Source organism: Dipodomys spectabilis, unplaced genomic scaffold (genome assembly GCF_019054845.1).
Source record: "Dipodomys spectabilis isolate Male_0828 unplaced genomic scaffold, ASM1905484v1 ptg000157l, whole genome shotgun sequence".
Taxonomy (NCBI): Eukaryota; Metazoa; Chordata; class Mammalia; order Rodentia; family Heteromyidae; genus Dipodomys; species Dipodomys spectabilis.
This window is the reverse complement of record NW_024870834.1, coordinates 6,155,306-6,420,000: the sequence shown is the minus strand read 5'-3', so window position 1 is coordinate 6,420,000 and position 264,695 is coordinate 6,155,306. Positions and strand designations below refer to the sequence as shown.

General features: G+C 42.6%; 5 protein-coding genes across 11 annotated transcripts in view; 1 reads left to right on the top strand and 4 right to left on the bottom strand.

The window, feature by feature from the left end:
* Positions 1-6,066, bottom strand: part of Fbln5 (fibulin 5) — a 69,772-nt gene extending 63,706 nt beyond the window's left edge. The window contains exons 1-2 of the mRNA XM_042692575.1: positions 5,969-6,066; positions 1,639-1,693 (exon numbers count right to left, since the gene is read on the bottom strand). Of these exons, the coding sequence (XP_042548509.1) occupies positions 1,639-1,693; positions 5,969-5,985 (72 nt within the window). The 5' untranslated portion in view covers positions 5,986-6,066. The remainder of the gene's footprint in view (positions 1-1,638; positions 1,694-5,968) is intronic.
* A 16,420-nt stretch (positions 6,067-22,486) lies between these two features.
* On the bottom strand, positions 22,487-100,033 carry Trip11 (thyroid hormone receptor interactor 11). Its single transcript, XM_042692450.1, has 21 exons — positions 99,534-100,033; positions 92,480-92,538; positions 85,917-86,027; positions 82,063-82,341; positions 77,523-77,582; positions 74,668-74,833; positions 74,052-74,411; positions 70,564-70,604; positions 69,926-70,012; positions 67,047-67,259; positions 62,258-65,281; positions 58,204-58,344; positions 57,535-57,728; positions 51,286-51,449; positions 49,149-49,252; positions 43,896-43,995; positions 32,740-32,821; positions 30,944-31,058; positions 30,253-30,369; positions 27,241-27,385; positions 22,487-26,015 (listed from the first exon to the last, which is right to left on the bottom strand). The coding sequence occupies exons 1-21, from the start codon at positions 99,670-99,672 to the stop codon at positions 25,795-25,797; spliced, it is 5,922 nt and encodes a 1,973-aa protein (XP_042548384.1). The 5' UTR covers positions 99,673-100,033; the 3' UTR covers positions 22,487-25,794.
* Positions 100,034-107,015: 6,982 nt separating this feature from the next.
* Atxn3 (ataxin 3) lies at positions 107,016-141,162 on the bottom strand. Of its 5 annotated transcripts, none has more exons than XM_042692687.1 (12): positions 141,062-141,162; positions 133,860-134,024; positions 133,625-133,669; positions 131,907-131,992; positions 131,160-131,226; positions 127,601-127,688; positions 121,431-121,563; positions 119,977-120,143; positions 116,487-116,583; positions 114,297-114,302; positions 113,390-113,493; positions 107,016-109,623 (listed from the first exon to the last, which is right to left on the bottom strand). In XM_042692687.1, exons 1-12 carry the CDS (start codon positions 141,083-141,085, stop codon positions 109,526-109,528), a joined length of 1,080 nt encoding a protein of 359 aa, XP_042548621.1. In that variant the 5' UTR covers positions 141,086-141,162; the 3' UTR covers positions 107,016-109,525. The 5 variants fall into 5 exon arrangements, with proteins under 5 accessions (XP_042548621.1, XP_042548622.1, XP_042548623.1 ...); XM_042692688.1 differs by having other exon boundaries at positions 107,016-109,620; positions 141,062-141,148; XM_042692689.1 differs by having other exon boundaries at positions 133,625-133,666; positions 141,062-141,148.
* A 2,673-nt stretch (positions 141,163-143,835) lies between these two features.
* Positions 143,836-150,005, bottom strand: Ndufb1 (NADH:ubiquinone oxidoreductase subunit B1). Of its 2 annotated transcripts, none has more exons than XM_042692625.1 (3): positions 149,898-150,005; positions 145,514-145,658; positions 143,836-143,946 (listed from the first exon to the last, which is right to left on the bottom strand). In XM_042692625.1, the coding sequence occupies exons 2-3, from the start codon at positions 145,651-145,653 to the stop codon at positions 143,910-143,912; spliced, it is 177 nt and encodes a 58-aa protein (XP_042548559.1). In that variant the 5' UTR covers positions 145,654-145,658; positions 149,898-150,005; the 3' UTR covers positions 143,836-143,909. The 2 variants fall into 2 exon arrangements, with proteins under 2 accessions (XP_042548559.1, XP_042548560.1); XM_042692626.1 differs by having other exon boundaries at positions 145,514-145,655; positions 149,898-149,987.
* Positions 150,006-150,225: 220 nt separating this feature from the next.
* On the top strand, positions 150,226-182,018 carry Cpsf2 (cleavage and polyadenylation specific factor 2). Of its 2 annotated transcripts, none has more exons than XM_042692624.1 (16): positions 150,226-150,354; positions 154,120-154,183; positions 158,479-158,660; positions 160,007-160,166; positions 160,245-160,350; positions 162,582-162,711; positions 165,395-165,510; positions 167,488-167,675; positions 168,803-169,093; positions 170,967-171,067; positions 171,501-171,701; positions 174,380-174,532; positions 175,657-175,882; positions 177,627-177,926; positions 180,665-180,799; positions 181,189-182,018. In XM_042692624.1, the coding sequence occupies exons 3-16, from the start codon at positions 158,512-158,514 to the stop codon at positions 181,279-181,281; spliced, it is 2,349 nt and encodes a 782-aa protein (XP_042548558.1). In that variant the 5' UTR covers positions 150,226-150,354; positions 154,120-154,183; positions 158,479-158,511; the 3' UTR covers positions 181,282-182,018. The 2 variants fall into 2 exon arrangements, with proteins under 2 accessions (XP_042548558.1, XP_042548557.1); XM_042692623.1 differs by having other exon boundaries at positions 150,227-150,354; positions 154,120-154,179.
* Positions 182,019-264,695: the final 82,677 nt, after the last annotated feature.

Here is a 264,695-nt window from a genome sequence, read left to right as displayed (position 1 = left end):
GTGTGGGAAAAGATTGAGGAGATTCCTCCATTTCAGTTTCAGCAAGACAATGTGCACAAAGATGCTTCTGGAAAGAGCTATCTCTAGGTGATCCCAGAGGACTGTGGGCTTTACATACAACTTCAATGACAGTTTTATGCACTGCAAAAAAAAAAAAAGGTATGTCGGGGCAGACAATCAGAGGATCTCTGAGAAGCTTCTAGAGCGTGGCCTTTCATGGAAAGTACCAGGTCCCTGTGGACGCGCACTCTTACCCCTGGCCATAGCTCCGGCTCCAGAGTTGGGCTTCCCTGAGCTGTGGGTTGGTTTGTATGGATGCTGGACTTGCCTGCACTCTTAGCAAGAGCTCAGGGGTCCCACAGCCTTGGGGTAAAGGACACAGAACAAAAGAGCCAGGAGGCTGTAAAGTGTAGGAGACCCAGGCTGCAGCAATGCAGTGCAGGATTGGGGTCAAGTCCACTGGTCTGCCCAGCTTCCAGTTCTCACTGTAGCCCCTACTGGCTGTGGAACTTGTCTGTGCCTCAGTCTCCCCACTTCCAAGCAATTGCAAAGGCTAAATGTCTTTTTTTGTGTGTCTGAGACTGGGTCTCGAACTCAGTACCTGATGTTTTTACTCACTGGCTGGTGCTCTGCCAACTGAGCCACGCCTCCAAGCCCAAATGTCTAAGTATTTGGGAAAATGCCTCAATGGAGCACGCAGGGCTCAGGACCACCGTCAGGATGAGAAGATTCCAAAGCCCTCCGAGATTTAAGATTCTGTATTCTTCTTCCCAAGATTTCCTCTCCTCAATGACATGCATAGATTCAAAATGTGTGTGTGTGTGTGTGTGTGTGTGTGTGTGTGTGTGTTGTGTAGCACAAAACTTAGTTGTCACACAACCCTGTGGCTCTGCAAAGCCTGGAATGCTACAGTTCTCTCTCAGGTCCTCCCAAGTCTAACCTCATCTGTCCCTTCCATACTCCATCCAGGGGTCTTTGCTCAGGGTGTTTCCCCCTCCACCGCGCCATGTGCCATGTCTGGTGCTCTCCTTTTCCTCTTCTACACATGAGACTGGGGCATGTGACAAACAGGAGCCTCAGATGCTGTTATCTCAAGGTGCCAGGGTCCCCCAACACTACCACACATTTGCTTAGCATTTCTCCAGCCATCACCTGATTAGTCTTGAGTTAGCTGGGCTCCAATGGCTCACACCTGTAATTCTAGCTATTCAGGAGGCTGAGATCTGAGGATTGCAGTTCAAAGCCAGCCTGGGCAGGAAAGTCTGTGAGACTCTTATCTCCAATTAACCACCAGAAAACCGGAAGTGGTGCTGTGGCTCAAGTGGTAGAGCTCTGGCCTTGTGCTGGAGAGCTCAGGGACAGTGCCCAGGCCCAGAATTCAAGCTTCCCATGACTGACAAAAAAAAAATCTTGAGTTGGATGTCAGGCTAATGCCCTTTGTAACCTGCAGCAGACTCAGCCTCCCCGGGCCTCAGCTACAATCTCCAGAAGGAAGACCTCCAACGAAGCAAACATGAAGTTCTCCAACCCCCACCCCGATCTCCGCAGTCCTGCAATTCTAAAGTGCATGGTGCACAGCCCCACTGTCTCACTCTACTTTCTTACCATCCTTCCTGGGAACTTTTTAAACAGTCTTACCTGTGCATTCCCGGGACTTGGAAGACAGAGAGCCAGGAGAGTAGCAGTGAGTATTCTGTGGAAAATGAGAAATGGCGTGTGAAACCCAAGATCCATGCAGGGGGGTGGGGGGAGGGGGGCGTGGAGCTCACCCCGCCTGGGCCTCTCTGTGGCGACCTTCCCATGTACTTGGATACAGGGATAGGTATGCTCCTGACCCCCGCCCCCACCAGCCCAAACCAGGCTGGCATCTTCTTCTACTTGCTTTATATAGGGGACGCCGACTTAGATCATACTATTTTTTTTTCAGTACTAGAGCTTAAACTCAGGATTTTGTGCTTATAAAGCAGATGTTCCTCTGCTGAGACACTTCTCAGCTCTTTATGCTATTTTTAAAATTTTTTATTATTTTTTAACTGTTATAAAGGTGATGTGCAGAGGGGTTAGTTTCATAAGTCAGGTGATGATACATTCTTTTTGGACATTGTCACCCCTTCCCTCATTCTCTTCCCAGTTTTCTCTGGTTATTTTTAAGAAAGGGTCTTTTTCCTCAGCTGAACTGGACCATAGTCCTCCTATTTACATTGAGAGCACAGACGGGCCTCACTGAATCCAACTGTTGGTTGAAATAGAGTCTTGAGGCCTTTATGGCTGGGACTAGCCTAAAATCCTCCTGATCTCTGCTTCTTAAATAGAAAGGAGGACAGACAAGAGTCACTGCACTTGACTTAAATCACATTTTCAAATGCATAGATCCTGTTGCTTCAAAAACAAAAATGAGTCAAAGCCCACACCGCTGTGGGATTTTCTTCACAGTAACACACTTGGTCTTTCTTGTGTATGCAGGAAGACTTGCCTGAACTCAGAACATCTTTATTCTGAAAACAGAGCCAGGGAGCTGCCATCCTCCAGCCAAGTAAGGGGAGGAACTTCGATGAAGCCATTTAGCCAGAGCCCAGAAGCCCATGCAAGTGAGATTCCCCCGGAAAGAAACTGGCTCAAGCGGCCCAGGCCCCCAACTCTGGCCCTAGAGTGTGACCTACAGAAACCGCCCCACCAGAGGTGGCAGACTGGGGAACCTGAACAGCCCCAAGAAGAAGAAATGCAATAGGAAACAGCAGGAGGGACTGAGACACCAGCCACTCATCAGCCATGAAACCTCTCTGCTCCTGCCTGTGATCCACCCTTTATCATTGCCCGGCTGTCATCAGATAAAGCCAGGGTCACCAGTACGATTTAGACATACAAAGTCTTTCCCACTGGAGCCACATCAGAAGTGCTCTCTTGCTTTAGTCATTTTCAGATGGGCAGTCTCGGTTTTGCCCAGGATTGTCGTTCATCATGATTCACCTACGTATACACTTCCCCTATAACTGGGATCCAGGAACATGCCACCACACCTGGCTCTTTTGTCGAGATGAGGCTCACACTAACTCTTTGCCCAGGCTGGCCTCCACCCACAATCCTCCTGATCTCCATCTCTTGAGAAGCTGCGATGAAAGGTTTAAAGTGGAAATGTTGATGTAATACAACATGGAAATGTGGGCATGGTAGGGCATGCTTGAGTCCCAGCTGCGTGGGCCTAGAGTTCAAAGACATCTTGAGCAACATAGAAAGAAGCTCATCTCAACAGAAAAGGAAAGGAAAGCTCTGTGTGTGTGTGTGTGTGTGTGTGTGTGTGTGTGTGTGTGTGTGTGTGTGTGTTTGAGGGGGGGATTAACAACATGTATGAACCTTGACATGATGTTAAGTGACTCTCTCTCTCTCTCTCTCTCTCTCTCTCTCACACACACACACACAGACACACACACACAAACACACACACACACACAGTGTAGAAGCTCAGCATCAATGACTCACTCCTGCAATCCTAGCTACCCAGAAGGCTGAGATCTGAGGATCACCGTTTGAAGCCAGCTGAAGCAGGAAAGTCTGTGGGACTCTTATCTCCAATTCACCACTAAAAAGCCAGATGTAGAACTGTGGCTCTAGTGGTAGAACACAACCTTAAGCAAAAAAAGCTAAGTGAAAACCCCTAGGCCATGAGTTCAAGCCACAGTACCAGTACAAAAACAACATAAAACAATAACAATGAATGTAGAATTCCACCCATAGGAGGTCCTAGAGCTGTGAAACTTAAAGAGGCAGAGGGTAGACAGGTGGTAGCCAGGTGTAGCCAGGTCTGGGGGGATGAGCAGGGGAGTGGTGGCTTAATGACTCCAGAGCTTCAGTTTTGCAAGGTGCAAAGAGTTTTGGACCACAGCTGCACAGCAATGTGAATGCACCATAACAACCATAATGGACACTTAGCAACAGTGACAATGAAAGAGGTCTGAAGTCGAAGCAAATGCATTAAGTGCTCATAGGATCCAGCACAAACTTACTTCCCTGAGCAGCTTCTGCACACAGTGAGGACCCTAGACCAAAGAGCTACAAAACGGAGACCCTGTCAATAGAGCTAATCGGTCTGCCATGTGAATCAATAATGCTGTAGGCTTTGCTAAGGATATCGATACAGTCAAGCCAGGGAAGGCGGCCTTGCACAGGTGATCTGTTTCAGCTGTTCCAGCCAGGCCATGGACCATAGCACCCATTACTGCCACCTGCACTAGGGCTTTCCAATCCTTCCTTCTTTACAGGGAGTCTGTAGATTACAATGCTCGTGCATACCCATGACACAGGACCCAGGTAAAACAGCCATCTGGGGACACAAGGGACCCCAACTTAAGGTGACATCCCAGGAGAACAGGCCTGCAAGCCCACATTCTTCATCCTCCTTAAGGAGAGGGAAGACCCTAAGTGGCTACAAGTCTGCACTTCAGCTAAGCTGTCTGCCTGAGCCAGGTTCTCGAACACTGCAGACAGCTCTGACCTTATAAAGCGCAGAGCCAAATCCGAGGGCTTTTTGATATTTCCAACAGCCAGATTTATATCTGGAAGGAATGAAAGAACAATAACCCAATTTATTTTCCAGTCTGTATATTATGAATTTCAATGTTTTCCTGTTTCTTCCCGTGAAGTTCTCTTTCGGGTGGTTATAAAATCCTGTCTCGTTTATGTTGGAGACAGAACAGGCTGACTGCGGGCCGGGGACTTCAAGAACTGGTGGAAAAGGCCTGTTCCCCGCCCCCCCTCCCTCACTTGACTCTTGCTCCCCATTTCCTTTGGCTAGAAGCAGCCCCCAGACAGTCAAGCCCCAAGCCCAACCTCCTGGAAGAGCTGCGGCTGGATCTTGGGGCCCAAATAAGCTCCAGGCAAACGGAGAGAGTTTCCAAAAGGAAATAATATGCAAGAAGTCTGCCCACAGCATCCTGAATGGCTGACCTTGTCATTTCAAAAAACAAAACACAAACAAACCTAGAAAACTCCAAAAAAAAACAACAACAAAACACAAAAAACCTGAACCAACTATATAAATGCCGGAGTGGGAAGAGATGCAATATTTCTAAGTGCTCCTGAGACTCTGCAATCCAGGTGTCTCCGTCCAGGCCGTGTGCACCATTCTGCAACGTAAGGAAAGCCCGGAGAGCCACCAAGGGTCAAGGCTGCCCGCGGTGTGGGGGTGCTGAGCCCCAATCCAGGGTGACAATCGGTGCAGTTTAGCCTTTAGCATGGAGACAGCCCCTCACCAATGCCCCCCCCACACACACCCCGAGTTAATTTTGAATAAAGAACTGAATTGCGTTGTCAAGCGTTGGCTGGATAGAGACCCGAGTGGATATCGTCGTCGCTTGCAGGGTTTAAGGATTCTTTCGCTGGCCATTTCTGCAAAGAGCGAGACGTTCGCTTCCACGCATCTCTGTCTGCAATGCCCACTTTTCATTGGCTCGAAACTTCTGGGTCCCATGCCCTTGGCGAAGGCCACACAGACACAAGGCAGGAGCAGCCCAGATGTTCAGCTTGTCCTGTGCGCCCGGGCGGCAGCCAGGCGAGCGCTGGGGACCCAGGCTCGGCTCCCACCCCGCGGGGTCAACACGGAAAATCCGGTCCCTCGCCCAAGGGCGCACAAAGCGGCGGCGCTTTTCCGAAAAGAAAAGAGGAAGACGCAAAGCACGGGGTGGGGAGGGGGGTTCGTTCTTTCTTTCTTTTTCCCCCTTTCCCCTGCCGTTCGCTCTCAGCGGCTGGGTTAGCACATCCCCACTCCCAGCCCCGGGGCAGCTTCTTCTAAGGAACGGTGTCCTCGCATCCCGGGCTCCTGCCCGTCCCCGTCCCCGGCGCGGCCCTGAAGCCCAGCCATCCCCGTTTTCCACCCACCAGCGCTTGGGGGTTTGCTTTCGCTGTGTTTTTCCAGTAAGCTCTGCAGAACTGCAGAGCCCGGTGCGGGAAGGGCCAGGCCGGCCCCGGAACCCACCTTCTCAACGCCGGCATGTCCCAGCTGCAGGCGCGCGCGCGCGCGGCGGCGAGGCGAGAGGTGGTTGGCTCGCGGCGGGCCCGCCGGGGGGAATCCGCGCTCGGCTCCGGCGCTCCGGCGCTCGGCTCTCCGGCGGGGCTAGCGGCGGAGCTCGCGGGCGATCTGATCCCACCGGGGCCTCGCGAGCGGGCGGCGGCCAGGCCGGGCCAGGGAGTGGATGGGGGGGGGGGGGAGCGCGCCGGGGTGCTGGGAGCCACCGAGTCCCCGGGAGCGAGCACCTGGTTTCGCTTAGCCCTCGTCAGTAATTCAGCATTAGACCAATTGAAGCAGGAATGTTAAAAATGAACACTTCATTTTCTAAGTATGTTAAACAATGCAAATGGGGGCCTCCGTCTGGACGCAGCTGGTTCAGATTACCGCGCGCACCAACTGGCTAGACTCCTCTCGCCACAATCTTGGGGCGTCTGCCAGGGCCGAGGGCTCGCGCTGGGAGGGCGGGGAGCACCTCGGCTGCCGGCGGGGGACGGGGCGGGGGAGGCTGGGGGCGGGGGACCCCGGCTTCGCCCCGGGGCGGGGCGGGGCCGTGCGCTCGCCCGTCCCCGCGCGGGACTCGAACTCAGCCCCGGCGCCGCTCGCCGCGGCCAGGCGGGGGCCGAGTGACGAGGAGACACTGTAGGTGAGCACGCGAAGGGGCGAGCCGGGGCTGGAGGACGGGCGGGGGGTGGCAGGGGTCCCCCCGGGACCCAGGCCCGGGTGAGGTCGCCCCTCCTCCCTGGCCCGCACCCCGGCATCTCCCCGGCGTCGGCCTGCTTCCGTGCAGAAGGGTCTTTTTGCCAAGAAGAAGGTGATCCGGAGACCAGAGAAACGCGCAGAGTGGCCGGCAACGCGGAGGAGCCGTGCTGAATGCTTCACACTCTCTTATGCTGGTGGCTTACAGTTTTTCCCTCCCTTCTTTCCTTCCTTCCTTCCTTCCTTCCTTCCTTCCTTCCTTCCTTCCTTCCTTCCTTCCTTCCTTCCTTCCTTCCTTCCTTCCTTCCTTCCTTCTTCCCTTCCTTCCTCTTTCCTTCCTGCCTCCTTCCTTCTTCCCTCCTTTCCTTCCTTCCTTTCTCCTTCCTTCTTCCCTTCCTTCCTCCTCCCTTCTTTCCTCCCTCCTCTCTCCTTTCCTCCCTCCCTCCCTCCCTTCCTGTTTTTTCTTTTTAAAGTATGGAACCCCCTTGTCAAGTGCAGTCATACCATCGGCACTGTTCTATAGAAGAAGCCAGCAGTTTGGTTGGGGTCCAGCCTTTCCCCTTTCCCCAGGGCATCTTACCCTGGGCCGCTGGGAAACGCCCTGTGCCCCTGCATCTCCCCGCAGTAGGAGTTGCCTCCTTTTGGAGGAGGTGAGGGTGAGAGAGGTTGGGCAAGTCCCCCTGCTCGCGCAGCTGCCCGTCCCACCGGGCCTCCAAAACGCGCAGCTTCAATCTAGTCTTCGAATTCGTTTTTAAGTAGCTGCACGAAGGAGTTGCCATTCAACAGAAGCAGGTAACTGTACAGAGCCTCTGGATCAATGTCACCCCTTCAACCTCCGCGCCCACCACTCCCACCCGCCCTTCCCTCACTTTTCTTAATTTTTAGAGTTAAGTATTGAAATATTTTTGCCGTTTAGTAAAGCAATTTATGTATACAATGCCCCTGCGACCTCCCTTCAATATCTTCACCCCCCCAACCTTCCCAGTCCCTTGCTTTCTCACTTGTGTGGCATACACAATACATTCTCACCCTTCATTCTTCCACTCCTCTTCCCTTGCCCCCGCCCGTTTCAAGTACCCATTTCCTGGCACTAATTTTGTTGAGCTTTGACTTAGTCTTTCTAGAGAATTATATTATGTGTGCTGTCCTCCCAAAGGACATGTTTTGTAAGTTTTCCTCCCCTTCGGTGCTAGTACAGGCGTTAGAACTCAGGGTCTGGGTGCTGTCCCATAGTTTTTCTATTCAAGGCTGGTGCTTTACCACTTGAGTCACAGCTCCATTTCTGGCTTTTTGCTAGTTAATTGGCGAGAAGTATCTCACAGACTTTCCAGCCCAGGCTGGCTTCAAAACATGACCTTCAGATCTCAGCCTCATGAGGAACCAAGATTGCAAGAATGAGCCCCAAGTGGCTAGCTTGTTTTGTTAAGTTTCATAATCTATTTTCATACCCTAAAAATAAGCTACAGTGACCAAGAACAGCAGAATGGTGATAGTTACTGACATGGAGGGTCCATTATGCTATTTAAATATGCGTTCAATTGTTCAATGATGGTTTGCCATGCTTGAATTTCTCCCACTGCTTGTAATAGCAAAATATTTTAGCCAACCTTAAGGTCCATTGTTAAGGACCTACAACTCATAAAGGACTTCCAAAAGTGGGCAAATAATAAAGTGAAACCAATAACCAAAAAAGAAGAAAATCTGGGCACAGGGCTGTACTTACTGGATTTATTTACTGTATTTACTGTATTTATTTACCACTCTGTTTATAAAAAAATTCAAAGTCCAGTAGTTAACTGAGAGGAAACACAAGGGGCTTTTGGGGTGCTAGTAGTATTACCCACCTAGGTTCTGAGTGTACAGACCTGGGTTTCAAAAAGCAGGTGTATGTTATAAGGGGGAAAAAAAGGAAGTGGTGCTGTGGCTCAAGTGGTAGAGTGCTCGCTGTGAGCTGAAGAACTCAGGGACAGTGCCCAGGTCTAGAGTTCAAGCCCCACAACCGACCAAAAAAAAAAAAAAGTATGATGTAGGGCTAGGAATGTGGCTTAGTGGTAGAGTGCTTGCCTAGCTTGCATGAAGCCCTGGGTTCAATTCCTCAGTACTGCATACACAGAAAAAGCTGGAAGTGGCTCAAGTGGTAGAGTGCTAGCTTTGAGCAAAAAAAGCTCAGGGACACCGCCCAGGCCCTGAGTTCAAGCCCCAGGGTTGACAAAAAAAAAAAAAAAAGTAATGTAATGTAGATGGGGGGAAAAAAGTCAACAAAGGCATTAAATAACTGTATAAAAAAAAAAGTTTAGAGCTGTGTGAAAAGCATTCACCATCTGTGAAATAAATATTATTGTGTGTGGGCAGAAAAGATGTCTCCAGCCAGGCACTAGTGACTTACGCCTGTAATCCTAACTACTCAGGAGACTGGGATCTGAGGATCATGGTTCAAAGCCAGCCCAGACAGGAAAGTCTGTAATTAACCACCAGAAAATGGAAGTGGAGCTGTGGCTCAAGTGGTAGAGCACTCGTATTGAGCTGAAGAGCTCAGGGACAGCACCCAGGCCCTGAGTTCAAGCCCACAATTGACCCCTGAAAAAGCACTACCCAAGAAGTATGAGGTTGTTTGGGCTAGTCAGTGGAGGTTGCCACAACTTATTACAAGACCCTATGGCTGAAGAGGCAAGAGGCAGGGATTCCAAGATCAGGCTGTCACTAGCATACTCAGGAACTGGCGGGGGCCCTCTTCCAGCTTGGCCATAGCTTTCTTCTTAAGGCTCTTTTCTTTTCTTTTTTTCTTTTTCTTTTTCTTTTATTTTTTTTTGGGGTCCCATCGTGGGGCCTGAACTCTGGGCCTGGGCGCTGTCCCTCAGCTCTTCAGCTCAAGGCTAGCGCTCTACCACTTGAGCCACAGCACCACTTCCGGCTTTTTTCTATTTGCTTATGTGGTTCTGAGGAATCGAACCCAGGGCCTCAGGCATGCAAGGCAAGCGCTCTGCCACTGAGCCAACTTCCCAGCCCTCTTTTTTTTTTATAAACGTATTTTTTTTTATTGTGAAAATACTGTACAGAGGGGTTACAATTACATGGTACATTTCTTATCAAGCGTTGTAGCCTCCTCCTTTGTTTCTCCTTCCCATCCCTTCGCATCCTCTGCCCCTCCCCCCTCCACCTCCCCACCAAAGTTGTAAAGTTTGTTTTTCGACATAACTACTTGTACGTCTCATTGTTGCAATGGGTCCACCTGTATCCCTGTTTTAACAATTTGTTTTTTCCCTTCCCTCCACATATACCAACATCAAATACAGTGAAAGCAGGGGTTATACCGTGCGGGAGGGACATACAAAGCAACAAAGACATAATCTTATAAATAAGTTAGAAACAATTGCATGAAAGATCTCTCTTTTTTTCTTTTTTTCTTTTTGTCAGTCATGGGACTTGAGCTCTAGGCCTGGGAGCTGTCCCTGAGCAATTCAGCTCAAAGCTCATGCTCTACCATTTGAGCCATAGCACCACTTCTAGTTTTCTGGTGTTTTTTTTTTTTTTAATTGTGATTAAGTGATTCCATAATTTCCCAAATTTCACAGTATTGTGGGATAGTGATGCTCATTTAAAGTCACAAACTCATTCTAACTTTCCTGGAGCAAATTGTCTATCACGGTCTATAACGACATACACATATACACCATACATGTGATCAGCAGCATGGGGTTATTTAGTAGTTCGACCAGATGAGTGGAAGTTATTTGCTTCTTAAGTCCTGTTAGTTTTGTCGTATCACCTAACATTTTGGATTTAGCATCCACTTATCAGGGAGACCATGTACCGTTTGTCTCTTTGCTCTTGGCTTACCTCACTCAACATGATTTCTTCTAGCTCCATCCATTTTCCTGCAAATACCATTATTTTGTCATTTCTAATGGCTGCATAATATTCCATTGTGTATAGATACCACAATTTTTGGATCCATTCATCTGTGGTGGGGCATCTAGGTTGTTTCCATATCCTAGCTATTGTGAACAGTGCTGCAATAAACATGGAGGTGCACATGTCCTTGTATATTGGTTCCTGTTGTTCAGGGTAGATGCCTAGAAGTGGTATGACTGGGTCATAAGGGAGGTCAATATTTAGCTTTCTGAGGACCCTCCAGACTGCTTTCCAAAGTGGTTGTATAAGTGTACATTCCCACCAGCAGTGTAATAGGGTTCCTCTTTCTCTGCATCCCCTCCAGCATTTGTCGTTGGCTGACTTTGGGATGTGGGCCATTCTGACTGGGGTAAGGTGGTATCTCAGGGTTGTCTTTATTTGCATTTCCTTCACAACCAGGGATGTTGAACATTTCCTCATTATTTCTTTGCCATTTTTATTTCTTCATCTGAGAAGTCTCTCGTTAGTTCCCTTGCCCATTTAGTAATTGGTTTGTTAGGTTTGGGAGGGATTAGTTTCTTGAGTTCCCTGTATATACAGGATATTAACCCTTTGTCTGATATATTGCTGGTAATACTTTTTCCCAATTAGTTGGTTGTCTTTCTTGCTTGGTTGTGATAGCTTTAGCTGTGCAGAAGCTTTTTATTTTAAGGTAGTCCCATTTGTCGAGTCTCTCTCCAATTTGTTGTGACCCTGGGACTCTGTTCAGGAAGTTCCTTCCTGTGCCTATTAGTTCAAGTGTCTCTCCTACTCTGTCCTGCAGTAGTTTCAGAGATTCAGGTTTGATGTTAAGGTCTTTAATCCATTTTGAGTTGATGTTGGTGCATGGCGATAGGCTGGGGTCCACTTTTAGTCTTCTGCACGTGGTTAAGGCCTCTTTTCTGAGGGCGCTAATCCTGTTGGCCACGGCTCCATCCTCATGACCACTCACCTTCCAGATGCCTCATTTGGTAGCATCATCCATCCATAGGAAGAAAGTTGGCTCAAGAGTTGGGGAACAGGACTGGAAAGGTGGCTAAGTGGTAGAGTGCTTGCCTTGCACACATGAGGCCCTAGGTTTGATTCCTTAGCACCACATAAGCAGAAAAAGCTGGAAGTGGCACTGTGGCTCAAGTGGTAGAGCGCTAGCCTTGAGTTGAAGAGCTGAGGGACAGCGCCCAGGCCCAGAGTTCAAGGCCCATGACCGACAAAAAAAAAAGAGTTGGGGACCAGATATGGGAGAAGCATTTGCTCTTTGCTTTTTTTTGTTTTGTAGAATTTTGTAACATTCAATGTCCATTCAACGTATCAATTAATTTAATTTACAAATATGTTTATATAATGCTATCTGTTGGGGTGGGGACACTTTAAATCACTTCATTCATTTGCCTCATAGGGAGAAACCAACATGCTGCTCTCTACAAGAGCTAACTGAAGACCTTGAAAAGAAACATGTACAGGGGCCCATCCTGGACCAGAAAGATTGTTTCCATTTTCAAACTGTAGTAAAGGAGAGATGGGTGCTGGTGACTCACCTCTAGCTACTCAGGAGGCTGAGATCTGAGAACTGCAGTTCAAAGCTAGCCCAGTCAGGAAAGTCTGTGAGACACTTCTTTCCAAAAAGCCGGAAGTGGAGTTGTGGCTCGAGTGGTAGAGAGCAAGCCTTGAGCAAATAAAGCTCGGGGACAGAGCCTAGGCTTTGAGTTCAAGCCCGGGACTGACACAAAAACAAAACCAAACACCTGTTATAAAAGGAGAAAATGAAGGTTTCAATAAAAGATTTGGAGTCTTTCTTTTGCCATTGGCAGTTGAGTGAATAGGAGAAAGAACTTAACCTCAAAATTTCTCATAGGCAAAATGAGAATAACAGGTAGCTCTTAGGGTGGCTAATGGGAATGAAATAAAAATTATCTAGCCCTCACTGGGTGTCAGTGGCTCATACCTATCATCAGGCTGAGAAGGCTGAGATCTGAGCATCCAGGTTCAAAGTTAGTGTAGGCAGAAGGAAGCTGGAAATGGAGGTGTGGCTCAAGTGGTAGCAACCCATCCCGGAGAGAAAAAGCCAAGTAAGAGTTTGAGGCCCAGAGAACAAGCCCCATTTCCTGTAAATAATAATAATAATGATGATGATGATGATGATGATGAACCAAAAACCCCACAAAGTTAGCTAGCTATCTTCATGACGTCACAATATTCCAATTCCCATTTCCTCCGTCATCCCCTCCACATCATTTTTACGAGGTAGTAAATCTCCCACGTACACAGACAAAAGCACAACCTCACAAAACAGTCTCACTGTCACCAAGTGCTGTCACCAGCTGAGCTCAGTTCTGCTTTTCCTGTGTGTAACAGCTTCCCCCATCCTCATTCTCCCCTCTGCAGCCTCCCCCCCTCCCCCCCACCCCTCCCCCGGCCTACCATGCGTCCTTCTCACGCAAACAGTTCACCTGATGACAGGAACTCTCTTACTCTTCCTCAGTTTCCATCCTTAGCTGTCCACTTCTGGTTCAAAAACATAAGAGGAGAATTCCAGAAACAGACAATTTCTAAGTTTTAAATGCATGGCATTCTGAATCCTGTGATGAAATTTCACTGTGCTCGGCTTCGTCCCCACAGGGGGTGAACCTTCCCTTTGTCCAGCAAGTCCGTGCCATAGCCCCTACTAGCCCCTCTAGCCGCCACTCCATTGGTTTCAACTTAGATCGGAGAGGGGGAGTGGCCAGCTATAGGGTGGGAACTCCAGGGTAGGGAGGAGCTCAGATCTGGATGGAGCTGAGGACCAAAGGTGGGGATAATACTAACACTTGTCACAGTAGCACTTTGTTCATTACAAAGTAACCCTTGTTTTAGTTCATGATGGCCCTAGCAACAAGAATAGTGTAGCTGGGGCAATTTTATTATAGTATAGTGTTATGATATTTCTAGTTCATCTCTTATCGTGTGATTAATTTATAATTTTTGTTTCATCCTGGGTACAGATGGGGAAGAAAAACCATACGGTTCTGCCCATGGCTTTAGGCAAGCACGGAGGCTTGGCACATCCTCCACATGGATAAGCGACGACTACTTTCTTCCCTTCTCTAGGATGAACAGCCCAGTTGTTGTTTTGCGCTAGAACTGGGGCTTAAATTCAGGACCTCGGTGCTGTCCCTGTGGGTTTTCTTGGTGGTGGTGGTTGTTGTTTAATCCAAGGCTGGCACTCTCCCAGTTGAGCCACAGCTCCTCCACTTCTGGATTTTTGTTGGCTAGAGATAAGAGTCTCACAGATTTTCCTGCCCAGGCTGGCTTCAAACTGTGCTTCTCAGATCTCAGTCTCCTGAGTAGTTAGGATTACAGGTATGAGCTAATGGCATCTGCAAACAACCCAGTTCTTCCAATGGGTGCTCAAGTATCTCATGACTCAAGGCAGCCTTGTGCATCTCCAGCAGCCGCAGGAGCCTCACAGCTCCTACTGAACTCAAGATGAAAACCATCTGGGTTACCCAAGCTGCCTCACACGCCCTCCTCCATCCTGTTCTTGGATTGCTCATTCCTTTTAACCAAGAGCCGTGTTTTACATGTGTCCTTATTATATGGTTATCTGTTGTGCTTGTGCCCAGCCCTGGTGGCACATGCCTATAATCCTAGCTACTCAGGAGGCTGAGATCTGCAGGTCACAGGTCAAAGCCAGCCTAAGCAGGAAAGTCCCCGTGATCTCCAGTTAATCACCAGAAAACTGGAAGTGGAGCTACGGCTCAAAGTGATCGAGGGCTAGCCTTGAGCAGAAAAGCTCAGGGACAACTCCCCGGCATTGAGTTCAAGCCCTGTGAATGACCAAAAAAAATGTTTATCTGATGTTCAAGCTCTTTTTTTCATCACAAATTCTATCTCCAGTATAAAATGTCACTCTCAGCGTTGAATATACAGATCTGGCTTCTTTGACATCAGATTTATCCATCAGAATGACTAACACAGGTGTGCAGTGATGCCAGGAGGGCACTGCGGTGGTCACCGTTCTCACAGCTTGGGGACCTGCTGACTGTCTAACTTCAGATGCCACCAATCCTCTCACAAGATCATCTGTCTCCCTGCACTTGTTAAAAAGTGCCGTCATGAGCAGAATCCAAATCAGCTTTTCCACATGCGACAACCTCCCAAAGGCCATTCTTCTCCTCCTCTACCTACAAAGATTCCAGCTCCTGGAAACCCTTCCCCTGGTCCACCAGGACGTTGTGAGACTGCATCAAACATTCTGACCATTGATGGGCACTCATGGCTCATGCCTGTAAACCTAACGACTCAGGAGACGGAGATGGGAGGACTGTGGTTTGAAGTCAGACTGGGCAAGAAAGTCTGTAAGGCTTGTTTGTTTTTCTTGTCAGTCATAGTGCTTGAACTCGGGGTCTGGGTGCTTGAGCCATGATCTTCAGATCTCAGCTTCCTGAGTAGCTAGGATTACAGGCATGAGCCTCCAGCCCCCAGTTTGTAAGACTCTTTAATTAAACACCCAAAACAAAACAAAAACAAAAAATAAAAGAGAAGTGGAGCTGTGGCTCAAGTGGTAGAATGCTAGCCTTGAGAAGAACAAGTTAAGGCAGTACTGACATAATTAATTAAAATAAAATTTGAAGGAAAAAAACAACATTCTCATCAGTCAACTCACGTTGCCTCCGGTAGCTCCTGGTCTAGCAAGTCTGGTTTTCACAAGAATAGAGTCTCTTCATTTCCACAGATCATTACCTCTTCTTTAGGTGTTTTGCTTTTCCAGTTGCAAAACTGAGATCCAACACCTGTCTCACCTCCCACCATCTGGCAGACACAATCACAAACAGAATACAAAACTGTGGCCCAGATGTGAGGGCTCCTCATCTGTGGCAGGGTCCTTGCTGGTTTCACAGAAGGCCAACTTCTTCACTGCCATGGCTGCTAGACAAATGTGTCCCCCCCCCAAAAAAAGGTGACATGATACATTGAGGAGAAACTCACAAAATTGCACATTGATATTGATATGCTTTGACTGTTAATACTAAATCGTGAATATTTTTCATTGCCTTAAAAGAATTACATCACAAGCATTAGAGGAGTATATGCAAGTCAGGGAATAGGATGTCTGTCATGGATATCTACCATGGCTCTAGACTGCACACCTTCTTCTTTGACCTACATACAAAGCTGTGAAGGAAAAGCTTTTGGCAGATAAGGCAATAGGTCTTGGGGCTGGGGTGTAGTTTGGTGGTATAGTATTTTCTTAGCCTGGGAAAGATCCTGGATTTTATCCTCAAGACAAGGGAGGGAAGGAAGGAAGGAAGGAAGGAAGAAAGGAAAGAAGGAAGAATGGAAGGAAGAAAAGGAGGGAGGGAGGGAGGAAGAGAAATGGAAAAAATAGAAGGAAAGAGAAAGGAAGAAGAGAGGAGATAAAAGGTCCCCTGGAGACTAGAGCTACACAGATGGTAAATAAACAGTGCAAACTCCGGCCCAGCAGGCCTATTGATTTTGGACCCCTCAATCTTTCTAGTTTACCAAGCATTTTCTCTGACTTGCTGTTACATGGTTGTTTTTCTCCCCTAGTCTTAGCTTCCCCCCAGGAACACTCCAGAACTTCTTGGACCCTTCCATCTTTTACCCGCCCCCCCCCCCTACTTTCTTACATTCTTTCAATTACTGTATTATCCAGTTTGGTCCAAAACATCAGGAAAATAAAATGACAGCCAATACCTGAATTCAGGGGTAGGCGATGGCTCCCTGCGCATTCTTCTCCTGGGGTGGGCTGCGTGGGGGAGGGGGAGGGAGTGTTCCATTGTCTGCTGCTCAAGAAGCTTTCTCTCTCCTTCTGTCTCAATGAGTTCCAGCCTCAGTGACCTCCACAATCTACTAGAATCCTCATAGCCACCCAACATGGTGGTGTTCCCTAAGGCTGAATGATTGCATGACCCAGGAGAGCAGCTTTTTCCTCCCTGCGCCTGTTCATCCAGCATCTTCGAGTACTGGATCATCTGTGACTTCACCTTGCCTTCTTTTCCTAATTCTCTGTATTTTCTCCAGCCTCTCTTCTTTCTCTTTCTCCCTAACCCCTCATGTTCCATCCAGCCCGCCCCGCCCCCCACTCCACTGGGCCCATTGCTCTGCCAATCACGATGATCAAGATGACTTATTATAATAAGTCCAGCACACCATCCCCAACTTCTCTCTTGCGCTGTACACCCAGATGTTCCAACTCTCTATGAAAAATGAACCCAAGCTTGTTTCTTCTCCTTATTTAGACACCAACGGAAGGTAATTAGTTCTCTTCTTGTGACTTAATAAAAATATCAAAACGAAGCCAAGCACGTGGCTCTTGCCTGTAATCCTAGCTCTCTGGGATGCTGAGAACGAGAGGACTGTGATTTGAGGCCAGCTGGGGCAATCTGCTCATGAAACCCACCTCAACCAATTAAAAAGCGAGGTGCAGTGGCACACATCTGTCATTCTAGTCATAAGGAAAGTATCAATATAGGATGATGGTCTGGGCTGGCTCAAGCACAAATGAGAAAACCAATTTCAAAAACAACAAAACCAAAAAAGGGTTGAGGATGCAGCTGCCATGGAAAAGCACCTGCCTAGCAAGTTTGAAGTCCAGAGTTAAACACTCCCCACCCCACCCCCAAAAAGTCAAAATAATTCCACCTTAAAAAAGTATTTTTCTGTTCTGAAGACTAAACTCAGCCTCTTCTACTGAGCAGATCCCCAACTCCTCCATGGTAGTTTTTGTTTGAAGTTTTTAGTAGCAATGGCTTGGGTGTTTTTGTTTTTTAGAAATAAAAATAGTCCATGTTGTGTCTGATGATAAAATGATACAGTGTCTCATGGTGCAGTTTGCATTTTTTGGTCCAGGGGTTGTAGTGGTGTTTCTGTCTTTCGGTGGTCTCCATGGAGTTGACCTTCTTTACATGGTCCGAAATGGTTTACCCACTGCCACACTTAGGGTGGAGGGGTCTGAGCGCCACAACCCAGCACCAAAGGAGGCTGGGAAGTGCAGTTGGAAAGCATTCACAGCATGCATAACTATTTTATTTATTTATTTATTTTATTTTTTTGGGTCCAGTCGTGGGGACTGAACTCTGGGCCTGGGCGCTGTCCCTCAGCTCTTCAGCTCAAGGCCAGCACTCTACCACTTGAGCCACAGCGCCACTTCCGGCTTTTTTCTTATGTGGTGCTGAGGAATCGAACCCAGGGCCTCAGGCATGCATAACTATTTTAATAAAATATTTCTAATTCTTTAGAAAATGTGATATCAGGTTAAGAGTTCATAAAGCTGAATGAGCATGCAATGTAATGCCGAATGAGTATGTGTACAATCTTATTCTGTATTCTTTAAAAAACAAACATGTTGGGGCTGGGAAGGTGGCTCAGTGGTAGAGTGCTTGCCTTGCATGCTCAAGGCCCTGGGTTCAATTCCTCAGCACTACATAAGCAAAAAGAAAAAAGCCGGAAGTGGCGCTGTGGCTCAAGTGGTAGAGCGCTAGCCTTGAGCTGAAGAGCTGAGGGACAGCGCCCAGGCCCAGAGTTCAGCCCCACAACCAGACCCCCCCCAAAAAACAAAAAAAACAACATGTTTTCTTGCAAACAGGATAGGACACATTATACAGAATTCCAGACCTTCACATACAGTCAGACCAAGAGGTTAGTCTTAGGAAAAAATCACCAAGTTGTAATGCCTATAGCCTCTTCATAAGTATATATAATAATATACATACTGAAATGAACTCCAAGATAAGGAAAACAAAGGACCTTTTCTTAATGTCTTTTTGTTTCCTGATCACTCTGTTCTTCACTTCATATTCGGTGTGAATATCTCATATACACATTCACCTCGAGTAAAGGGCACAGAATCAGTGGAAAATGTGAAATGTGCAGCAGCAGAGCACTGGCTGCACTGGACAGCTCCTGGGTGGAGATGGAAGAGCGGGAACAAGGAGAATAAGGGGACAGATGATACTATGTAAAAGGAAGGAGATGGACTTCTTACCTGACACATGCAAAGGTAACCCAACTGTACATCACCTCGAAAACAACAATATTTTTAAAAACATGTTTTATTTGAGTCAGGCGCTGGTGGCTCATGCCTATAACCCTAGCTACTCAGGAGGCTCAGATCTGAGGATCGCAATTCAAAGCCAGCCTGGGCAGGAAAGTCTGTGAGACTCTTATCTCCAATAAACTACTAGAAAACCAGAAGTGGCGCTGTAGCTCAAGTGGCAGAGAGCTCGCCTTGAGCTGAAGAGCTGAGGGACAGTGCTCAGGTTGAGTTTAAGCCCCACGACTGACAAAAAACCAAACAAACAAAAAAAACCAACACAAAACACAAAAACCATGTTTTATTTGTATTTTCAATCACACTGTTTGTGAGCCAAACCCAACATGTAGGCCCAGTTTCTGCTGTGTTGATTATGCCATACTTTCCTCCTTTCTTTGTCATCTGTTTGAAAACTGAAAATTCTAGGTTACTTTGTAGCATTTATGGATTTTGATGCCATTTTCTTTTCACTTGATTAAATTAACTTAAACTGTGAAATTTATCTCCCCCTAGAAGACTGTAGCTGCTGCTGTTTCTGCATAAGTTTTATAATCTTGTTCCTAATGTGTATAGCTTCCCAGGGCAGTCCTGGGAAGAAAGCCATGAGCTCCACAAGTCTTACCTGAAGCTCAAGACTTTCCAAAAATAATGTTCAATTTTGTGTCAACTTCCAGAGCCCTCTAAATGGTTGTTTTGGTGTGTGTGTGTGTGTGTGTGTGTGTGTGTGTGTGTGTGTGTGTGTTTGTGTGTGTAACCATTTTAGCTTTGTATTTACTTTTTACAATGATTGACCTCTTCATTCTGCCATAGCCATATTCCTTCCTGGTATCTATCTACTCTTAAATATTTCCAGTAATTCACATTTTACACACACACACACACACACAAAATGTATATAGGAAACAAAGTCAATTCTTCAAGTAGCAATTCTGAGAACTTTTTTTCAACATTATCAGTATTTTGAACATAGGAGCTTCCAGCTGCCAAGACAATTCCACAGAGAACAGCAGAAGTTGATGGCATGTATTTAAGGCTCTCCCAGTAATAAGTTTGCAAGTGGCATGAAAATACTTCAAGGAGAAAACTCTAAAATGACTTTTAAAACTTTCAGACTAAATATCTCATTATGTTTTTAAAAACAAAAACAGAATGACCTCACGAATCTAGAATTTGCAACTTTATCACCACCATCCTTTTATTCAAGAGTCTGGAAGTCCTTTGGACAAAGAGATTAAGGTGCTAACTCACAACCGTGGGGGTTCTGTAGAGGACCCTCAAAGCAAGCATACCGCTTTGTCTCAAAGCCTTTCTGTGTCTTCTTTCGGCATCTGGGAGGATCCTTGGTAAGTACAGGCACCTCAGGACCCACGGGGATCCGGGCTCAGTTTTGTGAGAGGAAAACACCTTCCATGTCCATAAGCCTTATATGCAAAGAATAATGTGTCTTAGATTTTTAAATCTCTCTCTCTCTCAGGGGCTGGGAAGGTGGCTCAGTGGTAGAGTGCTTGCCTTGCATGCATGAGGCCCTGGGTTCGATTCCTTAGTACCACATAAGAAAAAAGCCAGAAGTGGCGTTGTGGCTCAAGAGGTAGAGCACTAGCCTTGAGCTGAAGAGCTAAGGGACAGCGCCCAGGCCCAGAGTTCAGGCCCCACGACCAGACCCCCCAAAAAAAACAACTCTCTCTCTCTCTCACTCGGTGACACCGGGGTTTGAACTCAGGGCCTCCCACTTGCCTGGCTTGCTTGCTAGGATAACACTAACTCTCTTCCACTCAAACCACATCTCCAGCCTGTTTACTGGAGAATCAGTCTAGCACCTTTCTCCCTGGGCTGGCCTCAAACTATAGTCCTTCAAATCTCAGCCTCCTGAGTAACCAGGATTACAAGTGCGAGCCTGTACAAGTACCTAGCTTGTGTCTTAGATTTTTTAAAGAGTATCTTGGCATGTCTAGGAAACAACTTTTAACAAAATATATAGCTCACAAATACTTTCAAAGCACTAAGATTTAGTTACTGGTGAACAAAAATTATTCACCAAAGTCAAAGAATACTGGAGCTAAAGAGCACTTATATAAAAGAGTCACAGCTGAATATTGTCACAGTTAAAACATCATGACTGTGCAAAGTATTAATATCTTTATTCCACAACAGCTCTAAGGAAGATTCCATTTTAGGAGTGAAGGCAGAAAACCAACTAATCGTTCAAATGTTTGCCTTCACATTTTTGAATTTTTCTTTATCTCCAAGACAAATATTGTTGCAGTTATAATGGTTTATTAATTTACAGGATATACTAAAATGTTGACAGTAAATGCTATAAAACCCTCAGCTACATCACTGTCCACTTGACCTAAGTCCCCAGAATAGGAGAACAAGGTTCAAGTTAATAACATGTTGTATCCCACTAAAATTGGTTGAGGCCAGAGCCATTTGGCTTTTATCTGACATTTAATTTGCCAGCTTGCTCCTTCAAGATGTGTTCTTCCCATCTCCCTGCTAGGCCCACTAGGGCTCCCCAGTTCTTTGTATAGACCTCTAAGAGTACTTCTCATGTCTTCAGTAATCTGGCCCTGTCTGTCTCCTTGACTGAATTCCTCCCACCTCAAGCCTACTCTCTCCTTTTCCTCCAGTGTCAGAGGAAAGCTCCCTCAATGGCCCTGTGGCCAAATCCATCTGCCACTCGCATATGCTGCCCCTTCCACGGCTCCTGCCCCACTGGAGTTCCTCCTACCTCCCACCAGCCTCTCCCCAGCTGCCTGTCTTATAAATATTACACACACTCCTTGTCTCATCAGAAACTCTCCCTCCTCCGGGGCTCTCCTAATGCCCTTTCCGTCCTGTGATCTGCCTTTTCAGCAGATGTCTGCCAACCCTGAGCACACTTGCCTCACCCACTCAACAACTGGCTTTGCTCCCACCACTCCACCCACACTACTCTAGCCTAAACCAGAGACCAGACCAGTCTTCTTCATACCGACCTCTCACCTTTTGGAAATGTTCCCGAACTTCAGGAGCACCCCTACCCGACATTCTCCTCCACTTCTGGGTAGTAATGCTCACAGCTTCTCCATTCAGAGATAAATATTGTGAAAGGTTCCCTGTACAGGGTCAAAATCATGACCTCAAACTGGCTGTTAACTTTAAAACCACCTTCCAGTCCTGCCAGCACCCAGTGTTTAAGTGTCCAAGCTGCACATCTGGGTAAAGAATGTAGGTCTCCTGAGTGCCGTGGAGGAAGACCAGGAGGACAGCCACACATGCAAGACCTATGGAGAAGAAAGGAGAAAAGGCCAACCAAAACCTTTCAGGGCCACTTTTCATGCATCATCTTGAGAATCACAGTTGTCCATACTTAAAGTTTCCCAGGCGCCAAGAGAATCCTCACAGCACACACCCGGCGAGCTCGGAGGCCCTCGGCTTCCGTAGTGCAGCGGCTCGGCCATAAACAACATGTGCAAGCCATTTCTCCCTCCTCAAGAAAAAGGCAACAGCTGTTTGCTAAAGTTTTTTTTTTTTATTGTGGATAAAGACATTGCCAGCTTACATATATCATTTTTATTTGGAGTATTGGTTTTTTTTTTTCCTCCTTGCAGTGCTCCTGAGAAATTAAAAAAATGCATTGACTTTAGTTCTCTATAAAACAACCTAATCATAAGGTTGGGTTGAAAATTTGTTATTTTCCTATATAAATCAAAAGACAATTTGTCAGTTTTAAATAGCAAAACCTTAATAAGTTAACAAATAAAGACCAACAAATAATCACAAATGTCAGAACATTAAAATTATTTTCTCCCCAGAGGAATATGTAAAATAAATATCACCCAGCTTATTTGATATTTACAAAAATTAAAAGATAAATTTTTGTCGAGGGAAGATGTCTTAAATATTTTGATGCATGAAAAACACCATTGGTTTAAAAACCAAATCCAAACACCTTGAAGCTTGGTAACATTCTAAATTGTCATCACAGCAGCCTGTCCCTGAAGAGGTGGCCTGGCTGCTCTGCCCCGACTTCCTGATTGGATAAGGATTTTCAGCTCTTTCTTTCCCTCAAAACTAACCATTGAAAGGGTGAAAGAAAATAAGAACTTTATATGGGGTTTAATACTTGAACTAGTTTTAAGAAGGCCCTTTCTCCTTGTGGACTTGTTGCTTAATTTTGGTACCCCCAAACTCCTAAAAAAAAAAAGGTTTAGGAAGTGGGTGGGGTGGTTCACACCTTTAATTTCAGCTACACGAGAAGTAGAGATAAGACAATCATGATTTAAACTGTTAGGGAAAAAAAAAATTATCTCACAGACCCTATCTCAAAAGAACAAGCCTTCAGGTCGGTAATACCTGTAACCTCAGGAGGAGGCTTAGACAGACAGGAGGCTCTGAAAAATAAGTAAAAGCAAAAGGTCTAGAGGTGTGGTTCAGGAGGCCAAGTGCTTGCCAGGCAAACATGAGGCTGAATTCATTCCCTAGGACTGCTCTCCTCCAAAAAAGAATGCTGAACAACGAAAACTCATCAAACCATCTGATACTGTACTACATTAAAGTCAATGTAAATGGCTGAGTGACATTTTCTTCTGTAGTATATTTAAGTACACTGGAAAAACCACTAGAAATGTTGTGGAAGGTTCAACCACACACAGAATTATTGTCGTTAAAATACTGCAGTAAGGTGCTGTTAGCAGTGTCCTATTGCTAACATTCAAATCATGCACCTCCTCCCTGTCTGGTTTCTGAGAAGCCTCCCTGAGCAGATGGTTCATCTATGACACAACTTAAGTCTCAGAAAAGTCAATGAGTTATGCATGGTTTAGATCAACAAACACTTAGTCTGCATAGCAGTGAGCTATAGTTTCAGTAGTACAACGAAACATTAGGTGCTACAGGTCCAGGCCTGGACACACACTGAATAGCAGTAAGATGCTCTGTGGGGTCTGGAGGGACAATCTGTCCTGCGCAGCTTCCACACTCAGGTAAGCTACAGGAGGGAGCGACAGGTTGTTTTGGTCAGGGAAGTGGATACTTAAAATGTCAACAAGGCATTTCAAATATGATAACACACTACTTAAATACCCACCATGCATCTCGTCTTCAAAATAAAACACTTGTTACATGTTCCATTTTTTCAAAATGAAGGACCACACATCTTTTGTTTAGCTTAGAAGCTAGCACTGCAGTTGCTCCACCATGAAAGGAAGCTTCAATAGCAAGCCAACACATAATTCAGGATAATCAATGAAAATATCTTTTAGAAACATGTTAACAAATCTATGTTAATACAGATTTCCCAAGTTACAATGGTAAGCTGACTTATGATTTTGCAATTTATTCATGGTGCAAAACTGATGGCCATTCATTAGAGGTGGGATTCAAGCTTTGGAACGTTCGTCTCCTCTTGAGGCTGGGCAGCTCAGTGGGCTTGGCCTGCAGGCAGCCATGTGGTGGAGGGCAAAGGGCAAGCAGTGTGGCTAGGCCAGGGTGCTCAACAGGTGAATGCACTTCTCGGTGAATGTAGATGTTCTCGGTTCACAGTGGGTCACTAGGGTGCAGCCCTGTACAGGAAGTTAAGGCGCATATGTACTGCCGTAGGAATTTCTCTGACAATGGGAATTTCTTTGTACTAGAGAATGGCAATGTAAACAAGTTAGCCAAAAGAGACAGTGACATGGTGGAGCAGCATTTTCTGTTACTTAATTTTCCAGAAAAAAAAGTTTTAACCATCAACTGAGAATCAAAACTTTCAAGCTTCTAAATATATTAGAAATATACAATCCATCATAGCAAAATTTACAACCAGATTTAGCTTGGCTAGATTCAGACCTATTTACACTTTCCTCATTTTCACCTTTCCTTGCTATAAAATGTTTCTATCATAAAGGTATATCTAAATTTATAAAATCTGCAAGAAATGTCTTTTAAATGTACAACTTTAACAACTGATAGAAAATGGACATCCTGATAAAACTAAGCCTCAAGTCACAATTTTTTTTAATGATGGGCTTATAAAAAAATTAAACAAAAACTCCTGTTATTCTTAAGTTCCAACAGCTGGTGCTGGTGCTTAGCGGGGATTTCCCACCCTCCCCCGACCATGGTGACATGGTGATGGACCCATAGCTCGGATCTCTGCACCTGGATGTGTAGACTAAGTGCTATTGCTCATTGCATGTGGAGGCAGCAGCACAGGGTGACACGTGGGAGACAATGTCCACATGACACCTTGAAGAAGAGCCGTCAGCTCTTCTAAGGAAATAGTATACCTACACCATGTACTTGACAATGAAAAAGAACTTGGACTGGGGTGTGGCTCAGTGGTAGAGTGCCTGTCTTGCAGGTGTGAAGCCCCATGTTCAAGCCCCAGAATAGAGCAAAATAAAAAAGGAATAAACTTCTGATCCACGTGGTAACTTAAGACGGATGTCAAAGGAATTGTGCTGCATAAAACACATCTACCTCAAGAGGGAACATAATGTATGATTCCACTTATACAGTGTTCTTGATATCAAGAAGTTACAGAGCTGCTAAGGGGCGGGGGGTGTCGGGAATGAGGGCAGGAGGCAGCGAGGCATGGTTCTAAACAGAAGGAGGCAGCTCAAGAGATGGAAGAACTGTATTGTATCTTGACTGTGTGGAAGTCATGTGAATCTACACACATGACAAGATTGCATAGAGCCAAGTACACATTCCACCTAACGGCACCTATGACCTCATGAGAACAGCCATGCTCTTGGCTTCTCTGTCCTTTGAAGATGATCAATTCATGCTTCAGTAGAGTTCCTTCCCTAGGCAGAGAAGTGATGACTGCTTCTGGTTTTGTGCAAATTCCTTGATGATCTTTAGAAATGCTTGAGAATCTGATGAGGAAATAAAGTTGGTACAGATAGCTACTAGTATTTTTGTCTTCTTTTTTTTTTTTTGTAAATTAACTTTTTTAATGCAAAGGTTTCTACATTAAATTAGGCCAAATCAGAGAAGAAGAAAAGCAGATCATATAGCAAGCACTTGCTCCTCTGATATCTGCAATTTCTAAAAGCATTAAGAATATCTTTATTAAATTTAGAGAAATTACAATTGCAAACAAATGCATGACTTCTTCCGAAAGGCCACTTTGTGATAAAATACATATACATAGTGTTCATGTTTTCTTAAAGTGCTCTGTAGTCTGGGGCTTGGCAATTACCTATTGCTTTAACAGGTCTTTCAGCACAACACCAGCGCTGTTGTCAGGCGACACTGGCAAAGGTGTAAAGGTGGGCAGAACGTCCGAGATGGGTTTCAGAAGAGGATGCCCGGGCCCACCAGGTCCAAGCCCAGCGGGGTCAATGAGAGGGACAGCTGCAGAGCGGGGAGCCAGGAAAGGGCTCACATCTGCTCTTCTTCCAGCCCTGGATGCTGCGCCATCTAAATGAGGAGACATGCATTATTCATTCTGTCTTTCTCCTTCACAAAAAGCCTCTGAATGAGAATAATGGGGCAAGAAGCCTGCCTCTACACAGTGGTTTATTATCACCATTATCAACTTTCAAATCCCACTTTGCTGGAATTTGGCATACTTTTTGGACTAGTCTTCAATTACTTAAAAAGAAAACATAAACAGATCTCAATTACTAAACATTAAATACTAATTTGTTACCAGGTACCAGTGGCTCATGCTCATAACACTAGCTACTCGGGAGGCTGAGATCTGAAGGTCATGGTTCCTAGCCAGGGCAGGAAAGTCCGTAAGACTCTTATCTCCAATTAGCAATCAGAAAACTGGAACTGGTGTCGAGGCTCAAAGCAGTAGAGTGCTAGTCTTGAGTAAAAAAGCTCAGCAATATCACCCAGGCCCTGAGTGCAAGCCCCACAACTGACAAAAAGGGAAGAAAAAAAAAAAAGGCCTCCTAAGATAGAGAATATAGAGTCAAGTTCCTTATACTTACTTGTTACCCCTCACCCTTGGGACCCCAAATTAGCCTTTCCTGTGAATGACAACTAGCTATACTAGGAAAGCAGAATTCTAGGATTAGCTACTAAGCTCTGACACATCCAAACACAGAAATAAAGAGCAACTCTTAAAGTTATGATTTTTCACTGACTTGGTAGCCGTACTTTTTATCTAAATGACAGGTATGTTTCACTACTTTATCTTTCTAGCTAAGCTCAGAAAAGCAAACGTAGTTGTCTAAATAACAAATATATATTTTACCTAAATGAAACTATGTGATGTATGATAGAATCCAAAGAATATAACATATAACTTTAGTTTATATTGTTGGTCTATATTAAAAATACAGATACTTCAGAAAAAGAAGTGTCCCAATAAAGAAGCAATTTTAGTTCATCTATCATCATCCTGAATAAAATAAGAACCTTAGAACAGAGAAGACTATGTTACAAGAAGATGTAACTACTATAACTAGTCTGCCACCATTTCAGGAAGAATAATTCAAAGTGGCTCATGCAGAGATAACTATTTCAATATACAAAGGGAAAATGTTTCATAGTATTTAATTAAAACAGATAAAATACAAAATTGGTACAAGATAGGAAGCCAGTATTTAATGTCTTACAGGAATTTTGGAAGCATCATTGCACAGTTTCAAAAACACCGAAAATTCAATGTTACAAAAAAAACTGGTTTTACCTTTAAAACTTAGGGGTACATTTGCATCTAGTTTCCTCCTTCCTGGAGAATCCAGAGGTTTCATGTCATGAACAGAAAGCTTTGGTGGTGGGATAGATGGATGAGACTCTGTTTCTAGAAATTTAACGAAAAGTTCTGAAAAAGACTAAGAAAAAAAGGTATATTAGACTAAATAATAAAATGTTATCCATGCCAGGCATGGGGTACATGCCTACAGGTAACGGCATCACTCAGAAGGCTGAAGTAAGAGGATGAGTTCTAGGCCAGCCTGGACTACACAGTGAGACATGCTCAAAAGATAAATAAACCTACACTCACCACATGAAGAAAGTGCACCAGGTATTCTAATTAAATATTAAAAACTTACGTCATTTAATTTTTCCCCTTTTTTTCAAATTAACTATTTAAAAAGAAAACATAAACAAGGTTAACTGAAAATGCTAGTGGTAGTATTTTGCTTATATGGTAATCATTACAGAACTTTAACAATTTAATGAATAATCTTTGATGATGACACTCATTTCAAGTTCTTATTAAACGGAGTTAGTCAATTAAGAGCATGTCTCTTTTTGTTTTTTTTTTTTTTTGAGGCAGTCTCACTTCTGGAAGCTCAAGCTGGCCTTGAACTCACGATCCTCTTGCTTCCACCTGTCAAGTACTAGGATTACAGCCACGTATCACCACACATTGTTTTCTAGCCTTTTGTTTTGTCTTACTTAGTGTGTAATGTGCTGGATATGGAACCTAAGGCCTTGCACAAGCCATGCAAGCACTGTACCACTGAGCTACAGCCCCAAGAACATTCGTTTCTTGCCGTCAGTAGCACTTAAGACACCACGTTCAAATCATAGTATTTTAACAACACAGGTATAGAAACCATATAAAAGCTGGGTGCCAGTGGCTGACGCCTGAAATCCTAGCTACTCAGGAGGCTGAGATCTGAGGATGGCAGTTCAAAGCCAGCCCAGGCAGAAAAGTCCCTGTCTTATCTCCAATTAACCACTCCAAAACCGGAAGTGGTACTGTGGCTCAAAGTGGTAAAGCACTAGCCTTGAGCAATAGAGCTCAAGGACAGCACCTAGGCCTTAAGCTCAAGCCCCACAACTGACAAAAAAGAAGAAAAGAAAGAAACCATATAAAAGAAAAGCAAATATTAACATTTTTTTTGGGGGGGGCGGTTTGGTCGTGGGGCCTGAACTCTGGGCCTGGACGCTGTCCCTCAGCTCTTCAGCTCAAGGCTAGCGCTCTACCACTTGAGCCACAGCGCCACTTCCGGCTTTTTTCTTTTTGCTTATGTGGTGCTGAGGAATCGAACCCAGGGCCTCAGGCATGCAAGGTAAGCGCTCTACCACTGAGCCACCTTCCCAGCCCTTAACCTAATTTTCTAAAGGAAGACCCCCATCAATTGATATAGCAAAAGATCACCAGTAATGAATATGAGACTAAAATAACATGGTGTGTACTATTTCTTTAAATTAAAAATTTTGCCATCCATGTAAAAACAAGATCTTATCCTATTTCTTAGGATCCTCTTTATTAAAATAAATAAATGAATAACTGGATGTAGCCGGGCACAATGGCTAAGGACTATAATCCTATTTTCTTGGGAGGCTAAAATTAAGAAGACGGCATTTTAAGGGCATCCCAGACAAAAAGTTCAGGAGAGTCATCACAACAGAAAAAGCTGGGAATGGTGGTTCATGCCTATCATCCCAGCTATGGCTGAAAGTGTGAATAGGAGGATGACAGTTCAGGTTGGTCTGGGAAAACCTAAGAGCCTATCTAAAAAATAATCCCAGCAAAAAGGGCTGAAGGTGTGGCTCAAGTAGTGGAGTACCTGCCCAGCAAGAATGGGTCTTGGTTCAAGCTCCAGTACCACAAATAAATAGAAAAGAAAGAAAGAAGGAAACTGTATTCCAACTCACAGTGCTACCCAATGCAATTCCTATATATCAGGCACTGTGAGTTTATGTTTATCTGTTGTCTTCCCAATGGTATACAGCACATCCTCGGTAAGTATTATTGCTTCAATGAATTGAAACATATATACGTAAATAAGATAAAGGCTCTATTTTCAAGAATGGCATAATTTCATACTACTACTCCTCAACACAGCATTTATTTAAGAGTCTCACTATGTAGCCCAGGGTGACCTTAAACTCATGATCTGTCTGCTTCTACTTCCTACCTGCTGGGATTACAGGTATGCACCACCACGGCCAGCATCATTAACAATGCAAAATAATTATCACACAAATATATTAGATAAGCTAAGCTGGCACCAGTAGCTCATGCCTGTAATTCTAGCTACTCTGGTGGCTAAGATCTGAGAATCATGGTTTGAAGCTGTCAGAACAGGAAAGTCCAGGGGCTGGGAAGGTGGCTCTGTGGTAGAGCGCTTGCCTCGCATGCATGAGGCCTTGGGTTCGATTCCTCAGCACCACATAAGTGGAAAAAACTGGAAGTGGCGCTGTGGTTCAGGTGATAGGGTGCTAGCATTGAGCTGAAGAGCTGAGGGACAGCACTCAGGCCCAGAATTCAGCCTCCATGACTGACAAAAAAACAGAACAGGAAAGTCCATAAGATTCTTACCGCTAATAAACTACCAAAAAGCCAGAAATAGAGTTGAGACTCAAGTGGTTGAGCACTAGCCTTGAGCGGAAAAACCTCAGGGATAGTGCCCAGCCCCTAATTCAAGCCCCAGGACTGGTGGGCATATGCACATACACACGCTTGCGCACACGCTTGCGCACGTGCTCATGTGCACACACGTGCGCACAAACACACACACAAACACACACATACACACAATTAGATAAAATCTATATGCAATAAAATGATTAAAGCTGGCTTGTTATCTTTAAGCTGATCACTTCTCTGGATCTATTGCCATAACTCCAAAATAAAAGGGTGGCACAAAATAACCTAAAAAGAAATCTGATACTTTGCAATTGAGTTTGGTATACAAACATTTCATCCTTCATGTTCAGCAGAAATAAAATTGGCTCTTACACTATTAAGCACAGATTGCTGATTTGGTCTCAAAGGTGTGTTGGGAACACTTTTTGATCCTCCTCCAAGCCATCCTGTCATCCACCTAGTAACACCTCCTTGATCTTCATTAAACAACTGCAACGGTATTTTAAAAACAGAAAAATATTACTATTACAAGAAAAGAAAAATGAAGAATTACTTGTAACATGATTTCGGATAACAGCAAACCATGCTTATGAGTCCAAATCCTAGAAATAGAGGATACTAATACAATAACAATGCCACCCCACCTCAAGCACAATCTGAATGAAAGGGTTTTTTAAAATTTGTAATGGTTTTATTTTTTTAATTTCTTTTTATAAATTTTATTTTGTTATAAAGATGCTTTACAGAGGGGTTACAGTTATGAATGAAAGTTTTACACATTGTTATATCTCACACATTGTTACATCTCTGTTGACATGTAAACTGGGTTATAAGTTGCAAAATATTTAAACTAGTATCATACAAATCAAACACATCTACTCTTAAGATAGGACAAGTGTCCATAATACCTCAACATTGTAAGTCTGTTCAGAATGAGGTTAGGAATGGAGCCCAGTTGAAGAGTATTTGCTTAGTGTAAGTATATACAAGGTCCTAAGTTCAGTCCCCAGCGCTATCGGTCAGTCAATCAATTCAGAATGGATTCCAGTGTCAGGTTGGTTACCTGTTCCATCTCTTCTTTTTTAACACCTAGTATGCTTCCCATCAATCGTAACACTTCATGGCGCTTAGTTTTTGGTGTGTGGAAATGACCAATGAAGAGGTTTCTCATGAGGGTTCTATGAAAACAAAGGCAGAAACAACTCAAGCCAATGCACATTAAACATATGAACAGTGCTAACTTGAGACAATTAAATATTTATAGCACTGAACAAAAAAATAAAGTAGCTTTTGTTTTTTTGTCAGTCATGGGCCTTGAACTCAGCCTGGGCTCTGTCCCTGAGCTCAAGGCTAGTGCTCTACCATTTGAGCCACAACACCACTTCTGGTTTTCTGATGGATAACTGGAGATAAGAGTCTCATGGATGTTCCTGCCTGGGCTGGCTTTGAACTGCAATCCTCAGATTTTAGCCTCCTGAGTAGCTAAGATTACAGGTGTGAGCCACCTGCGCATGGCCTAAAGTAGCTTTTTAAAAAGTCTAATTAACAATGTTTCAAACAATTCAAAACATATACTTTTTAAAACACCAATTATTAGCCACCCACTTTCTTCAACCCAGTAGCCAACTGAGGAAGTGTTTCACTGGTTGATGCTCACCAAAGACCATCTTCACATAGCCACCAGGCTTTCTTGGGCTTAGATTTCTCATTCACAAAGATCAAAATTTACTAATAAGCTGGGCACTGGTGGCTCATGCCTATAATCCTAGCTATTCAGAAAAGAGATCTGAGGATCTGGGTTCAAAGCCAGCCCAAGAAGACAAGTCAGAAAGACTCTTCAATACACCAGAAAAAAAATTGCTATTAACACCAAAGTTTAAAAATATTTGATGAGGTAATGTATACACTCACATACACATATACACACACATCTAGCTTTCAGAATTTTGAGTAAGCTATGTTCAAGGACATTAAAGGTAAAGTAAAGTAAAACAGGTCCTTTATTTTGTAAGTACTTCACGTTGAGATGTTTTAACTGTTTTAAGAAAAAGAATAAATTGGGGCAAAAATACTTTTAAAAATAGAAAAATGTTCTATTGAGCCTTCATTAAAACTACTCACATATTTTATTAGATATAAAAAGGCTCCCTAAACATTTAATCACATATAAGGAGGGAATTAAAGAATCACGCTACCTAGAGGAGGCTGAGATCTGAGGAGTACAGTTCAAAGGCAGCCCAGGCAGGAAAGTCCATGAGACTCATCTCTGATTAACTACCAAAAAGGCAAAATGGCACTGTGGCTCAACGTGGCAGAGTACTAGCCTTGAGCACAAAAGCTCAGGGACAGTACCCAGGCTCTGAGTTTAAGCTCCATGACCAGCACCAAAACAAAACAAACCCAAAATTAATCACATACAAGCCAGGCACTGGTAGCTCACGCCTATAATCCTATCTACTCAGGAGGCTCAAATTTGAGGATTTCAGTTTGAAGCCAGCCTTGGCAGAAAAGTTGTGAGATTCTTATCCACAATTAACTACAAAAAAGCCAGAAATGGAGCTGTGGCTCAAGTAGTAGAATACTAGTCTTGAGCAAAATAAGTTCTAGGACCAGCAAGAAAAAAATTTTAATCACATATAAACTACTGCATGTGGAAGTTGTTCTATAATGAAAGCAATCCCTACAAAATATTTTATTTTATTTTATTTTTTTTTTGGGGGGGGGGTCTGGTCATGGGGCCTGAACTCTGGGCCTGGGCTCTGTCCCTCAGCTCTTCAGCTCAAGGCTAGCGCTCTACCACTGAGCTACCTTCCCAGCCCCCCTACAAAATATTTTAAAAGTTAAAAAGCAAAAGCATACTTGTCCACTTTTCCTTCAGTACTGTTTACTAAATTCATCAATTTCTTTTGTGCATCATCCAACATTTCTTGTCGGAGCTCATCTGTTTTAAAATATGTGAATAAAGATAGTCATTAACCAATCAATCTGAACAAATATACAATAACACTTATAAGATCTTTACGATGAAATTTAAATTTGTACTCTACACTGAATTACTTCCACCTATTCTCTGTTTCAGAGAAAGACTCTCTCTTGATACAGAAACTGCTTAAAACCCAGAGTATGCATTATTCCATATGGGTTATCCCATAAATAATCAATTCTTCAGTAGGAAAATCTTTAAAATCAATAAAGGCTTCCATCTTCTTTAGAAACTTAATAGCAAAAGACCAGATTTTCACTCCTGCTTCCTAGCATGAAACATTTCCAGTATAACTTCTGTTTAATGGGAGGAAATGGAAAAGACAACTTTAGATTTTCCTTTTTTTATTTTCCTGGCTGTACTCTGGTTTTGGTGAGCTGACTAAGAAAAGTATTTAACACCACTAAGACCACAATTCAACACAAGTCTGACAGGGCAAAGCATTCCAGAGTAAGGAAATTGCAAAATACAATTCAGATCACTGGCGCTAATCATATTACAATAGTTTATGACAGATTTTAAATTCCTATCTAAAAAGTAAATAGAATCTTAGTAAAATCTTAGTAATTACAATGTGAGTACTTTACAGTACAGTACTTTACTCTTTTCATTAGCTAATAAGCCTCAGGACTGAGGATTCAAGGACAAAGGAACTTAGTCTAACATAATTTACACCTGTTATGTTAGAAGTAGATTATTTGAGCTAAGAGGTATTTACTACTTTTAACATAGAGTACAGGTTTTTGTTCTGAAAGAAATGAAAAAACCATGTGGTAGCTACGAGCCAGTGGCTCACACCTGTAATCCTAGCTACTCAAGAGGCTGAGATCTAGGGACTGTCTTTGGAAGCCAGCCCAGGCAGAAAAGTCCCCATGAGACTCTTCAATTAACCACTAAAAAAAAAAAAAGGCCCAGAAGTAGAGCTGTGGCTCAAAGTGGTACTAGCCTTCCACAAAAGAGCTGAGGGACAGTGTCTAGACCCCGAGTTCAAGCCTCACAACCAACAAAAAAAACTCACAAAACACATATTCTTTTTTTTGATTAGTAGGAGCTGGAGAAGTTACCAAAGAGAGGACTTGTACATATTTCCTCCATTTTGTGGGCTTTCACTTCTCTCTTGATGGTATTCATTGAAACACAGAAGTTTTTTAATTTTGGTGAAGTTCAATTTCTTTTTTTCTTTATGTTGTTTTTACTTTGGGTGTCATACCTAAATACTACTGCCATGTATCATGAAGTTTTATGCTCATATCTTCTTTGAAGAATTTTATGGTTTTGACTTGAAATCCAGGCCCATGATCCAACTGAGTTCATTCCTGTGCATGGTATGAGGTAGATGCCAACTTCACTCTTTTACATGTGGGGACAGCCAGCTTCCAGCACCATATTATGGAAAAAGTATACTTCGGGCCCCTTTTTTGAATGTTAATTGCCCATGAATATATAGTATATTTCTGGGTTCTCACGTCTCCTGCAGGAATTTTGTACAAGTTTTCCCTTCTGCACGGAAAGCTTTGCTCTACTGGTACTGCCTCTTGAGTCTATTTATCCTCCACTGTGCAGCTCCCAACATACTTCCTCCGCAGTTTTTCTAAGACTCACAGATTGTGTCTATGTTTTTCATTCTATTCTGTATGGTTCTGTTTTGTAGCACAAACGCAAATATAAATGCCCACTTTGACCTTCTTACAATAGCTTGTGGTTTGTCTAAATTGCAAAATGTCATTCATATAATAAGACTAATGTTACCAAATGGTCGCCATAACCATATTATACAGGATAAGTCTGTGTTTGGAAAATCTACCACAGACTTTTCCTTCTCTGTCTTTTCAGTAAAAAATTTAAACTTGGCCATAAAAAGAGTATAGTATGAGGGAGAATATAGGAGAATAGAACTCTTAACTACTCAGAGGAAGAATAGCAAAATAAGCAAGTTAATCTCTCATCACTGCTCTGACTTAACCATCCCACCAGAGTAAAGATGGGCCAATCTTCTCTTTCATGCTCATCTGCTCTTCTCTCTATGGCTAGGAAGGAAAGGCAGGGGAGAAACAGGTCAAACTTCCCCACTCTTGAGTCAGGCACCGGTGGCTCATGCCTATAATCCTAGCTACTCAGGTGGCTGAGATCTAAGGATCACGGTTCAAAGCTAGCCTGGGCAGGAACGTCTGTGAGACTCTTATCTCTAGTTAACCACCAGAAAACCAGAAAGTGGTGCATAGCTCAAATGGTAGAGCGCTAGCTTTGAGCTGAAGAGCTCAGGGACAGTTCCTAGCCCCACGACTGGAAGGAAAAAAACAACAACAAAAACTTCCCTAGTCTTTCCATCTTTCCGTCTTCCATTCCTGAGATTTTCTTCTCCTACTTTCCTCCATAAGTAATCATTTTAATACTGATTACATGCTAAAGGGCTACATAAAAAGTATTATCAAAGGGGCTGAGAAGGTGGCTCTGTGGTAGAGTGCTTGCCATGCATGCAAGAAGCCCTGGGTTCAATTCCTCAGCACTACCTATGTAGATAAAGCCGGAAGTGGTGCTGTGGCTCAAGTGGTAGAGCACTAGCCTTGAGGTGAATTGCTGAGGGACAGTGCCCAGGCCCAGAGTTCAGGGCTCACAACTGACCAAAAAAAAAAAAAGTAGTATGAAAGTAAACTTAAACTCTATCTTATTATATTAATGTGGCCATAAAAAATTGAAAATTATGTTGGATGTAATTGGACATGCCTAATCTGATTACTAAATTGGCCAAGACAGGAAGATTGTGAGCTCAAGTCCAAGCCTGGCCTACACAACAAGACCCAATCTTAAAAGAGAAAAAGAAAAAAAAATTGATGTTTAGGTTCAGGAAGAAGAAAAAAAAAAAACACAAAACCCCAACCTCAGAATTTAGGGGAAGGACTAGAGGAAATGGTACAAATTGTAAGACTTTAGAAGAGAAATTCACACACCCATTTCAAAGGTCCCTTGATGTTCCTTTTTCTCCAGGAACACTTACTATTCTCCTCCCATTAGAAATTCAAATATTTCTCTACAAAAATTGAAAATGAACTCAAACCACAATTTGAAATCAGAACTGTATTTGTCTGGGCAAGCAAAATATGACTATAAAGAAATGGGTTTTAAGTCAAACGCAATTACTTTTGTGAATAATTTCACATGCCAAATAACTCTTTAGAAGTTTTAAGGGTGGGAACACTTTAAAGCTTAGCAATAGAGTAGCTGAGATTGAGTCTGGTTTTGAAAACCCGTGACTAGGGCTTCTTTAAAACACCCAGAAATGGAGCCATGGCCTTCATTATTTGATTTAAAATCAAAATTGGATATAAAAAGCAACTGCCTGCAACAAGTCAGCACATCATAATTTTACATTTTATTTGTGATTAATGGCAGTGTTCTATAATATTGTCTTCAGAGAGTATCTTAAAATTAATCATCTTCCTCACAAAGTCATTTAGCTATTTCATGACTAAGCTCCTATGGACAAGACCCAAGTCAGGCTTACTGAACCATCAGTTGAATGAGAAAAAAGTAGATGAAGCCTACTCAGAGCTTGAGTCAGAAGACCTGGATATAAAACATGACCTATCACCAGTGCCAGATTTTGTTGCCCATTTTGTATAATGCATACCCACCTTAAAATTTTGAACCAAATGGTCAAATCTAAACAGTAAAGGCATGAGTTCTCATTCATCTGATTTCTTTTTTTTTTTGTCGGTCGTGGGGCTTGAACTCTGGGCCTGGGCGCTTTCCCTCAGCTCTTTAGCTCAAGGCAAGTGCTCTACCACTTGAGCTACAGCGCCACTTCCGGTTTTCTGGTGGTTTATTGGAGATAGGAGTCTCACGGTCTTTCCTGCCCGGGCTGGCTTTGAACCGCGATCCTCAGATCTCAGCCTCCTGAGTAGCTAGGATTACAGGCGTGAGCCACCAGCGCCCGGCTTCATCTGATTTCTTAAAATAACCCACAAGGAGTACCTCATTCAATTTTCCCTAATTACTTAGCAACCATACATATTGCTATGATTAATATTAATAATCTGTGAGATTTTTTTTTCCTGTCCATTTTGCAAATTTCTCATCTTTAAGAGTCAAAGTTAGCCAGACACTGGTGGCATTAGCCTTGAGCTGAAGAGCTCAGGGACAGCGCTCAGGCCCAGAGTTGAAGCCCCACAACCAACCAAAAAACAAAGAAAAAGAAGAAAGACAAAGAAAAAGAAGAAAGACAAAGAAGAAGAAGAAGAAGAAGAAGAAGAAGAAGAAGAAGAAGAAGAAGAAGAAGAAGAAGAGGAGGAGGAGGAGGAGGAGGAGGAGGAGGAGGAGGAGGAGGAGGAGGAGGAGGAGGAGGAGGAGGAGGAGGAGGAGGAGGAGGAGGAGGAGGAGGAGGGAGGGGAGGAGGAAGGAGGAGGAGGGAGGAGGGAAGAGGAGGAGGAGGGAAGAGGAGGAGGAGGAAGAGGAAGAAGAAGAAGAAGAGGAGGAGGAGGAGGGAAGAGGGAAGAGGAGGAGGAGGAAGAGGAAGAGGAAGAAGAAGAGGAGGAGGAGGAAGAGAAGGAGGAGGAGGAGTTGAGGCAGCAGCAGAAACAGCAGTAGCAGCAGCAGCAGGGGAGGAGGAGGAGGAGGGAGGAGGAGGAGGAAGAAAATTTGCTGATAGAAGTTTTCTTAAGGGTCATGTAGCCTGAACTACACTTATATCTGAGAGCTCCTTATTACAAATTAGGATGAATGACATCAGTAGTGTTGGTTTAAGTTTTTTACTAAAACTCAAATTAGGTGTCACATAAAAAAAATTAGAAAACTTCCAAATGCAGATTCCTATTGTCTCTTGAAGGAGCTGAGACTTTGTAACACAGGACCCACATGTCCACGTAGGAGAACCTGCATGGAGTGCCCTAGTACAAATATGCTTCCAGGTATCCTAGGCTTTACCTATCTCCTTTGCTAGTCTGTACTGTCACTCCAGCTCAGTTTACAATTCACAATTGTGATCCATCTTGAGAATTCTAGTTCTCCATACAGCAACTCTCTCTTACCTCCACCTTCACAGCCCTCTACACATACATATTCACATACAAACTGCTCTTTGCTTATTATTAGTCAATGCTACTTTCAGATTACCAGTTTTTAAATTATGCTACCTCATTGCATATGAATTCTTTCTTCTGCCTAGAATGCTTTTCCCAACTATCTATTAGTTGTACCTATTATTCATTCAAGAAGGTCAGCTATACCCTTCCCTAGCCTTTCCTGCCATTTCACACTACCATGGCCCAGTAGAATAGACAGATAGCTCTTGGGTGGATGGTGTAGCTCAGTGGTACAGTGCTTGTCTAGTATGTGCAAAGCCCTGGGTTCAATCCCCAACACCAAAGGAAACAAAATAGCTCTTTCCTTTCCACTCAACCTGTTGCACATATATGATTTCATGTCTCTTTCCCTTTCCTGCTTGTCTACAAAACTTCTGAAAACAGGACCTTCATCCCTCATCTTTCTATCTCTTCTACTGCCTATTTATAGTGTTTGATATATAGTGGATTAACAATGAGTATTTGATAAATCAGTAAAAGAATAACTGATTTCTGGGAGGAAAGAGTATCTGGGAAATAAGAAAAGAATCAGCATTCTGAATTATTCATATACATAAAAAAGTAAGAACGGTTAACACTAAATGTTAACTCAAAACATTCTCATCTGTATATAATACATCATTACCTTATACTTAGAGAAATAATTTTTGAAGAACTGCTATTCTAAAACATTGTTATATTCAAACATCAACATTAGGCTAACACATTTAAAAACATAATCATTAAGTTAAAATAGCTTAATTATATATACCTAATACACACATTTTTCTTAATTAAAATGCTGCCATTGTCTAGCATACCCAGATGTTTATGGCATTACAAGTAACATTTTAACCACTATAGACAATTGAGAAAACTGCATCTGGTACCTCTTACATGTTTCCTCTAAAATCACTACTTCTGCCAAAAACATCCATAAGGAAATCTCTCCAAAGATTTGGGTAACAAAGCGTCTGGGAATGTATTTGGCCTATATTCGACAGGACGTTATATGTTTTCTTGCATAATCACATCCTGGAGAACAGAATATGTTTATTTAAAATAAAAACTCTATCATACAGCACCATGAAGGTAGTTCCATGAAAAGAATGCTTTAAACTGTTTTTATAGTTTGTAAATGTAAAGCATGTTTTTATGCTTCTTATAACAGTTTTATTTGGACTCATTTTATACATTTTTCTAGATTTTCTTTTAAAAATATTCTAAGGAAATTTTCCACTTTTTGATTCAGAGAAGACTTTTAAAAAGCAGTCACTAAATTTCTTCTTCTTTTTTTAATCAGCTATTGCTAGATGTTGGTGGTTTATACCTATACTCCTACTCAGTTAGTTGAGATCTGATGATCTTGGTTGAAAGTCAGCCTGAGAAAGGAAACCCCGTGAGACTCTTATCACCAATAAGAGCCACCAAAAAGCCCAAAGTGGATCTGTGGTTCAAGTAGTGGAACTCTAGCTTTGAGCAATAAAGCTCAGGGACAATGTCCAGGCCTTGAGTTCAGTACCAGTACCAGTGCAGATACACATCTTTACGTACAATCAGCTATGGATCTCTTCAAGACTCATCTATAGAGCTGGGGTGGAGGTCAGTATAGAGCAGTTGCTCAGTGTGTAAGGCCCTGGGTTTGATTCCCAGCACTGGGGGTAAGGGAAAGTGAAGACAGAGGTACTGACAGACAGAGCTAAAGACTTTCTGATGCTAGAACTGAATTTTATTGATTATAAAAACTTAATTTTCTTTGCACAGCATAAATTCACTCTTCAATAATAGTAACTGATTCCGCAGTACCACATACACAGAAAAAGCCAGAAGTAGCATTGTGGCTCAAGTGGTAGAGTGCTAGCTTTGAGCCCTGCGTCCAATCCCAGGACTGGCAGAAGAAAAAGAAGAAAGAAGGAAGAAGGAAGGAGGAGGGAGAAGGAGGAGGAAGAAGTAGAGGAAGAAGAGGAAGAGGAAGAAGAAGACGAAAGAGGAAGAAGAAGGAGGAAGAGGAGGAGGAGGAGGAGGAGGAGGAGGACAAAGATGACAGAAAGAGGAGGAGGAGGAAAGAAGGAGGAGGAGGAAGGAGAGGAGGAGGAGGAAGAGGAGGAAGAGGAGGAGGAGGGAGGAGGAAGGAGGAAGGAGGAGGAAGGAAGAAGGAGGAAGAGTAGAAGTAGTAGTAGTAAAATGTCCACATATTTGCAAGCCATCTTTGAATGGCTCAGCTATAGTCCAGGTGTATGGCCTGAAATATACAGGTGTATATTTTCTCATCACTAACAATCCTATGACAATTCTGAACCCTTGACCAACTCAGAATGTAGACAGATGATGTCCTATCTGCTTCATAAAATAGTGTGTTAAGTTTGAGAAAACAAATATAAGATGACATATGAAATAAGTCTTTGGAACTATACTGAAAAAGAATACTCAGCTGGGCACTAGTGGCTTGTGCCTGTGATCCTAACTACTCAGGAGGCTGAGATCTGAGGACTGTGGTTCAAAGCCATCCTGAGCAAGAATCTCCAATTAACCACCAGAAAACTAGAAGTGATTCTGTGGCTCAAAGTGATAAGAGTGCTAGCCTTGAGCAAAGATCTCTGGCACAGCGCCCAGGTCCCAAGTTCAAGCCCCATAACCAAAAGAAAAAAGAAAAAAAAATACTCTTAGATATTAAAATAATTTCTAGAAAGGAGGGTAACTGTAATCCTTCTATCCAATATCATCTATTAAAATACTATACCTACAGGATCTTGGGGTTTCTTTCATCACTGAGGGTATAAATTAGTCCTTATAGTTTTAAACAGTCCTTATAGTTTTAAAGAGTTCTTTTACTTTTTAGATAAAATCCCGATAGTGGTTTAAGGTTCTCTTTGAGTTCTTTCCTCCGTGAAATGTTGGCTGACCCTTAATGGAGTTCTAGAGACTATGTAGTCTGAGTACTGCTATCTTTTTTTTTTTTTTTTTTTTTGGGGGGGGGGGGGTCCGGTCGTGGGGCCTGAACTCTGGGCCTGGGCGCTGTCCTTCAGCTCTTTAGCTCAAGGCTAGCACTTGAGCCACAGTGCCACTTCCTTTTTTTCTGCTTATGTGGTGCTGAGGAATAGAACCCAGCGCTTCAAACATGCAAGACAAGCACTCTACCACTGAGCCACCTTCCCAGGCCAGTACTACTATCTTAAATGACTAACTTACAGTGTATCTACGCTACTTGCCATTAAGCTTCTTGAACTAAGCAGCTAATTCTCATTAAATACTTACTTAGTGACTAATAAGCATCTATCTTCATGTTTTTTATACAAGATCTGTAAGTACCCCCTTAGTTGCATGTACATGGCTTAGCAATTACATACCTTGAGAAGTAAATTGAAATCATCTATATTCACCTGTTTTAATATTAGTGTCATTCATATGACAGGTCTAATCATACACACACACACACACACACATACATCCATACTTGTATATGTGAAAGGGTAACAGGTAACTCAGGGTCTTGAACTAGCTAGTTAGACACTTTACTATTTGAATAATGTCTCCAGCCCTCTCTTCATGTCTGACCAGACTGAGTCATCTTATCTTTGGTAGCAATGATATAACCAACTATTTTGACTATCACTTTTAAAATGAGTTTCCTGATACTGTTCAAATGTTGAAATTGAAAGTCAACTAATCATTAGTCTACAAATTCATAGAAATAAAACAATACTTTGCCTCTACAATTCAAGTCCCTGTGTACTTTCTCGAAACAAAAATCAATTTGTCTTTTTCAAAATTGTTTCTCCTGGCAAAAATTTTTGCTGTCTGGCCAACTTCTGTGTTAAAAATAAAATGCAGTATTACAACATCAATCAGCATTTTAAGTACTTAATGATTTATAAAGGAAAATATACAGTGATGCTTTTTGAAATAACTAAGCCAATCAAGAATTTATTTACATTAGTAAATCAAGAGTAAAGCTTTGAGAAAATAAAGTCACATTTGTGTTTAGAGATAAAAAAGCAGTATTAAGCACTTGGGTAACATGAGAAAACATTGTTAGAAGAGCTGAAAAGGGCAAGAATAATTTAATTTAAAGACCTAACAGAACCAGCCATTTTTGTAGTTCCCTTCCTGTCTGTGCCACATTGGCTCCCTGCCTGCCTTTCAAATCAAACAGCACTTGTACAAACCTAATTAAGTAGAGTTCTCTCCATAAGTAATACTGATTCTAGAAAATGAGCACCACCATCCTGTACATTGATGATGAATAGTCATTTTAATTTTATTTGAAGAGGAACCCAGGCTACTTGTCTTAACAGAAAATATTTGACCACTGGGAGTTTCAATGGGCACCTGAGCAAGTACTAACCACTACAAAGGCCTGTGACATTTTTCCTGACTACATGGATTTTTATCTTACCATCATGAGCTAGGAATGACTCTGGTACCAGACAGGAAAAGTGGCCTTAGAGATTACAGAGGCATGATGCATATTATTAAGTTACTGCAGACCAAGGATACTTTCATTACTCTAGCTAAGCCCCAAGACATGAAATCTTTAGCTAACACTTTCAGTTGTACTGGCCTGAGATCTAACTACATTATTTTGCCAATAATTGCTGCATCTTGTTAGAGCAGCCTTTTGGACAGTGAAGGCACAGTATAGAGAATACTACCATATTTTCAAAGATGTAGCTTTCTAGAACAAAAGACAATTCTTTTCTTGACATGGCAAGACCATGTACTCTAGAGATGAGTGTTAAATCTCAATTTCGTTAACCTATAAAAAGAATACTGTTGGGGCTGGGAAGGCGGCTCAGTGGTAGAGCGCTTGCCTTGTATGCTCGAGGCCCTGGGTTCGATTCCTCAGCACCACATAAGCAAAAAGGAAAAAGCCGGAAGTGGCGCTGTGGATCAAGTGGTAGAGCACTAGCCTTGAGCTGAAGAGCTGAGGGACAGCGCCCAGGCCCAGAGTTCAGAGTTCAGGCCCCACGACCGGACCCCAAAAAAAAAAAAAAAAAAAAAAAAAAAGAATACTCTTTACTTTGGAATTGAGGCAAATATAAAAGGAAAAGACTAATTAATACAGCCTATGTTATGTCAACTGTCTATAATATATACTTAGTACATATTATTTCCTCACTGCTCATTTCCAGGTCCTCCTCTAGATTTAGATTTCCTAGATAGGCAATTCTTACAAAGCAGATGCCTTTTAGAATTATTTTGAGGCTAATTACACCACATTTGTCTTAGTTTTGTTTCTTTGTTATATTCCTAATACACTTCCATTTTCTGTCTCTTGGAATTAGGCCAAGCTGTAGGTTTGTGCTTTACTCTCCATGCTCCAATGGTTTGCTTCAATGGCTGGCCACCGTAGTGACCAAGTCACTAATCCTGTTTTAACAGTATTTCTTCTGTTCTATACCCTTCTAATTTCTATTTTATGATAGATGGCATGCATTTTTTAATTTCTTAATTATATTTCCTGTTACTGCTATGGCAACATAGACCCCTAAACCTTATGCATTTCTAAGCTCCATTATCACCCTTACAATTGTCTTAAACCGTTGCCTACTAAATACAGCCCCAGAACAGCTTCAACTTCCTGATTATCACTAAGTCAGAGACTAAATGACTGCATGTCTTCACTGTCAGCTATTAGGCACAACAAAGCACTATGAATTATCTGGTAATTTGGGGCCCATCAGATAATCTAAATGCAAAGCTCACTTTAGGGAAAAACTGAGTGCCAAAACCAAACCAAAACATGACAAGTGCCTAGGTGTAAAGCCTCATCTGCAATCAACAATCTAGTTACTTATACCCAGATGTCTGTTTCACAAAGTTACTCTTTTATTTGAGAATATGTATGATAGATACAGTATCTATGGTAGAAATGGAAGTCACCCACCAACAATGTTGGTCTCACTCAGCTGTACCAACACATAATAGAAGACTACAGTTCAACTAGAAACAAAGGAAAAGGGGGGGAAACCTACTTTGTTTTTTAAGTTCTTCAAGCTGCTCTTCCTTTAGATCTAACTGCTCTGTAAGTCTTGATGCTGAATCCAGTGCAGCATTTGCTTCATCCAAACGTTCCTAAGGGAGAGAAGTTCATTAAAAATTCAGCATGCAAAAACTGTTCTACACCCCATGGGCTAAGAAGACATGTTGCAGTTTACCTAATGAAGCCATATCTCTGTGACCTGGGGCAAATCTATGCAATTAAAAGTTATCAAAGACAGAACCCTCAGCCTTTCTCAACAAACATTGCCTTTTTAATAAAGAAAATGCTACTAAAAGACAATATGACAAATTAAAAAAAAAGAATAAGATGTAAAACAAAAAAGATAGTCAAGAAATATAGCAACAAATGTTCTTGCTCTTTTAAGTATTACAAGTCTAACATACATAAAGTGATGTTTCATTATGACTTTACTGCTTGAATTTTATTTCCTGACTACTATTGCATTTGAGTATTTTTGTCTGTTGTTACACGACAGCTGGATCTGCTCTTACATGAAAACCTCTTTGTATACTCTGGCAGTTTGTTTCTACTGAGCTGTCTCTCTTGTCAGTTTGTAAGAATGCCTTGTTTCCAGATAAGAACCCTTTGTCTACAATAAACAAACACTGTTTATCAGATATGCATTTTTCTACTGACTATACTATTTTTTGCCATTTACACCATTGAATGATATATAGTCAAAAATGTCCTACTCTGATTTTATAGCATCGTGAGTTTAATCTGTTAGGATCCTCCTTGCCCCTAAGAATGTACATGTAGTCTTTTAGATCTTACTGCAAGACATTTGTATTTCTATTTTTTTGGTCGGTCGTGGGGCTTGAACTCTGGGCCTGAGTATTGTCCCTCAGCTCTTCAGCTTGAGGCTAGCGCTCTACCACTTGAGCAACAGCACCACTTCCAGTTTTCTGGTGGTTTATTGGAAATAAGAGTTTCACAGACATTCCTGCCCGGGCTGGCTTTGAACCAAGATCCTCAGATCTCAGCTTCCTGAATAGCTAGGATTACAGGCATGAGCTACCGGCGCCCGGTTAAGACATTTGTATTTTTGCATGAAAATCTTTAAATTTAGTCTTTCTCAGTGGGGATGCTTTTGACAGTTTCTAGCCCACTAAATGTCAAGAGTCTCTCAGTTACAGTAGCAGTCAAAAATATTTCCAGATAGTCAACATGTACTCCCAGCTGAGAATCCTTGCTTTAACACAACTGGAATCCATTTCTGAATATGGTGTACTATCAAGTCCAGTTGTGTTTCCTTCTTTATGAATAGTTGGCCAATATCATTTATTAAACTATCTTCTTTTCTAATTAAGTTAAATTATTTTAGTTTAAGGTTTAGTTTTAAATTCTCAGGTATCACGGGCCTTATTTATGGCTCCTTCTACTCACTAATAGACCCAATGTTTCATTTGTTGATAGTTCTATTTAGACATACTATAGACAAGTCCCTCCTCAACATTATTCCTTCTTATAATTTTCTTGGTTATTCTAGATAACTTACCCATTAAAATTTCAGGCCAAAATTTCAGAGTGATAGCTTATAGATGTGTTATCTTGGATAGGCAATAATGTAGACATTGCTAAGAAGATAAGTGTAAGGAAGGCACAATGATCTGGGATAATCTGTGGCCTGACTAGACCAGCTGGAAGTTCTTAAAAGAAGAGATTTGCCCTCCCTTACAAAAAGACAAAAAATTCCTTTTAAGGACAGTAGCTTCTGCTTAGAATCTAGGCTGCTGTGACTTTCCTTCCTGCCTGTGAACAACAGCCTGAGTTCTATCCTGCTTTTGATGTGCCCTTCCCAATTTTACTGTAGATTTGCCTAGCCAGTCTCTGCATCCTATGGTCGATTCCTTGGCTGATGGTTCATGTCTATAATCCTAGCCACTCAGGAAGCTGAGATCTGAAGATTGCAGAAGCCATCCCAGAAAGAAAAGTCCATGAGACTCTTATCTACAATAAAATACTCAGAAAAAGCCAGAAGTGGTGCTGTGGCTAAAGCAGTAGGAACCAGCCTTGAGCAAAAGAAGCTCAGGGACAGAGCCCAGACCCTGAATTCAAGCCCAAGAACTGGCAAAAAAAAATTCTTAAACCTCTCACAAGTGTGTGTCTGTATGTATTGGACATATAAATTTATGTATATATGCACACACAGGTTGAGTTCTAACATATACAGAGGGAATGAAATAAAAACATTTCAATAAAAAATATACTATTTAAAATCCACAAAACTAAATTTGAGGTAAAAGAAATTTACTTTCATTTACTTTTTTTTTTGTTGGTTGTGGGGCTTGAACTCTGGCCAGAGTCCTGTCCCTCTGCTCTTCAGCTCAAGGCTAATGTTCTACCACTTTGAGTCACAGTGCCACTTCCAGTTTTCTGGTGGTTAATTGGACTTTCCTGGCCCAGGTTGGCTTTGACTGTGATCCTCAGATCTCAGCCTCCTGAGTAGCTATGATTATAGGCATGAGCTAACGGTACCTGGCTTCAAATTATTTTTTAAATCTTATAGTTTATAAGATTATTAAAAGGGGCTAGGAAAGTGGCTCAGTGGTAGAGTGCTTGCCTTGCATGCATGAGGCCCTGGGTTCGATTCCTCAGCACCACATAAGCAAAAAGAAAAAAGCCGGAAGTGGCGCTGTGGCTCAAGTGGTAGAGCACTAGTCTTGAGCTGAAGAGCTGAGGGACATCACCCAGGCCCAGAGTTCAGGCCCCACGACCAGACCCCCCACCAAAAAAAAAGATTATTAAAAGTTAAAACTATACTAATGGCTGGGCACTGGCGGCTCACGCCTCTAATCCTAGCTTCCCAGGAGACTGAGATTTGTTTGTTTGTTTGTTTTGGGGTCCGGTCATGGGGCCTGAACTCTAGGCCTGGGCGCTGTCCCTCAGCTCTTCAGCTCAAGGCGAGCACTCTACCACTTGAGCCACAGCGCCACTTCTGGCCTTTTCTGCTTATGTGGTGCTGAGGAATTGAACCCAGGGCCTCATGCATGCAAGGTAAGCGCTCTACCACTGAGCCACCTTCCCAGCCCGAGACTGAGATTTGAGGATTGTGGTTCAAAGCTAACCTGAGCCAGGAAAGTCCATGAGCCTCTTATCTCCAATTAACCACCAGAAAACTGGAAGTGACACTGTGGCTCCAAGTGGTAGAACCTTAGCCTTGAGCTGAAGAGCTGAGGGACAGCACCCAGGCCCAGAGTTCAAGCCCCACAATCGATAAGAAAACAAAACAAAAAAGAAAAACTACACTAATGCTTTTTGAATATCATTTATATTTTTCTTTTTTTTCTATCATTTGTTTGGTTTTCATTTCATTAGCTTCAGTTTTTACCTTTATTAATTTCAACCTTTTCCTTCTGATTTTTAAACAGTATATTATATTTTAAATTAAAAAAAAAAAACTACTTTAAAAAGATTTGAGCGAGGCACAGTGGCTCATGCCTGTATTCTTGTATACTTGGAAGGATTGTGGTTTGAAGCTAGTCTAGGCAAAAGACTCCATGTCTAACAATAAAACTCTAGGCACGGTGGCACACACCTGTCATCTCAAATATGTGGGAAGCATAAACAGGAAGATTATGGTACAGGTAGAAATGTGAGATCCTATCTGAAAAATAACTAAAGCAAAAAGGTCTAAGGGAAAGGCTCAAGTGGTAGAGCACCCACAGAGCAAGCACAAGGTTCTGAATTTATACCCCAATACTGCCCCTGTCCCCTTAAATAAAAAGATCTGAACTTCAGGCAGTTTCAGAGAAGATATTTTAGAACCAGGGGACACAAGTGAAAGCATGGGAAAATGTATTAATGAACTCTGATGAGTAAGCATAAGTGGTCAATAAGCATATTAAAAGATGCTTGATTACATTAATAATCAGGGAATACTACAAGAAGATATAGTTCTGCTATGATTGGAATGTGTCCTCTAAAATTCATGAGTTCCATTAAGGGAGGGTCTAATGTTTAAGCAGTGGTGGGAACATGTCCCTGGGGAACAGATAGGAGAGAGGAGAGAGAAAGGAGAGAGAAGAAGGAGAGAGGGAAAGAGAGAGGAAAAGCTAGAGAGAGAGAGAGAGAGAGAGAGAGAGAGAGAGAGAGAGTGTGTGTGTGCCAGGCCAGTCCTAAGGCTTGAACTCTAGGCCTGGTCATTATCCCTCAGCTTTCTTGCTCAATGCTAGTGCTCTACCACTTGAGCTGTAGTTCCACTTCTGGCTTTTTTTTCTTTTTTTGTCAGTCATGGGGCTTGAACTCTAGGCTTGGTCATTGTCCCTCAGCTCTTCAGCTCAAGGCTAGTACTCTACCACTTGAGCCACAGTGCCACTTCTGATTTTCTGGTGGTTTATTGGAGCTAAGAGTTTCACGGCTTTTCCTGCCCAGGCTGGCTTTGAACTGCGATCCTCCTCAGCCTCCTGAGTATCTAGGATTACAGGCACAAATTACTACACAAGTCACTGGCACCCAACAGGAGTTAGTTTCTTGCTGTCTGTCTCTCTCTTCTTGGCCTCTTTTTGCCATTCAGCCAAGTAATGATGCAGCAATAAGGCTTTCTTGCTATCATGGACTTCGAAGTCCCCAAAACTATTAAAACATTTTATTTAATTATTTATATTATCCAGTCTGTTATAGTCTATAAAAAGCAGCATAAAACAGACTAATAAGCCTTCTTATGGTAAAAGTTTGGCAAAAACTTTAAAAATTTGAGCTGAGAGTAGTGATGCACACTTGTAATCCTACCTACCTAGAGGGCAGAGGTAGGAAGATCTCAAGTTCAAGACTAGCCCAGGCAAAGTTAGTAAAACTATCTCAAAACCAAAGTACAAACAAAATATTTGAGGGCAAGGCTCAAGTGTTAAGAGTGTTGGCCTACTATGTGCAAAGCACAGATAATGATGATGATGTTAACTATCAAAGCATAAAGTGTTGACAGGATGCACTGCTGGTAGGAGTAAATTAGTACAACTGTATTAGAAAAAACTTTGCCATCTTCCAATAAATATCCTTTCAAATGCCCTTTCATACCATATTTATTATGCCTACTCTAAATTTCCACTCAGCTAAGGAGAATCTGAGTGTTTTATTCATGGTTACATTTAGCAGGCTGGACAGAGTCACCACTCTCACAATATTCACTAAATGAATGCTCCCTAAGATTATTGCCAAGACAAAATCCTAACAGCAGTCGTATCATGAATAACACAATTTTTAACAGAAAACTGTTTTGGCCTACCTGCAATGATAACACTTTTCCTTCCAGATTTTCTGCCTTTTTTTTCCATTCTGTTATAAGCTGTTTTTGCTTTTCTAATTCAGCAGAATACATAGCTTTTTCCTCTAAAGAGAAAGGAAAGTTTTGTTAGTATTTTACAATTGTATGATAAAACTGTAATTACAAACTACTGAAGAAAGGAGGTGCCAATGGCTCAAGCCTGTAATCCTAGCTACTCTGGAGGCTGAGAACTGAGGATTGAGGTTCTAAGCCAGCCCAGGCAGGAAAGCCTGTGAGACTATCTCCAATTAACTACCAAAAAAGCCAGAAGTGAAGCCATGGCTCAAGTGGTAGAGTATTAGCCTCAAAAAAGCTCAGGGATGGTGCCCAGAACAGCATAAAAAACAAACAAAACAAAACAGCCGGGAGCCGGTGGCTCATGCCTGTAATCCTAGCTACCCAGGAGGCTGAGATCTGAGGATAGCAGTTCAAAGCCAGCCCAGGCAATGAGACTCATCTCCAATAAACCACTAGAAAACCAGAAGTGGCACTGTGGCTCACTCGGTAGAGCGCCTGCCTTGAGCTGAAGAGCACAGGGACAGCGCCCAAGCCCAGAGTTCAAGCCCCACGACCGACAAAAAAAAAAAAAAAAAAACAAAAAAACCCAAAAAACAAAAAACACTGAACAGCGTAAGGCCCCAATACTGGCACATAATAAAACAAAATATGTCACCAGGTGCCAGTGGCTCATGCCTGTAATCCTTGCTACTCAGGAGGCTGAGATCTAAGGATCACAGTTCAAAGCCAGCCCAGGCAGGAAAGTCCATAAGACTCATCTCCAATAAACTACTAGTTTACTGGAGTGGTAGAGGGCTCGCCTTGAGCTGAAGAGTGCAGGAACAGCACCCAAGCCCAGAGTTCAAGCCCTATGACCAAAAAAAAAACCCAGCAACAACAAAAACAAACAAACAAACAAACAAAAAACCCAAAATATGCCTAAAACAGTTCAAATGGTTCAACAAGAAAAACAAAGCATATATTGCGTTAGTGATCATGTTAAGTGGAACAAAAGTAATGAGGTCAGTATTTCCTCTGCCTAGGCCCTTCTCCATCTTATCTACCTTGGAGATTCTTTTCTCCCTTTATAATTCTATTCAAATAGTTCCTCTTTAGCAATGCTCTCTATAGCCTCAATCCAACTTTGTATACATACCTGTTCTAGTAATTGCATTATAAAGCAGACCTAAAGAATTCTTGTGTTTAAAATCCAGGTTAGGCCAATGGCTTATGCCTGTAATCCTAGCTACTCAGGGCGCTGAGAGCTGAAGATCACAAAGCCAGTTCAGGCAGAATAGTCCCTTATCTCCAATTAACCACCAAAAGGCTGAAGTCGTAGCAAGCCAAACTTGAATGACAAAGATGAGACAGGTAGGCCCTGAGTTCAATCCCAAGTAACAGCACTAAATAATAATAAATTCAAGGAACTAGAGGTGGGGTTTAAGCAGTAGAACACCAGACTGTGAGCAAAAGCATCAGATTCTGAGTTCAATTTCTAGTCCTGGAGAAAAAAAAAATTCAATTCAGATGTGGTGGTTCATGCTGTCCAGCTACTCAGGAGGTGACGGTCAGAAGTTTGAAGATCACAGTTTGAGGCCAGTATATGTGTGGGGAAATATACAAAAACCCCATTATGGTCAGTAAGTCAGGTATGACAGTATATGAGGGAAGCCTAGGTAAGAGGACTACAGTCTGAGACTGGCCCCAGACAAAAATGTGCAATCCTATTGAAAAAATAACCCATCAAAAAGCATTGGGGTATGGCATACATGCTCAAGTGCCTGCTAGCAAGTGCAAGGCCCTGTTTTCTATGTATACATCGCTCTCTTCTTTATATTCTCGTATCATACAATCATCCTTCTTCATGTTACCTTTATAATTCCTCAACTTTCACCACAACTAGTTATAAGATACTAAAACCTTTAGGTACTAAATGTACTTTATATTTGAGTTTCACTTGTAAAAGGAGCCTAGATTAACTGATAGCTATTAACCTCTCTCCCTTCAATAAGAAACCTATATCTAGTCTAAATTAACATATAAGGAAAAATCACCACTAACTACAATTTTCCTTCACTGAAAAATCAGCCATACAACTTACCTTGTTGGAAGTGTTCTAGGACCATCTGCAGATTGGCTAATGATGTAGCATACTGCTTTACTTGTTCCCGAGAGACAGAAAGCTGCAACGCAGTTTCATCTCTTTGCTTAGAGACCATGTTCAACTGTTCTTGCAAGGATTCTACCTGCACATTGGCCTGATGACTTCAAATAAAGAGAGTAAGATCAAATTGCTGCTATCTATTTAGCTATTTTAACAAGAAGAAACATGTTCCCTACATCTTACTGCCCTAAATTCAAAAATCAAAGTATTTATGTATTTTAACAAGATAAAGCATCTTTTCATATTTAAATAACTTTAAATGTTTACTTTGATCAAATATAACTCTACTAATTTTACCATTTAACCATTTTTAAGTATAGTATTGAGAGGCACTAAGTATACTCATACTGCTATGTAATCATTCCCCCTATCTATCTACCTAGACAGTTTTCCTCTTCCCAAACTGAAACACTATAGCTATTATATAGTAACTTCCCTTTCTTTCTCATATCCATCGATTTGTCTCTATGAATCTCACCTTCACTACAGTTTATTGCATTAAATTCAAGTTAGATTTCAGACAAGCTCAAAGAGTTTCTCTGATTTTGTTCTCTTTTCTTCTGTATCACCATTCTGTCCAAGTGACTTTGAAAAAATGACAGTCCTTTTAAGTCTAAGAAGTATCCTATACAACAAATATCAACAAGAGAGTAATTTTTTCCCACAAATAGCTTATACCTTTTGTGTTTCTGGTATAAATACAATTATTATAAGATAATTATCATAAGATCTTTTGAACTCATTTTGTTAGCTTTTAATCTAATCAAGAATGGATTCTGAATCTCTACTGCTTTTGACACTTGCAGTTATGGTGAATTCCCAAACTTCCAAAGGCTATCCTACTAACTACCCTAATCAATCACCTTTCACTAACATCTTTCTGCCTACCTTAGACAGACTAAATCCTACTCTTGCCCCACCTAAGGACCCAGAGGTCTCTAAGAGACTTATTTATACAGCACTTATCCAGGTGCCATTAGAATAATGTGTCCCAATTTGCAATTACATTCAAATTATTGCAATGATCTTCATGGGATCTGATATCCAGCTAAATTCTTTCAGAGCAGCCATTGAAACTTATTAAGAGCAACTCATTATGAAGACATTTTACCTAATAGCACCCTCTAGTGGAAAGAGCTGTGTTGATGAGACTTGAATTCTGTCTCCAAATGTCCCTGGATTTTGTTCTACTGTTAAGTTAGCAAATCAAAACATGAATTTAAGAACAATATGAGTTTTTTTTAAGAGTTAATAATAAGCCGGGCAATGGTAGCTCACGCCTGTAGCTACTCAGGAGGCTGAGATATGAGGATCACAGTTCACAGTAAAGTCCATGAGACTCTTTATCTCCAATAAAAAAGCAGAAAACCAGAAATGGCACTGTGGCTCAAGTGGTAGAGTGCTAGCCTTGGGCTGAAGAGCTCAGGGACAGTGCCTAGACCCAGAGTTCAAGCCCCACAACTGACCAAAATAAAAAAAAAAAAAGTTAATACTAATATACTTTATTTGTAACTTACAAACAACGCTGCCTTCTACACTAGCCTTTTTTTTTTTTCCCCCACCAGTCCCGGGGCTTGAATTCAGGGCCTGGGCATTATCCCTGAGCTTTCTTTTGCCTAAGGCTAGCTCTCTACCACCTGAAACACAGTGTCACTTCTGGCTTTTCTATTTATGTGGTACTGAGGAACTGAATCCAGGGCTTCATGTATGCAAAACAACCACTCTACCACTAAGCCACATTCCCAGCCCCAACTCTGCCTTCTAATAGTTAACCCATCATTGATGATTGTTTTCCTTAATGAGATAGGTTCAGTATCTATGAACACTTGATAGGTCCAAAAAGGGGAAAAAATAAGCCCTGATTTAAAATGACACTTGAGGCTGGGAAGGTGGCTCAGTGGTAGAGTGCTTGCCTTGCATGCATAAGGCCCTGGGTAGATTCCTCAGAGCTAGAGCTAAATAGCTGAGGGACAGTGCTCAGGCCCAGAGTTCAGGCCTCATGAAAAAAAAAAGAAAAAAAGACACTAGAACCACACACAGATAAAGGAGACAAAGAAGCCCTTACTACAAATAATCTTCCTCTGTTACATTATTATTCTGTTCCAAGCTGGTTGTTCTTCTAGATGCTTTCTTTCCAAGGCTGCAGTAACATATCCAAAACAATGCTTCTTTTAACTCATAGATTCTCTGAAGCTCCTACAGTACCACCACTTTCTGTCATGGCATTCTGTAGGCATTTCATTGAATCTGAGGTTGCTTTTCCATGGGGTTGATTGGTAGACCATGAAATTGATGTCTGCCTTCAAGCAGTCAGCACTTGTCCTACATTCTTGCAAGCCACCATGTGTTTGGAGTAAATGTGCTTTTTAATAGCCCATTCCCGGAGGATGCCGAAATCACAACCTGGCCATTTCGATGCTCAACAACCCCTTCTACATGATGCTGAGTCCTTAAAAATATCCTGTGCCAGAACTCTGAGGAGGGCCACACAGTCCTCCAACCTCATTCTTTCTGGCTACTGCCAAGAGCTCCATATTTGGAAGGTTCCTGTTGGTGAACTCTGGGGTGACAGCTTCATTTTCCAAAGGCTGCTCTGTGGGGTTCACCACCAGCATGGAGCTGGAGAGGGTGGTGAACCTCAACTCTAGAGCATTGGAGAGCATCACCTCCCTTTCTTCAGAGCTGTCATGCAGCTAGGTGTCCATGATAATACTGGCTCTGGAAAAAAGCCCAAAATATGAGTTCTGCACTCAAAAAGTTAATATAAGCCAGGCACTGGTGGCTCAAACCTGTAATCCAAGCTTCTCAGAAGGCTGAGATCTGAGGACTGCAGTTTGAAGCCAGCCCAGGCAGCAAAAAGTCCAGAAGACTCATATCATCAATTAACCACCAGAAAATTGGATATGGCATAGTAGCTCAAGTGGTAGAATGTTAGCCTTGAGCAAAAAAAGAGGTCAGGGACAGCGCCTAGGCCCAGAGTTTAAGGCCCCCAACCAACCAAAAAAAAAAAAAAAAAAAAGATTAATACTAGATGCTCCTTTCTTAAGCAAGGGCTCAAAAAAGCAAAATCTAGGGCTGGGAAGGTGGCTCAGTGGTAGAGCGCTTGCCTTGCATGCTCGAGGCCCTGGGTTTGATTCCTCAGCACCACATAAGCCAAAAGAAAAAAAAAAAGCCGGAAGTGGCGCTGTGGCTCAAGTGGTAGAGTGCTAGCCTTGAGCTGAAGATCTGTGGGACAGCGCCCAGGCCCAGAATTCAGGCCCCATGACCGGACCCAAAAAAAAGAAAAGCAAAATCTAGTTTATTGATTTGGTGTAAACTATTCACTGAATGTTAATTAAACTTTATGTAATCTATATGTAATCTATATATATACACATATATATTTATATATTGAAAGGGTACACAATGACATCATTCGTACTCCCATGAAAACTTAAAATTTATTGGGAACACAGTATGCAACAAGTCAGTAATTATTTGTTATTTAGACTAAAACATAAGATGCCCTATCCAAGACCCCAAGTGTTATCCAAGTTCAAAAGAAAGACATCCCAACAGGGTTTAGTTTTGGATATAAGGGATATAAGAAGTAGAGTTCTAAGTGAAGAAAACTGAGTCGGGCACTGGTGGCTCAAGCCTGTAATCCTAGCTACTCAGGAAGCTGAGATCTGGGGGTCATGGTTCAAAGCCAGCCCAGGCAATAAAACCACCAGAAAATGGAAGTGGCACTGTGGCTCAAGGGTAGACCGCTAACCTTTAGCTGAAGAGCTGAGGGACAGCGCCCAGACACAGAGTTCAAGCCCCATGACCAAAAACAACAAAACAAAGAGAAAATCTGAAGAATGAGTAGGAGTTACAGAAAAACAGGTGCACTTTTCAGGCAGAACAACATGAAAAGAAAAATTAGAAAAATAAAGAAATAAAGTAGCTCTGAGGAGCTGAGTAATAAGGTTGGGCTAGATGTAGATGATAGTTATGAAGTAAAGATAAGGTAGGTAGCTTAGTGGAAGACATTTATTTTTATTTATTTATTTTTTGTTGGTCGTGGGACTTGAACTCTGGGCTTGGCACTGTCCCTCAGCTCTTCAGCTCAAGGCTAGCACTCTACCGCTTGAGTCACAGCGCCACTTCCGGATTTCTAGTGCTTTATTGGAGATAAGAGTCTCATGGACTTTCCTGCCTGGGCTGGCTTTGAACTGCAATCCTCAGATCTCAGCCTCTTGAGTAGTTAGGATTACAGGTGTGAGCCACCGGAACCCAGTTAATGGAAGACATTTTTTTCTGAAGAAAGGAATTACTAGATTATAACCCTACTTAATAAAATGTTATTCTGAGCCAAAGCAGTTTAGGCAAAAAAGCAATGTTGGTGGTAGCACAATCCAAACCTCAAACTCTACTACAGAGCTATAATAACAAAAACATCTTGGTACTGGCAGAAAAACAGGCTGGAATATCAATGGAACAGACTAGAAGACCCAGAAATAGTTATATACTTACAGTATCTGATATTTGACAAGGGAATAAAAAATATACAGTGGAAAAAAGACAGCCACTTCAATAATTGGTATTGGAAAAATTGGGCAAAACTAAAATTGGATCCCTATTTTACACCATATACAAGTCAAAGTGGATCAAATATTTCAATGTAAGGCCTGAAACTTTGAAACTACTGCAAGATGGAGTAGGAGAAACATCAGAACTTACAGGCATAGGTAGAAACTTTTTAAAGAGTCCCAGGAATACAGCAAATAGGAGAGATACTTTCCAAATGGGATTACATCAAAATAAAGTTTCAGGGGCTGGGAATGTGGCTTAGTGGTACAGTGATTCCCTAACATAAAGTCCTGGGTTCAATTCCTCAGTACCACATAAACAGAAAGAGCCGGAAGTAGGATTGTGTCTCAAGTGGTAGAGTGCTAGCCTTGAGCAAAAGAAGCTCAGCGACAGTGCCTGGGGCCTTGAGTTCAAACCCCAGGACTGGGAACAAAAAATAAAAGTAAATAAAAATAAAAAGTTTCTGTACAACAAAGGACATAGTTACTAAACTAGAAAGACAGCCAACAGAATGGAAGAGCATCTTTATCAGCAAAATATCTGACAAAGAAAGTACCCCTCCAAAAATAAACCAACAACTAATAAATCAATTAATAAAAGAGAAAAGATGCTAAAGAGAGACATCTCAGAAAAGGAGGAAAAAATGGCAAATAAACATATGAGGAAACAGTTAACATCCCTGGCCATAAAGGAAACTTGTGATTTTCCTGAAATAAAAAGTATAATATTTTTCTAATAAGGATAAGGTGGTAGGTAACCAAAACCAAATCATGAGTCAAGACTATTAAAAAAAGCAGAATTAAAAAAAAACAAAATGCAAGGATAAATGAAATCATTTCACGTACTGTATAACTAAAATAAGCTTAAAAGGATCAACATTTGATGTTGAGTGAAATAATAATTAAAAGACTATATAGGGGCTGGGAAGGTGGCTCAGTGGTAGAGTGCTTGTCTTGCATGCATGAAGCCCTGGGTTTGATTCTTCAGCACCACATAAGCAAAAAAACAGGAAGTGACATTGTGGCTCAAGTGGTAGAGTGCTAGCCTTGAGCTGAAGAACTGAGGGACAGGGCCCAGGCCCAGAGTTCAGGCCCCATGACCAACAACAAAATTTTAAAATAAATTTAAAATAATAATAATAAAAAGAATATATACAGAGACCTGGTTGCTAAAAAGTTCTAGAAGTCAATAGTTCATTCTCCATGCTGACCCAGGTCTTCACCCTATATTGGTGCACTGTACTCTGCTATTCTAATACCCATTCCCAACTCAACCTTCAATCACTTGATGGAAAATAAAAACACATAAATTAGTTCTCTGGTGACTGGATAGAATTAACTAATCAGCCACTTGTCATTTTCCCACAAAACGCCAATTGCAATTATCTAGGTGGTTGAGAGAAAGAGAATCTGAATGCCAGATCTGCTTACGATTAGAAATATGTGTGACTCCCTCTACACACACTGTGTACCTGACCTGGGGCAACTTTTATGTCTCTTTGCCTTCAGTTTCCTCAACTATAAAACTAAGATTAATTTCATGAAAATGAATTAATACATGAAAATACTTACTGAGGCTTATACTCAAATGCTCAAGTGAAGTTAATGCAGAAAAGAAGAATCAAAAAGTTACCTTGCGTTTTCCATTGCATTAGAAGATGAGACTAGCTTTTCCTCCAAGGCTGTGACCTTCTTTCTCAGTTTAACCTCTCTATCTTCTGCAGCCAAAGCTTCCCGGGTATAAGAATCTTCTGATTCTAAAAGATGATTACGTAACCTCTGTAGCTCCTGGTTTAATCGTAATTCTTTGTCTCGCAAGTGTTGAACCTAGGTAGAGGCCACAGTTTTATTTTTCTTCCTAATAATGCTCCACCTTCTATCCCCAACAAACTACTTTGTTATCAAATGTTTTCACACTATTGAAGTTTACAAATGGCATGCTAATGCCTCATATTGCCAGAATGTACCTATGCTGGGAAAAATTCCCCTGAGATCATCTGCAATATCCACCTGGAAGCTCTACTTTGTAAAACCTCATTTGTTGGAGACATGAAAAACAGAACTATACAAAAGTACTGGCCTCTCTGTATGTCACACTTTTTGTCATACTCTCTGGGTGACAATTTTTTCTTATATCCAAGATATGTTGTTTTTCACTTTTTAAAACTAAATAAAATACACCAGAGAAATCAAAATTCTACCACAGCACACTGAAAGAAGGAATCAAGAGATACATTCAATTTTAAACTGACAATGATTAATACATTGGTTCACACATTGCTCCTTTAAAGTGAAAGCATACCTCATTCTGGAGGGTGCTGTTTTCCATCTGCTTCTGCTTCAGGGCCAATGTGACTTGGTCTCTCTCCTGCTGAAATGTAACTGTCTTCTCCTGCATTGATTTAACTGTATTTAAAAGCTGATTTAACTCTCCAGTCTTGCCCTTTGGAAAGAAATTACTTTAGCTTTTAAGAAAAATATATTTTAAAGAGGCATTTTCTTCAATAAATAAATTTAGATGATAGTTTAACTATCTCAAAGTCAACAAAAACAAGAGAAATCTGAAAAACTGTCTAGAGGAAAGGACATAAGACATTCAATATAATGTGGTATCTTACATGGCATCTTGGAATAGGAAAAGGATATTTTTGATAAAAAACTAAAAAAAAGTATGAACTTTAGGTTCATACGTCAAGACTGGTTCATTAGCTGTAACAAATGTACCATATAATGTAAGATATTAACAGTAAGGAAACTATTGCTAACAATGTAAGTAAGAACTCTCCATTATCTCAATTTTTCTACACAGCTACAATTGTTCTAGAAGAAAAAGTTTACTGGAAATGTTTTTCTTTTCTTTTTTTGTTTTGTGCCAGTCTCAGGGTTTGAACTCAAGAGTGTGGACGCTGTCCTTTGAGCTCTTTTTAGTGACTTTTCTGCTTGGGCTGGCTTTGAACTGTAATCTTCATATCTCAGCCTCTTGAGTAGCTAGGATTACAGGCATGAGCCACTAGAGCCCAGTTGAAAATGTTTTTACAAGGAGTTTAATAATAATAAAAAGGAACTCAAGAGGCAAAAATGTCTCCAAATTTACTCTGTAGAACAAAGGATCCACAAACCCAAAATACCAATGAAATTTGTTTGTTACAGTTTGTATGTAATGTGTGTCTCCTTAACAGGCACATACAACTGTCAGAGAAAGGAAGTGTCAACTGACTGGCAAAAGACAGAAAACATTTCACATGCATTTTGGTAACAATAAATGAAAGCAATTCTGGGATGTTATTTTGCTAAATAATAATAAAAATGTATTTCCTGAATGAGTTCTATATAAGTACAATAAATATATTAATAACAGCAAAAAAAAAGTTAGCCCTTCACTGCAAAGTAAGGCTATGAATTTTGGACAAGAGTGGAATTCTGAAAAGCTTAAGAAACTGGTAGACTACTCACAATTAATTCTTGATACAATTTTAAATATGCACAGCAAACAAATCTATAGTGCTACCTTAAGTTTTCATGTGAACTTTTGTTTCTTTAAAAAAAAAAAACAACTGGGGCTGGGAAGGTGGCTCAGTGGTAGAGCGCTTGCCTTGCAAGCCTGAGGCCCTGGGTTCGATTCCTCAGCACCATATAAGCAAAAAAGAAAAAAGCCGGAAGTGGTGGTGTGGCTCAAGTGGTAGAGCGCTAGCCTTGAGCTGAAGAGCTGAGGGACAGCGCCCAGGCCCAGAGTTCAGGCCCCATGACCGGACCCAAACAAACAAACAAACAAAAAAAAAAAACAACTGTGCCTGGTGAAAAGGTTTGTACTTGTAATCCCAATTATGCAGGGAACTGAAGCAGGAGGAGCACATGGGCATTCAGGGTCAGCCTAGCTAACACAGCCATCCTTAAAAAACAGGAAAAGCCACACTCTGGTGACTCATGCCTAATGATCCCAGCAATTCAGGAGGCTGAGTCCTGAGGATCATTGTTGGAAGCCAACCAGAGCAGAAAAATCCATAAGCCTCCATCTGCAATGAATCAGTAAAATGCTGGACTAGAGGTACAGAACAGTACCAATAAAGCTAAGAAGTTATCTCTGACGGATTGAACTCTTCAACATTGACAATATCTATTTAATCAGCGGGTGGGGGGGAGCGGGGAGGAGTGGGTGGGGGAGGGGGATGATGGGATGGGGAAACAAAGGAGGAGGCTACAATGCTTGATAAGAAATGTACTCATTATCTTGCCCAAGTAATTGTAACCCCTCAGTACAGTATTTTCACAATAAAAAAAAAAAGAAAAAGAAAAAAAGAAAAAAAATCTATTTAATCAAATAAAGACAGAATTTAACTGATAAATGAGTCAAAATCATATTGCATCTTGTATTATCTTTAAGAAACAGTCACTGAACTTCTATTGTTTTATAATCTCTTTTCTAAATTTCTATTACTAAAAGTAGTATCAAGTATTGTTAGAATCTACTATGTTTAAAGTATTGCTCATACTTTTCAAACTTTAGGTTGTGACTACCTGATTCATTTAAGCCAGCTTAATGGATTTTCTTTATTATTATTATTATTTGTCATTGTGGGGCCTGAACTCTGGACCCAGGCACTGTCCCTGAGTTCTTCAGCTCAAGGTGAGTGCTCTATCACTTGAGCCACAGCGCCACTTCCGGTTTTCTGGTGGTTTATTGGAGATAAGTCTCATGGACTTTCCTTCCCAGGCCAGCTTTAACTGGGATCCTCAGATCTCAGCCTCCTGAGCAGATAGGATTACAGGTGTGAGCCACCAGCACCCGGCTACTCTACCAATTTGAGCCACACTCCTCCACCCTTTTTCAATTTTATTTTTCAGATAGAGTCACATGCCTTTACCCCCACCCCACCTCCCTCCATCCCCAGGGCCAGCTTCAGACCTCATTCTTCCTACCTCTGCCTCCCATGGAGCTGGGATTACAGGCATACCCCATCATTCCTCCCAGAGTTTCTACAGCACAAAACCTTTTTCATGTCCCACTCAGCTACATAGGACAAGATATTCTGTGTACAAATACAGTTAGAACAAAGCACTCAGGCCTTTTAAATGCAAGTTGGAAATAATAGGTAACATTTCAATTTAAAAGAAAAAAAAAAGATGGTATGGCCACATGCTGGCAAACTCAAAATCCTAAGAAGCTTTTGAGTCTTTGGCTGTTGGGATGTTCACAGATATATTCTTTTCATTTAGAAATTTAATCTGCAGCTCTCTTTCTTCTAGTCCTTTTACTAGTTTTTCAGTTTTTGCTTTAGATAAATCATGCTTTTCACTTGTTTTCTTTTGGGGGGGGGTCTGGTCGTGGGGCCTGAACTCTGGGCCTGGGCACTGTCCTTCAGCACTTCAGCTCAAGGCTAGCGCTCTACCACTTGAGCCACAGTGCCACTTCTGGCTTTTTTCTTTTTGCTTATGTGGTGCTGAGGAATCGAACCCAAGGCCTCATGCATGCAAGGCAAGCGCTCTACCACTGAGTCACCTTCCCAGCCCTCACTTCCGTTTTCTATATTAAGGCTTTGAATTTTCATTTTTTGAAAAATATCAGAATTCTCTGTTTGAACGTCTTTCTTCAAGCAACTGAGCTTTTATTTGTTCAATTGTTTTGTGTAAATTCTTAATTTTCTCATCTTTCTCTAAACAGAGTGTAATGTTCATTTGTTCATGCTGGTATTTAAACTCATCCATTTCCTTCTTCTGTTTCTGTAAAGACTGAGGAATCGAACCCAGGGCCTCATGCATGCAAGGCAAGCACTCTTACCACTGAGCCACCTTCCCAGCCCCTGGATTTTCTTTTTTATAAAGAGCATCATCACATATATTAAGAGTAATTCCTGGTTACTGAAACTTACGTTTCCCTCTCTCTCTTTCTGTCACAAACACACACACACACACACACACACACACAAAGTATTTACTATGTCATAATGTGAAAGTATTTCTTACTACAGATCATGCTTTGATACAATGTGTATTTCAGAATGCTTTCCCTTTCACATAAGCATCCCTAAAATGCCCACCACTGCTGGCAGCTACTGAAATCTAACTAAAATTTAGTTAGAACAAAGGACTTCCAATTCTCTCTGAAAACTCACTTGCATTTCACAAAAAAATATTCCTTCCTACTATGTCCTTGCTTACTTCTTAGCATGCTATCAAATAATCTACTTCTAAAATATACGGAAATATCTAATAATTTGAAGGAGAAACTGCTGGTTGCACAATATCTTGAGATATTTCTATCAACAAATTTAATCTTCTTCAAAGAAAGTGTCAATATGTTAAAAAGTCTCCTTCATTCTCAATACCTTCCTGCATATTATAGTCCATCTAAAACATACCTGCTCCTTTTCTTTCAGTAACTGCTCAAAAGCCAGAGCCTTCTCCTTCATTGAATTACACTCCAACTCTTTTTCTCGAAGCATCATAGAAAACTTCATGTTAGTCTCTTGTAATGCTTGATACTCTGTTTCCTTTCCCCTGGATGTTTCTACTATTTTTTCATTTTCCCTCTTTAGTTTAGAAATATCCATTTCTAAAATTAATGTTCTTTCTTTCAGGTTTGTTACTGCCTGTTTCAAAAGTTCATTTTCATTGACTTTGTTAGTAAAATTTTCATTTGAAGAAAGTAACTGATCACTTTTGACTTTGATTAAGAGGTCTTTTTCCTTTAGTAAGTTTTGTAATACATCTTGTTTCTCCTTCAATTGCTTAAGTTCTGACTCAGTTTGTTTGTGTTCTTTTCTCTCCAGCTCTGAGGAGGTAGCCATGGAATCAGACAACCTGTGATTATTTTCTTGGAGAGTTCTAATCATCGAATCTTTTTCCTGCAGTGACTTTCTCAACTCTTCAATCTCTTGTTGAAGCAACTGAGAAGACTCACTTGATCCTGCAGACTTACCTGCTCTAAGAGACTCTGCTGACTGAGAGGTAAGTGAGGAGCCAGAAGAGAGCTGGGGTGACATAATATCAAGCTTCCCTAAAAGAAGATCCTTGGTATTATAAAGCTGCCCTATGCTATGCTGCACATGAGCTAATTCCTGGCCAAAATTTTTGAGTTTCGTTTCATTCTGCTCATAACTTTGGATCAGGCCAGTGTAATCTACTTGTAGCTTAGAATTATTATCACTGTCAACCAAAACTTGGGCCTGAAGTTGGTGAAGTTCTTCCTGAAGCTGGGCTGACTCATGTTGCATGTTTTGGACAGTGGTCATAACCTGTTGTTTCCACTCTTCCATTTTCTTTACTTGCTGTTTTAACTTATCACGTTCTTGTAGGAGCTCCTCAAATTGATTGCTATTAACACTTCCAACCTCATTACCAGGGGTGGAAGTTTGTAAAACTGCCAACAAAGTCTGACATTTCTGACTTAGTGCATCTATTTCAATGTCTTTTTCTCGAATGATTCGTGATAAATTCTGAACAGTTTCTCTAAACATATCTTGGCCACTATTTTCAAATCGAGCAGACAACTTTTTATTCTCATCTTGTAGTTTAGTGAGGGCTGCTTCTTTGGCAGCAACTATATCCATGATTTTGTGATATTCTGTTTTTAAATTGCTATTCTCTCTCGTCTTCTCATTCAAAACTGCAAAGACCTGTTCTCTTTCCATAGTGTAGGCCTGCACCTGCTGCTGAAGGTGAACAAAATCCTGGGTGTAAGAAGCAGAAGAAATTCTTGCGTGAAGCGCTTGTATTTCTGAGTCCTTCTGCTGGATAATCTGAGTAAGCTTACCAACCTCATCTTTGGACAGCTGGTCAATCTGTTTAGTTAAAGATATATTCTTTTCGTTTAGAAGTTTAATCTGCAGCTCTCTTTCTTCTAGTCCTTTTACTAATTTTTCAGTTTCTGCTTTAGATAAATCATGCTTTTCACTTCCGTTTTCTATATTAAGGCTTTGAACTTTTGTTTTTTGAAAAATATCAGAATTCTCTGTTTGAATGTCCTGTCTTTCTTCATGCAACCGAGCTTTTATTTGTTCGATTGTTTTATGTAAACTCTTAATTTCCTCATCTTTCTCTAAACAGAGCTGACTATGTGTGATGTTCATTTGTTCATGCTGGTATTTAAACTCGTCTATTTCCTTCTTCTGCTCCTGCAAAGACTGAAGTAGTTGCATCTTACTCTGGTTTTGGTCTTCAATTATCTTCTGATGATGCTTAATTTCCTCTTCAAGATGATCCTTAATTATATTTAGTTGTGATATTTCAGATTCTAGCTCGGTAGTACTATCAAGGGCTCTTTGCTCAGCCACAGGCATGGCTCGACTTTGCTGTTCCCTGAGCCGTTCCAGCTCTTCTTGTAAATGATTATTTTCTTCTTTCATGGATCCAAGATTTCTGTCCTTCTCCTCTAGGGCCTGCCTTAAAGTTTCATTCTTCCTTAAGGCTTGAGAACATTTATCTAATTCTTCTTGCAGTTCTGAATTTTTTTCTTTAATTTTTTTAATAAAAATTTCTTTCTCATTTAGAAGTTGTGCTAATTGTTTCTGGTCTTCTAAACTAGAAGACAAAATTTCCTTTGTTTCTTTATGATCAGTCTCCAATTGTTCAATATTCTTTTTGAGTATTGCTATTTCAAAGTTTTTCTCTTGAGTGAGCTTAATTAAACGCTCATGTTCCAACTGTAAGGCAGAGGTGTCCAAATTCCGTGCATTTGACAGTTCCTCAATGGTTTGCTTATACTTGCTTGACTCTTCCAGCAGCCTCTTTTCGGCCTGACACAATTCTGCTTCTATCTGTCCTTTTTCCCTTTGCAGAGTCTCTGCAATAGTGCTTTTTTCCAAAGAAATTTGCTTGTTATAAGCAATAGATTCTTCCAACTGATGTCTGATGTTCTCACATGCTAAAACCAACTTTTCATTTTCCATTTTGAGTTCAAAAGAAACTTCCTTTAAATTTTCATTGAGCTGTTCTACTTCTGTAAGATTTTGCTTTAAGCTTCTAATTTTGGCTTCCCTTTCTTCAAGTAAGTCATCCTTAAATTTACTGTTAGAATCTTGATTAAGAGTTAACTCATTCCTGACTCGGGACAGTTCCTCTTCATTTTGTCTAATGTGTTCCTTAAGCTCAAGGTTCTCCTTCTGAACGCTTATATTATTTTCCTGTGATTTACTTAGTTGATCTATTAAATCTTCTACTTGATTTTCAAGCTTTTGCTTGGTTAAATGCAAATCATTTAGGACCAGTTCACTGTGGGTTAACTTTTCTTTCTGCTCATCTAGCTCTTTCGTAATGTTCATTTTATCATCCTCAAGTAGATGAATTCTCTTCTTTTCATCATCTAGATCTTGTTTCAGTTTCCTGATAATACTGTCTCCTTCACTTTGCTGTTTTGATAGCTGATCTTTTATCAAAATCACGTGCTGAAAGAAAAATTTTCACAGTATTTTACAATATTTCCTCATTTAGTGCCTGAAGAACATTTTGTAAAATTCTACAAATAATAGAATAACCCTAAACATTTTTGTGTGTGTGTGTGTGTGTGTGTGTGTGTGTGTGTGCCAGTCCTGGAGGTTAAGTTCAAGGCCTGGGCACTGTCTGTAAGCTATTTTTTTTTTTTTTTTTGGGTCCGGTCGTGGGGCCTAAACTCTGGGCCTAGGCGCTGTCCTTCAGCTCTTCAGCTCAAGGCTAGCGCTCTACCACTTGAGCCACAGCGCCACTTCCGGCTTTTTTTCTTTTTGTTTATGTGGTGCTGGGGAATAGAACCCAGGGCCTCATGCATTCAAGGCAAGCAAGCGCTCTACCACTGAGCCACCTTCCCAGCCCAAGTTTTTTTTTTTTTGCTCATGGCTAGCATTCTTACCACTTGAGCTACAGTTCCACTTCTGGAAATTTATTTTGGGAGATATGAGTTTCCTGACTGGGTTGGCTTCAGGAGTACAGGCAGGAGCCACTAGCACCGGACAACTCTAATATTTTTTCTTTTGTCCACATTGGGGCTTGAACTCTAGTCCTGGCGCTGTCTTTCAGCTCTTCAGCTCAAGGCTAGTGCTCTACCACTTTAGCCACAGTGCCACTTCTAGTTTTCTGGTGGTTTATTGGAGATAAGAGTCTCAGGATCAGCCGGGCGCTGGTGGCTCATGCCTGTAATCCTAGCTACTCAGGAGGCTGAGATCTGAGGATCGCGGTTCAAAGCCAGCCAGGGCAGGAGAGACCGTGAGACTCCTATCTCCAATAAACCACCAGAAAACTGGAAGTGGCGCTGTAGCTCAAGTGGTAGAGCGCTCCCCTTGAGCTGAAGAGCTGAGGGACAGAGCCCAGGCCCAGAGTTCAAGCCCCACGACCGACAAAAAAAAAAAAAGTCTCAGGACTTTCCTGCCCAGGCTGGACCTCGCTCCTCAGATCTCAGCCTCCCGAGTAGTTAGGATAACAGGAGTGAGCCACTGGTGCCCAGCTAACCCTAATCTTTTTTAAAAACAATTTTCTTTCTGTTCTAACATCCCCTAAAAAAATTACTTATGAATATCTTATACAAGATATTTTTGTTGGGGCTGGGAAGGTGGCTTAGTGGTAGAGCGCTTGCCTTGCATGCCTGAGGCCCTGGGTTCGACTCCCCAGCACCACATAAGCAAAAAGAAAAAAGCCAGAAGTGGCGCTGTGGCTCAAGTGGTAGAGCGCTAGCCTTGAGCTGAAGAGCTAAGGGACAGTGCCCAGGCCCAGAGTTCAGGCCCCACGACCGGAGCCAAAAAAAAAAAAAAAGAAAGATATTTTTGTCATTTTAGGGATAAAAAAGTAGAGAAAGTAAATGATATTGTTGCATATTTTCACTTTTCATCACTAGAGCATGAGTCAACAAACCACATCCCAAAGACCAGATAGGCCTGTTTCCTGTTTCTATAAATAAAACTTTATTGAAACACAGCCATGCTCAATGTTCCTTTGTTTATATATCAATTGCAGAGTTGAATAGGTGCAATTAAAATAATAAGGTCTGTAAAGCCAAAAAATACTGTACTAACTAGCACTTTACAGAAAAAGCTTGTTAGTCCCTGTGACTAGAATATCAATAAATTAAAATATTAATTAAACCACAAAAGTTATAACCAACATTTCTGCATTTAATCCAGTGTTCAGCCAATTGAATAGAAGATGTTATATTTCATGCCTGGCTATCTTTAACACAGTTACCTCTGTAGCTTCTTGGTTCTGTTTGTCCAATTCTTCTAATTCAGCCATCAGTATTTCCTTTTCATTAATACTCTGATTCAGCTCTTGTTGCTTTGCCTCCAAGTTAAGTCTTAACTCATACAATTCTGAATCCAAATTCATATCTCTTGAAGCTGTACTTTTAATCACTTCATATTCACTGTTCAATTTTGAAAGTGTTTTCTGAAGCTCTTCCTTAAATGGTAAGGGGGAAAATAGCACATACTATCAGTTAAAGAAAAGACACACAAAATTAAGCACTTAAACATATGTATGTAAATAAATAAAAATTTGATGTATATTTTAAATGCTCTCTGTATTGAAAATATTATTAAACAATACCTCAAACCTCAATAAAATTTATAAAATTCAACAAGCCACAGCCTCATTCATGTGCAATTTCACTTGCAGCTCCAGGTAAAACATTTCTATGACAGCTTATTCATGTAAGACATTTTCCAGTGGGAAGTCTTTCCTCCCCCATTCCTACTGCTGCTTCCTCAGCCCACCTCCACCATATACAGACTTTCTAAGAGTGCCATCTCCCAGCTCTCTTTACTTCTACTCCCTAACATCTAGTAACCAACAGCCACAGATGAAATAAAAATACACATTCGCTCTAAAGTTTATCATCACTAACTAGAAAATAAAAGGCTTTTACTTTATTCTTGGTTCTATTAGAATATGGAACTTTGTCTTCCTTTTTTTCTCTTCCTTTCTCTCCCCTTTTCCCTTCTCTTTTCTCCTTTCTTCCTCCCTTCCTCCTTTTTTTTGTCACTTCATCTTATCATCAAGTACAGATTATGCTCATCATTCAAATCATACATGATGTATATGCCATTTTATAGTCAATCAGTTGGTATTTAAGATTTTTCTTTAAAAACCCAGAAGTGGGACAGTTCTCTATTTTTCTACTTTATTTTAATATCTGATTATGATGTTTCTGGCTGAATCACTGTAAAGCCTTCTTTTGCTGGTAAGAGATTTTAAAAATAGAAATCCTATAGAATCTATATAAGAAACACACACACACACACACACACACACACACACACACACACACACACACGGAAGTGGTACTGTGGCTCAAAGTGGATAAAGTAGCCTTGAGCCAAAGAGCACAGGGACAGTGCCCAAGCCCTGAGTTTAAGCTCCATGACTGACATAAGAAAAAAAAGTTCATTTAATTAAATTTAACCAGGTGCCAGTGACTCATGCCTGTAATACTAGTATTCAGCAGGCCTGGATTTGATCTGAGGACTGTGGTTCAAAGCCAGCTTGGGCAGGAAAGACTGTGAGACTCTTATCTCCAATTAACCACCAGAAAACTAGAAGTGGTACTATAGCTTAAAGTGGTAGAGTGCTAGCATTGGGTGAGAAAGCTTGGGGACAGTGCTCAGACTCTGAGTTCATGCCTCACAACCAGGAAACATAAGTAAATAAAAAGGATCTCAATTTTCTTTAAATAAACAGACTATTAATATCTTTTTTTTTCCCTAGACCTGGGGCCTACACTCAGAGCTTGGGCACTGTCCCTGAGTTTCTTTTGCTCTACCACTTGATCCACAGTACCACTTCTGGCTTTTTCTGTTTATTAGTACTGAAGAATCAAACCCAGGGCTTCATGCATGCTAGGCAAGCACTCTACCACTCTACCAGCCCACTTTTAGCATTATTAACCAATAAGCAGGCTCATAGCAAGCACAATTCAGGGAAGAGTTGCAACGGACTACTACTACACACCAATTAAAGGAAAACTACTACCAAAAACAACTATGGAGTTGGGAATATGGCTTAATGGTAAAGTGATTGCCTAGCATGGATGAAGCCCTAGGTTCAATTCCTCAGTACCACATAAACAGAAAAGACCTGAAGTAGCGCTGTGGCTCAAGTGGCAGAGTGCTATCCTTGAGCAGAAGAAGCTCAAGGACAGTGCCCAGGCCCTGAGTTCAAGCCCCAAGACCAGCAAAAAAAAACAAAACCAATATTCTGACATTTGTGTTTTTTAAAGATCATATATATTCAGACATACACTAATAAAAGGCAGGAAATGGAGAAAGAGGTCAAGCAATAATAGAGTCAAAGATATTCTATGTGCACTAACATATTCAGTATATATCATTGAATATATATTTCAGTAGGCATGTATTACTTGAAAAACTTAATTTAGGGGATAACACTGTGAGGAAAGAAATGTATTCATTACTTATGTAACTGTAACCCTTCTGTACATCACCTATACAATAAAATAATAAAAAACAAAAAAGAACTTTTCTGAATTTGAAAGAACAGAGACAAATAAATATCTAAAGTATCAAAAATAAAAATAAAAATAATTTAAATTGAATTAAAATACTGGCCTTTAACTTAGTTCCAACTTCCAACTGTCCTATATTTAAGCACCTATCGTTGAAAAGGAATTATTTCCAGGGGTAAAAATACCCACCTCTGCATTATAGAGTCCTAATCTATCCTTGCTACCAACATACACAAAAAAATGCCATTTCTTCCAGTGAAAACAGTCCTTTATTTACTTCCACCAGTAAGAAATTTCTATGATGTTGCACATATTCTGGGGCATACAAATATTGTACATACCTGTGTATGCTCCTGCTGTTCTCAGGATGTCATCAGAAATCAAAACAGCCTTTGCTCTCTTTTCTGCTCTGATCTGTGTGCCTACCAATTTATCTCTGCATGTAAACCCTGGACAGCCTCTCATGCTCCAAACCTTGCACAGGTACTTCAGCCTTGCCTGAAGCATTCTATAACTAAAGACTTCACTTTGATATAAACTGGCCCTTCACTAAAACTATAATATATACACCATTTTAATTCTGCTCCATTTTAACAGCACCTACCTTTTCTTGACTCAATAATGACTTCTCTTTTTCTAAAACTTGGACATGCATTTTAAGTTTCAGATAGTCTTCAGCAAGGTTCTTATCCTATAAAAACGTTAAAGCAGTAATTTCAGATAACAAAACTTCCAGTTTACAAACAGCAGGCTAGCTATACAACTGTGCATTTCTACTCAGTATTTCTTAAGCAATATATAAAAAGTAGAAAAACTGACCATTAGAAATCCAGAGTCACTCATTTTAGACATTCTTATAGAGGATTTTTTTATTGTATTTGAAAAAATTTAAATTTACAAATGACTTGAAATAATTCCCTGAACTCCTTAAAGAAAATCAAAATGCATTCCTCATTTTTGTATACAATCTGCTTTCACTGTCTTTACGTAGATAACATTTGCCAGTTAACCTGCAAAAAGATTTATCTGTAATTTTTAACTAGGTAACTTTTTAACTTTTGTCAATTTATGGCACATAAAGTTAGCTTCTGCTATTAATTAGTAAACACAAAATTTCTGAAATGAAATTTCCTAGAGTAAGTTCAAATGCATTTATAAGAAAACACATAGTAAGAAAATGTAGTAAATTAAAACTTTCTTAATAAACCAAAGCCAAAGCTTTCTTCCATAACATAAATTTACCTGGGTTAAACTATTTAGTCTCATTATTTCATTTTCAGCATCTGTAAAAACAATAAATGAACCTGACATTAAAATTATTTAGAATATCTTAATAATAGCCTTCCATATTACACTCAGAAATCCCATTAAAATAAAGTGTATTTATAAACATAAATTAGCAAGTACTGACAGGAATGAAACATATTTTATATTTTCAGTTTGACTATTCAAAACATTCTAGTCAAAAACCATGTTAAAGCCAGGTGCTGGAGGCTTACACCTATAATCCTAGCTACTCAGAAAGCTGAAATCTGAGAATCACCATTCAAAGCTAGCTCAGGCATGAGCATGAGACTCTTATCTCCAAATAACCACCTCAAAACTGGAAGTGGAGCTGTGGCTCAAAGTTTTAGAGTACTAGCCTTGAGCAAAACAAGCCCAGGGACAGCACCCAAGCTGGGTTCAAGTCCCAAGACAACCCAAAAAAACAAAAAGCAAGACATGTTAAAATCCAACTCTTTGAAAAAGTGTAAGAATTATCACTGTATTCTGGTCATATTGCCTTAATAAAAATAGTACTCACAACTTGTTTCAAAATGAGTTAATTTGGGTGTTAGAAATAGTGTAAGGTCTATAGACTGGAAGGGGAAAACAAAGAAACATGGAAAGCAATAAACGTAAGTATATCACAGCAATACAATGATCTCTCAATTATCTAATGTGAGTTACATGAAGGTATTACATATCGATCCATAAACAGAAATGATTCTGGCAGAGGAACACAGAACTAGACTACTGTGAGCTTGGTTGAAGTAAATACTTTTAACATTCACTTGGCAAAAATTGAGCATGTACAGTAAGGCCAGAAAAATTTAGCCATTACTTTAAAACAGCTTGTTACAATACAGAGGGGAAGACAAGTAAACACACTGGGTGCTGGTAGCTCATACCTGTAATCCTAGCTACAAAGAAGGCTGAGATTTGAGGTTAGAAGCCAGCCCAGGCAATAAAGTTTGTGATACTGTTATCTCTAGCTCTAGGATCAAGTGGTAGAGAACTATCCTTCAGCAAAAAAGCTCAGGGACAGAACCTAGGCTCTGAGTTTAAGTCAAGGACTGGCACAAAAAGCTGGAAGTGGAGCTGTAGATTAAGTAGGAGAACACCAGCCTTGAGTGAAAAAGCTAAGGGACAGAACCCAGGCCCCGAGTTCATGCCTCAGTATTGGCAAAACAAAGAACAAAAAGAACGCCCCCAAAGTAAACACAATTATGATATATTATAATACAATGTGATAGAGCATGTGATGGGGCTATGTGGACAGAAGTGGCAGTTCAGGTAGCTAGTAGTGAAGTTAACCCTATATGACATCAATACACTGAGTTAGCTAGAAGATAGGGTCACTCCACTCAGAAAGCAGTAAATATAAATGTGACAAAGCTGATAAAACACTGCTGGTAAGAAGAGCATCTGAGAGTTGATAGGGCTAAACTTAGAATGGGGGATGGAGGGTTAAGAATGGCTTAGCGGTAGAGTGCTTGCCTAGCACGCATGAAGCCCTGGGTTCAATTCCTCAGTACCACATAAACAGAAAAGGCCAGAAGTGGCACTGTGGGTCAAGTGGTAGAGTACTAGCTTTGAGCAAAAGAAGCTCAGGGACAGTGCCCAGGCCCTAAGTTCAAGCCCCAGGACTGGCAAAAAGAAGAAGAATGAGGAGGAGGAGGAAGAAGAGGAAGATGAGGAGGAGGAGGAGGAGGAGGAGGAGGAGGAGGAGGAGGAGGAGGAGGAGGAGGAGGAAGAGGAGGGGGAAGGAAGGGGGAGGAGGAGGAGGAGAAGAAAGTAGAAGAATGGAGGGTGGGTGGGATTTAAACTGAAGAAGTGGACAGGGACACAATGCCCAAACTAAAAAAGTTCAGACTTCATCTTGAAGTTCTCACTGAACCACAAAGTACTAAGAGCAGGAGAAAAAAAATTTGCATTTCTGGAAATTTATTCTGATTGCAGAATAAAAACCAAATGGTTTAAAACAGAATAATGGAAACCAGAGAATACAAACAGCTAACATTTTTTCAAACGCTCTATGGACCAAATGTCTCTATAGGGAACCTTGCACCTACTAGTTTATTACTCTCATTATTTTAATTCTTACAAGGAAGATACTATTATTTCAATCCTACAAATTAAAAAATTGAGGCAGAGAGAGATGATAACTAAGTCAGAGACAGAGCTGTATTCCAGCCCAGTCTTGTTATGCTCTAAGAAATCGATCATAAGCCAAGCTTCCAGTTACCCAGGAGGCTGAGATCCAAGAAAGGGGAGAAAGACTAGAGCAACAGGTCTATTTTTTAAACCAATAAACTCACTGGATCACTTCATATAATGAATTACTTTACAAAGGGCAAACTACTCCAATTGAAAGCAAATGAGAAAGAAGTCTAGAACCCATTCCTATGGCAGCTCCTAAGGTGCTGCACATTTGAGAAACCCTGGTGCTGCTCTGGGATACAATCCTGAAATATCATGCAACCAGAGAGAACCTTAGAACTATAGCATAGGATGTGCTTGGTGAAGACGTGATTCCTGGCTTTGAAAGACTAGTAAATGTTGCCTATCAACAAGGTTAGGAAAGGAAGAGGGAAGGGAAGCTGATGGCTTTTGAGTTTAACTTTAGTTTAATTGATCATTCATATCAGGAACTTATTCTAAACAACTGGGCCACAGAGTGGGGTTAAGGAACATAAAGTGGCAATTCACAAGCACACAAGGTTGCAAACTTTCACAGCAGAGAATGAATGTACTTACAGCAAGAGTTTATACTGTGAAAAGAGCACAACGTGTAAAATAAAATGCAACTTTTCAGCTAACAAGCCCAGATTGTTTGCCTGGCATAAATGAGTATTGATTTTTTGTCTGTTTTACTTAATACTTGTTTGGGTTATATGTTTGGTTTATTTTTAACTTTATTTTTTTAAACACTACAGAATACTTGAATAGTAACTGTCATCTTGAACATGGAAAATGATAGAAATGTTATGGCTCCTGCCACTCAGACCTTTGCTTCAAGACAGAAAATCATTTCAAAAGCTAACAATGGTTGTCAGCAGATAGAAGGTTGCATTCCCTAACTGAAGGGTCACAGCCCTCATGAATTACATAAAGAATCTGATTCTATGTACAATGAAAGGAATACACCCATACTTCCTACGAATTACATGAACATTTCACAGGAATGTAGATTGCTTCCTAAATCACTGACTTCCATGTGAGTACTTAAACAATAAGGAAAGGAGGCTGAGAGATGAATTAAGCCATTTAAGCCATTTCACTAAAAAAATCATTTATGGTCTATTAATTATGGTGCTAAATCTAAGCCAAACAATTCTACTCAAATTACAATCATTTCCATAAATACTTAATTGTCACAAAGTATTCAATTATTTAAGAGTTTATCTCTGAGAACAATTAGTATGCAATGAAACACCAATTGGAAATAAGTTCCAAACATTTTATACCAGACAGTGCTTGTTGTAGTCTGCGCACTTCTTCCACTGAGGAACTCAGTGGAAGGATGCTCGCCTCCATCACAGCGTCACTCTGCCTCATAGCAGAAGTCTGCAGTCTACTACATTCCAGCTTCAAGCTTTCACACTGTTCAATTATTTGTCTCTTTTCCACATTTAGCTGTTCTTGTTCTTGCTTCAAGATATCTCTGTCATTTTCTGCAGAAGTTAATTTTTTAGTTATGTCTTTTATTTTATCCTCAAGCTCTTCAATTTTTTTTGTAGATTCTACTTTTTCAGTTTGTAGAACTTGAATAGATTTTTGCATTTTGTAGACTTTGGAGTGATCAGCTGAAGTAACTCCAGAGCCACCTGGAGCACAAACGAAAATCCAGGATGTCAGATGTCAAGTTCCAAATAAATAGCTTAAGAAGAGATTTAATACAATGCTAATCTCTTTAATAAGAGCCTAAGTATGACAAATTTCTGACAAAGAGCAGAACCAGTCATCTGGTCATAAGAACTCAGTCCAAGTTTATAGCAGTGTCCTGGTGTGAAGACTGCTAAGCTTATTGTCTAATTTCATGTTTATGCCATCTAACATGTGAAATTAATAAAAAATAATCACCTTGGTATAATAGATTTTCAAGTTCTTCAATTCGTTCTTCATAATCACTTAACTCTCCTCGATGCCGACGACTTATCTCTGTCAGTTTCTGTTGATGAGCATTCTGCAGTACTGACATTTCATGTTGATGGTCATCAATTTCCTGACTTAGACTCTGTTTAAGTTCCTTAAAATGTAAGAACAAAGTTAACCACATTCATTGTGTATAAGCTAGCCTACTATTTCCCAGAACTCTACATAGAATAGACCCTTGATATCCATGGGTATATGGTTCTAAGGAGACCACTGTTGAGAAAAAGCTGTGAATACTCAGAGTGAATGGAGAGTTTAAACACAACTGATATAGACATAGGACTGATTGAAAGTTTTCCATCAGCATCAATCACAGTTTCCAAATTAGGACAGTTCTGAGAGACTCCATGCCTGGTTTTCTTAGGCATTAAAAACAAATTTTCTGGGGCTGGGAAGGTGGCTCAGTGGTAGAGCGCTTGCTTTGCACGCCTGAGGCCCTGGGTTCGATTCCTCAGCACCACATAAGCAAAAAGAAAAAAGCCGGAAGTGGCGCTGTGGCTCCAGTGGTAGAGCGCTAGCCTTGAGCTGAAGAGCTGAGGGACAGCGCCCAGGCCCAGAGTTCAGGCCCCACGGCCAGACCCAAAAAAAACAAAAAACAAAAAACAAATTTTCTGCCAGGCCCTGGTGGCTCGTGCCTATGATCCTAGCTACTCAGGAGTCTGGAATCTGAGGATCATACTTCAAAAATCTAAGGATCACAGTTCAAAGCCAGCCCAATCAGGAAGTCCGTGAGACTCTTATTTGCAATTAACCACCAGAAAACTGAAAGTGGTGGAGTGGCTCAAGGTGGTAGAGCCCAAACCTTGAGCAGAAAAGCTCAGGAACATCACCTAGGCCCAGAGTTCAAGCCCCATGACCAACATACATACATCCATACATACATACATCCATACATACATAAAACATCAATTTCTACTTTTAATAAGGGAACATCACAAGAAAACAATGAAACAAAAGATGAAGAAAAATACATTTTCCTAGCTGGGCATTGGTGGCTCACGCTTGTAATTTGAGCTACTCGGGAGGCTGAGATCTAAGGATTGTGGTTTGAAACCAGCCCAGACAGGGAAGCCTATGAGACTCATATCTCCAATTAACCGCCAAAAACAAAACAAAAAAACAGATGTGGAGCTGTGGCTCAAGCCGTAGAGAATTAATCTTGAGCAAGGATCCTCAGGGACAATGCTCAAGCCCTGAGTTCAAGCTCCAGGACCTGCACACTGCGCCCCCTCCCCCCGCCCCCAAAAAAATCTCTTCCTTATTACCTGTGACCATAATCTCCTTCCTTAGCAACATACTCTACCAATGCTGGAATCCATCTCTTGCTAGTCTATACCTGATGTTCTATCACTGATATGCCACTCTCTTGCTCAGCCTTTCCTTCTGCCAGTTTTCATGGGACTTCGAAACTGTTAAGTGGGATCCCTTGCTACCCAAGTTGAGATGAGTAATGTTTCTCCAAGAATCTAGATCTTGATAGGAAGAATTCTCAAGAGTCTGTCCACCATGTCCTACTAGATTCCTGAGGTGCTCCCAATCCTATTCTTCCTTACACAAGACACTCAACCCTTCCATCAGTCCTCTACACAGTCTACCCTTAGTAATTCTAGTAAATCTTGTTTTGCTTTACTTAGCCAGAAACAGTTATTAATTATAACACCAAGAATCCAAATTACAAATTAGCTTTCATTTCCTGAGAAGATTAATGAAAACTATTCTTTAACCTTATATGCTTTATGTGTGCCAGCCTTCTGCTAAAAACTTTACTTAAATCTTAGCACAAATCTATAAAGTAGTTTTCATGATGGTATCTAATGTACTGATTATATAATAAAAGCTGGAAAATGTAAAGTAACTTGTCCAAAGTACTTGCCTAAAGTACATCTGGTAAAGAGTCCAATCAGGATTCACACTAGCATTATATCAGTAAACTCCAAACTAAAATAATTTCAAATAATTCACTGCCATGATGAGTATATGTATCTAAGACATTCATTCATTCATTCATTCACTTTGTGCCAGTATCAGGGCTTAACCCAGCATTTCATGTTCTTGCTTGTCCTTCTTGTTCATGGCTAATACTCTACTACTTGAGCCACACCTCCAGCCTGGGTTTTTGCTTATTAATTGAAGATGGAGTCTAATGGACTTTTCTGCCCAAGCATAAAATAATTATTTACAATGAATAATACTGGCACCTTATTTTGTTAATATTCTTTTTAATATTCTTTGTTAATATTCTAAAACCCTGAAATGGGGCTGGGAAGGTGGCTCAGTGGTAGAGCGCTTGCCTTGCATGCCTGAGGCCCTGGGTTCGATTCCTCAGCATCACATAAGCAAAAAGAAAAAATGCTAGAAGTCGTGCTACGGCTCAAGTGGTAGAGCGTTAGCCTTGAGCTGAAGAGCTGAGGGACAGCGCCCAGGCCCAGAGTTCAAGCTCCACAACTGGACCCCCCCAAAAAATAAATAAATAAATAAAAATAAAACCCTGAAACTTCAGTAACAGAATTCTGTTTTAATAAAGACATTTTATGAGATATAGTACAATACAGACTTGTAAAATATAAATTACTAAAAATAAATGTTCACAACCAAATCATTTTAGAAAAAGCTATTTTATATAACTTAATTATCTATAGAATAGAGGTGATATAAATACTTAAATTGAATATTTTAATCTAAACAGTCACTATTGTAACTAGCTCTTTGGAGTAATTTAGCTTTATCTTTACTACACAGATTTTAGAGCAGAATAGCCAGTGGCAATCAACAATGTGACTTACCTTAATAATATTTTGCAGTCTGCAGATTTCGCTTTGATCGGAACTATGTGTTCCTTGAGCCTTAGAAGGTTAGAAAAGAAAATTAGAAAATAATTAATTTTCCTGTAAAACAAAAAGTTTCAAACTTCATTAAAAGATACTTTCCAGCCAGGTGCTGGTAGCTCACGCCTATAATCCTAGCTACTCAGGAGGCTGAGATCTGAGGATCCCGGTTCAAAGCCTCCCCGGGCAGGAAAGTCCATGAGACACTTTTCTCCAATAAACCACTAGAAAACCGAAGTGGCGCTGTGGCTCAAGCAGTGGAGTGATTATCTTGAACTGAAGAGCTGAGTGATACCGCCCAAGCCCAGAGGTCAAGCCCCAGGACCAACAACAAAAAAAAGATACTTTCCAATAAGCACTCTTCAAAGTAGTAAAATGATATTATATTTAAAACTTTTTTTAACCAACTGGGGATGATAGCTTTCAAAACAAAAAAAGAAAAAAATGAATATTTTATTCTGCTTAAGAAAATGTAAATGTGAGGAGAATGGAATGGTTGTTTTTTGTTTTTTTGTTTTTTTTTTTTGTCGGTCGTGGGGCTTGAACTCTGGGCCTGGGCGCTGTCCCTCAGTTCTTCAGCTCAAGGCGAGCGCTCTACCACTTGAGCTACAGCGTCACTTCCAGTTTCTGGTGGTTTATTAAAGATAGGAGTCTCACAGGGCTGGCTTTGAACCGCGATCCTTAGATCTCAGCCTCCTGAGTAGCTAGGATTACAGGCGTGAGCCCAGCTGAATGGAATGGTTTTTAAAAGGAAATTTTTACAATCCAAAGTTTCTTAATACTAATGCTAACAAAGAGAAAGTAAAATTCTTTTCAAAATGATTTTACCCAGATTTCGACTTCAATATAAAATAATCTTTTGTGTTCTTTCTCTTCTCAAAGTTGCATAATACTTATTTATCTTTAAAGTTTTTTTTTTTTTTTTTTTTTTATCAGTTGTGGGGCTTGAACTCTGGGCTTGGGCGCTAACCCTGCACTCTTCAGCTCAAGGACAGCGCTCTACCACTTGAGCCACAGCACCACTTCCTAAAGTATTTTAAAACTGATACATTATAAGTATCTATGGAATATAATGTGGTGTTTCAATGCACGGACACATGATATAATAAAGGCAATTAGCATTATCCATTATCGAAACATGTATCATTAATCTATGGTAAAAGCATTCAAAAGCCTCTCTCCTGCCTACTTTTAAATATACATGGAGCTGAGGCTATACCTTAGTGGTTGAACAAGTACACAGTACACAAAAAGTCGTGGGTTTGATTCCCAGCAGTGAAGTCCCTCTCTAGGGAGAAAGGGAGAAAGGGAGAAAGGGAGAAGGGAGAAAGGGAGAAGGGAAGGGAGGGAGGGAGGGAGGGAGCGAGAGAAAGAGAGAGAGAGAGAGAAAGAGAGAGAGATGGGGAGCGGGGGAGGAGACAGAGACAAAAACAGAGGAAACAGTTAGGTGGCCTGTAATCTTAGCACTTGAGCTGCTCCATGACTGAAAAAAACAAACATGGCATAATAGAAAGATCATGGGATTTGGAGTCAGAAGATGTGTATCTAAGCCAGACACAATAACACAAACCTGTGTAGGAGAGCCTACTCTGGCGGCTGAAGCAGGATTGCAAGTTCAAATCCCCGCCTCATAAACAAAATGAGACTACCATCTCAAAAAGGAGGGGGAGGAGGCTAGGGAGGATACTCAATAGTTGAACACTTGCACAGTATGTGTGAGGCCCTGAGTTCAATCCTTAGCACTACAAAAAAAAGTGTATCTGAATCGCAACAATCACTGTGACAATGAATATATTATTTTTAATAACTTCAGTTTCTTACCTGAAAACTAGAAGCAATAACTATTTCACATAAATAATATACTGAGATAATGTATATGGAAACATTTTAGCATTTTATATAGTATTACAAATGTTAATTTTTGTTACGTCTTGCTAGAAGGTTAAGCCCACTGACAAGTCCAATTACGCTCTTCAATTTTTTTTTTTTTTTTTTGGGTCCGGCCGTGGGGCCTGAACTCTGGGCCTGGGCACTGTCCCTCAGCTCTTCAGCTCAAGGCTAGCGCTCTACCACTTAAGCCACAGCATCACTTCCGGCTTTTTTCTTTTTGCTTATGTGGTGCTGAGGAATCGAACCCAGGGCCTCGAGCATGCAAGGCAAGTGCTCTACCACTGAGCCACCTTCCCAGCCCCAGCTCTTCAATTTTTTGTTGTTGTTGTTTAGTTTTGTTTTTGAGCAGGTCCTGGGGCTTGAACTCAGGCCTGGGTACTGTCCCTGAGCTTTTTGGCTCAAGGGTAGTGCTCTACCACTTGAGGCACAACTCCACTACCAGTTTTTTTGGTGATTTAACTGGAGAAAAGAATCTCACTGATATTTCTGCCTTGGCTGGCTTTGAACTATGATCCTCAGATCTCAGCTTCCTGAGTAGTTAGGATTACAGGCCTACCAAGGCCCAGAGATGCCTCTCCATCTTTATATTTCATTACAGGTCTGACATGTACTAAGAGTTCAAGATAGGTTTAAGTGAACATACCAAAAATCTATTTCTTTCTTGTGACACTTTACCCTATCAATGTTTTTTTGGGGTTTGTTTTTGAGACACAGTTTCACTATGCAGCTCAGACTATCCTGGAATACTATGCAGCCTGGGCTGGTCTCCAGCTCCCCTTCCTCCTGCCTCAACTTCCTAGAGGCTAGAGAACAAATGGGTGCCACCTTACCTGCCGCTTCATTGTTTCTGAAAATGTGTTCCTTAGATTACCAGAATTTGCTTAAATGTCATTTCTAAAAAAAGCAAATTTCTAAAAAAGCAAATCAAAATATCTAAAGGTAGGAAATCTACCAAGTTCTCTAGATTGGTTTTTACAAAGTTTAAGAATTACTGCTTTTTTGGAGATAAAATGAACAAACTGTCTTATATATAGGTGTATTTTGAGTACTAGAAACGTCTAGCAACATGGGAAACAAGTAGATATTTTAAGAAAGATTTCTCTTTTTGGAGTGGTAGAGCAGTAGAGTAATTGATAAGAATATATTATAAATATGTGAAACTATATGTAACAATGAAATCCCTCCTTGTATAAGTAATATAAGCTAATAAAAAATTTCTTTTTCAGGGGCTGGGAAGGTGGCTCAGTGGCAGAGTGCTTGCCTCGCATGCCTGAGGCCCTGGGATCGATTCCTCAGCTCCACATAAAGAAAAAAGCCGGAAGTGGCGCTGTGGCTCAAGTGGTAGAGCGCTAGCCTTGAGCTGAAGAGCTGAGGGACAGCCCAGAGTTCAGGCCCCACGACCGGACCCCCCCAAAAAAATTTCTTTTTCATAACTATATTATATTCACAAAAAAGATGGAAAATAATCTCAAGCCAGGCACTGGTTGTTCATGCCTATAATCCTACTCAGGAGGCTGAGATCTGAAGATTGAGGTTCAAAGCCAGCCTGGGCAGGAAAGTCCCTGTGAGACTCTTTTTTTTTTTTTTTTTTTTGTCGGTCGTGGGGCTTGAACTCTGGGCCTGGGCACTGTCCCTCAGCTCTTCAGCTCAAGGCGAGCGCTCTACCACTTGAGCTACAGCACCACTTCCAGTTTTCTGGTGGTTTATTGGAGATAGGAGTCTCACGGTCTCTCCTGCCCGGGCTGGCTTTGAACCGCGATCCTCAGATCTCAGCCTCCTGAGTAGCTAGGATTACAGGCGTGAGCCACCAGAGCCCGGCTCCTGTGAGACTCTTATCTCTAATTAGCCACTCAAAAATGGGAAGTGGAAGTGTGGCTCAAAGTTGGTAGAGCATGAGCCTTGAGCAAAAGAACTCAGAGACAGAGCCCAAGCCCCAAGTTCAAGTTCCACAATAGAAAGAAAGAAGGAAAGAAAGAAAGTAAGTAATTAAGTCATGGGGGGCCTGAACTTTCTACCACTTGAGCCACAGTGCCACTTCCGGCTTTTTCTGTTTATGTGGTGCTGAGGAATCAAACCCGGGGCCTCATGCCCGGGTTTAATTTAATAATTTAATTTCTAATACATGAGAAATAACATAAAATAGATGAACAAATACCAATGGTCAGATTTTCATTTTAATGTCACTAAAGCTTACTCATGCCTCTAATTCTAGCTACTCAAGAGGCTGAGATCAGAAAATTGGATTTTGAAGCCAGCTTGGAACCATGAGTCTCTCTTCAATTAATCACCATAAAGTTGGAAGTAGAGCTGTGGCTCAAATGTTAGAGCATCAGCCTTGAGTAAAAAAGCTAAGGAACAGTGACCAGGCCCTGAGTTCAAACTCCACCACCACCGCACACGAACACACACAAGCTCAACCCTCCCATCCACAAACACGAGATTAAAATATCCCAGGCAGCAGTGTCAGCTTGCAAGTCCTGGTGTTCCCAACAGACACCTCAAAGACTCCAAGGCAAAAAAAAAATCTAACTTCAGTTTTTATCTTTTGAATCCTAGGTTCACTTAATACTCACTTAATACTTCCCAAAACGGCATTCAAATTTACTACCTTAGCAATATGCTTCCAATGGCCAACTTCAGATTCAAGTCTTGAAACTTCATTTGACAATCTGTTTATTTCTTGTTGTGATGAAATTATGTCATTGAAGTCCATGTCATCATCATGGAATGCAGAAGTATGATGACTGATCCCATAGCCAAATGAAGATGATGTGGTGGTTGCTGTTACACTGCCAGCTCCTGAATGCACTGACTGAGCAGCCGTCTGCAGTTTCTGCAACTGATCCTGTAGTGCAATCTGTCTTGCTTTAAGGTGGCTGATTTCAACCTAAATATTTATAATCCAAATTATAAAGTACTTTATTGACCTTTTACCAAATTCATAACACTGAAAAGCAGAATGATTTGTATAAGGTTATCCAATAATGGTACTCTATGAAGTGACTCTTCTATAATACTCTAATCACAAGATTTTTATTAAAAATGAACACAATTACTATAGTTAAAGCAGATATAATGTTTTGAATAGTATACAGATTAGAATTTCACTTGAAGTTTTCTTTTGTTGGTGGTGGTGGTTGTGATAGTGTGGTCCTAGGGCTTGACTCAGAGGCTGGGCATTGTCCTGGAGCCTACCACTTTGAGCCACAGTTTTGGGATCAATTGGAGATAAGTGGCTCACAGACTTTCCTCCTGGACTGGCCTTAACCACAATCCTGAAATCTCAGTTTCCTGAGTAGCTATGAGTATAGGTGTGAGCTCAAGCACTCATCCTTACTTGAAGTTTAAAAGCAATTAATTTCTATGTAAACATAGGTTTACTATCTTCTGTGTAAGAGGTATGGGCAAGTTCTTAGGGCTGTTTGTTGACTTGCAAACCTTAAATAATGAGAAAATGAAAAGTGTGTCAGTTTATAAGTTCAAAAGTTTCCGGAGGGGCTGGGAAGGTGACTTAGTGGTAGAGCATTTGCCTTGCATGCCTGAGGCCCTGGGTTCGATTCCTTAGCACCACATAAGCAAAAAGAAAAAAGCCGGAAGTGGCGCTGTGGCTCAGGTGGTAGAGCGCTAGCCTTGAGCTGAAGAGCTGAGGGACAGCACCCAGGCCCAGAGTTTAGGCTCCACGACCAGACCCCCCCCCCCTCCCAAAAAAAAAAAAAAAAAAAAAAAAGTTTCCTGAGAATTCTCCTGTTAGGAGTGTTTGTGTAAGTGGCTATGATTAGATTTAGGCTTAAAATGCACAGGTAACTTTGTTTTGACTGAGGGCTAGCAATACTATACATCATAGCCCACAAGATGTTACAAATACAGGGGCTGGGAAGGTGACTCAATGTTAGAGCACTTGCCTGGCATGCCTGAGGCCCTGGGTTCGATTCCTCAGCACCACATAAGCAAAAAGAAAAAAGCCGGAAGTGGCGCTGTGGCTCAAGGGGTAGAGTGCTAGCCTTGAGCTGAAGAGCTGAGGGACAGCGCCTAGGCCCAGAGTTCAGGCCCCATGACTGGACCCTCCCTCCCCCCCCAAAAAAAAGATGTTACAAATACAGAACCTACCATAATACTACATCCAATCTGAATGGAAGATTATCCAAGGCACATAGGTAATCTAGAGAAAAATTAAGCTTTGTATAAAGTACTCTAGTACAAGAAATACTATTCTCAAGTAAAGAAAATGTGATGTTATTAAAGTAACTAGTAATATTTCTTCATGTACACAGTTATGGAATTACATAAACCAACATCAAATATATTTATGGTATATGTCACAATAAAAAAATTTTCACATTCAGGGCTGGGAAGGTGGCTCAGTGGTAGAGCGCTTGCCTTGCATGCATGAGTCCCTGGGTTCAATTCCTCAGCAACACATAAGCAAAAAGAAAAAAGCCGGAAGTGGTGCTGTGGCTCAAGTAGTAGAGCGCTAGCCTTGAGCTGAAGAGCTGAAGGACAGTGCCCAGGCCCAGAGTTCAGGCCCCACAACCGAACCCCCCCCAAAAAGAAAGAAATTTAAAAAAAAATTTTCACATTCACTTTCTACAAACAAATTTCATCTCTGGGGAATGTGAACATCACAATGAGGACAGCAAATAGGTTCAGAAAATAACATCTGTATAGTTACATATTAGCTTTCACACTAGTAAAAAGTACTGAAATCCATATTTTAGGTGTAGTTATAATACAAATATGTCATCAGAGATCTGAGGATGGAAATTCAAAATCAGCCTGGGCAGGAAAGTCTGTGAGACTCTTATCTTCGATTTTTTGTGAAAATGCCATCATGAAGCTGTGGCTCAAGCAATAATTAGGACCTCAGATAAAACTCCAGTAGTGGCAAAAAAAAAAAAAAGAAGTTGTCATTATAGAGTAGATATTTATATTGAGTTATAGAGCTATACAAATGCAAGCTCTAATAACAAACTAAAGTTCCAAACTGGGGCAGGGAATGTGGCTTAGTGGTAGATGCTTGCCTAGCATGCATGAAGCCCTGGGTTTGATTCCTCAGTACCACATAAACAGAAAAAGCCAGAAATGGCACTGTAGCTCAAGTGGTAGAGTGCTAGCCTTTAGCAAAAGCAGCTTAGGGACAGTGCCCAGGCCCTGCCTGAGTTCAAGCCCTAGCACTGGCAAAAAAAAAAAAAAGCCAAAATTTAAATAGCTTGTTTGCAACAATGGGGTAAGTAATGAAGCTTTGGAAAATGAAAAACATCATAGCCTTCTTTACAGCATATTCTGTCAAAATCTTCTGGAGGGGGCTGGGAAGGTGGTTCAGTGGTAGAGTGCTTGCCTTGCAGGCATGAGGCCCTCAACACCACATAAGCAGACAAAACTGGAAGTAGCATTGTGGCTCAAGTGGTAGAGCGCTAGACTTGAGCTGAAGAGTTGAGGGACAGTGCCCAGGCCCAGAGTTCAGGCCCCACAACCAACCAAAAAAATAAAAATAAAAAAATAAAATCTTCTGGAGGATATAAGTACATATTTGTGCGTGTGTGTGTGTGTGTGCGTGTGCGTGTGTGCGTGTGCGTGTTGTGTGTGTGTGTGTGTGTATGTGTATACACGAACTCATGATCCCCCTTCCTCTGTCTCACAAGTAGATGGGATCATAGGTATGTGCCACCATACAAGGCTGCTCAAAGTGTGACTAGTAACTCTGGATTGCTATTTACCATGATCTCTATGAATCAATGCTACTGAGAGTGTGACCCATGGACTGATGCCATGTGCACTCATCATTAGTGGTAGTAAGTATAGGAACTGAAAGAATAAGGCCTAATAGATTTCAAGCAACTCAGCAGTAATTACACCTGTGCTGAGTCAGTCACAATGAAAACAAGGGACTCTAAGCTTAATTTGAACTTGTAATTTTCTTTGTATTAATTTTATTCTAGTAATTCATTTTATCACCTGGAATTATCAATACCCATCAGGTTGCAAAAACCTTTCATGTAGAAGATTTTTTTTTTTCTTTGTCGGTCGTGGGGCTTGAACTCTGGGCCTGGGCGCTGTCCCTCAGCTCTTCAGCTCAAGGCGAGCACTCTACCACTTGAGCTACAGCGCCACTTCCGGTTTTCTGGTGGTTTATTGGAGATAGGAGTCTCACGGTCTCTCCTGCCCAGGCTGGCTTTGAACCGCGATCCTCAGATCTCAGCCTCCTGAGTAGCTAGGATTACAGGCGTGAGCCACCAGCGCCCGGCTGTAGAAGATATTTTTATTTATCATGACACTGAAAGAACTAGAAACTAGCTGATCTAAATTTTGAAAACAGATACAAAAACTTTTAATTATCTCCACAAACATTGGTTTATATAATATAAAATTAACAGAAAATCTTCCCGAGTTTTATTAAATTCAATACTCTTTCAATATTAGTATGGATCTAAAGCTCATAGTGAAATAAGAATGAAGGAACTTTACCTCTTTCTGTTGTAGCTGATTTCGGTAACTTGTAGATTGTTGCTTTATTTGAAGCTCTGATGCTTCATGCTTTTCTTCTAGATCAGTACAAAGTTTTTTAAGTCTTTCATTCTAGAAGAAAAACATACTGTCAACAAGAAGACTACAAGCCAAACACATTAGTAATGTGATATGCACAGCATCATGAATGTACTGCTTCACATAAGAAAGTGATGTAGCCGGGCACCAGGGACTCACGCCTGTAATCCTAGCTACTCAGGAGGCTGAAATATGAGGATCGAGGTTCAAAGCCAGCCCAGGCAGGAATGTCCATGAGACTCTTATCTCCAATAAACCATCAGAAAATCGGAAGTGGCGCTGTGGCCCAAGTGGTAGAGTGCTTGCCTTAAGCTGAAAATCTTAGGGATAGCACCCAGGCCCAGAGTTCAAGCCTCATGACCAGAAAAAAAAAAGTGATGTAAAGTATAAGATCTCAGACAGAATTCTGGCCTTTAACAGCAATGAATGAGAAAGGAGGCTGCTGGTGGAGAAAGGCCCTGGTGCAGGGAAGGCAAGGGGATTTCACTTTGGAAATGTCACTTTTGTCTTAGATCCTAGGAGCTTCTGACATTCACAGAGATGAAAATTAAGATCCAGTGGGATTATATAAAATCCCCAGAGAAAAGCAAATAATAAAGCACATTAAAAACTTTCCTTTAGTACTCTATCTCTAGAAATCTGTCAAAGACTTGAAGAAAGAGTAATAAGAACCGTCATACAACCAATTATCATCCATTCTACTAGCAAACTGTGAATGAATTCCTGTGAGCTGATAATTAAAAAAAAACAAAACCCAAAAACCTGCACCTAACTGACTTCAGTATACTGAAGTCAAAATCAGATTCTTGCTAGGCATAGTGGCTCACACCTGTAATCCTAAATTACTGAGTAGGCTAAGATCTAAGGATCTCACTTCAAAGCCAGCCTGGGCAGGAAAGCCCATGAGATTCTTATCTCCAATTAACCACCCAAAAAAAATCCCCCACAAACAAACAAACAAAAAAACTGAAAGTGGTAAAGCATTACCTTTGAGCCATAAAGCTCAGAGAAAGTGCCCAGTCCCTAAGTTCAAATCCCAGGACCCTCCAACACACATACAAAAAAACCAGTTTATGGGGCTGGGAAGGCGGCTCAGTGGTAGAGCACTTGCCTTGCATGCATGAGGCCTTGGGTTCAATTCCTCAGCACCACATAAGCAGAAAAAGCTAGAAGTGGCACTGTGGCTCAAGTGGTAGAGCACTAGCCTTGAGCTGAAGAGCTGAGGGACAGCGCCCAGGCCTAGAGTTCAGGCCTCACAACCAGCAAAAAAAAAACCCAAAAAACCAAAAAACAGTTTCTAAAGGGAAGGAGAGAGAAGGGTGGGAAGAAGGGAAGAAGGAAGGGAGGGAGGGAGGAAAGAAGGAAGGAAGGAAGGAAAGATGGAAGGAAGGAAGGAAAGATGGAAGGAAAGATGGAAGGAAAGAGGGAAGGAAGGAAGGAAGGAAGGAAGGAAGGAAGGAAGGAAGGAAGGAAGGAAGGAAAGATGGAAGGAAGGAAGGAAGGAAAGAGGGAAGGAAGGAAGGAAGGAAAGAGGGAAGGAAGGAAGGAAGGAAGGAAGGAAGGAAGGAAGGAAGGAAGGAAGGAAGGAAGGAAGGAATAGGATCTTCAGACAGTGAGAGCAGAACATGAGAGCAAGCACAGAGTTCTTGCAAGCTTGGGTTTCAGTGTAAATGCACGAGGCAGCCACTCACCCTGCAACTCATTGAAGTGCAAGATCTTGGAAATCAACTATTGTGAGTCTCATACATATTTCTATCACTGATGCAAGTGTCTATTAATGAGAAAAAAGTACTACTATGTTGAAGCTTTCATTCACAACTATGCTTAGTGTTCTGTAGAATAACCAAGCATGCTGTCTACTGTCTTCATTTTTGTTAGGTGAAATGTACTGTTGAAACTCAACACCCAACTTAAGGTTTTCCTTCAAAGCCTGGTTGCGAGGGCCTTGAGGACTGATTTAACTTCCCCCTCCCATTACCCTAATAAATATTTTGTTGCTTGGTTAAAAAAAAAAAAAAAAAAAAAAACAGTTTCTAAAAGTCTAAAAAGGCTTAGTAAAACACAAAACTTTAAATGTGCTTGATATCTGCATGGATGTCTGCTCTCATCCCTGGCTATATAAAACTGAGAAAATATACAAATAATACATTCTTTTTAGGTGGTAAAACTCATAACATACTGAGACTTGTCAGGGGCCATATTTTCTTCCTTTTTTTTCTTCCTTTTCTTCCTTTTGTTTTATTGAGACGGGGCCTTGAACTTGCTTTGTATCCCAGGCTGGCCACCAACTAGTCATCCTCCTGCCTCAGTCTTCTGACTGCTGGATTACAGGTAAGACTCTATTTTCTTTTTTTTGGGTCCGGTCGTGGAGTCTGAACTCTGGGCCTGGGCGCTGTCCCTCAGCTCTTCAGCTCAAGGCTAGCGCTCTACCACTTGAGCCACAGCGCCACTTCCGGCTTTTTTCTTTTTGCTTATGTGGTGCTGAGGAATCGAACCCAGGGCCTCATGCATGCAAGGCAAGCACTCTACCACTGAGCCATCTTCCCAGCCCAAGACTCTATTTTCTAATGTATGAAATATAGAACAGAGGACACTGATTTGAAAGGAGGCAAAAATAAATTAACATAAAGAAGAGCAGAAACGAATATGAGAAAGACACTCCTGCTGGGGATATTGGTATATTCCTATAATCCTAGCTACTTGGGAAGTACAGGCAGGAAGACAGAAGTCAGGATCAGTGTGGGAAAAGTTAGCAAGACCCTATCTTGAAAAAACAAAATACAAAGAAAAGGGCTAGGGGCATGATAGAATGTTAACCTAGCTTGCACCAGGCCCTTGGTTCAATCCAGGAAGATAGAAGAAGGAAGGAAGAAAAGCAAGGGAGAAGAAGAAGGGAGAGAGAGGGGGAAGTAGAAAGAGAAGGGAGAGGGAGAAGGAGATGAGAAGAGGGAGTAGGGGAAGAAGAGTGGGAGAAAGACTCCTGGTGCCTACATTTCTGGTTGCAACCCCTTTCTAAAGTCTGGTTACACTCCTGATCTCAGGAGTCCATGACACAATCACAACCCAAAGTAACCAATTCTGTTTAAGAAGCCAACTTCAGTTTTTGGTGTGTTTTTTTTTTTGTTGTTGTTTTTTAATAATCAGTCCTAATTAGTTGCAAAAATGGAAATTTACCACTTTTATATTTTTTTTTCTTTGTTAATTCTGGGGCTTGAACTCAGCACTGTGAACTCTCAGCTTCTCTCACTCAGCTTTTGGGCCCACAGCTGCTGCTCTACTATTTGAATCACATCTCTACCTTGGCATTTTTCTGACTAATTGGAGATTGAGTCTTGTAGATTTTTCTGCCTGGGCTGGTCTTGAATCATGTTCTTCCAATCACAACCTTCTGAGTAGCTAGGATGACTACTTATCTTTTCCTAGAGGTCTTCCAACAGCAAAGTTTGCCTATCTTTTTGAATAGCATAAAACTCATTCTCTCTTGGCAATTACCATAGGATATATTACATTTCTAAATCTAATAATCATGGGATTATTTATTTTACTGACTGTCTCTTGAAACATTTTCCTGTTTTATAATTTGATAATTATTTCATCATTATTCATCAAGTATTTCCAACTATGTTAAACAAAAGAAACCGAAAACCAAAAACAGAGGCTCAGTGGAAGAGCACCTGCCTGGCAAGCGCAAGGCCCTGAGTTTGGTCCTCAGCTCTAGAAACAAAAAACAAACAAACAAAAAAACAGTAAGAAAATATAGCTAGGCACCATTGACTCATCTGTGTAATCCTAGCTTAGATTTCATAGTTCAAAGGCAAGCCTTGGCAGAAAAGCTTAGAACTAACTCATATGGCAGGAAATGAACCTATTTCAAAGAAAATTACCAGCAGGAAATAGGACTGAAGGCATGGCTCAGTGGTTAGAGTGCATACCTAACAAGTACAAGGACCATAGTTCAAATACTAATATTGCCCAAAATAAAAGAAAGAAAACAGAAGATCCAAGGAATCACTGAGAAGAATACTGCAATAGTGAAACAACCAGTTTTCTGCTGCTCTGCCTAACATATTGCATCATCTTTTAAAAAGGATAGCAATTGGGCTGGGAAGGTGGCTCAGTGGTAGAGCACTTGCCTTGCATGCCTGAGGCCCTGGGTTCGATTCCTCTACCTATTAATATCTGGAAGCAAATTTAATTTCCTTTCGGAACACATAGCCTTCCTCCTATACCAACACCTTCTAAATAGAATGTTCAACCATATCACCTTATTCTTTTGTAGCAGTGATATTGAACAGGAATAGACTCATTCATTCACATAAGGCTAAGGAATAGTTTATGAAGCAAGAATCGCATAAGGTTAAAATTAACTAGGAAAAAAAGCCCTTAGTCGAGCTTGTTGATATATGCCTATAATCCCACTACTGAATGAGGAGGTAGAGGCAGGAGAAATCTTGAGTTTGAGGCTAGTCTGGACAAAGCTAGAAGAACCTGTCTCAAAAACAAAAACAAAAGGGGCTAGTAGTGCAACTCAAGTAGTAAAGCTACTTGCCTAGTGTGCCTGAAGCCCTAAGTTTAATTTTTTTGTGTGTGCACACATACACAAAAAGGCCCTGTTACTCTCTAGTATTTGAGCTCATGCTACTTTGTATAAGCAACAAATGAGGAAGCTGGCTTGCACAGGGATCTGTTTTACCAAAAGTAAGTATTCCCCAACATTAGGATCAACTTGTCCTAATCCAGTAACACTGGACTATAAAGGAGCCATAAGCAACAGGAGAGAAGAGTCTGAAAACAGAGCAGTTATTCACTGAGCAGGCTAACCTACCCACCTTTCCCTCCACCAATGGCAAATTTACCTGAGTTAATGCTGCTGTTTAACTTTCCTAAGTGGGTCAGGAACAGTGCTTTCTCAAGCATTTCCAAAAAACTATTGAGTTCATCCATCACTAGAACACCTACTCATACTAGTAATTACTGTTAAGATCTCCAACTGCCACCAAACTGCTATCTTCTACAGTCAGAGACTAATATAATAGAGGTCCCTCTACTTTCAAATTCCACAATCTCACCTTAATTCTTGAGAACAGAGTTCAACAATGCTGGTCAGTAGCTATTTTCTCCAAAATTATTCCAGTGTTGTCTTTTATACTTAGTAAAAGAAACATGCTGACCACAGTCCCTGAGATTACCTTTTCCTGCAGTACTATTACTAAGTGTACTCTCATTGCTCCTATTCCAAGGCAGAATAGTGCAGTTCTTTTTTTTTTTTTTTTGGGGGGGGGGGGGTGGGTCTGGTTGTGCGGCCTGAACTCTAGGTGCTGTTCCTCAGCTCTTCAGCTTAAGGCTAGTGTTCTACCACTTGAGCCACAGCGCCACTTCCGGCTTTTTTCTTTTTGCTTATGTGGTGCTGAGGAATTGAACCCAGGGCCTCATGCATGCAAGGCAAGCGCTCTACCACTGAGCCACCTTCACAGCCCAATAGTGCAGTTCTTTACCAGAGTTCCCATTCTGAAAGACTTTCCTTTATGGCTTTCCTGTGAACCCTGCCCAAGATGTCTTCATTCTTATTAAGCAGAATTAGTCCTATTAGTCCAGAATTAGTCATGACTAGATATCAACTAATCACAACCAAAACATAAAATTAATTTGACATTCTTAACTTCTTTGTATCCATTTTTCAAGCACCAAAATATGTATAACAACTTAAAATAAAATGTTTCATATCTCCTTTCATGAAACAGCAGCAGCAAGAGATGGTAAGTGTTGGAAAGTCTCTTCAGAACATGATATTCTGATGACTAATAAGAACACCTGAACCTCTGCACAGGTGGACTTCCTTTACTCCTAGGTTCCCTTGACTGCTTCTCCTCTTTAACTCTCTTCAGTCACTATGCTTGTGAACCTATTCAGGCACTTAAAGTTACAAAGTCTTGAAGGCAGAAGAAGGTGTCTTAACATTTGCAGGCATAAAGAACTAAAGTATATCATCATATCAAATGAAGAACTGACAATGCTATCATATAACAATGTGGACAGAACATTGACCAAAAGTAAACTGCATCTTCAAAACACTGTCTTTGTTGGGCCAGGTCTTTTCTTTTTAGACCAGTACTTCAATAATGTTATACATGAATATATTTTTCAATTTTCTTTAAATATAAGATCTTCTTATGAGCCCAGGGCTGATGGCTCATGCCTGTAATCTTACTCAGGAGGCTAAGATCCCAGGACTGCTGTTCAAGGACAGCCCAGGCAGGAAACTCTGGGAAATTGTTATCTCCAATTAACTATCAAAAAGCTGGAAACACAGCTGTGGCTCAAGTGGTAGAGTGCTAACCTTGAGCCAAAAAGCTCAAGGACAGCCCTCAGGCCCTGAATTGAAACCCCAGGAATGGTACAAAACAAACAAACAAAAAAGAACAGAAAGTATAAATACCTCTCATGGTTTCAAAAAACAAATCAAATTTTGATAATCTTTTTCTTACCTCTGATCTTAAGATTGCATGAATGGCTTCAATTTCCCTTCTCCCAGAATTAGGTAAGTCTGTTACAAAAAAACAAAACAAAACAAAACAGTATAAATTAAATACTTGATAAGCACTATCACTATATGGAGAGAGAGTCAGAGAAGGATAGGAGAGAAAGAGAGAGACAGAGAAAGAGATAAAGAGAGAGAGAGAGAGAGAGAGAGAGAGAGAGAGAGAGAGAGAGAGAGAGAGAGAGAGAGAATGTTTATGTATTGAACCCAGGGCCTTGCACATGCTAGGCTACATTTCTGCCTCATAGCTTTATCCTCAGCCTTACACTGGCATTTTAAGGAAAATACACTTCACTGAGTTTAGACTGAATAGTAGGCTAATATGAGAGCAAATTCAGAACACACCAGTCATTTCACTTTCATCACAACTATCCTGGCCACTAATGTTCTTCATTGTCACATAGATCATTCTCTTTGCTGATCTCTTATAGATATCTACCCCTTGGAATTTGTTAAAAATGTAGGGACAGAGTTGGGAAGGTGGCTCCGTGGTAGAGTGCTTGCCTTGCATGCATGAGGCCCTGGGTTCAATTCCTCAGCACCACATAAGCATAAAAAGCTGGAAGTGGCACTGTGGCTCAAGTGGTAGGGTGCTCACCTTGAGCTGAAGAGCTGAGGGACAGAGCCCAGGTCCAGAGTTCAAGCCCCATGACCAACAACAATAACAGCAAAAATGTAGGGGCAGAGCACTAGTAGCACATCTATAATCCTAGCTACTCAGGATCCTTATTTTCAATTTTCAATCCCAATACTAATTATGACCTCTGCACAAATATCCAAAATACACTGAGAACACTTATTTAAAATAACAGGGACAATTCATTAAAAGTGGAATAGGCTCACTCTGCTGGCACATTTTCATTTAAAAGCAGTTAGAGCTCAGCAGTGCAAAAATGGCACTATCGATCGTGTCAGGAAATCATTCACAGAGTTACAATCTCAATTTCTTCTTTTTTATATGTTTTTTATTGTAAAAATACTGTTTAGAGAGGTTACAGTTACATGAGTACCTTGATTTCTTTTGTTACTAGTGTTTTTACCCCTTTACTCATAGCACTTTACAAAAAAGCCTTCTCTGGGTCAAGAGTGATGGTAGATGTCTGCAATTTCTGCACTTGATAGGCAGAGACCAGGATTACATAATAAAGCCTCGTCTGAGAAATAATCAACTAATCAAAATAACTCCTCTGAACTACAGTTAAAATAAGAAAAGAATACAAGTGGTATACTTATTTCTGGGCATACCTGTAATCCTAGCTACTCAGAAGGCTAAGATCTGAGAACTGTGATTTGAAACTAGCCAGGAGAGAAAAGTCTGAGATTCTTATCTCCAGTTAACCAGCAAAAAGCTGGAAGTGTAGCTGTCCTAAACTGGTAGCGCACTATCCTTGAACAATAAAACTAAGGGAAAGTGCCCTGGTCCTGAGTTCAAGCCTCAGTACCAGAACTTTTAATTTTTTTAAGTGACATTATCTATGGTAACAAACACACTCTTTTTGTCTTGAAAATAATCAGGTAGGGTTACTTTTGTGGTTGAAGGTACATTTTGTTTGAAACTCAGCAAGGACTAATTACTACTCTGAAGAGGACAAAGTATAATCTAGTCTTCACAGGAAAGTAATCGCTAATATCAGCAATTGTTTCAAGGTTTAGATTAGACCACCCCTCTTTCTCTTTAGCTATTCTCCTTCCTCCAGCTAAAAAGTATCCTACCTTTGTTTATGGTGCTAGGAATGAACCCCAGAGCCTCATACATGCCAGGTAGGTGCTCTAGCACTAAGCGTTATCACCAGCCCCCAATTTCTGGACTTTTAAAGTAAAGGGAAGATATCTTGAAAACAAATTCTGATTTCTCTGTGGGGGAAAACATAATATCCATTTTAGTACTTGTTAACTGCTAAGTACAATTCATTTTATACTCATGAGTTTATTTAATTCTCAAACACTACAACTGGTAAGATTGTTCCTTTTTAATAGATAAGAAAACTGATTTTTAGAGGTTAGGTATCTAATAATTTGCCCCAATTCCCACAACTTGTAATGTGCTTAGAATTTCAACCCATATCGATCTAATTTAAAAGCCCAAGCTGTCAACCTTGACTACTTCAATATAGTGTTGGTAGAATAGTGACCTACTATTGTAAAGATGGATGGTTTTCACAAAGTACCAATAGCGCTACTTTGAAATTATTTCCTTTTTCATTTCTGCCACAATTAGGAACTCTAAATGCTTGCTGGATAAATGAACTGTAGTCTACCTTTCCAATGTTAAAATAAAGTAATAAAATAAGCCATTAAACAATACAAAAGGAAAATAGCTTTGTAGATCAAGATAATTACAATTTGCATTGTGAAGGTTAAAATGTGTTGGTGAGCCTGGTGCTGGTGGCTCACACCTGTAATCCTAGTTACTCAGGTGGCTGAGATCTGAAGATGGCAGTTCAAAGGCAGCCCAGGCAGGAAAGTCTGTGAGACTCTTAACTCCAATAACTCACCAGAAAACAGGAAGTGGCGCTAGTGGCTCAAGTGGTAGAGTGCTAGCCTTGAACAGAAGAGCTGAGGGACAGCACTCAAGCCCAGAGTTCAAACTCCACAACCGGGAAAAAAAAAATGTGTTGGTGACTTTAGCTAAGAATCAGTATACCATAATACTGTGAAATTTATAATTACTTAATCTCAACAAAGAAATTAAAAAAAATTAACATTTAGTCTGAAAGAGTTAAATTTAGCCATGATTATCTTAGAATTGAAATTGAATGTTCTTTTCTGGTCATAATCAACCTTAAGGTCTAACACTGTTAAGGACCAAGGACAAAGCAATTTTAATAAAGTGCCATAGATTTTTCTCAAAAGCAAAATGAAAACAGCAAGCAGCTTAGCAGATTTCAGATCACTCACTCCCATAATTTCTATTGAACATGTATGCATCAAAGCACATGTAAGAGTAAAAAAAAAATTCACAGTCCCCACTCTGGGTATAGAGGGATGATAAATCATAACTCAATATGGTAAGTACTACAGAGAAGGGTCATAAAGTTCTGCCAATCAACTCAACTTATATCGAAGTCAGAATGATCTCACCAAGTATTTGATAAGTAAGCAGTCATATGTTCCAGGCAAATGAGGTTGAAGCAGTCTTTTCAGGCAGAGGCTTGGAATTACGTAAATACATAACAAAGTTCAATAGAGCAGAAGCTGTGAGTACAAACTTGTATATGTGAGTGTACATAGTTGTGGCAACCAAAAGAGACTGAACCCAAGTTTAGTCCTTGATCTCTCAAAACTTAAGAGATCTAGATTTTATTCTGTAAATAAGAGTTCAAGAAATGTTTATCCTAAGCATTTTCTTTTTCTTTTTTCCTTTTTGGTTGGTCATTGGGGCTTGAACTCTGGGCTTGGGCGCTGTCCCTGCACTCTTCAGCTCAAGGAGAGTGCTCTACTACTTGAGCCACAGTGCCACTTATGGTTTTCTACTAGTTTATTGGAGATAAGAGTCTCACAGACTCTCCTGCCTGGGCTGGCTTTGAACCGCGATCCTCAGATCTCAGTCTCCTGAGTAGCTAGGATTACAGGCATGAGCTACCAGCGCCAGGTTCTAAGCATTTTCTATCAAACTACTTTTCTCAATTTCAACTAAATACTAGCCATAATTTTTTAAAATAGGTGTTGAGGTACAGCTATGTGGCAGAGATGGTTATTTAGCATGTTTTGAAGTGCTGAGTTCAATCCCCAGTACCCTTCTCTAAGAAAAATTAAACAGAATGCTAATTTATTAACTTATAAGAAATAAAACTGGATGTGGCACTGTGGCTCATAGGAGTGCTAGCCTTGAGCAAGCTCCCATTTCCCCACAACCAAAAAAATAAATAAATAAACGTTCTCTTGGGCACCAGTGGCTCATGCTTGTAATCCTAGCTATGCAGGAGGCTGAGATATGAGGATCCTAGTTCAAAGCCAGCCCAGGCAGGAAAGTCTGTAAGATTCTTATTTCCAATAAACCACCAGAAAACTGGAAGTGGCGCTGTGGCTCAAGTGGTAGAGTGCTTGCCTTGAGCCGAAGAGCTGAGGACAGTGCCCAGACCCAGAGTTCAAGCCTCACAACTGACAATAAATAAATAAATTCTAATAATAATAATAAAAGGAAGGCTGGGAATGTGGCTTAGTGGTAGAGTGCTTTCATTCATCAGTATCACAGACACAGAAAAAGCCAGAAGTGGCGCTGTGGCTCAAAGTGCTAGCTCTTTAGCAAAAGAGCTCAGGGACAGTGTCCAGGCCCCGAGTTCAAACCCCAGGACTGGCAAAAAAAAGGAAATAAAATTGTTAAGGTGGGAGATGTACCTCAAGTGGTAAACCTGTGGTTCAATCCCCAGTATGTTAAAAAAAATTTTTTTAAATAAAATTATCTTGAAGAAGAGAGGCAGGAAGAGTGACAGAGGGGTTGAGATTGATTAGAATACACTGTAAATGTGTGAAATGCAACAAGCGAATACCCTCCTGTATAACTAATGTAAACTAATTTTAAAAAGAAAGAAAAAGAGAGAGGAAAGAGAGAAAGAAAAGGAAAGGCATTTTCTAAAAGACCAGTCCAATATTTCCCTGGAGACAGACCTTGACTGAAATTTTCAAAACTCCCCACTACAGATGAATGGATCCCAAAACCGTTGTACCTATATACAATGGATTATTATGCAGCCATTAGAAAGGGACAGGGAAATGGATGGAACTAGAACAAATCATCTTGAGCGAGGTAATCCAAGAGCAGAGACAAATAATGGCACATGGTCTCTCTGATATGTGGATGTTAAATTCAAAATGCAAGGAGATATGACAAAGTAAACAGGACTCAAGAAACAAAGGACCTCTACTTAATTTTGTCGTATTATTTCTAAATGACTCCATGTTCTTGACCACATATATACACACACACACACATACACATATCTGAGGGAAACTAGGAGGGCACAGAACCAGAGGGAAACAAGTGAAAACGTACAACAGAGGGGCCCATCAGCTGCACTGGACATTGACGAAAACAAACTACACAACTCAAGGGCAGAGATAGGAGGGACAGAATGAGAGGGAAAGAGAACAGCTTACACTAAGCAAAAGGAAAGAAAAGCTCATATCTCCCGATGTGGAAGAAATAGTTGTAAAAGCTCATAGAATTCACAAACTTTATAGACCATGATAATGACAATTTGCCTTGTGAAGGTTAAAATGTGTTTGTGAGAGGGAGGGAGGGGATGGTAGGGGGAAAACAATGGAGGGGGGTAACAATGTTCAAGAGGAAGTGTACTCATTACCTCACTCATGTAACTGTAACCCTCTGTATAGTATCTTTACAATAAAAAAAATAATAAAAAATAAATAAAAAATAAAAATAATAAAATAAAATGTGTTTGTGAAATTTGTGAAATATATGTAATCACTTCATCTCAAAAAATATTATTAAAAAAATTTTTTTTCAAGCCGGGCGCTGGTGGCTCACGCCTGTAATCCTAGCTACTCAGGAGGCTGAGATCTGAGGATCACAGTTCAAAGCCAGCCCGGGCAGGAGAGACCGTGAGAATCCTATCTCCAATAAACCACCAGAAAATCGGAAGTGGCGCTGTAGCTCAAGTGGTAGAGCGCTCGCTTTGAGCTGAAGAGCTGAGGGACAGCGCCCAGGCCCAGAGTTCAAGCCCCACGACCGACAAAAAAAAAATAAATAAATTTTCAGCCAGGCACCAGCGGCTCACGCCTGTAATCCTGAGGATCATGGTTCAAAGCCAGCGCGGCAGGAGACTCTCATCTCCAATAAAACACTCAGAAAACCGGAAGTAGCATTGTAGCTCAAGTGGGAGGGAGCGAGCTTGCCTTGAGATGAAGAGCTGAGGGACAGGGCCCAGGCCCAGAGTTCAAGCCCCCAACCGACAAAAAAAAAAAAAAGTTTTTTTCAAAACTGTTACTTTGGTGGTGCTGGATTTTTAAACTCAGGGCTCTCCGATTTGCGGGCTAGTGCCTACCTCTTCGGTACCCTCGGGGGTACGCCCCCCATCTCTAGGCAACAGTTAAAAGAGTCCTATAGGTTATGCCCAGTGCTTCCTGCATAGCTGAACGGCAGCCTCCAAGACCCCAAACCCAGCTTCGCTTCCGACCTGGTCTCAGTAACTTTTCACTTGGAGTGGCCTTGAACCTACATCCCAACTTTTGGCCTCCCTATGAGTAACTAGGATTACAGGCCTGAGCCACTGCACTCAAGACAATTTGAAAAATTCTATTGAGCCATACACTACGTGCTGAAATGTCAAGGAACCAAAATAGTAATTAATCACTGATGATCATGTAATTCTAGGTTATTATTCAATCGTAAAACAAGATATGCGGACTTAAAATGAATGGATGGTAGAGATACCCAAACGGTAAGAATATCTTCCCTATTCTGTTTAAATAAGGAGAAATGGGCAATCACATACAAAAATCCTTTCCAGCATCGTGATCCCGATAAGCAAAAGCATAAATCATCTGAATAGAAAAACAGCCATGTTTCCCGGACCAATAATATGCGCAAGACAGGGCAACAGTCATCAAATGTTTTAATTGCGAGTTACTTTAACTGTTACAAAATATAAGAAAAAAAATGCAAGTGATTGTCTTCAAAAACAAACGAGTCAAAATAAAGGAAGTCAATCAGAGCAGATCCGCCCCCAAACGGAGGGCAAAGTCAGAGATCAGCACGCCCGGATCTAAACAAAACTAAAAGCGTCGGGCGTCGGGGTCGTTCCGCGGCACTCAGACTCATCCAGAGTCCCTCTTATTCAAAGGAGGGGAGCCAGCCCTCTTCCCGGGAAGCCAGGCCCTTCCTCACGGAAACCCGGCTCGGAGGAGCGCCAAGAGAAAAGGGCGGCGTGTCACCGCTGGACGGCCCGTCCACGTCTCCTGACAGCTGGAAGTGGGGACCAAACGGACGTGGCCCGGGTCTCCCCCACCCCCCGGGCCGCCCCCGCCCGCCCCCGCGGTACCTTCCGCCTCCTCCGTCCCCTCCAGCAGCATGTCCTTGGTGAAGTTGGAGATCTGGCCCGTGAGCGAGGCCAGGCTGCCCCCGACCTGACCCAAGGACTGGCCCAGGCCCGAGCCCAGGCCCCCGAGCCAGGACGCCATCGCCGCTGCGGCAGTGGGGGGCGGCCCGGCCCGCTCCGCGTCGTCGGACGTCACGCCCCGGGCCCTCCGGCCGCGGCAGGCGAGCCCGGGCACAGCTCCGGGTTCCAGGGCCGAATTCGAGCTCCTAGCAACGGCCGGGTTCTGCCTGGAAAAACAGGAGTAAGCCGGCCGGGGGCTTCAGCGGAGGGCCGCCGCCAGTGACGGAGACACCCTCGCGGGGCTCCGTCTCATTCCCTCGGCTCCTCGCCGTGCGAGCTGCGGGGCGGGAGGGGGGGTTCCTGGGTTTCAGCGACTCTCCCCAGTCCTGAGGGCTCGTCCTGCCAACTCGACGCCCGCCGCCATGACACCACTCGGCCAGCGGCCAGGGACCGTCGAGACGCGCGGCCAGGGTGCAGAGGGGCCTGGCGCCGGCGCCGGAAGTGTCCTTGGCGCAAGGAACTGTGGGATTGTGGAGAATCGAGTGAGGGCAGCCCGGGCCTGGAGGACTCCTAGAGCAAAACCGGGCTGAAGGTGTAGCCGGAGGGCCGGCGCAGCGGCGACCTCCTTGGGCGTCCGGGGAAATTCCTGAGGACCGTCGTGTTGTTGAAACCTAACTGATTTTATCCACTGTAAGAGGGCGGAGGGGGAGACATGGCCGGGTCATTCCACCCGTTACCTATCCCACGTCAGTCTGTCGTTCCTCCTGCCCAGGGGCCGCTCTGTTCCGGCCGCGGAGGGAGAAATCAAAGTGTTTCAGAGAGTTGGCTGCAAACCCTAGGGTCCAAGGTTGGGAAGGTGGCTCTGGGGTAGAGTACTTGCCCAGCATGCGGGAAGCCTTGGGTTCGATTCCTCAGTACCACATAAACAGAAGGAGCTGGAAGTGGCGCGGTGGCTTAAGTGGTATAGAGTGCTAGCCCCGAGCAAAAGGAGCTCAGGGACAGTGTCCAGGCCCTGAGTTTGAGCCCCAGGACTGGCCAAACAAAACCCAAAGGTCCAGGCAGGGCACACCTGGAGGGGGCGGGGTCGGTCCCTGAGCTCCCCCAAGCCCCCCCCACCCCCACACACACACCAAACACACACTTGAGCCACAGGTCCTCTTTTTAATTGGAAAGTCTCATAGACTTCCCTGCGCAGGCTGGCTTCCAACCATGATCCTCACATTTCAGCTTCCCGATTAGCTAAGATTACAGCGAGAGGCATAGGTGCCGATCAACAGGAACACCATTTTTATTGATTAGCTATATAGTAGAAATCTGCTCTGGTATCTTTCCAGATCACAATTAAAACTTTTTGTCTTCTTTCATGCCACTGATGGGAGATTTTTGGGGTTCCACCTCAGCTTCCCAGTTTTCCACTCAAAATCACAGGTCCTTGGGATCCACTTTTTGTGAGGAAAAAGTCTCACAAGGTGTAAAGTTTAGCAAGGAGTTTAGTATACTATAAAGAAGGAAGAAACAGAAAAGACAAACACTCTGGTTCCCTGCTCCCACACTAAGACTGGAGGTGGGAATTCAACTTGAGTCTTCTGTAGTCTTTATACTTTCTGAGCTGGCTGAATACATGTGATCCTCTCTCCTATCAATTCCTAATCCTTAGATGGTGGCTGTGGGTGGGTAAGATGGATAGTTTATTATTTATTTTTATTTTTGCCAGTTGTGGGGCTTGAACTCTGGGCCTGGGTGCTCAACTCTTCAGTTCAAGGCTAGTGCGCTCTTCTACTTCAGCCACAGGGCCACTTCTGGCTTTTTCTGCTTATATGGTGCTGAGGAATCGAACCCAAGGCCTCATGCATGCAAGCACTCTACCACTGAGCCAACTTCCCAGCCCCGGATACTGTTTGTTCTACAGTAAGGAAATGTATCTGGGCCTATATAACACACAAGGGCAGTAGATGAATTTCAAGCTTCCTTTCTTCAAACAGGCTTATATTTCTGTCTCTCCCTATACATGCAGAGTTTGCAGCTTTTTACTATTTTAATGGTGAAGGGAGATGCCCAAAGCTTTTCTTTTATCTCCTGTCATTGTAACAAGATCTAGAACTAGCTACAGTGAGAGGGGAGCTTAACACTTTCCTCAGTTAATTCTGCCTATCCTGCCTCACATTCATGGGCTTTTTCACAAAGTAAACCTCCATGAAGTTTATGAAACATAACCTTTTTTCAGCAGGGCAACTTAATAGACAAGACCTTTTAATATTACTTTTTATTCCGGTTGTGGGGCTTGAACTCTGGGCCTGGGTGCTGTCCCTGAGCTCTTCAGCTTAAGGCTACTGTTACACCACTGGAGCCACAGCACAACTTCTGGTTTTCTGGTGGTTTCTTCTAGATAAGAGTCTCCTGCCTGGGCTGGCTTTGAACTGTAATCCTTATATCTCTTTTTTTTTTTTTGTCGGTCGTGGGGCTTGAACTCTGGGCCTGGGCGCTGTCCCTCAGCTTTTCAGCTCAAGGCGAGCGCTCTACCACTTGAGCTACAGCGCCACTTCCGGTTTTCTGGTGGTTTATTGGAGATAGGAGTCTCACGGTCTCTCCTGCCCGGGCTGGCTTTGAACCGCGATCCTCAGATCTCAGCCTCCTGAGTAGCTAGGATTACAGGCGTGAGCCACCAGCGCCCGGCTGATCCTTATATCTCATCTAGGATTACAGGCATGAGCCACTGGCATCCAGCTTAGACAAGACCTTTTAATGTCACCACTCCTATGATACTACAGGCACTAGCTGTGAAAACGCCACTACTCCCACAATCCACACACACTGGCTGTGGAAACGTCAGCACCCAGCTTGTTTGCTTTCCTCACTGATGGAAGAAAAGTTGTCATGGGTTTCCAGTAGTTGGACATGTGGCAGCTGCCAGGAAAACTACCACAGTTTTGTGGTAGTGCATTTCTGTAGGCATAGCTCAAAATATAATGGCATCTGTCTGATTTTATTCACAGGAGGGGGCTGTGTCGATTACATCATATGACACAACATTGGTAGTGCCTTCAGTATTTGGAATGTGATTGTACTGTTATGCCAAGGTCGCAGGACCCCCACAAGAAGACCACCGAGAGTCAGACTCTACAGCTGTTTTTTTTAAACGGGCTGCAGCTCGGGCCTCGTCCTACACTCCGACATAGCGGAGCCTAGGAGGAGAGCCCCGAGCTAAGGATTTGCAGGTCTTATAAAGGCACACAATCAACCAGGTGTTTTTTTTTTTAATTTAATTTTATTTGTGAACATACTGTACAGAGGGGTTACAATTACATGGGCAGGATAATGTGTACATTTCTTACCAAGCATTGCAGCCTCCTCCTTTGGTTTACCCTTCACATCCCTTCCCAGCCTCTCCCCCCCAATCCTTCTCCTCCCCCCCCCCCCCCCACACCGACGTTGTAAAGCTCGTTTTGGACATGACAACTTGTACTTCTCATTGTTGCAACAGGTCCACCTGTATCCTTAAACAACTGGTTTTTCCCCATCTCCTCCACAAGTTATACAACCAGGTGTTTTGATTACCACCACGTGTTGCTTTGCTAGACAGAAACAAGCAACACATAGTGGTCACTGCCTCAAACTTCAACCTTTCAGTACCAGGCAATAGAGGCTCTCCTGGAAATCTGAACTCTTGTATGAAAATTTGCATCTTTTTCTGGCAGTGCTTATTGTTTTCAGTGAATTTATAGGAAAGTTTCAATAGGGTTAATTGACTGCCCAATTCTGTTAATTCTGTCTAGGAGCTCTTCAGGTTTGTTGTCTCAATCTGACAAGAAAATAAAGAAAAGGACACAAGAAGATGGGGTAAGAAGTCGAGAGCTTTACTATAGGAGCCAAATTCAATATTGTGGCACCTCTCCTTTTCAAGGTCCCAGGCACAAAAGAATGGAACAAATGCTAGTAGCTCAGTGTGCAGGAGTCCTCATGGCAAGGGTTGGCCAATGAAATTTAGGGGCAAGGGTAGCAAAAGGGCAAAGGAAATGAGTCAATGAGTGTCATAGAATGCCTGAGGTGGGAAGACTTGAATTAAGATGTATGAGGAAGCATATAAAGGAAAAATGTCTAAAGTCTAAAGAAGTCAGCTGGAGTGAAATTAGCCATGGTGTAATGTAAACCTTTTGAGTATTTGCTGACACACACACACACACACACACACACACACACACACACACACACACACACACACACACACACACGCACGCACAAAATGGTTTAAAAGTCCTAAAGCATGCAAATCTCTAGAATAAAGGTAACTATTATTTTAATTAATGGGCCTTCAAATCAACTTGTATTTCATGAGGCTCACAGATGAGTATTGAGATCTGAGCCATTTGGTGGCAAACCAGATTCAATGAATTGGTTTTGCTTAGTGCAGAGCTGTATAGTATGTTGAGATAAGGCCTATGAAAAACATTTAAATATTTGTCCCCAATCCTAAGGACTAAATGACACACACCATTATAAATTCTGAGAATATACTCCTTAGTCTCTATGGATTCCAGCTAGTAAATGCCATTTAATTACGAAGGCAGTGCTGAGGGTGCTTTATTAGGTGATTGCGCCATCATGCAGCTATCAACATGTACTTAACAGACCCAGTTGGACCTGTTCAATACAGACCTGGACTATACTTTAATCTTATGAGACTGGTGTTTATGTCATTCATTGTTGACTAAAATGTTTTGTGGCTTAGACTGTTTTACATTTGGATTCTGGTGTCCAGAATTAGATAAAATGAGGCAACACACACTTAAAAAATTGTTCCTATTCCGGGCACTGGTGGCTCACGCCTGTAATCCTACCTACTGAGGAGGATGAGATCTGAGGATTGCAGTTCAAAGCTAACCTAGACAGGAAAGTCTGTGGGACTCTTATCTCCAATTAACCATCAGAAAACCAGAACTAGAACTGTGGCTCAAAGTGGTAGAGGGCTAGCCTTGAGCGAAAGAGCTCAGGGACAGCACCCAGGCCCGTTTAAACCCCACAACTGACTTAAAAAAAAAAATTTCCCCCTAATGTTCTTGTACCTCTCTGAGCTGAAGAACAACTGAGCTAATATTTAAAATCAGATTTCCAATTAAAACGTGAAATTGAGGAAAACTGGTGGAGGAGGAGGGACTAAGGATGTAGCTCAGTGGTAAAGCCCTTGCCTAGCACACAAAAAGCCCTGGGTTTGAACCCCATCATGGTAAAATAAAAAAAGAGAGGACCAGGTGATAATAGACCTTCTGGCAAGCTACTAGAAGCTGCCCTGGCCTGCTTGGTTTATCTCTGCAGCTGGGTTAAGAATGCAATGCTCCCTGGATAGAGAAGCTCCATAGACAATGCTTCTCTCAACTGCCCACCTGCCTTCTGATCCCTTGAACAGCAGAGCTATGGACTCACCAATGATCAACACACAGCAGAAATTAAAAAAGCAAACATTCTCTTTATTTAATAATCTTTGATATTTAAAATACAACTCATTGATCATCCACATCCACAATAGAGCCTTCAACAGTGCTTTGGAAGCCCGGCTTTCAAGGAGTAGAAGTGAGGAAGGCCTGTGTGTGGAGTGACTCCAGGAGAAGGAAGGAAGGAAGGGCAGCAGAGCTGGGTCCTGAGCAAATGGCACTGCCTTGGTGCACTTGTATCAGGGTGAAAGATGATGTGGCTTATCTCGTGTTTTTGCACTTGAATTTCAAATATTTATACAGAAGAGTAAGTCTTAAAAAGTTATTCCTAATAATCCAGTGTTGTAGAAATTAGACAATCACATTTCAAATGTGTTTTCCTCTTTCAAAAAAAAGCATTAAAAATATTCCAGCAAACATTCCACCTCAACTATGCAAGAGACAAATGGTTGCTTCTTAAATCAATTTCCATTCTAATGCTTTTTCTATGAAATCAATCCAGTCCTAAATATGTATCAATTCACCTGTAAACATGCCAATTGCCATAAAATTAGTTATATTGTTAGGATTCTTAAAATGCCAGCTATTTAGGATAAACAATAGCAAAAGTGTTTCTCAAATTATAAAAAAAATCAACATTCAGAAATTATGTCAAATATCTTTTCATTCATGAAAGATTCAAGCAAAACTCTTATTATGTATAAGACTTTGAAAAAACAATAAAAAGCCAGTCTCTTTCTTCAGGAAAAGATGTTATAAAGGGTAAAATTAGAATGAAGGCATTATTTTGAACATGAAACCATGGAAAATTATTCACATTACTGAAACAACCACATGATCCAGTCTGTTTTACCTTTATTAAAAAGTTCACATATATCTTCATACTTGGAACACCCATGAACAATTCACTTGGAAAAGTTTTATTTTCTCTAAGTGCTGAACCAGGAGTTTTGATAAGCTAGGTAAGACTACTACTGAGCTGCCTCCTCAGCTATAAAATTCACATTGAAAACACTAGCTTAAAGCCTCTAATTGCAGATAAAGGTTTTAAGTGTTGTTTATTTGGTGCTGGAGACTGAACCCAAGGCTTTAAGTATGCTAGGCAGGCAAGTGTTCTACTACTGAGTATATCCTCACATCTGCAGATAAAGTTTTTAATAGGAAATTTAAATATTATTGAATCCTCCTAAAAATCTTAAAAGATCAAAATTTTCCAAAGTAAGATTTTTTTTTAATTCAGGGCATAATTAAATTATGCCCCGAATCTTTGGATTTGTACAAGTTCAGTGGGCCAGTTTTAAGTATTTATCTTGGCACTGGCATTAGAGAATTATTCCTATATTTTGAATATAGGCATTCAAAATATGGCCAGAATACATTTTATTATATTCAACTTTGTGCTAAATAAAACAATATAGACACAGTAATTTTGTCAATAATACTCAACTAGTATTCAGCTATCTTTATCATTAACTTTGGCATCATGAATAAAGCCTTCATTAATGAAAACCAAATTTTTAAAGAAAAAAGCACCTCCTTAAAATATTGTGTGAATTGTAAACTATTTGGCCAAGATCATAGAATTTAATGTAGAGTTTGAAGCAGCCCTTTCAACAAATCATTTAATTACTGAACTATTTCTATGTTAATTACTGTAAAAATGTATATTGTTTTCAGAGGTCAACTACTCTGACTTATTTTTTTTTGGGGGGGGGGGTAGGGAGTAAGGTATGTAGTTTTTGTTTTTTTTGCCAGTGAGGGGGATTGAACTCTGAGCCTAGGCTCTGTCCTTGAGCTTCCTTTGTCCAAGGATAATGCTCTACCACTTGAGCCACACAACAACACTCCTGGCTTTTTCTGAGTAGTATATTATTGGAGATAAGCGTCTCATGGACTTTCCTGCCTGGGCTGGCTTTGAACTGTGATCCTCAGATTTCAGCCTCCTACACTAGGATTAAAGGTGTGAGCCACTGGAACCTGGCTTACTCTGAATTTTTAAAATGTAAATTATTCATCACATCCATGACATACAAAAACATGGAAGTGTATTTTCCAAGTTGCTCAATCTTGTAACCCTAACATCATCATTGTACAAATTTAATCCTGGTAAGACAAATTATACATTAGAAAAATGATACCAATAGTTTAAATATTAAACATAAAAGTGTTCCCAATTAGTAAAACAGAATGGAAATTTTTACATGCTTCTTAGCAGGACAGTTTTTCTTGATAGTAGATTTATAAGCAATGGCATTTGTTTCTATTGACTAATCAATTAAAAGAATTGAATCTAAACAGATAAATTAGGCCAAACAAGATGAAGATCAATGGTGATTCCAAATCTGCCTGTCAAATGTAACAGTTTAAAAACAAACTAAACACATTCAAATGTATCCAGTGTATGTTCAGCTCTGCTTCAAAAGCCTCTAATAAAAGTCAACAAGCCATATTTTCTCAATATGACATAATTTTCTTTCCTTTTTAACTGAGATGTATAATATAAAGTTTATAAAACTCTAAAATTAAAACTCTGCATTGCATATTGGCTTTTCCACTTTTATACTAGGTAGCTCATCAAGTATATGAAAGTTTAATGTAATTTTTCAAAGGGAATAAGTAAAAGGCCAAATGTCCATAGAAAATATGATTCACCGTGATAATGACACAAATGTTGAATGATAGCACATTTATTTGCAAGTCTTAGGGAGAGGCACTGAACTCACCCCTAGCAGTTTTAAAGTTTCATGGTTCTTCTGAAACATTTTCAATTGTTGAAAGAAAATCTTAGATTTTAAAAAATAATGTCTGATTTTGTGAGAATAACTTCAGAAAAAATTAATTGGCACAAAACCATGACTAAAAATATCTGTTCTATCCAAGAAAAAGTTATTTTCCTAATCATAAATAAAAATATTTTTTCATCTCTTTTAGTTAGCAATAAATCCTACATCAAAAAACTTTCCCTGATAAAATGTGTGCAGCCACACACCATTAGGGGTAACACACCATACTTATACTTCTTTATGTAGTTGGCGTTAACACATTGTATTTGTACTTCTCTATGTAGTTGGCTGCAATTTCTTCTTGAATTCTAGTTTATGTACAATTCAGCATTTATAAGGGCCTCGAGAAGGGTTGAGCATAAGGGATAGAGAGCAAGTAACAATCTAAAACACCCATTTCAGACAGACATGGTTAATTTTCACCCAAATCATGCCACTGCAATAACCCAGCAAGAAACTTGTATCCCCGTAAAAGAAAGTTTATCAAAATTAAGGACTTTCCTATTTACAAGCTCATTAAGTACTGTGACTTCTACAATTCTTAAGCTATTCAGACATGATGCAAGTGTCAAATTATATTATAAATTTCATTAGTAAATTATTTTCATGTTCCAGATCACCATCTTTGTTTAACTACACTCTAAAAACTGTGAAGCAGATATCTACGTTCCAGGAACCAGTTGTAAACAGAGCACAAAGCTCCAGTCATAGAATAGATCAAATGAACCTACTGCTAACCTAAGCTTAAGGGCGGAATTTCACATATCATATATTCATGGTGGGTGCATGCGCTAAGTCTTAGAAGTTGATCTGCTGTGTACTATTCTTTGCCTACCTTTCTCAATTGGAGAAGAAATAAGGTGCAAGAAGAAGGGTTACAATGAAGCTCAGAGATTGTGATATAATGAAAAGAGATCTAGAAGGCATAGGAGAAAGCACTTGCTCACACATTTCAAAGCAAAACAAAATAAAAAGCTTGTTTATTCTCAAATACGTGTGCAAAGCTGATTTCAGAGTTTAGGAATGCACCGAACTCATGAAATAATGATCCCACTGTAGAAGACTTAAAAGCAGATGCTCAGAAAAGATTTCAAAAGAATTGTAAAAAAAAAAAAAAAGACGAAAAAATTAATGTGAAAACCAGATAGCAGAGACGTCGTGATCAGAGACAGTAACAAAAGAAAACATCCAAATGCACACTACATGTAATTAGAGGAAGAAAGGCTGATCTTTCTGGAGCCCTATTTAATAGTATCAAGATGGATGACAGAGACACTTTCCTAAACGGTCAATTTGGTTAATGCAAAATAAAGCAATTATTAGATGATTAACATGAGCCAAATTACAGCAGAATGAAAAAGAAAATAACAGTATAGAACAAGTTCTGTGGCAAGAGCTAATTGGTGTGCTTGCAAACGGAACCCTAATAATTCAGGTGTTAGATATTGCACACTGAAAAAAAAACCCAAAAAGGTACATTTAGAAAAACTATTTTACATTTCTTTAATTGCTGAATGCCTCTTTGGCTAGTGTCTGGAGGATCATAATCAAGTCTGCACCTGGCCCATATTTTCACTCTCTCATCATTTTGTCTGCATACTACCTAAGTGTCTCCCTTCCTCTGGTGAACACTGGTACCTCTGACACATGACCAAAATGGACCCTATGCTGTAATCACGCAGGACAATGTTAGGAAGTATGAATATGGAAATGATTTGTAAAGGGATCACTGTTTTCTTTCTGTTTTTAAATTGTTTTGCACAGTCTCTAAAGACATGGTCACAGCTGCCTGAAGCATGTCTTCTTCACTCATGACATCACCTGCTGGGAGAGAAAACACAGCCTTTCTTAAAACTTTCTCTACAACTTGTCATGAAAAAGGTAAATTCTTAGGAAATGGATTTATTACTTTCCTTTTTTAAAAAATGATTTTAATAAAAAAATAAAATTCACCCTTTTAAAGTTTAAGAATCTTTGACAGATACAGGGAGTTGCATACCCAATACCACCATCAAGATACACACCATTCCACTGTCCTTCCAAGTTCCTCTGTACGACCAATCCCTGGCAACCAATCCCCCATCACAGGCCACCACCACTATGTTCTCTCAGTTAAACAGCTTTCCCTTTCATATAAATGGAATCATACAGGAAGTATATAGGTAATAAAGCGAAAAGAGCCTTGAACATGTCTCTCCACTGAGCTCAATGCATTTGAGATTTACTGTGTATATTAATATTTTGGAAAACTTTATTTGGAAGTAATTGGCAATTCACAGGAAGCTGCAAAGATGGGAGAGATTCCATGTTTTGATTCAGCTCAATTTCAACCAAAAGTTCTTTCTTTCTTTTTTGGTCTGTCATGGGGCTTGAACTCTGGGTTTGGGCACTGTCCCTCAGCTCTTCAGCTCAAGGCAAGTGCTCTACCACTTGAACTACAGCGCCACTTCCAGTTTTCTGGTGGTTTACCGGAGATAAAGAGTCTTATGGACTTTCTTGCCTGGGCTGGCTTTGAACGGTGATCCTCAGATCTCAGCCTCTTCAGTAGCTAGGATTAGAGGCCTGAACCACTTATATAACTAAAACTGAAACCCAAATCCGCATACTGACCTTTGCAAGTTAAGTGTAGTTCTAGATGGCATTTTTTTCCCACATATGTGGATTCATGGAACCACACTGCCACCACCCACCGCATTCACAGAATGGTCCTTGCCTTTGTCTGCCAGGCTCTTCACATTATATCCTACCTATATGCGGCCTGGTACCCACAATCTCCAGCAAAGGTAGAAAGAGCTATCCATACCCTAAAAAGACACCCTGCCCAAATTACTGAAGGTCACCTTGCTCCCAATAGTACTTCACACCCAGATCACTCTGAAGACAAAAATCCATGTTAGTCCCTTTGAGTAAGTCCTTCCTTTATGGAAGGCCACTCTTTCAGACAGACCTATTGCTAGACCCCTACTTGACCTGGTATGTCATTCCTCTAGGAGCAATCATCATAATGACCCAGGAGTTTTAACATGCTAACAAGCACAAACAAGACTTGGCAGACGGCTGGGAATGTGGCTTAGTGGAAGAGTGCTTGCCTTGCATGTATGAAGCCCTGGGTTCAATTCCTCAGTACCACACACACAGAAAGAGTGTCTTAAAACTCTTCTCCAAGATAAGGAGCCCTTAAAGTCCAACAAGTACAGTTAAACTTTCAGTTATTTGCCGTTGGATTCAGAACTAAGATAGCATCCCTGTTTAAAAACTTGCTGACTTCCACCTACCACAGTGAGCCCACAGCAGATCTGTTGTTCTGACACACTCCAGGCCATAAAGTTACAAATGATGCTACAACATCTTTCACCACTTACCATGGAATACTCTAGTGCCTCTAAGCCCCTAGACCTGGCTTCATTCAATTTCATTCAGATATCCAATGACATCATGCTGTGTCCCCAAGGACTACTTCATAATCTTCTGCAAAACAAATATATAGGCGGGGACATCTCTATGACCCTAAGTAGCTCAAAGTAGTTAAAAGAGAATGAGATTTTTGCTTTATTAAAACAAGGATTGAAGCTAGGTACCCGTGGCTCACGCCTGTAATCCTAGCTACTCAGGAGGCTGGGATCTGAGGATCACAGTTCAAAGCCAGCCCGGGCAAGAAAGTCCGTGAAACTCTTATCTCCAATAAACCACCAGAAAACCGTAAGTGGCGTTATAGTTCAAGTGGTAGAACACTTGCCTTGAGCTGAAGAGCTGAGGGGCAGTGCTCAGGCCCAGAGTTCAAGCCCCATGACCAATAAAATAAATAAATAAATAAAACAAGGATTGAGCCAGGCACTGGTGGCTCATGTGTATAATCCTAGCAGCTCAGGAGGCTCAGATCTGAAGATGATGGTTCAAAGCCTGCTCAGGCAAGAAAATGGTGAGACCCTTCAGTAAATTACTTAGAAAAAGCTGGAGGTGGTGCCATGGCTCAAATGGTAGAGAACTAGCTCTGAGTACAAAGAGGTCAGGGACAGTGCCCAGGCTCTGAGTTCAAGTCCCAGGACTGGCAAAACAAAGACAACAGCAGCAAACAACAAACAAAACAGTGAGGCTGCAAGTTTTTGTAACTGTCTGTGATAAAATGACTTTTAAAATTCACCCATTTATTATGTTGTTTTCTTTCCTTTCTTTCTTTCTTTCTTTCTTTTTTTTTTTTTTTTTTAAAGTAAGGCTTAAGCTCCAGGCGTAGGCATTGTTTCTGAGCATTTTTGCTCAAGGCCAGCACTCTACCACTTCAAGGCACAGCTCCACTTCCAGTTTTTAGGTGGTGAATTAGAGATGAACCTCATGAATTTTCCTGCCTAGTCTGGCTTTAAACCTTGATGCTCAGATCGCAGCCTCTCGAGTAGCTAGGATTATAGGTATGAGATACCAGCAACAGGAACTTCTAACTTTTTTGGTGATTAATTGGAGATAAAGAGTCTCATGGACTTTCCTCCCCAAGCTGGCTCAGATATCAGCCTCTAGGGTAGCTAGGATTACAGCTGCGAGCCACTGGTGTCCAGTGAGTTTTCTTTTTTTTTTGTATATTTTTTATTGTAAAAATACTGTTAAGAGCAAGGTAATGAGTATATTTCCTATCAACAGTGAGTTGTTTTCTTACTGTATAGTTTTTGAGAGTTCTTTACAGATTCTCCTTCTGAGTCCTTTGTCAGTTTTGTTTTTCACTCAAGTTCTTCCACCAATAATTGGTCAAGGTTAAAGACCTATAAATCAAAGCCTAGTAGTGAATAACTACATTTTCTGTTGTTTGCTGAGTTACACTCAAGTGTCTTAATTGTGGCAAAATGTTTATTTTCCACCTACTAATGTTCATTATCTCTGGAGAATTTTTGGAGAATGTACTATTATGATGTTCTATGTACTATAATTTTAAAATCAATTATTACTCATTGAGTTTTCTAGTTTACTCCTCTTTAGGGAAATTTAATAGATTACAAATTCATTTAAGAGTTTTAATATGATTAATAGCTGGGTACCACTGGCTCACACCTGCAATTTTAGGTACTTAGGAAGCTGAGTTCCAGAGTATATTGGTTTCACAGTATCTTTTCTTGACAGCAAAGTCCAAGAGATTACATCTTCAATTAGCAAAAAGTTGGGCTGGAGACATGGCTCTAGTTAAAGGACCAGCCAAGCAAGGAAGCTGAGCAAGCATGTCAAGCAGGCATTTGATCCTAAGATCGAACCCTGGTATTGACAAAAAATAATTAAGTTTTAATATGATTAAAGAGTAAAGAAGGGCTGGGAATGTGGCTTAGTGGTAGAGTGCTTGCCTCACATACATGAAGACCCAGGTTTGATTCCTCAGTACTACATAAATAGAAAAAGCCAGAAGTAGCACTGTGGCTCAAGTGATAAGAGTCCTAGCCTTGAGTAAGAAAGGCTCAGGGACAGTGCCCAGGCCCAGAGTTCAAGCCCCCCCCCAGGACTGGAAAGAAAAAAAAGAAAAAGAATAAAGAAAAGGAACATAAACCATAAATCACATGGAAGCTGTGGGTCAAATAGAGCATGCATATAAGTCAGGGTCAATTCCAGAGACTTGTACCTAGATCACTCCCAAGTCTTTCGGAACTTGTTGTTGGTCTTTCACATGGATATGAAACATGTCCTGGTGGGTCTACCTGCTGCTGCTGCTGCTGCTGTTGCTGCCTGAAACATTCAAAGGTAAATACATGTTATAAAACAAATACCAAAAACCCTAAGAATAAGTGCATCATGAGAAGATCTACTTGATAAAAAGTGAGCTATTCTACATATCAAGTCACTAGCATAAATATCACAGAAAGAAAGAATAATTAGTCTAATAAAAGTATAAAAAAAATGTCCCAGTATGAAAATAGTACAAAAGTGTTCCTCCTTTAGGTATAAAATCTGAGTACGAAACAAATTCAGAGGTATTTAAACCAGTGACTTCTGAGTGTCTAGCACTTATTCTATATGCAACTGTTAGCTTACAGATCCTTAATTCTGTTAAAAGCAACTGAAAAGTACCTTTGAGAAGACAGACAAAGCATCTCAAATTACTATTCAAGTTAGTGTTACCTTTCAATGGCTAGTTCCTTCTCATCATTCAGATCTGAGCTTTAAATACCTCCCAGAGATGCTCTCAACACTCCACTTCAAGCAGCTTCCTGGATACGAAGAAATTCATGACTTCCTTTTCCTTACCACCACCACACACTGTTCTGTTTGGCTTCCCCTTTATGGTACAAGCTATCTTGTACCTCATCTTAATCTATTTCTTATTTATCATTGGTTTTTGTGCCAGTCCTGAGACTTGAACTCAAGGCCCAGGTGCTATCCCTGAGCTTTTTTGCTCAAGGGCAGCACTCTATCATTTGAGCCACAGTTCCACTTCTGGAGATAAGACTGTCATGGACTTTCCTGCCAAAGCTGGCTTTGAACCACAATCCTCAGCCTCTTGAGTAGCTAGAATTATAGGTATGAGCCACTGGTGCCTGGCTTCTACTGAGTTTTATAAAGTTTTAATGCCAGCCAGTATTAAAAACAAACACAAAATGGGGCACTTGTGGCTCACAGCTGTAATCCTAGTTACTCAGGAAGCTGAGATCTGAGGATCATCGTCTGAAGCCAAACTGGGCAGAAAAACCAGAGATTTCATTTCCAAAGAATCAGCAAAAATACTCAACTGCAGATGGGACTCAAGTGGTAGGGAGTCAGCTATGAGTAAAAAACCAAGCAAGAGCACTAGGTTCTAAGTTTAATCTGCAGAACTAGCACAAAAAACAAACCAACAAACACCAAGAAAATAGCTTATAACTCCTCTCAGCAACATGTAGCTATCTAAAACATTTTGCAACTATGATTATTATTACAAGAATATGTAACATTATTGAGAATATGTATAATTTTCTATGGCTCTCAAGTTTGTACCAGTTTAGGTCAAACCAGGAGACTGAGGATGAAGGCCTATGCTGGTCAGCATCTACAACCGAAGCAACAACCCTCCAGCCAGTAAGGAAACACACCAATACCCCAATATTTGAAAAGACTACTTAGTTGAACAAAATATTTACTAAAAAGCACTAGTAACTCCTTTCCTTTTTGCTGTTTTGGTGATACTGTGGTTTGAATTCAGGACTTTGTTTTTGGTCAGCTTGATATTCCCTTTTGTTTCTGACTTGGAAGCAGAGGATCTGAGTATTTACAAATATTGTTTTATTTTGCTTTACAAAAAAGAAAAGAGGACTGGGAATGTGGCTTAGTGGTAGAGTGCTTGCTTAGCATGCATGAAGCCCTGGGTTTGATTCCTCAGTACCACATAAACAGAAAAAGACAGAAATGGCACTGTAGCTCAAGTGGTGGAGTGCTCTCCTTGAGCAAAAGGCCAGATCAAGCTCAAGGACTGGCAAAAAGAAAAAAAAAAGAAATGAACTCATTGGGGCTGGGAAGGTGACTCAGTGGTAGAGTGTTTGTCTTGCATGCACGAGGCCCTGGGTTCGATTCCTCAGCACCACATAAGCAGAAAAAGCGAGAAGTAGTACTGTGGCTCAACTGGTAGAGCGCTTGAAGAGCTCAAGAGCTCAGGGACAGAGCCCAAGCCCAGAGTTCAGGCCCACAACTGACAGAAAAAAAAAAGGAAAGATAACTACTGATAATTACAAATAATAGATAACTACACAAATAAAAGATAACTACTGAAGATAACTACAAAGGATGATGCTCTGATAGGGTCACAGAAATCTCTCTGAGACTATTTCTGGATCCGACCTGAGGGTTTAGGAACTAGATGATGCGGATGTACCATCTGTCTATGCCCCCGATGTCTCCCCTGATGTCTGTGGTTCCCTGCTAAAGTAGCACTGAGCAGGACCATGAACCATCTGCCATCTCTATTTGGGAACATGAATCCTTACCACAAATGTTTCTTCTACTAACTTGCAAAAAACTCTGAAGGGTTAGTAGGTACCCAAGAAGCAAATTCAAAGAATCAATGGGCACTTCTCTTCCTTTCCCCTAACTCCATTTTTCTTTTTCTTTTCATTTTGTGGGTTGTGGGTGCTGTCCATGAGCTCTTTTGTCCAAGACCCACTTCCGGCTTTTTTTTCTGCTTATGGGGTGCTGAGGAATCGAACCAAGGGCCTCATGCATGCAAGGCAAGCGCTCTACCACTGAGCTACCTTCCCAGCCCCTGACAGTTTTCTTTTGATGAACAAAATCTTGTAGCTTTTCTTTACCTAAATAATCTCATGTCATGTTGTCTGACACTAGAACAAAGTTTCTCCTTTACAACTACTGTTTTTCTCTGTGCAGGTACTAGGGGTTAACTCAGGGTCCAGGCTTTCTCTTAGCTTTTTAAATCAAGCCTGGCACTCTACTACTTGAGCCTCACCTCTTCTGGCTTTTCAGTGATTAAATGAAGATAAGAGTCTCACAGACTTTCCTATCCCAGCTGGCTTCAAACATCGATCCTTAGATCTCAGCCTGCTGAATAGCTAGGTTTAAGGCCTGAACACACTAGTACCCAGCCCTCTAAAACTAAATTTATTTCATACTTTATCTGCTATAATATTTTTTAAAAAAATCATTGGTTACTACCTGACCTCTAATTATTTGCCTAGCGACTAAATAGCCAAAGCAAATATTAAATATGCAACTTTAATTTGTACCAACTACTTTACTTTTCAAAGTAGGCCTCTCTCTTCTTCCGCAGCTCTTCTGAAGTAAGATTTGTACTTGATGATTGTGGAGTATCTTGACAAACATTTCTGGAACTACCTGAAAACAAAATAATGCAGAACAAATAACTGTTTTCCTTTTCTTTTTTTGCCAGTCCTGGGGCTTGTATTCAGGGCCTGGATGCTGTCTTTGAGTTTCTTTTGCTCAAAGGTAGCACTCTACCACTTAAGCCACAGCGCCACTTCTGGCTTTTTCTGCTTATGTGGTACTGTGGAATTGAATCCAGGGCTTCATGCATGGTAAGCAAGCACTCTACCACTAAGCTATATTCTCAGTCCCAGCAACTGTTTTCTTTCCAATTCTTTGAGTAAACTTTGAACAGTGTTCCTCAAGCCAGGTTCTAGTGGTTTGGGCCTGTATACTAGCTACTCTGGAGGGTAAGATCCGAGGATTCTGGTTTGAAGCCAGCCAGGGTAGAAAAAACATTCCTAAGAGACTCATCTCCAATTAACACCAATAATTCAGAAGTGGAATTGTGGCTTAAGTAGTAGAGTGCTAGCCTTGAGCAAAAAAACTTAGGGAGAGTGGCTAGGCCTTGAGTTCAAGCCTCAGGACGGGCAGTGCATATGAGCACACACAAACACATACACAGACACAGACACGCACAAAAATCCCAAAAGGCTGTGAAAGTCTTAGGGAAATGTTGATTAAGATCTAACGTAGCCAGCACCAGTGGCTCAAGCCTGTAATCCTAGCTATTCAAGAGGCTGAGATCTGAGGATGGCAGTTTGAAAATGAAGCCAGCCCAGGGAGGAAACTCCCTGAGACACTTAATTCCAATAAACTAAGTGGTGCTGTGGCTCAAGTGGTAGAGCATCCACAATGAACAAAAGAAGCTGAGGGACAGCGCCCAGGCCCAGAGTTCAAGCCCCAGAACCAGGAAAAAAAAAAAAATCTAATGTAGATCCTAAATCAAACATAGGTCTATGGCAACAAAACACGATACTCATACATTTATATGAGATACAGCAGCTGTGAGAATGTAAGCCCGACAGCCAACTTGGGTCTGAGAAGTTATCATTACTACATTTGTGATGAATGGATTAAAAATACAAACAGGGCTGGAAAGGTGGCCCAGTGGTAGAGCGCTTGCCTTGCATTCATGAGGCCCTGGGTACAATTCCTCAGTACCACATAAGCAGAAAAAAGCCAGAAGTGGCACTGTGACTCTAGCCTTCAGCTGAAGAGCTCAGGGATAGTGCCCATGCCCAGAGTTCAGGCCCCACAACTGGCAGAAAATAAATAAATAAATAAATAAAACTAATAAAAATATATTAAAAATGAATCTACAGGGCTGGGAATGTGACTTAGTGATAGAATGCTTGCCTAGCATGCATGAAGCCCAGGCTCTGAGTTCAAGCCCCAAGACTGGCCAAAAAAAAAAAATGAATCTACACCTGCAAGGCATGATATTCCTCACAACAACTTAAAGATAGATGTTCATAAAACAAGTCCATACTCATCTATGCTCAACATCTGATATTACCTAACAACTAAATGTTTGCATGTTCTCACAAGTCTGTCAACCACAGATTCTACACAAATTGGGGGATTGCGTGGCAAGAATAGATTATCTAGAAAGAACAAATGATAAAGGCTGGTTTCTATTCATCACTGGGCTGGTCATCAAGCTGGCTCTATGAATCAAGTATACCATGTGGTGTACTCAGGAGGTATGCCTAGAAGCATGAGAGGTTCAGGATTAAAAAGTAATCTTCAGGGGGCTGGGAATGTGGCTTAGTGTTAGAGTTCCTCAGTACCATATAAACAGAAAAGGCCAGAAGTGGCACTGTGGTTCAAGTGACAGGGTGTAGCCTGGAGCAAAGCAGCAGCTCAGGGACAGTGCCCAGACCCTAAGTCCAAGCCCCAGGACTGGCCAAAAAAAAAAAGTAATCTTCATATCAGTGTAAGCTCAATTATACTTAGATATTTAAGGAAATCAAATGAGTACTGACATCAGAGAGTCCAAGCAAGCTTATATGAATTAAGAGTACACCAAAGGTACAAAAATAAACTACACATCGAACTTTTTGATGGTAGTGGCGTTTGAACTTAGGGCTCTGTGTTGCTAGGCAGACATTCTACCACTTGAGCCATATCCCTAGGTCTTTTTTTTGCTTTCATTATTTTCCAGATAGGGTCTCATATTTTTGTTCAGAATCTTGGACAAGGATCTACCTTGCCTCATGAACAGCTCAGATAGTTGTGTGTCACCATGCCCAGTTTATTTGTTGAGATGGGAGTCTTAGGCTTCAGACTGATCTTTCTGATCTCCACTTCCTATGCAGTTGGGATTAGATATATGCACCACCATTCCTAGCCATACTTTTAAGTAAGCCACATTGAGCTATGTTAGCTATATCTCAGCATTTCACTCTGCCTGCATTCCCTAGGGAATGCATCTGAGCTTTCCTCTGTTGATGGCTTTTATCACTACAAAAGTGTGCTTAAGCCTTAACATAGTCAAGAAATGTTCTGTTCTGCTTTTCTGCTGGTAGCAGAGTTTGAACTCAAGAGCCTTGACTTGGGATTTGCTTTGCTTACTCAACTGGCAATCTATCACTTGAGCCACATATTTAGCTTTTTGCAGTTGATTTTGGAGATGGACTTTTGTGGACTTTCCCTGCCCTGGCAGGCTTCAAACCAAGATCCTCTAGATTTCAACCTCCTGAGTAGGTAGGATTTTAGGCATGAGTCACAAAAAATTCAACAGTGTGGAGTTTTTTGGCCAGTCCTGGGGCTTGAACTCAGGGCCTGGATGCTGTCCTTGAGCTTCTTTTGCTCAAGGCTAGCACTCTACCACTTAAGCCACATTCCCAGCTCCCTGGCCTTTCTACTCTGTTCACTGGCATGCACTTCCAAAATGAATGGTTTAGTAAGAGCCATCTGGCTCCTCAAAGGTTAATTTCAATTATATTAGTTCAGGGTAACAACCAAATAGTGCAAATGAAAGTAAAACTGTTTTAGCTAAATTCAACTAATATAGGCCTAATACCTAGATTGTAAAAGTGACTTGTAGTGTAAAAAATCTAAAAAGAAAAACTGATATATAGTTATTGCTATATAATATAGCTAATGCTTCTGCAGTACTTGTGAAGGAACTTCTAACAGCATATTAACTTCAGGGAAACTAAGAACAATTGTGAACAAGTCTTCAAAGACAAAAAAAAAATACATATAATATTATTTATAGGGGCTGAGAAGGTGGCTCAGTGGTAGAGTGCTTGCCTTGCAAGCATGAGGCCTTGGGTTCAATTCCTCAGCACCACATAAGCAGAAAAAAAAAGCCGGAAGTGGTGCTATGGCTCAAGTGGTAGCGTGCTAGCCTTGAGCTGAAGAGCTGAGGGATAGCGCCCAGGCCCAGAATTCAGACCCCACGACCGGACCCCCCCCCCAAAAAAAAAAAAATGAGGAAAAAAATAGTATTTATACCTTGCATACTAAGCTGAATAGCCCTTCGCAGATCTGCTTCTTCATCCTCCAGGTCTATTTCCTGGCGACTTAGTGTCAGTGCTCTCTGCAGGCCCTCCTCATCTTCATCCAACATTCCTGACCCATCGCTTCCTTCTAAGACTCGTTCAAGATCTGTTTGAAGGACTCTAAAGAACAAAAGCACCATAATAACTGCAGCTCCATCTTCAATTTTAGAAATAACATAAAGGCATTTGTAAAATAAAGATGTTAAGTCAGTCGAAAAACATTTTTCTAGCAGGGCGCCAGTAGCTCATGTCTGTAATCCTAGCTACTCAGGAGGTTTAGATCTGAAGACTGTGTTTGAAGCCAGCCCAGGCAGGAAAGTCCATGACTCTTATCTCTTAATTAATCACAGGAAAAGCCAGAAGAGGTGCTGTGGCTCAAGTGGTAGAGTGCTAGTCTTGAGCAAAAAGGAATGCAGGAACAGCTCCTAGGCCCAGAGTTCAAGACCTAGGACTGGTAATAAAACAAAAAAACATTTTTTTCTGGAATAAAAGGTCTAGCAATATAAAGATTTTATGTTGCAATGTAATTCTTTTTTTTTCCCTTTTGGTCAGTCGTGGGGCTTGAACTCTTGGCCTGGGCTCTGTCTCTGAGCTCTTCAGCTCAAGGCAAGTGCTCACCACAGCATTTTCTGGTGGTTAATTGGAGATAAGAGTCATTAAGATTACAGGAGTGAGCCACAGGCACCCAGCTGCATTGTAAGTTAATGTGTCATGTAATTCAAAATTCATTTAGGTTGATTCAATAAATATACTTAAAACAGAAAGTCATTTTAGTCAGGCACAGGAGTGTATGTCTATAGCCACGAACTATAACCATTCAGGAAGCTGAGACAGGAGGATGTCAAGTTTGTGGCCAATCTGGACAACACAGCAAGGCCCTGTCTCTTACAAGAAAAATAAGGAGGTGATGACATAGCTCAGTGCTAGCAGGCACCCCTAAAGACCAAGTTTCCATCCCTAGCACTGAGAAAAAAGTATTAAAAAAGATTGCTTGCCAGGAATGCAAAAGGCTCCATGTTTGATGTCCAGCCCCACCAGAGTGAAATGGAGGACTGCGTGAACGGATGGATGACTTAAATGCAAGGTATAAAAGAAGAGTCACTGGGGCTGGGAAGGTGGCTCAGTGGTAGAGCGCTTGCCTTGCATGCCTGAGGCCCTCAGCACCACATAAGCAAAAAGAAAAAAGCCGGAAGTAGCGCTGTGGCTCAAGTGGTAGAGTGCTAGCTTTGAGCTGAAGAACTGAGGGACAGCGCCCAGGCCCAGAGTTCAGGCCCCATGACTGGACCCCCCCCAAAAAAAAGAGAGAGTCATTAATAGTCAAGGGATTATACATTAAATATAATCATAGAAATTTAATTCTTGCAATGAAATATTATAATATATGCTATACTTCAGCTTAATGTTTACCTCTGTTCTTTCAGTTGGGCTAATTCTTCACCAATAAGTTTTGGTCTATGCATCTGCTGGACTCTGATCATCTGCAAAAGTTGGTCAGCTTCACAATCTGGGAGATCACCCTTAACAACAAATATAGAATAACCTAAAAAAAAGGCAAAAATAAACTAAAACAACTAGTAAGAACTTAAAAACTGACGGGAGAAAACATCAACATGTTCCTACCAGTCTATGATGGTATAATTGGAGCAGTAATAATTATAAGATGAAACATTCAAATGATGTTTTAACTGATCAACTTATAGTTAATACTTTGGTTTAAAAAGAAGAAAATAACTGATCATCTTTGGAGGACATATATAACCAACTCATTCTAAAACATAAAAGGTAAAGATTGTAACTAGTTGGTATAAGTTCTATTCATCATATGCAAGGCCATGGGTCCAATCCCACTACTGATGAACACAGGATAGATAGACACATAGACACAGACAAAAGATAAAGGGGGGAAAACCCTTTTCCTATATAAACTGTACTTCAAGATTACCAAATAACATATGAGAGAGTTTATTTGTATACAAATACTCCTGTTAATAGACGAAGGAATGAAAGAACCCTAAATGACCTATTTATTTATTCCTCAATACATAAGTAAATCCAGGAAAAGAAAGTCTACCATTAGATGTAAGAAAAAAAAGATCAATCCAGTGGATAGTCATTGCAACCCAGACACAAAAACATCACACATGGGGCTGGGAAGGGAGCTCAGTGGTAGAGTGCTTGCCTTATATGCATGAGGCCTTGGGTTTGATTTCTTGGCACCACATAAGCAGAAAAAGCTGGAAGCAGTGCTGTGGCTCAAGTGGTAGAGCCTTAGCCTTGAGTTGAAGAGTTGAGGGAGAGTGCCCAGGCGCAGAGTTCAGGCCCATGACCAACAAAACAAAAAACAATAAAAAACAAAAAACCAAAAAAAACCATCAGACACAACTGGAGAGAAGAGACTTGAACACTGACTGGATATGTAGAGAAGAGGTGGAACACTTTCCAAGTCTTAGATCACAAGGCCCCAGGTTCCCATCTCAGCACCACAAAAGAAATCACTAGGGTTAAATTTCTTAATGTGTGATGAAGTCTTGTGGCCATATATTTTTAGAAGTTTTCACTTTCAAGAAATCTGGCTGAGGCTGGGTGCCGGTGGCTCATGCCTGTAATCCTAGTTACTCAGGAGGCTGAGATCTGAGGATCATGGTTCAAAGCTAGCCTGGGCAGAAAAGTCTGTGAGACTCTTATCTCCAATTAACCACCAGAAAACGGAAGTGGCGATGTGGCTTACATGGCAGAGTGCTTGCCTTGAGCTAAAGAGCTCAGGGACAGTGCCCAGGCCCAGAGTTCAAACCTTCTACAACCAACAACAACAACAAAAAGAAAGCTGGCTGGATGCTGGTGGCTCACACCCATAATCCTCGTTATTCAAAAAGCTGAGATCTGAGGATTGCAGTTTGAAGTCTGAAGCCAGCCTGGGCAGACAAATCCAAGATACTGTTATCTCCAATTAGTCAGCAGCAAACTAGACGTGGAGGTACAGCTCAAATACTAAAGTGCTAGTTTTCAGCACAACAGGTGGCTAAGAGTATGAGGCCTGAGTTCAAAGCCCAGTATCTACACCAAAAAACAAAACACAAAAAGTTGAGCACCTGAGTTCAAGCCAGAATATCAGCATACACAGGAAGAAGAGATTAATCACAGAGGAATATCAAATAAACACAAAAGGAAATGTTCTACATCCCTGGCCATAAAGGAGATGCAAATCAAAACAACTTTGAGATTCCATCTCACCCCAGATAGACTGACCAACGTGGAAAATAGGAACAACAAATGCTGGCAGGGATGTGAGGGAAAAGAAACCCTGTTGCACTGTTAGTGGGAATGTAAACTAGGTAAACCACTCTGGAAGGTGGTATGGAGTGCTGGGCACTGATGGCTCACACCTGTAGTCCTAGCTCCTCAAGAGGCTGAGATCTGGGAATCCCAGTTCAAAGTCAGCTTGGGCAAAAAAGTCCCCATGAGACTCTTATCTCTAATTAACCACTAAAAAACTGAAAGTGAAACTGTGACTGACAGGGATAGAGTTTTAGCCTTGAGCAAAAAAGCTCAGGGACAGGCCCTGAGTTCAAGACCCACAACTGACCAAATAAAAAACCCCCAAAACAAAAAAAAAACAAAACAAAGCCAACAAAACATAAACAGAACCTCCAATGACCCAGCCATACCACTCTTGGGCATGTGCCTAAAACATTCCAAGTCAGGATATGGTAAAGACACTTGCACTGAAACACTACTCACAACAGCCAAGTTATGGAAACAGCCCAGATGCCCTTTAATAGATGAGTGGATCAATAAAACGTACATATACACAATGGAAATTTACTCATCCATTAGAAAAAGTAATAGGTTATTTGCAGGGAATAGATGGACCTAGAATAAATCACGTGAAGTGAAAGCTCACAAACAGTGCATGTTTTCTCTCACATGTGGAAGCTAGATCTAAATTATATCTAGACATGATAATCTATATAGTACTTCAGGCAATCACACAGAGGCTAAAGGAAGATTCTCTTAGGGGTGGAACCCGAAGGTGTAATCACTTAAAATATTATTTACAGGGGCTGGGAAGGTGGCTCAGTGGTAGAATGCTTGCCTTGCATGCATGAGGCCCTGGGTTCAATTCCTCAGCACTACATAAGCAGAAAAGGCTGTGGACCTGTGGCTCAAGTGGTAGAACACTAGCCTTGAGGTGAAGAGCTGAGGGACAGTGCCGAGGCCTGGAGTTCAGGACCCACGACTGGCAAAAAAAAAAACAACTATTTATAGAAACAAATTCCAGGAAATGGAACAAGTGTTGTTATTCCCAGTGTTTGTTTTTGCTTTTTATTTTCTTTCTAGGGGATTAGATAGAGAACAAAAGAAAGGAGAAAAAGATGAACAAATTGAATCATGCTATTCATTATATACCTTATATACTATGTGGAATATGAACTATGTAATTTGTAGGCAGGGATGGGAGGGGGAAACTAAGAGAAAGCAAAGGAAGGGGTGACATTGTCCAAAAAAAAAAAAATGTACTCATTACCTGACTTATGAAATTTTAACTGCTTTGTATAATACCTTAGTAATAATTAAAAATTATATTAAAAAGAGATGAACAAAATATTTACAAAGAAAATGACAAAACATCTCAAAATGTTAAAGCTGGGTAAAGGGCACATGAGAGATCACTGGCTTTCTCCCTTTTTATATTTGTTTGGGAAAAAAACCAAATTTTTGGGGGGGATGCCAGGCCTAAGAACCTGCATGCTATCCCTGAGCTTTTTTGTCAAGGCTAGCAGTCTACCACTTGAGCCACAGATCCACTGCTGGCTTTTTAGTAGTTAATTGGAGGTAAGAGTCTCACAGACCTTCCTGCCCTGGTTTGGCTTTGAATTGTGATGCTTAGATCTCAGTCTCTTAAGCAAGTAGGATCATAAGCAGCCAGTTTGTGGTGAAAAAAAAATTTTTTTTTTAAGTGAAGAGTGCTTTGTTCTTTTTAGAAAAAGGTATAATCAACTCTACCTTCAAAGAAAGGGAAGACTAGGAATTGAAAACTGGCACTAGCAATGCAGAGGCCACTGGTCACACAGACCTTTTAAATGACTCCTCACTGCTTACAATGGAGAGACTAGAATGGGGTTAAGGATGAGAAAAGGGACAATTCTAAAGAGAAAATTTAAAATGGAAAGGCAATTAACAACCCATATATATAGCTGAGAGGCTTTATTCTTAATTAGGGGAGATTTAAAAAAGAAAACAAAACAACTTCAGCACTGAGAAGGAAGAGAGAAACAAAACCACTCAGGAGAGTGTAGAGTCAAAACAAGAACATCCAGACGAGGGGGAGGAGCTGGGATCCACCCACATCTTGGTTAAACATATTGCACAATTCATCTGTTTTACCTGGCTCAAAGCATAGTAAAGACAGAAGATGGTAGAAAGTTAAGGAAGTTCTGTGTTAACAGCTTCTATATTCTCAATAGAGTACAAGGTGGCTGTTTCACAACTTATCTCCTTTAAAACTGTAGCTATATAACCAAGATGTGTGTTATGTGTAAGAGGCAAGTAGCTACAGTTTTAAAGGAGGTAAGTTGTGAAACAACCACCTTGCGGAGTGGTACAAAAATGCAAGCTGGGGCTGGGAAGGTGGCTCAGTGGTAGACCGCTTGCCTTGCATGCATGAGGCCCTGAGTTCGATTCCTTAGCACCACATAACCAGAAAAAAAAAAGCCGGAAGTGGTGCTATGGCTCAAGTGGTAGAGTGCTAGCCTTGAGCTGAAGAGCTGAGGGACAGCACTCAGGCCCAGAGTTCAGGCCCATGACCGGACCCAAAAAAAAAAAAAAGCAAGCTCAAAGCCAGGCGCCAGTGGCTCATGCTTGTACTCCTAGCTACTCAGGAGGCTGAACTCTGAGGATTACGGTTCAAAGCCAGCCCGGGCAGTAAAGTCTGTGAGACTCTTATCTCCAATAAACCACTAGAAAACTGGAAGTGGCACTGTAGCTCAAGCAGTAGAGCACTCAAGCCTAGAGTTCAAGCCCCGAAACCAACAAAAGAAAAAGAAAAGAAAAAGAAAAAAAAAATGCAGGCTCATGTAACAGCTTGAAAGCTGGGCCTGGGTGCTGTCCCTGAGCTCTTCAGGGAGTGAGCGCTCTACCTCTTGAGCCATACCACCACTTATGGTTTTCTAAGTGGTTTATTGGAGATAGGAGACTCACGGAGTTTTCTACCTGGGCTGGCTTTAACCGAGATCCTCAGATCTCAGCCTCCTGAGTAGCTAGGATTACAGGCATGAGCCACTGACACCTGGCTAAGTTTTTTTTTTGGGGTCCTGTTGTGGGGCCTGAACTCTGGGCCTGGGCGCTGTCCCTCAGCTCTTCAGCTCAAGGCTAGCGCTCTACCACTTGGGCCACAGCGCCACTTCTGGCTTTTTTCTTTTTGCTTATGTGGTGCTGAGGAATTGAACCCAGGGCCTCAGGCATGCAAGGCAAGCACTCTACCACTGAGCCACCTTCCCAGCCCTAAGTTATTATTTTTAAAGCCATCTTCATCTTTTCTATAGGAATGGCCAAAAACAAGACTGTATTTTAACAAAGGTGGAGATTTTTGTCACTTATGAATGATAAAGGGAGAGAAGTGGAAAAAAGCTGGGGAATACAGGGGATGGCAATAATGATGGACTGAGAAAATAAGCAGATCAAAAAAATTAAGAAGATCTGGGCTCTCAATTAGCTACCAAAAAAGCCAGACAAGGAGCTGTGTTGACTTAAGTGGTAGAATGCTAGCCTTGAGCACAAAAGTTCAGGGACAATGCTCAGGACCTGAGTTCATGCCCCAGGAAAGGTACACACACAGACACACAGACACAGCCACACACTCACACACACACACAAAAAAAAAAAAGGAAGAAAAGAATGAGGGGAATGTTTGGACCCCACATTGGGTTTAAGGAACCCAAACAGAATGGCAAACAAGGAAAGAAGGCATAAAGTCAGAAGGTAGTGGTTGAACAACAGGATGCTCTGGCTGGGATTCAAAGGTGATTAAGGTTATGGATAATGAAAAGGCAAGAATGAATACTATGACCTTTGAAAGTAAGAAGATCCTGGATTATCGATGTGGAAATCACAAAGCATGATGTAAATAAAGGAGTGTCTGTGACAGAGAAGCAGTGAGCCAGAACTAAAATCTCCAATGCAAAAGGAGGTGATTGCAAAAGAGCAGCTGCAGTTTTATCTGGAGGCATATATTTCAAAGGAGCTGGAATTCGTAGTGGTCTAAAAGTAGCATAAAGGAACAAAATTACATATCCTTCCTCTAGACCCTATGCTATGCCGAAGAATATGGAAGAAAAAAATACTGCTTAGGGCAGAGGAAAAGCTATAAAGGCAAAGGAAGATCCCATCTCAGGGGAGGTCTGGGTGTGAGAGCACTTTTTTCTGCTCAGTGACACCCAAATCTCAGCCCCAGGCTCACCATCTGAAATGTAAGGATGACATCACTGCCACTGCCAGAGAGCCAGTACATAATAGTCACGTGCAATGACCCACATTTTGTTTAGCTTCTTTCAAATTGTCATTATATTTTCAGTATTTACCTTCCTGTTGTAATTGAGCCAAGAAAAGTGCAAGGTATGTATCTGATATTAGTTCTGGACCCGTCAAGAGAGAATTCAAGTTAAACCACTGTAAAACAAAAACAAAAACAAGTCAGAAATTTAAGCAAATATATTTGAGTATATATAATAAAGAGCTTTCACATGTTAAGAATAGAGCTACTCAGGAGGTGAAAATAGTAGGATGATGGTGGCACACACCTGCAATTTCAGCTACTCAGAAGGTGAAGCTAGGGAGATCATGGTCAGAGGCCAGCTCAAGCAAAAGCGTGAGACCCTATCTGAAAAACAAATTAAAAGCAAAAGGACTTGGGCATGGCTCAAGTGGTAGAGCACTTGCCTAGCAAGCATGAAGCCCTGAGTTTAATCCCCTGTCCCACCAAAAAAAAAAAAAAAAAAAAAGGAAAAAAAAAAAAAGAAAGAAAAAAAGAAAAGAAAAAAGGATAATCCTCCTAACTACTCAGGAGGCTGAGATCTGAGGACCACAGTTTAAAGCCAGCCCAAGCAGGAAAGTCTGTGAGACTCTTATCTCCAATTAATCACTAAAAAGCTAGAAGTGAAGCCATGGCTCAAGGGGTATAGAATAAAAAAAAAAAAGCAAGCAAGGGACAGTTTTTAGGCCCTGAGTTGAAGACTTAGGACACACACACACACACACACACACACACACACACACACACACACACACACACACACACGAAAGCACACACGCACGCACACACACACCACACGTAAAAGCCCATTGAAATGCAGGAAGAGTGTCTAAACAATGGCAATGGCAAAATGAAAGTTTCCAAAGTACTTGCATAACATCATTTTTAAAAACTGAAGTTCAATGCTAGAGGTTTATCACGAGTTTTTTTTTTGTTGTTGTTGTTTTTTAAGGTTTCCTTTTAGCCAGGGGTGGGGTATACCGGGCACAAAGTCATCTGTCCATGACAAGACAGACATATTTGTTCCTTGTTGGCAGCCTGTGCCTGTTTGCTTATAATGATAATTTTGTATGGCCACTAGCAGGAAAAAAATTTCACCTTAAAATTTAAGTCATAAATTGCCAGGTGCTGGTGGCTCACGCCTGTAATTCTAGCTACTCAGGAGGCTGAGATCTGAGGATTATGGTTCAAAGTCTGCTCTGGCAGGAGAGACCATGAGACTCCTATCTCCAATAAACCACTAGAAAACTGGAAGTGGCACTGTAGCTCAAGTGGTAGAGTGCTCACCTTGAGCTGAAGAGCTGAGGGACAACGCCCAGGCCCAGAGTTCAAGCCCCACAACCAACAAAAAAAAAGGCATAAATTTTAAATCCTCCCCACGTACAATAACTCCTAGTACCTCTAAATGTCTTTATTGAAAGTATCATTAACTCTTTCTCCAAACTGTCTGTCCAATTGGTATGGGAAAAAGGACCACTACATTCTTTTCTGGCTACTGGTGATGTTAGTTAAAACACTGCAATTGTGAGAATGTCAGGTACCCAGAAGAGACCAGGATAATCACCAGTTCACTTCCGTAAGACCACTGAAGAGCACCACATGGCGATAAACAGCACTGAGCCACCATCTGACAGCTATCCTCATAACCACAGACACAGTTTCCAAAGTTATTGTCAACATGGGGAGCAATTATTTTCCCTAGATTTTCATACCACCTGTAATACTTTTTTCACAGAAACAAGCTAAAGTGCAAAATACCCTTTTAACAAATATAAATCCAGAACAAAGGTAAACAAAGCAAAATTTGACATCCGTCCTTATCAAAGATCATTTCACTCAAAATGTGGAAATCAATTTTGAAGAGCTAAACATTTAAAAGTTTCAAAGTACAACATGTAAGTTTCTCAACAAGTCAATACAAAGGAATGTATGAAATCAAAATCTTCAGACCTTAAAAATCCAGTGGTCAGGGGCTGGGAATGTAGCTTAGTGGTAGAGTGCTTGCCTAGTATGCATGAAGTCCTGAGTTTGATCCCTAAGGACCACATAAACAGAAAAAGCCAGAAGTGGTGCTGTGGCTCCTGTGGTAGAGTGCTAGCCTTCAGCAAAAGAAGCTCAGGGACAGTACTCAGGCCCTGAGTTCAAGCCGTAGGACTGGCAAAAATAAATGAAAAAATTCATATGAAAAAAATTCAATAAATAAATGAAAAAATTCATTGATTTTTTTTTTTTTTTTAAAGAAACTGGATCACAGTTTCTTAAAGCCAGAGTGGTTAAATAATCTGGGTTATCTTCCGCCTCGTCATTTGTCACTTCGGCTGACTCTAATCTGGTTTCTATAAGCCATTTCCTTACAGTCTTAGCTCCTCTGAAGACTTCAAGAAAAAACTGTGGATTTTGGTGCAGGGATAAAGGGCAGGACTTTGCTAACCAATAGTCCCAAGCAATAATCACATAAGATAATACTACTTCCAGGTGGCTGCCAGTGACTTAAAAGATAACAGCATGGTTTTTAATTTTTGAATTCTCTTTTACTGATTTCACTCAATGCATTCTTGATTTTATTTTCTTTTTGCTTTTTATTTGATTTACTAGAGCAGTTTTGTTGGGACATAACTGACATGCAATATACCACACATATTTCAAGTATACAGTCTGAAATATTTTAACATTTGAATATACCCATGAATTTGTGAATACATTCACGACAGCCTGGAAACCTTGGTGCCCCTCTGTAGGCCTGTGCTTCATTTCTCCTCATTGTCCTTATCCCTTCACAGCCAGTCAGTCAGCTTCCTTGTTATGTAAGTTAGTTTCATTTGTTGGACTTTTAAGTAAATGGAACCATATGGCAGGCAGGACTTTGTGTCTGGCTCCATTCAATATAATTACCCTGAGACTGACCCAGGTTATTCTGTGTCAACAATTCATTCCTTTTTATTGTACAAGCTGGTTTCCAATAACCTTCTACTGAAGATGTACAATTCTAGTAAAAAGACTTCATTCAATTACAAAAAAAAAAGCTTGCTCAAGACATATTCCGTGGTTTATACTACATGTATTCCATGTAGATGTACAGCATTTTTGGAATGATGTGAGTAATCTTTTTATATAAACACAAACATAGTTGATTGTTTCCACGTATGCCTGATGAAGCTTCTGTGATGGCACTATACTAAATACACACTTGTAATTGTGATCACTGACAAAGCACACTTATCACAAAAAAAAAAAAATTCACTTCAATGTGGCCATAGCTGAACTGTCTTATCAAATTTTTATTATGGCACAAGTTATAGATGGCTTCCACAAAGGTATCTGTCAGAAAACTGACATTATATCTCTCTTCTGGTAGTTATCTTTTAAAATAGCAAAATTTTATCTGCCCATATTGACGCTGGCCTATAGACATAGCTCAGTGGTAGAGTGTGTGTTTAGCATATGAGACCCTGGGTTCTATCCTCAGCACCAGAGATAAAACACATGAATGAATCCATGCCAACACACCACTGATCAGTTTCATTTTAAAGGTACTAATCCTTACATTTTAGTTTCAAGTAGAATATACAGAATGGGAAAAAAAGATGAGAAAGGTGGAAAAATATTACCTGTTTTCCTAATTTTCTAACTGTAAACCAGTGTTCTTTATAATTGCATATAAATGATCTTTCATTTCTAGAAAAAAAATACACAATATTAAGTTGGAATATTATGAGTTCATATTCATTTATTGTGTCTACTAGCAAGTATTACACAAATTTTTTGATAATGGTTAAGTACCATTGATTTTTTATTTTAAGAGAAAATCACACACAGCCAAGGCTCTGGAAGCTCATCTCTATAATCCTAGCTACTCAGAAAGCTGAGATCTGAGAACAGAAGTTTGAAGCCATTTCAGGTAGACAAATCCAGGAGACTCTTATCTCCAATTAACCAGCAAAAAGCTAGAAGTGGAGGCATGGCTCAAATAGTACAGCACCAGCTGTGAGTGAAAAATCCCAGAAAGAGTGTCAGGCCCTGAGTATAAGCCCTGGTACAACACTGTAACTGTATAAAGCTCTCTGCACAGTTTAGTGATACTGTGTCAAATGACAGCCACCCATACCACTGAGAAATCAGTTCTGTGCTGCCACAAATAGTGGGAGTTAGGAAGTGTTGCCCATAGATGCTCAGAAAACACACCGAAGAGATGAAATAGGAAAGTCAGAAAGAATGAACAGCCAACATCAAAACAAAAGCATTGAAACTTTACTTGTTCTTCATTCAGAAAGTATAGCTTTAAAAAAATCAAACTTCAAAAAGAAATATAGAAAAAGCAAAAAAAAAAAAAAAAAAAAACTTAAAAAAAATCTTACATAGGATCAATCCTGAGCCTCTGATACTCTGGACTGTTGAACAGGATTAGTTCTAAACCCCAGACTTTCAAGGCATTGCTTATAACCTGTTAAAGAAAAAAACAAAACAAAAAAGCAACTTTTCATGAGCTAAAAACAATTTTTCAATACAAACTGAAGTATAGCCATATTAATTATATATACAATTATACGTCATGTGTGAATTGACCTAAAAAGCTATGGTTCTAAAAGTATATCTACAAAGTTAAATCACTAAATCCATAATTGACCCAAGTGTGCTTGAAAGAATGCTATTTATACCAGGTTTCCAAGACTTCCCAGAAAACACAATTCCTAGATAAAACTGATTTAAAAAATCTACATGTCAACTGCAGATTTACTATTTACAATGCCAGTAATGACATGGCAAGTAAAAAACAAGTTCTCCCTGAGGATTTAAATGGAAGATTCCATCCACTTCAGAATTCTATAATTATAAGCTGTTAATCTGTAGAAGAAAAGGCAAACCCAATTATTTTAAACTGTGTAAATGACAGGGAAACTTGTAAAAATTCACTACCCTCCAGACAAGCCAATAAAGAAAGCAAAGCAAACCAGCTACAAGCACAGACAAAATGTAAAGGAGAGGTTATGGCAAACAGAAACTTCTACCAAGAGCAACACCATACATATAGGACATGACAAGAGCTGGGTCAACTCTGGTCTCTGATCTCAAGCCAGTTGCAGTGGCCCTCACCACTGACCAACACCGTGAAGCACTGAGAGGTACTGCTGGGAATGACAAGTCTAGGAGGGGAGACAGTGTAATGTCAGCGAAGACACACAGGTACAGAAGTGAGGTCTACAAGGGAGGTACTAAAAAAAGTGTGGGTACACCCCAGACTGTTAGAATCAAAGATCCACACATAAAGAATATCCCAATATATAAATAACTGCCTAACATGTAACTGCCTAACATGTACAAGTTCTGTAAAAGTAAATAAATTAATAAACAACCAGCCTGGGAGCCAGTGGCTATCATCCCATGCCTATCATCCGAGCTACTTAGAAGCTGAGACCTAGACGATCACTTTGAAGGCAGTCCAGGCCAAACAGTTCATGAGACTCCATCTCTCCAATCAACTAGCAAAATGCTGAACTAGAGGTGTGGCTCAAGTGGTAGAGTATCAGCTATTAGCAAGAAAGCCAAGCAAGAGCTCAAGGCTTGTCTAAGTTCAAATCTCAGTAGCAGTAGCAAAACAACATCAAAACAACAACAACAGAATCAAAAAGGAACTACAGGGGCTGGAGGTATGGATTAGTGGTAGAGTACATGGGATGTCTAGCATGTGTGAGGTCCTGGAGTTGATACCTAGCACAGACACATAAAAAGCTGTATCTTATAATAAACCCTTCTAGGCTGATATAAATGAAAAGTAATGATTTACCTGACAGATAGTAAGCTTGAAACACTGTAACATTACTAGAATATTACTAGCAGCTTCCAGATACAAATTAAATATTCATTCTCACAAGTAATTTTTACAAGTCCTACACTAAAATGAAAATCCAACAGTCCTAATGCCCCTGCTTATCTGTATCTAAATTGTGCACTCTGTACACAGCTTCTGGGAGGAACTCCTCAAGATCACATGCATAATAATTACAGCGACTATAAACTAAGTTTAACCAGTGCTTGGCACACAAAGAAGACTTAGTACATGCTGGTGAATACTTACTTGAATGGAGAAAAAGCCACTGTCATCCATGTTTCCAGAAGGCTGCTGTTCATTTTGATGGGTAATGGGAGATGAGGAAGGATAAAAGCTGTTATTAGTGTCTATTATTTAAAATACCATGGTATGCATTCTCATTTACAAAGCCAAAAGTAGAGTTCTAATTAACGTTCCTCTAGGAAGAATAGCCCCCTTCTTCTAAATAGCATGCACGGTTTTTAAACAACACAATCAGTACCTGTAGAAAGGAGCGATAGTCTTCACTGGTTACTCCACCTTCTGCCATTCTTATCCTCTCTTCCTCATCCAGCTGATGGGCGATTGAAGATAACTCCACAGGGCTAAAATATTCTCCTTGCAATAGATTATTCAGGCAATGCTGAGCACAAAGGGAGCCTTCTTGCTAGGATTGCCAAAAGAAAAACATTCAAGTGTGATTTATTAAGCAGTTGTGGATGGTATCTTCTAAAATAGTCGACCACTCATTTTTAAATATAGTCAAGCCAAACTGCCTGCAGAGGCAAACCTGATTACCATTTGGTACATGCATCTGTACTTGCCAACGTTAAACAGTTATACTATTAGTGAATCTACAATTACTGAACTACTGTCTCTGATCAAAAATATAATAATTCATAGTAAACGGACTTCATTTACCAAATCTCATTTATTACTAGAAAGAAACAGTGCTATAAAAACCATTTAGCGGGCTGGGAAGTTGGCTCAGTGGTAGAGCACTTGCCTTGCATGCCTGAGACCCTGGGTTTGATTTCTCAGCACCACATAAGCAAAAAAGAAAAAACCCGGAAGTGGCGCTGTGACTCAAGTGGTAGAGCGCTAGCCTTGAGCTGAAGAACTGAGGAAGAACAGCGCCCAGGCCCAGAGTTCAGACCCCATGACCGGAACCCCCCCAAAAAAACAAAAAACAAAAAACAAAAAAAAACCATTTAGCCTTTCTAATTTTAAGTACCTAAAATAAATTCATCTTTGCAGATTCCAGGGGAAATTATTAATGCTGAGGGGGAGTTTCAGTCCCTAGAACATTGCTTCTTTTAACAAGCTCATCTCAATTATCTGGTCTCAATGCTTGTTCCTGGGAATTTCGCATTTCAAAGAGCTAATACAGATGAGAAAAATTGCATCCCATGTTACATTTGTGGCTCTAAAGCTGAGGTTCTTTCTCTTTGGTGAACTCGGCAGATTCTGGAGAGTACAGCACACAGAACAGTCCCAAACTGACCCCAAGCTCACTCCTGTACAGCCAGCAAGAGGGACTTGCATCCAAACTCAGTTCCCCAGGGGATAGCTGGCTTCCTCCCCATGCAGGCCAGGCACCAACTTTCCACAGGCCCAGGGGCTTCTGGTGATGGGCAGCTGGCTTTCACATACAACTGGCACCTCAAATCCAAATCCAGACTGCCAGACACTGAGCAGCTTGCCACCTTCCTCCTCCCAACTATTGCTTTCCCACACTGTAGGGAAAGAAGGGAGCGTCATGGGTGGACAGGACCCCTTCCTGGAACCACAGATCCTTGGACAATGGAGGATGGGAGAACATTTCCTTCTGTTAACTCTGGCTTTTACATTCTCTCCCCAGTCAAGTCTACTTCTTCATGCAACCTGTCCACATCATGCAATTTGTTCTGCGCAATGGGAGATAAAAGACCGTGGGCCCAAAGAGCACACCTTGCTAAATAAGTATTATTCTTCATCAATTTCCTAGAAACAAAATGCTGTTGTTGAAACAGATGTGGGGTATAGGTATGTCAATGGGATAAAAAGGTAACATTGAGCCAGGCACTGGTGACTCACGCCTCTAATCCTAACTACTCAGGAGGCTGAGATCTGAGGATGGCAGTTCAAAGCCAGCCTGGGCAGGAAAGTCCATGAGACTCTTCTCCAATTAACCACTGGAAAACTGGAAGTGGTGCTGTGGCTCAAGTGGTAGAACGCTAGCCTTGATCTGAAGAGCTGAGGGACAGTGCCCAGGCCCAGAGTTCAAGCCCCATGACCTACCAAAAAAACAAACAAACAAAAAAACTCAAGAAAGTATACATCATTGCCAGGCACTGGTGGCTCATGCCTGTAATCCTAGCTACTCAGGAGGCTGAGATCTGAGGATCATGGTTCAAAGCCAGACAGGGCAGGAAATTCCATGAGACTGTTCGCTCCAATAAACCACCAGAAACCTGGAAGTGGTGCTGTGGCTAAGTGGTAAAGCACTTGCTCTAAGCTGAAGCGCTCAGGGACAGTGCCCAGGCCCAGAGTTCAAGCCCCACGACTGACCCCCCCCCCCCCCAAAAAAAAAAAAAGTCCTTACAAAAATTCAAAAACAGGGGCTGGGAAGGTGGCTCAGTGGTAGAGTGCTTGCATTGCATGCATGAGGCCTGGGTTCGATTCCTCAGCACCGCATAAGCAGAAAAAGCTGGAAGTGGTGCTGTGGCTCAAGTGGTAGAGCACTAGCCTTGAGCTGAAGAGTTGAGGGGCAGTGCCTAGAGCCACAGTTCAGGCACCATGACTGGCAAAAAAAAAAAAAGATTCAAGAACATGTAACCAGAATCAACACCATTAGATTTTCTCTGGAGGAAGAGTTAGCACCTGAAGAAGGGTGCAACAAGGCTTTCAGATGTAGCTCTTATAATAAATGTGCTATATTTAATTTTGTAATATTTTTAAAAAATCAGACAATATGGTAAGCACACTGGTAGCTGATGCTTGTAATAGTAGCTACTCAGGAGGCTATCTTGGAGGACTGAGGTTCAAAAAGCCAGCCCAGGCAGAAAAGACCACGAGACTCAGTTTTCAATCAACCAGCAAATTCTCGTCTAGAGGCCTGGCTCAAGTGGTATAGCACCAGCTGTTAGAAAACCCTTAGCAAATGGCTCAAGTGGTAGAGCGCTAGCCTTGAGTTGAAGAGCTGAGGGACAGCGCCCAGGCCCAGAGTTCAGACCGCATGACCGGACCCCCCCCCCCAAAAAAAAAAAGAAAACGCTTAGCAAGAGTGTGAGGCCTTAGTTCAAGCCCTGGGAGCAGCACCAGAAAAAATATCAATCAGGGCTGGGAAGGTGGCTCAGTGGTAGAGCGCTTGCCTTGCATGCTCAAGGCCCTGGGTTCCATTCCTCAGCACCACATAAGCAAAAAGAAAAAAGCCAGAAGTGGCGCTGTGGCTCAAGAGGTAGAGCGCTAGCCTTGAGCTGAAGAGCTGAGGGACAGCGCCCAGGCCCAGAGTTCTGGCCCCACAACTGGACCCAAAAAAAAAACAAAAAAAAAGAAAAAAATATCAATCAATAAATCAATCAGCCAGAATTTAAGAAAAGGTTTGTGTTAAAATATAGGTATTCACACATCAAGTGCTACCTACTATGATTATCAGACTGGGTTTTCTGGCAACATTGGCAATAAATTTTACTGTCCCGCTGTTAAATACCTCAGTTCGAAGCTAATGAACTATGGTCACTGTATCTAGTATCATGTCAAAATAGGAATATCCAAATATTTGAGAAAACATTCTTACTAAAGACTTAGCTTTAAATTATAGGATATAAGCCCTTGAAATCCCACCCTGTTCAATACAAATAAGACTATATTACTAGAAGAAATATAAAATTTTGCACTCTTAACATAATTTAATAAACGGCAAGAGCCAAGTGTTCAGTCCAATTTAAAAATCATTTTGTCACAAGATAAAATTCTACATGAATGAAAACTGTACAATGCTCTACCTACGATTATCCATTTTTCTACTTTATTCTCCCCTCTCCTGTTCTCTCTGCCCTCTTCAAGATTTCACCCAGTGAGCCATGTGCCAGGTAGCTCACAGTTGTAATCCTAGTTACTGGGGAAGCTGAGATCTGAGGATCATGGTTCAAAGCCAGCCCAGGCAGGAGAATCTGTGAGACTCTTATTTCCAATTATAGCCCTCCCCCCCCCCACAACAAAGGCTAGAAGTAGAGCTGTGGCTCAAATGGAAGAGCGCCAACCTTGAGCAGAAAAAGCTCAGGGACGGCTAGCTCCCAGGCCCTGAATTCAAGCCCCAGGCCCAGCACCAAAGGGGTGGAAAAAAAAAAAAAAGATTTCACCCAGTTGAAGAGCAACCAGCTCTCTTCAAGTTAATGTTCAGTGGTATCGAAATTCCATTATTTCTGGCCTAGACAATTTCCACTTCTAACAAAACATTTTATAAAACCACAAAAGGAAACTGAAACCAAATCACCACCCTGCAACTGGTTCCAATACCCCAGAGGTACACTACATATAGCAGAAACCAGGCAGACCCTAAAGGTGTTCTCAGAAATGAGCTAGTTTGTAATAAGTCGAGTGGAACTAGAGAGGTCACCGGTCCTCAAGTCATTTCATAATGATGGAGAAGATGCCTTGGTCTCCACCTCATACTTAAGTGCTTTCCTATGCCTCAGATTTTTTTTCTGTTTGGTTTTGGTGCCAGGGATTGAACCCAAGTTCATGTGCATGTGTTGTACTACTGAACTATATCCCCAGCCTTCTCCCACTCTTTAATATGGGGCTAGCAAGCAGAAAATGTAAGGCATCAGCCATTATTTCTGGATCCCTGCCTGCCAGGTGTCTCCTACACACACCAGCTTTCAGGTAGACCTGTTGTCTCCTTACACTGTAGAGGGAGAGTACCAGCACAGAGGTAAACTTGTCTGTCTTGGATCACATTGGCAGAAACTGGGATTCAAAGGCAGGTAGATGTTTCAAAGTCTAGCTATTACCACCTCCTCAAGTCAATTACTTGGAATTTGGCTTTTCCTAAACCCCAAGCATACTGAAGATGTCTAGAAGCTAGCAGTCACCAACAGGCATAGGATGTCCCAAAATCAATATCCAGCATTTTAAAAATTTTTTCATGGTACTCCTTCACAGTTCACATTACATTAAAAGCACCAAGTCCAAAGACACAGTGCACCAAGAGTAGTTAGTCATGGAAGTGGTCACAGAAACCACAGAAAACAGGCACCAGACTAAGAATGTCAGTGCTCACAAAACCAAACAGATACTAGGCAGTTAGTATTAGGGTTTAAGTCAGGAATTAGTAAAGCCCAATCTCTGTACCAAATTCAACTTTCCCAATGGCTAAAAATGTTTCTTTTTTAAAATATATTTAGACAATTGGAGGAACACCCCCACATACACCCAAATGAGAATTAGATAGATGTATAAGAACTGCAAAGCCTTCAAGCACTTCTAGAAAAGTTGTTTACTATAAGCAAAGAATACCACATACAGCTTAGATACTCAAGAAACTTATTTTTCAGGGTGCAGAGCCTCCTAAGCAGGAATCTACCACTTGAACCACACCCCCAGGATCTTCCTGTGACTATAATCCTCCTACCTGAACTACATTCTTGGTTCCTTACGTATTCTGAAAATTGACAGTGACTTTTTTGTGTGCTGGACCTGGGCCTGAACTCAGAGCCTGGGCACTGTCACTGAGCTTTTTTGCTAAAAGTGCTCTACCAGTTGAGCCATAGCTGCATTTCCAGATTTTTCTTTTTGGTGCTTAGTTGGAGATAAAGAGTTTCACAGACTTTTCTTGTCCAGGCTGGCTTTGAACTGTGATCTTCCTATCTCAGCCTCCTGAGTTGCAGGCTTAGAGTTATGAAGCACCACGTGAAAGTTACTTCCTTTGGTAAGCAGACTTTCATTAAGCTAGCACCTTGCTTTTTATACTTTGGTTCAGTAAGTTATCTTCTGCTGTCCAGAAGAATTACTATGAATACTGTTGAAAATACAGTGTATAAATCTCATGAAGTTGTATAGAATGTGTTCAGTTTTCCACAATGGAATGTGAGTCTATATCAAAGCCTTTGAGAATTAGAAATACACACACACATACACACACACACACACACACACACACACACACAGAGTTGGGAACAAGTGGCTCATGTTTACAATTCTAGCTATTCAGGAGGCTGAAATCTAAGTATCAAAGTTGGCCCTGGTAGACAAATCCATGAGATCCATTTCCAAATAACCAACAAAAAGTCAAAAGTGGAAGCCTGGCTCAAATGGTAGGGTGCCAGCAGTGAGCACGAAAGGCCCAGCAAGCGTGCTTCAAGTCCTAATACTGGCACATACTCAGAAAGAAATGTGATTCACTTACAGACACACATCAGCTGTGGCACAAACCTGTAATCCCAACACTTAGGAGTCAGGCTGATTGCCAATTCCAGGCCACCATGGACTAGATACCTTGTCAATTAATAAATCAAACGTTCTGAAACACCTTCTTAAAAGCACTTCATTTCTCCAGGTACTGTGCTCCGTCCTGTAATCCCAGCTGAGACAAGAGGATCAAGAGTTTGTTGCCAGCCTGGGCTACATAGTACAACCCCATCTGACCTCCCCAACACCAAAGGAAGAAAAAAATCACAGAACTTATTCAGCAATTTATCTGGATTTACATTACACATATATACTGCGCTCCTTTTGTCTTTGTGTTTTTAAATATCTTGGATAAATGCTCTTTCATAAGTACTTAACTAAACAAAAACTCTTTGCTTTAAGTAATAGCCTCGTCTAAACTTTATGAAAACTATTAGGAAATCAGATACCATATGCAAAAGCCATCTTGAGGAAGATTTCACTCACACCCAAATGGCAGGATGATTGTACTTGATTCCAGACCAGTTTCTCAAGATGCCATCAACGGTGGTATCTCTGAGTGTGTGGTCAGGGAAGTCCGTAACAGGTGAGGCCGATCACAACTACACATTATTCCAGTCCATTCCTAACTACAGAAAAAGCAAAGCTGGCTTCCCGATCGCGAAAAGATGGCAATCCCCAAACCAAACACACATCTCCTCCCCCCCCCCCCCGCACCCCCGATAAAAACAACGCTCAAGACGACGCCCCTGCTTTGGGGGCGCCCGGGAAGTTTCCCACTGCACTTCCTAGATGCCAGGCCCTAGGAGGGGCGAGCCGAGGTCTCCGCCCTCGGGAGGGACAGGAACCGGGGTGGAAGATCAGGCACCACATCCCCAAAGATCTGAGTGCGTGGGAGATTCCATTATAGAACTGAGGGGCCCAGAAAGAAAAGTTGATTCTACCCCGGGTCGGACGGGCCCCGGGGCGGAGGAGCCGGGAAGGCTCCGGGGAGGGCGACTCCAACCAAGACCCGAGGAAAGCGGGGAGGACTGGGCACTCCCCCCGCCCCCACGCCCGCGCGAGCCCCCCGGGCGCCGCCTCCGACACGCCCCCGGGCCGACCCCCTCTACCTCCGGACACCAGCAGCACGGCCAAGGCTGCGAGCCGAGGCGTCGGGGAAGGTCCCCGCCCGAGGAGGGTGGCCCCCCCCGCCCGGCAAGGACCAGATCCGGGAGCCTCGGGCCCCACCCCACGCTCCGTGGACAGCGATCGGCACCCCACGCCCGTCACCGCGCCGCGGAAGGGCCCCCGCCGAACGCGGACACTTACTTTCTCGTGGAAGATGGACTCCATATTTATTTGTCTGGAGCCAACGGCCCCCCGTGCCGAAGCAGCCCCTCAGCTCCGCCCCCGGCCGGCCCGCTCCGCCCACGTGCTTCGCACAGGCCAATCGTGCCTGAGGAAGTGAGTCACGTGGTGCGAAGAGCGCGTGAATGCCTGGAAAGGGTTGAGGGGGGCGGGGGTGGGAAATCAATGCGGAGGCACGTGACCGTAGTGTGCGCCTCCCTTGCCTGTTACCGGGCTACGAGCGTGGGGCTGCAGTGCCACCTGCCGTCCGGAGGAGCTTTCTTCCGCCTTCCACCCAGTGCCATACATTCTTTGGTTTCTAGGGGAGTGCATGAGGATCAACCAGCTAGGTTCTATGTTCTTTTTTCCTTTCAGCATTTACTAAGTACATTCTGCTTATCTATACGTAATTTAGTGTGTGTGTGTGTGTGTCCGTCTTGAGGCTTGAACTTGGGGCCTGGGCACTATCCCTGAGCTTTTTTGCTCAAGACCAGCCCTCCCCCACAGAAGCCATAGCTCTACTTTCAGCTTGGTGGTGGTTAATCCCAGGTAAATCTTAGGGACTTTACTGCCAGGGCCAGCTTTGAGCTGTGATCCTCAGATCTAAGCTTCCTGAGAAGCTAGGATTACAGGCATGATCCACGGTGCCCAATTACATGCATTTAACATCTTTGTCCTCCCCCACGGAAAACCCCATTAGAGGAAAAGCCATTACTGCATCCTCCCAATACCTCAAACTTGTGTTAAAATATTTAGGACTTTTTCTGCAGTAAAAAAAATTTTTTTACCTAAGGCTTTAGTATAAACTAGGCAGTCTTGTAAATGCTACATACTAACCAATTTAATGTACCAATCATTAATGGGTTCATTTTCCTATTATACATACTAGGAAATTCAGCTTCCAGTGTCAAGGCCTGATATTAAGTTGCATTGTAGGCCCAGCACAGTGGCTCACACCTGTTATCCTAATTACTCAGTAGGCTGAAATTTAAAGATAATTTGAAGTCAGCCCAGGCAGCAAAGACTGAGACTCTTATCTCCAACAAACTACCACAAAAAGCCACAACTGGAGCTCTGACTGAAGTGGTAAAGTGCTAGTTGTGAACAAAAGAAGTTCAGGGACAACACTCAGGCCCTGAGTTAAAGCCTCAGGACTAGCACCAAAAAAAAAAAGAAAAAGAAAAGTTGCATTATGAGCTGGGCACTGGTGGCTCAGGCCTGTAAGCCTCACTACTCAGGGCACTGAGCTCTGGAGGACTGCAGCTTGAATCTAACCTGGGCAGAAAAGTCGAAAAAACTCCCATCTCCAATTAACTAGCACAAAACTGTGCTGGAGGAATGGCTTAAATGATAAAGTGCCAGAAAAATAATTGTGAGCCTGTTGAGTTGAAACCCCAGTACTGGCAGAAAGAAAAGTTGCATTGTGAAGATAAAAATCCAACACTGTTGCCAGGATGTTCTAGCCCTGAAGATGAAGCATCAGGTGGAACTAAAATGTCTGTCTTAGAAGAGGATTTGAAGCTCAAGGGTAGGAAACTTGTACATCTTGCACCTTGAAACCATGCTAGGATATTCTTTTTTTTTGGGGTCCGGTCGTGGGGCCTGAACTCTGGGCCTGGGCACTGTCCCTCAGCTCTTCAGCTCAAGGCTAGCGCTCTACCACTTGAGCCACAGCACCACTTCTGGCTTTTTTCTTTTTGCTTATGTGGTGCTGAGGAATCAAACCCAGGGTCTCATGCATGCAAGACAAGCACTCTACCGCTGAGCCAACTTCCCAGCCCTAGGATATACTTTTTGTATGTTTATACTGGTACTAGTAGGGCTTGAACTCAGGGGCCTGGAGCTTTGGTTTGGCTTTGTCATTCAAGGCTAGTGCTCTACCCTTTGGCCTACACCTCCACTTTGCCTTTTTGCTGGTTAATTGGGACTGTGATCCTCATCTCAGTGTCCTGAGTAGTTGGGATTATAAGCACGAGCCACTGGCATTGGACCTACATTGAACTGGGGAAAAAAATGAACGAGGCATGTCTCTGCCCTTATGTGGTTCAGCCTATTGAGGACGTGTGTATGGGAGGCTACACAATCTCATCAAGTGTGACCCATACACACATACACACTTATTGTCTGTTTTGGAGATTGTAACCTCATAGACTTTTCTGCCTGAGCTGGCTTTGAACCTTCATCCTCCAAGACCTCAGCCTCCTGAGTAGTTGGGATTGCAGGTGTGAGCTAAATTTTTCTTGTATACAGAGGGCTTCCTTGTTATATCTGCACTGGGGGATACACTAAAGCCACATCTAAACCACAGCAGATATTGTAACTTTTTTTCCCCTGAACAATATCTGAATAAAATAGATAAATGATTTATTAGTATGTGATCCAAAATGAAAAACAGAAAATTAAATATTATAAATTTAACTTCTATATATTCAAATAAATACTCAATAATTAAGTTTACTTGGCACTTGCCTCAATAAAATATAAAAGTGGGGCTGGGAAGGTGGCTCAGTGGTAGAGCGCTTGCCTTGCATGCATGAGGCCCTGGGTTCGATTCCTCAGCACCATATAAGCAAAAAGAAAAAAGCTGGAAGTGACGCTGTGGCTCAAGTGGTAGAGCGCTAGCCTTGAGCTGAAGAGCTGAGGGACAGTGCGCAGGCCCAGAGTTCAGGCCCCACGACCGGACCCCCAAAAAATAAAATATAAAAGTATGTAAAAGATTACTTTGATAAAAAGTACACAAACAACCACACTTCAAATTCTAATTAAGTAATAAATGGTTTTATTTCTCCCATAATTTTAGAAATGTGAACATTATGTGATTAGCCAGTCTTTACTTCCAAGTGACTTCTTCCTCAGGCCTCAATTCCCTGTGTGACAAGAAAAGAAAGGAACAAAGACTATTTAATGACCTATTAATCTAAATTTGTTGTTGTTGTTGTGGTCAGGGGCCTGGGGCTTGAACTATGAGCCTGAGCTCTTTTGCTCAAGGCTAGTGCTCTATCACTTAGAGTCTCAGCATCACTTCCTTTTTTCTGTAGGTTAATTGGAGATAAGAGTCTCATGGACTTCCTGTTCAGGCTGATTTCAAACTATGATCCTGAAATCTCAGCTTCCTGAGTAGCTAGGATTCCAGGCATGAGCTACAGGCACCTGGCTAATCTAAATTTTTTCCAGGAGTTTTTAAATCCCATTTTCTGCATGGAGAGCAGGAAGTGTTTTCCTCCTTCCCTCCCTCCTTTAACCTTGTTATACAAAAATAAATACTTGCTAAGACTTGCATCTTTTGAGACCCTTTTTTGCGAGCCACCCTGAAATATTCATGTGTAGATCTCAACAACTTATGATTATGTGTGGAAAGCGGGACACCTTCATCCATTCTGCAGTAACAGAAATGGTGATGCTGAGACAGGATCTAGAGCTCAGAAGGGTAACTTGCTATCTTCTGATCCTGATCATCTTCTCCGCCTAATTGTGAGGGCCTATCAACTAAATTTCCCATGTCACCTCCTAAATTAGATGGGAAAACAACTTTTTGCTTCCATTTTTCCAAGAAGGGCCAACAATCCACTTTAGCAGAAAGCAGCTACAGAAGTTGGCCACTGCTTCTGATACACCTTTGATTTATAAAAGGGACTAAAGTAATTTTGGGAGGTAGGTAATCCTTCCTTTCTCCCTGCTTTCTTTCCTTTCTCTTTCTTGTGTCAATACTACTGAGCTCATGAACTTAGGGCCTGGGTGCTGCTGTTCCTTATCTTTTTTGCTCAAGTCCAGCACTCTCCCACTAGAGGCACAGCTGTGCTTCTGCCTTTTGAGGGAGGTTAACTAGAGATAAGAGTCTCAACTACTTTTCTTCTATCTTGGTTGGTTTTAAACTGTGACCCTCAGATCTCAGCTTCCAGAGTAGTTAAGATCTCACAGGTGTGAGGCTGAGAAGGTGGCTCAGTGGTAGAGTGCTTACTTAGCATGCATGAAGCCCTGGGTTCAATTCCTCAGTACCACATACACAGAAAAAGCCAGAAGTGGTGCTGTGGTTCAAGTGGTAGAGTGCTAGTCTTGAGCAAGTAAAGCTCAGGGACAGCACTCAGACTCTTGAGTTCCAGCCCTAGGACTAGCAAAAAAAAAAAATCTCACAGGTGTGAGCCACAGCTATTATTTTTTTGGAGTCCGGTCATGGGCCTGAACTCTGGGCCTGGTCACTGTCCCTCAGCTCTTCAGCTCAAGGCGGCTAGCGCTCTACCACTTGAGCCACAGCACCACTTCCGGCTTTTTTCTTTTTGCTTATGTGGTGCTGAGGAATCGAACCCAGGGCCTCATGAATGCAAGGCAAGTGCTCTACCACTGAGCCACCTTCCCAGCTCCCCATTATTTTTGCACATATGACATTAAGAATACTAATCAAAGCTGGCCAATTGCTTGAAAAATGCCTGAACTAACCTTCTAAATAACATACTCTTGTTCCGGAAGGCAGTTAGCTTTTCGTCACTCTTTTTGTCTAGATAATATCCAAATAAAAATCCTGAAGGGACAAGTATATGAACCCAATGGTCGCGGACAAGCTGAAGGAAATTCACCATGACTGCTGGAAGGAAAAAAAAAAAAGAAAGATTATAAACTAAAATATATAATTGCCTTCAAAATTAAAAAGGAATACTCAGCCTGACAGTACAATAATGACTATTTCACAATAGGGACACAGAGACTGGGAAGAGAAAGGGTTAAGGGCGTCTTGAAGGTACAAGAGTACAGGAAGTGGCACTGTGGCTCAAGTGGTAAACTGCTAGCCTCCAGCTGAAGAGCTGAGGGGCAGCGCCCAGGCCTAGAGTGTAAGCCTCAGGACCAACAAAAAACAAACAAAACAAACAAACAAAAAACCCTGAGGGTGCAAGAGGATAAATGGGTATGATCAATGCGCACTGTATCCGTGAGAATGTCCTTACCATGTACAATTACTGCACTAGCAGTAAAAAATAACAAGGTATCTTCTGAATTGCACATAAAACAGAAAGATGGCAGAAGATATAAGAGAAAAAAAGCAGAATAAGCTTCTTTATTTTTTTGGGGTCTGGTCGTGGGGCCTGAACTCTGGACCTGGGTGCTGTCCCTCAGCTCTTCAGCTCAAGGCTAGCGCTCTACCACTTGAGCCACAGCGCCACTTCCGGCTTTTTTCTTTTTGCTTATGTTGTGCTGAGGAATGGAACCCAGGGCTTCATGCATGCAAGGCAAGCGCTCTACCACTGAGCCACCTTCCCAGCCCCTCTTTATTTTTTTTATTTTTTGGGGGTCCGGTCATGGGGCCTGAACTCTGGGCCTGGGCGCTGTCCCTCAGCTCTTCAGCTCAAGGCTAGCACTCTACCACTTGAGCCTCAGCACCACTTCTGGCTTTTTTTTTCTGCTTATGTGGTGCTGAGGAATCGAACCTAGGGCCTCATGCATGCAAGGCAAGCGCTCTACCACTGAGCCACCTTCCCAGCCCTAAGCTTCTTTAAATTTGCTTGGCAACAGAATGCAGCATAAGTCTTAAAATCTACTTGATAGATTAGATAGGTGTCAATGATTTATATAAAAATTACACTGAAAGCAGAGCGGTGACTCAAAGTGGTACAGTGCTAGCCTTGCCAAACCAAAACCAAAGAGCACTGTACTATCCTCTCTTTATTAAATTTTATTTGATCAGTTGTGGGGCTTGACCTCAGGGACTGGATACTATCCCTGAGCCTCTTGGTGCTCAAGGCTAGCACTAGCCACACAGTGCCACTTGCAGCTTTTTCTGTTTATGTGGTACCGAGGAGTCAAACCCAGGGTTTCATGAATGCCAAGCAAGTACTCTATCACTAAGCCACATTCCCAGCCCCAATATTTAGATCTTTAAAGTACTTTTTACTCTACTGTCCAAGTATCCAGCAAGTAAACTGGTTTCTTGCTGTCTAAACTTAAGCCAGTCAAAACACTTAATTGAGATAACTTTAAAGCATTAAACTCTCATTTGGTAGACAATTTGTTTCTGTGTTCGTGTAACCTGAGTTCAGGTTCAGCTAAATTACAATCTTCCATTCTGCTATTTGTTCTTATTAGAGTTGGCAGAGTTCTGAAGTGATGTCATAATACAACTGTTAAGACATCATTTTATACTCAGCCAAAAAGTACTTGCTGATTTGCAGCTCAAGTAGTTTTAAACAAGCCCATGGCCACCTGTGGGTTATATGCCATTCTGGTAAGCATCCTTGTAAGAGGGCCAGAGGCTATTGATTAGTTTGGTCTGGTCTAGTCTGAGCAGAAAAGATGAGACAAGCCCTTGCTACACACATTACATAAGCAAGGACAGTAGGACTGGTAAGACAATTCTGTTCCTTTGGTTGTACTCAACCACTATGAAGGAACATCCCTAAGTGGTAAATGACAAATCCTAGTGCTATGTCATATTACAGTTGTATAGTCTATAGTCAGTGGCTTCTGAGAGTGGTGCCCTGAACATCAATTGTTCTGTATGATTTCCCGTGAGAAAAGAACCATCTGCTTTATAGAGTTACTGCCTGGTGGGGTCCCATAAGATTGCTGTATATATTATTATCAGTGATCTTCTTTCTTTCTTTTTTGTCGGTCGTGGGGCTTGAACTCTGGGCCTGGGCGCTGTCCCTCAGCCCTTCAGCTCAAGGCTAGCGCTCTACCACTTGAGCCACAGCACCACTTCTTGCTTTATTCTGCTTATGTGGTGCTGAGGAATCAAACCCAGGGCCTCCTACATGCGAGGCAAGCACTCTACCACTGAGCCACCTTCCCAACCCCAGTGATCTTCTTTATATAAGGACCCATAAGAAAGTTTTGCTTCAGAACCAGGAGCAGCTATATTTCTGAAAAAGTGAATTGAGTTTAATCTTAAGGTTTAAGGAACTGTGTACCCTTTCTTTTTCATGTGAGTGGGGTGGGGGAGGAGAGGGTACTGAGGACTCTTAGCACTCAATTGCATACCCAACCCCCTTGTCATGGCTCCTTCCTTGGTCCCTTCCTTCCCCTCCCCATTACTTTTTTTTTTTTTTGGTGCTAGTCCTGGGACTTGAACTCAGGGCCTGGGTGCTGTCCCTGACCTTTATTGCTCAAGGCTAGTACTTTACCACTTGAGCCACAGCTCCACTTCTGGCTTTTGGTGCTTAATTGAAGGTAAGTCTCACAGACTTTCTTGCCTGGGCTGGCCTTGAACCGCAATCTTCAGATCTCATAGCCTACTGAGTAGCTAGGATTACAAGTGTGAGCTAGCCATGCACATCTCTTCATCTGTTTTAAGGAAAAGTTTCCCTATGTAGACAAGTTAGTCTTGAATTCTGGATCCCTTGTTTTGGCTTGTGAGTGCTAGGATTACAGGGATTTATCATTGTGTGTAGCACTTATCTTCTAATATTAAAAGAATTATTTATTTCTTGCATAGATATACTTAGTGCTGAATCTTTTGAAACAGGCTCTTGCTATTTGTCCAGGCTGTCTTTGAATTTGCCATTCTGTCTCATTCCCCTAGGCAGCAGGTATTATAGGGATTGGCCATCTTGAAGGGCTAAACCATATCTACTCTCAGGTATGGTTTTTGCATAAGCAACTCATGAAATCCTCACAATACCACTATACTTATATTTAATAACATAATGTCCCCAATGCAGGGAGCTCATTTTTTTCCCCCAAACCCAAGGGTAAAGTGACTCACATAGGATAACAGATGTGGTAAGTGGCAGAGTTGAGGTTAGTATATTGTATTCCCCAAGTAGTCTGGCTACTTGGCTCAAGCTCTTGTACTTCACTGTTTAATAAGTATGAAGGTAAACATATTAACCTCCCTCTCATCTTTCAGAGTTTTTTTGGGGGGGGAGGGGAGTTGGTCATGGAGGCTGAACTCTGGGCCTGGGTGCTGTCCCTTCCTCAGCTCTTCAGCTCAAGGCTAGGGCCCTACCACTTGAGCCACGGTGCCACTTCTGGCTTTTTTCTGCCTATATAGCGATGAGGAATCGAACCCAGGGCCTCATGCATGTGAGGCAAGCACTCTATCACTGAGCCAACATCCCAGCCCTAGAGTTTTAAAAAAAAATTATTTCCCCTAATATTTTCCTCAATTTTCTTGCCCTTAGCTTCTAAAAAGAAAACAATCTAGTATTAATCTCATTTTGATAAATCGTTAAGAATTTGTGTTGGAAATGTACATAGCTACTTAAAAAGATATATATTCCATTGCTTCATTGCGCCGGTAGTACTTTTATGTATTTCTCAAAGTTTGGAAAAAATAGGACTGGATGCATGAAGAAATCTAACGCTTTGAGGTCTTAATCACATGTAGGGTTATGGAAAGCACAGGTTATGTTTTCAAAACAACAAAGCTGAATGCTTATTTTTTTGTGGCAGGGTCAGCTCCAGAAGATTTGATGTTCAGAAGAGATTGAGGATCACCAGCAGACAGATGGCCGAGCCTGGGACGAAGATTTCACATTTGTGCAGAAGCAGCCCTACTCTGCTTCTGGCTAGGGTTAAGATCCCTGCTATTATCTCCTGTCCTGTCAAGTATGACCAGGGGGCGGCCATCGGGTCACTTCGAAAGGTGCCTTCAGTCAAGCCAGGTTCAGAGCTCTCCTCAAAGCTGCCAGGAGGGACCCGCGAACCCAGTCAACCCTGGACAACCCTATTTACTTCCCTTCCTCCACGCCCACGTCCCCCCGCCCCTTCCCCCTTTCGCTGGGGAGACGTCCGTCTGGTACAAGCCACTGCCAAGGGCTTTCCCTGAACCCTCCCCGCTTGCACAATCTGGACCAGCGGCCCCACCGCCATTCAGAGTCCCAAGACCTACCTGCGGCCCGGCCAGGCCCGAGTGCAGATGACGACCAGACGACCAAGGACAGCCGCTTCGGACGCCTCGATCTGCGCAGGCGGAAGTTGCGACCTCGGGAGGTGCCACTTGTCGTGTCGCCCAGGGGGGTACAGGGAAGGGGCGCCAAAAGATACCACTTATTTCTCCGAAGAGTTGCCTCTTCTCATCACATGGCGTTAGAAACTTCAATAATTTCTTGAGAAAACTAGAGTCCCGGATGGCGAGACTTCCAAGCCTTCGACTTCACTTGGCTTCGTCCCCTTGTTCCCCCCTCCCCGTGAAGATGGTAGGATCCGAGTCGTCACCGCCTCAGCGGCTCCCCTGTAGGCGCAAAATGGCGGCGTCCAGTGAGCGTCGTCGGCCGGCCGTTCTTCACTGCTGCTGCTGCTGAGCGAGCACCAGCTTTTCTTCCTCTTGAACTTGGATCCGACTAGGGGTTGGGAAGGGAAAGTGGACGGCTCTGGGGGAGGCCGGGCGAGGCAAGTGAGGGCGGGAGAGAAGAGCGCGCCTCCAGATTGGGGGTGGTGGTGGCGGTGCGGCCTCGGTCCTGGGGGAGAGCCGGGCGGACGCGCGCCCCGCGGCCTCGGGCCCTGCTGGTCGGGTCCCTCCGGGCAGAAGTGCCCTGCGACCGGAAGAGCAGGGACTTCTCCGAGGGTCGGAGCCCCTTGGGTTTGTGGCGGTGCCTAGGGCGCCCTGGCCCGCTCGCTCTCCTTCCCTCCTTTGCTGCTGGCTCTGCGCCTCTTGGCGCGGGAGGAGACCGTCCCAGGCCAGCTTCGCTCGTGTCTGGCGGCGGTCCTGACCTCCAGCCACCCCACCCTCTTCTTGGGTTCCAAGGGCTACTGAGCACTGGGCACAAAATACTTTAGACCTCTTAGATGTCGTGCCACGCCTGCAGAGGCTTGTCCTCTGTGCCCAGCTCCCTGGACCCTCATTAACACTGCGATCTGCCAGCGTCTCACCCATTCCTTCTTGCTCTTGTTTTCCGTGCTCTTCAGAAAACAGGAGGTCAATCTGGCTGCCTGACACCAGGTGAACCTGAGTGATCGTTTATGCCCCTCTCCTAACTTCAGTTCCGCTACCTTCTAAACCCCCTTTACCAAGGACTGTCGTTCCTGAATGCAAGGAGAGACACTTCTCTAATTCATTGAGCTCTGACTGTGTGTATGTTGAAGGAAAAAGAACTAGTACTGGGGCTTGAACGCTGAGCCTCAAATTCTTTTTTTGGGGGGGAGGGGCTTGAACTCTGGGCTTGGGCACTGTCACTGCGCTCTTCAGCTCAAGGCCAGCGCTCTACCACTTGAGCCACAACACCACTTCCGGTTTTCTAGTGGTTTATTGGAGATGAGTCTCATGGACTTTCCTGCCCGGGCTGGCTTTGAACCGTGATCCTCAGATGGCAGCCTCCTGAGTAGCTAGAATTACAGGCATGAGCCATCGGCGCTTGGCTTGGGCCTCAAATTCTTATGGGCTTTTTTCACTTAAGGTTGGCGTCCTGCCACTTAAGCCACAGCTCCACTTCTGGCTTTTTGCTGGTTATTTGTAGAAAAGAGTCTCAGGGTTTTTCTGCCCCAGCTGCCTTTGAACCATGACCCTCAGATCCCAGTTTAGGATTACAGACAAGGGCCGTCAGAGTTTGCCCAGACTCTGCTTGCCCTTAGATTGTGCATTACTTTATTTTTAATTGTCCCCAAAGTGTTTGTTCATTAATTGAGAGAGCAATTAACTGTGGCATGTATTTGAGGTGAAGTAGTGTTACTCAAAATCAATCCTGCCCTGGAAGAATTTATCATATAGTGAGGGTTCACTACTTTGCACACACATTAATGTTGCAGTGAGCTTACAGTGAAAGGGTTGTTGGTAAAGAAGCAACAGGTAGGTTTTTTGTGATCAGTTGTGTATGATCTTGATTTCCAACTTAAAAGTTTAGAAGTTTAGATTTCCACAAGAAGTCAGCAGTTGATTGATTACCCAGAGTGGGTGTGGAGATATTTGTTAGGATGGTCTCACTGATGGGTATATGATGAAAAACTAGATAAGAGGAAATTTTCGTCATTCAGGTAAGCTGAGTTTCCCCATGGAGTAAGACGACAAAGGATCTCAGACTTAAGTAAATGCTGGGTAGGATTCATTTGGTGGCCAGCCATTTACTGGTAAGAAGGTGACTAGTTTTCAGTCTGGGAGACCTCATGGCTGGTGATGACATTAAAATCCAGTCTGAGACATGTACATTAAAAACAGAATGGTGCCAATCTGCATTTTAGGAGCAGCAAAACACAGTGCTGCATAGCCCAAAGCATTGATTTTAGCGTCTAGACCTATGCTATTACAGCAGCCACTAGTCACATGCAGTACTAGGTTCTTGAAATGTGGTCAATTTGAATTGAGATGAGCTATAAATATATACTAGATTTTGAAGATAACATAAAAAAATCTGACCAAAAAATGGTCTCACTTTTAATGATTACATGTGGAAATTATAATGTTTTGGTTACAGTGTTAAAAGCTAAAATTATTTTTTTATTTTTACTTTACACTATGGCTGTGAAAAAAAATTATATCTGCAGCAGAGCTAGTCTAGTCTAGTCTAGACTAGTGATGGGGGAACTAAGGAGGAGGTGGAATTTGAGCTGGACCTCGGAGCAACTTCCTGGCACCCTCCATTGCCAGGAAAGGCATTCGGTTGTTTTTGTCTCCCTTGCTCCTCTAGTAGTAAGTATAGAAGTGTTACTCAAGGTTAGTCTGGCAGCTGTACTTAGATTAAGGTTAATGAAGGACCCCCCCCCCCCCAATTTAAGATAATGAGACCTGGTAAAGTACAGAGAGTAGGAAAGAAGGCCAGTAGTATTCATGTAACTCATTCTTATGGAAAATAATCTGAAATCAGTAACAGACTGTCCAAAAGAAAGGAAAGGGAAGACTAAAGAGTTTCTAATTCTGGTTACAGAGTGATTAGTGAATTGATGTGGTAGAATTATAAATTACACTGGAGGCTGAAGAATTTAGTTCCAAATTAGAACCAGAAAACTTCTGAGGAAGCCTGGCGCCGGTGGCTCATGCCTGTAACCCTAGCTACTCAGTAGGCTGGGATCTGAGGATTGTGGTTCAAAGCCAGCCCAGGCAGCAAAATCCGTGAGACTTATCTCCAGTAAACCACCAGAAAACTGGAAGTGGTGCTGTGGCTCAAGTGGTAAAGCCCTAGCCTTGAGCGGAAGAGCTGGGGACAGTGCCCAGGCCCAGAGTTCAAGCCACATGCGTGAACAAAAAACAAAACAAAACAAAAAAAACTTCCGAGGAGTATTTAGCAGTTCCTCTCTTCTTTCCTTGCTTTTTGTATTCATTCCTAGCAGCTAATTTTCCTAAAATATTGAAGTTTTTCTATCATGCTAGTTAAGGAATCTTAAAATGTTTCTTTGTAGCATGTAAAACTAGTTCCAAGATTTCCTTTCATCATTCAGCCCTTTTATGTTTATTAAGCTTTTCTGCTTCCATTTTTGTTTCCATGTCAATGTATTGGACTAGGTTATTACTGGTACTCTCAGATTCTGTGTTTTGTGCTCTAGCTTATACCATTCCTGTGTTTTGAATATCTTCTGTGTTTCTACCCAGGCCTCATAAGTCTTTAAAGAATAATCTAGATTTGACCTATTCTTCCATGATTCTCAGTAAGCTTTTAACTAATAATTATCTTCCGTGTGTGTGTGTGTGTGTGTGTGTGTGTGTGTGTGTGTGTGTGTGTTTGGAGACAGGGTTTCTTTTTGTAGACTAGGCTTGAACCCTGTGGTCTTCTTGTTTCTTCTGGGCTAAGATGGGCTGTACAATGCCCAGTTAAACCTTATTTTCTAAATGCATATTTAAGCTCCTAATTAAATTATAATCACGGCTCATTATTACTTATATTTGTCTTTTATTATACTATCTCTTATGCAAACCTAGGCTTCCTAAAGTTATTGTGCTTTTTTTTTTTTTAATGGACTATACATGGTGCATGCCTATGATCCTGTGACTTAGGAGACTGAGGGAGGGAATTAGAGTTCAGAAACCAGCCTAGGCCACATAGCAAGACTACCAAAAGAAAACAGGACCATATAATATTTGCTCTTGCTCATGGTGTCTTAGGGAAAAACATACAATTTAAAACATAGTTATAAAACAAGCAAGTTACTAATACCCCATTTATGCGACTTATTTACTTGTTTTTTAGATTTACAAAGACCACTTCCTCTGAATTCATGGTGTTTCCTCATCTGTACAACAGATACTGGTAAGTAATAAATGTCTGAATGCCTCATAAAGATACAGCTTTTAGTTCGGCACTGGTGACTCATGCCTGTAATCCTAGCTACTCAGGAGAATAAGATATAGAGGACTGAGGTTTAAAGCTATCTTGGGCAGAAAAATCCCAGATATTTCATCTCCAGAATAACCAGCAAAACACTGGGCCAGAGTTGTGACTCAGGTGATAGTGTACCAGCTATATGATCAAGCCAAGTGAGCATGAAGCCAATTTTATTATTATGAGGACTTACAATGTGAATAAATTTTTACTTGTTAAAATCTGCATCTTTGTGCAGAAGAGTTTCCACATTGACTCAGTTGTATCTTTAAGCTAATCTAAATTAAGAAAATGGGACTTAACATAGATTTGAGCAGAAATTTCCTTAGGCTCTGAGTCAAACTGGAGCAAGAAACTTTGGCAGGGAGAATTATCGTGGTCCTCATTTATTCATTCATTCATTCATTCATTCATTCAAGGAATTGACTACCACTGTATGGCAAGCACTGTGGAGAGGCACTGACTATAATTTAGGGATACAGTCTCTGCCTTCATGAAGGTCACTTTCTAGATAGAGGCCAGAAGAGAAGGGGACAAAGCAAGTAAAGAGCAGTTATACAGAACACTAAGTATTTGGAGGAACATAGAATCATGTTATAGAGTGGGAAAAGGACTTTAAAGTGGTCCAAGAACATTGTAGAATAAATTGGATTGGAAGAATTCACAAGCTAGAGACCTTGGTGACAGTGGAGATAGAAAAGAATTTTAGAAATTCAGGTTGGTATGAGACCACCTCACCGGAAGTGTTTTCTTTTGTTGGTCGTGGGGCTTGAACTCTGGGCTGGGGTGCTGTCCCTCAGCTCTTCAGCTCAAGACAAGCGTTCTACTGCTTGACCCACAGCGCCACTTCTGGTTTTCTAGTGGTTTATTGGAGGTAAGAGTCTCATGACTTTCCTGCCTGGGCTGGCTTTGAACCATGATCCTCAGATTTCAGCCTCCTAAGTAGCTAGGATTACAGGTGTGAGCCACCAGCACCGGGCTTGGAAGTATTTTTATAAGTTATTGGTAACTCTCTCGCTGCTCTGGTTACTCAGTGGTGTGAATAGGAGACATGTTTGTGGACAGATACTCTGAAAAGGGGCTGGGAATGTGGCTTAGTGGTAGAGTGCTTACCTAGGATGCATGAAGCCCTGGGTTCAATTCCTCAGTACCAGCTAAACAGAAAAAGCCGGAAATGAGACTATGGCTCAAGGGTAGAGTGTTAGCCTTGAGGAAAAGAAGCTCAGGTACAGTGCCCAAGCCCTGAGTTCAAGCCCCAGGACTGGCAAAAACAAATAAACAAAAAAACCCACAAAAAATTGAAACGTTTAGCCTTGAAAGAGAAACAGAAATGATACAATAAGTATAGGGGCTGTGGGATTAAGAGAGTTTTTATAAGTTGGAAAATTCTAGAGAATATATGTAGGAGAAAAGAAAGATGTCTGAGGAAACCAAGCCTTAGAAGGTAAGTAAGATGGGTTCAACAGTACACAGGAACTGGCCTTGGTTGGACAGGGCTGATCATTTCATATGATGGGAGATGTAACAAGGTACATGCTGGTAACGTTAACATATGCAGTATCTGGAAATGAGACATTACTGTATGATTACTTTTATTTGCTGTCTGATTACATTTATATGCTGTGAGAGTAGCAGAGAAGAGGGGACTGCTTGAGCAGGAAGAGATGTAAAGCAGACAGCCAACCTGCAGAGACAAGTCAGATTGACAGAGAAATAGCCTGTTCAAGATCTTGCCCTTGAACTCTTCAGCAAATTTCCCCCCTCAGCAGCATACAGCTGCTAGTGTGGACAAGTGAATGATTGCAGTTAACCGAGGTTGGGGTTTTTGCAAGGCTAAACAAAGGATTCGAGAAGCAAGATATTTGAGAGTGCTTGCAAAGTAATCACAAGGGATCATAGATCAAAGGACCTGAGATTTTTTTTTTTTTGCCAGTCCTGAGGCTTGAACTCAGGGCCTGGGCACTGTCCCTGCACTTCTTTTGCTCAAGGCTAGCACTCTGCCACTTAAGCCACAGTGCCATTTCCAACTTTTTCTGTTTATGTGGCACTGAGGAATCGAACCCAGGGCTTCATGAATGCTATGCAAGCACTCTACCACTAAGCCACATTCCCAGCCCCTGCAAATAAAATTTTGAAAGTGGTGTAGGCATTTTTAGTGTTAAGGCCTAGAGTCTTACTTGTGATGGTGGTGGCTAAAGTGAAACAAAGATTATTGGAATCAAGGAAGTCAAAGTACTGAGAGATCGATATTGAAGTTATTGAAAGAATACCTGTTCAGGAACAAAAGTCCACAGTGAATCAGCAGGCTAATAGATGCCAGGACTAAGGGAAACAGGGAAGGCTAATAGGGAGCTAGCTGAGTGGCATGAGTTTTATTGGGCCTTGAATATTTAAGAGGAAAGAAAAGGCTTAGTTTGGAAGCTGCAGTGAGGAACAAGGAACATATGTCTTGCTTTTGAGTTCTAGAGAGTATAAGAGGTTTAAACTTAAGCCCTTGAAAAAGCTGCCTAGGAGACAAAATCATTAAGCAGTAGCTGGATTTCTGTGAAGACAATCAGATGAAGAGAGTTTTCAGAGAAGAGACTGAAGTTACAGGTTAGTATAGTCATAGATCCAGAGATCAGACTGAAAAGATGTGTCAGAAATGGCAGGGGATTGGGGTACAGCTGAGGGATGTATATACATCTATGATTATGGATATCGTAGGAACCTGATTGTTTTCTGTAAATCAGATGAACAAGTAGACATAGTAGGATTAGCTTCTGATCAACTTGTTATGGAAGGTAGGTAGTCCCTTTATCTTACTTAGTTGATGACATTGGGTAGATGGTGAGAGATCATCAGATAATTTGGTGACTTTTGTACAGTCAGCCAGGAAAGGTCAATTATGTCTTAAGATGGTTAAATTTGAAATATTCTTGTGGAGTTGAACTTTGTTAATCAACTATCACTACGTTTGTTTATTGTCACACAGTTCTAGGTTCTAAATCCCAGATGTTTTCATGTTAATCTTCTTGAAATACATGAATGTAATAGGTATCTCCGCACATACTGTCATCTGATATACATACTATGTGTCAGGTTCTGTTTTAGAATGTACCATAAAGTACTACCTCTATTTTCATTTGCTTACATTTCCAGTGCAAGGGTTCTTTTTTTTTTTTTTTGGTCGGTCGTGGGGCTTAAACTCTGGGCCTGGGCGCTGTCCCTCAGCTCTTCAGCTCAAGGCGAGCGCTCTACCACTTGAGCTACAGCGCCACTTCCGGTTTTCTGGTGGTTTATTGGAGATAGGAGTCTCACGGTCTCTCCTGCCTGGGCTGGCTTTGAACCGCGATCCTCAGATCTCAGCCTCCTGAGTAGCTAGGATTACAGGCGTGAGCCACCAGCGCCCGGCAGTGCAAGGGTTCTTAAACATTAAACTTCCTGAAAGGTGCATGCATGTTTCTCTGTATGTGTGCGTGTGTGTGTGTGTGTGTGTGTGTGTGTGTGTGTGCGCGCGCGTGCGCGCGCTTAAGGATTGTGGTAGACAAATGAGAATCTATAACTTGTGTGTGTACCAGTCCTGGGCTTGAACTGCTTGAACTCAGTATTCTACTGCTTGTGCCACAGCTCCATTTCTGCCATTTTGTTGATTATTTGAAAATTAGAGTTTCACAGATTTTCTGCCTGGGCTGGCTTTAAACCACAGTCCTCAGACCTCAGCATCCTAAGTAGCTAGGATTACAGATATGAGCCACTAGTGCCCAGCTCATAACTTTCAATTAGAGTCTTAAAAGGGTTATTTGAGAACCATAGGTCTAATAGGAGAAAGAGACCTGTACACTAGTCATTGTACTGCTGTGTAGTGAATGCTATCACAGATAGGTAGTAGTTAAAATTCCTCAGTATCCTGTTTACATTTCTATTTGTACTAATGTTTTATAGGCTGGGATATGTAGAGGAGGGAAGGTCAGTTATTTGCTTCAAATCATTAAGGGGAAGATTCAGGTCTGGGTCAATCTGATTTCAAAGTTCACTTCTTTTAAGTCACATTGGGGAGGTACTAAAGGACTCTGTAAACAATAGTGTAAGGAGTATGCTTGTACTTGTGAACTTGATAAGTGTCTTTAAAATATTTCTTTCCATCTATGGAATTTCTGTGTACTTGCAAACTTGATATAATGTATATTTCACTGTTATATATTTTAGGCTATGCTTTTATAATTGCTTTTATTTTTCTTTTGAAAGAATCTTTTAGATTACTGTTACTGGACCAAAAAGATGACCTCTATTATCAAATTAACTACCCTCTCAGGGGTCCAAGAAGAGTCGGCTCTTTGCTATCTTCTACAGGTTGATGAGTTTAGGTTTTTACTGGATTGTGGCTGGGATGAGCACTTTTCTATGGATATCATAGATTCCCTAAGGAAGTAAGTTACATTTCATATTCCATGAGCTTTTCAAAAAGATTAAATAAGCTTCTCTTTTCACCCTTTTCTAATACTACTTTGATGTTTTATACTATCACTGTCTTTGCACTAATTTAGTATATAGTGAATGAGCTCTACATATGCCAAAAAGCTAAATATTGACATTTTAACTTGTAAAGTTTCGATTGAACAAACTTTGTTGAAATTTAAGAAATCTTCAATAATTGTTATTTGGTTAATAGATCATAGGAATTTTGCTCCCTAATTTAGAAGAATTTGTAAACAAATGAGACGGGACCTTTGTTCCAATGGAAACCTGCAGTTGTGTTGTGTGAGCTTACTTCCTCTGTCTACTATTCCTGTATTTTGATGTGGTTTGTAGAGTCATACTGTATACACAAAAGGATCCTAATTTGCCAAAAAAAAAATTTCAGTTATATTTGCTATTATATTAATTATTGAAGGAAAGAAGACTTAATTTTAAAAAAAGGATTAGAACTTGAAGCCAAACAGACAAAACAAATCACTTTATTAATTTCTGTTATCAATAAGAACATATGCTTTCCTCATTAAGTGATATTTTACTATGTGTTTATGCTGTCAGTTACCATGCTAAAAAACCAAGGCTCAATACATAATATGTGGCCATTTAAGTGTCTCCTCCTTAACAATTTCTGAAATTCTAAGTTTAGTTCTTGAACAAAATGAACACTGTACAAAATACCTATTCATTCAAGATCAACGTATGTGGAGTCAACTTTTTTTAAAAAATATATCTAGATTTAGCTGGGTGCCAGTGTGGCTCACGCCTGTAATCCTAGCTACTCAGGAGGCTGAGATCTGAGGATCATAGTTCAAAGCCAGCCCTGGCAGGAAAGTCCATGAGACACTTATTTCCAATAAACCACCAGAAACCAGAAGTGGTGCTGTGGCTCAAGTGATAGAACACTTGCCTTGAACTGAAGAGCTGAGGGGCAGTACCCAGGCCCAGAGTTCAAGCCCCATGACCAACAAAAAAAAAAAGCAAAAAAGAAAACCAGATTTAGATGTGCCTATGCATAATATTGCTTTTTCTGTTTATGTGGTGCTGAGGAACCGAACCTAGGGCCTCATGCATGCAAGGCAAGCACTCTACCACTGGGCCATCTTCCTAGCCCCGTAATATTGCTATCTGTGCAGAGCCAGGATAGTAATACTTACAATTTAGAAGTTTCATTACTTTAGTTTATTGTTTTGCTCTTCTGTCCCATCAATGTTCAATCCAGAATGGGTGAATTATTTTGACTGTTCTGCCTTTTCTTTACAAACCAGAATCGAGTGAGTAGTCATCTTGGTTGTTTTCCTAGGCATGTTCACCAGATCGATGCAGTACTCCTGTCTCACCCTGATCCTCTCCATCTTGGTGCCCTCCCATATGCTGTGGGGAAGTTGGGTCTGAACTGTGCAATCTATGCAACCATTCCTGTTTATAAAATGGGACAGATGTTCATGTATGATCTTTATCAGGTAATTTAAACACTTAAAAAAAACTCAGGCTCTCTATCAGTGATCATTTTTAACCTTTTCTTTATATTATTCTTTTAGTCTCGACATAATACAGAAGATTTTACACTCTTTACATTGGATGATGTGGATGCAGCCTTTGATAAAATACAGCAGCTAAAATTCTCTCAGATTGTCAATTTGAAAGGTATCAAATGTTTCAGTAGCAGATTGTTGGACTAATAGAGTTTCCTACCCTCATATCAGTGCGGGGATCCAAGCCAGAGTTTCTTGCATGCTAGGCAAGCACTTTCCTAAGAGAGTTCAACATTCTGAAAAATATGGAGAATTCCCAATCCAGTTACAAGCATGATAGCACAAGAATAAAATCAGCATTTTTTGCCTCAATGTGGAACTCTAAATTTCTATTTGAATTTTATAATCATACTAAATGACAAGATGTGTTTCATATTTATTGTGGAAAAGCCTTATTTTAGTTTTTACTGTGCAGAATGAAAAAAAGTGATGTATTTGAATCCTTCTTGGAGCGTATACCTTGATTCAGGAGACAGAGTAGCTCAGATGTCTTGATGTAGTAACTGAAGTAAATGAAGTCTCTGGCACCTAACCAAACTGACTAATTTATAGAAGTGGACATTAAAATATTTATCATTTATTGAAGATGTCATATAGTAAGTCTGTTTATTCACTACAGAGAGAAATATATTCCGTTAAAGATTTTCTTCCAAATGAGCTGTGGTACCAAGGATTAGTGGCTCATGCCTATAATCCTAGCTACTCAGGATGCTGAGATCTGAGAGCCACAGTTTGCAGAGCTCAGGCCGGAAAGTCTATCAGATTCAGTCCATCAGATTCTTATCTCCAGTAAACTACTCAGAAAAAGCCAGAAGTGGCACTGTGACTCAAGTGGAAGAGCATTAGCCTTGAACAAAAAGAAGATTAAGGACAGAGCCCAGGCCCTGAGTTCAAGCCCCACTGCCAGGCAAAAAAACTCCTAAACTGTGGTAAACTGATTATTGGTGGCACATGCTGGTAATCCTACCTACTCAAGAAGCTGAGATCTAAGAATCACAGTTCAAAGCCAGGCCCAGTAAGAAAGTCCATGATACTAAAAAGCCAGAAGTGGAGCCATGGCTCAAGTACGAGAGGGATCATCCTTGTGCACAAAAGCTCAGGAGCAGTCCCCTGAGTGCCCTGAGCCCTAGAAGAACAACACACACACACACACACACACCCATGCTGTGGTATTAAAAATGGCTCAGTAATGGACACACACACACACACACACACACACACACACACACACACACACACACACACACACACACACACACACACACACACACACACACACACACACACACACACACACACACACACACACACACACACACACACACACACACGCTGTCGCTGTGGTATTAAAAATGGCTCAATAATGGTGTCTGTGGGGCTAGCCAGGAAGTAGAAGTCGGTGGTTTCCATAGTATCTCTCTAGTTTTGCTATGGAATGAAAATGGAGTCACCAGGCACCAGTGACTCAGGAAGCTGAGTTCTGAGGATCACAGTTCAAAGCCAGCTTGGGCAGGAAGGTTCATGAGACTTTTTCTTCAAATAAGGACCAGAAAACCAGAAGTGGCATTATGGCTCAAAGTGGTAGAGCACTGTCTTTGAGCAAAAATTTCAGGAACAGTACCCAGGCCCTGAGTTCAAGCCCTGTGACCTACAAAAAAAAGAAACGGAGTTGTTTTCTGTCAATTTAGTGGTTAGCAAAAATGGAAACATTTGATAACTGTTTGAACAATATAAATATTGAAACTTAGGGCTGGAATGAAGCTCATTGGTAGAGCACTTGCCTAGCATATTGGAAACCCTGGGTTTGGTCCTCAACACCACAAAATAAAATAATTAATACTAAACATTAGTTTACTACCTTTAAGGTCTAGTATGTGAATTTCTCTATAAGCACAAATATCTCTGTAAAAATACATTATATGAGAGTATTTTCCTTCAATGGAAATGGAGTTGCTGGAGACAGGAAAGTAAAATTTCCTTTTAAAAACAAATTAGTTTGGGGGGATGTTTTATTATTACATTCTCACATATTTATAGTTATTCCAATCAGTCTTCCCCCTCTATCACTCTTGTGCCCCTTCTTCTTTTCTCAGAACAATTTTTATAGATTTCATTGTTCTATTTTCATAGTTGCAAACAAACTATTTCTGCTATATTCAACTTCTTTCATCCTCGTTGTTAGCCCAATCCCCTGTGGCTAGTACCTACCCCCTGACAGAGAGACTTGCTTTTTTTGTACGCATTTTTACTTTTGAATTTTGTATCATTAGACAAGTTGAAAAATGCAATTTTTCTTTAGGGTTGTTGGAGAAATCTAATATTGTTAATCTCTTATTGGCATAGGTAAAGGCCATGGTTTGTCCATCACACCTTTGCCAGCTGGTCATATGATAGGTGGAACAATATGGAAAATAGTCAAAGATGGAGAAGAAGAAATTGTTTATGCAGTTGACTTCAACCACAAGAGGGAGATGTAGGTATATCAAGACAAAAGTTAAAGGAATACAATTGCTATTACTCTTTGGAGGGAAAATTCAAGAAAATAATTCTTTTGGTTTTTGACTTTTTTTTTTTTTGTCGATTGTGAGGCTTGAACTCGGCTGGGCGCTGTCCCTCAGCTCTTCAGCTCAAGGCAAGTGCTCTACCACTTGAGCCACAGTACCACTTCCGGTTTTTCTGGTGGTTTATTGGAGATAAGACTCTCACGGACTTTTCTGCCTTGGCTGGCTTTGAATCTTGATCCTCAGATCTCAGTCTCCTGAGCAGCTAGGATTACAGGCATGAGCTGGTGCCAGGCTTGACTTTTTTTTAAAACCAGGAGTCAACAGTAATTTAAAAACATTCAACAGTGAATGGCTTCACTATTTGTATTATAAAGAAAAATGTTTGGTATGGGACATAAAATGGATTTAAAATTTCTTATATAAACTACTGTATAAACTAGGTATCTCCCAATTGCAAAAGAAGTGGATATTTTTGTACATCAAATTTCATTTAAATGCTCTTGATTTACTGCTTAACAGAAGTTTGTGGGTTTTATTTCTAAAATCAGTAATTACCATCTAACTTAATTATAATTAATGTCAGATTCTCTTTAAAAGGGACACAATAGCACATTTGTATATTTAGTATTCACAGGATAACTACAAATTTTTTGATGTTCATTTTAATTATTTTTGTTACATCTGTACATTAAGGTCATAGCTGTTTTATATTAGATTTCAGTAGCCTCAAGATCTTTACATTTAAAATATTTGAGGAAGTGGCACTGTGGCTCAAGCGGTAGAGCACTCGCCTTGAGCTAAAGAGCACAGAGACAGCACCTAAGCCCAGAGTTCAAGCCCTGCACCAACCAAAAAATAAAAAATATAAAATAAAATAAAATATTTGATACTAATGGTTTGAATAATTTAGACTTTTTTTTTTTGTCAGTCATGGGGCTTGAACTCTGGGCTTGGGTGCTGTCCCTGCGCTCTTCAGCTCAAGGTGGGCACTCTACCACTTGAGCCATAGTGCCACTTCTGGTTTTCTAGTGGTTTATTGGAGATAAGAGTCTCACAGACTTTCCTGCCTGGGCTGGCTTTGAACCACGATCCTCAGATCTCAGCCTCCTGAAGTAGCTAGGATTGTAGGCATGAGCCACTGGCACCCGGCTCTAATTTAGACTTTTATAATCATATATTAACCTGAAAAGGATGGCCAGTTGGATACATGGTGAATGATTTCAACTATTTTGGAAAAAAATAAATTTGTGTTTTTGCAGTATAACAAAGTTTAGATGGATTAGAATTAAATAGAAGGGGAAGCCTGATCTTTGATTGGGAAGAAACATTGTCAACATAAAGATAACAGACCAAGTTTCAAAAGAAAAATCTGATAATATTGATTTCATATAGCTTGAAACTATCTGAAATAATAAACTCAATTATTTAAAAAAAAGCTAGGGAAAATATTTGCAGTAAATTAGCCAAACATTTACATGTATATAAGATTAGGAATTATTCAGTTGATCAAAAATATAGTACTTGCACCAGATGCTGGTGGTTCACTCCTATAATCCTAACTACTCAGGAGGCTGAGAGCTGACAATTGTGGTTCAAAGTCAGCCTGGGCAGGAAAGTCCATGAGACTCTTTCCTCCAATAAGTTACTCAGAAAAAGCTGAAAGTGGTGCTCTTGCACCAGTGGTAGAGTACTACCCTTGAAGAAGCTCAGGAACAGTGCCTAAATCCTGAGTTCAAGCCCTAGGACCTCTGTGTGTGTGTGTGTGTGTGTGTGTACACACATACATATCTACATATATGCATATATTATATAAAATATATACATATATAATATATGTATATACATATCTTGAAAAATAGACAAGAATTAAAATATAAGATATATTAAAATTATTTTTAAATGATGGTAGCCTTCTGTGAAGTATTTGATAAGTTGGTCATTCCTTCTGGTTGAATTTTTCTGGAAAAAAAATTTTTCTGGAAAAAAGTTAAAATCTAGAAAGCCATTTGTCAATACTTGTGTGTTCTAGTAAATGCATCAATCAAAGGAAGTAATGCATAAATACAGTATAGACACAATAGAAAATTTCTACCACTGTGGCTAGAGAAGGCAGGCACTGCTAATCATAGCACTCAGGAAGGTAAAGTAGAATTGTGAGTTCAAGGCCAATCTAGGCTAGGTAGCAAGACTTATCTTAAAAATTTTTTTAAATAGCTGGGTGCCAGTGGCTCACACTTGTAATCCTAGCTACTTAGGAGGCTGAGATCTGAGGATCATGGTTCAAAGCCAGCCCAGGCAGGAAAGCCCATGTGAGACTCTTATCTCCAATTAACCACCAGAAAACTGGAAGTAGCTCTGTGACCCAAGTGGTAGAGCACTCGCCTTGAGCTGAAGAGCTCAGGGACAGCTCCCAGGCCCACAGTTCAAGCCTCAGGACCGGAAAAAAAAAAAAAAATGTCATTTACCTTGGAGTGATGGTCTGTCTTCTGGAAGACATTCTCCTCTTTATCCTTTTTTGGAATTTTTAAATCAGTGAGTATACTTTTATAGCTAGTATAAGAGAACCTTATAAAGGCAGTTGCTTGGTTTTTAATTAAGAAGCTATTGCTTATTTGAAGTAACATAATACTTTTCATCTTTTAAACTTTATAGCCACTTAAATGGATGCTCCTTGGAAATGCTAAGCAGACCCTCTCTACTTATCACAGATTCATTTAATGCTACATATGTGCAGCCTAGAAGAAAACAGAGAGATGAGCAACTTCTGAGTATGTATTATATTATGTATTATATAAGTTCCTCTTAAGTAGCTGTCCAGGTATATGGTAGTGTAGATTACTACTTATTCTGCTTAACTGGTCATAAGTGACTGCCTCACTCTATGATTTCCAAAGAAACGATTACATAAGTATATCAGCATTTTAGGTAGAAATGCTTTTGTGGAGTACATGTAAAGACAGCTGTCCCCTGCCATTCAGCACATAGCCCTCCCAAGTATGTGCCTCATGGGACATGCCTGTATAATGACTGCATATATATATTAGAAAAGCACACTATCAGAGGAAAGCAAACAAAAGAGATGAACGTTCATGTGGTTTGCTGAGTTTGTGCTGCATGTTTTTTACACTCTAATCCAGTCATCTCAGCTTTAAAGAGGTTTGTCTGGACCTTCCGTGCTTGCTTCTGCTGTGACTCAGGCTGCTGTACTTCATACTCTTTTTAGAAGCCATATGGGATTTCAGCAGGAAAAATTGTTTTTCACTTCTGAAATGTGTTTACCTAAGTCTGTCTGCTTAAAAAGTCTGCACTTTCTTACTGGGTTTTACAGATTTGATAACTTTAAAAAGCTCTTGAGTTCTTGGGTTTTATTATTTATTTACTTATTTTTGTCAGTCATGGGGCTTGAACTCAGGGCCTCAGCATAGTCCCTGAGCTCTTTTACTCAAGGCTACCACTCTAACACTTTGAACTACACCTCCACTTATGGTTTTCTGGTGGTTAATTGGAGATAACAGTCTTGTAGATTTTTCCTGACAGGCTGGTTTTGAACCTCGATCCTCAGGTCTCAGCCTCCTGAGTAGCTCGGATTACAGTTGTGAACCACCAGCACACAGCTTTTGGGTTTTATTTTGGGGGCTTGAACTCTTGGGTCTTGTTCTTTGGCTTTTTGTTAACATTGGGCACTCTACCATTTGAGCCACACCTCCATTTCCAGCTTTTTGCTGATTAATTAGAGATAAAAGTCTTTTGGATTTGATTGACTGGGGTGGCTCTGCCATTTTCAGACCTCAATCTCCTGAGCAGCTTGTACTATAGCCACTGGCACCCATCTGGTTTTTGCTTTTTGTTTATTTAGTTGTTTTTTTGCTAGAGTTTGCTTTTACCAAATATTTCTAAGCTGACAGAAAAAAATATTTATAAAGATGATTTTGTTGGAAGAGAATATGATCTATATTTTATTCTATAGGCATGCATACAAAATATATTTTATATGTATATGGTTGTGCTTATAGATTTCTATAAGTTTGGAGATTAATCATAACAAAATTTGTTGGTATGTCCAGGTGAATCCATTATGGCCTGTTTGTACTTGGCATAGTTATTAAATTATCTTTGTCATACAAATATTTCTTTGATGTATATTTGTTGGGAAAAGCATTGGAAACTATTGATATACAATTTTTTAATGGAGAAAAAAGGAGAGATAGTCACATTGTGTTTTACTTTTGTGAAAATATAGTTAACAGAGTCAAAAGTGCTTGTGGTGAGCTAAGTGAAATTCTTTTAGTTTTGTACCTGGTTTAGTAATTGCTTACTTATAAATTATAGTCTTCATTATAGGATAGTCTTGTTTTTTGTTTTGTTTTGTTTTGTTTTTGGGTCTGGCCGTGGGGCCTGAACTCTGGGCCTGGGTGCTGTCCCTCAGCTCTTCAGCTCAAGGCTAGTGCTCTACCACTTGAGCCATAGCGCCACTTCCAGCTTTTTTCTTTTTGCTTATGTGGTGCTGAGGAATCGAACCGAGGACCTCAAGCATGCAAGGCAAGCGCTCTACCACTGAGCCACTTCCCAGCCCCTATAGGACAGTCTTTATTGTAAAAAAAATAAAAAGTTGCAGGGGGAGGATGGGATGGGGCAGGGGGAGGATGGGATGGGAAGGAGGAGAAAAAAAATAAAAAGTTATCTTTAATTATGTAGCAAAGTATTATTACCATGTTCTGTAGGGACTTGACTTTGTTGTTTTCTAGCAAATGTCCTGGAGACACTTCGAGGTGATGGGAATGTATTAATAGCAGTGGACACTGCAGGCAGAGTTTTGGAACTTGCTCAGCTTCTTGATCAGATTTGGAGAACTAAAGATGCAGGATTGGGTGTTTATTCATTGGCACTCCTAAATAACGTCAGTTATAATGTGGTGGAGTTTTCCAAATCCCAGGTTTGTTTTCATGTTGTAATTCATCATAAAGAAGTTTGTTACAGAGATTGGGCTTTGGGATTTTTTTTTTCTGGTGAAGTTGTTAATAATAGTAGCTAAACAACAATTGGCTGCCTGTGTGTTTTATGTGTATTTCATTTAATCCATCTGCATCCTATAAAGTAGTTTCTATTTGTATCCCCATTTTGCAAATTGAGCAGGTTGTTTTTGTGTGTGTGAGAGAGAGACAGAGAGACAAAGAGACTGGATCGAGCATAGGACATATTCCCTGCTAGACAAGCACTGTACCACTAACTTATATCTCCGTCCCTTTTAAAATTTTATTTTAAAGCTGAGTGGGTCATGCCTACAACCCAAGCTTCTTGGGAGGCCAAGAATGGTGTTATCATGGTTTAAAGCCAGCCTGAGCAGAAAAGTTTGCAATATTCCATCTTAACTTAGAAGCTGGACTGTCTATCATCTCAGTTACTAAAATAAGTGGAATGTAGTCCAAATGTATGTCTGGGCAGGAAGTGAGACCCTATCTCAAAAATAACAGTGTAAAAAAGGCTGGAGGCGTGGTTTAGTAGTAGAATGCCTGTACCTAGCAAAGCCCCGAATTTAAACGTCAACCAAAAAAAAATTTTTTTTGAGACATGGTATAGCTAAGTTGTCCAGGTTGCCATCCTCCTGCCTCAAACGCTCGAGTCTCTGGGATTATAGTTTCATACCACCTTATCTGGCTTATATTGCTTTTCTAACTCTTGGTTGATCTATAAAATAAAGACTAAAATAGAACCAATCTCATATAAATATTCATTACTCTTTCACTAAGCTCTCTCCCTTGGAAAGAGCTGTATGCTAAGCTATTCATTTAGAACATTACCTTGCCTTCTCACGAAGACTTAAGGTGATTTATAAATATAACAGTGCAAAGTTGGATTTTTAGGGATGAAAACTGGAGTAGGAGGGGCTAATGGTTATTTAAAAAAGCAGGAAAGAAGCTGCTTGTCAAAATAGTACAAATTCAAGCAACTAATGGGGAAAAGGAACCTAAAACAAGAGAGGATGTGAATTTCTTAACTATTGTAGAGTACATTGTAGTTAGAATATTTTCTAATTATGTTTATCTTTTCTCCCTGTATTAGGTAGAATGGATGAGTGATAAGTTGATGAGATGTTTTGAAGACAAAAGAAATAACCCATTTCAGTTTCGCCATCTCTCTTTGTGCCATGGTCTTTCTGACTTGGCTCGAGTACCGAGTCCCAAAGTTGTACTTGCCAGCCAGCCTGACCTGGAATGCGGATTTTCAAGGGATCTCTTTATTCAATGGTGTCAGGACCCTAAAAACTCAATCATTCTAACTTACAGGACAACTCCTGGGACTTTAGCACGATTCCTAATAGATAATCCTTCTGAAAAAATTACAGAAATAGAGGTAAGCACCTGCATGCAAACTTGTTAACTATTTTGAGGGGTACACTGTGCATGATAGATAAAAATTAGTGACAAAAAATAAAACTTAAAGTTGTTTCAGGACTTCAACAATACCAGTAGAGATCCTATAATAGCACAAACTTGAGAGCGCTTAAACTGGAAGGCATCTTACAGCTCATTCTCAGTCTCATCCATAACAGTCAACTTTCTCTCAAACTTATCAGAGAAGTAGAAGCAGTTAGGACAGAATTCCTTGATCTTACCATCAGCCATACACTAACCTACTCTATAACTGCTATGTTAATTCCCAAAACACAGTTGAATAACCAATATGCTAAAAGATGGTTTTGCTTAACCGAGCCCAAAAACTAGTTTCATTGACTCTAATTTATAGCATCTGAGAAGTGGATGGGATGGTTAATAGCTAGAAAAATTGTATGGTCTTAGATGACTGCATTTCATTCTGCTAAGAGTAGCATAGTATTAGTAACTAAATTCTGATCAAGGATTCCAAGCAAGCTTAAACGTAAAATACTGTCTTGGTTTATTTAGCAACTTAGAAATTAATACCAAGCTAAAAGAACTCAGAAGTATTTGAAGCAGTTTCTCTAGGTATGAAGTATAAATTTGAAAATTGTAATTACTAGAAATTCAATTAATGCCAGTATGCCATTTGAGGAATTAAAAGAACATTGAAAATTTGGAAAAAAATAGAAGATGATTTTTAGAAGCATCCTAATCAGAAGCAGCAGAAATACAATGTATCAGGCTTTTAATTTTTAAAGAATACTACTCAGGATTCTTTCCCTGCTCACTGTCCTATGAATATGTTTTCTGTAGTCATTCCTTTTCATTGTCTGGCATGTTTTGTTTTTTTGTTTTTTTTTTCCTACTCAATCATATCCCAAACAATGTTTACTCTTCTGAAGCTGCCTTTCTCTGTTTTCTTTCTGGGAATTGCAGCACTTTCCACATATGTACTCCAGACAGAAATCTAGGAATATTCCCTGAAGCCTAATATATACTCAAAGTTAGTGCATGTTCTAATTTTCTCACATGGAATATACCTGTCAAACTTGTACTGAGATCAAGAAGTAGAATATGACCAGTGCTCCCATGTCCCCTTTGCCAACCCTGCTTCTCCCCTCCAAAGAACCATGTTCTGCACAGTTTAGTAAGGCACAGATAAGTATAACTTACTTTTTAATTCCTTGCTTTCCTCTAAACATTACACCAATGTCTCAGTGCTAGTCCTGTTATTTCCAAAATCTGTCTATTTTTCTCTATCACCAATACCATTACCAAAAGTGAATAAATTGTATTTTTAAAAATATTTTGCCTTTTTCTAAATCATTAGTAAAGTGAAATCTCTTTTCATATGTATTTTACCTGTTCTTATTTTGTAAATTACCTTTATATATTTTGTCTATTTAGATACATTACTTTCTTTTTCATTTGGAAACACTGTTTGGAAAAAAGTAGCTTCTGGTAGTAGCATTGCTGCCCATGTTTTCCTCAACTTACTTTGATTTTATGAGATTTGAAATGCTCAAGATCTTACTTTTTTATGGTATTGTATTCATCTTTTCTGTTGTGAATTTTATGGCCTTGGGATTTATGTGGCCTCCTCTACTCCAAATTATAGAAATACTGTTCTGTATTTTCTTTTCTTGATTGTTGCATTTTAACTAGTTTGATTTAAATCTTTCCTAGATAAGTGACAGTACCTATTTTAATAGACTAGGATCTAAAACTGCATCCAATAGGAACTTCATTAATTTCTGCAGAAAGCTTAAAGATAGGGGACAGTTTCTTATACACCCACTATCTTCACCCTAATATTGGTATTTCCTTTTGTCGGCTCACTTTTGTAGTTGAGGAAACGTGTGAAGCTTGAAGGGAAAGAGCTTGAGGAATACTTGGAAAAAGAAAAACTAAAGAAAGAAGCTGCCAAAAAACTGGAGCAATCAAAAGAGTAAGTTATGTATGTAATATGAAAAGAATGTATTCCTAGTACTAGCATTCAGTTGAAAATACTTAGATGGGCATTGGGCACAGGCCTGTAATTCCAGCACTTCAGAGGCTAAGGCCACACTATGTTACATAGTCAATTTTGGCTGGCCTGAGCTACATAATGAGACCTTACCTCAAAACAGAAACAAAAATGAAAATACCCAAATTTCCTTATTTCCTTTGGACTGCATTACTTTTGTTTTATCTTTCAAATGGTGAAAACACTAAATCCTTTCATATTAACCTAAATATGTATTAGCTAGCAGTTAATGTTAAGTTTCCTAAAATATTGATTCAGTCATATTCAGTACTGCTTTATAACTTAATATTGGTTTAATTGTACTGACTACTAATTCACAGTAATAATTCTGTGATCTATTCTCAAATCCTCCTAGGGCAGACATAGATTCCAGTGATGAGAGTGATGTGGAGGAAGATATTGACCAGCCATCAGCTCATAAGACAAAGCATGATCTGATGATGAAAGGGGAAGGTAGTCGGAAAGGAAGTTTCTTCAAACAGGCAAAGAAGTCCTATCCTATGTTTCCTGCCCCAGAAGAAAGAATTAAATGGGATGAGTATGGAGAGATTATCAAGTATGTGAGCAAAACAAATTTATCTTTCTAACAGACTGGAGGTATTAACTGTTAGTTCAGCCTAGTGAATTTGATCTTTCTGGCCACCATATATATTTTGTTAGCTTCTCACTACCTTGATTTGAAAGGGTTAAAAAGATTGGTAAGTACTGAAATGTTGAAGAACATCTAGAAGATTGTTGTTAAGGGAAAATATTTCCTAACTTGGTTGTGTGAAAAGCTTAAAAAGATGATTTGAGATTAGCTACTTGGGAAGTAGAAATCAAAATTGTGGTTCAAAACTAGCCTGGACAAAAAGTTAATAAGACATCATTTCATCCAGTATCTGGGCACAGTAATGAGTTCTTGTCATCCGAGGCACATAAAATGCTGAGATCAAGAGGATTGTGCTTCTAAACCAGCCTAAGCAAAGTATTTTTGAGACCCCCTCCTACCCCCTCATCTCAACAGCAAAAAGCTGGTTATGATAGTACGTGTCAGTCATCCCAACTTCAGTAGGATGCACAAGTTGGAGGATCATATCTAGGCCTGGGCACAAAGCAAGACCTTATCTGAAAAATAACCAGAGCAAACAGGGCTGGGGGTATGGCTCAAGCAGCAGAGTTGAGGCAGCAACCTAGGTGTTTGGGAAGAGTGGGAGTGGACTTGGGACAATTACAGGTAAGTGATGAGAGACTGTTAAGAATATGTTTATGTTTTACTTTAGCACTCATAAGTAAAGATAGATGATACTCATACATCAAAATAAAGATAAAAGCTTACAGGGAGTTAATTTGTATTTTACAGAATTGTCTGCTTTCTTTGGGCAGAAAGGAAAGAACTGGGGCACTTAAGTACATGAGGAGAGCTCTAAGATATTGAGATATTGAGCTCTAAGGTATTGAGATTTGGTGAAAGAAACCACAGAAATTTATAAGAAATAATTTTTATTTTTTTGTTTTTGTTGGTCATGGGGCTTGAACTGTGGGCCTGGGCACTGTTAAGCTATTTTTGCTCAAGGCTAGTGTTTTACTACTTTGAGCCATAGCTCTACTATTGGTTTATTTTTTTATTTTTTATTTTTTTTAAAATTTAATTTAATTTTATTTGTGAACATACTGTACAGAGGAGTTACAGTTACATGGGCAGGATAATGCGTACATTTCTTACCAAGCATTGCAGCCTCCTCCTTTGTTTATCCTTCACATCCCTTCCCAGCCTCCCCCCTCCCCCCCTAATCCCAATCCTTCTCCTCCCTCTCCCACCCCCCCGCACCAACGTTGTAAAGCTCGTTTTGGACATGACAACTTGTACTTCTCATTGTTGCAACAGGTCCACCTGTATCCTTAAACAACTGGTTTTACCCCATCTCCTCCACAAGTTATACTGACATCAAATATAGTGAAAGCAGGGGTTATACTGTGGAGGAGGGACATACAAAGCAACAAAGAGATAATCTTATAAATGTGTTAGAAACACATGCATGAAAGAAAAAAAACATTAAAATACACATCTAAGGGTTCATTTTCCTGACATCACATTATCTGACCTTTTCCTCTTGACTCATACATATACTAGATATTACAAATAAGGGAAACCATGGGACCTACGTTTCTTTGGGCCTGGCTTACTTCACTTAATATAATTTTTTCCAAGTTTTTCCATTTCCTAATTTTTTTGGGTCCGGTCGTGGGGCCTGAACTCTGGGCTTGGGCTCTGTCCCTCAGCTCTTCAGCTCAAGGCTAGCGCTCTACTACTTGAGCTACAGCACCACTTCCGGCTTTTTTCTTTTTGCTTATGTCATGCTGAGGAATGGAACCCAGGGCCTCATGCATGCAAGGCAAGCACTCTACCACTGAGCCTCCTTCCCAGCCCTCTATTATTGGCTTTTGAGTGATTAATTGAAGATATGAATCTAACAAGGACTTTCCTGCCCGGGCTGGCTTCAAACCATGATCCTCAGATCTCAGCTTCCTGCGTAGCTAGGATTATAGGCATGAGCCACCAACACCTCACTGAGAAATAAATATTACAAAGAATGCAGGGCTAGATTATAGGAGTACTTGCTATAGCCATTGGGATCTCGCAGTGACCTGTCTAGAGGACTTTCACTAGTCTACACCATGTGAGCTAAAAGCACACTTTAGTGGTTATGAAAATCATAATATATGAATATAGTCATCTGACACTTGATACTATGAAATTCCATTGGTTTGGGGTCAAACATATGTTTAAGTCTTGAAATGTTTCCCTCCATCCTGGTGCTTGAGCTCAGGCTCTGTCCCTGAGCTTCTCTGTGCTCAAGGCTAGCGCTCTACCACTTGAGCCACTGCACCACTTCTAGTTTTTTCTGAATAGTTTATTGGAGATAAGAGTCTCACTGACTTTCCTTCCCAGGCTGGCTTTGAATCTCGAGCTTCATATCTCAGCTTCCTGAGTAGCTAGGATTACAGATAGGAGCACTGATGCCTGGCTTAAGTCTTGAAATTTTTTTTTTTTTTTCTGCTTATGTGGTGCTGAGGAATTGAACCCAGGGCCTCATGCACGCAAGGCAAGCACTCTACCACTGAGCCACCTTCCCAGCCTCAAGTCTTGAAATATTTAAGGGGTCTAAAATTATGCTGCCTCCTAGTTAGTTGTACGTATTATGTAACATTAGCTTGCTTTTTACTACTTCTAATTAGAGATTTCTTATTTAGACCAGAGGATTTCTTAGTGCCAGAACTTCAAGCTACTGAAGAAGAAAAAAGCAAATTGGAATCTGGTTTGACAAATGGAGATGAACCTATGGATCAAGATTTATCTGATGTTCCTACCAAGTGTATTTCTACAACAGAATCTATAGAAATCAAGTAAGTGCTTTTGTTGCATTTAGAAAATTACAAAATTTCTAGCACTTGAGTTAGATAATTTACATTGGTTCAAATGTGAAGTTTCTGATTATTTTCTAGTTATATTTATGCTTTAAAATTTTAATTTCTTTTTCCTTGAAAGCAAAGTAGGATGGTGTTTTTTTCTTCATTGATGACATGTAATGTCAAAGTAATTTTTTTAGTAGTGGGAAGACAAAAGTTGACCCATTAAATTATATGCTTACATAAAGAAATATTATTTCTAGCCATAGTAACTCTAGTGGGAAATAAAAGAGAACATTGTTAAGTCACAAGTTTAATTTTTCTGATTGACTGCTTGTTTCAGAAAATATACTCCTTAAGCATCTCTGATGATCTCATTTGTAGAAAATGTGGTATGCCTGGAAGTAGCTGAACTTTTTTTCTACCTGGTGCTGGCGGCTCAGGTCTGTAATCCAAGATATTCAAGAATAGCTGAGAAGCTGTTCTTAGTTGAGATCTGTAATAGCTGAGATCCAGAGGAACTTGGTTTGAGGTCAGTCCAAGCAGAAAAGTCTGTAAGACTATGCAAAATAACAGGCAAAAAGCAGCGCTGGAACCCTGGGCACTGGTAGCTTATAAACCCATCTACTCAGAAGGCTGAGTTTGAAAGTTATGGTTCAAAGACAGATTTTAAGATCTTTATCTCCAAATATCCAGTAACAAGCCAGAAGTAGAAGTATGGCTCAAGTGGTAGAGTGCCACCCCTGAGTGAAAAAGCCAAGTTGAGGCCTGGAGCTTAAGCCTCAGTATGGACACAACAGCAATAAAAGCAGTGCTAGTGGTGTGGCTCAAGTGGTAGAACACCAGCCCAGCAAGCATGAGGTCCTGAGTTCAAACCCCAATACCACCAAAACCCCTTTTTACTTAGCATAGTTAATAATACAGTAAATGGTTGTTTGAAAATTTTATTTTCTGAATCATCTAGAGCTAAGATATAAATAATACGTATTAATAAATATAACATATTTCTCAAATCTTCATTTTATGTTGTTTCCATCTCCTTCCTGAGAATAAAAGTTGCTTTTTAAAAGCCTACTTTGAGAATTGTCAGAAAACTAAGCTCAAATCATGTCTAATTACAGGGCCAGGGTTACTTACATAGACTATGAAGGGCGCTCTGATGGGGATTCCATTAAAAAAATCATTAATCAGATGAAACCAAGGCAGTTGATCATTGTCCATGGCCCACCAGAAGCCAGTCAAGATCTGGCAGAGTGCTGCCGTGCCTTTGGAGGGAAAGATATTAAAGTGTACATGCCAAAGCTACATGAGACTGTTGATGCCACCAGTGAAACTCATATCTACCAAGTAAGTAAGCTGCTACCAGGTGAGCTGCTGAGCTGCATGGAAATTAACCCTTTTGTTGCAGATTAAGACAGGTACATGGCTGGGTGCTAGTGGCTCATGCCTGTAATCCTAGTTACTCAGGAGGCTGAGATCTGAGGATTGCATTCAAAGCCAGACCAGGCAAGAAAGTTTGTGAGACTTTCATCTCCAATTAACCACCAGGAAACTGAAGTAGAACTATGGCTCAAATTGGTAGAGCTCTAACCTTGAACACAAAAGCTCAAGGATAACACCCAGACCCTAAATTTAAACTCTACAACAAGCAACAAAAAAAGGCAGGTTTATTAGGAATACAGAGTAAGAGAGAGAGACATGGTACCTTGCTCTAGCAGTCCATAGTCCACAGGGTTTGAGTGAGCACATAGAATTTTCTCCATGTATGTATCTGACAGAAGTAGTTGTAGGGGTACTAGGAAAGTACTAGAGCCCTGACCTAAATCTGGAGGATGTGGAGGGGGTCTGTTGGTCTGAGTATATATATCCCCTGTGGCCTGGCCACTGTCCCTGAGCTTTTGTGCTCAAGGCTAGTGCTCTACCACTTTGAGCTTTAGCACCATTTCTGGCTTTTTGATGGTTATTGGAGTTCCTGCCTGAGCTAGCTTTGAACCATAATCTTCAAATCTCAGTCTCCTGAATTAGCTGGGTTTACAGATGGGAGCCAACCAATGTCTGGCTTCCAAATGTGGATGCTCAGAAAAAGGTTCTTGGCGTGAGTAAGAGCTGATATATATTTAAATGGGTCTTTATATATATATATATATATATATATATATATATATATAAAACCAAGTATGAAGAGAGGGGCAAGGGGACTTCCAGGTTGAGCAAATAATATTTGCAAAACTATAGAAGTAAAGCGAATACAGGTTCAACAATTATCACAGCTATCAAGGTTCTTCTAACTGAAACAAATGGAGACAGATCTAGAAAACAGAACTGAGCACATGGGAGAGAATGAAGACATCTTTGGTTATGGGTGATAGTGACAGCTTTAGGTAACTATGATGTCTGTATCTGGAAGAAATAGCTCACAACAGCTTATTAGGCAGAAAAATAATTCTGGGAAGGGCAAGTGGAAGCAGCATTCTAAGGACATGGAGATGGGAGATTGCATAATTCACACAGCAGCTTGTGTGTGAACCAATAGCTGAGTACGACCAGTACCAGTGATTGCCACGATGGCTACACATGAGGCCCAGTAATGTGGTGTGCATCTCACTGGTTATGTCAGGAGTCCTGGAGGAAGGCCCTGGTGTTAAAATGAACAAAAGCAACTGTGTGTGGTTCTACTGTGCAGGCTAGGTTATGAATTTGTACATTGGAACAGACAAGTGCTCTCAGGATCTTACAGGTAATTTGGTCATACAGATCATAATGAATATCAGCTTTTCAGATTTTAATCACATTACCAGGGTTAGAAAATGACAATAAGAAGTTTGCTTTATTTATTTTTGCCAGTCCTAGGACTTGAACTCAGGGCCTGTCCCTGAGCTTCTTTTGCTCAAGGCTAGCATTCTCTCACTTGAGCCACAGCACCACTTCTGGCATTTTCTCTTTATATGGTAACTAGGAATCAAACCCAGGGCTTCATGCATGCTAGGCAAGCACTTTACCACTAAGCCACATTCGTAGCCCAAGAAGCTATATTTAATTTGCTCATTTGTACTATGAATTTTCTTCCTCTTCCTTCTGTTTGCATATCCAGGTGAGATTAAAAGACTCACTTGTCAGCTCCCTTCAGTTTTGTAAGGCCAAAGATGCAGAATTAGCATGGATTGATGGTGTCTTAGACATGAGGGTTTCCAAAGTGGACACGGGCGTTATTTTGGAAGAAGGAGAGCTCAAGGATGATGGAGAGGACTCAGAAATGCAAGTAGATGCGCCTTCAGATTCCAGTGTTCTAGCACAGCAGAAAGCCATGAAAAGCCTGTTTGGAGATGACGAGAAAGAAACCGGGGAGGAGAGTGAGGTCATCCCTACTCTGGAACCCTTGCCACCTCACGAGGTAAGAAAGCCTGAGCTTGCGGTAGCTCATTCTTTTTTTTTGGGGGGGGGTCAGGTCATGGGGCCTGAACTCTGGGCCTGGGTGCTGTCTCTCAGCTCTTCAGCTCAAGGCTAGCACTCTACCACTTGAGCCACAGCGCCACTTCCGGCTTTTTTCTTTTTTGCTTATGTGGTGCTGAGGAATCAAACCCAGGGCCTCATGTATGCAAGGCAAGCGCTCTACCACTGAGCCACCTTCCCAGCCCCTATAGCTCATTCTTAATTTGTCATCTTCCCGCTTTCCTCTTGTGTTTTGAATCACCTGAAATAGGTTTTATGTAGGCTAATTTTGGAGTTCTTAGAAAAAATTATTCAAGATATGTTTCTACGTATGTGTTAACTCTTTTTTTTTTTTTGGTTGGTCATGGGGCTTGAACTCTGGGCCTGGTGCTGTCTCTCAACTCTTCAGCTCAAGGCTAGTGCTCTCCCACTTGAGCTACGAGCCACTTCCAGTTTTCTGGTGGTTTATTGGAGATAAGAGTTTCACGGTCTTTCCTGCCCAGGCTGGCTTTGAACCATGATCCTCAGATCTTAGCCTCCAGAGTAGCTAGGATTACAGGCGTGAGCCACCAGTGCTGGGCTGTGTTAACTTTTTATGGCTATGGATGATAACTTTAAAGAACCCTTTAACAAATATTCTTTTAAAGACATACTGTTTTTTTGTGATGTCATTTGTTTTTTGTTTTTTAGTATGGATTTTTAAATACCAAGTTTGATTGTTGAGGAGCACCTGCCTGCTTTAAATCAGGAGATTTATAGTGTTTTAAGAATGTCATATGTTTTGTTCCAGTATTAGAACTTGAACTCAGGGCCTTGCACACTTGCCTGGCTTTTTTGCCCAAGGCTGATGCTCTACCACCTGAGCTATGTCTCCAGTTCTGGATTTCTGCTCATTAACTAGAGATAAGAGTTTCATGGCCTTTTTGTCTTTGAACTGGGATCCTCAGATCTCAGCCTCCTGATTAGCTATGATTGCAGATTTTAAATCACTTTTGGGTTTGATACAGCTAGAAATCTTTCATTAAGTATAGGTATAACTCTAGCCTAGTATGTACATGTTCTCAGGAGAGATCTGGCTCATTAAAAAGGATTTTAGATAATGAAACTTAACCAAGGAATTAAACGATTGCTATAATAAAGACCATAAAACCTTGAGAAAAGGGGCTGGGCACTAATGTCTCATGCTTGGAATCCTAGCTACTTGGGAGGTTGAGATCTGAGGATTGTAGTTTGAAGCCAGCCTAAGTAGAAAAGTCCATGAGACTTATCTCTAATTAATAATAATAAAAAAAACAAAAGTAGAGCTATAGCTCAAGTGGCAGAGTAGTAATCTTGAGCACAAAAGCTCAGAGACAGTGCCTAGACCTTGAGTTCAAGCTGTAGGACTAGCAACAAAAAACAATAACCTAAAACGACAACAACAGCAAAAAAGTTTAAGGGAGAATAGAAAGAAGACAGCAGAAGATAGAGAAGCCTCCCCTGCTCAATAGGGGGCTGGGGAGTGAGAAAAGAGAAAGCAATCGCGTTACTCTGATAAAGGCATCATGGGTATGCATATGAGCTACCATGGCTCTGAAAGCTTGAGACAGCTAATGCAGCTTTACAGAATAATGACAGAAAAGTAGAGGAGTCCATTGGGGAGTCCTCTTGTGAAGAGAAATGTGGGTGTGGAGGGTGAGTGAGGATGAATATGGTTGAAATAGTTTGTTAACATATATGAAAATATATGTATGTTTGGAAATGTCACAATGAAACCCACTCTTGTACAACTAATGTATGGTAAAAATAATTATTAAAAAAGAAAAAGAAAAGATTTAGGTGATAAGACTTAGAATAGTATTAAAACTAGTCTTAGGTGCTTGTCAAGTGAGATCGTTAGCCCTGCTGTAATGTAGACTAGAGAGGCAGCCTCTGCATTGGATTCCCTTGTACAACTCTTGAAGCTGAGAGAAGGAATTACAGTCTTTTTTCTTCTCTCCGCTAAAGTGAGAGCCCTTTATGCAGTTTGAAAGCTCCAGCATTAGGCAAGAACCACTTGCTTTTCTGACTCTGTACCCGTGCCATCCATGGCTTTCACTCAGAGGGAAAGGAATGGAGATGAATTAGGAAAGAATTATCCTCTGAACTAAGCAGAAGAGCGCGATCTGGAAAGTGAGTTTTGGTTTAGTTCTGCCTCTTGGCACTCCAGTTGACCCTCTGGCAAGTGGGTGAGCAAAAAGCCTAACATTACCACACATCTCTGTTATTAGGAGGCATGACTAATAACGTTCTGAAACATCACAAAATGTGAGGGAAATGTTAACGGATGAAGTAAAATCCAGGATAACAAACTTGGAATGTGATTTTACAGTCTCCACTTGAGGGAAGAACATTCAGTGCTTCACCTTTTTTTTTTGAGTCGGTTGTAGGACTCGAACTTAGGCCCAGGTGCTGTCTCTGAGCTTTTTCACTGAAAGCTAGCGCTCTACCACTTTGAGCCAACGTGCCACTTCCAGTTTTCTGGTGTTAATTGGAGATGAGTCTCATGGACTTTTCCTGTCCAAGCTGGTTTCAAACGGGGATTCTCAGATCTCAGCCTCTTGAGTAGCTAGGATTATAGGCATGAGCCCCTGGCACCTGGCCAGTATTCCCTTTTTTCAGTCCAACTTTGTGTATGATGTTTTATTTGAAGTTATTCTTTCCCCTTTGACCTTATCCAAGGTTCCTGGACATCAATCTGTTTTTATGAATGAACCAAGACTATCAGACTTCAAGCAAGTTCTTTTGCGGGAGGGGATTCAAGCTGAATTTGTCGGAGGTGTTCTTGTGTGCAACAATCAAGTAGCAGTCCGTAGAGTAAGTTTTGTTTTTAGTAAGCGCTGAATTGAGCATGTTTTTGATATTTTCTCATTTTGGATTCTGTAATTCTTGATGGGCATTCTCACAAAGTACTTTATATTCATATGATGACTTTTAAGGCTTATTAAGGTGAATGTCAAAATATTACACACACACACACACACACACATATATATATATATATAGTTTTAGGGAAAACTTATTACTTGAATTCTAACATTTATGTATCCATATGATTTACTGCCTGAATATTATGTCTGTAGTATGTGAGTCAGGATAACCCTTTCCTTACCAATCATAAGGTAGCCTAATATATTTTGGTTATTATGTCTGCTTGTTAATGAATAGAAAACGTGCTAAAGAACTGTTTTTAATTTGGTTTCTAGACGGAAACTGGACGCATTGGATTAGAAGGCTGCCTTTGTCAAGACTTTTATAGGATAAGAGACCTTTTATATGAACAGTATGCCATTGTGTAAAGGACATGATGTCAAGAAGTATCTGCTTGACCTTTCTAAGAAAAAAGGATTCCTATCTCATTCTATGCTTTTGCTGTTTTGTTTTGTAACATACAAAAAAATCTGCCTGAAAGACTGAACATGTATTAGATCTTGAAAAAATGTCAGTGGAGGACATGGTATGTAGCTCAGTGGTAGAGTGCTTGTCTAGCATGTACATAGTCTGGATTTCATCCCCAGCACTGCAGAAAACAGAAAAATGTGAATAGAGACCATGTTGTCCCTACTTCATGCGCACTATACCTTTTAACTTTCAGAGTGATGGAGGTCCTAATAGGGTACAGCCCAAGGGTTAAAGATGATGGGTTCTAAATTTATAGACCCCTTACCTGAAGAAGGCTTTTACTTGAATACAGCAGTGCACCTTAGCAAACCAGTTTCTGGCCTTAGAGAAACATGTCTGCATGTATTCTTGCAAACTGTTTCTTAATATTTTCTGAAATGAAAAGGGAGAATTATTTAGAAAAGACGTGCTACAAGAAAATAAGGAAATAAGACAAACCAAATTGGTAGGACAGTTTTTTGAAGCTTGGGTATTTAAAGACAAAAACATATCATACATGCTATGACTCCTCTTGTGAATCCTGATATGTGATTGTTTTCACATGGAGTGGTAAACTCCTTGCCTGCATTTCCCAGTGACTTACTCCAGTGTGAGATACACACATTTTGTTAGGAATAAATTTTTATTTCTCCCATTTCTTATTTTGATAAGCTTTTTTGTTTTTTGTCAGTTGTGGGGCTTGAACTTGGGGCTTGGGCTCTGTCCCTAAGCTCTTTTTGCTCAAGCTAGCACTCTTCTACTTTGAGCCACAGCGACATTTCTACTTTTCTGGTGGTTCATTGGAGATAAGAGTCTCATGGACTTCCCTGCCTGTGCTGGCTTTGAACTGCAATCCTCAGATCTCAGCCTTCTGAGTAGCTAGACTTACAGGCATGAGCTACTGGTGCCTGGCTTTGAAGCGCTTTTGTTGTACAGTTTGAATTAGAATATCGTCTTTTGAATACGTGTCATTCAGAAGAAAGCCTTGATGTGTTGCCATCTTTAAGGTGGGTACACACTTTAGTCACACCCTATCAACTAGGTGACTATATTTGAAATTGTTCAGTTTTGTATTTTTTAAGAAAGGATACTGAACTTAAGTTTTTATAATTAGAAACTAAATATTAGGCTTGGTCTCTTCTAAGTTTCATGGTTGTATTTTGTACACATTACTACAAAAATTGTACTGAAATTGGATAAGGTTATCCTTTGCTGCCCCAGGAATACAAACTGAAGATAAGCCACTTTCATTGAACTAGCTTAATGAAATCCATGTTGTCTTATTGTAATGTGTTGTTGATTTTCTAGAAAATAATCATGGAAGGTCTTGATTCTTCCTTCTTATGTATGGTAGAACTCTTCACTCTTAGCCTTGATAAGAGCATCAATCTTCTTATTTAACTGAGGTGAAACTATGTATATTTTAACCTTGAGATGTGACTTTAATATGTTATTGTTTCAAATGCTTTCACAACTTCCATTGTGGATTACAATGCTTATGCAAAGTTCACAGCCTTCTGATACTAAAACCAGATAAGCAAAACAGTGTTTCAGAAGATAAATATAAAGGGTATATTTTCTTCTTAGCACTGCAAAACTGTTTCTCTTTTCCTCTCCTTACTCTGTAGAGTGGCCTTATAATTCTATTTATAGTCCAGGAGGAAGGAAAGGCTGCAAGTGTTCCATGGATCAAAACATCTGGCTTTACCTGTTACATTATAATACTACAGTGTTTAAAAAGCTATTTCTTGCCTAGCCTTTTTACTATTCTATGAACAAAATTTTAGAGCACTACTTGAGCATGGCTGTGCTGAAAAAAAAAGTCATCAAGAAAGCAATACTTTCCTGTTTCTAGATGACAATGTTACTAAAATGCCTAAAAAGCTTTTTTGTAGCCTCAGGTACTTTAGAAAAATAGAAATTGAAAACAATAGTGAGATTAAATTATGAGCTCAGAGAAACATTGAGATGTTTAAAAGCAAGAATAAATATAAGATAGATTTTCAGCTTAGAAATAGAAATAATTTTGCTGAAAAGAAATCTTCGCCAGGTGTGGTGGTACATGATGTTAATCCTGGCACAGATCCTAAGGCAGGAAGATGGCAAGTTAGAGGCCAGCCAGCCTGGGCTGCATTGTGAGACTTTGTCTTAAAAAAGAAAAAGGAAGGACTCCTGTGTTGTTGCAGTGGGATTCCCGATGCAGTTATCATCACAGTTATTTTCCTGGTTTCATGGCCCTGTAGGTGACCTAAAACGGAAATGAGGAAATGAGCTTTCTAAAGGGGGCCATTCACTGTTTGTTTTTTTCAAATTGACGTACAATTTACATATCATAAAATATTCATTATTTTAAAGTATGCAAATTATCGGTTTGGGGATATTCTTATTTGTGCAGCAGTGACTATGTAATTCCATAACTTTTTCATCATTCCAAAAGGAAACCTCATATACAGTAGCAGGTACTTCCCATTTTTCCTAATTCCTAGCCCCTGTCAATCATTAAATCTTTCTGTGTCTACAGATTTGTCTCTTCTGAACATTTCATAAAAATAAGAGTCATACCACATGTGCCCTTTTGTGTCTGACTTCTTTCACATAGCATGTGTTCAGGGTTTAGCAGCATGTTTTGGTATCATGTTTTAGTAAACATCCTTTTAGCATGTTTTCCATACAGTAGCCATGTAGTAGTATCTTTTTTGAGACATAATCTTGTTTTATAGCCTGTCTCAGCCTTCTGAGTGCTGAGCTGATAGATGTGCACCATGACACTTTATGTCCATGTCCTTTTTGTAGTTGACTTACATTCCATTACACTACTATACCATCTTTTGTTTATTCCTTCATTAGTTGATGGACATTGATTGTTCTCCATTATGGAGGGTGGGAGGTGCTATTAATGAAGAAAGCTCCTTTGACGTTAGTGTGCAAGATTTTTTGGGGGGGGAGGGGTCCAGTCTTGGGGCCTGAACTCTGGGCCTGGGCGCTGTCCCTCAGCTCTTCAGCTTAAGGCTAGCGCTCTACCACTTGAGCCACAGCACCACTTCCAGATTTTTTCTTTTTTTCTTTTTTTTTTTGCTTATGTGGTGCTGAGGAATCGAACCCAGGGCCTCATGCATGCAAGGCAAGCGCTCTACCACTGAGCCACCTTTCCAGCCCCTGTACAAGATGTTTTGTATGAACATGTACTTTCATTTTTCCCAGTTATATCTTAATAGATTGCTGGATCATTTGGTGGTTCTGCTTACCGATTTGGGGACTGCCAGCTGTTTTCCAAAGTGGCTATACCATTTCACATTGCCACCAGTACATGAGTGAAATGTGCATGGTCTCTGCATCTTTGCCCATACTTGCTATTCTCCATCTGGTCTATGTGAAGAGCAAGCTCCTTAAGGTTTTGATTTGTGTTTCCCTAATGAATCATCACAAGCATTTCATGTGCTTTTAGCTTTTTGGAGTCATGTCTGTTCAAATCTCTTGCCTATTTTTAAAATTAGTTTCTCTTTTCACTGTTATATTAACAAGTTTTAAAGAAATACATCCTAGAGCCAGGTACTAGTGTCTCATACTTGTAATCCTAGTTATTCAAGAGGCTGAGATCTGGAGAATTGTGGTTTATAAAGCTAGCCTGTTCAAAAGAATTAACTACTCCTTCTAGAATACCAGACTAGAGCCATGAGTGAAATAGAGTGCCAGCTGGGAGCAAGCAAAGCCTAACAAACTCAAGGTGCTGAGCTCAAACCCCACTATCCATCCCACCCTCCAAAAAAAGTTCTGAGTACTAAACTCTAATATATATGATTTGCAAAAAGAAAAAGAAAAAAAATCCGTTTTGCGGTTGGTAGTGTGCTTTGAAGCACAAAAGTGTAATTTTGGTGACATCCAATTTAATTTTCCCCCTTTTGGCTTCTTGTGCTATTGGCGTCATTTAGAAACCATTTCCTCATCTAAAATTACACAGCTAGGAACCTACATTTTTTTCCCTATGTATGATAATTTTAGATTTTAGGCCTTTACCCATTTTTGAATCTGCTTATCAGTTTCTGCAACTTTTTTTTTTTTTTTTTTTTTTTGTCGATTGTGGCGCTTGAACACTAGGCCTGGGCGCTGTCCCTGCGCTCTTCAGCTCAAGACGAGTGCTCTACCGCTTGAGCCACAGCACCACTTCCGATAATAGGAGTTAAGAGTCTTAGGGACTTTCCTGCCTGGCTGGCTTTGAACCTTGATCCTCAGATCTTAGCCTCCTGAGTAGCTAGAATTACAGGCGTGAGCCACCAGCACCCGGCTTGCAACAACAATTTTTAAAATGCACTCATTTTTAAAAGGAAAAAAAATCAGTTGAAATATACCTCTTCAAATCTTAAAATGTGCAGCAAAATGGGACGCTGTTTTGGTATTAAATGAAGGAGCCTGAGGAACAAAAAGAATTTATCTGAACTGCACATGGCTGATGGCAGAGTTGGAGTTGGAACTAGCTTCATAGGAATGCAGTCCCTGGAGCCAAGTATGATGGCACATACCTGTAATTGTAGCACTCAGGAAGATTACAGGTTCAAGGCCAGCCTGGGCTATAATCAGGGCTGGCCTGAGTTATGCCCAAATAGATTCTTTTACCTTGCTCTGTTGTTACTGTTCATTTTGCTTAGGAAGAATAATATGTCCTGGCAGCTGTTAGGACAATAGCGTGCTGAGAAAGATTGATTTCCATTTTCCCTTGTGGCTAGTGAATGCGACTGATAGAAAATGTCACCCGTTCGTCATAGTTTTAGAATTTGTCATTTAAAATACTGGTGAGGTCCGCTAACATGGAAGATGTACATGACACATTGAAACCCAGGAGCTGAGAAATGTGTTGAGAGACCTGTAGAACAGGCGTAGAATGGGGGTGGGGCAGTAGAAGTGTGAGGGGAACTAGAGACTCTTCCTTTCCAGGAAAACAAAAGTTTAGGTTTATTTCCTCCTTGGTTCTTTGTGCTCACTCACCATGTCAATTGTGTTTATAGGAAAAATAATCAAACAGAACTTTTGCCTTTTCCTCCTTCAGTCCTCTCCCCCTCCCTCTGGTTTTTACAGAGAGAACTTTTTTTTTTTTTTAAATGTTTTTCCTTCACTGCTCAGGACCATTTCATTTTAGCTCTGGAAGTTAAAATGTAATTCCCAAGGGCGTAACAGAAGTTTGAAGAGTTGTGTCACATGTTTTGTTTTATTTTGTGCTGCTACTTGAGCTACTGGGCTACTGGGTGCTGTCCCTTAGCTTTTCACTCAGAGCTGGCACTCTACCACTTGAGCCACAGCTTTTTGGTGCTAATTAGAGATAAGTATTTTATGGATTTTTCGGCTTGGGATTGCTTCAAATGGTGATCCTCAGATCTCAGCCTGCTCAGGCGTGACCCACTGGCACCAGCTTGTGGGAAGCTACGTTGAGATATAGCAACAGGCTGTTCTTTCTCAATTTTGGGGGGGGTCAGTTTCTGGTCAGTTGTGGGGCTTGAATTCTGGGCCTGGGTGCTGTCCCTCAGCTCTAAAGCTCAATAGAAGCACTCTACCACATGAGCCACAGCGCCACTTCTGATTTTCTGATGGTTTATTGGAGATAAGAGTCTCACGGACTTTCCTGCCTGGGCTGGCTTTAAAAGGCGATCTTCCTGAATAGCGAGGCTTACAAGTGTTAGCTACCAGTGCCTGGCTTCTTTCATTTTTTTTTTATCCTCAAGTATTAGTATCCAAAATGACTTTTATTGGAAACATTTATTGCAAATAGTGACTTTAATAATCACATCTAATTCTAACATCCACATTTGATTGACATCTACTGTAAGAGAATTTTATTTTCTCCCCATTTGATTCTATCACTGTAGAACATGGATTCTTGCATGTCTGTCTGAAATCATGATTGATTTGGGAGCTCCTGTTCCAGCTTTGGCTGGCAGGAGCCCTTTCAAGTGTCCCCAGGGTCTGGGAACATTTCCTTACAATTCTAGCACCTCAAGGCATTTCAAGCTCATCTTCTGTTCTCCCTCTCCCAATTCTGAGACTAGCCATTTCTCTAAAGTCATGGTTCATGGTAGTGAAGACCTATCTAAGTGTTAAAAACCTAGATTGGTGCTGTGGCAGCACTACCTCTGTCCTTCAACAGACAAATTATCCAGAAATGTGTTGCTTATCTATGTTTGTTTTCACACCCATTCATCTATATATACTAAAAACCTTGAGTTCACTTTGACTTCACAGTATATGCTAGTTCCCACTCCCATTTATGACTCCTAAGCCCCTATAGCCCTCGTATATTGGTGTATTTGTTCATTCTGCTTCTGACGCACCAGTTTCCTGGCCCTGGGTTGACTCCTCTGCCCAGTAGGAGACCAAGTCTCTTCCTTTCCCCAGTAATTCAGCTCAGCTGGTGGTACAAAACAGTTTCATAGACGTGTGGCAGCGATGGTAAAGTCCATTTAAGTGCTCAGAGACTCCACTTTGGAACTGTATAGTTTTTGGGTTTTGAGAAAATATTTTCTCCTGTTAATTTCAACTCTGTAGCTAAACCTGGCTTATGACATCAAGTAGGCATAGACAGAATATTGATTTCCATGGAAATGAAGGGGAAATAGGTGATTGCCATCCAAGTCGTTCTTTAAGCTAGAACACATTAGCACTTTGAGAGCGTAAGGAAGTTACGGTTATTTTATAACTGTCCTCACGAAAAGAACTGTCAGTTCATCAGCTGGATCATCCACCCCCTTAACACTTAAGTTTCAGGAGTGTCAGGACCCAGTTGACTCTATTGAATGCTGAGTTGTTCTTTTATTAAACAGTCAGTTATTCTTCAATCTTAACAATTTAGAGTGGGAGGAATAATCTGCCCCTGGACAAATGCTTCCTCCGTGAGCTCCGTATGGAGTCCAATTACGTAACGAATGCAGGCAACCTGTATAAGCATTATGTGAACTTATTCCTACCTGGGAGAAAATGGATTCTTACGACCATCATTATTTCCATTTTACAGATTTGGCTCTCCTACTGGCAATAATTGCTCCGGTACCTCTTGACTAGTAGCTTGGAGTATTTTCTGTGCATCAAATGCTGTGCTAAGAACTTGCCATGCATTGTCACCAGGACTGTGGCAGTCCTGGCAGGACTGGCAGTGCCATTGGTCTGCCAGTTCTCACACATAATGATATAAAGATGTGCAGGGGTTCTGAAGGGGTTGTAGAGTTCTTCAGTTTCCAGCAAGAAACCTATCTCTAGCTCCCTTTGGGACAAAGTGTACTGAGACACTCATCCTGGTGTCTCTGGCGACCAGGCAGCAGACTTGCCAGTCAGTCTTTTGGGACACTACTATGAGAATAAACCAGCTGCAATTTGGGTTCCTCAACCTACAACTTCCTTGGTTTTTGTTAAATGCCAATTGTGTGGCTAATGAGATGGTATCTTGGGTGTCAGCCTCACCACGTGTGGACACAGATGGAGAGAGATCTCCAGGAGGATTTTAAGGGGCTGTTACCAAAAGAGAGAAGAATGGATGCCAGGAGGCAGAACAAGCAAGATGATCTGGACATGCAGGAGCTAGGTGCAGGCTCTGGAGTCCAGGGCTACCAAGGCTAAGACTGTCCCTCTGGGCTGAGGAAGTGACCTTACAAGTTAGCCCTTCACAGATACGGGGATGGGGAGGGGGCACCATTCCAAGGCACTTGCAGTGCAGGGCACACAGCAAGTTCCTCCATTCACGCTCATGATTCAGTGCCAGCCCGCAGGCTTCCTCCAGGCATTGCATTATAGCTTCCAAGGCTACGCATCTCCTCTGTTTTCCTGTTGGAGAAACTTTCTCTGATGGGGTCTAAGTGGCTGTTTTGGTCACACAAATCATTCCTGGTGAATCAGTGCTTTTACCATGTGGATTGAACCACCAGAAAGTACTTGGATGTTTATGCTTTTCGCTCCTTTACAAGGATCCTCAAAAAACTGGCAATATATTACAATTTCCTCTAAGTAACAATGGAATTCATACCCTATGCTCTAATGTAGGTCTAAGACATTTTTAACAGTAGATTTTTTTTTTCCTCCAACAACTTAAAATGTAGCAAACTTTCTAGTTGAGCCAATGTGGTAATGGATTCATCTTCATGATGCTAAATCATCATTTCTCATCCTTACTGCTGACAGAAAGCAGACTCCCCTTGGTCAAAAATAACAAAACCCACAGGCTGTATGAGAATCTTGGAATGTATTTATTCAGGACAGCTCACACGTAGGTTCTAAAAAAAAAACATCTAACCGTTTCCCACAAAATCTTCATGGGTAAGAGGGAAATGTGGGGGTTGGGGTAGGACTTGGTGGTACTTTCTAACACTCTAAAGCTTTCCAAAAGCTGTGCATTGGTGGGTCTGCCCTCATTTTTTCTAGGCAGGTGCTATCCTGTGGAGCTACACTTCCAGACCTTTTTTTGCACTGGTTACTCTTGAGATTGGGTCTCCCTTCCAGCCTGGGCACACACCTGAACTGTGATCCTCCTATTTTTCACTTCCTACCATAGCTGGATGTCAGGTGTACACGACCTTGCCCGGCTTCTGTTAAGATGGAGTCTTGTGAACTTTTTGGTCTAGGCTGGCCTGGAACAGCCCCCATCCCCAATCTCAATGTCCCAAGGAGCTGGGGTTACAGCATGAGCCACCAGTGCCTGGCTTGCATCCATTTTTAAAAAATGAAGTGTTATCTTTCACAGGCTTACAGCTTGTATTGTGCCCTTAGAGAAAACCTTCCCATGTTTATAAACATCTTTTAATGATTACTAATACTTCATCATATGGCTCTATCATTATTTATTCAGCTCTACCCAATGGTTGGATAGCTTCCATTTTTGTTTTCTCTATAACTGGGAATTCAGGCATACATAGAGTCATGCGACATGGCAACACTGTTACTGTCAAATAATTGTAGATGGAACAACTACCATCTTTGAAGAGCATCCATAACTCTCTGCAGACCGAAGGAGAGTAAATCAGCTCTTGAAGGACCTGGAAGCCAGAGCAAATCGGACCCAAGGATGTTTGGGATGTGCAGGAGGACTCATTTTAGAGGGAGACTATCTTTCAATGAAGTGAGCTGACCCTGAGGGACACACCACTGTTCTCTCCCCCCACAGTGGCCTGGCATTCTGTGCTCAGCATGGACAGCTTATCTTTGTTGAAGAAGAGGTAGGTCTTCCACATTTAACAGTTAAGTCAGAGCTGTGGGTGTATAGAGCAGAAATAGAGCACTTCCCCAGCATGGGCGAGCACTACCTTAACAAACAACAAGCTAGGTGCTTGGGGGCAGGCCTGTAATCCCTACTACTTGGGAGGCTGAGGCAAGCTGCAGACCGACTCTGGCCAAGTTAGTGAGACCTGAACTCAAATCCAGAGAGGCTGAAGGTATATAGCCCAAGTAGTAGAATACTTGCTAGTCATATGGCCCTAGATTTAAGCCCTAGTAACACACACACACACACACACACACACAGCAACACACACAACACAATGCACACAAATCACTGTTTGCTTCCAGTGTCAGCTTCTTATATGTGAGTATCTATGTTTACCTTTCCTTCCGTGGCTTTAAAAAAAAAAACAGATTATAAAGATCCCTCTCGCTCTCTAAGCTGGTGATTCTATAATTGTAAAATATGTTTCAAAAAAACAAACATGTTTCATGGTGAGGCAAAGGAAGAGCTATGGTGACAATAAGAAAGTCACACACAGGCAGACGCCCCCCCCCTCCCCCAAAGCCCCAGCACTAATGGCTGGTGAATCCTTCGTTCCATGACTCAAGTTTTTCCTGCAACATAGGGCCAATATTAACACAGTTAGCTCCAGTGCTCTGAACTTCTATTAGTAATTCTTTTTTGGTTTTGGCTGGTCGTGGGGCCTGAACTCTGGGCCTGGGCACTGCCCCTCAGCTCTTCAGCTCAATGCTAGTGCTCTACCACTTGAGCCACAGCGCCACTTCCAGCTTTTTCTGCTTATGTGGTGCTAAGGAATCAAACCCAGGGCCTCATGCATGCAAGGCAAGCACTCTACCGCTGAGCCACCTTCCCAGGCCTGAATTTCTATTAGTAATTCTACAGAAACCAGTGAAAGACAGCAAATAAATTGTAAGCCCTAACTATGGAGCACATTATGCCCTGCTTAATACACCAGCCCCAGTTAATTGCGAGCCTAGAGTGAGTAGGGCTATTTCTGAATGCTGTGCCTCACACATTTACCAAACATTGACTTTCATTTATTCCAACATCACACATCAGATTGAACAAGTTGTCCCCACCATATAGACAGGAAATAAAGATTCAGTCTCAGAATCTCACTGGGTGTCAACCACTCAGAAATAAGAGCCATTGCCATGATATCAGCCCAGATTTCTGACCATCTCCAAAAGCACATGGGTGCCAGGATGGCTTGAAGACATCAAGCAGGAGCTCAGATCACAGACTTACTCTAATGTGGCAACAAGAGCTAGGTATGGTAGTGCATGCCTATAATCCCAACATTCCAGAGGTTGAGTCAGGAGGATTTAAAAAAAAAAGTGACACTGTGTAGGTTAGTGAGGGAAAGATGTCAGTCCTATGGATTAACAAGGTAGGATGTGCTGCCATGCACAGGACAAACAGGCTTCCCATCTTTCAGAAAAGGAAATGGTGTTCTTCTGTCCATTGGATTGGAACTTGGGTTCTGTTTAGTTCCAGGGCTTGGACTTGGTTTCTTTAGCACCATTACAAAGTGGAAACAGTGGGCACCTCTGGGCACCTTCCAGCTGGGGTTCCACCCTGGGCCCCGAGTGTTCCCCTGTTGTAAATGCACTCGAAGCAGGACGCTGTGCACTTGTCCCCCTGTGGGCCTGCACTGTAAATGCCTTCCTTGCTTGTTAGATGGGTGTTGCAACCCAACGTGACCGAGGACAAGGCAGTAATGAAGACCGGACTGTGGAATTGAAGTTTGAGGTGCCAGGGGACCTGGAGCCTTCTGCCAGCTTCAGGATCCAAGGTTCCATTGACCAAAGTTTTTCTTGTGTTTCGTATAGTGAAGCACATGCAGATAGTAAGGTCTGAGCATCCACATGGACAATATTTTGTGTACAAGTGGTAGATGACTACCTCAGTAAACAGCTTACAGTTTGCATAAACTGTAGTCCACCCCCAGGCTACCAGGCAGTTGAGGGGAGAATTAGTTCCCATCAAGGTTAGATCAGAATTCCTGCTAGGCCAGGACTGACTAATTCCAGGAAACTCTGAGCAGTCTGAGAGGATGCTGGGAGAAGGCATTCCAAACTCTCAATCTTTTGAGATCTCATAGCTCTGCTTTTTGAGCTTTCACTTTTGAGTCTTAAACTGCAGTCCTCTCAATCTTTGCCTCCCTAGTAGCTAAGATTAGAGGTATGAGCCATAACACTTAGTTCTCATTGCCTTTTTAAAACTTGGGATAGTTTCTGATATTAAATATGGGTTCAGGTGAGATGTTTTAAGAACACACACACTTGGTTTGACAGTAGTATTTTAGGTCCTCTGCTTGGCCACCCAAAACATCTGACATGTGCCAAAGAGAACACTGGAGATATGAAAGGCTTAGTACTACATCACCACTTCTTGGCCAAGACTCTGGTCCTGTCTAACTCTCAGCTTAGTTATTAAAGAGACCTGGGGTTGGAGATTAGTTAGAATAATTCACCAGGTTTTCTGTACCTTATGATTCTGTCATCCGAGTCATACATGCAGAGGACATGTTACTCTGTGGTTAGATCCAAGACATCACGGGAGTGGAAAGTAGAGGGAATAATAAAGGGAATGCCTTTCGGAGTCTGTGCAGCTGCTATTCTCTATACAGCCCTCCTCTTCTGCATCACCACTGTCTCCCAGTGGATAGAAACAAATACTGCCTTAATTCAGGCCCACATTCCCAGCCAATGGGAAAACTGTACACATAATTGTATCCACTGTTCCCTTGTTGGATGGGTTTACTATGGACCCCTCAACCCTGACCTGAGGAATCCTTGCTTTCTATATATATTGACCCTTGGAGGTATTTTCACATCAAAACTGGATTTCCTCCATAATAAATTGGTTCTATTTGTAGTTTTCAACAGTGGTAACCCTAAAGGCTTCAACTTAATATCTAATCTTAAAAAATGGTACTTAGTTAGAGTTATTAAAAATTCACCACTCAACAGATTTTTTTTCTTCAAAATTCATGTAGGGCTCCAGAAAACATCATTTCCCTCTCAACTCTTTCTTCTGCAAAATGAGATCTTCCTTCGAAGTAAAAGAATTTCTATAAAGAGTGGTACATGCAATAAATCATTAATGCCCAGGATAATCCAATTCTCTATTCTCTGCCAGAAGCGGGAAATAGAATTCAAAGAAGACACATACAAATTCAAAGGAAGGAAATACACTATTTCCATAAGAGCTATCTCTTTCCAGAAAGAATGAGAAAGTGCAAAACAGCAGCCAAGCAACGAAAGGACACCCTTGGAAGAAATTTCTTTTAAAAAAGGGCATTCCATAAAGAGACCAAATGGCACGTCCATGAACAAATCCAAGGCAAGTGCAGAGCCTAGGTAACACTTAACAGAATTGCACCCATCTGCTGCCAGATATCCAAGGCATCTAGAAGAATCTGCAGAGAAAATTTAGAAATAGAAGCAAATAATACCTGTCATCCACTATGCCTTCTCGTTAACCCTTGAGTGACCCCCAGAGTAGGACTAGAACCAGTCTCAGCCACCTAGTGCAAACTGACCCCCTGCAGCATACTGGGCTCCCAGGGAGGGACAAAAAATGATACCCAGTATTGGCTTTGACTACTTCTATGTTTAAGAACTTGAACACACGGCTGGATGAGCTGCTCAGTGGTGAAGCACTAGCCTAACATGGGTATGAGGCTCTGGCTTTGACACCCAGCATTAGGGGGAAAAAAAAAAAAACAGAAAGACAGAGAGGCCTCTTTTGCAGATCAGAATGGAGCCAGTCAAGTAGATGCCCAAGAGCAGAGAGATAGAGACAGGGAAATGCGGAGAGCTACGCAGTGCCCCCTGCTGGCCTAGAAGCTAAGGCCGAATGAAGGCTGGCCCTGTGGATCTTTGCCTCCTGGACAATCTCTAGGAAACACAGGAGACTTGAGCACAGGCTTACCTTGGACTTGAGACTGTTCTCACTAAGCAAAGGGGCCTTGTGCAGCACAGTAGCCAGCTGGGGTGTAAGCAAGCCCTCTACCACCGGAAGTCACCTTTTGTGACAAAGACAGGCTCTCTTCAGACCAAAACACGAACTCTAGGCTTATCATTCTCTTCCCACAGGGACTCGTTGGCATTGCAGCTCTAAGTATAAAATAATTTCCCATTTTCTCAAAGAAAAGGTTTTACATACCCTCAAAAAATTCATGTTTTGGGTCAACTTAACTATATAAACTTACAGGGAAAAGTAGTTAAGTGTTTCTCATTTAATTTTAATGTAAAAAAATGTAGATCTAAATGCTATGTATTCTATAATGGGCTATTCTCTTCTCTCTTATGCTTCTCAGAGCAATGTCAAATCCTACTCGTAGCCAGGCAATGGTGGTCACCTGTAATCTTAGCTACTCAGGAGTAGCTGAGATCTGAGGATCATGGTTTGAAGCCAGCTCCAGCAGAAACTGGAGTAGCTCCAGCTACTCAGAGACTCTTATCTCTGAGTAACCAGAAAAAAGCCAGAAGTAGGGGTGTGCCTTAAGTAGTAAAGTGACAGCCATGATAGAAAAAAGCCAAGAAAGAATACACACACACACACACACACACACACACACACACACACACACACACACACACACACAGAGCTCTGTTGGTGGTTTGCTCATGCCAGCATCTTTGTCTTGGTTCCTTGGAGTCCTCTAACAGTGCCACTGAGGCACCTGATGGTTTCTGACCAGACAAGCCAGGGAGTATGTGGCTCATACATCCTGCCCCCTCTTGGGGTACACTCTGGCTTTGAAGGCAGAATGGAGATGGGGTAAACAGGGTCTATTCAGAGACACTCCGGACAAAGGCCTGTACTGGTGTAGGGGTCATTCTGACTACCATGAAGCATTATTGGGGACTGTCAACCCATTAATTTAGAAACAAAATATCAGATAAGGTTAATGGGTATAGTGCCTCATGCCTGTAATCCGAGCAATGGGGAGGCAGAGGCAGAAGTATAAGAGTTCAAGGCCCCAGCCCTGGGCTACAAGATGAGACCCTTGTCTAAAACAAACAAACAAACAATCATGCCACCTCTCAGTTTCTCCATCTGAAAATTGTAAGTATGAAATGAGGTTAAAAGTTTAAAAAAATCAATGTCTAATGAGTGAGTACTCATTAGGTACCATCTTATTCAAGTTATGAAAGAAGTTAAAGTTCTTCACAGTATGATGTGGACTGGCAGGCACCAGGCACATCTTGCAGGTAGAGAGAGGGAGGTGCAAGGGAATGTCTACCCCACCCCATGTCCTAGGGGGTCCCACTGCTCCTGCCTGCCTCTTTCTCTGTCCATCCTTCCTAACCGCCCTGAGTGGCCAGGAGTTGTTCTCAGCGCAAGGCGGTACCATCCCTTTGCACATGGGAGCTGCTGTCACCCTGGCTGGAGGACTGCCCTAATCCTGCTCTCTCCTGCACTAATTCCCTGCAAATAATCTCCCAGGCTGGCCTTAGCCTACTTCCCGCAGGCTGGAAGGCACACGAGGTAAGCCAGTGGCTTAACAACGGCGTGGGAGATGAGGACCCACGGCTTGGCACTAGTACAAACTGCCTGGAAGGGTGGGAGCTGCAACTGGTGCTCCACACACCAGGAGCGGAGGCTCTGCCAGGCTGTGTGTGTCCCAGGCCACACAACCAGGAGACTTGAGTTCTGGCGCTGCAACACAAAGCTCCAGTCTGTACAGCATTAATTTTGCACAAGATCTGCTCCTGCCTCAGCTCAAGCCCGCTCTCTGCCTTCCTGGGGATGTGAGCGGGAGCCAGGCTTGCTGCAGCCACACAGGATGTTGGTGCATCTTTTCCTGGAAATGACAGGCAAAGCAGGTCTGCTCCTTTCCACCACCAAAGAGCCACTTGGAACAGGCAGCGTGTGGTGCCTGTCTGTGCTGGTTGCTGGCTCTCAAGGGCCAACTGAACAGCTGATTTGATTTGTCTAAGGCTTGAAGCTCTGTCTTTTATTCCACAAACTCCAACCAAACTCACAAATATTAGTTCTCCCATCAGCCCCAGTTCCTGAGTTGATAGATGGGGAAAATGAGTCATAGAGCCATTGCCAAAATCACACAGGTAGCATGTTGGCAGAATTTTTTTACCCATGTACCCTCCAGGGCTGACCCATCCCCCTACCAAAGATGCCCGTCAGAACATCAATACCTAAAGTACAAGGCAGAAAGGCAACAATACCCAAAACCTAGTACTGAATTAATATGCAGTTAACAGTAGTTACTGTCATTTATGTATGTGTTCTCTTGTCTGTTCAGGTCTCCACATATGAAAATGGGGCCCCTTCAGAACTGGAACTTCAAGTGTCACCTCCGTACTTACAGATGCAGGACTTACAATGTAGCTGAGACTCAGTACCTGTTCCATGAAAAGAGTGGTCATCCATCTTTGCTAATTCTCCCATTAAAAGGAGGCTCTAAGTCCGCATGTTGAATGTGACTTGCCAGTGCCCAGCAACCCTTACTCTTTTTACTTAAAAAAATAAAAACTTGCTGGGTGTTGGTGGCTTATGTGTATAATCCTAGCTACTCAGGACACTGAGTTCTGAGGATTGTGGTTGGAAGCCAGCCTGGGTGGGAAAGTCTGTGAGACTCTTATCTCCAATGAACCACCAAAAAGCCAGAAGTAGGGCTATGGCTCAAGTGGTAGAGTGCTAGCCTTGAGCAAAAAAAGCTCAGGGACAGTGCCCAGGCCCTGAGTTCAAGCCCTAGGACTAGCTTTGAAAAAAAGAAAAAAAAAGGTTGAGCCGGGCGCTGGTGGCTCACGCCTTAATCCTAGCTACTCAGGAGGCTGAAATCTGAGGATCACAGTTCAAAGCCAGCTCAGGCAGGAAAGTCATGAGCCTTTTTTTGGGGGGGGGGGGTCCGGTCGTGGGGCCACAGCGCTACTTCCGGCCTTTTTCTTTTTGCTTATGTGGTGCTGAGGAATCGAACCCAGAGCCTCAGGCATGCAAGGCAAGCGCTCTACCACTGAGCACCTTCCCAGCCCAAGTCATGAGACTCTTATCTCCAATAAACCACTAGAAAATGGCAAGTGGCACTGTGGCTCAAGCGGTAGAGCGCTGGCCTTGAGCTGAAGAGCTTAGGGACAGCGCCCAGGCCCAGAGTTCAAGCCCCAAGACTGGCCAAAAAAAAAAAAAAAAAAGAAGATTGACATGGCCGGGAACTTCCTTCTCCATCCCCCTTTGTGATGAAGTGTGGCCAGTGCTCTCATCCTAGTCTGTGAGGCCGGTGAGAGGAGACACACTGTGGCATCTTCTGGGTCAGGTTTTCCCTCCTGAGACCAGGAGATTCACATACAGGACTCTTCTCCTCCAGCTGGGTGGTGTTATGCCAATATGTGACAGCTGTGCGCATATCTATCATTTACTGCATGACTCAACTTCCCCAGGAGTGGCTGAAGATACAGAGCATCGTTAAGGAGCAGGACCACTAGAAGGGAGGGGGGTAACCATGGGTGATGGAGGTGGTGAACACCATCCAAGGACATTCCATGCATGTTTCAAAATGTCACCATGAAACCCACTATTATGTACAATTCATAGACACAGATTAGTCACCCTAGGCAGAAAAAAAATCCCTAAGGCTCATTTCTAGCCAGCAAAAAGCTGGAAATGGAAGTGTGGCTCAACTGGTAGAGCTCTAGCCTTGAGCAAAAAAAAAAAAAAAAAAAGCTAGAGAGCATGAGTCTCTAATCCTAAATTACTCAGGAGGCTGAGATCTGAGCAATTCAAAATCAGCGCAGGCAGAAAAAAGCATGTGAGACTCTTAGCTTCAATTAGTCAGCAAAAAGGCAGAAATGGATTTGTGGCTCAAATGGTAGAGTGCCAGCCATGAGCAGAAAAAGGTAAAGGACAGTGCCTAGGCCCTGAATGTAAGCCCCAGCACACACACACACACACACACACCACACACACACACACACTCACACCAAGCAAAAACAGCCTATATATCTTCCCATTCCTCCACACCCTTAAATCATATTCCCCTGACTTAATTCTGCACCTGCTGCTAGAGCCCAGGTGTCTAACCCAGTGAATACTGTCTCTCCCTACTTGCGGGGTGTGGCCTAAACATCACCCACAATAGGTGAAGGATAGAAGGGAGGGACACTTGCAGAATAAGAGGGTGTCAGGACCAGATTGAGCTGAGAGGAACATTTGCTAAAGATAGCATGCCCAGGGTGTGTGGGGGTGTGAGCCAGGAAACCGCCAAGCTCACCAAAGGGAAGCCAAATCCAACACCAGAAAGTCCACCAAGTCCAAGAGGCCAGGAGAGGCTGGGGACCCAGCACAAAAAACCTTGAGGGCCTTGGCCCATTTCTGCTGAGGGTTAGAGCAAGGCCATAATCAGAGCGATTGCCCTGGGCCACCTCACTGCCAACACTTCCCACACAAAGGTAGGAACACTAGCTCAAACAGACTCCCGCAAAGCTCAGTCTTGGCTGTAGCTTTACTATATCTGGGCGAGTGCAGATCCAAGAAGGGCTATGGGAGGTTTGGGGCTGGAGGAACTTGGTTTTGCCTCTACTTGGTTTTGCCCAATCAGGTTAGAGAATCTTTCAGGTCTCCCTGGGCCTGGTCCCATATGAGTGAGAGCTGCAGACCCAGGTGGGCGGGAAGGAGAGGGGTTCCCTGTAGGGACCCTCAGGGGCCAGTGAGGACCACTGACCAGCCTGGGCAGGGCCCGTCACTGTGTAGATGCACAGTAAGCACGCCGTCCGAAAGCACCCATGAATGAGTAGATGTCTAATGTAGACCAGCATTCTACTGACATATCCAAGATCAAACAAGACAGTTAGACTCCAGGGGAAACAGACAATTGACAGACCCTGCAGCATTCTATAGCACAGGAAGAAGACCCTGTATCAACAGAGGTGCAGAGATAGAGGGATATGGCTAGAAGTCAAGGAATGCTGCCACCACCAGAAAACAAGGAGGAGGTGACAACAAGTTGCACACAGAGTCTCACAGGAAGCAAAGCCCTGCTCATACCTTGACTTTGACCTCTGACTACCAGAACCAGGAGAGGACAATTTTCTGTTAGTAGCTATTCAGTGATACTATGTTACAACAGTCCCAAGAAACTAGAAGGCTTAGCTCTCTGTGTTCCAATGCGATGTGTGATGGAGGTGTTTGAGGCTCTGGGCTGACTCTTGGTACATAGTGCTGGTGTCTGACTTGAGTTCTTTTCCCCAGTCTCGTGATAATTCCATATTGATCAAGATGATGATCGCTTGCTTAGGCAGGGCTAGTCCTCCCCTATTGGTCAGGACCTTGGCTTGTTAGGGACAACAAGTGTAAATGGCTGGCCAGCTGACTACTGTCATTCCTTGAAATACCACAAGGCCATGATCAGGCGGGGGCCAGAGTGTCTCCAAGGAGAATGAATGGAGCCTGGGCCAGGTATAGAGCTGGCATTCAGTAACATCTTATGAGTGCACTTTTCAAGGCTTGTATATTGGTTGGTGCGGTGGGTTGAATGGGCCTTCCAAAAAGATATTTCCATGCCAAAATCCCAGGAACTTCACATAGGACCTTATTTGGACAAGAGGTCTTTGCAGATAGAAGCAAGGATCTTGAGATGGGATCATCCTGATGGGTACTAAAGGCAAATGATAGCATCATTAGACGAGATAGGAGGGGAGATGGCACCGACAGAGAGGTCCACAAGAAGATAGGAGCAGAGACTGGACTGATGTGGCCACAAGCCAAGGAATACCAGGAGCCCCGGAAGCTGGAAGGCCCAGGAAGGGTACTCTCCTCTAGCCTTCCAAGGGAGCCAGGCTCACTGACACCTTGACTTCAACTTCTAGAACCATGACAGAATCAATTCTGATGTTTAAGTCATACAATGTGTGGTCATCTGTTCTGGCAGGCACAAGATGGTGGCTGGTAAACCATCAATAGCTGATATTAGAGAACTGGTAACCTTACCTATAGTAAAAAGCCAACTCAATGGTAACAGCAAAGCCTAAGTGAGCCTGGGCTGGGCTCTGGACAGTGAGTTAGGCCTCTTGAAACTCAAGGAGAGAACAAACCCAGAAGAAAGCAAGGCTATTCACCAGGACTGTTGCTTGTCATCCTTTTGGTCTGACTTTAGTTAATCCTATGTTGTCATTTGTTTGGATCCTAGCTAGCATCCTGGATGAAGACTGAAAACTTCTGTGAAGGGAATGGCCCAGTTATGGACAGATGTCTGGGGGACACACTCTCCCTCCAGGGCAGCCCTTTGGCCTTCCTGGGTTGTCCTCAGCCCCAAGAGGACTGTTCACTCGATTTCCTGGACAGCTGGCTTGGTGTGGGTGGCTGAGGGTAGGTTGTTCCTTCTCTGCTGATCAATCCCCCCAGACAGCAGGCCCCCACATGGCATGACATTTGTGAACAGGACAGTTCCTGCTAGGACCAGGCCTTCCTGCCAACTGGCCTCACCAACCCGCAGTGCCCAGGGCAAAACATGAGTTTCTGCCTCAGCCTTCTTCACTCACGTCTGCTTTGTTGCATGGAGGGTTCTTCTGACCAGATGAAAAGAAAAGCATGAGATGAAGAAGAAAATGAGGAGGTTGACTCAGTCTAGAAAAGAGAAGACCATGGGGAAGCAGTAGAGAGCGGGGCTGAACGCAGTATCTCCTATGGAAAAAGTCCTCTTGCTATGGAGGAGATGGACTTGGTTCTTTCCAGCAGGTTTCTCACTCAGGAGGGTCAATGGAACAAGCAAAGACACAATTAACTGTCAGAATGTAATGACTGACCCTATTTCTATGGGAACCACCAGACCTCAAAGTCTGGGCCAAAGGAGCCAGCCTTGGGATTTCTAAAACTTTGCTGTGTGAGCATCTGTGGCCAAACTCAATGAGTGCCATTACCAGCACTCGGGTCAGTCATCCTGCTGGCCAGGCGTCCAGCAAGCTATCCCCAATGAGGCCTTGATTAGTCCACTGGGACCAGTGCTTGCCAAAGATGTTGTTGGGGTAGCACACAGAGCCCCCAGGCCCTCATCGTTACGTATCCAGAACAGCTCTGTGGCACCCTTGGCTGCTCTCTACTCAAAGATTCTTGTCTGGTACTGGGAGTTTTTCACCCATGCACCCGGCAAGCCAGTATGTTGATACAATCCTAGGGCCATGTTGGGTCAGCTATGAGAAGCTAAGCTGAGATAAGCTGAGAGAGAGAGAGAGAGAGAGAGTGAGAGACAGACAGACAGACAGATAGAGAGACACAGACAGAGAGACAGAGACAGAGACAGACAGAGGGACATTCTGTGAAGATTCATGCATTTTCTGAGAAACAGGGAAACTGTTTTCACTAGGTATCTAAGAAAGAGAACAGCCCTGCCCCTACACCCCCACGACGCCCTCCCCTTTCCTTCTGCTGTTAACTGTCCAGGTAACTTAGCACCTGCCAGGACCTCTCCTTTCTGCTATTCCAACAGGCTTGCCCGACTGAGTCAACAGAATCCAAGATGCTCCATCAGATATGGACATACTTACATGAATTTTATCTGGTAACTCCATATCCCTGAAAGGTACACTCAGTTTTACAGATGAGAAATGGAACAATTGAGTAACGTTTGCAGGTTCACACCAATGCTGAGTACAGGGCAGGGCTGTGACTCAGTCAGCCCCCCAAACTTGTCCCTTAGTCCCCTCTGTTTAGGATTCCTTGTCTCTTGACACTAAGTTGGGCTGGGTCTCTAAGGAGCAAGCTGCCACTTATTTTATCTGTGGTCAGGGAAGTAGAACACTGTGTATGGATGTTTGGTTCTTGCCTGGGAAACCTTGAAAACAAGAGAGATGGTTTTGAGAGCTGCCTTTGTGGAGGAAAAAAGAAGAATTGCTTCTCTGTGAGGAGCAGAGTTGGTCCTGGCAAAGGATGGGTGACATTTTCCGTGGATCGGTCATGATAAGTGACTATTTGCCCTACTTTGTCTGGGGTTTATTTGAGTTCAAACTCTGAGTCTCCTCAGGTTCAGACTTTCATTTGATTATATTAATAATTTCAATACAAAGTCTTTGGCTGGATTTGGTAGAGCGTCGCTTAGTACCAGGGTCTTGTCTACTTGTGGGCAATGCATGTTTCTTAGTTGATTTTTTTTTTCCAGTCGTGGGGCTTGAATTCTGGGCCTGGGCTCTGTTCCTCAGCTCTTCAGCTCAAGGCTAACACTCTACCACTTGAGCCATAACACCAGTTCTGGATTTTTCTGTTTATGTGGTGCTGAGGAATTGAACCCAGGGCCTCATGCATGCAAGGCAAGCACTCTCCCACAGAGCCACCTTCCCAGCCCTCTTAGTTGATTTTTTTGGTGCCATAAGAAAATCTATGAGACCAGGTCATTCATAAGGAATACAAGTTCATTGGATCATGGTTCTGAAGGCTGGGCAGCCAAGAGCATGGCAGCATTGGCTCAGCACCTGGCCTTGGGGAGCAGGGTGACATGGGAGAGGACATGGTACAGCAAGACAGATGAGCAGGACCCCAACCACCAAGACCTTACCTAATGCTCATTTCCTTCTGAAGGCCCCACCTCCAGATAACATTCATGAGTGAACTTGGGGATTATGTTTTCAGCACTTGAGCTTCTGAGTAGCACATTCAAACCATAACAACATATGAACACTTTACTTGTGATTAAATCCAGACATTTCCTAGCAAGATTTTTCTGTCCTCATTGCATAAATTAACACCTCTTTGTGTGTGTGTGTGTGTGTGTGTGTGTGTGTGTGTGTGTGTGTGTGTGTGTGTGTGTGTGTGCCAGTCTTGGGGCTTGAATTCAGGACCTGGGTACTATTCCTGAGCTTTTTTGCACAAAGGCCAACACCTTACCACTTGAGTCACAACTCCACTTTGGGCTTTTTGATGGTTAGTTGAAGACAGATAAGATCTCACAGACTTTCCTGCCTGAGCTAGCTTTGAACCATGATCCTCACATCTCAGCTGCCTGAGTTGCTAGGATTATGGGCATGAATCACCAATACCCGGTTTCAACACCTCTTTCAAGGACTGCATGCAGGGTGCTCGTGAGTAGAGTACTACATCATGAGGGAGTAGGGAAAGGTAAGTGCTGCCGGTCCTGTCTGGTGGGAGAAGGACAAAGTATTGGATTTGATGTGCAGATCCTGTAGGCACTTGAAATACCAGCCTTGGCGCCAGTGGTTTTACCAGAAACCTATATTCTGGGCTGCAAAATGGCTTACAGCCCCTAGACTTGCTGACTGATGGTGTCTTCAGGAAATGTGGGAACCACAGATAATGTGTGTGGGAAACAGAGGCAGAGCGTTCCTACCTGGTCATGTAGGCAGGAGTCAGTGTGCTCTTGGTTACAGAGCTCTAGCCATTAATCATATGGGGAAACTCTCTCTGTGTCACTATAATGCTTGGGAAGGTGTTGATGTTTTGCAGTAAATCATCTCTTTCCTTAGTCATTCTATTCTTTGGTAATGTGTTCACATTTTTTTTCAGGAAATTACATTTTCCAGCCATAATGAACTCAAAAACATTTGTGTGCAGAGTTAATGAAAACCAAAGTTACATTTCTGTATTTCAAGAAAGCCTACATGGGATGTATACCTTGAACAAGATATGGAAGTTCACCAGTGTACCACGGGGGGCTGGAGTCACTGAGCACATGAAAACCAGAGGACTCAAAGCGGCCGAAGAAGCCGTGGCACATATGGAAAGATGGAGGGGACTGGTCTCAGGACATGTGCCTAAAGAGGAGGGATACAATGGAGGACCTTCCCACACCACATCGGGGCACTGTGACCTTTTGGGCATCTGAAATGATTGCTCTTTAAAACAAATCTTGCTCATTTGGGGGCAGAGTTGCTGAAGAGAACTTTCTCCAAAGATGTTCCACTCCACTTTTTGGGAAGGGCAAATCAAAACCACAGTCACAGTGAACTACACACACACACACACACACACACACACACACACACACACACACACACACGATGGCTTCCAGCAAGAAACCAGCACAATGGGAGTTGGAGGGCATGTGGAAAAGGCAGAAACTTGTGTCTTGCTGGGGAAATATAAAATGCGCAGTCAAGGTAGAAAATGGTATGCCAGTTAAATAGAAAATGAACACAATCCCCATCTTGGGGTACAGATCCCAAAGAACTGAATCAGAAACTCAGACATGATAACCCATGTCACTGAAGCATTCTTTACAAAAGACAAAAGAAAAAGAAAGCAATTCAAGTGCCACTAATGGATAAATGGATAAACCAAATAGGGTCTCCACATTTGATGGAATATTATTCAACCTGGGTCGAATAATGCTGGGTGCTGGTGGCTCACACCTGTAATCCTAGCTACTCAGGAAGCTGAGATCTGAGAATTGTGATTGCGGTTTGAAGCCAGTCTGAACAGGAAAGTCTGGGAGACTTATCTTGAATGAATCACAGAAAAAGCTGAAAGGGGCCCTGTGGCTCAAGCAGTGGAGTGCTAACCTGGAGCAGAAAGGGGTGCTGAGGCCCAGAGTTCGAGCCCTAGGACTGGCAAAAAAAAAAAAAAAAGAGGAGGAAATTCGGGCACACGCTGTGGGCTGAATGAACTCTAAAGACAATTCACTCAGTGAAATTTGAGTGAGTCCCACAGTAACAGCGCTGGCACGATTCCACTTCTAGGAGGTAACTAGAGTACTTGCGTTCAGAGAGAAGGAAAATAGGACAATGGTTATCAGAAGCTGGGAGGAGGGGTGTCTAGGGAGTTATTAATAGGTACAGAGTTGCAGTTTAGGGTATTAAAAGTTACACTCCCCCCAATAAAACGTGTTTGGAACTAGATAGTAGTAAAGCACTTGGGTCCCATTACATGCCATAAACATATACAATATTTTTTTTTTGCAGTGCTGGACACTGAACCCACGACCTTGGGTACACTAAGGAAGTCTTTACCACTGAGCTACATCCCAGCCCTGAACAATTACCATGTGCCAATTGTGATAATAATGATGTTGATGATGACGATGACGATAAAAATAGTTTAAATGATAAATTGATGTTATATATATTTTGCCATAATAGAAAAATTTATTCTTGCTCATTTTTGGTTCCAAGTTTCCTTGTTTCCTTGCACATGCACGGCATGAAGTTGGTAACTGCCTCTGTGTGGGCTCTCCTGGCAGAACAAGCTCGCAGACAGCAGCCGGTGCCAATTTGATAGCAGTACCATCTGATGTGCCAAGTGCAGATCAGTTAACTCTAATGAGAATCTGCTCCCCCTACCCCCCCACCAGCCCGACTCCAACCAATTCATGGAATCAAAATAAAGCTTCAGGGAGCATACTATGCCAAAGATGGAACTTCCAAAGTGAATATAAACACAATCACAAGTGTAGTTAAAATGTCTGGCATTGAACACAACCTTGCCTTCATGGCCTCATTACAAATACATGTTTGGGTGACACATAACTTCATGATTAACAACAACAAAACCACAACTCAACAACAATAGTGATGTTTTTCCTAATTTAACAATCAGGCAGCCATGCTCCTGGAACTGGGTGTGAAGAACATGTAATTTCCTCTTCACTCATAACAGCTGTGATAGTCCAACACACTGAAAGAGAAGGTGCAGTTGTTAAGTGTTATAAATATTTTTATATACACTCAGTAACTGTGATAAAGCTGGAATCATATTTAACAACAACAACAAAAAACTTCCTTTTGCTTCCTTTGATGTAAGTTATTAATTGGAGTTTAGAAATGTTTGAGCTTGGGCTGGGAAGGTGGCTCAGTGGTAGAGTGCTTGTCTTGCATGCTTGAGGCCCTGGGTTCGATTCCTCAGCACCACATAAGCAGGAAAAAAAAAGCCAGAAGTGGTGCTGTGGCTCAAGTGGTAGAGCACTAGCCTTGAGCTGAAGAGCTGAGGGACAGCGCCCAGGCCCAGAGTTAGGCCCCACGACCGGACCAAAAAAAAGAAACGTTTGAGCTTTGCAGGAATAAAAAAAAAAAAAAAAACCTGGCTTGGTTTCAGAACCCCTCCCCCCCTGCACACCCCGAGGATTCCAAAACTTGAGGCTTTGTCTTTTGCACGAAATGGTGAAGCATTTGTGGCTAACCTGTGCATGTGCACCCGTAGACCTTATAGCTTCTCTAGATTTCCTATACTGTGAATGTCATTATACTGTAGTTGTGGTACTAGAGGGAAGATGTTTGCACATGTTTAGGACAGATGCGATTCTTCTGTCAAGTATTTTCAGTGTGCAGTTAGTTGAATCCTTGGATACGGAACCTGTGGATCTAGAGAACTCCCTCGGCCCATCAGTGCAAGTGTTAGGATGGTCACAGAAGTTTGTCTTCTGTGTTTTGATTAGATAATAATTTGGAAATACTGCATCAAACTACCACTCAAGGAATGGAATGCTAAGATGAAACTTGAGCTTTAAAAACACTTAGCAAATTGTAAGGATGAAAAACAGTGTTCAGGCTAGGATGGAACTCAAGGGTGGAGAGCTTGCCTAGCCAGCCTGAGGCAGCGGGTTTGATACTCAGCACTACAGAATAAAGAAAGAAGAGGGAGGAAGGAAAGAGGAAGGAAGAGAATAAAGGGGAGAGGGAGGAAGGAAGGAATTAAGGAAGGAAGGAAAAAAGGAAGGAAGGAAGGAGGAAAAGAAGGAGGAAGGGAAGGAAGGAGGGAGAAGAGGAGGGAGGGAGAAAGGGAGGGAGGGAAAGCTTGCACACGGGAAGTCATGATGACTTACCATCAAAAAGAACAAGGAAGAAATTGACAAAACTCAAGCACAAGAGTATCCACAATACATTCTGTAACTGCGCTTTTGGAAATTTTAACTTGCTGGAAAAATATTTGGATAATTGTATAAATTTGTATTCTTTCTAAGAATAGAATAAAACTAAGAAACTCTAGTAGATGGGTGTCCAGGACCTGTGATACATACACCTAATACAATGTACTGAGGTTTGAACTCCAGCTCACCACTGGAGTCACACCCTTCGAATTTTTTGCCAAGGTCAACCTTTGAACTTTGATCCTCCTATCTATCCTATCTATCTGTGTAGCTGGGAGTTATGTGTCCCACTATGCCAAGATATTGGTTGAGATGGGATCTTGCTAACTCTTTACCTGCACTGACCTTTGACAATGATTCTCACAATCTGCCTCCTGAGTAGCTAGGATTATTTTGGGGGGGGGAGGGGTCGGTCATGGGGCTTGAACCCTGGGCCTGGGCACTGTCCCTCAGCACTTCAAGGTGAGTGTGCTACCACTTGAGCCACAGTGCCACGTCCGGTTTTCTGATGGTTAATTGGAGATAAGAGTCTCACTGACTTTCCTGCCCAGGCTGGCTTTGAACCATGATCTCCAGATCTCAGCCTCCTGAGTAGCTAGTCTGACAGGAATGAGCGACTGGTGCCCCGCTAGGATTTTTTTTTAACACAGATTAAAAATGGTCATAAAAAGGTTAGATGACACATAGCTGAATGGTACAAGGACCCAGAAACGGGGTCCCAGAAACCCTAAGAAGGTTTTACTTTGTTCCACTTCAATCATTACAGAGGAAGACACTGAGATCTAGAAAGCGGGGAAGGGCTGTGGCCTGTGGTTATAACTCACAGAAAACAGGCTCATCTTTCTTTTCCCAGCCCAGGCATCAGCATCAACTTCAAAACTCTGATGTTATGGGGCTGGGAAGGTGGCTCAGTGGTAGAGTGCTTGCCTTGCATACATGAATATAATAATTAAGCTCTAATCCAATAGGACTGATGTTCCCATAAAAAGAGATGAGACACCATCAGAGATGTCATACAAAGACACAGCGAGAAGGTGGGGTGGCTGTCTCAAGCCAAGAGAGAGAGAGAGAGAGAGACCTCCCCAGAAACCAGGTTGGCTCCATACCCGTGGGTCTCTGGCTTCTAAAATGGGGACTAGCCAGATTTCTACTGTTGAAGCCACCCAGCCGGTGATATTCTGTTACGGCAGCTCTAACTTACCCACAGATTAATGCCAGGGCAGGAGAATGGCCATGCTGACCAGCAGAGTCCCTACCAAGACTAGGGGACATGTTAGATTTTTCTGGAATGTTACAGGCTTCAATCTGACATGCAAATAATCCTCTCCTGGCAGAATACAACTTCCTGATGTTGACGATAAAGAACTAAACAAAGCTGACTAGAGTAATTCTGAAGGCTTCCTGGTGATCAAATAGCACTCTCCGAAACGGTCCTGATGACTTCAAAGCCCCAGACATTTGTGTGTTAGATTTCCACAAAGCACAGATGCACAGATGGTCTTACTGCTGGTGTCAAACTTCTTTTCGGTTCTCTTCTTGTGATCCCTAGTTTGGGTGGTTTTTCACGATGCCTCTGTCACTCCTGTTTGTCGTAACTCAAACCTCTCTTGTAGCACCTTAGTTCTGGAAGATCTCACGATGCTTCCAAGGGCCTTGTCTCCAGATAGATAGAATCTGGCAGACAAAAGAGGGGGCCCTGGTGGGCCTAGAAGGGAGGGGCACTGAGTATCAGCACTCTAGGGCTTGTCCTGCATGCTCTATCATGTGTAGCATGGTGTCCCCAGACTGGAGTTTCCAAGTCACTGATGTTGGTACCTTCCTGTCCCTTCCCCTTTTTTTGCTCCATTCCCCGCTGCCCACTCCCCCCCCCCCCCCAGCCTCTGAGCTTGCTGCTCCCTCCCTTCCCGGTCCTCTCAGGATCACAGGAGGGTGGTCAGCCCTGGGTGGGGCTGGCTTGAGTTCTTACGGGGATGTGGGCTTGAGTAAGTCCTGCCCACACTCTGAGGTCCAGTTTCCTCTCTGCAGACTGGTGTACTGCGCCTTGCTCCTCGAGGATGGGGGACAGATAGTGTTTGATGTCTGCTAGGGCTTTGCCAAGGTTCATACCTATTTCCCAGTCTCACCTTGAGAGGCCGTGCTGCTGTCCCACCAATGCAAATAAGGCTGCACATCACTCTGTGGTAGAGCCTGTGCTGGGCAGATTTGAAGCCTTGGGTTCGGTCCCCAATATCACATATACACACACACACAGACACAGACACACACACACACACACGTATGTATACACATTTTAAAAAATTGTTTGACTTCTTCATACCTTAATACCTGTTGTACCCATGGACACTTGTTCATACACTGTAGTAAATTCATGGCTGTACATTTTTTTCCCAGGTCACTATTCAGGAAATTGTCTGTACAACTCTATTGTTATGATTAATTGGGGTGTGTGTGTGTTTAAACTCAGGCTCTCACACTCTTTCTTATCTTTTTTGCTCAAGGCTGGCGCTCTATCACTTAAAGCATACCTCCACCTCCTGACATTTTGCTGCCTGGTTGGAAATATGAGCCTCTCAGATTTGTCTGCCCTGGCTGGCTTTGAATCACAACCCTTAGATGGGAACCTCCTGAATAGCTACAATTACACAGGTGAGCCACTGGCACCCAGCCACGTCTCCTACGGATCTTGCTGAAACGGACTTTTACACTGTAGGCCTGAAATTTGCATTTTATCAGCTTCCAGAAGGTCTGAGGGGAGGGGGGGGCACACTTTGAGTGGCAAGAATTCTAGAACAATATTAACATGAAAAGTCCTTGGCTCTGCCCAGACCTATTCAGTTTTGAATATCATTCTCTCCACGGTCTGCTTTGAATCGCTGGGGTCCTGGCTGCCATTCGGCCAACCCCACACCTTTTCACAGGGTTGGGGGCCAGGAGGGCATCAGGGGCTGCTGGGAGACTCTCTTCTGCTTCCCGGGCCTTGCATGGTGCTGGGCAAACCATTTCACTTCATTTAATTCTTCTAAAATAATCTCCATACAGTAGGAAAATAGTATCTGCCGTCATAATGAGTCATTGTGAGTACGGATGACCCACTGCATACAGAAGCACTTTGGAAATTGTAAATTTGCAAATACGACGGATTATCTTAAAAGATGGGAAAGCTTAGGGCAAAAGCTTTCTGTGTCAACTTAGGAAAAAATTGATTTCAGGAGGCCTTTGCTCTGAGTGCAGTGGTTGGAGCCAAAGGATGATGCAAATAATAAAATATTTGGGGACTGGTCCAATTTAATTTATTATTTAATCCAGTGATAAATTTTTTTTTAAAAAAGGCTTTGAAAGAGAGCCTCTGGAGAGTGAGTAGCCCTCACTTAGTCGTTGCTCGTATTGTAAGCTCAAAGCAACAGCTGGGCAGAGACACAGACCAGCCCGGGTTTTCTGTCAGAGCAGGGTTTCAAAAGCAAGTAAGTTATTTGGAACTGAAGAACTAATTTCTCCACATAAGCAAAGGGGTAAATGCTGCTTGAGATCCAGAGCTAGCTTAGAGCCCATGCACCTCTGCCCACAGCTGGGTCACCAAGGTTGATATTCATTGCTTACCCAGAAATCCCTCCTCTCTTCCCTCCTTCACAAGTGACTCTTGATGTTCAGCCAAGCTTCTTGCCACCTAGAACAACAGAAAAGGCTTCTCAGCCTCCCTCTGAGATGGGTAGACTTATCCATCTGACCAAATTCTGGCCAATAAGATGTAAGCAAAAGTGCTTTGAGTACTGACTCAATGCAAAGTACATCCCCTTTTGTCCCTTTTCTTCTTTGTTCTTTTGTCAGTTGTGGGACTTGAACTCTGGACCTGGATGCTGTCTCTGAGCTCTTCAGTTCAAGGCGAGCACTCTACCATCTGAGCCACAGTGCCACTACTGGTTTTCTGGTGGTTCATTGGAGATAAGAATCTCATGAACTTTCTTAGCCCAGGCTGGCTTTGAACCGTGATCCTCAGATGTCAGCCTCCCGAGTAGCTAGGATTACAGGCGTGAGCCACCAACACCTGGCTGAGAAGTATTCTTGATTATCAATTTATAATATAAAAATTGTCACTGTTTATGGAGTCTGTTTATGGAGGAGTAGTGACCTCTGGCAGAACCATAAAGTACCCACAAATCACAGGAGCTTAAGGTACCATTATTATCTTAAAGAAATAGAAATTCAAAAGTTGTTCAGCACATTGCTGCTGGCTCAGTCTCCTCCGAGGGCTGGGGCAGCAGGGCTGCTATCTGAGATAGAGGCTCAACAAAGGTGAGGAACCAGCTTCTAGCCTTCTGCCCCCTGCCCCGCCCCCAGCTGTGAGTAAGCCTCAGCCCCTTGCCATCTGGGCCTCTCCACAGTCTGCTGCTCCCCCACAGCCAAGTACACGAAGAGAGACTGAGGCCCAGAGCAAAGCCGTGGTGTTTTCGTAAGTATATTTTGGAGGCAGCATTTTGGTTCTGGTAGATTCCATTTGTTAGTAATGACTATCTAGATTCAGGCTACCCTCAAAAGAAGAAGATCAAGGATGTAAAAACCAGAAGGCAGGAATCACTGGGGCTGGCTGTCTTAAAGGCTACAGTTTCTAGTTTGCCTGCTTGCCTTCCTTTCTCCATTCCCCCCCCCCCCCCCCCGGCACCCTCTTTCTTTCTTTCCAGTCCTAGAGCTTGAACTCAGGGTCTGGGCACTGTCCCCGAGCTTTTTTTGCTCATGGCTAGCGCTCTACCACTTGAATCACAGCACCACTTCCAGCTTTTTCTGTGTATGTAGTACTGAGGAATCGAACCCAGGGCTTTATGCATGCTAGCAAGCACTCTACCACTAAGCCACATTCCCAGCCCTATCCTTTCCTTTTTAAAAACACACTTAATACTTCAGAATTTTTTTGGCTTAATTAACACCACAGTGTCTCTACTGTTGTTCTATTAAGGTTAGAAGCTTCTCATTCAGCAACTCTCCTACTTACGGAGTTCTCACGACTCTGAGTCTTGGGGTTCGAGAACTGTGTCCTTCACTCATAGGGCTTTTATTTTCCATGATTTGGAGAAAGATCCTCTATAGAGTGGTTTTTCCAGATAGCTGAGGACATTTCCTTTCAGCACCGAATTCTTCCTGTACCGTTCAGTAGATGTAGATGATTCTGGAATCATCTGTGAAGAGGACAGGTGCACAGCTGCACCCAGCTCTTAGCAGCTCATGTATTTCTCTGGTGTTCTGTCTCCTGGATTTGTGCTGTGTTGTTCAAGAAACTGCTGAAATGGCTTCTTTCCATCCTTCCTTCCTTTCTTCTTTTTTCTTTCTTTCCTTCCTTCTTTCATACTAGGTATTGAACCCAGGGCCTTATACTTGCTATAACCCAACCTTTCTTTTCTGAGTGTATTACCATGTTTGGCTTGAATTAGTTTTAAGAACAGATTGTCCTCAGCTGGATGCAGTAGCACAGCAGCAATCACACTGCTCAGGAGGCTGAGGCAGGAGGATCACCTGAACCCAGAGTTTGAGACCAACCTGAGCAATAGGGTGAGAACACAGCTGAAAACAAAGAACAAAGAATCACCAGGTTTTTCTCACTTTTGAAAAATGCAGTGACGTCCACTGAATTAAACACTTTATTCTAGTCAGGTGTGGTCATGCATGCCTGTAATACAAGCATTTCGGAGGCAAAAGGATATTGGATTTTCAAGGCAGCCTGGGCTACAAAACAAGATCTCCCTCTTAAAAACAAACCCAGAGGGCTGGGAAGGTGGCTCAGTGGTAAAGTGCTTGCCTTGCATGCATAAAGCCCTGGGTTCCATTCCTCAGTACCACAGAAAAAGCCAGAAGTGGCGCTGTCGCTCAAGTGGTTGTGTGCTAGCCTTGAGCAAAAGCAGCTCAGGGACAGTGCCCAGGCCCTGAGTTTAAGCCCCAGGACTGGCAAAACAAAAACAAAAACAAAAAAATAAAACCGCAACAAACTGACATCTATTTCCTGTAAAAGAAGCAGCTCTTTCTTACCATGCTCACCTTGTCTCCACTCTATAACTGAGTCAACTTCCTCTGCCCTTTCCCTTCTCACAGCCAACTCTGAAGCTGTGTGGCTCATTGATCACTAGGGACAGCTCTGTAGATATATCCTTGTGGCTCTGCTACTCACTTGACATGCTACTCACTTGATGTGCAATTGCAAGCAAGTCCCTTAGTCTCTTTGGCTCCAGTTTTCTTTTTCAGTAAATGAGTGCTTATTTTGCTTTCTATCCGTAAGGCTGGTGTGAGGATTTCATGGCATGATCCACATAAAGCTCTTAAGAAAGCACCTGAAACATATTAGATGCTCAGAAATGTCAGCTGTCATGATGAATAGGCCTAGGACCCATAGCAGGTATGTAGCAGATAAAAATAAATGTTCACAATAAAGGGAAATTGTCTGGAGAAATGGCCTTTGCTAATAGGTATGCCTTTTGGCCCCAGAACACTGCAAGCACAGAGAACCTGGGAGTCTTGGCCAAGAAGGAGATGGAGGAGGAGATGGCTGTTCTACTGGGCCTTCAGGCAGCAGCCACAGAGCCAGGACTCCTGTTCAGGAAGATTGTACATCACAAATGAGAGTTAGAGATTTCCTTGTTAGATTTCCAGGTTCAAGGATGTTGGTCAACGGCAGCCATGGTACAACATGTGGCGTTCACATAGTGGGCAGAATAGTGGCTGCTCCCCTGCCCAGTCCCCATCCCACAGAGGAGTAAGGAGAGGAGTCGCTTGCTCATGTTGAGGGTGTCTGGAGAATGTGTGTCTACCCTGCTGTTGACTGGAAATGGGCAGGTGACCTGATTCTGCCAATGAGATATGAGTATGCTACTCTGGGAAAATAGTCTTCCTTTTGGGGAAAGAGGGAAAAGCCAGATTCATTCTATCCCTCTGTTTCCTGCATGTGGTTGGATCCACGATCACAGAGGTTTAGACTTGGAGCGCAGATGAGAAGCAGAGACCAGAGAAGGCCTTAGCTCTGAGATACATCCTTGAGCCAAGAAATTCATTCCACCCAGAACCTCTTATCTGAATGTCGGTGCATGCTGTGATCTGTCCTGTCTGGTCCAGTTTAAGAAGGATCCACTGTGGTTCACATCCAGAGGCGTAAGAGCTGTTCTCAGCCGCCCCCTCGCCAAACTCAGGAGCCTGCCTTCCTTGGCTAATTAGACTTGAGACAGGTTCTGCGGCAGGACAAATGAGGATAATGATCTCCGGTGTTCTCTATCATGACATCAAGTCTGAGCTTGTTGCTATTTTACCACAGAAAGCCTGGAAAGATCACCTAACCCTTATTAATCTGGGTTAAATGGAGAGAGAGAACCTGAAATACAGCATGGAGTCCAAGGAATGGAGTTTTATTCTATTTTCAAGTGCACATTCACCGGCCCAAGCCTGGGCAGAGGTCCTGCTGGGCTGCTTTAGTGAAGATGCAATTAACATATTGTTGCTATGACAACACTAATAATTTCTTTAGGGATTTTTTTTCCCCTTCCTATAGGCATTGTGGCTGAGTCAATAGTGTAAACGAGGTAACGGTGGTGGTGGCGGCGGCGGCGGCGGCGGGGGAGGTGAACCTATTTCAGGGAACAGACTTTTGAAGGACTTGAGCAGTGGCTATGGCGGAACAACACGGTGCTAATTATGCGTTCATCAAAGCGAGCTCTGCAGCGCCAGCCCTGGCCCTGTCCAAACGCTCACAGATTTTTAAGTCTGAGGAATCCTGACAAACGCTGCTTGCTGCATGCATAAGCACAGGGAGGCGTGGAGCGGGCAGCTGGGTGCCCACGTTCACCAGCAGTGCCAGGGCAATGTGCAGCCTCTGCCTGGCTAGAAACTCGTGCGTACCCTGCCTTCCCACTTCAGGGACAGTGCCAAATCTGGTTTTCTTCCGTGACTCCTCAGACTGCTGTCTTGAAGACAGGACCAAATCAGGCTACTGCTTTCCTGAAGTTCATTTTCTTTGAAAAGCAAAGCAACTACTTCATATTGGTGGCTGTGTACTAAACAGAAAATAGCGGGGGATTGGAAGCATTTCTGTGAGCTACCTGGGACCAAGGCTTCCCTCGGTCTTCCTTTATCTCATGTCGCCCGTGGTCATTGTCACCTGTGCAGCGTGGATGTGGGGATGAAAGGCAGGACCTGTTTGGAAGGGCTTATGGTCGGAGGGGGGAAACGCATGTACACACACACATACACGCATACACATACAGAGCTCTGATGTGTGTTCAAGAAGCACGGAAAAGACTTGAAGGTCAAGCAGGCCTTGCATACCCAGGAGGGAAGAGTCTACAGCACGGGCAAAGTGAGAGACCAGAGAAAACCCCGCCTGGCCATATAGTGTCATATAATGTGGTAGTTTTAAACTCAGGCCCTGTTGGTAGATTAGTTGGACCTGGGCCAAGACCTGGGGCATTTTAACCTAACTGTGTGTGTATGTGTGTGTGCACACGCCGCGGGCATGCATCCCAGTATGGAGGCTTTAACCCAAGGTCTCATGTTGTCATTTAGCTTTTTCACTTAAAACTAGCACTCTATCATTTCAGCCACTTCCAGCTTTTTTTTTTTTTTTTGCTAGTTATTTGGAGGTGTCTTTTAGATTTATCTGCCTAGGCTGGCTTCAAACTGATCCTCAGATCTCAGCGTCCTGAGTAGCTAGGATTACAGGTGTGAGCTACCAGCACCTGGTTCCTAATCTGTTTTCTTAATTGTAAAAAAGGCAGAATAATCCCAGCTGCAGAGAGTGGCATTAGAGAAGATACAGTGCCCAGAGCAGTGCCTGGCAGGGGGAAGGCACGCACCCATGCATGCACCACTCCTGGTCTCGTCACAAGCACCACTCTGTGGGATCTCTGCGCATGCTTTTGTCCTTTCCAAAGCCAGCCTTCCCCAAGTCTTCCTCAAACCATTTTTGTCTTGCTGGGTAAGTCTTGGCCACGGAAACTATATGCCACTTTTTTAAAGGAATGGTTTCCACTATTAACAACCTTGCACTTGGATTTTTCCTTCTTTGCAGTGATGGGGATGTGAATATGCTTTGCAAGGGCTCTAGCACTCAGTTACTCCCAGCTCTGCATAATACATATGTGCATATATAATATGCAAAATATGTTATATCTTTTATAATATGTAATCATATATAGTATATGTAATATTTTATGTATTATCTATTATGCAAAGTATGTTATATCATTTATAATATGTAATAGTTTATTATATATTATATATTATGCATTGTATGTAATATTATATATCATGTAACATATAATACTATATATATATATATATATATATATATATATATAATACCTTGGGCTTTACACAGCCAGCAAGCTGGACAACCTCCACCCTTGGAATAGAACTAAAGGACCCTAGCCAGCTGATTGGTGGTACTTAGAGCCAACACAACATCAGTTTACTGGAGGGGTGGGGGGGTGGGGGGGTAGGGACTCCAACTCCTAAGCTCTGTCAGCAATTTCTTTCCTTCTTTGCCCTGTCAGCTCAAGGATGCTAGAACCTTTTACTGTTGAAAAAAAAAGTCTAGGCAACTTCATGGTCCCCTGTATAACCAATGCCCTTTGATAAATTTCTTCCATGTAAATCACTGAAATGACCTCTCTTCCTGGTTAGCAACCAATAAAATATGTCACTGCTTTTTTACTTGAATACGCAGGAAAGAGTAAACATTCAGAACTGTGGGCAAAACGAATAATTTTAGAATAAAGAGACACAGTAGAGGCCCAGGAAGGATGAATGAGGACTGGGGTGGGGGTGTCATCAGCAGAGAACTCAAAGCTGAAGGGAATTCTGGCACCATGTCCAGGAAGCAAGCAGAAACGGGTCTGTGGGACCATCCTCAGTGAGGAACCCCCGAGCCTGGGCTCTGAGGAAGGGTGTGTGCTTCCTCCAGGAAAGGTAAAGTTTGTATGTGGTCTGATATTAACAATGATAAAATTCTCATAATGAATGGGCCAGGTCAAGACACCATCAGGACAGATGATGAGTTTGAGTCTTCATCCAAGAAGCAGGTACTGGGCATTGGAGTCCATACCAGGGTAGACATGGAGAGGGGCGGTCTGTTTCCCATCACCACACATCCCCTGGCTGGCCACAGGACAGCTTCCAGCCCTAGAACTGGCCCAAGGCTGTTTCTGGATACTTGGGCCTGCTTAGTTCTCTTGGGGCAGGCCAGAAATGTCCCCCTGTCCACAGTAACTGTCGGGAGTGGTGGGTAAATATCTACGTAGCTCTGTTGCTTCCTTGGGGATAACTGAGCTTCAGTCTTCATCCTCATTTCTGGGGAGCCCTGGTCACCGGGCCCTTGGTCTGTATCACACCCCCATTCCTAGCCAGGTGACTCAGGAACTCACTTCCCAAAGGACCAACCTGTACTCATTCAGACTTTGGGTTTTTTTGTCTGCTTCAACAGGACCCTGGTCTAAGACACTGTTTTCCAAAGGAAAGCCCGTTGAGAATAACTTTAAATTTATAGAAAAGTCACAAAGCTCACCACAGAGACTTCTAGAACATCTTTCCTTCAGTTCCTTCTAATGCTGATGCCTTCCCAACCCCTGGTACCTGTGTCAGTGCAGATATGACCAGGAACCAGACTCCAGCTTCATTCGCATTTTACCAAATCGGTTTTGACTCCATTCCTTTGCCTCTGCTGGGACCACGCGAGGTGCCCTGCTGCATCTGGCCAGCATGGCCCCAGGGTCTTCTCTGCTCTGTGATGTTTTCTCAGCTTCCTGCTTTCCACGACCTTGACAGCCTTGAGGAGTCCCAATCAGGTCGTTTTTGAGACTGTCCCTTGGTCTAGATTTGGCCACCGTCTTACTTATGGTTAAACAAGCAATGGGTTTGAGGGAAAAGGTCTCCAGATCAAGCACCCTTCTTATTATATTACCTCAGAAAAGACATGAAGTTTAAACCTTAAAAACAAAACCATAAAAAGATGCTCTAAATTCCCCAAACCATCATGACAAGAAAACCTTTATTATAGGAAAGGAGACTAGCCCAGAAAGCTAGGATGAGCACTCACGTTATCTTTTGTTTTGCATCCAGGTCCTCCTGACCAGTCAAGAAGCAATTGGTGTGTAACCCAGTTCTGCATCTTCCACTTGTCCAAGAATGTATTCTTTCTGTCTTTTGGGTCTGATAAGACTAATCATCTCACCACCACCACCGCTAGAAAGAATGGAAATGATGAAGGCCCCCGGATGGTATAACGGTGACACAGTGCGCAGTGAAGAAATGTGATAATCCAGGAAGTGCTATGTCAAGTATGCAGTAGATTGTGGTTGATTTCAAGTGGGGATAATGTGGTGAGTAACTGCTGGGGTTCTAAATGCTTTGCTTACTGTTTGAGAAGCATAGAAAGAGTCCAGTGTGCACTGATGTAACTGCATTTTAAGTTGTTTAAAAACATTTCAAGGCAGGCACTTGTGGTTCACGCCTGGAACCCTAGCTGCTCAGGAGGCTGAGCTCTGAGACTCCGTGGTTCAAAGCCAGCCCAGGCACAAAAATCTTTGAGACCCTTTATTTCCAATTGCCCAGCAAAATGGCACAGTAGAGCTGTGCCTCAAGTGGTAGAGCACCAGCCTTGAATATAAAAGCCAAGGGAGAACACTAGGCCCAGAGTTCAAGCCCCAGTACCAGCACACATACCCCTCCCCTCCAAAAAAAAAAGCCCAGGCTGGCTTCGAATTGAGATCTTCAGATCTCAGCCTCTTGAGTAGCTAGGATTACAGGTATGAGCCACCAGCATTTGGATGCAGTTCTTTTGAGTCCACCTAACTCTGCCTTGCTTTATTTTATGCCTAGTTCTTTTAGTTTGTGTGTCTCTGGTTTATTTGAATCTCTAGCTTGTGACCTGCTTGAATGCTGCCCAGTTCTGCCCTGTGAGCCCCACACATCCACTCAGAGCCTCTCCTTGAAGATATGACGAAGGCTGTGTAGCCTACTTCCAGGGCTACTTGGGTAGAAGGTTTCTAGAGAGCGCCCACTCCTTCCACGGTCTTCGTGGGCTCTGGTTTCTTCATCGGCCTGGTGGCAAAGTGCTTCCTCCAGCCTGGTTAGTTTCCTTCACGCTTCTCCCAGCTCTCACAGACACTCATTGCCATGAAATCCTGGGCCCACATCTGATCTGAGAACTGGGGGTGGAGGACCACATCCCCAATGCCTGTGCTGTCCAATAAGGTGGCCTCTACTCATGTGTAGTTACTCTTACTCAAATGAATGAGTAGATCAAATGGAAAGTTCAGTTCCACAGGACAGGACTTGTTTCAAACACTGAACTCCAGAGTTCCTTTCTCCCCAGGCCTAAGGCTGTCTGGGAAGGTTTTTGTTTCTGACACGTTTTGAGCTGCTCACAGTGACTGGCAGGAGGCTGCGCTCCACAGTTCTTCTCTCATCAGTGAGGGAGCGGGTGGAGCCAGTGTCCTGTGCCATCCTGTCTGGGGACACTGTTCCCTCATGGGGCTTGAAGGGGCCAGAACTCTGCTTTCCAAAGGGCAGACATTGGCAAGACTGCAGAATGCTTGAATCAGACCCCAAATCAGATCCCACCAGTCCAAACATATAACTATACCAGAATGATCCTTCACCCCTGTGGGAACCCTAGAGTCCCAGGGAAGCCATGACAGGAAGTATGAGCCGTTGGTGTGCACAGGGAATGCCTGATGCCAGTGGAATGCCTGTATGTTTGCCTCATCTTGTGTCTGAGTACAGGCATAGGATTCTGAATGTTTGACCTCCTCCAGTGGTCCCATCAAAAGACAGAATGAACCCTACTGCTTCCCGAGAGCCCTTCCAACGTGTCCTTTGACCTGTAACTAGAAACCAGCGCCAGCAATCCTGTACTTTCTGACTCATTCTAAGTGGAGGATAGACGCTTTAATCTGGTGATTAGACTCACCCCTCACCTCCCATGGTGATGCTAAATATTAAATATGAATATAGTTGCATGGGTAATCCTTCATATGCTGTCATGGTGTCCACTGGAGAGAACTGGGGTGCTTCACAGAAGTTTCTTGCTGGGTTCAGTCAGAAGCAAGGGTGAGGGAAAGGGAGAGACTGAAGTATTTCTTCTCTGGTCTCTTTGCTTCAAGGGTGATGTATAGCCAAAGCCAGAGCAGAGTAGGGAAGGGGAAAAATGGTCCAAGGGTCAGTCAGCTGAGGCCCTGCTCCACAGGTTCCAGGCCACCAAGGGAAAATATGTATTCGGTGCCTGAAGTGTTTTACTTGGCATATCCATAGTCCCCCGGTGAACCTACCTTCTGGCATTACCTTCTGGCATTGCTGTCAGCAACCTCTCTCTACCCTTTGTGAGTCCAAACTTCAAGCTCTGTAGCTTAAGAGACTGCTGCAGTGGTCTATTGGAGTCTGGGACATGTAGGAGAGAGTCCTTTAGCTTGAAAGACCACCAGGACCCCAGGAAATGGCTGAGGTGGATGAGGCACATTCACAGGGGGGAGGGCCAGGCAGGCTTCTCTGTTTTTTTTCATCTCTCCCTCTCTCCTTCCCTTACTTTGTCCCTCCTTCATCCTTCCTTCTTCCTTCTTTCCCTCCATCTTTCCACTCCTTTTTTTTTTTTTCTTTTTTTGAGGCAAGGTCTTGCTCTCTAATTCAGGTCTTGAACTTCTTTTTTTTTTTTTTTTAATTTTTTTGGGTCCGGGCGTGGGGCCTGAACTCTGGGCCTGGGCGCTGTCCCTCAGCTCTTCAGCTCAAGGCGAGCGCTCTACCACTTGAGCCACAGCACCACTTCCGGCTTTTTTCTTTTTTCTTATATGGTGCGGAGGAATCGAACCCAGGGCCTCGAGCATGCAAGGCAAGCGCTCTACCACTGAGCCACCTTCCCAGCCCCAGGTCTTGAACTTCTATCTCTGTTTTCCAAATGCTGGGATTACAAACATAAAATGCTATGCTACCACCATTTTTCTTTTCCTTCTCCCTCTCCCTCTCTCTCTCTGTCTCCCTCTCCATCTCCTTCTCCCTTTCCCTCCTCCCTCTCCTCCTCTCTTTCCCTCCTCCTCCTCCTCCTCCTCCTCCTTCTTCTTCTTGTTGAATGACCTGTAATCCCAACTACTTGGGAGGGAAAGACAGAAGGATCCTAGCTACTTGAGAGGCAGAGAGAAGGATCACAATTGAATGCCAGACAGGGGAAAAAAAATCAGTGAGGTTCTATCTCAAAAAAAAATCCAGGTGTGATGGTGTGAGTCAATAATCTAGCTACACAGGAGACACAGGCAGGAGGATTAGCCCCCACCCCAAAAAAAAGAAAAAAGAAAGGAAGGAAGGAAGGGAGGAAGGAAGAAAGAAAGAAAGAAAGAAAGAAAAGAAAGAAAGAAAGAAAGAAAGAAAGAAAGAAAGAAAGAAAGAAAGAAAGAAAGAAAGAAAGAAAGAAAGAAAGAAAGAAAGAAAGAGAAAGAACCATGCCCCAAACACTGGAAATATATACCTAGTAGTAGAGTGCCTGCCTGGCGGGCATGAAGCCCTAAATTCAAATCTCAATAGCACACACACACACACACATCAATGAATCCATCAGTCAGTCAGTCAGTCAGTCTGTCTATCCATCTGTCTGTTTTCTACTCAAAACCCATTCCAGAGCTCAAGTGGAGGGCGGCTCCCACTGAGGACAGATAAGGGAGTGAGAGAGGAGCAGCACTCAGGAGAACCACCCCATCTTCTTGCTGCTGAGCGTCAGTTCCACCTGCTCTCCACAAACCACAAAGCAGGTCGTTCCTGGGTGACTTTTGACCTCCTGACCTTTGCATCTTTGAGATCCAGCGTGTTCTCACCACTGGCTACCCCACTGGTCCTTTAGAGCCAGCCGCTGGAGAAGCTGACCACCCCCCAGCGCCCAGTGCCTGTCTTCCTTGTGGGGCCAGGGCAGATCCGATCCTGACAGGACAGGTGATAAAACATCCTTCCTGCCAGAAACAATTAGTCTAGCCTTGGGGGAGGGGTAGGGGGTGGGAGAGGCGGGAGGGGGTGGGGAGAGGCGGGAGGGGAAGCTGGATGGGAAAACAACATTTCAAAGGGTAATAGGACCATTTATCAAGCTTTATTGGGTCAGCTCTTTTTATGTGTGACCTTGGTTATTCTTCACAGAATTCAAAGAAGTTATTATTATCTGGTTTTACAGAGGAGGAAACCGTGATTTAGAGGGGGTGAACAAGTTGCCCAAGGTGATCAGCACAACTCCAAGGCTCCAGCCTGCATCTTGGGCCCTGCAGCTCCGGCTCCCCCTTCCTCCTTCCCCCTTTCCTCTCCCCCACAAGCCCCACTCTTCCACTTCCTCCAGCTTCTACTTGCTCCAGGAGAGCACTCTAGCCAGGCATTTCCCCGCTGTGGCTGCAGGGAAACCAGCCATCTCTGGTTGGAGTCCCTCTGTCCCCTTTTTGTTCAAGGATCGTGGGCACAGACGTGAGGATGCTAATGTTCCCAAATTTATGGCTCCCCATCACCAACCCCCAAATCCTCTTTTGAGATTATTTTATCATTTTTCTATTCATACACATTCTAGTCTAGTCCTTTCCGTGTAGACTTTCACTCCAGAAGAAATATAATTTTTTTTCCAGTGTATATTGCATATGTGGGTTTGTTTGTTTGTTTTTGGGGTGTGTGTGTGTGTGTGTGTTTGTGCCAGTCCTGGGGTTTGAACTCAGGTACTGTCCCTGGCCTTTTTTAGCTCAAAGCTTAGTAGGGCTCTACCAGTTGAGCCAGTTGCTGGCTCTGTGTGTGTGTGTGTGTGTGTGTGTGTGTGTGTGATTAATTGGAGATGAAAATCTTACAGACTTTCCTGCCCAGACTGTCTTCCAACTACGATCCTCAGATCTTAGCCTCCTGAGTAGCTAGGATTACAGAGGTGAGCCATGGCACCCAGACTGCATATGTTGAATATATGTTATTCTTGGAAAACATATATACTTAGTGGCTTTCTTTTCAGAGAGTGTTCATTTATTTATGTGTTTTTGTACTGATAATGGGGTTTGAATTCAGGGCCTCCAGCTCTCTCTTGGCTTTTTCTACTCAAGGCCAGTGCTCTACCACTGGCTTCTTACTACCTCCTTTTCCAGATGTTTGCTGGTTAACTGCCTAGGCTGTCTTCGAGCCACAATCTAAGCCTCTTGAGAAACTAGAATGGAAGGTGTGAGCTACCAGTACCTAGCTGTTCATTTATTTCTATTTATTTGTTTATTTATTTTTGAGGCAAAATCTCTCTAGCCCAGTCCTTGAACTTACCATTAGACCAGGCTGTCCTCAACATTGTGATCCTCCTTCCTCAGTCTCCCAAGTGCTGAGTACAAGGTGCGACATCATGCCTGTCATAACAATTTTTTCAGTAATATTGTTATTAACTGAAGTCCATATTTTATTCAGATTTCCTTAGTTTTCATGTCTTTTTGATCTTCCAGGATTCCACCATACCACAATATATCTAGTCCCTGAATCTCTTTGGCGTAACCGTTTCTGAAGTTTTAAAGATCTTGACAGGGCTGGGAAGGTGGCTCAGTGGTAGACTGCTTGTCTTGCATGCATGTTATAGATAAACTCCTGAGACCAGGAGTTCTTTTTAAAATTTTTTAATATATATATATATATATTTATTATTGTAAATGTGATGTACAGAGGGGTTACAGTTACACAAATCAGATAATGAGTTCATTTCTTTTTAAACAGGGTCATGTTTACACATTGTCACTGACTCTCTTCATACCAAAACTATCTATGAGCCCGTGTAGTGTGTGTTAGGGCACTCTTTTCCTTATTGAATATTGTTCTGTATAATCTCAGTGTTTCTTCTGAAGTATTTTTTCCATCAAAGGCTTCTTGTCTTGAGACTAGACTTATGCTTCTCTGTCCCTGCGGTCGCATGACCTCCTCCTTTTCTTCTGTCCAATCTCCATTGTATCTTGTTTAAAGATTCCCCACCTTGGGGGCTGGGAAGGTGGCTCAGTGGTAAAGTGCTTGCCTTACATGCATGAGGCCCTGGGTTTGATTCCTCAATACCACATTAAGCAGAAAAAGCCAGAAGTGATGCTTTAGTGGTAGAGCACTAGCCTTGAGCTGAAGGGCTGAGGGACGGCGCCCAGAGTTCAGATCCCACATGGTGGACTCAGGGCCCACAATGACAATCTAGGGTGACCTCGTCTCAGGATCCCTGACATTCTACAAAGATACTTTCCCCAGATAAGATAACTTTCACTGATTCCAAGAATTTGATCCTAGATATCTTTTAGGGGACCAACATCCAACCTATTAGGCCTACTTAACTATTTTTTCTTTCAGGAAAGACTCATCATCAAACTTTAGATGATTGAGATTGCTTCTTAGGTTTTCCTGTAAAAGTCCAAGAAGGAAAGTCTTTGCATTTTGAGTAAATTTTTGTGTAAGATGTGGAGTCTGTGTTGGTTCCTTTTTAAAAATATGGATGTCCAGTTGTTGGAACAACAAAAGACTCTTCTTTCACCATCGAATTGCTTTTGCTCTTCTGTAAAAATAATTTAAAAAGAAAACAGTTGGCTATATCAGGCCTATGCTTTGGGATTTCTTTTATTGCATTAGGCTATCATTATTATTATTATTTTGTGTGTGTGGTACTGGGGTTTGAGCTCAGGACTTGGTGCTTGCTTGGCAGGCATTTTTAATACTAAGCCACACCTCCAGTTACTCCATGAATCTACTTCAGTTCTTTCATCAATCCATGTGATCTCAATTGCATGTAGTAAGGGTAGAATTTTCTGTCTCTCTCTTCCGTCCCTCCTGACACTGCTGTCACTCATTTTCTTTCTTCATGTGCTATAATTGTACAGTATGTTGTTACTGTTATTGTTATTCTGTAAACAACTATTTTTAGATTAATTAAGAATAATGAAAATAAGGATATTGTTTATACTACCCTCATTTCTTCCTACCATGACATGTTTCCTTATTTACATAAATCCAGGTTTCTTTTTTGTTGTTGTTGCTTGTGGGGTTTGAACTCTGGGCCTAGGCACTGTCCCTCAGCTCTTCAGCTCAAGGCTAGCACTCTATCACTTGAGCCACAGCGCCACTTCCAGTTTTCTGAGTGGTTTATTGGAGATAAGAGTCTCACGGACTCTTTTGCCGAAGCTGGTTTTGAACCGTGATCCTCAGAGCTCAGCCTCCAGAGTAGTTACGAATAGGAATGAGCTACCGGCGCCTGGCTAAATCCAGGTTTTTGATATGTTGTTTTCATTCTGCCTGACAAACCTCTGATCATTTCCTGCAGGACCAATGGTGGCTAGTGGATTCATTTAGTTCTTGTTTTTCTGAGGAAATACTTATTTTGTTTTCACTTTTGAAGGATAAATTGGCTGGATATGGAATTCTAGGTTGGTGGTTTGTTTTTTTCTTTCAGGGTCTTTCAATGTTTTCCCCTTTAAGAATACTCCAGGGGCTGGGAAGGTGGCTCAGTGGTAGAGCGCTTGCCTTGCATGCATGAGGCCCTGGGTTCGATTCCTTAGCACCACATAAGCAAAGAGAAAAAAGCCGGAAGTAGTGCTGTGGCTCAAGTGGTAGAGCGCTAGCCTTGAGCTGAAGAGCTGAGGGACAGCGCCCAGGCCCAGAGTTCAGGCCCCACGACCGGACCAAAAAATAAAAATAAAATAAAAATAATACTCCATTGTCTTCCTGCCTGCACGGTCTATGTCATAAAGTCTAGTGCTATGCTCCTATGAAGTGCAGACACTTCACCCCCTCTGGCTTCTTTTGGGATTCTCTCTTTCTGTTTGGTTTATGTAGTTTGAAGATGATGTGCCTGTGGTTTTGTTGTTGTTGGTAGCTGTTTCTTTGTTTTTGCTGATTTGTTTTGGTGTTTATTCTGCGTGGTGTTCTCTCAGCCAAAGCTACGGGATCAGAGGTTTGAAATATTGTGCGCATTACTGCATTGTTTTCTTTCTTGTCTTTCTGGCATTCTAATTTTGTATTTTTTTGGATACCATCCCACAGTTCTTGGATGTTCTATTTCTTTTTGTTCATTCTTTTCTTCTCTTTGCATCTCACTTTGGTAAATTTCTCCTGACATATCAAGCTATCAAGCTCTCTGATTGTTTGGCCATGTTGAGTTTCTTAATGAACCTATGGAAGTTATATATCTATATAACTATAGTTATGGTTTTAGAGTGAAAATGTCTTTGATTTCTAGACATTTACTTTTATTTCTTAGAACCGCCTTCTGTTGACTTACATTATAACTTTATATATCATCTACTTTTATTTAATTAATTTATTTTAAAAATTCATTGTTATTATAAAGGTGATGTACAGAGTAGTTATAGTTACATAAATCAGGTAACAAGTACGTTTCTTTTTGGACAATGACATTCCTTCTCTTGCTGCTTTTTTTTTTTTCACCAGGCCTTTAACTTCTTGATTATATTTAGTTTAAATTATTTATTTATTTACTGAGAATTAATTCCATTGCCAAGCTTGTATATGCTAGGCAAACAGTACTCTACCACTAAGCTATATTACTGACTGTTTTAATTTTTTTTATCTTGAGACAAGATCTTGTTAAGTTGCCCAGGCTGACTTCAAACTTGTGATCTCTCTGTCTCGGCCCATTGAGTAACTGGGATTACAGGTATGCTCCACCATGCGTGGACTTTTCCCCACTTAAAGGCACTGTTTCATTATGTTCCCTAGACTGGCCTGAATTTGGGACCTGGGATTATAGAGTATGCTGAGATTATAGGTCTATGCCACCATACCTGGCATTTATATTTATTTTCCTTGGTGATCTAAAAGCCAACATTGGTCATATCTGAGTCTGTTTGGATTATTGATTTGTCTTCAGACTGAATTTTTTTTCTTGCTTTTGGCATGTTCTGGCATGTTGCAATGGGTGGTAGGAACTGAAATAAGGAGGCTGCTGTTAAGGCTCGTTGTTGATCTGATTGGGAGCTAGAATGTGTTTAGTGTTTAATGTAACCATGCATTCTAGAGCCTTTATATTCCTCTACTGTCCTTGCTTTTGTCTTTGTTGACTTCAGCTTTCCCTAAGTTCTTCCTCAGGAAAACAAACAAACAAGCATACAACTATCTTGCTGCTCTTTTGACTGGAATCCACTGTTCCTCAAGACTCTGTGGTGTCCATATCACTCCGTAGCCCTGTGGCTTTGGGCATGCTTCTTCACCGAGTCTCTATCCTCATCCAGAAAGTAGGAACAACATTGTGCGTGGGGGTAGCTTCTTGGATGAATAACTAGATCTTTTTGGCTCTAAATCACACATTGCTACTTGTTTGTTTGCATAGAGATGCAGTGTGCTGCTTTGTGTCCCTCAACTGCATAGCTGGGATCAGAGTTCATCTCTCTTCATCCTTGTGGCTCAGCCATATGGATGTTGTAATAAGCAGGTATCTTAAAAATAAATGAAGGTGCCTTCCAGGTACCCCAGATGACTTAAACAGCACCTAATGACATATTTTAAGTGCAAGAACCTCCGGAACCGGAGAAAATAATAACCTTCCTAATTGCACAGTGAGCCAAGATACAGTTTCCCAAGTAAATAAGTACACCCTTCAGAAACATCCTAATTAGGTATTTACCTCGGTGATTGCAGCCGCTTCACCCTGCTCCCTGGGGAAGTATTAGACATCATATCAAGGCTGATAGGACTGAAAAACAAACCAGCATCAGGAAAATAAATGGTGTCAATGGTTGTCCCAGAGAAGATAGAGGGCCAGAGCTGTGGGTAGGAGGAGGACTTGGGCAGGCCGCAAGAGGCTCTTTAAACGTGGAGGCAGCTCCCTTCCAAGACAGCACAGGGTGCATGAGAGACAGTGCCTCATCACCCACATTCCAGAATTACTATCTGAGACCTGCTTTGGGGGGAGGGAGGGGCTGGGTGGCTCTGCCCAGTCACAGGCCTGCTGAACCTTCATTGGTGTGGGAGCTGGGCTCCAGACCTTAGCAGTCACAGGCTGGTGGGGCAGGGATATGTTGATATTTCCTCCCTGTGCCCATCTCCTTGTCTGTGCAGCAGCAGTGGTTCTTAGGGAGGAAAGGAAGTCTCTGACAGCTTGCTTTTCCTTCTTCCTCCATCTCTCTCCTCTCTGTTGTTCCCATCTTATGCTCTTCTCCTTGCTCTGGCTCTACTTTGCTATCTTTTCTCTTCTTCCTCTCCTCCCTCTACACTGTCTCTTTCTCTCGTCGCCACTTTTCCTCCTGTAGTTCCTTCTCTCTGGAACCTGAGGAAGTCTCCATCGACCTCATTCTCCACACAGCTAAGTGCCCTGGATGGGCAGTGGCACCCCCTAGGCAGACCCCTCCGTGGGGAGAGTTTTGAAAGAATCAACCACAGCTTCCCACTAGGAACTAGCAGATCTCAGCTCCAAATCTTGTCCTATCCTTTGCAGGCCTCCTCACTGTGTCTCAGGATCAAAGTCACGGACGTCATGGGTGTCCGAACCACCATTGAGCGTGGTCATCGGCCACTGCGGTCACGTTCGGTGGCACAGCAACTGCGACAGGCTTACCCTACCAGCTGTAGAGTGAACAAGGCATGGGAGGTACAGAAGGTAGCAAATCAATCCCACAAAGCTAGGCTAACAGAGCAAGGGGACAGCCCAGACCTGTCAGCCCCCCCACCAGCAGGGGGAGCTCTTTGAGACCACTCGCATGTCCTTGTCATGAAGGATGGTGGATCGCAACTGGCTTCGCGCTATGCATTCATAGAAGCAGAACTTTCTGGATGCAGGGAGAGTCTAAGGACTACTTCTGCTTTGTGCACCCCCCAGCTTTGACCACCAGGACACCTGCCACAAAGGAACTTGCATAGATCTGTGTATAGAACACAGTCCTGAAACCCTCAGTCTCTCACCTAGGCTGAGAAAGGCCAGAGCAGTGTGCATGGACCAGACAGAAGGATGATGCTTTCATGTGCTGGACGTGACTGGGACACATCTTCCACTTGTGGAGATACTAGATCTCTTTCCAAGGCAGTTTTGGCAATATATTGAAAAGATGGTTTAATCCATCACTTCAGAGTCCTGGCTTATTGAGCCATCAATCACCGTGAGTTCTGTTGGCTTTCATGAAGATGTCACTGGTATTGTATTTTTAAATAAGATTCACCCTGCAACTGGTTTTAAAGAAGAAGATGATTATTATTTTTTTGGGGGGGGGGTCCGGTCATGGGGCCTGAACTCTGGGCCTGGGTGCTGTTCCTCAGCTCTTCAGCTCAAGGCTAGCGCCCTACCACTTGAGCCATAGCACCACTTCTGGCTTATTTCTTTTTGCTTATGTGGTGCTGAGGAATCGAACCCAGGGCCTCATGCATGCAAGGCAAGCGCTCTACCACTGAGCCAACTTTCCAGCCCGAAGATGATTATTTTTGACATATTGTTCATGCTGAAATCTTTTCCCAATTGCTTCATAGCTGAGAGACCCTCACCTTTCTGCTCCACCCAAGGAGACTAACTTTTTTTTTTTTTTTTGTCAGTCACGGGGCTTGAACTCTGGGCCTGGGCACTGCCCCTCAACTCTACAGCTTAAGGCTAGTGCTCAACCACTTGAGCTACAGTGCCACTTCCGGTTTTCTGGTGGTCTATTAAAGATAAGAATTTCACGGACTTTCCTGCCCAGGCTGGCTTTGAATCACGATCCTCAGATCTCAGCCTCCTGAGTAGCTAGGATTACAGGCATGAGCCACCAATGCCTGGTTACGAGACTAACTTTTGCCTCAGATTTAGGGGTGTTTGTGGGAGAGAGAGAGAGAGAGAGAGAGAGACAGACAGACAGAGAGACAGACAGAGACACAGAGAGAAACAGAGAGAGAGACAGAGAGAGTCAGACACAGAGAGAGAGTACTACACTGAGATGCCTTTATACAGACTAATTGGGGACTGGGATTCATTTATGGGCATATCCAGATCTTTTCCAAATATAGCAACCTGTCTCTCCAAGGCTGAATATTGATCTTATTCCCTAGACGTTGGATTTCTGAGGGATCTGACAACTTGCTGGAGCTCCTGAGGAAAATATCTGTGAGTGAAGTTGAGGAAATCTTTAGGGTATGTGAAGTGATTTTTCACATACAATAACAAAGGGATATTAACAAATAGCATCTAGCATGTTACACATGTATCTCCTATAGGTTATTTTCTGTGAGTGGAGACCATCTGAGAATCAGAAGAGCAAGCATGTACTGACAAATAATCCTTCAAACAGGTATTCCCTGAGGACTCCGAGGTTTTCTCGGGAGGTGTGTTGAGAAATGAAGAGTGAGTGAGTGGAGAGCTGTAGCTGTGTGCTGGAGGCTGAGAGGAAAAGGCAAGAGATCCTGTGGGGCTCCAGGTTGGGTGGAGCACAGGGCAGGGCCTACAGCAAAGCAGAGAATTGCTTTGATCTCCAGTTCTCTAGTTGTATCTAGTCAACCTTGACTGGACCCTTGAGTTTAACACTACCTCCCTGTCAACCCTCTATTACTGCTAGCCTGTCTGACCAGTTTGGGAAAAAGTTAGTTTCTTTTATGCTTCTACATTTGACTCCTCCCACCTAAGAGAGACTATGAGAGGTATATGTGAGGGGAGAAGGGGGGAAGGTGGGTAGGGAAGGCAGGGAGATTGAGTACCAGGATGGGAATTGGCCCTTCTAGCCACAGATCGGGACCAGGCAGCCTTGTGATACTGACAACACAGCTCTAGTGAGAGCCTTTGCTGAGTTTTCTTCCTTCATGGCAGCCCAGTCCTCACTACCACTTCCAAAGGAATCCTGCTGGAATTCCCTTCTCTGACCCCTGGGTTTATCCTCTGGTAATCCCATGGCCAAGAAGGCTTCCTGATCTGATCTCCTGCTTTGATCCCCTTGATCTCCTCCCCTATCTCTTTCTTTCCCTCCTTCCTTCCTTCCTTCCTTCCTTCCTTCCTTCCTTCCTTCCTTCCTTCCTTCCTTCCTTCCTTCCTGCCTTCCTTCCTTCCTTCCTTCCTTCCCCCTCTCTGTCTCTCTGTCTCTGTCTCTGTCTCTGTCTCTCCATTTTGGTCAGTCATGGGGCTTGAACTCAGGGCCTGGGCACTATCACTGGGCTCTTTTGCTCAAGACTAGTGCTGTACCACTTTGAGCCACAGCTGCACCCGTTTTTAGGTGCTTAATTGAAGATAAGAGTCTCATGAGCTTTGCTGCCCGAGCTGTCTGCAATCTGTGATCCTCAAATCTCAACCTCTTGAGTAGCTAGGACTACAGATGTGAGCTACCACTGCCTGGCTCCTCCTCCGTTTTCTCTAGTCCTCTTGTTCAGCCCAAGGAATCACACTGAGCAATTGCTCAAAATGTGGTCTGTGGACCACATTGAGAATCAGAGCTATCTGATTCTCAAGGTCTTCCTCTTATAAACCTGTATCTCCAAAGGTGGTGCCCAGGGACATCCAAGACAGAGTTTCAGTCCTGGGTGTGCTGAAGTTTGAGAATTATGGTACTGACTGACATCAAATAATTCAATGAAGATACTCAGGGTCTACCAGGGACTGGCAGGTCTGAGAGATTCCAGGATTTCTCTGGGCCTAGCCTCAGCTTTGCCTTTTCTATGTCTCCACGAGCCGCCACCAACCATCAGAAGTTGGGATGATGTAGAATGATTGGTAGGAGGAGGGCGATACTCCTAGCATTATTTCTCATCAGTAATTCTTTATTTGCTGAGGAAGGCACTGTTATTACCTCTCTCTCTCTCTACAGCGAGGAAACCAGGGTTGCCTAGAGAGAACTCATGATTGCTGCAAGTCTTTGATGAACACATGTATTGGCTCTTTTGCTCATCTCCTCCTTCAGTGTGCATCCATTCCTTCCATGTGGCGACTGCCATGAGGCTGGAGGGAAAAACAGGCCAGACTCTTGCCATCCAGGCTCTTGGGAGAGCGACCAGCGAAGGGCATGACAACCACATGTGGGGAGTTGGGCGGGACACAGGCAAGGTGCTGGTCTGGAGGAAGTGTGTGGTAGCTTCTGAGTCTGGCGATATTGTATAGATGGGAAGCGGTGACTCAAGAAGCCCAGTGCTTCTGCATAGTGAGTCTCCAATGTCCTGGGTGAGTGGCTTCTTTATTTCCTGGGAACCAACTGCTTCTCCTATTCTAGCTACAGCCAGGGCTCAGGCACAGCTCCTGCATCTCACCCTGAGCAAAGCTGACAAGAAGTGGCTGATGCCTTTGAATCAAAAGTCTAAGAAAATGTGAAGCAGTGAACTTGCTGTGTGACGCTGGGTAAGCCCTTTGCCTTCTCTGGACTTCAGTCACCTCACCTGCAGATAAGGACCAGAGATGAAGGGTTCCTTTAGCTCTCACAGTTGGGGGATAATAAAACTTTAGGCTGCTGAGGGCTTGAAAGGCACACCAGAATCACCCAGGCGGGGCCTGGGGTCAGGTTAAGAGCAGTGGCTCATGTCTGTAACCCCAGCTACGCGGGAGGCCCTCAGTGTATGATTGGGTGATGCCAACCCATATTGCTGAGGGCTGATCCTCACACAGTCTGATTCAAATGGTAATGTCTTCAGGGAACAGCCTCACAGATTCACCCAGCCAGCTATCTGGGCATCCTCTAGCTCAGTCAAGTTGGTGTGCTATCCCAGGCCTGGTATGCAGCAGGTATTCAATGAGCAGATGTTGAGTGGTGAATGAGCAAATGAAGGAAGGAAGGAATATTGCTTAGCTATACTTTGGTTGTTCTTCCCATTGTACCTTAATTCTCCTTGGCTTCAAATGGTCTCCACATGTTTTTTTTTTTTTTGGGGTCCGGTCGTGGGGCCTGAACTCTGGGCCTGGGTGCTGTCCCTCAGCTCTTCAGCTCAAGGCTAGTGCTCTACCACTTGAGCCACAGCGCCACTTCTGGCTTTCTTCTTTTTGCTCATGTGGTGCTGAGGAATTGAACCCAGGGCCTCAGACATGCAAGGCAAGCGCTCTACCACTGAGCCACCTTCCCAGCCCCAACACGTTCTACTTTCCAACTCTTTCCTCAACGGTTTGTGAGATTTGGCTCAAATGTTGTTTATACATCTCTCTCTCTCTCTCTCTCTCTCTCTCTCTCTCTCTCTCTCTGAATTTTATAAAAGCCAGGTATGTTCCTATCACCAGGCCTTTAAGTGACTTTCAATTGTTAACAAATGCTTACTGTTAACAAATACTTTAAGTGACTTTCAATTGTTAACAAATACTTATTGGGTCTCTTTTTTCATACAAAGATCACAGTATGATTCCCAGTGCTCAGGACTGGGCCCTGTCACATCAAGGCCTCATGGGGTTTACCTTCCAGCAGAGAGACTCCTGAATAAGTAAAACTAAAGTAAAACATTCCAAACTTCAGCCTTTGGAGCATCTGGAGTTGGAGTGGCCGAGGGCAGGCCCACACCAAAGGCTTCCTTTCATTCCCTCCATGGCTGCTGCCTCTCTTTCTTCCTCTGACTCTGCTTCTCTCTTTTTGACACACAAATACACAGCTCCAGTTTTCTCAGGTCACAGGGACCCCAAAGAGCCATCTGAGCTAGCAGTTCACACCTACATTGAATGAACTCCCCAGGAGTGTGCAGAAGATATTGGCTTAAGGCTGAGAGAAGGTTCGATCAAGTGTCCTCAGGAGGGAAATCTAAAGACAGGCAACTGGGTGGGGCCTCTGAGAGATGGTTTGGGGGGGTCCCTTCCCTGCTCTCCTGCCTTTGTTTGCCCCCCACTTCTTTCAAATCAGGGGCTGTGATGTGCAGTTGGTAGTGGTGATTTATGAGGAAAGGTTTTCTTCAGTCCTGGGGTCCAGAAGAAGTAAATTCCAGTCTTACAGTACCTGCCAAGGCAAAACCTTTTCTGACTACATTTGGAGACAGAGCTTGAGGAGGTAATTATGGTCCCCTAGGAAAGGTCATATGAGGATACAGACAAAGGGTGACCTCTACAAGCCAGGAAGAAAGGCCTCACAAGTCTCACAACCATGTGGACCCCACCAAGCACAGACTCCCGACATCCAGTGCTGTGAGAAAGGAGCTTTCTGTCACTTAAGCCACCCAGTGGCATTTTGTCATGGCAACCTGAGCTAAGACACCTATGCAGAGACTGTGTCTTCGCTTGTGTGATGGGAGGCATGGGTTTGGTACTAACTTATATTGAAAAGCAATCTGTTTGGCTTCTGAACTCAGAATAGAGGTGATGGGGGCAGACAAGCAGAAGCAGGGAGCCCCACGAGGAGGGAAGAAATCTACACAACGGGATACCATTCAGCATTAAAATGGAACCCACTTCTACATGCCACAACACGGATGAACCTCAAAACGTTATACTAAGCAGAAGAAGCCAGACATGCGGCTAGATTCCATTTACGTGAAATGTCCATAAGAGACAGACGTTGTGGAAATGTTCTAAAATTAGACAGTGGTGATGGTGTCATAATTATAAATTTACTAGAAATCATTGGTTTGGGCCGGGGAGGTGACAGGAGAGGTAGTGGGAGGTTGTCAGCTACTATTTTGTGGACACAGCAAACACAATTTAATGATGGATTCAACACAAAAATAGGAGAGGAACAGAGTTCTTTTTATGAATTGATTGGTTAGAACAAATACAGCAACTTACAACAGTTGCTACGCCATGTCCCCTGGTCTAGGTTCTTTGCCAATCTTAACTCATGTCATCTTTGAACTAATTCTGTGAACGATCTCACTTTACAAATGAGGAAACACAGTTTCCTCACCACGAGGGGCACATCATTCGGATAACTACGGAACTAGATGAGTGGAGTTTATGGTTATTGAGGTGAGACATGGTTTTCAGAGGAGCTGGTTCACTGGGAGGGATAAATACGAGTGAAGTGTAGACAGATCAAGTTTGAGGGGCCCTGGATATACTGAGGGAGCCCTTGTTGAAAGGAGGTGTCTGGGATGGAGATATAGAAAGATCGATAAATACACATAGATATGTCTATCTATAATAATATAACATATAAGTTATTTTACTTCCATACCATCATGTGTTATTTATGTATTATTATTTTAAATCTTTCAGTGTTTGTGCACAGGGGTTTCAATTGAATGCATCAGTTTATGAACATAGTGTGCCTTGTCAATATCCCTCCTTCTATCATTGTCCTCCATTTCTCCCAACCTCATCCATTCTCAAGTTACTGGGTCCCATTGTCACCTATGTACATTGACTGTGGTGACTGTATTCACCCCTTCTTCCTCTCTCCATTCATCTACCTCCCTCCCTTCACCCCTTCTGTCAAGGCATGTTTCAGCTCCGTGGTATTTATTTTGTTAAACTGCAAGTTAGTTGTTCAAAGAAGTGATTTAAAACCATAAGGCTTGCTGAAGAACTGAGTGGAGATAGAGAAGGTGCCCCGGATCACATCCTTGGGGCTTTCTAAAATGCTGAGGTTGTTGGAATGGAAAATGTGTTAGCAAGCTTCCCCTTGCTGTGGCAGAATGTCTCAGAAAGTTGACTGAAAAGAAGGAAAGGTTGAATTTGGCTCATGGTTTCAGAGGCTCCTCTCCATGTTCACTTAGTCCTGTTGCCTTTGTGCTTGTGCATGGCAGAGCAAATTGCTCATCTCATGGTGGTCGGAAGGAGAGGGGAAGGGGGAAGGAAAAGAGAGCAGAGCAGAGAGAGAGAGAGAGTTCTACTATCCCCTTCAAGGGCATGCTTCCAATGACCTAACTTCCTTGCATTAGACCTCACCCCCTAAAGTTTCCCCCATTTTTAATGGCACCAAAGAATGGTAAAGGAACCAATCCTCAACACACGGCATTTGAGGGACACTCAAGGTATGAAAAAGGAACAAACACAAGAGCGAGAGAGGGAGCAGCTGGTGAGAAGAATGTGGTGGCCTGAGGTCCAAAAGGACAAGCAAGGGATCGAGATGTACTTCTCAAGGCCAGACAAGGCAAGGCTTGGTATCTAGCCACTGGCTGGAGCAGCCCAGACCCTGGGCCTGGCTGCTGCTGGGGAGTTGTGATCAGTACCTGCTCCTTGAGTGAATTTGCACAGGGAGTCCAGGAAGTCCCAGAGATGAAAAGAACATGAGAATTTAGGATCTTGAGAGGCTTGGGTATGCACATGTCTGATGAACCTGGGTGGCCCCTTTCTAAGGCCAGAAGTAGGAAAAACCACTTTTCTCATTAGTATTCTTCTCCCTCTCCCTCCTCCAGCCAGCAGGAACCAACCAGAAGGGAACAAGGACCCTCTGAACTTGCCCATCATCTCCACCCCAAGGTAACAGGGCTGGGATGTTAGCTCTGTGTGACTGTAGCAAATTATACTTGGGATGATGAGCGACCGCTGTTCGGTTGATTTGGGGATGTCGTGAAGCAGTTTATAGTGGCAGAAACGTGGCAGAGGAGCTGCTCACCTCATGACATCTAAGCAATGGAAAAGACGGGGAAGAGGGGCTAGATTCAGTATTTTTTCCAAGGCCTTGGCCCCATGACCTAACTTCCTCCCACTAGATCCTACCTCCTGGAGGTTTCACCGTCTTCATCACATCCTTTGGAGGACATTCTAGAACTGGACCGTAGTCATCAGTGACAACCATGAAGTCATCAGAGCATCTAGTCTAAGAGGCCATCTTGAGCTACCTTTGATCTGGGATGCTTTTGGAAGGGCATGCCTATGGGTCTGTAGGGATGTAAGGAATAAGAACATATGCAGACTCAGGTTGCTATGCTATGCTGTTACCGAAGCATAACACAGAGCTGTTTTTGTTAGAAACAAAACTCAGAACCATCTCAGGATGGCTACAGATATGGGAGCAGAGCATTATGCACTGGGTATGGGACATCAGATGCAGCAGTAAGTGATGTATTGATAGTCTGTCTGCCACAGGCCGCATGGTAGACATGAGTCAGTGCATCTGGTGAGTCTCAGAACCCCGAGTCTCCCTTTGGTCAAGTACACCAGGCCTCAACACAGAGATGTGGGTAATTAATGTAATTTGGATAATTAATTGGTTCAATTTGGATTCATCTGGTCCATACAGGCCTGGCAAAGCATTTGAGATACAATTAGAGGTTGCTGCACGATTGCTTATTGACTCAGCTTGTGGGAGGCTCTTTTTGTGTTCACTTGGAGGGGTGTGAATTACTTCATCTGGCTCGGAGAGCAAAGTGCAGTGTCTGTATTTTCAGCTCTGTGGTATGTAGAGAGCAGTGGACTGGGAGCCACGAGATTGGTTTTTGGTCATCCCAGGGCAGACAGGGCTAGATGATCTGCAAAATCCCCTTATTAGTTTGTTAGGACTGTCATAATAAGAACCACAGAACAGGGGGCTTCATCAACAAAGTCTATTTTCTCACAGTCCTGGAGGCTAGACGTCTGAGATCAAAGTGTTGGCAGAGTTGCTTTTCTCTGAGGCATGTCTTCTTGGTTTGCTGATGGTGTCTTCTCTCTGAATTTTCACATGGTTGTCCTCTGTGTGCTGTCTGTGTCCTTGTAAGGACGACAGCCATTTTGGACCAGGACCCACCAAGACTGGCCTCAGTTAACTCAGCTTTAAATCCAGTCACATGATATGGTGCATGGTGCTAGCGGGGGGGGGGGGGGGGGGGGTGGAGGGCCGGGGGAGAGGGGGATGCATGGTTCATGAAAGGGGACATGACTCATCCATAACACTCTCTGACCCCAAGATTCTGAGATTCTAGGTCCCCTTCCTCTTGTCCCCACAAAGCTAAGCATGACATTTTTTTTGTGTGCCTTAATTTTCCGACTGGCTTTGCTGCTTTCAAATAGGAGGCTCCCATCAATAGATGTACAAGCAAGGGTGTTGAGAGTCTACAACAGGGGGCTCTGAGGGACAGCCTCTTGGAAGGGTGTTTTGGAAATCTATGGATGCCTACATTGAGTTGTTACAACTTTAGGGGGACCCACAGCATTTAGTGGACAGAGGCCGAGTAGAAGTCCTGGGCCACAGTGGATGCCCCCACCCAATGAGCTTCCTGTGTGGCCCATGACCTTCCACTCTCTTCTGGTCAATCACTCATGTAGATGAAAAAACCACCACCACCACCACCACCACCATTCCAATCATGGGAATCTAACACCTATTTTATACTTAAACACAAAATGAAGTTGGCCATCTGCATCCACAGATTCAACCAACTCCAAATAGAAATCTCAGCTAAAAACTCACATCTGTACTGAACATGTATAGACTCTTTCTTCTTGTCATTATTCTCGAGAGTCCAATAGAACAGAGATCTATGTGGTATTTACATTGCGTTCAGCAGTCTGAGTGGCTTACGTGCAAACACTACTCCACTTCATCGAAGGGACTTGAGCATTTGTGGGTCTTCGACCTTGCAAGGGCATCCTGTAACAGGACCACATTTCTTCCTGCAAGCTGCCAATGCCCATTTTATATTGGAATGCATTTACCAATCAGACTAAAGAAAGGTTCGCTTTCCTTCATTCAGAAAGTTACCAGAAAGTTATTCTATTCCCCAATTTAGGAAATAGGCCTATCCTCTGACACAGGCTCAACAAATCTGATCTCTAAGGGCAGCACTGCTCATGGGACCTGAATCACAATGGAGCCTTGGTAGGTTGCATATGTTTCCCTTTCGTCTCTGGCAATTCTACTCAGATGTGCAGGTGTCTGCCTCACTATGTCATCTAGCATGGCCATGAACACGCGTGACCACAATGTCCCAGGAGAGTCAGGCATTTGATCTTAAAATGATGAGTTATTGGATCACATTACCTATAGAATGTATTCAAACATAGCAGAAGGAAGGCAAAATATGTTTCTAAATGGGGGCTATTACATCTGAGTGCCAGTTTTGCCTATGTTGGTCAGTGGTGGCTCTCTGGGAGATCTGGCAATTGTCAGCTTCCTGGTGTCATGGTCTCTTCACAGCCTACAGTGATGTGACATCAGGGCACCCTCTCAAAAGGAAGGATCTTCACTTTGGCACCTCTCCTACCTCTAACACTAATATGTTGCTGGCAGCAGCAGTGGCCACCAGTCAGGTGTTTAGATGACAGGTTGATTGCTATGGAGTTCCTAGGCTTCTATCACTGCTTGCTGGCACAGGGGAGGTGCGCATGCGGGCGTGTGAAAGAACCGCTCCTCTGTGCTTGGTTTCCTGTGCCAAGCAGTTGGCAACAGCCAGAGGAGCAAAGATACCTGGAGGCTCAGGCTAGGGCAGAACTGGGGACTGGATCATCACCAGTGTCGTCACCAGGATGGGCAGGGCCAGCAGGTAGGAAGATGCTCTCAGGGCCAGGCTTACCTGTCTCCTTCACGACTTGTTTGTGTTGTAGCTTTGCTCTAAGCCTGGGAGCCAGTCCCAGCATCACCTTGAGACCGTGCGCTTAATTAGTGGCACAACACATAAATGAGACCTGGCTCCTTGGGGACAGCTACCTTCTCCTGGCACTGCCCCTGAGCAGGCAGATTCCACCCCAACCTCACTCCCTGGCCCAGGTCATGTTCACTGAGTGCCTCACTGCAGGCAACATGGAGAGCTCGCTAGAAAGACACCATGTTCTTGGTGCCATGCCAGGAGCCCTCCCTCGTGGCCCTCCAAGTGCTGTGTTGGCCTTCCTGCTGTTCTTAAACACTGTGAAGATCCATCTTCCCCTAACTCCTCCTCCATATCCTAGCCAGCAGGCTGCATACCCAGGCTCCTTGCTCCTGCCTTGATGCCCTGCCCCCATCTCTCAGCTCCTACAAAGAGCTTCCTCCCCCCTCCTGCTGCAGCCCAAATGCAGATTTCCAGGTCTTCCTCCAGCGCTGCAGAATCCCAGGTTTCAGGGCTGTGGCCCCCAGGCAGACTTTTGATATCACTTCCTAGATGATGCTAGTGGGGTTTTTGTTGCTGTTGTTTGGTTTGTTGGTCTTGTTTTTTTCCATTTGTGAATCTCTGGCTACAGAATAAAGTCCAAAAGCCTTCCCAACACCTTCACAAGTCACCTTCACAAGATTCGCAGGCCTTCTTTCCACAGGAGACTCATGGTCCTTGGCATTGTCCCCCAGCATCATGGCCCTACCCTTCCCCAGTGCTCCCCATATGAGTTCACCCTTCTGTCTGGAAGAACTTGTCCCCCGCACGTTCTCTAGAATCTTCCTGCTTGCCCCTGAGGAGTTACTTGTTCCCCAGCTCTAAGTCATACGATGGTAATGGTGGTTCTTACCTCATTCTGTTCTCTTCATTGAACCTAACTCAGCACCAGCCACTGCCAGTGCCAGCCCTGGAGGGCAAAGGAGAATCTTATTTACCGGTGAGCCCCAGCCGCTAACCGGGGCTTACATCATAATGGAAGTGTGGTAAATATTCATGTCAGGTGAAGTGGTCTCTTGGCCCCTAATTCCCATCTCTTTTTAATTGGGGTCTGCCTTAAGCTGCCAGGCCTTTGTTTAAACCTTGGTCATTAAAAAGCAGTTTCTTTGTTTCTTCTGCATAGTTCATCTTTAGTCAAAGAGATTTATTTTTCTAATAAAGGTCCCTCTATAGGCAGCCACCCGCCTCGGCTCTTCCTATAGAGAAAGGAGAGGGAGGTCCAGAGTGCTCCCAGCATGCTGTGTGAGTGAGTGCAGAAAAAGGGGCCGGGGCAACTTGCTAAGTCTCACTGCCAGCTGCTGATCGAGGTGACTTCCCTGGCATTCAGCTCCTGGGTTGGTTTGCAGGGTTAAATGTGGTTTTTGGTGGTAGAGCAGTGTAAGGTCCATTCCTGGACGGCGAACAGACCTCACCCAGTACCTGCGTTACCTAGGCAACTGGGATACCTGGAAGAGGTCACATCCGCATCCGCTGAGGTCACATCTTAACCTGATGTGGCCACACCTTTCTCCCACCTGATCCCACTTCCCTTTACCTGGACACACCCTTCCCCACCCCCTACCCTATATAAGGCCTAAACCGCGGCCAGACCGCCCTTTTTTCCTTTTGCCAGCCGCGTGGAGTGCCAACCTTGCCTGGTCCCAGCAGGTCTACTGAATAAACCTACCCCTTACCTGAATACCACGTGCGTGGTGCAGTTCTTACGCGGTCACCTCTTTTTAAAAACCTAACAAGCAGGAGGTGCTTTGAATCTTTGCTTTATCTTCCTGACAGCCTCAGTCTTTAGGATTGAGAAAAGGCAATCTCAGGCTTATGTTCTAAGAGGGTGGCCTAGCTGTCAGGGTGGGACAGGCTTCCAGCTATAGAAATGCATGCTGGGTGATGGGAAGGATGATAACGATCAAGATGTATTGTACTTATAAATTGACATATTGAATCAAAACTCTTCTGCACAACTATTTAAAGGTAATTTTTACCAAGTGTTAAAAAGAAATGCATGCTGGAGATAATTTCCAAGACTACCAGAAAAATTTCTGCCTGCCACTGTGGGGGTTGGAATCCATCAGAGTTTTTCAGGACCAATGTCATTCTTTCTGCTGTTTGCTCATTGGGAATTCCATCTCTCTAGGGATTTCTGCTAAGAAACTACTTGCACAGTGACTCACCCACTGACCTGAGCGAGGGGGAGACTGTCATGTTCTCTGCCAAATAATACTCAGCAGAGTTCAGACTGGAGTAGGAAGTGAGGCAGACTGGCGGTGCGGTGAGTTAGAAGTAAGCAACATCACCTTGCTCCCAGACTTCTGCAACTTCAGGTGGGAAAAAGGAACTTTGAAGATCACCTTGCTCTCTCTTCCTGTTCCATGCTTGAATTCCCTTTGTGACATCGCCCGCAATTGGTGATTACCTCACCCTTGTCCAATCACTCCCAGTGCCAGAAAACTCATTACCTTCCCAGGCAGCCCATTCTGTTTTCAGATTGCTCTCTCAGCCAGCCTTCTCGCAGAGCAGGCTGACACCTGCCTCCTGAACTCCTGGGTTTGCTGTGTGGTGTCAGGAATGATTTCAAAGATTTGAGCTTTCCGCATACTATCTCTGTGGGTAGAGGGAACTTAGATTGGGTGTTTGGTTTTCTTCTTCTTCTATTTTTCTCACATGATAGAGGTCTGTGACAGCAGCCATTGGAGGAAAGCTTCCTGGAGACAGACCGTACTTATTTATCCTCAAGATCAAGACTGTCAGTCATAGCCACCCACACCAAAAGAGTGGCTGTCACTACTCCCAGACTTGCCACTGGCTGGGCACATTAGAGCGCTGAAATATTGATCAAATGGATACAATGGTGGCCAGATGAAGGTTGTGTGGATGAGTGGTTGGATAAGTAGATAAGTAGATGAGTGAATAAAAGAGTGACTTGGTAAGCAGAAAGCAGTGTGGAACTATGTAGAGCAAAACAATCCCATGGAACCTCCTGCTTATTCCTACTGTTCTGGGGAGGAGTCTCCCTCCTAACTATCCCCCCAAATAAAAACGAGGTGCTTACAAAGAGGTGTTGGCAGGTAGGCACTGGTGGCTCATGCCTATAATCCTAAATACTCAGGCAGTTGAGGTCTGAGGATAACAGTACAAATCCAGCCAGGGCAGGAAAATCCATGAGATTTTTTTTTTTATCTCCCATTAACCTCTAAAAAGCTGGAAGTAGAGCTGTGGCTCAAGTAGTAGAGTGTTAGTCTTGAGCAAAGGAGCTCAGTGACAGCACCCAACCCCTGAGTTCAAGCTCCAGATTAGCAAAAAAGAAAGAAAAAAGGAAGGAAGGAAGGAAGGAAAGGAAGAAAGAAAGAAAGAAAAGAGAGAGATTGGTATATCTTTGATCCAAATGTTGAAAACAAGCTAAATCTAAAGCTGTGAAACAGCTTCCTCCTGCTTTAGATGTGACATATGTAACAAGTGGCTGGGATGAAAAGGAGCTAGAGCTAGGAGCATGCTTGGGCCCACAGGCCATGTCCCCCATTTTATAGTGAGACAAGTGGCTCCCAGTCGCTCAGGGTAGGAGACCCAGAGCCCATGCTGGGGGCCTGGTCTCACTCTCACTCTAGCACCTCTTTCCCATTGAATGATCCTGAAATCATTCAATTTAAACTGAATTTCTTGTATATTTGCTCCAGACCTACGAAGCCTGCCTTTGGATTCCATCTAAACTTCTGTGCCTCATTTCCCATCCACACTTACTTGGGAGATATCTGTCATGAATCAGGTGCTAGGCTAGGCTTTGGGATACATGACTGAGGCATGACCCTTCTATGGAAGGACCATAAATAAGCAAAAGCCATTGTACTCGTTATAAAAGGGATATGATGTCCAGAGGAAGGAATAGATGTCCGTGTTTGGGGACACAGACAGGACCTTTCAGGCAGGATGTAAATTAAGGGGTAGCTTCAATCTGGTTTATGTAGCTACAACAGAATACCTATTAGACTGGGTAGCTTCTCCTCTTCCTCCCTCTCCTCTCCTCTCCTCCTCCTCTTTCTTCTTTTCCTCTTCCTCCTCCTCCTCCTCCTTCATACTATTATTTTGTGTTACTGGACTTTAAACTCAAGGCTTTGCACTTGCTAGACAGTATTCTACCATTGAGCCATGTCCCTAGATGTCTCATGTTTGTGGAGGATGGGTAGACCAAGATCAAGGGGTGGCTTCGGGTGGGGACCCTCCCTTGCCACATCATCACATGCTACATGGAGGAGGCAGGAAAGAGATAGAGATAGACATAGACACTGAGAGACAGATAGACAGATACTCATTCATTTTTTTAAAATCAGGAACTCACTCCCACCACAATGACATTAATCCATTCCTGAGAGCTCTCATCTCTTAAAGGCTCTACTTGCAACATGGATTCCTTGAGAATAAAGTTTCTAACATAGAAACTTTGGCAGCTGCATTCAAGCCATGATAAGGAGCTTGAAGGAGGACTAGGAGATTACTAATGCACAACTAGACGGGCAGATGGAGCAAGCAGAGAAAAGGCATTTGCTAAGGCAACCATCTTCAAAAGCCCAGGGTAAGGGAGCAGTGTGGGGCTTGGTTCTATATACTCGCTATGGCCATCACTCCAGAGGGGCATCCAACGGTGGCTCACATCTGTAATTCCAGCGGTTTGGGACATGGATAGGAGGATCACCATTTGGGTCTAGCCTGAGCAAAAAGTTAGTCAGACCTTCATCCAACAAATAAGGTTAGCATAGTAGTATGCATCTGGCATCCCAGCTATGTGGAAGTATAAAAGGATTGTGGTTCAGGACAGCCTGGGGGGGAGGGAAGTGGGGTGGGGGTAGCGGAGAGGAGACCTTATTTGAAAACTAGCTGAAGCTCAAAGAGCTAGGGTCGTAGCTCCAGAGATAAAACACCTGCCTAGCAAGTACAAGGCCCAGAGTTCAAAACTCCATTATTGCCGATGAATAAGCAAAACTGAAGGATCAATCTTGGATGCCCAGCAGGAAGTGATAGAAACAAATGACACATGTCCATTTTGTCCTGTGTCCTGATGAAACAATTCTACTCTCTCGGGTAGAGGATGAGTGTATCTCATGCAGAATTCTTCCCTGCACTGCCCTCCCCTCCAACTCATTATAAGTGAGTAGAGAATGAGCTTCAAGTCTTATATCTGGCTGTTGAGAAGTGCGACGTTTGGCCGACGTTATTTAGAATTTGTTTTACAGGTATCCATTTTGACCATTAGTATGAAGGATCAGCAACTCTTCCTGTGTGTACGTCATAAATAACTTTGAAGTTGATCTCCTAGAGTTTTCATTTAAAACTCACAACAGCCTCCATGTAGAAGCCAGACCCAGCCCTGGAATGACTTTGTGGAGTCACAGGATGAAGATGGGCCCGATGTGACCCGAGATGGGTCCCCAGCATCTGCTATGCTCTTGGCTTGCTTAGAGGCATTAAGGAAAGCTTGTAAACTACCTAATAGAGCACTTTAAGCTCTAATAAATACGAAATACAATGCCACTGTCAGGAGGCCTGATGGAGGTCGGAGCAAGCCAGGGAAGTAATTTGTGCAATAAATCCTGTGAATTCTCATTACTTTTTCTCTCTTCAGACAGGCTAAAAATAGAAGCCCCAAATAAATATATATGTATATATATCAGAGGTAGAAAAAAAGAGAAAATAGTGATTTAGAAGGAATTCTGTTTGATAGCCTAAGCCATCAGCATAGAAACTGGAGCCCTGATTTCAAGTGTGGTGATGCCATTGTGTTTTCTCAGGAGCCATCTTTGATTTGAGGGACCTTCTAAAGGAACTTCCTTTCTAGTTGGGGAAAAACTGTTATCCCCTGGAAATAAATGACAGCGAACAAGGTAAAGGTCAATGGAACCTGAACGCAATTGCTATTTGGCCGATATCTCCTGAGCCTCTTATAGTCTGAAGTGACCCTGTCTGAAGGCATCTTCCTTCTGACATCTCAAGTCCCCTCCCATAAAGCTGTTCCTGGGGGGCTTGGATCTGGTCCAGCTCTTGTTTGGATTCATGATCAAAGAATTGATCTGAGAGACCAGGAGTGCATTGCAAAGCAGCAGAGAGCAAAGTACACTGTCCAGGGTGATAGTGGTCGGGAATCAAACATCTCAAGAGCTGTGGTGTTGGCCCAAGGCTTGGTGCGGAACTTGGCACCAGAAAACTTTTCCATTTATCCATCCACAGTGTTGACCTTATACAAAGGCTGGCACATTTGTGGGCATCAAGTGGCTACAGAAGCCCCAATATTCCTGCCAGAATGGGGCGAGATCTCTCTGATCAGATCAGCCCAGGCTACCTACCAAGCTGAACTAGTTCCTGTGGGCCTGGGCAGGGCCCTGGAAAGCTTGGCTTTACCTGGTCCTGTGTTCCGTCCTGCAAGCTGGGATCTCTTGTAGAATATGCTGTTCCTGACTCCCAAAGATCCTAGGACAGACATCTAAGACTGTGGGGAGGGAAGAATGGGACAGCTGAAGAGAAAGTAGAGAAGGGAAAGGTTCAGATCTCAAAGGAGATTGAAAAGCAGACTTTCTCTCCTAGCATTTTAGCGCCAGGATGTAGGCATTTGGGATTGATTGGGGAAAAGCCAGCCAATGGGTACAGTAGGACCATGTTTCTGTAATGCAACCCAAGGATGATTTGGTATGACTCCTGGATCCTCCATCTTGTATGATTCTCAAAGCTTTTGTTTCCCAGGTAAAGGTTTCTAGGGTCTGCAGAGGACCAGCAAGCGGTTGTTTCTTTCAATGCCCAATACAGAGTTAGATAGTACATTGGATATTTATTGTGATATCTTTTCCCTCAAACTGTGGGGAAGAAATGTAAAGAATCAAAGGAAAAAGTGGAAGCAAAAGACGATACAAGTGAATTCAGCCTAGACTGGCAAGAAGTCAAACCACCTCTGCCACAGCACAAGAAATTAACGATGCACCCAAATCAGAATAGATAGTGTGCCTATCATTTGTACAGTTTGCTTTATTTTATTTGTTTGTCACTAATCCATATCACCTATACTAGAAACACCATATATTCTTTAAGAGTCTGCAAGAAATCCCTTTAGTTTGTGGAGCAGAGGTTGAAATCACATCTTTTCCGAAAGCATGAGTTAAGGCAAGTATCTAAATGGATCAGAGTAAACGCTGCTTTCTTTCCTAGCTCCGTTTAGTGTGTATCTTAAGCACAGAGTAACAACTGACCCTTCTCGCTCAATGAACAATAGTTACTTTATTCAAAAAGCCTTATAAACCTCATTTAGCTTTCAGTAGATTGTCACACCTGGAAGGATTCCAACAGAGGGGCTTCAGTGTTCTCATAAGTAATATAAGAGCTAGGAGGAAAATTGACTAGAGGATATTAAAATTCCCTTCTTACACAAATACAGAAAAAAAAAATTTCTTTGAAGTTGCTTAAGATTATTTTTTCCCCCAAGCCAAAGCAATTGAAATGTCTCTGTGGTAGGAAGTGCTTCCTGACAATGTTTTATGAAACCCTGAGATGTAGAAGGCTAGGAAGACAGTCACTGTGAGGGGTACAATGAAATCTGAAGCCCCAGAATCTGCCTATGTGACCTGATTTGGGAAATAAGGTTCTGTGGATGTCACTAAGTAAAGATGAAGTCATACTAAACCGGAGTGACTGAGGTCTTCATATAAAGACCTCACTGGTCATTGAAAGGAGGGGAGGAGCATGTCAATAATGAGGGGAGAGTAGAGGAAGACACTGAGGACACCCAGAGCTGCAGGGCGGCAGAAGGAGGCGAGATGCTTTGGGTAGAATGTGGCCCTTCCATCATCTTGATCTTGAACTTCCAGCCTTCAGAACTGTGGGAGAAACTTGACAGTGGTAGATAATGCCTGTAATCCTAGATACTCAAGAAGCTGAGCTCTGAGGATCCTGGTTCAAAGCCAGCCTCAGGCAGCAAAGTCTATGAGATTCTTTTCTCCAATTAACTACCAGAAAACAGGAAGTGGTGCTGTGACTCAAAGTGGTAGAGGGCTAGCCTCGAGCAGAAAAAGCTCAGGGACTCTGAGGTTGTTGTTTTTTTTTTTTTTTGGGTCCAGTCGTGGGGCCTGAACTCTGGGCTTGGGTGCTGTCCCTCAGTTCTTCAGCTCAAAGCTAGCGCTCTACCACTTGAGCCACAGCACCACTTCCGGCTTTTTTCTTTTTGCTCATGTGGTGCTGAGGAATCGAACCCAGGGCCTCAGGCATGCAAGGCAAGTGCTCTACCACTGAGCCACCTTCCCAGCCCCCAGACTCTGAGTTTAAGCCTCACAACTGACAAAAAATGGGGGAAAAATGTCTAGTGTTCTAAGCCACTCAGTTGGCGATGATTTGTTAATGGCAATCCAAGGAAAGTAATGTAGCCAACACAGCTCCTAAGGTCTTTGAGATAAACCAAGACCCAGCTTTCTTCTCTTCTGCTCTTCCTTGACCTGTCAGACTAACTCAAAGTGACCTTACAAACATCTCACTAAGGCCTCTTGCCAGATTTACTGTGTCACTTTTTTTTTTTTGACTCCCAACCTTCAACTTCCTGAATTAAGTCTCACCACTGGGCAGCACAGTTGAATTAAAAAAGGAGATTCAGATAGCGATATAATATAGGTTGTGATTTTCTGCATGTGAACTAACACTGATCCCAAGAGAAAGATATCTTGACTACAATACCACTGCTGCCATCCACTTATTGGGAGCCTTGCAAAAGATGTCTAAGTTCTTAACTTCAAGTGCTTCATGGGGGGGGGGGGGGGGAACTGGGTCTGTAATCCCTGCCTTATCAATTTCTTTCTTTTTTTTATTTTTTGGGTCCGAGCGTGGGGCCTGAACTCTGGACCTGGGCGCTGTCCCTCAGCTCTTCAGCTCAAGGCTAGCGCTCTACCACTTGAGCAACAGTGCCACTTCTGGCTTTTTTCTTTTTGCTTATGTGGTGCTGAGGAATCGAACCCAGGGCCTCAGGCATGCAAGGCAAGCGCTTTACCACTGAGCCACCTTCCCAGCCCCTTATCAATTTCTTAGTGCTGTTTGAGCATCAAATGAATGAATACGAGGGCTGGGAAGGTGGCTCAGTGGTAGAGCACTTGCCTTGCATGCTCGAGGCCCTGGGTTTGATTCCTCAGCACCACATAAGCAAAAAGAAAAAAGCCGGAAGTGGCGCTGTGGCTCAAGTGGTAGAGCGCTAGCCTTGAGCTGAAGAGCTGAGGGACAGCGCCCAGGCCCAGAGTTCTGGCCCCACAACTGGACCCAAAAAAAAAAAAGAATGAATACGAGCAAAGCAGTTTGAATGATAAATTGCACAAGGAATTGAATTTTTGCAGGGTGGCTACAAAGCCTAGTTTCTTTCTTTTTTTGGTGGGTGGGAGGGAAGGTGAGTGAGGGAGAGGCCACCAGAACTTAATATGCCAGTGTGCTTCTCAGACAGCTTAGGACAAAGGATTTCCTTGCTCAAGATCAACTAGAAGAGAAGACCTACAACCAAAATGGGGGTCTCTGAAGTTGAACCCCTGCCCTCATTTCCCTCCTCCCAGCTCCACCCCTACCCTGAACTACCTCACATAATTTCTTTGCTATATTATTTATGGCATTAGGGAAATGTGGGTTTCTACTTTTCTCCTCTCCAATCTACTCCCTCTTTCTGCTTTCCCTTCCCATCCTCTCTCTCCCTCTCAAACCCCATCTCCCCTTTGAAAAGTTTCAAGTAGAATGAATCCAGTGTTCTTAGCTGTCTCGGCATAAAGAGCTCACTATGTATTTCAACGGAAGTGATCTCCTTTGAAGAACATTCTACTTTCATCTCCTTCAGGCAGGTCTGTGTGGTGTTGGGACAAAATGACACAATACTCTTCAAGCTAAAAGCCTTATTAAGTAGCATTCAGAAAAATCTTGCAACTTTCTGGTAATTGGAGGCTTAATTAATTGGGTGGGTAATTTAAAAAATATTATGTGGTGATTAGAGACTAATCAACTATTCCAGATAATTGACTCAACTTTTTGGAGGGCAATTATCCTCTCTACCATTGTTGTGATTTTTTTTAATGCAGGTTGATAGAGTTAAAACATTGTTCCACTATTCCAGATAATTGACTCAACTTTTTGGAGGGCAATTATCCTCTCTACCATTGTTGTGATTTTTTTTAATGCAGGTTGATAGAGTTAAAACATTGTTCCACAGCAATTTTTTTTTTTTTTGTGGTGCTAGAGATGTAACCCAAAGCCTCAGGTATGTTGGGAAAGGACTCTACCACTAAGCTATACCACCGGCCCCAGAATATTGCTCTGTAGGATTGATGTCTTGGTAGATGGAAATCAATCAATAGCCATGCCAAGGGCTTCGTGGAGGATTTGGTCATTGTGAGTGATCTGCATGGGGAAAATCTTTTTTTTTTAAATTACAAACTTTAATTTCTCTCCCTCCCTGCCTCTCTCCCTCGTCTGCTCCCCTTCTTACTCCAATCTCAGCAAGCTTCATCATTCCACTTTACACGGGCACATAAAGTACTTTGACGCTCTTTACCCTCCTCTTTCTGTGTTTGCCATCCTGTTCCAACTTGTGCCCTCATCCCAGATAGGACCCTTTACCCTTTTAACACTCACTTTGGTTAAAATGCATGTAAACGGTTTGAAGGGCTTCCCCATGGCCTCCTCCACATGCACGTACTGAACCTGAGTCAGATCGACCCCTCCATCTTCTCGCTTTCCCTCCTCCAGCCCGTCAGCTTCCATCTTCATTCACAGATGCACAGTCTTTTGCTATTTCTTTTTAAGTCTCTGATGATGCAATAGAAAGCTTCCTTGTGTGCAGAGAATCTGCTTTAAAGCTGATTGCAGGCCTGGGAGAGAAAGTGTTGGCTTGGACTGAGGTTCGTCTCACTGAGGAAGTGAGAATCTCAGCCCAGGCTGCAAACCTCTCTACCTTAGTAAGCATGGGACTTCAAAGGAGTGGGTGTCCGTGGGGTCTCAGCAAGGGAAGTGAAGGTAATCATTTCCACCCTTCCCTGCCTGCCCATGTGAGAAGAAAACCCACAAGACCCAGTGCAGATGGGAATGACTATTCTCCGGGACCTTAGAGGTATCCTTCGGGGCTGGGAGTAGTCCCCCATGCTATTATATGCTTGGCCCCCAAATAGTGTTTTTCTTTTTTAAAGATTTGATGTGAAGGCAGACACGAATGGTAATCTTATGTGGTCTAAAAGTTATAAACATATAGCAAGCTATCAGTTTGAGTCCTCAGGTCAAAGGCACATTCCTAATGGTATGAGTGCAGTGTGGAAAGAACCAGGGATTCTGAGGCCCCCAGATCCACTGCAACAGAAGCCATCATCTTCTCCAGGCCCGGAGGGGCAGGGAAGACTAGGGATAGCAGAACATGGGTGTGAGCTGTACCCTGGGGAGGACTGTGCCCAAGGTAGGAAGAGGAGGAGAAGAGGAATCTATACCCTAATCTCTTTCTCTGCCATTTGTTTTGCCTGGAGTAGATACTTGCCTCATCATTTGTGTTTATTCCCACTTTGTTTATGGTTCAACCTCCTGCCTCCTTACATATCTCATGTTAATGAATGTCTTTAAGATTGTACCAAAGCCAGGCACTGCTGGTGGCTCACGCCTGTAATCCTAGCTACTCAGGAGGCTGAGACCTAAGAATCACGGTTCAAAGCCAGCCCAGGCAGGAAAAGTCTGTGAAACTCTTATCTCCAATAAACCACCAGAAAACCAGAAGTGGCACTGTGGCTCAAGTGGTAGAGTGCTCGCCTTGAGCTGAAGAGCTGAGGGCCAGCGCCCAGGTCCAGAGTTCAAACCCCATGACCTACAAAAAAAAATTGCCTAGGCCTGTGAACTATCAAGAGAAGAGATTCAAATATAATTTATAAAAGGTATAAGCCAAGGGCCAAATACATGGGGAAGAGGGCTAAATTGTTACTGATCCAAGAAAAGGATTTGTGGAAGGATGATACATGAACTGGAGCTTGGAGGGTAGAATGCGGTTCCAGGCAGAGGCGGCAGCTTGAGCAGAGGCTCGGGGGTGAGGGAGGCATGCTCTGGATTCACTCATGGCTGGGGGAAGACAGAGCCGGAACCAGCAGAATTGAGTACCTTGCATGGTACAGGGCAGTGGAGTGAGATTAGAAAGGCGGGCAGAGGCGATCTCATGAAATATTTTAAGGGGCACAAGACCCTTCACAGAGACCAAAAACATATAACTGTACCTCTCACTGTGAAAAATTCATATTAAAATTGAAGTAGAAAGGGCCGGGTGATGGATCACACCTATGGATAGGAAGATTGAAGTTCAAGGCCAGCCCAGACCAAAAGAAATTGTTGAGACTGTATCTCAAAAACAAGTTGAATGTGGTAGGATATGCCTGTAATTCCAGCTGTGTGGAAGTAGGAGGATTGTGGTTCTGAGTCTGGCCTAGGAAAAAGCAGGATAACCTATCGGAAAACTAAGCAAGAAATCAAAAAGGGGTGGCATGTGACGGAAGTGGTAAAGCCGTGATTTCAATCTCTAGACAAAAAAAAAAAAAAAAATGACATCAGGTCTCCTCACAATTCTGACCTCTCCCCATCTTTGCTCCCACTTTCCCCTGGGCTTGTCTGTGATTCACACAGGTACTCCTTCAACTAAAACTGCATTTTTCCAAACAGTTAAAATTTGAGGCTTGAGTCTCACTTATCTATTTCTACTTAATACCAACTGCAGTCAGAAGATTTGCATGATGAAAAGGGAGAAGATGAAATTGTCTTCTCCTTGGAGAAATAATCTGTGCACCTGCCAATTGAAAATTATTCCAAGTTCATGCTCCCTGAGAAAGGTTACAAATTGTTCCCTGGAATGGAATGGAACTAATGTCCCTATCCACGAGGAAGCTCATCTTCATCTGGAACACTCCATCCATGTAGCTTTGGGAAAGAGAAAGAAGAGTCATGGATCAAGGTTATTGTGTGGGCATTAATTTTTGCACCTATTAAGTATTTATTAACAGCTGATTAAGTGTCCCACACCAGGCAGAAGACAGGAGGCACACTTGGATACAGGAAAGTCTGAATCTCTTCCTAGAATAGAAGCTCAGAGGAGCAGGACTTTATCTGTCCAAGCGACTCCTTACTCTGTCCATCTCTAGAATTGTGTCTGGCATACAGCAGGAGCTTAATCAATGCTTACCAAGTGACTAAATAAGTGAAGGAAAGCTGTTCTGTTGCATTTGGATCCCAAGTGAGTCAGTTTCATTATTTATCAAAATAACTTGCTTAAACTAATATGAATTAAAGAGCTGATCCTCCTAATGTTGAATACATGTGATTGTCCATCATATACAACCTACCAAAATGCTATAAACATCATGATTTCTTTTTTTTTTTTTTTTTGGGTCCGGTCGTGGGGCCTGAACTCTGGACCTGGGCACTGTCCCTCAGCTCTTCAGCTCAAGGCTAGTGCTCTACCACTTGAGCCACAGCGCCACTTCTGGCGCCAGGGCCTCAGGCATGCAAGGCAAGCGCTCTACCACTGAGCCACCTTCCCAGCCCCAAACATCCTGATTTCTAAGAGGTCTCACCTGGGGGTCTTACACAGATAATGCTACTAGATATTATTAGAAATAAGGCAACCAAGAACCAAATAGAAGAGATGGTCAAATATAGCATAAAAATTGCCTTCACCTTTTTTTTTTTTTTAGCATGGCAATTAAGGGACAGATCAGGGACAAAAGTCCTACCAAATTCTCCTTCTGTCACAGTTGCATGACACCAGTTGATGGAACTTTCTCTGGCTTCCTGGTTACACAATCAGCAAAACGATCAGCAGAGCTCAGCCGCCACCCCCACCGCCCTTTGCTGTTTTGGTCAAGTGAGCCCTCACAATGGCCAGCGAGCTGCCCTTCCTGGGTAGTTGTAACTGGCCAGATAATAGGCCCACAGACGTCAGCCCTGCATTTGTCCATTGACAATGGCTCAGTTCTGCACGGTGGCACTATCCAAAAGCTCACTTTGAAACAAACACGCCTTGAAACCCACACAGATTGTCCCCACCCCCACCCCTGTGGAGGGAACTGAAAGAGACCTCAATGCTACCCAGCTCGGTTGTGATGGGAGGAGACTCCCCCAGCCTGACTGAAAAGCCCATAGGAGCTCCTGCAATCGATGCAACAGATGTGAAGTGGGTTTGTGTTCAGGTCTAGGGAGGTGGAGCTATGTCCTACTTGGCTGGCAGTGTTCCAGGCAATTTGGCCTCTGTCAGACTCGATCACAAAGGCAGGCTGAGGCAATGTGACCTGACATAGTTCACTGAGTCCTGTTTAGATTTTTAAAAAAAAAAAAACCTACCCTCTTCTCCCTGACAATATTCTTTCATGTCTGAAATGTTGAACTTTAAGCCATTCTTGGAGCTTATGGGAGATACTGGGTCCCCAAAACATTTCAGTGAATAATAGAAGTATAGAAGTACTGGTTGTCATCATGATTATCGTCGTCATGATTGTCATCATCGGCTGTGATTTTTCGGAATTCAAGGCCTCATACTTTCACTTGGCTCTTTTGTTCAAGGCTGGTGCTCTACTACTTGAGCCACAGCACTACTTCTGCTTTTTGCTGGTTAATTGGAGATGAGAGTCTCTCAGATTTGTCTGCCTTTGTCTGGCTTTGAACTGTGATCCTCAGATCTCAGCCTCCTGAGTAGCTAGGATTTACAGGTGTACTCCACCCATATCAGCCTATCAACTGTAATATTAACTAGCACCTAAAGGGTCAAAGTCACTTTCCACTTGTAGTATCCCCCATGGAGGTATGCAAGGCAGGAACTCCGACATCTACGAATGAGGTCAAACAATGGGATTCGAGTCACCAGCAAAGGTGTTTTTGAGCCAAACATGGGATGGGATTGAGTCAAATGTCATACATCTGAATGTCTTCTACAATATCCTAGACTGGCGTTCACTTAACTTTGCTTTCTAGCAATAGGAACTTATTTCCCATAAGACAACTGCTTCTATTGCACTGTGAATCAAACCTCACTACTAGTTCTCCTTTAGGATAAGTCTGCCTCCCTGTTTCTATACCCAGTGTTCAGAGTCCCTTCCTCTGGTTCCATGAAATAAGTCAGCCTCTTTTCTGTGACAATATTTCCCATGTGTGGACATGAATCCTGTGCCATTAGCTCCTGACTCTTCCTCCTCAAGCCAAACAGTCCCCAAAGTACCATTGTCCAGAAATGTTACTTTCCTTTAAATGTGTTCTAAATCCTTAACATACCTCTTAAATTGGGACCATTGGAACTTAACACAATATTCGACTTGTGGCCTGACAAGCAGAATAAAATGTGGCCATCACCTCTTTACATTAGGATCCTGTGCCTCTCTGAATGCTGCGGTATCTGCAAAAACTATTTGATCTATCTTTCACCCTGAAATAATGGCACAGGGTGAAGGACAGATCGGATAAGGGAAAATAAAGAAAGCAGTGAATAAGTTTCTGTGGAGACATTGTAGTGGAAGCTCCCACTATACCACTAAACTGCTTAAACGTGTAGAACCAGACACTAAGGCAAGAAGGTTGGAGCCAGCCCCTTCATGCCAAAAACTCACTCTCTCTCCCCCATCCCCTGTTCTTTACATACGGATCCACTGGTGCTGATTGAGTTGCTTCAACTGTGATCACCAGGACACCGGAGGACAGAGACAGAAACTGTGAGTGATCTACCCAAACCTGTTCCCTCTTTCTCTAATGGTTTGGATCTAAACATGCCCCCCAAAGGCCATGTGCTAAAGACCTGATTGGTAGCTGCTGGGCTCCGTGGATGTGATTGGATGAGGATTCTGATGGATGGATTCCTAGTAGGACAGACTGGGAGTGGGAGTGGTAGGAACTGTAGGAGGCAGGGCCTAGCTGGCAGAAGCAGGGTGTGCATGTCCTGGGGGGGGGGGGTGCATCCTGCTTCAGGGCCCTGTTCTCTCCCTTTGCTAGCTGGCCACCATGAAATGAGCAGCCTACTTGGCCCATACTCTCCTGCCACTATGATGTTTCCCTTCACCTCAGGCTCAGAGCAGTGGAGCAAGTAGACTATGAACTGAAAACCTCTGAAACCATAAGCCCAAATCAACCTTTCTTTCTTTAAGTTGTTTTTCTCAGGATAGAGCTGTGGCTAGACATGTAACCACTCACTGGAGGTGACATCCCCCAGTTCCCTTCCCAGCTTGAGGATAGGTATGGCCACCCCTCCAGCCACTTGCTGGGCTAGGAATTCCTTCAAGTCCTCCGCTCCCTGAGCTCCTCTGCCCGGTACAATAGAGGATATGGCTCAATCAAACTATACAAGATGACACCCAGGGCAGTGGTTCTCAACCTTGAGCTGACAAAATCACCTAGAAGGAGGCAGATGCTTCTCCTTCTCCTTCTCCTCCATCTCCTTCTCCTTCTCCTCCATCTCCTTCTCCAATCCCCCTCCCCACTTTTCTCCTTCTGCCTCTCCTTACCCTGCTCCCCTTCATCCTTCTTCCTTGTCATCAGTGTTGGCTTAGCATTGTCACTGTCATCTTTTGGAGGTTGTGGGGCTTGAACTCAGTGCCTAGGCACTGTTCCTGAGCTTTTTTGCTCAAGGTTAGCACTCTACCAATTGAGCAACAGTGCCACTTCTGGTAAGTCTCATGGACTCTCTTGCCTGGGCTGGCTTTGAACCATGATTCTTATATTTCAGTCTCCTGAATAGCCAGGATTACAGGTGTGAGTCATCAGTACCTGGCAAGAAGACTTCTTAAAATGATTCCTGGAGGGGCTTGGAAGGTGGCTCAGTGGTAGAGTGCTTGCCTTGCATGCCTGAGGCCCTGGGTTTGATTCCTCAGCACCACATAAGCAAAAAGAAAAAAGCCGGAAGTGGTGCTGTGGCTCAAGTGGTAGAGCGCTAGCCTTGAGCTGAAGAGCTGAGGGACAACACCCAGGCCCAGAGTTCAGGCCCCACAACCGGACCCCCCCCCCAAAAAAAAAGATTCTGAACCCACCCCTAGGTTTTAGGGGGCAGCATCCAAGAGCTAGATCCCTAACAAGTCTCCAGGTGCTGCTTCTGGTGGTCTGTGAACCATACCTGGAGAACCCCTGTTTCAAAGGATGCAGATGTGGGAATTGGGGTCTCTGGATGGCTTTGTGGAGTAGAGCTACCGGACCAGTCCAGACCCACAAGCCTGTTAATAAGAGAGAAATATAAACTCATGTCTTAGGATTGCCAGTGAAAGATGGTGAGTTAAGTTTGAATATCTGATAAACAGTGAATGACTTTTCATACTACATATGTATATTATGTGTCAGAAATTCAAATGTGGCTAGATCTCTTGTATTTTATATGACAACTCTTTGTTCTTTAGGCCAGAATATTTGGGGGTCTCTTGTAAACTTTTATTTTGGGGTTTCTGTTGCCACAGATGAACTTTCCTCATCATGAACACAATCTCTAGACCAAGGGCTGAGCCCTGGATCTCAGGCAGAGTCCCAAGCCTGTCACCTGATTTAATGTTCCCATGGGAATCCCAGATACCTCTCTGGCTCCTTCTGGTCTCTCCCAAATTCTGGTTCTCCTAACTGGGCTTGTGATTTATTTTTGTACCAAAGTCTCACCCTGGTCACTAGCCTAGTGTTTGATAGAACTGAAGTCAGACCTACCCCCATCCCAGCCCCAAGCAAACTCTCTCTCTCCATGTAATTATTTCTACCATGTCTCTGTGTTAATCAGCTCTTCATCCCTAGACTAACTACCTGAGAAAGCAGAGTCAAGAAGAGAGGAAGGATTTCCTTTGGCGCACAGTTCCAGAGATTTCAGTCCATCGTGGGCATGGAGGGGAGGGCATGGCAGAGCAAACCTCACATCATGGCCATCAGAAAGGAAAGTCAGATAGAGAATGGGGGGTGGATAGACAGACAGAAGAGGAGAGGGAAATAAAAAGGAGGAGGGAAAGGAATAAGAGAAAGAAAGGAGAGAGAAAGAAAGAGGAAAGAGGAGACATGGGAGGAGGGGGAAGGCGTGCCGGAGTACCAGTGCTCAGCAGCTTCTCTTCCCTTTTATTCTGTCTGGACCCCCAGCCAACCAGATGGTACCACCCACATTCATGGTGAGTGCTCCCCACCTTAGACGTCCAGAGTCGGGCTTTACAAATTGCCTAAGCACTTCTCAATCCAAGTTGACAATCAGGATTGAGCACCACAGCCTGGGCTCTCACACTGTGGATGTCCTGAGGGAAGAGACCTTGGCTTTCTTTAGTGTCTGTCTCCTTGGGTGCCAGCACGAGATCCTGAGCAGATTAAGTCACAGTGCTGGTTTGTATGTACCGGCCCCTCCCCACCAAAGTTCAAGAATTGGAAACTTAATCCCAGATTCATATGCAAATGGTATTTGAAGGTAGTACTTGGGGGAGGTCTTTAGGAGTAATGAGGTCATAAGCATGGAATCCCCATGATGACATCCGTGGCTTTATGAGTAGAGAGACCAGAGCTAGCAGTTTGCAGCATCAACATGCTATGGTAGTGGGCAGCAAGAGGACCATACCAGGGCCAGGTCCTTGGACTGTCCAGGCTCTACAAGCATGCACCAAATCAACTTCTGTTCTCTATAAATTAACTGGCTCAGGATCCTCAGTTTTAGCAATAGAAAGAAGACTAAGATAGTCATCAATCATTGTTTGTGAAGTAAAGCAATGCTGTCCTGTGCTCCCCTGACCCTCTGCTGACCAGCTGGGGGCTCCAGACTCCCCTGAGCTCCCCAGGGCATCCTTTCAGCTGCAAGGGGAACACAAAACCACCCCACCCCACACACAGCCACAGGTGTGCAGAGGTTGCTGGGAAAACACAGGTAACAAGCACAGGAGCCTCCTTTGCAGAAAAGGGCCAAGACCTCAGCCTTCCAAGGTCCCAGGATAATCAAAATGGGCATTCTACAAGACAATGGTCCCAACACTGTGTCCTGGGAAAGTGATTGGAGAAATGGCCCAGGTGCTGCCTGTCCTGCCTCATTCCTGCAGAAGCTATAGTGGGCTGGACAGGCATCAGAACCCAGAGCCACCAGTGTCGCCAGCAGCAAGGTGCTGGGCTGCCTCCGCCATGGGTACGGCAAAATAACTCGGAGCGTTTCCCAGGCCTGTGCCTAAAGTTGGCATGGAGAAGTGAAGTGGGTGCTGCTCCCCGCTCTGCGCATTCCTGAGCCTGGGAAATAGGCATGGTGCGAGGTATCGCCAGTGTTAGTTCTATTCAGATCTTTGAAGCCAGCTTGCACTTACCTGTGGTAATCTCTCTTTGAGGCTCTGGCCACCCCTGCTCTGGGAGGGGGACGTGACAATTCCTCTGTCTGCTCAGCAGAGCTTCAGCTGTCAGACCCTATTCTGTCCTCCTGGGGTGTCTGATGCCTGTCTGGCCACAAGCCAACGTGCTGGCTTTGCCTGGAGGACCTGTTGGAGTCAGCCAAGCCGGGGAGCACTGCTCACCACCTCCTTTCCCCAGGGCTTCGAGCCAGGCACTCCATGTTCTCTTTTGCATTTTTTATCCCTGCATTGACTTCATTCATATGCTTATATCTGGATAGGATTTTTAGATTTGTTTTTCAGCCTTCACAGAAACCCTATGAGGTAAGTATTATTATTCCCATTTTAAAGACTATGAGAGAGGGGTACCACATAGCTCATAGCAGAAAGAGATTTGTAGCTAATACATTGGTCATTTTGACTCTAAATAGTATTCTCAGTCACTCTTCTTTATTTGTTTGTTTGTTTTTGGTTGGTTTTGGCCTTGAACTCAGGGCTTAAGCTTTTTTATTCACGGCTAGCATTCTATCACTTTGAACCATAGTTCCACTTCTTGTTTTCCGGTAGTTAATTGGAGATGAGTCCTCAGACTTTCCTGCCCTGGCTGGCTTTGAATGGTGATCCTCAGATCTCAGTCCCCTGAGTGGTTAGGATTATAGGCTTGAACCACAAGGTCTCAACTTGTATTCTCTCTGTCTCTCTTCCTAAATAGACATTTCTTAAAAGCTAGGAAGCATTTGATACATAGATAAGAATATGGGGAGCCAGGTGCCAGTGGCTGACACCTATAATCCTAGCTACTCAGAAGGCTGAGATGTGAGGATAGTGGTTTAAAGCCAGCTCAGGCAGAAAACTCTGTGAAATTTTTCTCTTTTTTTTGATCATGGGGCTTGGACTCTGTGCCTGGGTGCTGTCCCTCAGCTCTTCAGCTGAAGGCTAGCTCTCTACCACTTGAGCCACAGAACCACTTCCTGTTTTCTGGTGGTTCATTAGAGATAAGAGTTTCACAGACTTTCCTGCCTGGGGTTGGCTTTGAACTGTGATCCTCAGCTCTCAGCCTCCTGAGTAGCTAGGATTATAGGAGTGAGCCACCAGTACCCTGCCTCTGTGAGATTCTTATCTCCAATTAACCACTAGAAAGCTGGAAGTGAAGCTGTGGCTCAAGTAGTAGAGTGATCGCCTTGAGCAGAAAAACTCAAGGATAGCACCCAGGTCCTGAGTTCAAGTCTCAGGACTCCCCCGCCACAAATAATGTATGTAGTATGCATGTGAGTTATGAGGTTTCACAGGAAAATGTCTCTCCTATGAACTCAGCCCCTCTTAGGCTCAAAATACTTCCAAACAAATGGTGGCAGGGCTTGCCAGGGTCTGAGCTTGGGCTCAGTGCCCTGCACCATTCTCCAGTGATTTTCACATCTCTTCACCTGTAGGGTGGACCAAGCACAAGAAAGGAGTAGATAGAAATTCACGTCTGAATTTCCCCAGAGCCCATGGCTTCCATATCTGGCTGCTTCTTGCTCACACCAGAGAAAAGTTTGGAAATGTAGCTTCTTGAGTCTCATGTTCTGACCTTGTAGACCAGAGTTGACAGAGCAGTGGCCTAGAAAGGTATGTTTTCAAAACTCTCCAGGGGAATGAAAGTGCCTAGCACCAGCCGCCTTAGGTGAGCAGGAGAGATGAGGATGGAGCTGGAGGGAAGTTTACCTGCTTGACTTTGAACTCAGGACTCTCAGTGATCAGAGCCACAGAGAAACCTGAGGGACTCTCCTGATGAAAACACACTTGCCTTTCTCCCAGGCAATGAGCACACTAAAAGCCCTAACTAAGGTCACTTAATAAATGAATATTGAGAGCTGTGATTATGAAACAAAATGAGCCAATCAGTAGAATTGATGGAGGGCCTCACCTGGCATTCAGCTGAGAAATCTGGCTGCCAGCCAGCTCTTGGCATCAGGGGTGGCTGGGGATCCTGTAATCTGGGGCCAGGGTTTGCCCAGCTGGGGTCCTCTTGGTGCTGTTTCCTGCTGGCAGGTGCCAGCCTGTGAATTCAGTTCCAGCACTATGCATGGAGAATATGCTGGGCTGAGGTATCTATCTGGCTAAACTTGTAGTGCACATCAATCATTTGAAGACTTCCAACCTGTCAAGAATTTGCATGTGGGCCACCTATGTGCCTCCAAGGTGGATGTGTGCATGCACACTGGCTTCCCTTTATACGAGTATGCCATGTTTTCACCAGGTCCCTAGATGAGACTGAATGGGACAATAGACCTCAGGATCTTTTGTCCTGCCCAATCTGATACCTAGTCAATGAAGTCTTGGAGGTATAACTCAGAGCTGGAAAGGGACCTTGTCCCCAAAGTCAAGGAGCCCTAGAATGTGCAAGGCTTTCATTAACCGGCTAAACCCAAGAGGTGTCTTCAGTTTTGAGACAAGGCTCATCTGGCACACGGACAGTGGCCACCTGCCCAGTAATGTGAGATTTCATTGATGGCAGCCAACAGCGTAGCTTGTGCGTGTTAACATTGGATTATCTCTCTTCCTAGTTAGCTGCCCCCTCACTTCACTGTTTCCATGGCAACACTTCTCAAACACCACTTCCTACTTTGAATACACAAAGTAAACAATCTGCGGTTGAACATTTCCCAATATAGGAGTTTGCAGCCAAAGCCCGCAGGTCTGCCATTAGGAAAGATGGTGAGCCACCCATGGAAGGAGGGGACCAAGAAGAGGGGTGCAGGGCATTCACACAGAGGGTGCCTGCAGCAGAGCATAGTGATCTCTGGAGGTCAAATGGTCACTGACTAAAGAATCCTGCTCTTTCTTCAGGGGACATGGAGGACTGGAAGGCCTCAGGATGACGTTTAGAAGGGCAGGGAATCTCCCATCCCTTAGGGATGAGGAACCCCAGGCTCTGGGAAGTGAAGGGACATTTTGATGTCTCAGTGCTTGGGATGGAGCCCAGACCAGAACTAAGGTGTGTCTAGCAAGTGCAAATGCCCTGTCACTATGTGTTTCCTGACAACCCTCTCCCCACCCCTAGTCCCAGTGAACATTGAGGTTCATCCTGGAATTCCCTCCCTCTTAGCCTAGATGTTGAGCTATTTTTCCTGATGTCAGGACAGCCTCTGTTGGCTGGCTGGAGCACCCTGGCCATATCGTGAAGGTCTTGAGGTCTTAATGTCTTGATGGGCCTATTTCTTTGACAGCTCCATAAGTTGTGTCTCTCTACTAAGGAAAGCAGGAAGCCATTTCCCCATCCTGGAAACAGCTCAGGACTTCCAAACACTTCCTATTCTTTTCTCTCCTCTTCTCTTCTCTTCTGTCCTCTCCTCTCCTCTCCTCTCCCCTCCCCTCCCCTCCCCTCCCCTTCCTTCCTTCCTTCCTTCCTTCCTTCCTTCCTTCCTTCCTTCCTTCCTTCCTTCCTTCCTTCCTTCCTTCCTTCCTTCCTTCCTTCCTTTGTTGGTGTGGGGCTTGAACTCTGGGTCTGGGCACTGAACCTGAGCTCTTCAGCTCAAGGTTAGCACTCTACCTCTTGAACCACAGTGCCACTTTATGGTTTTCTGGTGATTTCTTGGAGATAAGACTCCCACGGACTTTCCTGTCCAGGCTGGCTTTGAACCACGATCCTATGATCTCAGCCTCCTGAGTAGCTAGGATTACAGGCATAAGCCAACAGTGCCCAGCTTTTTTTTTCTTTCTTTCTTTTTTTTTTAATCAAAGGAGCTGTCTTTTAGTTCCAGTCCCTGCCCACACATTGTAAATGCATGCAATTTCCACATCTTCATAAGTAGGCAAAGAGATTGTCATTTGGGGTTTTCATTCCAAAGTCAAAAAAATCTTAGACCATTTTCATTCAAGTTCTTAATATCCTTCAGTGTCCTTTGACTTCTGAGGGAATGATCACATGATTTCCATGTCTTTAGCAATGAGCCAAAGGGCACAGGCAGCCTCTGGAAGGTGAAGAGAAACTTGGAGAATGTGTTTGAGAAAGTGCCACCAGCAATTGCCCTGTGCTGTTGGGAGGTGGTGATGGGCCCCTTTTGTCGCTGCTCACCAGGCTTTGGAGCAGTAAGGTGGTATGGAGTTTCTTCTATTCCTTTCCAGTTTGGTGCTGAAACCCCACTCACGGCCCCACTCATGGCCATCAGTGCCATGCTAACAAAGGCTGTTTACATTTCTTTTATTCTACAGTCTCTCTCTTTCTCTTTCCCTCTCTCTCTTGTCTTCCAAACAGGGACACAGACTCTTCCATGCTCAGAGAAGACCCTTTTATTGAGGAAGAGCCACCAGTCAGGAAGCTAAGCTTAGTGATCTCACCACTACCTCATGGTGATCTTGCTCAAGTCACATCTCTTCTCTAAGCCTCAGTTTCCCTAAATGTAAACTGCAAGGATCAGGCTATTTCTATATTCCTTAAAATATCAGTTCTAAGCTGGTGGCTCATGCTTGTAATCCTGGCTACTCAGAAGGCTGAGATCTGAGGATCATGGTTCAAAGCCAGCCCGGGCAGGAAAGTCTGTGAGACTCTTATCTCCAATAAAACAGCAGAAAACCAGAAGTGGCGCTGTGGCTCAAGTGGTAGAGCTCTAGTCTTGAGCTAAAGAGCTAAGGGACAGCGCCCAGGCCCAGAGTTCAAGCCCTACGGCCAACAAAAAACAAAACAACAAAACATCAATTCTACAGGAACACTTGAGGGGTGGTAGGAGCAAAATGGACCCTAGACTTAATGAGTTTGAGGGGATGTAATAGAATAAGTTGCCATGCCCAGGGCCTCCTATGCCATGAAGGCCCACAGCACATGATGTACCCCCAAGTTCAGTTGATGGTAGGATCTATTCAGCCTCAGCACTACAGCTCTCGGAAACTCGGTCTTTACTGCATTGTGTGTCTAAGGCTGTTAGTCTCTCTATTCATTTCTAAAATAGAAATGGAATTGGGAGTGGGGAGCGGATCCACTTTAAACTCCAGCTTTCTTTTTCTTTTTGAGGCGGGGGTCTGCCTAGGTAGCCCATGCTGGCCTTGAACTTCAGTTCTTCCTGCCTCAACCTCTTTTAGTACTGGGATTACAGATGGGTAGTGCCACACCTGGAGTAAATTAGATGTTTTTGAAAGTCCTTTGAAGGTTTTAGGGGGAAAAGCCACTCCTCTAGACATTATTCAGAGTCTGGTGTGTCCAGCTTACATTATCCTAAAGGACCAGTCTATAAGGACAATTTAATTTGGGGGGAGGGGTAGGAGGGTCAGGCATAGGGCTTGAACTCAGGGCCTGGGCACTGTACCTGAGCTCTTTTGCGCAAGGCTAGTGCTCTGACACTTTGAGCTATAGTGCCACTTTTAGTTTTCTGGTGGTTAATTGGAGATAAGAGTCTTACAGGGGCTGGGGATGTATTTTAGTGGTAGAATGCTTGCCTAGCATGCATGAAGTCCTGAATTTGATTCCTCATTACCACATAAACAGAAAAAGCTGGAAGTTGTGTTGTAGCTCAAGTGGTAAAGTGCTAGCCTTTAGCAAAAGAAGCTCAGGGACAGTGCCCAGGCTCTGAGCTCAAGGCCCAGGACTGGCAAAAAAAATGTTTCATGAACTTTCCTGCCCAGGCTGGCTTTGGGTGGTGATCCTCAGATCTCAGCCTTCTGAGTAGCTAGGATTATAGGCATGAGCCACCAGTACCAAGGACCCATTGAATTTTCAAAGACATTTGTACCTCCAAAGATGGGAGACTACTACATATAAGATCTTCCCAGGTAACACCACAGTGGAGATGAAGTTTGATG

Coding starts and splice junctions, on each gene's coding strand:
- Cpsf2 (XM_042692624.1), top strand. CDS start 158,512: ATGACCTCTATTATCAAATTAACTACCCTCTCAGGGGTCCAAGAAGAG. Junction 162,712..165,394: donor TTCAACCACAAGAGGGAGAT/GTAGGTATATCA, acceptor TAAACTTTATAG/CCACTTAAATGGATGCTCCT. Junction 175,883..177,626: donor GTGAAACTCATATCTACCAA/GTAAGTAAGCTG, acceptor TTGCATATCCAG/GTGAGATTAAAAGACTCACT.
- Atxn3 (XM_042692687.1), bottom strand. CDS start 141,085: ATGGAGTCCATCTTCCACGAGAAA. Junction 134,025..141,061: donor AGTCCATCTTCCACGAGAAA/GTAAGTGTCCGC, acceptor TGGCAATCCTAG/CAAGAAGGCTCCCTTTGTGC. Junction 116,584..119,976: donor TATTCAGCTTAGTATGCAAG/GTATAAATACTA, acceptor TTTTGTTTTCAG/GTAGTTCCAGAAATGTTTGT.
- Ndufb1 (XM_042692625.1), bottom strand. CDS start 145,653: ATGGTGAATTTCCTTCAGCTTGTCCGCGACCATTGGGTTCATATACTT. Junction 143,947..145,513: donor AAGAGTATGTTATTTAGAAG/GTTAGTTCAGGC, acceptor CTTGTCACACAG/GGAATTGAGGCCTGAGGAAG.
- Trip11 (XM_042692450.1), bottom strand. CDS start 99,672: ATGGCGTCCTGGCTCGGGGGCCTGGGCTCGGGCCTGGGCCAGTCCTTG. Junction 86,028..92,479: donor ATGCAATCTTAAGATCAGAG/GTAAGAAAAAGA, acceptor TTTTTCTTCTAG/AATGAAAGACTTAAAAAACT. Junction 77,583..82,062: donor ATTGGAAGCATATTGCTAAG/GTAGTAAATTTG, acceptor TAACCTTCTAAG/GCTCAAGGAACACATAGTTC.